Here is a 275882-nt window from a genome sequence, read left to right on the forward strand (position 1 = left end):
TTCTATCAATTAGTTTATCAGCAAGCACTACCGCATTCATATGATTACATTAACTGTATACTATCTTCACAAATACTACTAATAATATGTATACCCAAAGCAAATTCCTAATGAACTGACAAGAAACTGAAAAAGAATGGTACCAGACAATTATACATCATATACAAAAGCAAGTCGACTAGTACGAATTCACCTATAGTGGAATTCTTATCAGGGATAAATTAAAGCGATTTTCTTGGAACTGCTTTCAACGCAAGAGGCCTGCATGTTAAAATGACTGAATGATAGGCAAGTATATGGAACTTAAGCTAACTTTTTAACTGAAAGCGTCTGGTATTTAAATATGCAAGACCCGGGCCCGTCATTTAAGGAGTTCATAACCGGTTCCATAGATGCAAAACGTTGACCTTCATAATTTTTTCGGCGTAATGAATTGAAACTGAGCAGTCGAAGGGCGCATTCTGTCACACCTTTAGCGGACGCACATGAGTGACGCAACCGCATGCGTCACCGTCGCGGGCGAGCATAAAACTTCTGATCAAGCCGCGATCTTAGCCGCTGCGGAAACGGTGACAGTATCGGCGCCGTTTACGAACATGCGAACGGTAATTTGATTGCATGTACTTTAGTTTAGCCCCAATTTTTTTTTTTTTTTTGGTTCTGCTTCAGCTGATGCCCACGATGGAAGTTCAATGTTGGGCTACCCGCTACCGTAACCATAAACCGCCTTGAAACAGACGCTTCGATCAAATCAGCGTACTAATTGCGCATTCTCTCGCTTTGTGGTGACATATAGCCACATAAAGCGAAGCTAGCCACCATAGCGAGGCCAAGGGCTTGGGTCCGTTTTAGCGCGTTGAGCAGACGACCCGGAAGCGGGGGCGCGAAATCTCGGACATTTGTCTCGGAGCGTGGCCTGGCGTGGCGTTGCGATCGCTCGCGCGCGGTGGGTGCCGGTCGTGACGTAACCGCGCGCACGCGCAGTGCACGCCGCAGGTGACGTCACGACACTAGCCCTGGCAGGCAGGGGGACAAAGAAAGATGTCCGGTAAGAGAGACGCTTCGCTGGCGGGATCGGCGTGTCCATAACGGCCGATTCTCGTCTCACGGTGCCTTCGAATAGCGTTCTGCCTCGTTACCCGAGTGTTCCGCTGTCTCGCAGGTGTCATCGCCAAGTACCACTGCAACTACTGTCAGGAGGACATCACAGGAGTGCGCGTCAAATGTGCCGAGTGCCCAGACTTTGACCTTTGTTTACAGGTTGGTAGCGTTTACCTTGGTGCTTTCGGTCGGCTGGCGGGGTAATCGCGAAGCAGGCTCCGCGCTTTGCGACGCCCGCGACCGCGATTCGGCCCGCCGGACTCGGCATTTTTCTTTCGCGACGCGGGATCGGGAACACACGCGTTCCCTAGGCGGGCGGCAAAAAACAGCAACAAAAAGCGCATGGCTTCCGCGCCCGCTGGGATGCGAAACTTGGGCGAAGCGAAACGCCGCCGGCTGGATTCGCGCCCGCCGCGAGTTTGCCTGTATGTGCGGGCGAGCCGTCTGCTTCCGCGGTGCTTGCTTTTTTTTTTTTCTTTTTTTCTTCTAGTTTCTGGTGACTAGCGGCGGTGCAGCCGTTTGAAGCCGAGCGCGCTTGCCCTGTCTGTATTAACGAGGAGAGGGAAATATAAAGATAAGCGGCGGCGGTGGGCAGGCCGTCACAACCCGCTCTGCGTGATCCCCTGTCGCCCGCGCATCGGCCGTGTGTGCAGCTGCAGGACGCGTTCCCCCTCTTTTTTTCGCGTTTTCTTTTATTTGCTCCGATGCACCCTCGCTCTTCGGTTTCGGCCCGTGCAGCAGCAGCAGGCGCCGCTTTTGTGCGGGCGCCAGTTCTCTTACTTTTGAATTTAACCGTTCTTATACCGTTACGTTCTATCTTCCGAACTCTGCAGATGTTCGCGCGCGCCAGCCGCCGAGTTCGTTACCTGCTCGATTGGCGTGCGTGGATACAGTTCGATGCTTCGCTCTGAAAGAAACAAAAACTAGGATATATCCGCCTTCTGCTGAACGGATCTCTTCGATTGGAATTTAAATGACATGGAAAACTCGTTGCTGGTTTCGAAACGTGTACAAAACGTAAGAGCTTCCACTGGTATATGTTCTAGTGCGTCATTGTGAGTGCATGCCCCTGCTTTATCGATATTTGTGGTATTAATGTTACTCAGGCGCACCGGTTTTCCTCGAATATATACGAGAATTCCCTAGCCGGCTTCTCTGTGGCGATGCACTCTTTTTCACTCGAAATCCCGTCATTTTTGTGAGCCTGCACTGCCATAACACCGCAATAATCCAGGTGTCCGTCTCGAATGGCATGACCGCAGTGACTGGGACAAGGACGTGCTTATGTCTTGGCAGCTGCTGATGTGGTGGGCATTGTGAAATGTGATATTGCAAGTTGCCTTCTTCCATTGGAAGGTTAACGTCAAGGTCCTGGCACCGCCTTGCTTTGTTTGCTGTGCTTCTATAACAAAATCAACCAGTGGAGGCCCGTATTTGTGTGTTCTGGTGAATGCTGGCTGATTTTAACAGGAGGCCAGCATCATTGTTGGTAAAAGGTTCAACCCATTGCTTACAGTGACTAGCAAGTCATTCTAGCATCAACCATAGTGGGGCATCATCGGCCTCTTGTTGGAGCTTAGTTTGTAAAAAAACCACCATGGTTGCTTAGGGGCTATGGTGTTAGGCTGCTGAGCACGAGGCTGCGAGATTGAATCGCGGCCACGACAGCGACAATGGGGGACGAAATGCGAAAACACCCATGTACTTAGATTTAGGTGCACAATAAAGAACTTCAGGTAGTCCAAATTTCCGAAGTTCCCCACTGCAGTGTGCCTCATAATTAATCGGATTGTACTTTTGGCATGTAAAAACCCTGTAATTTATTTTGGAAATTGTGCAGAGCCCTAAAGTGCCAAGAGTTTTCTTTCCAGCCTGTGCCATTGTTAGGTGAGCTTGCTTGGCCTCTGCCTCGAAGAGCATACTTTTATCAGTGATGTTCAAAATACACCCGTCACAACCATCCCATGTATTTGTCTCGTGATACAGAGTAGCTTTAGGTTCAGGCAGTGTCAAGAGTTTATGGAATGCAGCTTCAGAGAAAAAGTATAGTATCAGACCGGTATTAGCTTCCAGCTGTTAGAACTGTTAAAACAGTATGTTGGTCGCATACACCTAGAGCATTTGAAATTCAGGCTGCATATTCGGGCTGTACAACATATTCTGCTTTATCTCAGGTCCCGTAAACCTTTGAACCTACCTGTAGAGCCCGTCATGGCTGTGTATGGAGTGCGGGAGCAGTGAACTTGGAGACCCCTTGGTGCTGTCTGTTGGAGAAAGCTGGAACAACACAGCTGCTTTTGAACATGTGCTGCCAGGGTGGACAGGGCTTCGCCACTTGCGGTCATAGCTGTGTCCCTTGTGCAGCTCTCCCTTTCTAATGATTCTGCCCAATGATATGATGCGCAGGTGTTCAGCTTTTTGTCGCTGAGCAGCTATGCTGTTGTGCCAAGAAATGCGCTGATAACAATTGTCTGGTGCTTATCCTGGCTCCCCCTGCCATCGGCCAGAATCATGCGAAAGCAGAGCTGCGCAAGGATGGTTATGACAGTGAGTGGCAAAGCCGTGCCCATATGGCGGCGCATGCTCAGAAGCAACAGCGTTATTCCGACTTCCTCTGGCAGGCGGCACTAAGGGTCTTTGAAGTCTGCTCCTTGTGTGCTGTAGACAGCCGTAGCAAGAATCGTACTTTCTCTTTGCAAATCAAGTGTGTGCAGGAGTGCCCATTGGGCAGTGCCAGGCCTTTCCGTAGCTCCTCGACCCCCCTTTGGCACCACCTCATGTTCACCTCATGCCATAGCTGCAAAACTGCCAAGTTTCTCGAACAGCCATTCTGAAATACTTGACTAACCATGAAGGAGGTGAACTTCTTGTATATACAGAAGACAAAGATAATGATGAATAGCCGGGCAAGGGAACAAGAGTTCAGGATCGCCATTCAGACTCTAGAGTCTGTGAAGGAGTAGGTTTACCTTGGTCAATTACTGACGGGGAACCCTGATAATGAGAAGGAAATTTACAGAAGAATAAAAATCGGTTGGAGCGGCATACGGCAGACACTGTCAGCTCTTGGCTGGAAGCTTGCCATTATTATTGAAAAGAAAGGTGTTCCATCAGTACATTTTACTGGGGCAGCAACTTGGAGACTGACAAAGAGGCTTGAGAACAAGTTAAGGGTAGCGCAAAGAGTCATGGAAGGAAGACTGTTAGGCATAACGTTAAGAGACAGAAAGAGAGCAGTTTGGATCAGATAGCAAATGGGGATAGCCAGTATTCTAATTGACATAAAGAGAAAAAAATGGAGCTGGTAGGTCATGCAATGCATTAGTTATATAACCGGTGGACCATTAGGGATAGAGAATGAGTGCCAAGAGAAAGGAAGCACAGTCGAAGACGGCAGAAGACTAAGCAGGGCAATAAAATTGGGAAATTTGTAGGCACTTTTTGGAATCAGTTGGCACAGGACAGGGGTAATTGGAGATTGCAGGGAGAGGCCTTCGTCTTGCAGTAGACATAAAGTAGACTGATGATGATGAAGGAAAGCAAAGCCTGGACTGATTATTCGATCACCGCAGTATGTGGCATTTTTCCAAATTGCCATCTCTAATGCCAAATGCTACGAGGCAAGCTATACCTAATGGCAACATAATAATTCAGCGAAAGCTCTGCTCACACTGCCATACTGCAGTGACCCACTGTGCCTCCATGCTGCAATACATAGTTCCCAGGAGTTGTTAACATTGAAAGAAGTTTGCCTCCTTGACAGCATGGAAATGAGCAAGCAAATTTGCTTTGTGCATCTATACAAATACAAATTCTGTCTGAGTAGGTCAGTGGTGTGTTGGCCATTGCATTCCTATGGTATCACTCAATATAGACCTTTGCACCGGAAGCCTCGAACCAGAGAGCGGGCAACGGATATGAGACCTCCGGTAGCAAGAGTAGCTAGCGTCTCATAGTTGCCATCTCTTGCTGGACTGTCACGCGCGCAGTTCCCGCATTCACTGCACGACGTTTTCGCGATTTTATGCTTATCCGCACAGGCTATGCGAATGTCCGGGCAGCACTGCGCTGTGTACGCTTGTTTGAACAACCAGAAGAAGTGCAATGCAGCAAGAAAAGTGCAGTGCAGGATGCACAGTGTTCTGCAAGAGGACTGCGGCTGCATCATGTTCCTGTTGTATCGGTTTCCTTGCAATGCGGTACTGAAGCATCGCTGGATTAGTGCTGTAAATCGTAAGGAATTCCTCCCTATACGGAGTCGTCGCGCATCTGCTCGATTCATTTTATCAACGGGAAGCGGACATCTGAGATTCCAGAGCCGATGCTTCAGCTCGGATACGTGAGGTAGGTAAGATGCGCTGTGTATGTCTCCATCGTCAGCCCCTAATGTTTAGATGAGCTATAAATATGCAAACATGAGCCAACAAGTTCAAGTTTTGGCCTTGTTGGCTCTTTTTTTTTTTTTTAAATCAACATAAAAGAAAGAGACGTGGTCACTTTGCAATGGTGACGGCTACTCCTTTTCTCACAGCAGAAACAACAATATAAAAAATAATGTAAAAAAGTGAAAAAAAAAGAATGTAAGAAAAATCACTTCATAGGGTGAGAAAGCCACAGCACAGTCCTATATGCCTATGAACATCAAAGTGTAAAAGTCAAATGCAAGTTGCACCACAATGAGTTCGTAAACAATCACAAACACACACACAAACGGCCATGATGTAGACTTCGATGAGCATATAAACAGATGAAGAATTACAGTGTTAAAATAATTCATGCACAACAACAAAAAATGTATAACACGTAATGTACAAGCACTAATAATTACAAATAATAGAAGAATGTTTTAGCGACATCGTGTGATTAGTCAATGCAATGCCTAGTATTTGTTGAGGATGCTGGTGCCTTCATAAAAATGTTCAACTGCGTTCAATGCTTTTTGCTGTGCTAATTTCGATGGCCATGGGCCCAGCAATTTTGCAAGTGAGAAAGGTCGGTGAGGATCGATGGAGTGTAGCTCTTGTTCTAGCTGCTGTCTTTGTATCTCGTATATGGGGCATTCGAGGAGAAGATGGCGAACATTCTCATTGTCGTGGCCACAGGAGCAAGCCGGGGAAAGGAGCCCGTTTGATGCGGTCGGCTCAAGGCAGCAAGCCGACAGTGGATGACTTCGACGCCATTCCGCAATCGCACGGACTGATTCGCAGCCACGGGCGCTCAAAACAGGAAAGCATTCGTCGTAATGCGTAAAGCGACACCTCTCAACACTGGTGATACTAGCACTAAAGGTCCAAAATGACGCTGAGGAGACTTAAGACATGGAGAATTATGGGTGAAAGCAGCTGCAGCGCTGAGCTGACGCTTCCCGGCGCCATCCGGCAGTCGCGTGCAGTTGCACGGCCGCTGCCAGCAAGAAAGTTTCCGTCTCGGCGCGTAGCCGATGCCTCTCGACACTGATGAGAATAGCACGAAAGTGGCAAGACGACTCTGTGAAGGCCGAAGATACGGAGATACGCAGATGTAGATAGCAACCAACGTTTTTAGATCTATTTGTTGATAGCAACAGCAGCGCTGAGCCGGCTGAGGCTGAGCAACGACAGTCCAGTATGGCATCGCCGCCAAGCAGCCGCTAGGCGGCGCCCGTAGTCCAAATATGGTGGCGCCCATGGAAGCCTCAGTGCAAAGGTCTATAGCACCCTCATTCAACAACCACGGGAGGGGGGAGGTGTTGCCCTCTTCCACTTCTTGATGCCCTTCCCTGCACTCCTTTGGATGTGCATGCAAGATTTGTCTTAGCATCTCCATTCCACATTGCCTCATGATGTCATGAGACCGGAGAGGGTGGGAATCAGTGGAGGGGGTGTGATGAAAGCAGGTTGCAATATGGCCAGTGTACTGAGGCTTCATACAGTACGCTCCAGAGGGCTCTTAATGGTTAAAAGTTAGTTCACCACAGTATGCATAATCCATGTATAACTTAGGACCACAAAACACTGCCTGTTAGAGTTTGTTTGCCCACCATAAGTGCATTGCGTGTGCAGAATACCATGTGACGGGAGAGCTGTACAGCAGCAACAGTGCTGATTGGACAAAGCGTCACGAAATGTCGCTACTAGCTTTGTTAATTGCGGTCTACAGTTCCAGTATTCTGTAAACGGTAGGAAGTTTACGGATAAGCTAAAGCTCTCCTATAGACTCAGTTTCCAACAGGCTTCGTGAAATATAATCTGTGGACGAACTACATAAATGGGGATGTGGAGGTGTCCGCAATGACCATATCAATCCCTGCTGCTTTCTCTAGGGCACTGATCTCACTTGTCTACATTTCCTTTCTTCTTTTTCTTTTTTTTCCTGTAACAGTGCTTTTCCTGCGGGGCAGAGATGGGGGCACACAAGAACAGGCATGGCTACCAGTTGATTGTGAGTCACTGCTGATTGAAAGTTTGTTACATTTCTGTTCTTTCTTTTTTGTACATATGCACACTTGTACCTGTGCATGGTGAATTATTTTGCCCATAAACAAAGCTTGTAATGTGGTATCCAGTTCTGAACAATGTGTGCACACTGTCTCAATAAATCTAATTGTCCAAGAGATCCTTGCAAGCTCTTCATTGGCATAGTGTGGTTATTCACTGATGACGTTACTAAGGTTGTAAAGCACGTAAATTTCTCATTCAGTTCAAGCCATTCAGTGCAACCTCGCATAATCAACAATGGCCACTGTCTTACGTTTTGACAAGAGGACTTGCTCCCTTGTCGGAATGTTGGCTCCAGCCTTAGTGACCTAGCACTTCTTTTTACTTTCCCTCTAAGTTCCTAAACAGCTAGTGTGCTCCTATGGTGAGCTTGCCTGCGTTTCCGAGTGGTTGGCCCATCTTGCACGAATGTGCGGCCTGCTGCTTTCTCTTTCTCATTGTGCCGAGTGCAGCTTCTTTAATTGGTATCACCACTGTTTCAGGACTGTGGCAACTTCCCCATCTTCCAAGCACCCTGCAACTGGAAGGCGAAGGAAGAGTTGGTGCTTCTTGAGGCGATCGAGCAGTACGGCTTCGGCAACTGGTGCGTCTGCCTTTCTTCGTTTCTTCTTTGCACCTAATTGTTGGGTCTTGTGGTCGTATTGATTGGCAACGTGAAGTCTCTGTCTGTCGGTGCTGCTCGGTGGGTGGTATCCAAATTAAAACAGGCACTGCATTGGCTGCTTGGCAATGTAAACCCATGGCGTGTGTGGGGTCTCACCCATGCTCTTTGGATAAAGGAACAACACAGTAGTGCAACACAGTCACAAGGGCATTTATTGCACCTTTCATACACTAATGCCTGCTAGCTGAATTGCTATCCACAGAACGTGCTGATGGGCGCGTGACAAATCGAGGAAGTCTGACTTGCCGCGACCAGATAGCAAGCAAATTGGTTCGCACCATGCTAGGCACCAATGCCTCCGATGTGTTGCTCCTAGGCTTTCCACGGGACGGTCCTGCGAAGCAGGTTGGCGAACGCGCAGAGCGTCTGCACCGTTCACCGACCCCATGCCAAAGGGAGATACTCCCTGTCGTGCCCTACTAACCCCACTGTTATCACCGTGAGGTGATCCTAACCCGCTCGGTGCACACAGCATCTGAGTTGACAGCGCCCACCGTTCCAGACGTTGTTGGAGCAACCAGTGCCAGGCCGCAATACTAAACAGCCCACAGTGGCACCCGCAGCCCGTGGCCACCTGGCTCCCAGAGCCGCAACTTCCAGAATCGGAGAGATAGAAGAAGCTATTTACATAAGAAACTCAGACCACCCACGTGGCTTCCGTGCTCGCTCACTTCGCGCTTGCTCGCTTCAGGCTTGCCAATGCTCTGCGGGCACTAAGCCTCTCTCCCAGGATGCAGACCATGTGGCTCTCGTATTGATGAATGTTTTTCTAAACACTTGTGAAAATGGTTAGCACGTTCAAAAGTTCAAACGCGCTACAGCAGCCGTCGCCTCGCTCAAGAAAGCACGCCGCTGACGCTAGCGAGCAAAATCCACCCCAGGCCTACGCTTCGGCTCAAACAAAGGTTGTCTGAAACCGAGCAAAACTGTCCAAACCATCGTCCGATTCCCCCGAGAGGTCCATGTTGGGCAGCCAGATGTGGGCTCACAACAAGACAGTAGTGCAGTCACAAGGGCATTTATTGCACCTTTCATGCACTAATGCCCGCTAGCTGAATTCCTATCCACAGTACATGCCCATGGGCACGTGACAAACTGCGCTCGCATAGCGAGTGAATGTGTTAATTTTCATGCCGGACACAAGTGCCTAGGTGTTTGCGCGTATGGTCACACAAGTGGTGGTGCATTCAAACAATCATGTTCGTCCATTCCTGTGCCCCGCTTCCAAGCCTCGTGAGACAATCTCGCACAGAGCCTGAGGATGCATGCGCGCAATGTCCGCACCGCTCACTCATCCAAAGCTGAAGAGCGAGAGAGCCCCCCTCCTTGTTGTTTCCCGCAGTTGGGTGGCATTAGCAGTGCAACACTTGCGTCATCTCCCTTAATGTGCTGCAACCGCATCGAGCGGCACCAGTGCTTAGCTATGGGAAGAAGCCGGATTACAGGAGACCCAAGAGCCATGCAGGGAAAAGAACATCAGGGGACGTGTGATAGTTGAGCATCCTCACACATGTAGGATGGAGAAGAAAAAGGAAGCAAATGGGGGGGGGGGGGGGGTAGGAGCAGTGTGAACCCATGTTTCTGGTAGTACTTGTTGGGAAGCCATGTGCAGACAGGTGAATTTACCAATCGCTTTTACAATTTCATACACAATTTAGTATACAATTTCAATACTAATAAGTGTCATTACCACTTTCTAAAGCAAAAATTTTGTTTAGGTTACATACTTTTAAAGTGGAACCCTGATTGTGCGACTTTGAGGGGACCACTCAGAAACACCGTACAGAAAAAATTTTTGTCGAATATAGGCCGTGATGCTCAGTCTTGCCCAGAAAAATGGGTACAGACCGCCGAATTATGCCTGCGGCACGAACCCGCACTGCTCCAAGGAAGGTAGATTAAATTATTAAAAAAAAAGCAAACCAAGCATTTAATTGTAGGTGTGAGCGAATGTGTATTCTCACCTTCAAGAAAAAAAAATTGGTGATCTTTTTCTGGACGTTTGCCTAGCTGCAATGTATCAGCTTCCTCTGGAGAGCTGCAACATGTGGCGGCAAGTCGCCGACATCGTCGTGTGCACAAACAAGCTGCCAAATGTTGCCGCCGCTGCGCAACACACACGCACAAGTCGGAAAGAACGGCCAATTCGGCGACAAGTTTTCTTGATTTGTCGTCTGAGGTGGTGGCAGCTTTCCTTGGGCAGCATTCTTGGAAGATTCCTTTCAGAGATATTTTCCCTTTTGCCAAATTTTGCATGACTCGGCGCCAAAAGTGTCCCCAACAAGTGTTTTTGGGGCTGTGCGAAGCTTGTTATCAGTGCTAAGAGCACCGTTGGTCACACACTTCTAGAGGTTCGCTATTGAGGCGAGCAGAGTCTCGTGAAAGCTAAACTTTCTCCATAAGAGATCGCACTAGTTCGCGCGCGTCACCTTGGAGCTTGTTTGAGATTGAGTACTACTCAAGAGGCCACACAACCATTTCATTTGGGGACGGAACCAGGCCACTACGAAGTCCACAGAGCCCTTCTGACCGACCTTGCATTTAAAGACCACCTTGTGCTGGTCCTGCCATGTGCGAATCGTTGACGTCGAGCCACCGAGCCACGGTGGAGTTTCCCTACATCTCAGCCATCAAAATTGCTAGTCTTTCGAAGCGGGCCTCATCTCGAATGTGCTAAGTTGGCAAAATGTCTCAAATAAGAGGAGTCAAAGCGCGAAAAACCGCAGGGAACTGCAGCACTGTAACCATAACTCAAGTGCTGTACAAAAAAAAAATTGTGTCGATTCCAAGCAAAACAGGTTTTGACTTCGGTCGACGGGTTTATGGATTAGATCGAGATGTAAAGGTACAGGTTGGCAGTGCAACACTAAAAACCATGAAATTTAGGATACAGTAAAAGCTCGTTAAGTCACAACTTGCTAATTAGAAATTTCGGATAATTTAATGTAGCTGCTGTGGTCTGTCCAGCAAGGTATTGAGAGCAATATGTAACACATCCTGCTAATTCACACTGAAATCCGCACCATCACCGATAATTCGAACTTCGCGCCATCGTGGACGGGGCGAGTGCTAGTGCGCGGAAGCACGTTCGCGACGCTGGTGTCGCCACGCTGGCCGCGTGGCTTTGTCTTTTCCATCTGCAGCCCTTTGTTTAGGCCTGACTGGAGAGACGCGCTTGTGCCTGGCCAGGCATGTCGAATGCCACTGTTGCAGGTCGCTTCTCTCCTGTGAGGTGCCGTACAAAGCTCAAGGGCAATAAAATTGTCGTCGTGCACCGTGTGCTGTATGTGCGAGCGAAAGCTTGCGAGAGTCAAGATTTTTAATACATTATACGGTATAATCAAGATCTTTAATGTGTTATTTCTTTGGGGTGTTGCCGGGACCAAACCAATTCTTTGTAAAATGCGGGTTGTCGCAAGATCGGGGGACGTATAATCGAGGTTCCACTGTATTTCTGGTCAACATACTTTCAGACTACTAGAAACGCCTTGGAAAGCACTATTATCACTGTATGAATAAAAATATTATGTTAAGTAGCAATTCAGCAATTCAGCTACTTGTTCGGTCAAGTACCAGCAAGCCTAAATGTCTATTTTTTCTTGTTTTAGTTCTGAAAGTGTATGAGGTGCTTACAGAACAAGATATCTTGAAAACGGTGATGTAAGCAAAGGTCTGTTTTTGTTATGCAATAGCATTAATTATCATCACTAGACGAACTTTGCCCTTGAAGTGGGCTTGCTACCCATGGCGGGAGCAGAGAACGAAAGGATTACGCGGAGTTTACCAGCATGCATCAGTCACTGTGGAAGTAATCAAGTTTGATTAAAATTACCGTATTTACTCGCATCTAGGCCGACCCCCTAAAGTCCGAAGCCAACAACAAAAAAAAATATTACCTTGAATGTAGGCCGAACAAAAAAATCGAGGACAGCATTCATAAAATGCAAACAGCATTTATTGAATCTGAACGTGCAGAGCTCGTTCAACGTTGTCATCGCTGCTACACTCGTCACTGTGTTCCTTGTCACTGTCACCTTCAAACAGTGCACTAGCTTCGGTACCGTCAAGCGCATTAGATATGCTGCACTTATTAAAGGCACGCACGATCAAAGTACTACCTGGGATGTCATCCCACGCTGCAGCTACCCAGCCCGCCAGCTGCGATAGCGATGCATGTTTGATGCAGCCCGTTGCCATTAGCATGTGGTCTTCGTCAGTAAACCAGTTCGTGTAATATTTCCACAGACGATCCTTGAAAGGTTTGTTGATGCAGGCATCAAGTGGCTGCAACTGGCCCGTCATGCCGCCCGGTATGACAGCGATGCCCGTGTTCGCTTGGGCGAGCGCAGCCTTCATGTTGTCGGTCAGTTGCCCAGGCTAAGTGTCAACGACAAGAAGCGAGTTCTTTGTCAAAATGGCTCCTGGATGCCGTCGCCACACAATCTTAACCCACTCTTCTACCATCGCACCCGTCATTCACCCATTCTTATTTGCCTGCACAATGACATTTCTTGGGAAAGTTTCTCGAGCAGGCTGTGTCTTCCTTTTAAATAATCATATAAGGAGGGAGTTTATGTCCATTAGCTGTGCAGCATAGCATCACAGTTGCACACTGCTTCTCATAGCTTGCAGAGCACACCTTCACCTCCTTGGCACCCTTTTCATTCACGGTGTATGCCACTGGCATATCAAAATACACAGCCGTCTGGTCGGCGTTGCCGCTTTGCCCAAGGTTGTAGTCTGCTGCTTCTCTCTTTCGCAGCACGTAGTGCTGAAAAGCTATCAGCTTTTCTTTGAAATCGCTTGGCAGCTTCTGGGTGATTGAAATGCGACGTCGGAGGCTGAAGCCAAAATGCTTCATGACTTTCTGAAACCAGCCCCGGCTGGCTTTGAAATCCTTTGGCGTTAGGCTTCGCTCCCTCGAAAGTTCCCTAGCTTTCGCTTGGAGCACTTTTGTTGTCACTGGAAGGCTGCTGCTCTCTGTGTCTGAACAAAGTTGGCCAAAACTGTCTCCACTTTGTGGTGACGGCCTTTCTTTGGTCCGCTTAATGCCATCCTCGTTGTGGCACACGCAAAATCTGCTGTCGCCCCCTCCAACGACGGATGTTTTTCTCGTCGACGCCAAAGTCCCGCCCGCCTTGAAGGTTCGACGATGCCTCTGTGGCTATCACAACTTTTCGCTTGAAAGCGGCACTGTGGTTGCATCTCCTATTTGGTGTCATCGCGTTAACACCACGCCGCACACCGATATGGCCGACACGACACAGGTCAAAATGGCGACCTCGCTTGTGTGCGGTTGGCTACTGGCAAGGCTAGTAGTGGCTGCGATACTGACATTTCTAGATGGCGCTAGCTATGCACCATACTTGGCAGTTTCAATGAAAAACTTCTGCATTTTTTAAAATCCTCGAATCTAAGCCGACCCTATAGTTCGGAATATGATTATTTGAAAAACACTCGGCCTAGATTCGAATAAATATCGTATCTTGCGAAGGTCAGCACTGCAGCACAAGATTACGTAACGGAGTGGGATGCGCTCGACGTACAAACATAGCATTACAACACAGGTGCAGTAGCTGAATGCCAAGTGCTGCAGTTTGTCAAAAAATAAAGGACCAACAAATCATTGTGATGAGAAACAAACGCCATACATGCACACGCGCACACTGATGACAGTAGATGATGTCAGGAGCAATCCGCACTAAGCGTGGTGACGAAGGCAATTTCACTTGATTTCGCAGAGAATAGGGACGTGGAACATTCCACATATACTGTTCTGCAAGGCTGCAGACTCTCATTAAAAAAGAAACTAGAGCAGAGCAGGTCAGCCGACAACCTCAAGTTGCGCATGCCGTGACTGTGGGGACCCCCATCTGGGTGTCACATGCGAGAGGGTACCACTCGGAGATCTTGGGGCGCTAATGCGCTCATCTGGGGAAAATGTTGCTCCGAAGTTTTTCTATTGCAGTTTGTTATATTTCGGTCCATTAAAAGTGCAATTTGTTACGGGAATAATATGGGCAGACCAAACCAAGAAGTACGGTCTGTGGTACAGTGAAACCTCGTTAAATCGTAGTTGGCCGGAGCTCGGAAAAAGTACGTGCTAAACGGTAGCATTGTTTAACTGAAATAGCATGAGATCGCCCATTTACCTGTCGAAAACGGAGCATGGAACTCTGAGAGAGGGCGATAAAGGGGATAAAAACATGCAATATTTATTCACTTCGCGCGACAAAAGTGTTATTTTCGTTTGATGCTGCACCGGCCTAGTACGACGACAGCGGCCTCAAACTTACTGAAGCTGCGTGCCAGCTTTTCAACCAGCCCCCTCTTCTCGGCAAACATTCGCATGGCAGATTCCTCGTTGGCGTTACGTATTCTTTTTGCATGCGCACAATAGTGCTGCAGGAGTCCCGGTGTGCCTTTTTCGTTGCCGGGTGCTGTTCACGTCGCGACGATTGCGTTCATGAGGCTGACATAATGCGCAGCTTCTGCCACTGTCGGGCCTGAATCGCCCGTGCTGTCGCTTTCCATGTCGTCCTCATCACTGTCGCTAGTCAAAACTTTGGCAACTACAGAGGCAACGATGACGAAAAGTCGAACCTCGTAGCCGACATCTCTTCACGGTTGCAGCAGCGCTGCCGAGCAACTTCTTCGCATTCCCAATGCCACACACTGTAGTCAACAGCAGATCCCTGTTGCGTGCCAGCGCCGACTTCTTCATGTCATGTTCAATAGCACGGAGAATGTCTAAGTTTTATTCTATGCTGAGTACCTGGCGTCTTTTTATCCGAGCTTCAGCATGACTCGAGTCCTCACTTGCACGACGCCACAATGCTCTCTGGCACGGCGGCGAAATGATGTTGATGTTGATACGGCTTCACGCGCAAACACACAGTGCGCTTGGAGACCGTACCGATATCTGAGACTTGTTGTTCTGCTGGGCCGCCCGATGGAGACGACGCACCACCGTGTTTGTGTGACGAAAAGTGAAAACAGTGCGTGTTAACCGACACGTACGCAATAAGCTGGTATGGTTTGTGTGGATACAAAACACATTATGTTCAATGGCCGCTGAGTTGGGGATTTGACTTTACTACTTTTAAAACTAAACTACTGTGTAAGCGGGTATGGTTTAACGAGGTTTTATTGTATCTGGAAGTGTGTTGTAATATTTCCAAAATGAAGCGCTTATGCTTTATATTGGCACAGAACATTATTACAGTGGTTCAATAAATTCTGCGATTGAAGCAGGAATTTGTGTAAGGCTACACGGAGCAATATTCTGCTGTAAACTTTCGACAGTGATATATTATGCCCCATGCTCTTGCACTTTCAAAACGTCATACATATTGCTGTTTTAAAAATGCTTGGCTCCCAGCCGCTGCGTTCGCTTTCTGATGAGAACAGAATGCAATAAAAAAAAAATGCTTGCGTGTCTCAGGTGGCAAAAATTAATTTGGGTGCCTAGACTACAATGTCTCGTAAGCCAACGTGCAGTTTCGGGATGTTAAGACTGGAATTCTTTTTTATTTGATGTGTGTGGCTTGACATAAATAGTTGCAATCTCGACGGAAGATTCCAGGTATTTTCATTTATTTCTTTGCAGGGAGGATGTCTCTCAGTGCCTGCCGGCTCGAAGCTGTGAAGGTATGACGAGCGCTCTCAAATTTCTTGCTGGTATTGATGGTCTTGAGGTCAATTACTATGCACAATGGACTCGTGCGCCCACTGACACATCTTGTCGGTGTTAACCCTTCCTCACATTCCGCAGAATCGTGGCAGCAAACCTCACTTGCTATGCATTGTCACTTCATTTCAGCAGGGAAAAAACAAGTCCAGAAGAGATATACCTGAGCCACAGGGACGTGTGAAATTAACACTAATTTTAATGCCTGAAGTTTCCTGATTAAATTTTCTCCAGAGCTGCTGCCCAAATTTCATGTCATTTGGCATGGCGATGATGATCATTTCTGAAACATCTCTAGTGCTAACTTAAAAAAGCACGCGCTTGCGGTTTGAGACTGTCTTGAACAATATTTTAGCTAGCGTGGTCAGCCCGAGCTTGTGGCTGTCTTTCACGGCCAATCATTATCGTAAAATCGAGAAGAAAAATTGCATTGGCTGCATTGAGGTTGACACTGTGCCGACGTGAAGATGTTTGCTGAGCACAGCTGTTAACACCAGTCGCGGTGGCCCAGTGGCTACGATGTTGTGCTGCCGCACTTGAGGGCACAGGTTTGATCCCGGCCACAGTGGCCACTTTTCAGTGCGGGCGAAATGCAAGAACTCTCGCGTACTTAGATCTCTGTGCACATTAAAGAACCCCAAGTGGTCGGAATTTTATCTGAATACTCCCACCACGGCATGGTGATAATCAGATGGTGATGGTGATAATCAGATGGTGATGGTGATAATCAGATAAATTGATGGTGATTATCAGATAAATTGATGGTGATAATCAGATGGTGGTAATCAAATCCTAGAATTTAATTTAGCAGTTAACAGCAGCACTTCTATGCCTCTGCTAGAGCATTGTGCTGCAGCAGCAGTACTGTTTTATGTATGCCGTATTACGCAGGCTATGCTGTCAAGATTATTCATTTTGTGGCAAATTGTGATAATTTGTGGCAAATGCAGCAAATAAATAAATAGCGAGGCAAATGCCATTAACTTCGCTCGGGTGGCACCCCATGAATGGAAATAACATTTAAGGCAATAACGCTTCAATGTCACTTTTTTGTGTATGTGTCCATGCTCATTGCCTGCCTCATGACCGATAGATGACCTTAAGTTGTAGTCGTGTGGGTCTGAAAGGTAATCTTTGAATGGTAGGATCATATTACAGTTACCTGTAATAGGTAACTGATGGGAGGATGCAGACCGGCAAATATTATTACTTAACACGAGCATCACATGGCAATTCTTGCATACCATTAGCTGCTGCTCAGTGACTGTGGCATTGCATGCTCTTAGTTCTCTTCGGTAATGGCAGCGCATAAAAAAACGAAAGACTGAGAGGAAAGGCGTTGTGAATCCAAGCACCAACTCTCAGCTCCAGGTTCAACTAGAAAGCCAAGAAAAACATCTATACCGACTAGCCCAACTTTCTGTACTTTTGATTGTGTGCTCCAACAATCAACATCGAACACATCGATTGAGTCCCCTTGCCTTCCCAGTGGTGCATTGAGTGAAGTGAAACTCAAATTGGCAGCAGAAAGAAGCAAGAGGGCGTCTCAAAATTTCACCTTGGTCATCTTCCCATCATGTGAAGCAGTGTAAGGATGGCCTACCTTGTCTTCATATATGTTCTTTTCTTTTCTCTCCAACAGAGGTACAAGAACACTACAACAGCCATTACATTGAGGGGAACATTGGGAGAGGTGAGTTTGTGCCTCTTATGGTGTCTGTATTGGTCACCAGATGTCTGTATTGTATTGTATGTATTGGTCACCAGATGTTAGTGCGACCCTGCTCATGTAGACAACATGCTGCGAACTCGGCGAGAAATGTGTGCTAGTGGAGTGATGGATGGTGTCCACCACTTTTTGTGACAGCTCCCTCACACAAAAAAAAGTAATCCCGAAAGCCACGCTTTTGCCTAGTTGGCTGTGGCAAGGCATGCCAATGGAGGGCTGGAGGACAACTCTGATAAGAAGGGTTGTGTTTGTAACTTGACAAACCCCCCCCTCTCTCTCTTTCGTCTCCCTTCCACCCCTCCGACACACAAGTTGACTGCACCAATGTCTTAGAGGTGGAAGTGAGATAGGAGAGAGGCGTGCGAGGCCGGTGATGCTCGGGGCAAGGTAAACAAGGTCGAATGCAAGGAAAATATTGAAATATATATCAAACTGATGTATTGGTGCTGTAATTCGGGTGAAAAAAAAATAAAAAAGAGGCCTTCACTTTCCTCTGTAGTAATCGAAGTATTGAATCGCCATGTAATTTTCAAAGGATGCTTCTACCAGCATAAACTAATAATTCTTTTGTTTTTTAGTGTCACTTTAACTACCAAGGGCTGAATTAGCAGGATTTTGCTGTACTTGTTTTGTTCTCAAGAGTTGGCATCTACATTGGTTGCTGTCACCTGCATTGCGCATTTTTCTTTCCCCTTTGCTTTTCCAGCGACATGGTCCACCGATGTGTCGACTCAAATCAAGGATCACACAGTGCCTGAAGGAGGTGGGTCGATTATGTGGGTTGTGCTCTTTTGGTGGCTCAGTTCATGGATTACATACAGACAAAAGCTGCGCTGTGTGAATGTTGAAACCGGGGCCACCTTGGCAACGCTTTCTGGAAACCCACAAGTTCTGCTCTGCTGTGATGTTACTGAAATGAGAGAATGTGATTGGCTAGCGCGTGTATAAACAAACTTGTGTTCCGAGTTGGACAGCGGGGCATTTGCCACTTGTTGCCCCACAGGGCCGCTGTCGCCAAGCCTGAGCAGTCCGGTGGCAACGGTGGACATCACATCCACCGAGCAGCAGGAGCTTGGCTACATGCCCTGTCGGGACGACTACGAGCGGGTGAGTGGGTTGGTGGCGATCTGTCAGTTATCAACCCGTCGGGTTTATGCCACTTGATGTTGACTTACTTTGCCTTGAACAGAAAATGATGCAGCACAAATAGGGGCCACGTGTCTACCCCATCATTCTCGACGCTCTCGTTTCCTCCAAGTTTTTCTTAATTTCACAAGCTCGGGCTTCTCCCCAACAAAGGGCTTGCCGTATTAAATTCGTTGTCCCCTACGGTTTGGCTGCTGTCTTCACCACATGACAGCTTTATTTCACAGGCATTTGTTGAGCTTGCAGGGCTCCCCTTTCGGCAGTGTGGGGCGAGAAAGCTTTCTTTCAGACAAAAGGCTGTCGGAAGAATGTCATGCTATCTTTTGTATTGGTGTGTTGTAGGCCATATCCTACCCAGTACATTTTCGTTGGTTACAAATTTTTTCACTATTTTCACTATGCGTTATAAGGTTGCAGCTTTTGCTATAGCAGAGCTTAAAAGGAAGTGTTGGTTATGTTGTACTCCCTTGTCCTTTCAGATCGCATGGGCATAAAATTTTAGGACTTCACACGAACACGGACTTGGAAACTTGACATTTAAATACAATCGGCTCTCGTTACAACGGACCCTAATGATGCCACAAAAGATGTCCGTTTTATCCGAAGTCCATAATATCCAAAACGCCTCACTTCCGAAACTTCGGTCGCGATGTGTAACAATGTTATCGCAAAGAGTGAGTGACGGACGTCCAAAGTCAAAATAAACAAACCAAAACAGTCGAATTTCACCTGAGAGGCGAAGCATCGATTGCAGTAGCAAATTGGTGGACAGCTATGTGAAGTAAGGATAGTAGTTTTATCGCCCGGATAAAGTTGTAAACATTCGCTTAGTAAATTAACAAGCACAGTGTCACGCCCGTACAGGTAAACGTGAGCACCTCGCACTCGATGAGCGCAGACACTCGCTGTCAAAGCGCTGATGTGAGCAAGCGCAGCAGCAGCAGGGGACGAAGTTAGCTTCGCGCGGCCTCTCGCTTCAATGCGAACTTAACCTCGAAAGCACAGCGCATACAAAGCTACCCTCTCTGGGTGCACTTTATTCATGTTGCAGATCGCTTTCAAGATAAAGCGCCCGTGCAAGCGCGCTGTAAGCAGCAGCCGACGGAGTAAAACCCCCTTCCCTTGCTTCGCCCCCCCCCCCCCCCTACCGTGCCTCGCGCACGAACGAAAACGGCCCGCTTCTGCCCCACCTTCCTCCATCGCACGCGCGATATTGAGCCGCAGTCGTTGGCTGATCCTCACAAGGCAGTTGTTAGCCCATGTCAACGCAGCAAAATTCCATTTTATATGCCCGATTTTGACAAAAAATGCCGCAAATTTCGCCCGCTGTAGCCGATAGTCCGTTGTAATGTGGTCCGTTAAAAGCGAACTTCGTTGCATTAATAAAATAGGCAGAGCATACTAAGGTTGAAATATGGTCCGTTATATCCAAAAGTCTGTTGTACGTGGGTCTCTTGTAACGAGCATAGACTGTACCGATTTCTAAAGATATTAAAGGTACACAGAAATGGATTATGCATTTGTTTTTAGCTAATCGGGAAACACTACTGTGACAAATACCAGCCTAACAACCAAACCTCACTGAAGGGTAATGCTAAAGCTTTAAGCGTAGAAAAAAAAAAGTGGTGTTTTTAAAGAGGTGCTGAAATGGGAAGTGTTTATCTCTGTACAGAAAAGGCAAGAGTGTTTTTACTTTTCTAAGCACAGGCACTTTTCTAAACACGATACAGGGGAAATTTTGTCAGTCACCTGGAGTTTGGCTGATGTTGGTAAAGGTGATAGGACAGGTTAGCTCCGGCACCATGGGCCGCGTTTCCGACCACTCTTTGATGAGGCCCTTGGCATTACATTTCCTAGACTGCTTGCTTCCTAGAGAAAAAAAGTACACTGACACGGCATTGCATTATTTGCACAAAGATCAAGTCATGTGGGTGGGAAACAAGAATGTGGTGCCCCGATTGTTGCATAGGCTTGTGCATGGTACAGTGTTTTTATGTGTTTTACTCCGGCATGGGATTTCGAGGAGTGAAGTGAGTGCCGCAACACATTCTCTCTCAATCAGAGGGTCTTCTGTGTTTGGTTACCACAAATTATAGCTACTTTAGTTCATTTTGTGCATTTGTGTTTGGAAGTGTCAATTTACAGTGGCTGCCAATGTGTGCAATGAAGCTCTTGTGTATGCAAAAAAGCCTGCCTTCATTACCTCTAAGCATATTTTTTTTTCCTAATAAGCTTTGCCTTTTGACAGATATTTTATGTATGATGCTGCTTGTTTTATGACTGGCAGAATTGTTTTGCATACATAATAAAATTGTCGTTTTTCTTGCGTTTCTCACTTTCCTTTCTTTTTTCTTCTGTACCTAAGGGCTCTGCAACACATTTCTGAATAAGAAGGGTACACTGCTGGGCAAGTTCTTAATGCATGTTACATGAGCGAGGGCCAGTGATGAAAGGCAATTGCAAAAATGCAACAACACGAGCACTTAGGAAGTGAAGGTTTGTAGAGAAACACGAGATAACTTTAGTTTGGTCAAAAAGGTCACCACTTTTGCAGCTTGATCTGTTCCCCATATGGTAAAGGAAGTAAAACCAAAATTACGACAGCCTACACTAACCAAAATTATCGGTTGCAAGACTGAAATACAGTCAAAGTTAGTTTACCCTAAACTTGTATTTTTATGACCGTGACATTTCATCTCGTGACGTACAACTGCAGTGCCCAATAGCAGCACAGCACGTCTTGACCAAATTCCACAGGCTTGTTTAGATTTTACGCAGTTATTTTTCTGATGGGTCAATTAGTTCGAGAGATGCCCGCCGTGGTGGCGTAGTAGCTATGGCATTGCACTTCTCAGCCTGAGGGTGCGGGATCAGAACTCTACTGTTGCGGTCACATTGTGATGGGGGCGAAATGCAAAAATGCCCATGTAATCCTTACATTAGGTGCACGGTTAAGAATGCCATGCAGTCAAAATTAACCTGAGGCTCCTCGCTACTGCGTGCCTCGTGATTGTATCTTGGTTTTGGCACGTAAAACCCCAGAATTTTATTAAATTTCTTAGTTCAGGAGATAGATGAAGCTGCCACTATGTTGTTTCTGGAGACAGTGGGGAAAAGGGTGCTCAGTGGAAAGCCAACATTATGGCATAGGTAGATGCTAGGACATGCAATAAATGCAGTACTGGAAGCAGTTTTCAAATGAAATTGTAGTGAGCCATTATCTAGATCAAGGTCCAATGTTTGTACCGTAGATACTAAGAAAAAGAAACAATGAAATTTTAGAAATTTATTGGCAGGAAATTAAATAAAACGTGCTCCCGGCATTACCTGATCTACAGATCAGGCTTTATGTTGAAAAATAGCTATGGCTGTAGCTGTTCTAAGCCATAAGGTATCACTCCCAGAAACCATTCAAGTAACAAAAAAAGAAATTTTAATGTTTCGAAACACAGGTTTCCCTATTTTCAGTAGACTGCGTTGAGCACACGTAATCTCCCATCAAAAGCGGCTATATTCTGATTGCCTTAGAAATATTTTCAAGCTATAATGACAGCTTGCAATGCCTTATTGCAGTATTTACTTCATTCTAAAGTGAATTTTTTTTTAGTTGGGTTGAAAATAGCCTATGTGGTGCAATCGGACACAAAGCCAAAACTGCCTTCACGGCCTTCGTATGCTTTATAACACAGATATACTGCTTTGGATGCATGAAAAATTGGCATGCCTTTGATTGGGAAGTGTGTTAGATCGGGTATGTACTTCCTCATGAATCAGCAGTGTGTTCTTGCGGGTTTTTTTTTTCGGCATCTTCTTTAATTCGATCAATTTGTTTGGTTTTGTCTGGGTCGAATTACTGAAAGTTGACTTTATTTGAAAACACATCACTTGGCAGCATTTGCATTAATGGCCAGTCACTTTCATAGCACGTGCAGTGAGCAAATTCACGGTAAACGGGTTATCTGCATAAACGCACGGTGAACTCGTGCTGATGTCTTGCTGCAGTTTGCACGCACAAGCAGCAGCAAGGCTGTACCACCGCTCACCTTTGTCTATTTTTACTTCACCATCGCATATCGTCTTGCACTTTGCCAATGCCAGCAAGGCACTTCTTTTTCTTGAAAGGAATGAGCAAGGGCAGCCATTGGTGATGGGAAATTGAAAACGAGGGGCTGCTTTTTCAAATTAGACCAAGGTGACCATGATAACACATGCACAACGGCATGTGTGCGTTGTGGAAAAAGTGCCGTTTGAGGATAAGTTCTGGCCCATATTTACCTCACAGGCATAGTATAAATTGATTTTTTTTTGCAAATATATTGGTACATGAGGTGAGAAACTTTACAGATTCGTGCAAAGAGATTTAGAGGTTTCAAAAATGTCAATTCTAAAAAGTTGATTGTTTAGCGATATCTAGCCTCCCAAGAATCGTGTTTCCCTTTAAAATGCCTGTGAAACATAAGGTCATGGATTTTTTTTTCTTCGCAGTATGTTTGTGTGTGATGACCCACTCACTGGTGTGTCACTTGTCATACTCATCTGGTGCACTGTGAGTCACTAGGAAGTTGTGCTAAAATGTTTCTCACTGTTCATTTCTAGCAGCTACATTACCTCTGCATATCAGAACAGCCCCTTAGAGGGGAACATCTGATGCAACTTACATCGCAGTAAACATGGTAATTAAAATGAGATCACTTCCCTCTTTTCGGTTTTATGCACTGCAGGAGTATGACAACGAGGCAGAGTCCCTGATCAGCCAGCTGTCGATGGGCGGCCCCGACGAGGACGAGTTGGAGGTGGCCCTGAAGCTGGCTCAGGTGGACATGTACTCGAGGCGGCTACGGGAACGACTGCGCCGCAAAGGGCTAGTGCGGGACTACCGCCTGCTTGAGCAATTTTGCCACACGGGCCGGCCGGCCTCCAAGGCAAGCCCGGTGTCCCGTGGGAAAAAGCCTGCCCGTGAGGCCGACAAGTGAGTGGGATGGGTTGTCATCAGCAGATAGCTTTCGCATGGTCCAAGTGCATTGGCTGCGTACCTGCCAACTCTTGATAATTTTCTGCGACGTTAACGAATTTGGACTGCCTTTACGACTTTACAAACAGTGCACAAGGTTTTACTAAAAACTAGTTGCAAAAGAGTTTCGTCCACTGTTCCTCTAACTTTTCGTTGGAAGTCTTCAGACGGTGAAAAGATGGAAGACGGGCAGTCGCAATGAGCACGTATGTGATGACAACTTCCTGAAGCAGGCAAAATCGGCAACACTGAAGTTGCAGGGGCAGTCACTGTGGTCCAAAAACAATGTGTTGCTTGTCAGTGTGTTTTCTGTGCCAAGCTTATTTCTGCTTGTGCATGGCATCTAAAGCTAAATATTTGTTATTCAAGGGCGTATGTATAGCTGAAAAGGTGTGCAATGCACGTAGACGTGGTATTAAGTTGAGCCCACCGCAAAATGCTATCTCGGTGCGAAATTTTGCAGTCGAGCGAGTCTTTGGTTTAGCTTGAGGAGTCGTGTAACTTGACAGTCCTAATTATGCAGCCCTCAGTATGTAGTGCACACTAAATTGAGCCGGGTAAGAGTCCACCTGGCCGATTTGGCCACTGCTGATTGGCTGGAGCTGTGTCAGCTAGAGGGAGACTGGCTAAGGTTGCCTACTTCCTCTTCGCTTGTACCCCAGTCCAGCCAAACGGCAGCAGCCAAAATGTACATGTATACTACATGTCCCACCCCCCACCCCTCCTTGATACTGTATTGTTGCTTCTTAGCCTCTTAGAGCCAGGGGACGTAGATGGGCGTCTGGCACTGTCACATAGCGCCTCTTGACCTCTGTTGTTGTTGTTTTCTTGTGCTGCTGTGCAGAGAGCTCCAGGAGAAGATGCGCATATTCTGCCAGTTCCAGTCAGCCGCAGAGCACGAGCAGCTCCTGGAGAACCTCGAGAGTGAGTTGGCCTTTGAGCTCATTGCTGGCTCTTGTTGCGCGGTGGAAGCCAATTATACGGAATTACACTAGAGTGAAAGGTGTCGTGCGTTGAACCATCAGGATTCCGGCAACTTTGCTAGTGTAAAGTCTACGGCCTAATCGAACATGGTATCGGATATGTTGAACTCTAGAGCGCGTGCAGTTGCCGCTCATCCTTGAATTTGTTTCTTCATGGTACTCGTGGCAGAGTCTGTGACTTGTTTATCCAGACAGGCATTTCTTTTTCTTTGCGTCAACAACTCACTTAGCATTCATGGTGCCCTTGTGCATGATTGATGCAATTCTTTCTGTCTGCAATAAAGCAAGCCATTTGTGTGGTAAGGGACTTGGTAAATGTTCAGTTTTATTCAGTAAGAAACCATAGGCAAAAACGCTTATTTAAATACAATGTATGTAAAGAAGATTTTTTAATATTTTGTTCTAAAATATTCTTAAATGATATTTAAGTGTGGGGCCAACTGTATTCTTTCCTTAAAGAGGGGGGTAGGGAGGATTGTGCAAGACTGTAGTAGAGAAGTCATACTAGCTCTGGACAGCAACAGTACTGCAACAGTAAATAGTATGGTGCTTTCTTTCAAAAGTTGCTGCACCACTTTTCTGATGCTTTTTCTTGTGCGTTTAATCCTTGTAAATAAGCTCGCAGTTCAAAAGTAGTTAGATTTATTATGCATGAGACAGAAGATATTAATACACTAAATGTAATAAACATTATAATGCATGCTGTGGTTTGTTAAAAGGGCACTGTCGCAAAATTTTAAACATAGAGTGTTTGTACAGTCAAATCTTCGTATGACGAAGTTGTCCTTGCAGTGGGAAACTTTGTTAAATCGCGAATTTTGCTCATTCGAGGTTTCAAAGTTTCAGCAGTAAAAGCACTCGGCATTCCTGCTGGGCAGTATCTTGTCAGCAAGCACTTATAATCAAATTTGCGAGAAGGACGGGACATAACAGCACGGTCATGAGCGCCAGCACGTGCGGTGCAGATCGTGTAGAGAGCAGTGCAACGACGTGTCTCACGATGTCCAAGATTTGTGTTCGTTGCGTCATGCAGCGCCATAAATCTAGGACACCGTGGCTGACCCGCTTAATACCCGCAGCCGGCACCCACAAGTTGCATGGCATGTGCACTTTGATGGCGTTTTTGCTGCTCCAACATTTCATTTGGAAGAATGCTTGAAATAACTTTTGCTTAGATGACATTTTTGTACTTTTCTTGCCAGATTTGCGAGCCATAGAGGCTCCAAGTATATGCTTGAAATGCCGAAAGCTTCATTAAATCGCAACCGTGTTACGAAATTACTTTGTTAAATCGTGAAAAGAAATGCACGGTTTTCAATGGAACTAAGGTCGGGAAATGAAAATTCGTTACATCACGAAGTTTGTTCAATCGAGGTTCGTTACATTAAGGTTTTACTGTATTTAAATTTTCTGCCAGAGTACTATCTCTGACATAGTATTAATGGCAAACATTGCCTCGAGCATATTTCAATATGATTTCAATGTTGGTAGGAGCATGCTGCTTCAAACTGCAGCACCTTCCATCGTCAATACGATGCATTCTGTTGCTTCTTGGGCTCACTGTGACATTTTGCGGCTCCGCAAGTATCATCCACATCACAGATTGCGATGCCCGGCATGGTGCATGGCGGGATAGACACTGCCTCCTCGCTGAACTGTCGGACTGCTTGCCTGCTTGTGTCGTACTCCTTGCTCTCTAGTGTGCGCCCGCAGTAATCTGAATGCACCGTCATGACGGGGCATCAGTGCCTTGATATACCACCTCCAGTGCATATATATTCAGATATACATGCACAAATGTTGGGTGCGCTGTGATGCCATCTATATCTTTGGCAATTAGCACATTAAAGCATTGCGCTTTGCGGCAGCAGACAGATTCGTGTGCCCATTGGATGGCAGTGGCACCTGCGGAAATCGGGGCATCGATGTTTTGCTGAACACACCTGCATGGGCTGCCTGTGCTTCTTTCTGTAGGGTAGGGGCACATATCAGCTGGCTTTACGTGCTTACCGTTTCAACGCTGGCCCAACATGGAAGTACGACCACGGAGTAATGTTGCAGATTTTTTCCATATTTCCATAAAGGCGTATTTACTCGAATCTGGGCCGACCTCGATTCTAAGCCAACCCCCGAGTGTCCAAAGCCAGAAGAAATAAAAGAAAATTTACCTCGAATGTAAGCCGAACAAAAAACTGAGGACAGCGTTCATAAAATGAAAGCAGTATTTATTTAATGTGAACATGCCGAGCTCACTCTACATAATGCCATTACGATAATGCCCCACCGCACGTCGACACTTGGCCACCATACTGATACGACACAGGTCGAAATGGTGACATCACTCGTGTACTTCGGTTGGCTACTGGCGCGAGTAGTAGTGGCTACAATACAGACTTTTCTAGATGACGCTAGCTATGCACCATATGTATCATTTTCATTTACCAACTGGCACGTATTTTAAAAATCCTTGATTCTAAGCCGACCCTAGAGTTTGGTATATGACTATTTGAAAATAAACTGTCGGCATAGATTCGAGTAAGTACGGTGTTTGCCATGAGTAGGAGAACCAAAGAGAAACAAAAATTACAACGCGAGTGGTACTAGCCACAAGGGTTTCTTTTAGGAATGTGCTGATATTCAAAACTTTCATATAGCAAATTAAATAGTGTCCTATTTGATTCAGTTTTCAAATTGAATAGTCAATATTCATAAATGCGAATATTCTTTGATACTTCTACAATATTTATGAACGTCAACTGCACCCAAATAAAAAAAAATTGGATTAAAGGTACAGTAAATTTTCGCCCCTATGGGCATTGTATAGACATTAAACATGAGAACTTGCAGAGTGGTGCAGGCAATGTCATTTAGGTAGCCATACTTTGGAGGCTGTATAGTGGTCATTCGCACTGTCTGAAGAGCTCTCTGCGTGCGAAGAAAGTACTTGTCTGCTCCTAATTGCTCCCTTTCTGCTTTTAATAAACAACGCTTCACAATCTAGTGCTATGTAGTGACAGAAACTTGCTAATTTTAAGGGTACTGGGGTGTGAATGTAGTCTTACATTAGTTAGGATAATGGCTGTTCATTATTTCAAAACTATTCAAAAAGTATTCGATATTCGATTCGATTGGCTTATGTGGCAGTGTTTGATTTCTATTTGGTTCGGTCTCAAAAATCATTATAACACGTCCCTAGTTTCCTTGCATGTGTAGTGTGTGAGAAAGAAAAGACAAGTCTTGAGGCTAATAAGACATTCCAGGTGAAACGTGTTTAATGGCTTACCATTGAGCATGGCCAAAGTGCACGTTTTTTATGTCCGCCTTCATCACTCCTTACAGCGCTGTCAGTTTCTGGCCCGCTCCTCTACAGGGGGTCAAACTAAAGTGGTTAACTACATCCACAATGGCTGCGATTTCGACTTGGGACAAAATTCAGCCTCTTTTGATGGTGAGGACGACTATGATGGTGACGGCATAGTGTAACATGTTCGTAACTATCCAACGAATTCGGCACCTGGCGATTCCACGGGGGCACTAGTCAACATCATTGGTTAGTGAGCACACGTGATCGCATGTCTGATCAGTCGCGAACACCGCAATGCGGTGCTGAGCCAGCTACTGTCTTTGGCAAGTGAAGCCCGATATTATTATTGTTTAGGATGATATTGATTATTCGTCATGTCTGAGTATCTAGTTTCATTTCGTAATTATTAGACACAGATCAACTTATAGAAGTGAGGGGGGAAAAAAATTTTGCCGTTCATGCTTTTTTGAGTGGGCTTGGCTGTGGTGCTTGTTTTGTACTGTGTTCTGGCTAGTCAGCAGAGTGCGCTGTTCACCGCATTTGTCGGGGTGGTGACTGGGCTTAGTTTGCTGAGCAGGCAATGCCAGGAGGAGAAGCCTCGCTCTCCGGCATGATGACCTAGCAAATGGTCCACGTATGGGCTCCTGTATGTAGGAGTACCTGTACTGGGGACCAGCCCAAACCTAACCTAACCTAGCCTAATACCCCTGTCAAGCGGGCAAGTTAAGTGCACTTACGGGGAGTGCACTTTGTGAGCGTGAGTGACACTTTAGGCTACACGGTGCTAAACGGGAAACCAGTGCACTTGCACTAAAAGAAATGTCGACAGACTAAAATAATGTTTTTTGAAGATGCAGAATAAAATCATAAAAAAAAACTTCTGAAAAGTAATTGCTTTAGTTGTATAGTAAATAAAAAACAATCTTAATCTATATTTACTCGACGAAAACAAAAATATTTTTATCATTAGAGTACTACAAGTGAAGGCCAACCAAGACGAATGCTTAGCCACTCCAGAACAAGATGGTGGCGGGCGATGAGGTGGCATGTGATCTCGCTAGAACAGAATATCAGCAAGTTCTGTTCCGATTATTTTGTTAAAAGCTGTTCAACAGCTAGAATGAACTTGTGTGTCCTTTGCGTTTAAAGAGGAAATGAACCGAGACTTCAGACGGGACGCAAGACAAAGAAGTCTGAAGTTGCGGTTCTTTTCCTCTTTAAACATGTCGGACCAACTGGCCCAAAGTTCCCCCCTCTTGATTCTGTGTCCTTTTTCTATGCATTACATTTCGTTTCGTTGAAACCACTGGCAGTGAGGCTATGCACTCGACCAGCAAAGTGCGTTCCGTGAGTGTGCTCCGCTTCCGACGTTTAGATTTGGGGAAGTGCACTTAAAACCGAGTGCACTCTCCGAAAGTGCTTTTGACAGGAGTATAATACCAGCGTGTTTGAAGAGAAAAGAAATTATGATGCCTGTGACCTGAAAGGTATAAGCAGAGGCGAAAATTACAGCCATATTTAAAGGAAAAAGAGGCAAAACTTGACGTGTTGTCAACCGCAGAACTCGGTTGCGAGCTCGATGCTCTTGCACAACACCACAGAACACAAATGGCAAATAGGCTATGATGAGGACTTATTACAAGGGCGGTGGTCTGGTCCACAGTATGAAGTCAGGGGCTTACTTTGTGGGCTGGTCCACAAAGTAGTCACTGTGTATGCTTACGGTGTCTGCCCGGTGATTTTAACATAGATCGGAGCCAGTGACCCCTGCCGCAGCGTCGTGTTGCCAGGCATCTTGGCCATGTTGTCGTCAGAGTATGGACAACTTTTGGTGTGTGCTGCCACTGCTCCTTTGCTTCTGCATCACACGTGGGGAAAGACGGTTGGCCTGACCCCGCCGGTGTTCCGTGAATTGCAATCAACTTCTTTCGAAAGTGGCGTCCTCTAAGTGACCCTTCTCACTGGTGTTTGGTGTCACTGTTCAGTCATTGAAGAAAAATGCTCGAGGCTATGCTCCCAAGTCACTCAAGTAGTCTTGTCAAGCATTGTTGGGTGGCTGCAAACACAAACTGTCCCACTGCTGTAGTTGCTGTAACAGCAGAGTCTGTTGCTGCTGGCCAGTGTTCATTGCCACCCATTGTTACTTGGGTCCACTCTCGTCAGTGTGCACTTGTGTGCTTTCGTTGGTATTATGATGCCTCATCGTGTGTTTGTTTGCACCGGTGCTGTTAAGTAAGCGAGGTTTCATTCGAGAATGCTTCCCGTTTGCATGGCTGTGTGATGTGTGTTTGACTGCACGCTTGAAGGGATAGGTTTTGAAAGCAAACCTTTGCCAATCATAGTCTTCCTACAGCCTGGGCAAGTGCAGTGTTGAGCAGCAGTCTTCCTACAGCCTGGGCAAGTGCAGTGTTGAGCAGCGGTGCGCTGCTTCAGCTCGTTACACGGCACACAATTCTTTTGGGCCTTAGCATTGCCTCTGGATGGCAGCTATATTGTGCTTGCAATGTCTGTTTCAGGGGAAAAAGAGCTCAAAGCCAGAATCAAGGAGCTGCTGAGGTATCGGCGGAATGGCATCACCAAGCTGGACGGTAAGCACTACACTGGGGGAGTGATATTTAAAGTGATATACAGTTAAACCTTCACATAATGAACTTCAATATAACAATATTCTCAATATAACCAAGTATTTAACTTTCCATAACCTCTTGTCCATAGAACACTGTGTAATTGGAACCTCAATATAACGAAGTGTGTACGCGATTTCGATTTAACGAAATTTAGCTTCTGCTACAAAGGAATGCCGAGACAATAAATGGAAACTTGCGCAGACGCAGATCGTCAAATGAATGAACTACAAGCGGCTGCTTGCAAATGCACCTCTCAAATCGCATGTAGCGCAACAAGAGCAACCACCGAAGTCGAAGCTGCACCATGTTCCATATAAAGTCCAGTTGCGACGAGATCCTATTGCGTCCCGCGTTGTTTGTGCTTTAGGTGGGAGTGAAAGTGTGCGAGGGTGAGAAATAAAGATGGTGGCTTCTAGAGTGATGGCCTTCCTGTGCAAGCAAAGGGAAAGAGGGGGGGGGTCGAGCGAGCAGAACAGCGGGGTGGGGCTTGTGAGTGGTGATGCTGGCTAACACTCCCGAGGTTAGTTCTAGTAGTAACACATAAATACCCAAGAAAGTGGATGGGGAAACGGCGCCGTGGTAGCTCAGTTGGTTAGAGCATTGCACCCGTAATGCGAAGACGTGGGATCATTCCCCAGCTGCGGCAAGTTGTTTCTTGATCCACTTTCATTGCCATTAATTTATCATTTCTTTAATTCAGTTAGTAAGTACAAGTAATTTCCCCTATGTTGTCCTTGGTGTCTTTGTTTGTTGGCTTCTCATGATATGATTAATGAAAATCGAGCCCCTCGGTTAACCCCCTTTCTTCTTGTTCATAATCAGATAGCGTTTTTGGCATGTGAAACCCCAGGATTTAATTTTTGCCATTATAAATTTTCATAGCTCTAAAGAAAACTTTCAAGTTTTCCCTCAAACGGGTCTGTCCACACGGGTCTGAAACGGGTCTGACAGACCCTCAAAAGGGTCTGTCAAGTTTCGGCTCTGTTTTGGAGGAGTGATCTATCGAAGTTGCACCCATTTGCGAGCAGTTTCTTCTACAAACACTTAGTTGCACTGGCTCTGTTGTCTGTGGTGATTTATGTCTGTGGGGGTTGCAGCTTGGAGGCAAGAACAAAGCTCCCTGACTTACGGCCTGTGCTCGTTTCTTTTCTTTTTCAGAATGCTCAGAATTCGACGTTGCGAGGCATCGCCGGGAAAAACGCAAGGAAGCGAAAAAGAAGTCTGTAAGTGTCACCTCTCATCCGTTGCTCGCAGATGGGCTGCATGTGGCAGAGCACTGGTGCCTCCGAACTGCAAATGGGAGTCGTTCACTGTGGGCTACAGTTTTCACTTGGAAGATCTCCCTAGGGCAGGCCAAAATTGAGCGTTTTCGTTGGGAGATGACTTTTCTAATATGCATTCACTGACCCCTAGCACTACCAAGACAGACCATGGGCGTCGCCACTTGGGTCAGGCATGTTCATGCCAAACGGTCAAGTTCAAGTTATCCAGTCAGAGTCGATTTCAGGATTGAAATGACGACAGTTTTGGCTTGTAGAAATGTGTGAGTGCTGACCAGAGTCCGTTGGTCGGGATCAAATTAACCACAAAATTGAATTAACCAGAATTGAATCAGTGAACGACAACGCAACATTGCGTAGTTTTGGTGGTACCTTTTGGTTTCTGTTGCCCTCGGTGTGAGAAGATCACCAGCTGCATCATTGCCTTGGCATGAGTTTGTTTCCTACACTTGCTGGGTTGCTTGACTTGCCTGTGCGTGTGCCGTGAAACTAGTCAAAGGAAGAGGGGCGCTCATGCCGAATCAGTTTGCTCTCAACGCAGGCACCCGCCAGCTCCGTTCACAAAAAGCCCATCTCAACGGCATCAAAAAAATACGAGTGAGTATTGTTCCCTCTTCACCCATGCTGCCCGTAGGGCATTGTCCGTAGTTCGTTTGGGCAATGCATGCTGCTTTCCACGGGCAGTGCCCACCACTGCCCGTCTGTTATCAGTTAAGCTATATTTATACATTTTGGCATTCGCTTGCGTCCCCTGTTGGTAAATCTTGGGACGAATAATGGCAAACACCATGCGTGTGATGTTAATCTCCTTCTCCCACGCACACCATTTGATCGCCGGGATGGTACTGCGGCATGGTGACAAATGACCTGCTTGCCCTTGTGAAACTTCCTGGTCACAGATCTCTTGTGGCAGGCCTGATCGTCGTTCAAATTGGGATTTCTGCCAGACTACGTTATGCCAAATTAGACTTCTGCCACCGTAGAACACAAGCCTGGGATCTAATGTTTCGGTTTTAGTCATGCTTTTAGTCAGCCTTAGTGGGAAAATGGTGGTCATAAAAAGTAGGCAAAAATGCAAACTAGAGAGAGAGAGAACTATATTGAAATAAAGACTGCTTGGTTACTGTGGGTGGAGCCCCTCTTCCAGGGCCCCTCAGGCTATTGGAACTCGGCGGGCCTGGTCGAGGGTCGCCAATTGGCTTCCCGAGTCCCATTCGGAGAGTCGCAAATGACAAACTGCACTTGTGGCAACAATGATCACGATGCAACTTGTGCAGATTGAGTGTGAAAAATTCATTAACCCATTGTTCACCATCCATACTAATTGGTATTGGCTCTCTAGGGCCTGTGGCGATACTGCAAATGTCTGCAGTAGATTATTTGGCAGCTGTTTAGTCCTTGGACATTGAGAAATGACCGATGACGGCAATTAAACCAACCTAGGCTTTGCGTAGGCTTCTTCTAATTTTTTTTTCCAGACAGAAAAGAAAGTCCGTTAAAAAATAATAATGCTGTGACAATGTGTCCACCAAGGATAGCAGCAGTCGTGCGAAGCCCGTAAATAAATTTGGAATGAGCCACTGCACTCTTTTTCTAACCGTCAGCTCATCTGCCACTCATCTTGAGTCCTTATCAAACAAGAAGCCCTGGTTCACACGTGTAAAATGCCCAAAGTACAAGATGACGTAGTTTATGTATTAGACCACTGATGAAGGAGGTGTGAGAATGTGTTGTCATGTGGTAATCGGTAGAATCTCGTTTATAAGTTTTTGGGAAGGACGTAACTAACCCGGAAAAACGTACAATCTGAAATGAATAGAAATTGATATGGCTGTAGTTGACGTCTACGTAATGCAAAGCATTACGCGAATCGTTGCAGCATGAGACGTGACCCGAGATGCCCGTTGTCGTTTTTCGCGGCTCCGGCAAGCGTACGTCTGCGCTCCTCAAATTTGTACTGGGTCGGCAGCTTCATTGGGCAGGGCATTTTGGCAGGGTGTCTCGACAGGGTTGCTCGACAAGGATTGTTGCGGCATGAGCCACGCTTCGAGCTGGTGGGCGACGCCACAATACAATGCCGCCAGAGCAAAACACGACGCTCGAGCGCTGCCTGTAGCAGGCAGGGACCAGTGGTGCGTTTGGGTTATCGCTTATTAAAAGCGTGCAGAACGTTTCCAATGACACTGCGCCACAGGCACCGTGAAACAAATAGGTGAACGTGCTCATCACAGTAGAGTTGCCGGAGATAGCTGGGAATGTGATGCACGTCGACCCGCAAGCAGGATTTGCTGGTACCGGAAGGGGAAACCGAGAGCGCGTGACGGTATTCACACGACACGGGCGGACGAGTACTGCGGGAAAGCTGCGGCGGCAGGTGCCTACTGCTCTCGATAGTGCCTGTGTTGTGCCTTTTCTTGTTCGCATACGACCTAGCGGCTTGAAAACGTATCATACGATAACAGTTTGGCAATGCACTATGTATTAACCGATAAAAAGGCGGCATTATTTTTAGTTTTTCTTTGTGTGTGTGTTCTCGATAGTGAACATTGGCGCTGGGAAGCCATACGAAAGGGATTGTATCGCCGAGGTTCTACTTCAGTTTAATTTTCGCGCACATTGCTGATAACGGCTTTAAAGTGCCGTTATCAGCAATTTCTCGACCTCCTCCACAACCTTTGCAACCTCATTGAATAAGTAAGTTAACAAATATCAGTTCATGAAACAACAGTTATTTGGGCACAAAGAGGGGGAAAAAATGTGCCAAGCATAAACAAAGCCCATGAACATACAGCGGGTGCCATCCGCATAAAGCACTCCATTAAGTTTATTTCTTGGTCACCTTTATTTGTCACAGTGAGTATCCAACTCCGCATTTTCTTAATCCTCAATCTGCCTGTACTATTTCACTCGCATTAAACTTTGCCCAGCTGCTCCAAAGCGCATATCGTCTGCTACAAAATTTGGCGGATGCTTAAGCTTCGCCTGTTAAAGTGGAACGCGATAGCATTCAAAGATCCCCGACAGCTTCTCATGCTTTCTGGCAATGAAAGCTGTGCGCGAAGGCCAGCGTTTTCACAGAAACGTGGCCTCTTCTGTAGGCCGATCCCAGAGATAGTGCATCCCAGAGATAGCGCCAAAATATTTACATCATTTTGAGGTTTCTGTTATTGTTTCGCACTTTTAATATTTCAGTCTGAGAAGATTTACCATAAAAGGCATGCGCTTTCAGTGTTTTGTTTCATGACATTTGTTTGTGGGCTATCATTCTCAAAATTCCGAGGAATAGCTTCGTCAAGAATGTAAGACAAGGTGTGAGCAAAGTTAGTGATAGAGCGGTGTGGCAACATAACCCGCATATACCGCACGTCACATAGCAAGGCTTGGCATATACATATACCTAAATATATACAGCAATTTTCACTCACAGGATGCGGGCGCTGGGGGCCAGCATCCTGTGGCCGCTTTCACCCCTTCCTGCACCCAAGAAATTGAGACCCAAGGGGGAAAAAAAAAGCTATGCATTTCTTCAGAATATTAAAGTATATCTGTGTTCGTGATGAAGTTCAACTTTAGTTTCACCTGTGCACTTAGTGGCGGTGGACTGCATGACTTTAGATTCTCATGTCTCCATGGAATGAGCTTGTGATGTGTGCAATAATAAGTGAGTAATGCCGAGGCACTTCTGGTGCCGACAACAATTCGTAGTAAACTGTGCTTGCTGCCATCGGCGGTTATCTCTCTTCCTCTTCGTCCTATAATGTTTTCAGCGCATGTTATGTGTGTTAGCGTAATGATGAAAAAACGCCCTTTGATGGCCGCATTGGCAGGTGCCGTGGCGACGTGCGCGTTACTCGTGTACATGCAGCAGATGTCATGCTTTAGCCTTCTTCAGTGGCAGTCTTGTCTTGGGCATAAGCCAATTTTCTTCTACTCCTCACCTCGCACTGATGGACTGTTTTCAATCCCCTCCGCAGAGAAAAAGGAGGCGTCGACACTATGCTAAGCGAACAAGGTATGTAGCCATTTTACTTTTCCCGCTTTTGGGCAGTTTGGCTGTGAAAGAAGGTGCGCTGGGGTGGGGCTATGCAACTGTCTCGGCCCTGCCTATGTAGCATACCATCAACCGTCGGGAGCGAGCGGGGCTCTTGTTTCCAGAACATGGCTGTCTCATAATGGGGGTCAGGCGGGGATTTCAGAAGCCTTGGAAGTTTGCGCTACAGTTGAACAGTTGGTCGAACCTTGTCACAACCAAGCTGCACCCAATATGAATAAACTTTCGTCATATCTGATATGGCTATAAGCATACATAACGTAGGAGCAAAAAAAAAATTACGTAAATTTGACATAAACTTCATGAGATCTAATAATTTGTTCTATCCGTGATTGTTGTACCAAGGTTCAACTCGGAGAACCATTGTTGTGAAATTTTTTTTTAATGGTGCAGATTGCTTGTCAAAATCTTGATGGCCTTCGTGCAGTGAGGGTGCAACTGTTCCTAAGCGCGTGATGCATGCAACCAATAATGGTTAGGGGTGTGCAAATAGTGATTTTTTAGTCCGAATCGAATACAAATCGAATAGTGCTAGAAGCAAATTGAAACGAATATCAAATATTTTTCCAGTAGTTTTCAAATGATGAATAGCTGTTATCACCACTGATATAGAATGTTCACATCCCAGTATTCTTAAGGTCAGCAAGTTTCTGTCATTACAGAGTACGTTATGAAGCATTGTTTATTAAAAGCGCAAATGGAGCATTAGAAGCAAACAAGTAGTTTCTTCGCATGCACAGGGCTCCTCGAAGAGCGCAAATGATCGCTGTGCAGCCAGTAAAAATATGGCTACGTAAGTGATGCAGCCTGCTCCACCATGCAAGTTGTTGTGTATTATGTTTTTACTATGACCACCGGGGGTTAACATTTGCCGTACTTTTGGTACAATTATTTTGCCACATATGACGTTTTGAATTATTGTAAAAGTCTTCGAAATATATTCGCATTTACGAATAGTGACTATTCGATTCGAAGACCGAATAGATTAGGACGCTGCTTGTTTCGTTATTCAAAAGTTTTGTCTATTCGCACACCCCTAATAATAATGATTGAAAGAAATTATGCTGCTTTGTGAAATGGTCCCTTTGCATCAACGTAGAGCATCCAGTCCATTCCATGGCAAGAATTTAATGTTGCCAGAGCACTCAGATCTGACTGCAGTTTGCGAAAAAAATAATGCACAATTGCAAGAGGATGCGAATGAAGCCAACATTAATTCTGCGAACTGTGGGGATACGCCCTCACCGAACATTCTGCACGAATAATAACAGTATGAGTTTTTGCTTCTTAGCACAGACTTCCAGAACTGATTGTTACGACATAGCGCATGAAAAGGATTTATTCGCGGGAGTCAGCCAGTGATCTTTCTTCCTTTGCAGAGGCGCCGTGACACGGTTCCCGCATTCAGTGAGCGCTTGCATGCCAACTGCATCGTGCGCAGTCGCGAAACATGACGTGACGCCAAAGGCGTCGAGTAGATGTCCTACTGCTGGGCATCTGCAAAAACCTGTTGAATGCAGTTATGGCATTCAACAGGTTTGATACAATGACCGTACGAACAGCTCTAGTGAACGATTCATTATGCTGTGGTAGTTGTCCTGACTGTATCGCAATACACAACCTGAGACGGTAGATGGGTTGGCGTTGTGTGAGTGCGTTGTCGTAGCATAAATTGGTCTCTGGGCTTGCGTTGTTGGGCTTGCGTTTGAGCTTTCTACAGAGTTCTTATTTTATTACAGACATGAGCCTGTGTTGTGTGTCCATGTTGTTCCTTGAACATTCAGAGAAAGTATTTCCAACATTAAATTGGCACCTCTGTGTCTCGCCTCGCTGCATTTTGAAGCTAGTAATAGGAACAAAATAACCTCACTTTATATTTGTGATAGTTCGCTATTGAAGACTCCTAGGCTCCCACTTGATATCTCTCAATTTTGTTTCATTCATCATACACACAAAGGGCACGGCTATGACAGGACCATTTTATTGTGGTTTAGGGGCATTTTTTGTCTAGGGGTAGTAAAATAAACTCGTGTAAAGGCCACACTTTTTTTTTCTCCCCAATTCTGACGAGCTGCTGCCCTTACGTGGGACTGAACCTTTCGGTCAAAATGGTGCCAGCGCAGCCTTGACTTGTGCACACCCCGGATCCCTGGATGTACCATTGCATCAGAGGTCAACGTGCAGCTCTCGCCACCTAGTAGTGGCATGTGGAAGTACGCAGCGTGCAAAAATTCGCCGATGCAAGCGCACGGCATCGGGGCACTAGATCAATTGCTTCGGTGTAGTAAATTTTTTCCCCCTAAATTTTCGGCTGCCAAGTTGTGGGATTCTCACACCCGTGCTTGGGACAAAGGAACGACAACACTTTAGTGCAAACAATCACAAGGGCATTTATTGCACCTTTCATAGATCAATGCCTGCTAGCCGAGTTGCTATGCCCAAAACATGCCAATGGGCACGCGACAAATCTAGGAAGTTCGACTCACCACGACAGTATAGTGAGCGAATATGTTCGCCCCATGCTGGATCCCAACGCCTGGTCGTTCGCGCATACTGTCACGCAAACGGTGGTGCGGTCGAACAAGGCCTCACGAGACGGTCTCTTATACGGGTCTATACTGTATGTGGCGGTGATTCAGATGTGAATAAGTGCCTTGTCAGCATGGATCTAAATACCTAGAATTGCAGTTTCCCTGTGATGCACAGTTTTACATAAACAGCCTAGGTAGGTTAGGTGCAGCTGCAGCTTGTTAAAAATGTCACCTTGGTAGAAGAAAGTCGCTTTAGAGGTGTAAGTGATATACCTTCTTCCACAAAACTGCTGTAAGTTGCTTGTTGTTCATGTTGCTAGTACTTGTCACTTTTCTAGGCAAATGGCATGTCTCACTAGGTATTGACGGTTCTGTACGACCTATGCAAGACATGGGAAGCAAAATTTAGCCCCTGTATACATTACAGTTTTTTTTGCTCGGCTCTGTTTTATCTGATTTTGGTAGCTGATTGCTGCACATCTTACTTCGTGAGCGAAAAGGATAAAATTGACGCAGAATGTATCTGTGATTGGGCGCATCATTGTAAAGTACGTACATGGTTGAAGCAGCACTGAATGGGTCTTCGACTGCAGAGCTTGAAACTGCTGCTTACAGAGGAGATGAGGGTGCTTCTATGCCAAGTTTATTTTGCCTTTGTGTTGTTACAGTAATGCATTCTATCTGAACTGGTTTACCTCTCTGTTTCCAATCATCTGATGGTACGCTTTCCCATTTCTTCTTGTTCCTTTCCCTCCCTCCCTGCTTCCTGTATGCTCTGGGCCACAAGGTGACACGAGGGAAGACTCCAAGGAGGCTACCGACATCACCAGCTTGCCCGGCTACGAGCTACTCTCCGACAAGGAGAGAAAGGTACGTCTCCCCCTCTAGTTTTTAAAACTGGTCACTTGCCAGAGTTGCCAGGATAAATTGGTAGTCCCATCGCTGCATGAACACACACTTGCCTACGACCTGATCGGTCCGTACAGAAACCATTGTCATGATGTCCCTACACATAGAAAAAAAAGTACAGTCAGCGCACCCACCAAATCCCCATCCATTGGCTACAGGCCGACCGTGCTCCGGTAGCCAAATGATCTCGGGGTTTCTTTGCAACATTCACTGTCTGGCACTTGCATTACTTCGTTGCCATTCTCATTGGCACAGGTGTTGAGGGTGGAGTTGGCGCCATTTGAAGCTGCTTGACAATTCTGAGCAACAAAAAACTCGTAATAGCAATCAAAAAAGGTAGTTCAGGATTGTGTCGCTAAGCCCTGGATGTGCATAATCATACTAATTTGCAGAACAAATTGCAAATGCAGCCTGTAAGGCTTAACTGCTTGGCTTGGCTTTTCCTGTGGTGTGCGCATGGTCATTGACTGTTGGATAGACTAAGCTACACTAGTTTGAAATTTTGAGGAGGTGTCAGGAAAATTTTGCTCTTTCTACCTGATTCGGTGGCTTTATTGGCATGCAGTGGTCTTGAAGTCTTGGAACATAAAGTCCCTGAATTATTAATTTAGCACGCAGTCATGCTGGCAAAGTTTGAATTCATCGAATAGTGCGCTGTCCCAAACTTCTGGTGACCTTGTGCATCGTCTATAGGGCCAGGGATGGTGCTGCGAAGTTGTCCGAATAACCTGACATATGCAAATTATTGGCTAGCCACTGTAACTGCTTCCTAACTGGTCACTGTCGCAACTAGCCATTTTTTTATTGGTCAGTGTCACAATTAGCTACCTCTCAAGCTTAGTTATTTTTCTTACCAGTCAATGTTGGAACTGTTAAACTCTTCAGCTATTTGTTGTTTCGACGCCTCATCGCTGCAACAAGTTCCTGTTGCAGACTTGTTCACCATATGCACTTCTCTCCCTCTCTCGCAGCTGTGCCAGTCCATTGGAATCAGCCCTGCGTGCTACATCACCTTTAAGACCGTAGTGCTGAAGGTCAGTCCTTGTTGCCATCGCAGAACGGGGGTGGTACCCGAGTGAATCTTTTTACAGTGCGTATGTGTGCACAGACTATTGTGCATGGCTTAAAGCAGCACGCCAATGTTTTCCCCTTGCTCTTGACAAATGCAAGAGCAGCCTGAATGGTCTAAGCGGGTGCTGTTAAGCTGGAGCACTTTAGTTGCCATCTCTACATTCGTGCTTGCACGATTATTTGTAATAATACATCTGATGTAAACTTTGCTGTTGTTATGCAGGAAGTGCTTTGACATTTCTTAGTCTACGCGATCAGAGATAGCACAGGTAACCTAAGTTGTTCGCTACTGCATGTCTAACATTTTTTTTTTTTCTGTATATCAGAAGGGTACGTGTATGCAGTTGTAGGAGCAGATTAATGTGCAGAGGCAGAAGTTCAGTGCAGTGTGCATGCTTGATCTGCTGTAGCTCTTCAGGTGTGTCCACACGAAACCTGGAGCAGAGCACTTGTTCCGCAGTACCTCCTTGAGTCTCCTGGATAGTACCAAGCATAAACATGCCTGGCTGGCAGTCACTGTATGATGCCTCTGTGTTCCCATGTGTCTGCAGGACCAAGCTCAGCGGCAGAAAGGCAGCACGGCGAAGTTCCGCTCCCCGGCGGGAATGGACAGGTCGCACTGTCGGCGGATCCTGAGCCACTTCGCCAACAGTGGTTGGATTTCCGCTACTTGATGCCGCCCCGCCCTAGTGACCAAGAGCGATCAGCAGCAGGCTGCCGCCCCCTCCGCAACCGTCGACCCTGCCAGCTTGCATCGGTAGCCACGGCACCAGTTGAGAGTGATCCGGCTGAAAGCTTCCTTTGACTTGCCCCGTGGAAAAGCGCGGCGCCTCCGCCGGCATAGAGAATCGTCTTTTTGTTTCTTGATGAAATGGCCAGTGCTGGATTCACTGGGCCAAAAGAAGCGATGTGCGGAGTACTGCGTTGCAAAAAAAGCAAGATTCGCCCGTCAGCGTGTGGCGGCGCAGGTTTGTGTCTGCGCCTGGTGATTGCTGTCCGGTGCGACCGCTGTCCAAGTGAACACGGTCTGCCCACGACGTGGAACGGTTGGTGCTCCTTTCGTGACTCCCGCGAAACGATGTGTGGCAAATGCGGCCGACTTTTTCCTCGTCTGTAAAGCGGCGTGAGAAGCGTTGGAAAAGGGTGATCCCTCCAGAAACTGAATTGGGCATGCGTAGCAGTAGCCAGCGTTACTCTTTGAAGAAGAGTTTGGGCACAGCGCAACTCTGCAAAGTCTGGAATCCCCGCGATTGCAAAAGATGAAGTCGTCGGCATGGTGGCAAGCACGATTGTAACTTCAACGTCCACACACAGAAAAGAACACACTCCATTCAGAGAAAGAGAGCCTCCGAAACACAAACTGGTGAAGAGTCAGCATCCTTTTTTTTTGTAAGAAACGTGCCAGGAACTGTGATCCCCGTGGTGCTCTTGTTTTTCTTTTGTGTGTGTTTTCATGTGCATTTTTTTGGGGGGGGGGGGGACAGCAAGGTTTGAAGTCTGCGAGAGTGTGCGGTCTGCTTACGAAGGATGTTTTTTTTAACTGTGGTAAGCGAGTTTTCTTGTGAGAAGAAATGAGTTCCTTTGTCAGTGGAATGCAAGATCTGTACGACTCGAGCGCAAACGTGCTGTTATCATTGCTTTCGGAAAAAAGTTATCGATTAGGTGAAAATGTGAGTGTTTGCAGTCTTGTTGCTGCACAAAATTCAGCCTACTGTTATAAACATAACATCTGTTCCATTGTCGTGGGACCAATAGCACATAAACACTGGACACCACAATGAGAGGCCAAGTGTGCCTTCTCTTCTTTTTATCTCTCTCTCTCTCTCTGTCTTTAAGCCTCCATTTCTCCTAAATTACAATTTGAATTTAGCGCACGCTTCCTCTCTGGGTTTTTTGTTTTCTTCACACTTCTAGTCTCTTTCGCTCTAGCATTGCTGTGAGGTGTTCTAAGGTTAATTGCGTTAGTTAACCTGGACGGTGAATAAATTTGTTTTCCACTGCCCAGTTCAGAGAAGTTGTTCATTTGGCACGGGCCATTGCAGATCGTCTGGCTCTGCGGTGGACCATCTCTGATTCCATTGTTAGCGCACAGATTTGGCTAGAAGTCCTGCAGCTCGTTGCGTTCTCCCGACTGTGCGTGAAGACTTTCACCGAAGTTTAGTGCGGAGCAGTACGTTTGTCTTTGGCATATACCTGTTTGCAAGATCCTGGTGTGGTCCAAATGTTTCCTCTAGGGTTCAGGTAGCTCCTTCAAAAGTACCTGTAGCATTGGCTGTTGCAGCAACCCACAATAGGGTGAAAATCTTACTGTGCATGAAAGGAGCTGAAAAAGGGGTTCAGCGTGATTTAAGACACAGCGCTTATCCCCGCATATTAAATGCCATGGTTTGACTTCAGAAGTAATCGATAGCCAAGCTATTGTTTATTGGCTACATGGTTTCAAAGAAAAAAAAATTTTTGGAAGGTGAGGTCTTCTTTTCAGTAACTGCTCTTGTGAATCCAGGAAGCATTTTGTGCTTAAAGGCCCACTGTAACCAACTTTCACTTTGGCTAAATTGGTAATAAATGAGTATTTACTACTTGTACCTATCTTGGCAAAGCTGCAAGGCTGGTAATTGTTTAATTTGCTTATTAGGAGCATTTTATTAGTGCTCAAGCAGACGTGTGGACCTGGACGTTTGCAACTAAGACGCAAGTCTCGGTACATTGCCTTGGAGATCTTTCACTGCTCCGTGGGCTTCCACGGGTGGTGTCTAGTCTCTGAGGTGACGCTGAGTAGTCGTATAATCAGTCGTATGCCACTTTTGGTGAGCCGTAATAGCGGCACTTGCTCTCAGTTTTGGTATCAAAATGCCTATTTATGCAAGCATTTCATGGTGCATCTGTTCGAATCAGGTGTAAAGTCTTGCACGTGGGCTGTTATGTATCTATACTACAGTGCTGCCAACTCTAGGGAAGTTTCTGTAGGTGTAGGGAGTTTCAGAATTCTTTAGGGAAATGGGGAATGGCCCGAATATAGGGAAATTTCACACTGAGGCATTAAAACAGTGGAATGGCTGATGTGATGGCATGTTTTGATTTTAGTCATTGCAAATTGCCTTTGCGTTAGCTTGCGAAGTATTTTTCATTGTACTGCAGGGAAGTGAACGCATCTTGTCAAGTAAATGACAGGGTGAGGATGCCCTGGCCTCTTAAACGAAGTACTGGTACTGCGAGTTTCACGTTTGTACCTCTAGCTGTGCTGCCGATGTCTGTGCACTTTGAATTAAATATTTACCTGTAACTGGTGAAATGAACATGTGCTGCAACACCAAACAAAGCAGCATGGCAAACCCGGGCTAAGTGGACACGCGTACCTAGTGCCAAGCATGACAAGGCAGTCACAGTGCTAAACCGCTTACTATGTCCGCGGACACTAAAATTTACTGGGAGCCGGTCATAGGCAGGGCAATTTTAGTCACAGTAGTCATGTGCTTGGGTGAGCTTTGCTTTGGAAAAAGGAAACAATTGGCTGTCTGCCTGCATGCTTCACTGCAAGTGAGCAGCGGAGTGAGTAAGCGTGTAAGTTTGGCGGTGCTACATCGGTGCCCGGTATGCGGAAAAGCAAATCACACCTTTCACATTGGCTTCATGAAGGGGCCCACATTTTTGACAATATTGCATTCTGTTAGGGAGTTCCGGCACCCAACTTACCATTCAAGTAAATTTCCATGTAATCTTGGAACTTTGTCAAGACTTATTTTGAATGTAGTATAACCTATAACCAGAGTACAAAAGCATAAAGTCTTATTCTGTGAATATAGCTGAAACTGAAGGCATTGTTGTTAGCATAAAAACTTTCACTGCGACGTCATTTCAGACATCTGAATACTTCAAAATTTAGTTCTGAACACGCTTTAGACTATAAATATTACTGCTGGAGTCATATTGATAAATTGATCAACCGCATTTTACAAAACCTAGAGAAATTTTTCATTCAAGGGTGAAACCGGCTTCGGAAGTTTGCAGCATTGCTACACTATCGAATCTAGACAAGTCCAAAAATTTTGTTGGGGTAGGCCTTTAAGAATGCTTGCCTGAGTTCCTGCTTATGGGGCTAGTCTTGTGTACGGCATCCACTGCTCTACAGAGGCTCAGCTCAACCTCTACCATTCCATAAAAGTTTGTTACATGCCCGTGGAGCACATATCTTGCATCCAACTCAACTTCCTTTGTATGTGTGTGGGGTTCCTGCCAGGATTGCAGCTGTGAAAGGAGTACGAGTCAGGTGTGTTCTTTTACTGTAGTGTGGAAGCAGAGGTCGCTTTTTTGAAGCGAAAGCGCAAAGTTGTACATAGTTGCACTTGTAAATTTGCTAATTGAAAAAAAAAAAAGTCTCGCATTGCTCATGTACATATACTCATAGATCATCATATAGGCAATTTTTTCCCCCCCTACATTTCAGGTAACTGATCTGAAAAGAATGATATTTTCCGACATTGTTGCATATAATAGAGGGTTTTAGTATCTTGTTTACTCCCCTGAGCAAAAGTGTATGGACTGCCGACTACGAAAGTAACTTGTAATGGACAACTGCAGTCCGTACTTGACACCGCAACCTTTCTAGTGCACTCGTCAATATCAGTTTGTGTGCCTGAATTACGAATAAATTCAGCTTTTCTTTTTTCCCCTTTGGTGCAAGCAGGGGGAGAGGTCCATATACTTTTGCTTTTGGGCGTATGTATTACTATTTCAGGGGATACTGGAGATATAGACAAGAACAGAAGCGCTGTTGACAATTTGTTGTAACACTGTGTTCAACCGATGCAGAAATATTATTGTAACAAGTGTTCGACATCGCTGATGAGGTAAAAGTTGTGGTGACGTTCTATTTATCAACTTACATGTGACCCTGTGCTTTTTTTTTTCCTCTTTCTCTCATTTTATTTCAGCACAAAGCGTATCTAACGTGTTCTAGTTGGGTGAGCACAGTGTCATAAGAGAGCAACACTAGGGCCGTTCCTCTGGCCTATGTCTCCAGTATCCTGTGAACAGTAACCATATTATCCTGGCCTACAGTTTGCTTTTGTTAGCCCATGTTGCAGATTTCAGTTCGGGATTTTAATGCTCGACTTCCTAGTGCTGACATTTTTTTCCCTTTTTGCTCTGGCGAGAATTACTGGGCACAATTTTTCGTAATTTGTTTGGCCTCGAAAAGTGAAGCTCTCACTGCAGCCATACCATTTAGTATTATTGGGCGAGTTGAACACGACGTACATGTTTATTTTTAAAATCTTTCTTGCAGTAAAAGTCTCAGCGCTGGCAATTTAAATTGGTGTTTTTCACTTATCATTGTTTACCGTTGTGTAACAATCCCTGTTTGCATTTATCCCGAGGCGTGTAAATTCTGTGACATTGCACGGAACACTAAGGTGAAAGATATTTTTATAGTGTTTAGACTGAGGTGGGGGACGGGGGGGTAGAGGGGGGTGGGGTGTAGTCCCGCATTTCATTGCGACTTAACAAATGTGTCGGCCTGTGGCAACTCAAGCACGGCACAAATGAGCTGGCCCGTTTCTTATGGCTGTGGAAAGTTGCTTTGGCGTGTGCGGACTTGGATGTGCGTAACTGTTTTTGCTCACAGGGGAAATGTGCAAACGAAACGTCATGTGTCATTTTGTGTATCTTCACCATTTCATTGTCACCTTGTATATTTCTGGCCACACCAAGTGGACGCACTTATCCTGTTTCTTCTATGTCAAATTCACGAGAATGCAATTTGTTAAGAAACTCCGCTTCTTGAGCAATATTTTGCGAATGCACGCCATGTTACTTGCTGCCCGAATCGCTGAAGTGATCTTGGTGGTAATCGGCAGGTGTCGCTACAGGGTTTCAAGGATCACTGCTGTGTTGAATGCATCCAGTAAATTAGTAGATTTTAGAGGACCGAATTACAGCTCACACCTGAAAGTGCTTTTTTCTTGCCTTTGTGGGATAGTCGTTTGAACCATCAAAGTGCCAGTTGCACTGAAAGTTGCCTTGTCAAGATTCCGAAAATAAAATCTGTGGCCCTTGCATGAGTCTATATGGTAACCTTAGCTGGAATGGCAATGCATTTCGTAGCACACTTAAGCCTGTATTTCTCAAAACCGGTGCACAAAGTTTGTAGCAGCAAAAGATAATGCTTTAATTAAAGTATGAGTTAACTTGGATTCTGCAATTACCGCATGCCCCCTAAATTAGATTAGAATTTCCTTAACTAATTTATTAAAATCAAACCATGGTGATTGCCTTTGCAAGGCTGAACAAAATGTTGTTGGGGGGAATAAGGCATTTCATTTCGACTCATCGCAGTCCAGACTAGTATTTTAGAGTAACGGGGAGGGGAAATGCAAGAGGGGCCTAGAACCCAAGCTTGTGGCTCATGCCGCAGGCATCTAGTAATGGAGGCATTGTCTCGGGTATGGGCAAACGTTGACCCGCTGGCAAGCATTGTGTCGTTGCTGTCTGCCTGTGCACTGGGGTGAGGCCAGCATGGGTGGAAAGTGCAGCCCTTCACAACAGGGACGCCACCCGAAGACTGGTGTATACTTTTCGCAAGGCGCACTTGTACTCTTCCCTGTAGTGTATGTGGTTGTCAGCAGATGGCACCAGCAGCCATGTGTTTGCATGTTGCCACGAAAATATCTGAGCTCTGCACCTTGGCACAGGCAACAAGGCAAAATAAGTAGGAGCCTGGGAAACCTGCTGTGGGGTTTGCTAAACTTAGCCATCTTCGGGCTGTAATGTGGCTGAGCTTAGTGGAGAGGATGCAACGGCTACGGTGGCATGCATTGCAGACGTGGCGACACCTGCCGGTTGTGCACCTTGCACTTCATGAGCTTGTAAAGAGTATTTTGTTCCTTTAGTACACCCCGAGTATCATGTAAGGAGAAGTATAATATATGCTATTTGCAATAACCCTAGTTTCAGGTGATGTTTCATGGTGACAGAGTATTTTTTAGAAAATTGTGTTTTGTGAGCAGCCGTTCTTTAGGATTAATTCTTGATTCCAGGTTGCGCAGTGAAGTGCTGCATTGCACATGGTGAAGGGTGTAGCTGCTTTTTGTGCATAGACCGCTGGCTAGTTTGAACTAAAATTTCGCCTGGAGGTGACGTTTGGTGGCAATTTTAAGCAGTCGAACTTTATGATGGCACTACTTCAGCTTGCTCAGAATATGTCGTGGTACTAGTATGTGGTCCGCAGGCCAGTAATGGCCACAATACCACATGGTTCTGTTCATTTGTGCCACCATGTTGGGTGAACATGCTTTCTCATGGTACAACGCGAGATGCCAGAATAGGAGTGTTCTAACACAACGTACATGTGCCAATGTCAATGCTGGGAGACGTACAAAAGAAGAGCAGGACTGGTCGAAACATGTGACGCTTTTTCTCTGCCACAATGTGCTTGAAACCATAGGTTGTGAGAATAAGCGTGCACTTACTCACACTTGCCAACGTTTACGCAGGCTATGTACTGACCCACACGCGGCGCTCACTCGCATTCCTACTCGTGCCCACTCGTACCTACAAACACTAACTTGCGTTCATAGTCACTTCCATTCACACTTACCTGCACCCACCTAAGCTCATACCCACAGCCATTCACCAGCACTCGCTTGCATACAAGCATCTACTCACACTGACCGGCAGCCTCTCACCTTCATAACACACATTCTTACGCTTGCTAAAGCTCTATTTCGTGCCTGTGAAATGAGTGCAGATCAAATGCTTGTCACTATGCTCGTGAGCAAGTATGCTTGAAACTACTTGTGTAAAAAAAGTGCCAAAATTGAAGGTAGTCACTGGCAGCAAGTTTATACCAGCTGTCAAGTAGAATTCAGTCACTCATTGCAATAAGAGTTCTGTGTGATCTGGTTGAACTTGGCGTCACCAGATGTCCCCACTAGCGCTGCTCTTGTTGTGTACGTCCATGCAAATATGCCTACGCATTGCTATAAAACTATTATTGCAAAGGTGCACTTATGTTGCGCACACCTTGGGCTGTGTGAATTTTGAACTCGTTGGGTCAATCAAGAACTCGTTCTGCCTGGATGATGTGATCTCTCTTGCTGAATTTGGAAGTGATGCAACATGTCCCCAATAAATAAATAAAAGGCTGTTGCCTTTTGTACATGTAGACATTAACATCGAACAAACTAAATGGTGTGCCATTTGGTCTTGGAAATCTGAAGTACCAGTCGCTGTTGCAGTGTTTTATGGCAAATGCTCGGTCTGTCTAACAGCATGTGATGCTGCGAGTGCTCCTTGTATTAATGAGTTGTATGTTTGATTATGCCTTAAGTTAAGGAAACATTGCTTTAAACCAGCCACAGGATTCCACATCTATGTGAAATTGCCAGACAGAATAGCCAGTGGTTTAGGTGTGGAGATGCATTTATACCCACTTGCTATATACGTGAAATTGAATACTTGCTGTGTAGATGAAAGCTCAATGGGACATTTATGATGTAATAAAGAATGTTCTTTGATTTGCAACTTTTGTCTTTCTTGACTTTCTTTGGCATATTAATAATGCCTGCCTTCTTGAATGATTGTGTCAGGCTACTTAATATGGTTGGACTGAAGAAAGGAAGACGAAAACTACACTGGGTATTGCACCAGTGCAGTGAGGTTTTCTTCCTTTTCGCAGTTCTTGCATTATTAGTCATATAGTCGGTCAGATACAGAGTGTAAAAACTGCCAAGTGTCCAACACACTACCATGTGGTATGCGAGTGAGCACAACACAACCACACACCCCCATTTTCTAACCAACCGCGGAGCAGTGGCTCGATCAATCGGCTCAAGCCCTCGGGAATACACTGGCCGCGCAGGACCGCGACATCCTGGGCTGACGAAGCCACCCAGCTGGGGATGGCCTCGCCCGTTTCTGCGGCGAACGTCGGCGGTGTTAACCGAGCCAACGAGCAGAGCGGGGGTTGAAATACGCGAGAAGGAAAGCGGAGGAGGGTGTGGCGAAAGCGTGAGAAGCGTAGTGCGGCGACGATGGTTACGAGATGGCGCCAGAGTAGCGGGCGTCGTATTGTAGGTCTGTCGTCTGCGGTTGTAGGCGGCTGCTGCGATTCGCGCCCCGCGTCGCCCACGTGGTTGGTTGGTTCTTTATTCTATGCGCTGGCTGTCGCGATCTCCAGATTAGCCGGTATCGGACACTTTTCTCCGTTTGCAACGCACCGCACGAGACAGCTAGTCCGCGCCAGCCAATATATCGCGAAATGAGGATAAGCTTTCGTACAGCTGCGCTCAGATTTCGCATTAGGGATTATCGTAATCGTCTGTGAATATTTCAATAAAGTTTATTCCCCCTCCACCTTTGGCAACAGCTGACAATGCCAAGAGTGGGTGAGGTGGAAGTGGTAAGATGGCAGAAGTGGCAATGCTCAAGGTCGTAACGGGGACGTCTCGAAACAGCGTGAGGCGAAAGGAAGAAAAATAGACTCAACGCAGACAAGCAAATGCAGTTGCTAATCAGTTGATAGTCTGCGCTGTGTTTGTATTTTCTTTCCAGGTTTGACGTGCCTCACATGGGAAGCACTGGACATGAGAGAGAATTACGGATTGTAAGGTGCGCCACGACAAGGCAAAGCACCAAAATACGACGATTTCGCCCAAGCCCCAGACTACTGCCACGACGGGCTGTCGAGGGTGGACGTTCCTGTCTGTTTATGAACGCACGAATGGTTTTTCAGTGCATGGGCTCTAGCTACGACCGGAAACTCTTTGACTACGACTACGTGCTGTCGCAATTACTTGACGTTGGGGTCACACAGGTAATTAATGTAAACGTGTAATTTCGTAGTCCACGAGAAAGTCATGCATTCGACAGCAGGATGGCGGCGCTTGTGGACCGAAACGCGAATCGAACTACAAAGTCCACGCTGCGATATTGTTCAATCCAATTATTTTAATTTAGTGAAAATTTCGAAAAGTGTGAGCGCAACGAACGCTTTAATGAGTTTTTTTTTTTTTGCAGAAAGAGAATGTGAGCTGATAGTCTGATAGCGAGAAAGAATAAATACTCAACCAATCCACGACAATCCATGCCAATCCGCGCTGATCGTCGTTTGTGTAGTTTCTGATGGTTTCTGTCATGTTTCTGTCATATGGATTTCTGTGGTCCATGGTCTGGATAGTCGTGTGGTAATGTCACGTGCTGTTCTGTGACGGCACTCCTTGCTTCAGCATCGTAGCGTTTCATGACAGCGCTGTCTCAGGGTCGACGTTTTTTAGGGGGGCGTTCCCAGTGTAACTGTCCGTCGTCATTGGACTGGTTTGACGTGGTGTAAACAAGTCACTCTTCTTTGTAGTCACGCGTTGTCGCCGTGAGAGTCACTGCAGACAGCCCCCAACGCAATGGAGCAGGGTACGGCGGCGATAACCTGCAGCATCAGGGGTTGCCCCAACGAATTCGGACTGAGCGACCCGTCGCATATGCTGTACGTTTGCACTGCGGACGACATCCAGTGCAAGGAATGGCTCGCCGTGATACCCAAAGTATCACTTAGACACGTGTACGATAAATTGTGCGTGTGTTCGCTGCACTTCGACGATGGAGTGAACGTCAGCGGCGATGCCATGCCGACCATCTTTCCGCCAGTACCCAGTCTGAGTGCGAGTACGAGCGAGCCGCAACAACAGGGCGAGACGCAGGGCAGGGAACACGCTATGGCTGGTCCGGCGACAACGATCAAACAGGAACTAGTTGACGTAAGTCCGCGTACCGTGCGTACCGAGAACGCGCGCCGTTCGTGAAGCAACACAGTTGTGCGCGCTGATCGAATCAAATGAAGGCTTTTCTTTTGCGCCCGTTCGGTTATAGAGGCAGACTTCTCAGATGTGTGCAAATCTGAGTAACTCGTGCATTAAAGGCATCGAAGCTGTGTGGTTCTCACACCCTTCGTAAGCCGTAGGGGACCGGCCTGCCACTGCCCGAGAGCTCCCGAAGGCTTCACAGATGCACCGCCGTCCGGTGCAATTCCTTCACCATACTATAGTGAACTCACTGTAGGCGTAACGATGCCATGCCGGCTGTACCGATGCCGGCTCCGCGTTCTTGCAGACGCCCGTGCCATGCATCTTGTGACACTCGGTATCGAATGTAAGCCGTCGAACATCCAGCAGCGCAGTCTGAGCAGAAGCCCCGAAGCGGCTGTATCGGGTCGTATGACCAACGTAGTGACAAACCTTGTTTCAACGTGCGACCGAGGCGTTGGTGAGAATGCGCAGCTGGCGTCGGTAGAAGTGGCGTATATGCGTCGGATATAGCAGAGAGTTCGGATATAGTGAATTAGGGCATCGGCAGACTGGACCCTTTGAACTTGTGAAAAATAAGAGAATTCCCTTATACAGTTTCCTTCACTGCGTTTGACATACGGGTGTGAAAGATTTGCATACATTTGCGAAGGCTTTTTAAAGCTAAAGCATTTTTTTTGCCTACCTCCATGGGGTTTGTCGCGACTCAGGAAGTGTCTCATTGAGGAAAGTGGGCCGATTCGTGAGAAAACCGGACTGATCCCGAAGAAGGTGTATATTAATAAAAACTAATAACAGGGAAGTGAGACATCCACCCAATCGTAGCAATTGCTTCAAAGGAAACCCACACAGGTTCCTCGAAAGAAAAGCTTCGTAGTTAAAGAAAAATTTGTCCTAGTCCGGGACTCGAACCCAAGACCACCACCTTTGCGGGGCAGCCGCTCTACCATCTGAGCTAACCAGGCGGCTAGCACCTTGCGGGTTTCCGCAGAACTATTACGTCGGTAAAAACTAAGTGGATCACGGAGACTATGACCTCAAACAAGAGAGATTGGAGCTTGCACTGATCTGTCCTGTTTGCAACTATGTAATCAAAAATAGTGAATTGGTGGTCATATCCTGACACCATGTGTATGACGTGTCCTCGCAAGGGTTTTCACTAATGTGGTTTGTAATGCGGGCTGGATCCAACGTTACTAGACTAGGTTGGGCTGAACCTGGAGCAGTGCAACCAAAACCATTTATTTATTTATTGTACCCTCAAGGCATACAAGCATTATCGAGGGGAGGGGGCGGTCGTTCAACATAAATGCAGTCATTTGCACATACGCAATTGAAAATTTCAAAAATGGGAACCAGTGTAATTTCTAATAACAACGGGAATTCAACCACTCATGCAAGGCTTGTACAATAATTACGGTAAGAAAATACTATTGCAGCCCATTAAGACACTAAAAGATGAAGTTTCCTACTGACATAGAGAACGTTTACAGAAAAAAATGATGAAATGGGTTAAATTTCACTGGCAAGAGTTTCACGAAAATGGTCACAGTTGGAAACGCTAACTAATGAGGCGGAAAGATGGTTCCAGTCAAGGCTGGTTTTGGGCAGGAAAGAGTGCGAATATGTTAGTGTTTTGGTGAGGGAGATGTACTTTGGTGGTGGTGATCAAGTCGAGATGAAACAAAATTAGGCGGTTTAATCAGTCGGGTCCTAAGAACATGGTCGTGATGATAGATCTTATGAAACAAGACGAGATAGTTTCCGTCTATTTGCAAGCGGGGGCAGATTAAGGATCGATCTCATGTTAGTTACGCTGGGAGTTCGGTGGTAGTTACTTAGGATAAAGCGGGCTTAACGATTCTGCATTGCCTCTATGTTATTCGTGGGCTGATCCTCATAATGCCATCTAATTTCAGCTGCTCAGGTGTAGCATGGAATCATAGTTCGATGAAAACTGGTCTGGTTAGAGATGGTCATGGCACAGCTAGTCGACCTAACTTTTTTGCCTCTTTCTCCTTGCTCAATAGCTGAAGACATTGGAAAAGCAGTGAAAATTTTCAACTGAAGGCCAAAAAGTGGCCAACTGAACTTCCCGAGGTTTTAAGAAAAGTCGGTAGGGCTAGCTAATGTACATTTCCTACACCCAACAGGGATCACCTACAAAACTTGAAACACCTATAATTATTTTTCTGGTGACATTTCATTTTTCTGCATCAATAAGTGTTCTGGTCTCATAAACCAACAAGTGATACACTGTATATTAGGAAATGTATAACTTGTCCCAAGATATCTTGTGAAAAAATCATGTGATCACGATTACAGTGAGTTGCGTTTATTCTTCAGTCAAATAATGTCTACTTTATGGCTGTTGCGCTGCGTGATATATTAGTTTTATGAAAAGCTAAAGTGGGGTGGCTGTTCACGTGGAATATTTGCAGGACACTGCATGAAACATTTCTGCCTGAAAATTAAATGCACTCATTCAATTGTGGTTTGCGTGACTATACCAGTTTGTTCAGGCATCTGCCAATCTATTAGTCATTTTCAATGCTTGAACTGTTCTGTTATCTTTTGTAGTTTAGCATCTCTGCGTGTACCTGAGTTGTGTAACCAAAACGTGTTGCACAGCTGTTGTTTCTTATATTATCACTAGTCTGCCTCAGCTGTTTGGAGGGCATTCATCTTTTTCCTCTTTGCATTGTTGCTCACTTCAAAATTTGCCTTTATTCGTATTGGCTGTTTTTTTATATTGTGAAGGACTTTTTATGATTTAATTCATCAGCGAGTATGTTTAAAAATTTTGCTGTTATCTTAGAAATCAAGTAAATCGCACACACACATACAAAAAATTGATGCCCTTGTACACCGCAACACTACTGGGCGCACAGCCCAGTAGTGGTTGTGCTGTGGTGCAGTAGAAAATTTTTGTTCGAATTCTTTGTTTCATAGTTGAATTGTACAGTAGCCTGGCGACACTGAGTGGTGTCAAAATGAATTGGCAGCCCTGGAAGAATCTCCCTCGGGCGATCTTACAACTGACTTTGAAGGCCATGCTTTCGTGTATTGCAAAAACTGAATGCGATTGCAGGAGCTGGAAAGACCTTATGGCCACCGTGCATAGTTTGTTTTTCCTTGTGCTTCTCGGCTGTTTGCTACTGCTTTTTATAATGCGAGGGATGGAATTGTGGGAACAATTCAATGGCGGTGCCCTTGCAGCGCTGCTAAGTGCAGCAAAGAAACACCAGATGTGGTCTCGAACAGTTAAAATGCAGACAATATAGTAGTAGACTTTCGTGTCCTGACATCTCACAGTCCATGTCAAAATGGCATTCGGTGTTATTGGGAAGGGTTTAGAGGCTATAATTTCAAACTGAAACTTCTTATTCAAATGTTTGCTGAGAGCCCAGCTCCTTTTGTACGTGTGTGTGCGTGTGTGTGACCATATAGGGTTTCCTACTCTCCGTCACAGTGACGAACTGAGAATAGTCGGATGACCATATCATGGGCCCCTTTAATTGATACAAGGGAGAAAATGGGGCTTATGCAATTAATTTCACAACATTGCGAACTTAAAAGAGTGAAAAAATATTCTAGGCTTACACTTTTTGTATGCCTTATTCAAGCAACAGTGTAATTTGAAATTAATTGTTTCTTATTTACCACTTAAGGTTCTTTCTTAGTTCACGGAAATAAAATGGAAGCCGTCATTAAATTCGACCTTTGCATGACACGATTCTTTAAAAATGACACTGGAGGACAATGAAAGAAGCAGCTTGGACATCACTGTACATTGCTTTATTTTCTGCTCAGAGCAAAATAATCCAACATGTTGTTGCATAAAGCAGATAGCCAATGACGGGAGATAATTCAGCTAAAGTTTAACCAAAAGAATGGCCTTTTTAAATTTCTCTGTGAAAACTCACATTTTTATGTTGTGCAACTTTTTATATCGTGCACCCAAAATTCAAAGCAGCAGTACAAAAGACAAGACAGAATGCTACCATACTGCATGTTCACTTGGTGGCAAAGTATGCATACAAAAATCCCAAAAGGGACTCTTTGCAAGCCACATTACAAAATTGTTAGAGAAGCCCCATCATACAGCTTCCTGTTCAAAAGCCAAGTTTGGTATTCTTTGTTTGGGTTGTTGGTTTGTGAATTAAATTAGATGTAATTTTTTTGTTTACATTGTTGTTTTAGTAAGGTATACAAGCTATGAAAGCAATAAACATTTAGTAAAATTTTTTACTCTCAAAGTAAGAATGTAAACAGCAATAATACCGTTTTCAAAGTGAGTTGGATGGACTCGGCATGTGCACTCAGTTTTTATTCTATTATATAGACGGCTGCAGTGCCAACAATTGGAATCCGGGGCTATCTTGCCCCCCCCCCCCCCCCTCCTCTTTTTTTTAACTACATAGATGTCGGCACTTTTTTAGTGCCTTGAAGGCTGTATTAATTCAGTCTTCATGTTCTACAAAACAGATGGCTGTCATTTTGTCATTGCTGGAGGGGTGCTTTTATTGCGGTCTTTGTTTTCTGCTGTATAGATGGCAGCAATTGGTCAGCGCTCAAAGACTGCATTTTTGGAATAGTGAGCATTTTGGCAGATTTGGAAAGATGGTGTCTGTCAATGACAATTTGCACGCGAGTCATGCATGTAAAAGAAAACAGCTTCTTAACTCTGACAGTGAAAGTGATGCACTAGAGTTTTGTTCTTCAAGCGAAGAGGATGATTACAATAGTCTTCTCATCACTTCTACTGAAAGTGATGATTCAGAAAGCGAAGACAACATTGAATTGGCCCGACAGTGGTGCAGCGTGGATACCGACAGCCGTCCTCTGTATCCGCCCCGCTTTCTATTGTGCAAGAACAGACAAAAAGCTTTCTTCTGTAAAGGAGATGGCTTCTTCGTAGAATCGCTGATATTGAAACAGGGCAAAATAACGCATTTTTCATTGTTTCTAAGTGTACTGTTTGTGGCAATGACAAGTACATATGTATTGCATAGTAAAGTGACTGAATGACATTTTCACGCTTGAAATGAAGCAGATTACTTGAAAAAATATTTTAGAAGGGTTTTTGAGGGAGTGAAGTTTTAAATAGGCCATATAATAAAGCAAAATAAGGCGACTTTTGGTCAGAATAAATAAAACTCTTACGGGGTGAACGCTGTACACTCGGTATACTTCCAGCTCACCAGTGTGCTTTATCAGCTTGACACAGCATTCTCGACGGGAAAGTAGCAAGCGGAAAGTTTTCAGGAAAAGCAAAGGCAACCAAAAGAGATGTCTATAATTGTTTGGGGGCAAGATACACTCCAAGTGGTCTTAACTTTATCTAGAGTGTAGCAGTTACCGCAACAAAGTTGAAAAATGCACATGTTCAATGCAAGGCAGGTGCTCCTGAAACGAGCAGCTGTACATGTAAATTTCGATTAGACATTTGCACCCCTGCTTTCCTGCTGTACTAGGCAACCCTCAAGGGAATGCCAAAAACAATTCCATCGTGGATTCTACCAGTGAATTATTAGGGACGTTAGTGGGTAGGTTGCATCCCTTCAACCCTGCTCCTATCCTAAGATCTTTCTCTTGATTTCCATGTCTCTTAATTTTCGGTGCTAATTAAACCGGTTTGCATGGGGCAATGGCAGCTACTGGATATCTATGTATTCTGCAAGATGTTACCAGATGGGTCAATTTGTCTATGTAAGAAGCACAGTTGTGTGGGCAATGATATCATGGCGACAAGGTGATGGCGCGATAGTGTTGACAAAGGTATGATGGTGTCGAAGGTGGCTCAAAGACGGCAGCAGCAAGACTATGGCGTGGCAGTAGCCAATTAAGAAATCGGTGCACAGGGAATTGAGGTCAGTCTGGCAGCTACTCATGAAGTGCTCTGTTATGGAGAAAAAAAAATACTTCATCAGTGCTTCACTGTCCACGATAGTGAGCGGGGGGCATTGTCTGTCTGGAATGATCCGAACTGGGCTGATCTCGAAGGCAGCGCACAATCGGACCTGTTGACAGGTACATATATACATAGTACCTGCAAATTACAAGGTGGCTACCTTGAGGCAAGGAATGCTTCATATTAAAAAGTCTGTTTCTTCATGCAAGCTGCATTTATATGAATGCGACAGTAGCATGTTGCATTCTTTAGTGCATCAGGGTAATTGCTATGCAACAGCAATTATGCATGGCTCATCTGCCCTGGTCCAAAGCATGCCGGAACCTGTTTCTGGCGATTTGCATTCTGCCACCGAGTGGAGGAGAGCAATGGTGGCAGCAGTCCTTCTTCCTTAATATGACGCACCAGCATTTACGTGCACCGCGCGAGACGACCTAGCTTGTCTCAAACTGATTGCTCCCATTGCATCAATGTGATTCGCTGTCCTTGCACATTACTACCATTTACATGAACGTGATGCGCGAGAAATGCTGCACGATGCGCCACTTGCTGCACTCGCATAAACACCGCTCCAGTTACCCGTCAGCCTGCTTCAGTGTTGCAGCTGTCTTGCAACTGGCCTGACCTCTTGAGCCCTTGTGGCTTTAGCCATGTTCCCCCATACAGTTTGTGTAAATTGTCTTATATAGGTACCGCAAGAACACGTGTAGTGAAGTTTGTCTTGCAAATAGTCTATTGAGGGCCTCCTCCTTCCTTTCTTTTTCCAGTTTGAGGATGGTGCACTGCGAGCCCCGACGAACTTCTCGGGGAAGAAGCACGCCCAGACTGCAGCGTTTGATGCTGTGATTGCGGAGGTAGTCGGTATCCGGAAGGCCATGGAGCGGATGGCAGACGCACAGGAGCTTATTGCATCATTGGTTGCAACACACTGCGGATTGACGTAGTGTTTTTTTTTTGTGTGTTTGGCTTTGTTTCTTCACCAAGTGGTAAGTGATCGGAGCTTTGGCATTTATGTCCATTATGTAGATTTCTTTATTCCATGCTTTTTATTCTCTGTAAATTTTATTTCATTTTCATTGTTGTGTGTGTGTTCCTCTGCTTGCCATGTGTATTCCTTTCAAGTTTTGAATTGTTCTCTTTTCTGTTGTTCTTTACACCAGTGATATTGTGCTCCATACTTATCATGTATCATCATATTTGTGGTTATTTAGTTGGCATATGTGCCTCTATGTTTATATGCATATACCTCACATGATTACATTTTCAAAAGGCCTGTGGCAGTACAGCTGGTGAGTTTTAGGCATCTTGAATATTTGATGCACTTATAGAATGAGTGTATTCAATGAAACATTTTGTCAGTGAAGATTAAGCACGCTTAAATTTTCATGCATGAAGTTGTTTTAAGCCGGGAAGTTCTTTACCCTAGCAGTACAGAAAGCTGGGCTTACAGACTTTTTTCATAATTGTGAACATTACGTTTCATGCTAGGCCACGCTAATGGCGCATAGTCATTTTTTGGGAAGAGCGCATACGGGCAGTTTGTTTGTCCTTATGACATGGAAAATGTAGATGCCTGGTCTCGTGATGAAACCACACATGAGGTACAAGCCCCAGCATGTGCAACTAACACTTCTTTATTTAAACTGTAGCTGGTGTTGCAATTACTAGATAGGCAAATGTGTATTGCAGAGAAGTGCATCTGCCAATTAGGAAAAGGGTCCGCATTAGGTAAACGTGGGTCACAATGGCCCCACACAGGGCAATGCCGGCACATTAATTGGCTAACATTGACCCTAACTTTCCACTACTTGGGTATATGAATCACGAACATTGAATTTGTCATGTTGCATTCTGTCAATCCATTGCCATTGTGCTTGCAGGAATTTTCTCCCTTGTTGCTGCAAAAATGATTCAAATGGTTCCTTGTAGGTTGTGAGTTTCACATATGTCATAATGCTATTTGTGATATTACTCGAGAGCTACTGTTTCCTTAGGCAGGCATGAAATCCATTGCACAGACTTTTTCAAGTGTCATCTGGTCTGGCGCCATTGTTTATGTTAAAGATGCTGGCGCTCAAAAATTTTCTGCCTGTCTTAGACACAGTTGGAGCCATAAATCTTGTCATTTGTTTAACACACTTTCTATAAAGTTCAATAAACCAAACACCCTTTTATGAAAGCCTTTATGGCAGCTTATAAAATGTTCACTGTTTTCATAATACAGCACATACAGGTGGTATACTTTATTATATATATATATATATATATATATATATATATATATATATGAGATGCCAGTTACAGAAGGCTGCTTTCACCATTAAGGTTACATCTAAAGGCATGCATATATACACAGAAGCTGTAATGTTCCCAGCCTCACCAGCACCCATAAATTTTGGAGATAGAATATTAGCACATTTACAAAGCATACCCTTTATGTAGTAGTAAGCCAGTTGCTCATTACATTATACACATTGCACATCGCAAAAGACATCATACATTACGCAAGCCTCATTTAGTTTCTTAATCAGTCATATTATTGAAGAATACAATCTTCAGCTGTGAAACCTTACAATTTTCAGAATTTCTTCTTGCTCAAAATAACAAAGAAATGAAACGAGCTGCAAACACTGCCAGATCATTTGTATACATCCCTCAATCTCTTCTGTGTGACTGCGAGTGAGAGGACCTTGAGAATGCACGAGGTGCCCACCTTCTGCAGAAGAAAACCATGTAAGAAGCAGCTGTTTTCATCATGTTTACAGCCCCCAATAAGCTAAATAAAGTGTGCAAGGATGTATTATTGCATCCAGTATAAGCTCTTAACGTTCAGTATGAGGTTGGAGTGCTTTCCATGCAGAGCTCATCTCGCCTGCATGATACAAACTCGAGCAAAAAGTAGCGGGTGTATCGTTGTTCCATCAATGCACATCAACTGCTTTTTTGGTGTGGTGTACCTGCATTGGCTTGCAGGCACACCGCACCTAAAAGCCCTGCGAAATACACTGGCGTGTGAACGATCAGCAGTACGTCGTTGCGAAGCATGCTGTGCTAAGCAATAGCAGGCTAGTGTGTCATGGTTTCGCGAGATTGCCACTCCGCATCTAGAGAAAGCAATGACACGAAGCATAGGGACTGATGTGCATTGGTGGAGTGGCAAAACCCTCTCCACTGTTTCCTCATACGTGTTGCACATCAGCGCTACCACATTGACCTAAAGGACACTCCAGCCCTGTCCTGCAAGTTTCAACTTGTACCGAATGGTGATAGTACATATAAGGGTAAGCAGAGAAGTTGGAAGAGTGCACCAAGAAGCAAGCTAGCAGGTTCGTACGTTGCTGAAAATAGTCTTGTGCAACGTTTGGCACACACAAACAGATGCATTGAATCCAGTTAACATTAACATGTTAACTCAATGGAGGCATCAACCTCGAGTCACCTGGTAAACTGCTACTAAGACCTTTCTCCATCTGCTGCTACTACATGCAAACAAATCAAGAGCAAAGGGCACACAGTATTCGTGATGTGTACCTTGGTCACAAAGAAAGACGAGGTGTGTTGGCATGCCACTGATCAGCCTGTACGAGAAGAAACTGTTGTACCTGTTTGCAACGACATGCTGAGCCAGGAACTGTACTAATGTGTCCATGGTTCTGTGCACAAAAAATACCTTAAATGTCCCTTTTTTTTTTTTGCATATTAACCTTCTGAGTGCCAAGTGCTCTTCCGAAATGCAACAAATTTGTCTTATGTAACCCATTAGCAAATATTAAGTTTAAATGTGACTTATTGGTGGTATCAGTATTTGACATGTATATGTCTTTTATATTAAGGTCTATTCTCTATATTCAAAATTTTCACATTTCAATATTAATGTATTTTTATTACATTTTAAAATCTGAACATGAAATTGTGACTTAAGATAAAATATCACTAAGATAATTGATGCTCCTCTGGCAACATGGCCTCTTTGTCGCAGTTATTGTTCCCTGAAGGCACTTAGTTATCAACATTGAAGGCCTCTGTATCAGAGTTCATATGAAGTTCATGAATTAGCATCTTTCAAAAGATTGCACTGGTCGGCCACGTTGGAAAACAAGAGAGGCAAGTTACATCGACAGTCGACAAGCTTTGTTGTTTCATATGCCATACAAAAAAATCTATCGTAAAACTTTTGTTTAATGACCTCTGAGCAGATGGTGCTACCATACCAGTATGTGGATTTTTCATTGTCACAAATGATCTTTGGTTTGACCGGGAGTGTGCAGTGGCTGCCAGATGTTTATAAATCAGGCATGTCACTTAAAAGGTTAACAATATTTTAATTTGTATTCATAAAGTGATTCTAACACAGCTTTTAACTTTAAAATTACCAAACTACATTGTAAGTAAGCTCACTTTAAACCATCCCATCTGCTTTGCCCTAGGCGAATGTTATTGGCTGTTAGTGAAAGATGCTTCCACTGCAAACATCTTAATTGGTTTGTAATAATGCAGGGAAAGCTTCTGCGAGTCTGTTTCACGTGCTGTTCTTTGCTAAAATTGCAAGTGCTGAAGCATGCAGTATGGTCGCCAGTTGTCTTGGCAACAATTTTTACTCTGAGGACATTGGTGCATTGAAGCATTGACATCTTTCTTTTCTGTTGCTGAATTTAGATTGTCCATGTCTTTTTTATCACTTTGTTTGGCCAAAATAAACATTTACGTGCAAGCACATGATGGCTTAGTTTTCTTCACTGCTTTATTAGCAATGTAAAGCATTCTAAGGCCACATACATAGCTGCCAATGGTTTCTTGATGAAAGGAGAAATATGCTGCATCATTGCAAATTGTAGCTTGCTTGTGCTGCATACAAACTGTGCAAAAGTCAGAGGGCACATGACACATTTTACAAGCATTTCGAGCTGTTTAAGGGCATTCTTGTTTCCGTTTGATTGATGAAATAAACATGTAGTGTGATGCTTTTGCTCGAATGTGATGGAGGAATCGTAAGGCGTCAGTACAAACGCCACTTACAGTGGGATTGCGGGCGTTGCATGCATTGCCTTTCTTGTGCGAGATTCCAAGCACAGGAGAGAACTGAAGGCACCTTTTGTGTGTCATGCCAAGTAGTACAACTGGACATTCAACTCTGCCGTGACGCATATGCTTCAACTAAAGTTGTTAGACAAAAAGACAAGCTTTGATAGAATGCAGCATTGGAAATGCAATGATGAGTGTGCCGACTCCAGGGATCTGCGTATCAGTGTAGTACATCTGTGCATATTGAGGGTGGGAAAAGGCTACTCTTGAAAAAATATTCATCTCCACTGCACAATGCACACATCTTACCTTAGATACTAAAGCCCACACTTTTGATTGTGGCATTGATGATCTAGTACCTTATCCAGCTCCTATACCGAGCCTTCCATGCAGCATTTCCTCTGGGCACTTGAATTGTGATGAACGGTCATCAACCAGCGTACTGTATAGACTCGTGTAAGGGCCTCACCCACATATGGGCAGCACCCCCAACTTGGCACTCCAAAATTTGGAAAAAAAGAAATTTCCAACAAAGAAGCAATTGTGTTCGGTGCCCCAATGCCATGCGCGCGCATTGACAAATTTTCGGATGCTGCGCACTTCCGCGTGCTGTTGCTAGATGGTGAGAGCTGCGCATTGACCTCTGATGTAATAGGGCTTCCAGGGATCCGGGGTGTGCACAAGGAAGACTGTGCTGGCACCATTTTGACCAACAGGTTCAGTCCCATGTAAGGGTCGTACCTCCTCAAAATTGTGAGAAAAAAGTGCGGCTAGCCAGCCACCACCAACAACGACCGCACTTGACGTCACTCTACTAACCCGTTAAAACTAACCTGCCGAGGATGACGAGGCCACTTTTGGCAAACATTGGCCAGCCTTCCCGAGGCACCTTGTCCCTGTTTATAAACTTTATACCACAAAATATTATTAGGCATCCAAAATGCATTGTAGTGCATTCTCACTTGTCCTCCTATCCCCGGAATTAGATTGAGTGCCCCTATACCAAGAAGGACGCCATTACTTTCAATTCTTTTTAAAATGTGACTCGTACTTCTCGCGATTCTAAAAAGTCCTTGGCATCCAAAAGTGGTTTCGTTGCATTTCGCATTGTAATCGCAAATCGAGACGCAAGTAAACATAGGTCCCCGGCTTATAACGTTTGGGACAGAAACCACCAATGGAAGATGGACAAAAGAATGAACCGTGAGAAGAATAGTTACAAAAAATTTAGCCCCAGAAGACAATGTATTGCCAGTCAACTGCGGGCAGTGCAGAACATGAAGCAGCGTTTGCAGGAAGAGGCCAACTTCTAAGCATGCATTTTGCAAAAGCATGTTTTGCGATTCTTGGTAGCCAATTGTGGATTGAAGGTAGACTTAGTGTTGCTCCATTTTGGAAATTAAGCATTTGTCAGCCCTTTTCTTGAAAGTGACATTTGTTTCGTGCATACTTGGTGACCTACCTTGACTTGATTTACAGTCTCCAGTCTGAAAACAAGACCCCTGCGAAAAAGAAAGTAGAAGCAACACAGAATTAGAAGCAAGGTTGCCAAGAACATAACATCTTTGCAAGGAGTCGCGTAGTCACATCACATGACTATGGCATCTGTCATTATTGTTTTGGGACATTAATCAACAAATCAATTGGTAGATATGGTCAGTTGACTCAGCTGGGCTTTGTAAGTTGGCGTAAATCATGAGTGCTGCCGTTGACATGGCTTAGTGAGCTCATCAGCAGCAAATAAGAATGTGAGAATTTATTTTGACATGATTGTTGTAATAAGCAATAAGCCACAACGATTGTAGCGTGGTTGCATTATTACGCACATTGCACTTTTTGAGCTGAAGAGCATTTATTTGAGATCCAGGCAGAGGAAATTTTCTTGCTCTTGCCAAAAACACTGATTAGTTGTGTAGTGTCAAGGAATCTGGCAATGGCTGTCGAGATTCCTGTACAATCTTAAATCTAAAAGGTGGAAGGGGCTTCATATAGTGGTAAAAAAATATTTACAGTTGTTAGCTTATGTTATTGTTAGTGGTACGGGCTGGAGCACCTTTCTTTTGTATTCTTCTTTTAGCTCCTAAATAATTTGTTAGCTGATGTATACTAAGTGGAAATTTCTGTAAACATTTCCAGACTATTTGCTGCCCCACTAAAAAACTTGTGGGCTTTCTTACGATAAAGTAACAGACCCGAACCGCCAGTAAAATAAAATAAAAATACAAAAAGAAACGCCCAGTTTATGGTGTTAAGATCTAAATGCATCTATCTTGACTTATAAAGATTGTCTTGCATCTTATGGAAGATTCTAAAATGTTTTATGTTGGGGAAACTCAACCTTATAATTTTTCCCCATGAATAGATGCAGTTGTGCATTGGCTCTTGAATTCATGCTGCCATATTTTTTGCATATTTATTGCACTCATCATTTACATTCTATAATTTGTTGCACCATCCTCCTACTGTACATTTCACCCTATTTCGGTTTACATACCCTTCTATTGACACTGAGGTTTTTCTATTGCAACTACATTAATATACACACTCGGTATAGCATTCTTGTTTCGTAATAATGCCTTACATGTATGGTTCAGACACAGAATTTCTACTGACACAGAGGTTTTCTCTTGTAACTATTATGATACTTAAACTTGTATTGATATTGGTATTTATCTTGAAGTATTTATGAGGATGACATTCAAACTTGCAATGTGTCTGAGCAACTGTTGTTTTCAAAACTGTGGTTTTTTTATTATTTTTATTGCTTCTGGTCAAGCAAAACCAAGTAACATATTTGTAGTAATTTATCAATTTTTGCTGTGTCATTTGAAGCTCCTGCTACTGTACTTGACCTTTCTGTTATAATGCCTCAAGGAATTGATGGTATACATAAATGAAATTAACGTTTTACAATAACATACTCAAGCAAACAAAAAGGTCATCACCAAGAGAAAAAAAGTAAGAAATTAATGTGAATACACACATTTTTCATGATAACTGTTCACCAACTAGCTCTCACGTGTATCCAACTTAAAGCTTAAAGGCCTTTTGCGCACTAAAAAAATATTAGGCAATCTCAGTGTGCATGGTCTGTACATTATCGAATTGAGCTCAATGTACATAGCGTTTCCACACACTAGGAAATAGCATCAGACATGGCAGAAATGGTGGCTGCTGCTTGAACAAAGTAGTTTGATGGCTGTGCTCTCGCTATGGTTTCTCCAAGTAACTAATGATTAAGATTTTGCATTCTTTCAACTCGCCTGAATTGCGTGTTATAAACATCTTGCTTCTCCAATTTCTGAGATTGTTCAGTGACTGCGAGGCCGCCATTTTGCAGCGGCGCCTTTTCCCAATGCTGCCTTTAAGTGCTTTTTTCATTCTTGGGGGTTCAAGCAATGCTCCACCTCAGGTGGAGCGTCTAGAACGGCCACTCATGAATGCAAAAAAGCACCGAAAGGTATTAGCATCAAAAAAGGCATTGCTGCGAAATCTTGGCCAGGATATCTGTAGTCCTGATGAGATGCATCGGCATAGAAATAAGTTGGGGCTAATGGTATTGTCTTGTCTCGGGACAGGTTTGACAACAGGCACCAGATGATGCAATTCCTGCTTATGCTTGTATTTTCATTCCCATACATTACACTAACAGTCTCGCTGTGTTTCATAACATTGGACTTTTCTCTCTAGAAATCACGCACACTGTAATGTTATGGAAAGTGCTTGTGTTTAACGTATGTGTAGTTCCGTGCACTATTTGAAAACTAACGCAGCTCTCTTACCTGAGGAGTTGCAGTGAGATCACTACACCAGGCGAGGGTGAATTATGGCAACACTGCACCTCGTTGCTGCACCTGCATTCCCTCAATGCATATCGAAAGCATCACACGAGATCATAAGACAGCTTTCACTTTTGACTCTGTGGGGCTCCACCATTGCCTGCGTCTCACACATGAACGGTGTCGCATCCCAAGTGTCACTGTAACACTGTCGACTGTTGATGCAGTTATGTGACTGTATTGTCACTATGAGTTCTTGCTTTATTTAACAGTGCTTCTCTCCATTTCAGGGCTTAGTTGCAAGCTGCATAGCATGGAACCAGCGACACATCTAGAAGCATTGTACAAAAAAGAAATATCTGCTGTTTTGCCTCCTATGCATTTTCTTCTGCCATTCTAGCTCTGTTATTACAGAATTACTTCTTGCCAAGCTAGCTGGTGCATATGAGAAAGCATGTGCAACCAAGGGAAGTTAGTTCAAGTAGAGAGACTTTGTGCATCCTAACTTCTTGAATGGTCTTTGTTTGTTTGTGACAGTTTTCTTGCTGCAGCTATGTCACATTTTATTGCAGAGAACTTAGAACTGTGAAAGCAGTCCATGTTTTTTTGGAAGCCTTCTGATGCTTTAATGGCTGGCCCTATCAAAATGGCAAAGGTGGCAGGTCAATCTCTATTCCAGGTGATAGTGTGACCTGTGTGTTATTGCTGTGATGACCATTTACTGGCATTATTGATGCTTAGCTCTGTATCATCAATGGCAGTTGTAGGTAATGGCTGCTGTTATTTGACGTACCTGTTGTCAATAAGAACTGTTTCTAGTTGAAACAGTCATGCCAACAAAAGCTTGTAGCACCACTTGCATGAAGATGTAGAGTGGTCGCCAGATCTAGGACCTCAGCAATGCTGAAATGTTGGTCAGTTGGTCACTATGCTACACCTACACTGATACTGAATAATTGTTGGCATGTCCCAACATTACTTCAGTGGCATCGTAGGCTTTGCAGAGGGTTCAGCTGAGTGCTAAACCCGTAGGTGGGGCTACAAACTGAAGGTGCAATAACTTTAATGCTGACAAAAAAAAATCTATTTGCATTGTATTATGCAGTCTTCAAGTTAGTGTGCATACAAATTCGCTTCATTACAACATTTTACTATGAAGTGTTACCCCATGCCATTTTGAACAGCTTTCTGTACAAATCAAAGCATGCATTTCTGTGTTCAAAGGATAAAAGCATGCTTATCACTGTCACTTCACTTAATTTTTTTCCATTGGTAATCTTGGAAAACATTTTGGACCAGGGTATATTTCTCAAGGAGTGTTTCACAATGCTAATTTCATAATGTATTGGCTGGCTTTAGCAGCTTGAATATGCGGGTCTTGTTTTGTGTGTGCAGCAAGCCGCATTTCTTGGTGTACTGAATCATTTGGTGCATTTACATTTGTGCACTTTGTTTGCGCCGTGAACTTGTGTGTTTTGTTCTCTTGATTTGTCTGTATTTACTGTAACACCTAGCTGACTTTTTTAGATGAATAATGTTGCATAGTGTGTTGTGGCACTTGCATAGGTTCACCGTTTAAAAATGGTGCTGTTGTTGCATATAGCAGCGAGCATCACTTAACTTGTATGACCTAGAAACTGTGTTAAGTTGGAACAGCTGGCTACGTTTCAACACTGTTCGAACAGCTCTGTAGACAGGACTGAGTGAGTGAATGACACAGGTGTTCAACTGTCAGCTGGTGTTTATTCAGAGAAAGATGTGTAGGTTCATGTGGGAAGCTGGTGGCACAATAACACAATCAGGTTTAGGAGGCTCAACAGCAACTGTAATTGAACAGTACACTTGTATTGAGGGGAAGTGCACATCAAGCCACTTGGGGAAATTATCGAGGCAGCAGAGGTAGCATTGTTGGGCAACTTGTGTTGTGTGAATGTAGCATCAGTGCACCTTACAGGCAAAGCTGATGTTTCTTTCCTGTTCCAGAGGGGACATAGGTGATGTTACATTTCACCTCCACATTGTTGTGCTTATTTTGTTTCGTTTGGTTACTGTCACTTACCTCGACACGGTGGAGGGTCGCAGGTGGTGCTATCATTGAAAGTGTATGTGTTTTTCTATGTAAACATTTTTGTTTTTCTCGTAAAGGGTGGCTGACAAGCACATGTTTGTGAATAATATATATATATGTGTGGGGGGGGGGGGGGGGTTCTGTCATTTCAGCACTGTTTATATGATTTAGTGTTTGCTCTTGATGTGCACTTTTCTTGCCACTGCAGGAATGGTGCTTAGTGCTAACAGCCCTGGCATGCCTTTGCATTCAGCAGCCGATGACGACAGGGCGGAAACTGAGGCATCGTCAACTGACATGGGCAGGCTCTTCAAGTCCCGGTGGATACCGCGTCCCTGCCCGATATTCAGGAAGCAGAGGATGGTGAAGCTGTTCTCCTGCCACCTGTGCTCCTTCTCCACGATATACGCCTACAAGCTGAAGAACCACATCGGAGCTCACAGCGGAGAGCGACCGTTGTGTCACGTGTGCCTGCTTTCGTTTTCAGACATGTACGGCCTGAGACGGCACAGCTTGACGCACACGGGAGAAAAGAAGTACAAGTGCAACCTGTGTTCCTACGCGTCGGTCACAGCCCCTCTCTTGGAGCGCCACTTGCGAACCCACACGGGCGAGAGAAATTTTCCGTGCAGCCAGTGCCCCTATGTATGTGCGAGGCAAGATACCCTGAAGAGGCACATAGACAGGGTGCACATTCGTGGAATCAAAACCGAGAGTGAGCTTATGTAATTTGTGGGATCAGCAAAGCTACAAAGCTTAAGAGCAGGTTGGTTTGGCGCTGCTGTTAGAAAGTGGCAACCTTTCACTCGACCAATGCCATATTGCTGCCATGTTAGGTCGAAGAAGTGTTTCCAGTCGTATGGCTGAAAATGAGGGAAAAAAAATGCTGGCAAGTTTAGATGTTGCAGTGATATAGTACTGGGCCTCTTGCAACTATGATTTCTTTTAGTCATTGCGCTCCCCTGCTCTTGTTTCCATAGCTGTGGGACATAGCAAAGGGTGACTCTTTGATCTGTAGAGCCACACAAAAAATGTTTCAGAAGCTCCTTGCTTATGTCCAGTGGTAACACAACTTTCCTGGCAGATTTCTTTTTAAGAACAATGAAACCCTTATTGCCAGAACATTTCACTTTGCAAGATTACCACTAATAGGGATATGTGAATAAAACATGTAATGATGTAGTAATTGCACAGCATAAATAATTACATACCGCATCTATATAGCAGTTGGACTGCATAAATAAAACATGTACGATTGCCAAAAGCTCACACTATTCGTTGGTCTAAACAGAATTTGTAGACTGCCACATATTCAGGAAGTTTGTTCTAATCTGATATTGTCATGGGAACAAAGTAATGTGAAATGTATTTATTATCCTAAAGGTTGGCTGCAAAAAATGAATATATTTGTGTTGCTTGCATGTTGAACATGTTGAACCACAAGAAAGTTTGAATGCTGCATTATGGCTAAAGAGAAAGCTCGAATGCCACATTATTGCTTATAAAATGCCATCTTAAGAACTTTAGTCTAAGCATTCTTGTAGTGCATCAGATTACTTCATTGAAAAGTTGAGAGGATAAAGGGCAAGTAAGTGCATTTTTTGTAGCAATGAATATGTTAAAAAGTTTCATCATTCTCTGAAGAAAAGAAAGACTGATTGCCAATATTTATGGCATATTGTGGAACCCTTGAGTGCATTTTTAGAGTGCACGGAATTGCTGGTGTCGCAACAGTGCTTTCAGGGGAGCCCCTCTTTGTACAAGAGGAAGCCCCTTTAATGAGTCGTGACATCCTAGTCTGCTTGTGCTACTACGATTACTGAACATTTATTGAAGTCAGATAAAGGGACGCTGTTTGTGTTCATGCAATTACTGTTTTATGATGTACCATATTTATTCGAATATAGGTGACCTTTCTTTTAGAAAATGTTACCCATAATGAGCTATCATGATCATAATGAGCTATTCATGACCAAAGAATCTGGACTCACATTTGTGAACAAAGTTAGCAAAAGTACTGATCTAATGCAGTTACTCCGTCGTGCCTGCCAGTCTGGAGATTATCCGGACTGGCTTTAAGAAATGCTGCATATCCAATGCGCTAAACGGCCGACGTCTTTTGGGGTGCTGAGGACGCCTGCGAATTATCCAATGAGGATGACTTCTCGTGCAATTCCAATGAGGACGCAGCTTGTGGCATTGACTAGCGACATTTTGTAGCCGAGCTTATAGCAAATAAGTGTTTGTCATGTTCAAACTAGTATTTCTTGAAATATAAGGGATGACCTATATTCAAATTAAAATTGTTTTTCTTTTTCTCCTATATTCGTGTTCGACATGGTTTCGAGTAGATAAAATGGTTTGAAAAATCACAAATTACATACGTGCATTGAAGGTGGATGTAAGCAAATGAGCATACAAAGAGGACTTGCCTGTGCTGATGTCACCATGGGCGCCACCCACTGTGCCACTGTCATTCGTACTCAGGGCCGCAGTAGTGGAATAAAGTGCGTGAAGGCCTGTGGTTGTTCATTAAGTTGTGATCACAATGTCGGAGAAATTGGGATCTGGCTGAAACTAGGGGCGAGAAATGCTCCTCATGGGCTAGGTTGTTTTTACATGATGTACAAGTATAGTCGTTGCAGAGCAAGGCATGTCCAGGCCACATTTTCAGTATTGGAAGAAGATGGTACTGCAATTTTTGCTTTAATTTGTTGTGCTTGTAGACAGTAATATTCGAGAAAATGCCAGTTTGACCTTTTGTGTACACTGAGATTTCTTTAGTATGATGTAAGTGCTTGCTGCAAAGGAAGCAAATGTGTCTCATTCCAGGATTCAGTTTGAAGGAAGTTCAAAAGTAAGAACGCATTAAGCAGGGGAAAACGTCGATGCATCTGCATCCTTGTCTTTCCTTGCTTTGCGTTTTTTTTTGCCTTTCTCAAAATGAATTCTAACTTGTCCATTTGCAGTTTTCATTCCAAGTTTTATCTATGTCTTCATGAAGCATTTTGTTGTCTGACCACTGGGTAGTTCACATTGGTGCTTTCCTAGTAAAATATCACATCGCACTCTTTGACTATACATTTTGTGGGGAAATTAGCCAGTGAAATTCCACATCACTTGTTAGCATTGCTAGGCAAACGATTTTTGTCTCTGCCCCTGTAGCATTTTCTTGATATTGAATTTACTTTTGTTATGAGTGGTTTGATAGTTTCTGCCTGTGAAATGGTACTTTGCATGCTCCAAGAACCCGAGGTGGCCACGATTGGTTCATAACCCCCCTTTTCCCTTATGGTGTATTGTAACCAACTCTGCAGCTTCAGGAGTGTTTAACACCACAGTTTGCTTTCACCTGTTTTCACATCATCAGTGCACTCATGCTGAGCTGTGTGAATACATATTTGCATTTCTCAAAGGTTCTGCATGCCTTCAGAGCATTTGAGCTCTAGTGTGCTGGAGCACACTGTTCGGTCTGTTTTTGATCCTTTATTTTCTGTTTTGCCTACTGTTGTGCCACTTTTCAGTTTACTTGCATGTTGTGTTCAAATTATAGGTATGTCTCCTTTACTTTTTTATTGTTAAATGCCAAAGAAATGTTGCAGCTCCAACTGAAAAATAAAGGCATTAGAATGTTGTCAACACCTTGACTAAATCTGTTCTAAATTTCTCGTGATCACCTTATCTCCGTAACAAGCCTGCAAATTTCACCACTTGTCCAATTGCATTATGTGACGCTACTGGCGTGCCGACTTATTAATTCCTGATGAATGTGAGAATCAGCCAGCTATGTCCTGATAGCACAGACTGTGTGTACCATAAGAACGTTCATATAAAAGGAGCGGTGAAAATTCACCATTGCGATCAGATCAGGGAGTATGGTATATGGCTGCCAATCGAATGTCATGCCTTGAGAGTGATGTGATATAGTAAATCTGTGGATTGATTCCAAAGTGAGCATGTCCACATGGCAACTTTGGTTTCTCAATGAAAACTGTATCACTTTAAAATAGAGAAAACACTAAAATATAGTTAAACATCGATATAACAAACACAGATATAATGAAGTAAGTGCAAAATATGGTTAATCACGTGTTGTTTCAATAGTGCTATGCTATTACGAAATCGAAAATATGAGATACGACACAGCAGCAGTTATAGGAGAGCAAATGTTTGCACGTGCCTTAAGATATATATTCTGGTAACAAAAATGTAAAATACAGGTGCTGACTGCTTTTTCAGATGCCTTGTTTTTCGCACTTCTACGATTCCTGTGTGGCATCGCCATGTGTGCCCCAAGCGGCAATGTACAGGGTCCTGAATATTTGTCTGCTTATGTTCAAAAAAAGATTTTGCACTCAATGCTGCACTGTTCTTGCTCAAATTTTGCGGAACGATTGCATTTTGTTGTCTGTTTAGTATAACACTTGGCACGATTGGTCGCCTGTTTTTAAGACAAAAATGAGAAGCTGTTTTCGCCTATTGGAAAAATGGCGTCTGAAAAGCCGGCGCTGGCACAGACTTGTGTCGCCGCCTGCCGGCAGCAGCAGGAAGGAGCTGCTTCACAGACGAAACGGCATCTGGAAATCATACGAAACGGCATCTGGAAATCGGCCGCTTACGCGACAGCAACTCTTTCCTGCTGCTGCCAGCAGGCGTGGGCCGATCCCGAATATACTGCAATACCGGGCCGACCCGCGGCGGAGTTGCAGTTCGCCATTAGGGGTCCCACATACACATTCACGGAGTGGAAGGGCACTGAGTTTTCGAACTGTTTCTCAAAATTAAGCCGTTATTTGCCGGTTTATTCGATTGAAGTAAAACAAATAGAGGCTTTCAGCTGTTTTTACCATACGAAAATGCATGGGCCAATATTTATTCCGCTTAGGGTGCTGCACGTTCGAGTCTTCGGCATTTTACAGGTGCTTGTTGCTTGGCGAACAGCGCTTATGACCGATCTGTTTGGGGAAACTGGCGCAGCTGCTGGGCCAACTTTTAGGGAGAAATACACCTTTTAGACCGTATGGCCGCAGCAGGCAAGCGTCCGAAGTCTCACTCGTTATAGTATACTGTGGGGACACAGCGAAAATGTCATCATTCACCGGAGGAGGTGAATGATGACATTTTCGCTGTGTCCCCACAGTATACTATAACGAGTGAGACTTCGGACGCTTGCCTGTTGCGGCCATACGGTCTAAAAGGTGTATTTCTCCCTAAAAGTTGGCCCAGCAGCTGCGCCAGTTTCCCCAAACAGATCGGTCATAAGCGCTGTTCGCCAAGCAACAGTCCAACAACGTGGGAGCGGCCCGCGTCAACGTATGGTTGACCTTCAGGACCCAATAAAGTTCTCCATACCATATACCGGAGGAGGTCAAAAACCAAGCGAAGGCTTGTGGTGTCCTTTTTATGAGGTGGCTGTACGAGGAGGTATTTTATCGGCTGACGAAGTGAATGATTAGTTCTCAGCTTGTATAATTAAACCGCGGAGGTTCGAGAAGTCGCATGTATTTTCCTCTCGAAGGCAGCGCAAGCTACGCTCTTGTAGTGCCTCGAGTATACTTTGGGCATTGCAAGTGGCGCTGTAAAGAACTGCTTAATGCTTTTTATTCAGAGGCGTTGGCGAAATCCATCCATTCACTACACTGTGTACGTCGTCCTAACGCCATAAACGGCAGTCGATGGCTTCCGTTGCGGCAGCTAGTGGTGCGCCATATTGTCGATAAAGATTGCTGCAGCTAAGTCACTGTGAAACACTCCATCGCTAGTAATAGTTTCGCTCTCGATTTTAACCACGAAGTTTTTTTTTCTTTCAGGTGATTGCTCTTATGGTACGTTTGCGAAGCATGCACTATACGTGATGCGCAGTTGTTAACAGACGTGCAATATTTTTTCTGGGTGCCTGCTTCGGAGAACGGTGAAAGTAGTATCAAACTTTTTCATACAATATGCGCATCTATACGTCTTCCTTTTACGCATTATTACAGTGCCCACATGTGATTAGAGCAACTTGCCAGAGCAATTAAGCACTTTGATGAAAGCTTTGCAAGCAGTATCCTTCTTATATCATACCAAGATTGCTGTTCCGTGGGAAATATGCAATGTCTGCCGTAACTGTGTATTAATGGATTTCACGACATTCTATTCAAGCAAAATTTATGGACAGACACGGCGCACCTTTGCATTGCAAAAGCTATAGACGCCTTCAATAGTAGATAGCTTGCGATATCTAAGCTGAAAAAAAGGAGGACCCTCGTTCCCCAAATTGAATCCGTATTTCGCGTGCACATACTTTCTCTCATTTCTGCCATCATTGTTTATCTAATTATTCTCTGATGGATTTGCTATAATTGTTTATTTTATTATTTGTCTAATTATTTCTCTTTAGCCTACTTCAAGACATCCCAATTACGTACATTGTTAAATGACTATTTTATTTGACATCTCATTCACTAGGATTCGCTGCTGCATGTTGTTGCGTCTCCTTCATACTCTGCTTCATCTTCCGACTCGCACACCTCCACCTGCTCTTACCCTTCTTCCGATGAGGATTCTTCTCCGTCTGTCAACACCTTTCCTTGTGTGATCACGAGAAGGACCCGCTCCGTCTGTACTACTTCACAGCGATGAAGCATCGACTGCTCTTTCCAAGTGCCGATGCAGAACTGATTACGTGCCTCTCCGAGCGCCGAGTTATGTCGGCCGCTGAAGCCATCCGATGCGCGCCGCGGCACCTGTGAGAGTTAATTCGCACCGCGCCAGTTGTGCCGATGACATCATCCGCAGCACCGCTCGCCTCTTTTTATCTAGGTCATTCCTCTTCCACATTCATTCCACATTATAGGCCTTCGAGCCATCCCTCAATAAGTACATCTTGTCATCATCATCTAGGTCATCCATCATCCGCTGTTACAGCGGCGCCGCTGACCTCATTCTTGGCGCTGTGCCAACTTTTATCGTCGAGCTTCATACACCCGCATCGCGAATTTAAACTGCAGTTTAGGCGTGGCAGCAGCAAGCAGCCGAAACATGCTTCAGGAAGCACGGCTGGCGCAGCATACACGAAGCGAACGAGCGTGCTCGGGCAGCCGAGCGAGCGGCGTCCTGGCCGTGACGTCACTCGCGAGAGGGCGGCACTCCAACTTCTCGCCGCTTCTCGCCGCTGAGAGACATATTGAGGGATTGAGGCAAAGCCGCCGCATGACACACTTTTGGGATATTGAGTTCGCTTATGCTAAGCAGGGCTAGCGCGAGGCAATGGTGTCTGGAAGGCGGCTTCAGCGGTGCCCTCAACAAGCGATATATTAGTCGCAGCTAGAGTAGGTAAAATAACGGTACGGGCGGAACTAGCGCCAATAGAGTCGAAAATTAATTGCGTTGCACCGTAGACAGTACAATCTCCAGGATCGGCCCACCTTGTCAAAAGGGGGTCAACCACGTCGACGCTAAAGAAGACAAGGTTGACTCAATTGCGCATGAAAGATACGCGTAAATGAGCGAGAGCCTTTGTGATGCACTGCGACTGCATCCCCCAACCGTCACCCAGCGCCCACCGGTGGCGCGAAAAGCGCCGGCCGCCATGCGAAGCACTGTACCTGGTGGTTCAAATAATGCGACGACTCATTCTTGAATCTATCTCGCTACGCTTTCTTTCGTGTTCATTACAATTCCCTCATTCATCATCATCAGCCTATTTAAGTTCGGTGCAGGACCTCCAATCACCCCTGTCCTGCACCAACCGATTCCAACTTGCGCATGTAAATTTCCTAATTTCATCACCCCACCTGGTTTTCTGCCATCCTCGACTGCGCTTCGATCCCTTCCCTTGGCACCCATTCAGAGTCACAGAATTCAACACACTTCTCTCTCCCACTTACCCCCTCGCCCTTCCCGCGCGTTTTTCTTATGTTGAACAGTTACGCCGTTTCATTTGTTCCCCTGCCCCTGCATGATTCTTGCGTGAAATTATGGCGACATTCTTGGACCTAAGTTTTGAGGTCCTGTTTGTCCCGCGGCTAGAGTGTGTGTGTTTCCCTTCCAAATAGAAATGTGGGATGATGAGTGGTTTATGGTGCCCGCAGAGCACTCTTGCAGGTGTCTGCAATTGCGGCCACTAATTGTGAATGAAAAACTGACGCACTGTTCATTAAGGCAAGCAAGATTTATTGCTTCATCGGAACAAACGAAAGAAAAGTATTTTCCGTCTGGTACAGCAGTGTTTAACGTCTTCTATACAGTCGGTGCAAGGACTGACGGAGCAGTTGCTGGAGCTCGAGCATAAGCTGTTGGAGGTACTCGAGCATCATCTGCAACGGAACGCGCACAAAAAGCAGTGGTATAGTTATTTACAGCCTATACTGGCAGCGAAGACAAGCGGATGACGATGACAACGACGTCGATAATAATGATGATAATAACATTTACGGGTGTGCAAATACTCGAATATCACCGCAACGAACAGATTAGTGAAAGTTGGACTAATTCTATTCGCCAGTCGAATGTCTACACTATTCAATTTCTCGACCATTCGATATATTCTCCGTATAGAGATCCGCTGCAGTGACACATATCGCGTGCGCCTCGGAGCCGCTCGTGCGATCGACCTCGATCGTTTTTCAGCGGGGAAGGAGCACCGGGCGCAAAGCGTACGGGCCGCCCCGGCTGACGCGGTAGCGGACTTCAGTCCACGCTGCCATTACGCCTAACATGGCGCCACTTCGTCGGGCGTCGGCTGCTAAAGTTGCGGTTTGGTGCCGGTTTGGCGCCGGTTTGGCGCTTCTACTTGCCGTATCTTGAAAGCGATCTGCAGACGGCCTTTGTGCGTGCTGTGTTCTCGCTGCTCAGTTTGCGTTGAAGCGATGCACAGCACGAAGGTCACTTAGTTCGCTGCTGGTGCTGCGCTTGCTCACGCCAGCGTTTTGACAGCGAGTGTACGCGGTCATCGAGTGTGATGCGTTCGTGTTTGCCTGTGCGCGCTGACGCTATGCTTGCTAATTCTGTTAGTAAGCGAATGTTTCCGACTTTAGACGGCCGATAAAACTATGCTTACTTCGTGTAGCTGTCTACTAAATTGCTATCGCAATCGATGCTTCGCCTTTCGGGAGGAAGTGTTACATTTTTTTACACTATTATAACGATTATATGTCTTCACTTGACCAATTGTGCATTTATTTTGCAGATAAATCGTATCAACTGAGCCGAAGCATAGTCCCAACCGTATTTTTAAAATTTTGCCACAGCAAACTTTTTTCCTCTTTTTTGTTACGACCTTGACATGGCGACGGTGACGTCACCAATTCTCTCTCTTTTTTAAATGCTACCAACCATCTACTAGTACGCTATTATCACATATACCGATCAGCTGTTCTATCAAACATCGTTCCAGCGCACAAATGAACAAGGACGAGAAGAGAAAGACAACACCAACGTCAACTCGGTCAACACGGCGTTCGTGTTGTCTTTCTCTTCCCGTCCTTGTTCATTTGTGCGCTGGAACGATGTTTCATAATGCTAATCACAACCAACTAGCCCAGCTGTCCATACTTAGCTGTTCTATCACTGTTTACACTCCGCAATCCCAAAGCGGGCTTCTTTGCACGCACACCAGTAATGCAAAAACGTAAGCTTTCAAAGGGAGCACGGCGAGAACGGTTATCCTTACTTCGTAGAGCTGTCCACCAATTTGATGTCGCAATCAATGTGTTTCGCCTTTCGGCGAAAACTGCGACTTTCTTTTTCTCATTTTCCATTCCTTCCTTATTGACTCTAAAGCAGACAATCATCAACATTTACACTATTTTAATGATGATAAGTGTCTTCGACAATTATGCATTTATCTTGCATATAAATGTTGCCACACTTTTCGCGTTACGGACAACTTTTGCTGGGGTACTAGCCGAAGAATGCCAGCGCATTGATTATAATACGCGCCTAGGAACAATGTCGAGGGTCTTTCAAGAAACACACACACCAGACACACTCAGTGCTTTGGGAAATTCTTAAATGCAAGATGTGCTTCGTATGCACAGTAATGGATATATTTCAAAAACAGTGCTATATTCTTAAAATTTCTGCTAACCACGCGACTTCTCCATTACTCGGCTTAAATTTGACGATGGTAAACTGTTCCGCCGAAGTTATGAGAAAGATCAGATATATATATATATATATATATATATATATATATATATATATATAGAGGGAGAAAAAGAGCAATCTCACTCTTATATTTTCCAGCTCTTCCGCAATTTCATCGGAAACCGCCCTCCCTGTGGGCGCCTGGCTGCTCCTGAAAATACAAACGACAAAATTCTGCAGCCATGTCTATATGAAAACTGTCCACGCAAGTCACAGAGGTCAGAGAATAGGGAACGTCAGTTCACGAAGACGTGTGTGGCAACGATGCCGTTGCCTTCTGCACAGAAGATAGGATGCTGTAAGTTTGTTGAAATAGGGAAGGCTCACTGTCCCGTTTTAGGGAATCGCGTTTGCGGGAAAGGGAATAAACGGTGCCGCGGTCATGGGGCTAGAGTCCTGCGATCAAGCTCTCTCTCCCTGGTGAACTCCAGGTGGGAGTCGAGCACGGTCCGTCAATTGTGAGTAGCCAATCGGATTGAGCTGTGGCGCTCGTTGATCGTGGCTGCATCAACGCGCTTGGCTCACGCACCGCTGCGCGCGCTGGACATTCCCGGATGTGGTGTCGGGCCGCTAGGGGACATGGTGTTTGACAGTCGGGACATTCTTTGACTCATTCTGTATAGGTTTTGCAAAATAAACGGAACTCACTGAGTTTCGTTTTTTTTTTTTGCTTAGGAATCACTCGCACTCAGACTAACCAAAATTCTACTCAGCCGGACTCACTCGGACCCAGATTCACAGAAATTCTAATCAGCCGCACTCACTGTCCGTCTGAGTGAGTCGACTCATCATTGAGTTCGTCGACCTACATGATTCTCGGACGGTCACTTTCGGAGACTTCACTTTCAGTGCACGCTGATTGGTTACTTGAGCAGAACCTCTCGAATCATACAACGCACCGTGCACTAGTTAGTATACGTCACGTGATAGGGACGGTATCACCGAAAGTGATCGTCCGAGAATGCGTCCCTTGACTCGTCTTCGGTACGCTGAAAGACCCAAGCTCAGTTCAGCTACTGCCACGACGTACTATTGTACACCTAAAACGCTGGCCAGGTGTCTATACAATGTGTGGCTGTAAAAAAAAAAAAAATCAGGCCGGCACCATTGAGGTGCTAACATAGCTAAGAAATAGCCGGGCCTCCCGTTGGCGGGCTTCCACCACGTTCATTTGTTGTCGACGATGTTCGCTTTCTTCGCCAAATGCAACAAAATTTTGGACCGCGTATAAAAACCATAGCTTAATATAGTGACGACCCATAAAATGAGCCTTTGTACAAAATTTGGTGTTTGAGCTTCGAGAGAGAGAGCGTCACGAAACACTCGCAAAAAATAGCCTTTTTTGATAAAGCATAGAGAGAGAGAGACAAAGAGAGAAGTTCGCCATTACGGTTTGCCGGAAGTGACACATGACCTGGAGCGCGCAACTACTCGATATGACCTCCGAGAATACACTTGTGCTTGCTGTTGATAGCGCTTCAAATTGCACAATCTGGACTTCGCTGCTATCTGTCGGTCAAAGTGGTGACGGACAAAGCCCGTCTGCACAAAACCACGAATAAAACGATGTGCGACAACATCCGCCTGGTCGATCCTCCTCTCCCTATTAAAAGCGTGCCACCCACTAAAAAAAAGTAACTTTCTACGCCCGTGTTCACAGCAGATGAACACTACTGCTAACCAACCAGCGGACGTCGCCAGCGGACGAGTAAAACGTTATTATTATTAAGAAACTGACCAATGCTGCGCTTCTTCATTTTTCGGACCGACTTCATCCACTTATTGGGCAGGCAGTAGTGCGGACAAGCCCCAAAAGTGCAGCGCGAACATGCGCCGGGCGAGGCGGCATAACGTAGTCTTGGAAAGTTTCAAGCACGATTCAGCGTCTGAATCGCACAGCCTTCAGCCTGGGTGTTCGTTCTCTATATGCTAAGGTAGGCAAGTCCTTAACCAATCATTCGGCGCACATAAAGAAAAAAAAAAACTACGTGGATAAAACAATCGAGGCTACGCAAAGTTCCGGCGTTCGTACGCATTTCCAAGTATCGAATTTGCTTTTAGTTAACGATCGAAGTTGCTTACAAACACACGTGATACCCAGGACTCGCGGACACGTGTACTGCATGAATAAACCACACCCACAATATCCGTGATATTCCCGCATTTCAAGCACTTATCGAAAACTCTCGACCATCGTAAATTGGCAGACGTACGCCGCAGCAGACGGCACAATTAGGTGTGCGACCTAAAACTCTACAACAGACGGCGTCTGGATACAAATGGTCTGTCATTGCGGCACTGTTACTTCTCCGTGCGAGCGTTGATGTTAACGGAAAATGCGCGATACATTTTCGAAACGTCCATAACACGTTCTCAACGCACATTGTAGCTAGCCGTGATTTCAACCAGCTGCTTGCTGGTTGGTGACGGAGCGTGTGCCTTGAGTGAGTGAAATGAGAGTCCACTAGAATGGCCATATTGCTTTATCGAAACATATACTCTTTCGTTGCTTTCGGCGCTGCGAAATTCACTTACAACTTAGTACTTCACTTAGAAAGAAGAATGCTTACCATTCCGCCATGGTGCTAAAGCGCCGAGAGACGTGCTTCTCACCACCCAATTACACTCAATCCCAACCGGCCTCTGATTCGACAACCTTTGGAACACAACATGGGTCGTGGCGCCTCTAGCGGCGTCGCTGCGCAGTAGACGTGGCGGTACATTGCCTCCGAGGTCCGCGCGCGCCGCTCGACTTCGAAGGCCATGCAAGCATGAACTGCGTGAAAAATGGTGGTTAGAGTGTACTCGGTGGTACTTCTCGGAAAACTCAGAGACCCGTTGGACTACGGTGAGACAGGAATTACTTTGCTCTAGGCTACGTTGGATTGTGATCTGTAAATATGCGCATTTCTTGTTAACTGCTCGTTCTTCAACCGCAGTACAGTTGTTTTGCAACGCAGAGTGATCGCACAGTCCTGCGTTTGCTAAGACGATTTTGTCGTGCAGTTAAGGACCTTGCGCATAAGCATAGGTATAGCGGCATGGACGAATTTTGGCACGTAGGGCCTAAGGACAAACCGAAGGCTCTAGTAAACAATGAAGTGTTTTTTTTTTTTTCGATTAGTCGATGCGGAATAGTGGGCCGCGTAGCGAAAGAAAGAAGGGTGAGAGAAAAGAAAAATGATGGCTATATCAGCTGCTTTAGAGAGTGCCAGTGGTGCCAGTTCAATTTTATGCGCAATGTGTTATACCCATAGAGCGTAGGTTAGGGCGTGTTGGTATTCCATAACTGAGGTCCTTTAGCGCACGAGAAGGGACGAAAGACAGTGGCAAGACGCGGACACAGCACTACACCTATAGAGCTTTTCGTCCTGTCTTATGGTTGAAGGTTAGAAACCGGGGAAACTATGACAGGAAGAGAGAAAGAAAAAAGAAAAGGAAAAAGGAACGTGCACTCAGTTAATGCATTTATTGCTGCTTCTCCTGTTGCGTTACCTCTTATACGTGTCGGCGAAATTAAAGTAACCTGCTTTCAAAGGCTTCATCTGATTACAGGAGAAGGGAGGAAGGGGGGGGGATGGGGGTCTAAGCACAAAAACACGGGGTCATTTATAATAAATTTAATAATAATAATTCTGATTCTCATCCGTAGCCGTGCTTCACAAGGGTTCGTAACAGATAAAGAAGTACTGCCTCTGCGATGGAGCGAGGAAGAAACGGAAGAGGAAACGCCCTATGTAGTTGTGCGCACGCTCTGAGCGATAATCGCTGATCACTGAGGACAGTCGATTTCGGAAGTTGTAACAACGGCGGCAACAGGCGCCAGAGAGGGCCAAGAAAGGAGACAGGGACGATAATTTTCCTCGCCCCTTGTGCTCTGTGGCGCCATTTGCTGCTACAATGAAACAACTAGCCCAACAACAATTGTAACAATTGTCTTGCCTTGTGAGAGTGCGACGCATGAGGTTATTGACCAATAATTGTACGCCTAGGCTCAAGAGTCCAGGTGGTTTAACAGAAGCTACATTTTCATGTACCCGATGTTTGGCCAAGTCGGCTGCCGAAAGCCACTCGTCGGATTCACACATTAAATGCTGTGCTCAGGTCGGACCCAGGCAGCGTCGAGGCGATTTAGGTCAAACCGCTTGCAAGTGGTGGATTAACTCACGCACCCTACACGGAGATATGCTTGCGAACGAGGTAGAGTCGGCATTGGACCAGCTCGACTTCTGATTCGACCAGCTCGGGTTGAGTACATACACGATGCTCTAGCTGGAAGAATGTCGCACTCGATGCCATAACGAGCACAAAAACACAACACGCGTTCAACTGTCTCTTCACCGGTTCACGAGCCACACATCTGTGCCTAAGCCATTCTAAGGATGATGGAGTGTAAGCTTCCGTAAAAGTCATTTCTAGCAAGATGCGGCACTGTGAAGACTCATTGCTGCGAGAAAGTTGCGATGGTATTGACATCTTCACCGAAAGGTGGATTCTGTGGGACTTGGGCTATTCCAGAAAGCTTCCTGCAAACAAATGAAGACTCCTAGCAGCGTCAATTTTTGGCAAAGGTGTCCTAAATCTCCGGGTTCCTTTGTGGGCTTACCGGAAGGCATCACCACCAAGGGTGCTACCGACAATGCCACAGTGCGCCTTGTCCTGTGGTTATCCCTCTTCGTTTTCCGTCTTTCGAGCTCTAAAACAACAGCCAAGATTCAAGTAATCTAGCTAGCCCCGTTGACCATTCTGGTACACAGTGAATCTGCAGTCATGAGAATATGACGCAATGTACATTACAGAAGTCATAGTTGCCTTAAGCTCCGTTTTTATACGAAGCTCCTTGTGTATAAGGGGCTTCTTAATCGGAGGTGCAGGAAGGGCTTGAGCACCATCCCCCTCCCCGCCTTCATCATCCGTTATTCTTCAGCAGGGCAAACCAAACATCCACGCCAACTGCGGGATCGTCCAGGGGTTTCAAAAGTGAGAGTGGGCAGGGCTTCCGTGCTCCAGGTCCTCGGAAACAGGGGTGACGGGGGAGTGGGGGGCCTTCAGCCCGGCCTTCGAGCCTCCGCAAATGTTTTGAGCTCTCCCATTTCAAGAACGCTTCCGAAGCATTCTGCCTTTTGTCTTTCCTTGTAAAACTAAGCGCAAGACAACTATGAACGTGCACGGCCTTGCATCGCACAGGAGCTTGACCAAAAAAGTGACAGACGGCTTGACTGCGCCAACCACAAAATATCGTGCGAAAGCATGTTATTTTTCTCTGCGATGCTGGTAAGCAACATCCGCACCTAGTCGGGCTTGTCGCGAAAATCCATGGGTGTGACCGAAATATGGTACCAAAAATGGCCGACGGCGCAAAGAGTAAAAACAAGTAAAAAATTCACAAATGATTACAATACTCACGGATGCGAAATTTGAGCGCAGCTGTATATGTGTTTTTATTTTACGATATATTGGCTGGTGCGGACTATCTGTCTCGTGCGGCGCATTGCAAATGGAGCGAAGTGGGGTGCGACTGCCTCGCTAACCGGTAGATCGCGAGAGGTAGCACGGGGGTGCCGCGTGGGCTCAATTCATAGCAGTCGCCGCAGACAGACCTCAGCTCATGCAGCGCTTTGTTTCCAATTATGGTATCGGTGAACGCGCTCGCCGCATGCCATCGGTGAACAGACGATGGCGCGCTTCTCTGGCGCCATCTCGTAGTGGTCGTCACCGCAGAGCTCGTCTTGCACTACACTACACTTTCCTTCTCACGCTTTCGCCATACCCTCCTCCTCCGCTTTCCGCCTCGTGGTTCCGCTGCGCGTTCATTCTCCGATTTCCTCCTCGCACACTCTTCGATATATCTTCGCTCTTTCATCTCTCCGCTGAGCGGAATTGAGCGTTGCTCGGAGTTGATGTGGGCGGTTGGCAAGTGCTCATGTTCGTGCATATCAACTTCCGAGATGAGTTTGGATTCATATTGCGCATGACTAAATAATAATAATAGGAATGCAGGCGTAAGCGCTGCGGCAATCGCGTTACGGTGGCGTGCATTCGTTCAGAGGCACATCGCACGGTGACCGGTTTCGTCAGCGTAGCCGCACGAAAGCCCGCCATCAGATTTCGACAAGCTGCATTTGAACGTCGCGCCAGGGTCGTTGCTGGCGTCGGTGTCCTGCCCGGGAAGCGTCCAGTCGCACGAAACGAAAATTATCACACCGACTGACAAATGCACGAAACCATTTCAGCTGGCTTCATGCAGCGCCTCTCTACGTCCCGCGGCGCGGAGCCCCGACGCCGTTCAGTTTGTTTCTCGTGGAGCCCGCTAAAGTCGCGCCACAGCGCAGTGCGAAACGGCGGATTCAGCAAACAACTTCTCAGCTGCGGCATGGGTGGAGGCAAGCTGTGTTGTTCGGTAGCACAGGAAAAAATTCGGGACAACCCGTCTCATGATGACTGTCAACGGTAATGCGCTTAGCATTGAAGCCATAGAGCGACACGACGTGTCGCCACCGTCGAAATGAGGTATGCGTGAGGCGTGTACTGCAGCGGGACTCCTCCTCCCTCGGGCTTCCTTACGAACACTCTGTGACACCTAGCGGCGCCGCCGCGAAGCATGCGCGTGGCCTCCGAAATGCGCGGCGCGCCGTTGCATGCGCCGAGGAATGCATCGTGCGGCAGCCGGGTGAGACTGCAAGACGTATCCACTTGAAAAGAATTGTTTGGATGACACCATCTACGAGATACGCGCTGTCCAACTTGCCGTAACGATGCACTGTCGTCCCACTTCCACTCTGAACAAGGTGTCGTTTTATGCATTAAATGAAGCACAAAAGCAACTGGTGCGTCGATGCATTTCTCCGCAGAGTTCGGGAATTATCTCGATACTGGTGTCGTCCTGAGAATTCGTTCCAAGTGAATCCGCCTTGCGAACTTCCCGGCTAGAATTTGTAAATTGCAATATGTGTCGTAAGGTAAATAGGTAAAAACTGAATTAGTGAATATTTGTCAGTCTATCTTGCATTTCAAATTTTTGTGCTAGTAAATTGGATTGGAGAAACTTTAATAAAAGTCCTGCAGGACTCACGTCAGCGCGCAGTGCGCGTCTCCCACGCAGGCACCGACAGGGAGTACCTGGCGGCCGCTGCGCGAGCCTGCTGGATGGCCCACTGCTGGTCTTGTAGGAGCGGGCCTCGTATGGCCTTCTCCCACTTGTCGGAGGTAGAATCGGGCGGAGCGTTTCTGCACTCCCAGAGCACGCGTGCGAGTGTCGCCATGACCCCGCACGAGGGGCACGCATCGTCGGGGTAAATGTCCGGGTAGATGATGTCTAAGGTGGCGAGGTTTGAGAGAGAGAAAGAGAGAGAGATAGATAGATAGAAAGATAGATAGAGAGGGCTCTTTATTAGAAAAACAGAATTTTGCCGGCGCATATTTAACCGCTGGCATGCTACTCTGTATAGGGATGGGGAATGGGATTAAAAGATTCGAGAAAAGAGTGGGAGAAAAAGAGGATAAAAGTAAATATGAAATTTACATACGTCGCCGGCGCGTATATAACCGCTGCAACAAGGCGCTAACGCTACGCTTGTTGCAGACACAGGTGTGGATAAGTGTTTGTCTGCAACAAGCGCAGCGTTAGCTCCTGCGGCCTGTTCAGTATAGGGTGCGGGGGCGGGAAGAGACGTCGTACCAAGTAAAAGTGCTTCTTGATTTCATTATGCGCTACTGGGGCGTCCCTGTTCGCCTCCAACTCATCGAGACGCAGTTGCCCGGGGATGGCGGTGCGGTCGGTAAGCGCGCGCGCAGCGTCGTGGTCTGTCTCGTTGAGGTTGGGCGGGGCGCCCGGGATTCGACCCAGGTGGGCGGGAAACCAGAAGACGGTGTGGTGTTTGAGGGTGCTCGGATCAGCGCCGCGGAGGACGCGCAACGCCTGATCGGAGACGACTCCTCTCTCGAACGCTTTGATGGCCGGTCTCGAGTCGCTGAATATTGTCGTTCGCTTATCGTCGAGCATTGCCAGGGCTATGGCTACTTGCTCCGCCACCTCGGGGTCACGTGTGCGTACCGTGGCGGCGTTTAAAGTCCGTTGCGAGGACGAGACCACTACCGCGGCGAAGGCTCGGTTGCATCGGTAGGCAGCGGCATCCACGAAAGCGACGTCGTCCGCTTTCTTGTTTATGCGCTTGAGGAATGCGGTGGCCCGGGCTATATAGGCGCCTGCCTCGATTGCATTCCGGATGCACGTTTCGCGGAATGGGTGCGATCGTGATCAGGTGGCGGAGCTCGCGGGGAACCGGCGTAAACTCCGGTGGATCCTGGGTGTTCGGTGGGAAGTAGCCGAGCTCGCGCAAGATGTGACGGCCGGTCTTGGTCATCGTCAGTCGTATCATCTGCGCTCTCTCCTGAGCCTCAGCGATCTCGTCGAGCGTATTGTGCACTCCAAGCTCGAGGAGTCGATACGTCGGCGTGGTGATCGGGAGCCCAAGAGCCCGCTTCACTACCTTTCGGATGAGTGTATTGAGCTTGTCACGCTCCGACTGTTTCCACTTGTGCATTGCTGCGACGTATGTAAAGTGACATAGGACGAACGCGTGTACGAGACGCAACAGATTGTCTTCTTTGAGGCCGTGGTGATGGTTGGCCACTCTGCGTATGAGTCGTATTGCGTTGTCCTTCTTTGTCGTCAGCTAGTGGACCGTTTGGATGTTTGATCCGCCCGCCTCGATAATCATTCCCAGTACTCGGATGGAGTCGACCCTGCGTATAGGGCGACCGTCTCGGGTGCGGACGGATGTTGCGCTCGGTCGGTGGTTTCCATCCCTTAGGCCTTTTGCCTTGTCGTTTTGGGCAGTGCAACAACAGCTCCGATTTGGCCGAGGAGCACTTGAGGCCCGTGTGGTCGAGGTAGGACTCGGCGGTTTCGACTGCCTCCTGCAGAGCGGATTCGATAAAGATGTCTGATCCCGCGGATCACGAGATGGTGATGTCGTCCGCGTATACCGTATGGTTGAGGCCTTGTATCTTCGAGAGGCGTTCGGAGAGCCTGATCATCACCAGGTTGAACAGCATCGGCGAGAGGACGGAGCCCTGGGGGTTGCCACGCTGTCCGAGCTCGACTTCTTTCAACGGGAGGTCTCCGGCACGGAGCACGGCCTTGCGACGGGTTAGGAAGGAGCGGACGAACTCATAGAACCGGCGCCCGAGCCCTAGGTCCGCGATCGCCTTAAGTAATGCCGAGTGCTCGATGTTGTCGAACGCCTTCTCCAGGTCGAGGCCGAGTATGGCGCGGGTGCCCAAAGTGGCCCCGGCGTCTATGATCTGGTGTTTCAGGAGAAGCATCGTATCCTGCGTCGAGAGCCCGGGTCGGAAGCCGATCATGTGCTGTGTGAAACAGTCCTCGTCTTCGAGATAGCGGCGGACTCTGTTGAGTACGACATGCTCGGCCACTTTACCCACGCACGACGTGAGCGAGATGGGGCGAAGGTTATCGACGCCAGGTGCCTTGCCTGGTTTCGGAATGAGGATCGTCTGGGCGACTTTCCAGGCGTCAGGTAGCCCGCCCCGCCCCCACACGTCATTGATGGCGCCCGTGAGGTACACGACCGAGGGGTCGTCTAAATTTTGCAGGAGCTTGTTGCTTATGCTATCAGGGCCCGCGGCGGAACGGCCGTTTAGTTCGTGGAGAGCCCGGCGTACCTCTTCGACCGAAAATTCGGCGTCGAGGAGGGTGTTGTCGGTACCTGTGTAATCGGGATGTAGGGTTGGCGGGCCTGTGGGTATCGGTAGGTACTTATGCACAAGGGACTTGACGACGTCATCCGGTGAAGCAGTGCCTTTGGCCTGGTGAAGGACTTTGGTAAGCGAGTGGCGCTGGTTCGTGTGGGTGTTGGTGTCGTCGAGCAGGTGTTTGAGGAGGTTTCACGTCTTCCCGTTGCGGACCTGCCCGTCAACCGAGTTACACACCTTGTCCCATTGCTGTTTGGATAGGGTGCTGCAGTGTTCCATTATGGTGTTGTTCAGTTCTGCAATGCGTTTGCGGAGCCTGCGGTTGAGACGCTGGCTCTTCCATCGTGTCAGTAGAGACTGTTTGGCCTCGAGCAAGTGGGCGAGGCGGCTGTCCATCTTCTCGGGTGGCATATCCGTGCTGAATGTTTTCGTGGCCTTACCGACGTCGGCCTTGAGCTGAGCCGTCCACGTCTCGAGGTTCGGGGCAGTGTCGGGAGGGAGTAGTGAGGCGCGAGTCTTGCGAAAGAGGTCCCAGTCGACCCACGTGTACGATTTGGGCTTCCTGACGACGCTGTATAAGTGCACGGCGAGTATGAGATGGTCGCTGCCAAGATCCTCCGCAAGATTGGACCAGTGGGCATCGGCTGTGTTCTTCACGAAACAGAGATCCGGGGTGGTGTCTCGGTGCGTGGACGTGCCGATGAGGGTAGGGAACGTCTTGTCTGTGCTTGTAAAGTTCCACCTCTTCCAGTAGACCAGCTCATGGATTGAAATTATGGTATCTGCCACAAGCAATCTTTAAAAAAATTTGAATGTGTTCGAAGAAACACCCGGTATATATATATATATATATATATATATATATATATATATATATATATACATAAGTTCAGCAATTGACGAATAGAACTTGAGTGAGTGAGTGAATAAACTTTTATTTGGTCCAGCAAAACGCGATAAAACGCGCACCCGGCTAATCCCACGACGGGACTATCTAGTCCACGACAGATCTACGACAGACACGACAGATCTAGTCTGCCGGCCCGATCGCGGACGCGCTGGACGGCCAGGATTTGGTCCTCAAAGACGGGACTTCGCAGGAGCGCGTCCCACTCTTCCTTGGTGAACTTCGGGTTCAGCGACCCGCACACTCCCAGAGCATATGAGGCAAAGTAGCAACCTCACCACAGGCCACGCAAGAACAATTCGGATAAATCTCGGGATATGTGCTATTAAAGGACGCCGGATTTGGGTAGGAGTTCGTTTGCAGGAGTCTGAGTGTGACCGCCTGCGGCCTGCTTAGCTTGGAGTGAGGCGGTGGGAAAACCCTTCCCTCTAAGTAAAAGAATAGTGATTTCGTTGTGCGTGATTTCATTGTTCGTTGTTCCCGTCTCTATGTCCGGGAAGAGAGTCGCCCGATCCCAGGGCAGCGCGGTCGGTAAAGCCACGCGCAGCCTCGTGGGCAGACTCGTTGAAGTTCAGAGGAAACCCCCCCCCCCCCCCCCTCCCCAATCGCCCCGACGTGTGCAGGGAACCAAAGGATCGAGTGTATGGAGGGGTTGCTGTGTTTGGCGCCTTTCAGGATTTGAACTACCTGCCGTGCTACCCGGCCTTTCTGAAATGCCCTGACGGCGGCTTTAGAATCGTTATACACCCTGTCTCTCCGACCGTCTTGCATGGCGAGTGCAATGGCCACTTGCTCAGCCACCTCTGGGTTCGTCGTCCGGATGGAAGCACAGTTGCCCGGTCTTGATAAAGAAAAAAGCCTTTTCTTGGCCGCTCCTGGAACATGCGGCAGCCCAATTTGAAACGCTGCTTTCTGCACCTACGGGTAGGCGGAGACACAAGTTTACGGTTGTGCCGTCGCGGCAGCAGCTCGCATCCCAATGAGCGAAGGCGAATTTGCACTTTTTCTTAAAAACTAGGCTATTACCTATGGCAAGCGTTACACTGAACGACGTAGACTCCAAAACACGATCCTTCTTCAAAATTTCAGCAAGGCCATTGACGCGGTAAACGCAAAAATATTTTTTTCTATCGCCTTAAGCGAAATATGCAGGGCCCTGCACATTATCAAAAGGGACAACGGCCATGCAGAATAAGAACCTGACGATGCCTGAAAGTGCACATGCCTAATGCAAGTGCGGGGCTCGACGACTACAACGCGATATGGATGATGGTGATGATGATCAGGATGTTTTATTGAATAGAGCATTGCTTGCAAGTAATAAAGGCTTAACGTCCATAAGGGGGCGCCATGCTGCACTGTCAGAAACTCAAACTTCAGGCTTGTGTCCGCAGTAGGTTAAACTTCTTGACATTACGCGCTGGAGGCAGACCAAACATTAAAGACCTGCTTTGGAAATATCCCGCCACTCAAGATGCTAGTGATAGATTTCCCGGAGCATGTGATTCCACTAGCTACGAGGAGTAGATCTGGCCCCACTCAACCTCCCTCTGGAAACGCAGAAACGTGGTCCGATATCATCATCATCATCATATTTTACAATATATACAAAATTCTGGAGACTGCCCTGTCAAGAAGGCTCTGCAAAACCGCTTGAGGCAAAGGTCCCACATGGCAGGTGACAAACGCAGCAATACACACAAGCCTGGGGCCTGACCGCCTAAGCAGGCCCCAGGCGGTCACACTAAGACTTCTGCATACGAACTCCTACCCAAACCCGGCGTCCCTTAATAGCATATATCCCGATATTTATCCGAATTGTTCTTGCGTGGCCTGTGTTGCTACGTTGCCTCACATGCTCTGGGAGTGCGGGTCGCTGGGCCCGAAGTTCACCAAGGAAGAGTGAGACGCGCTCCTGAGAAGTCCTGTCTTTGAGGACCAAATCCTGGCCGTCCAGCGCGCCCGCGATCGGGCCGGCAGGCTAGATCTGTCAGTCCCGTCGTGGGATTAGCCGGGTGCGCGTTTTATCGGGCTTTGCTGGACCAAGTAAATGTTTACTCACTCACTCACTCACTCACTCACTCACTCACTCACTCACTCACTCACTCACTCACTCACTCACTCACTCACTCACTCACTCACTCACTCACTCACTCACTCACTCACTCACTCACTCACTCACTCACTCACTCACTCACTCACTCACTCACTCACTCACACAAGCTAGCATAAAAGCTAGCCCCCGCAGAAGTACATTACAAACACACACACGGTAATTAACCATGGAGACCGGCCCCCATGAACTCTCCTGACTGGACCTGAGTAGCTTTAGGGCGCCCATAGCTCAGCAATCCCGCTCAACACCTCCCTGTCCAGGCGACAGGGCCATTTTCCCACACAATATTTATATTTGGTTTTGGTCGCACTAGATTATGTGCAAGTAATTGCAGCAACTTTAGCAGTGGCCGAATAAAACATGATGATTAAACCATTAATGTGGTGAACAGACAAGAACGGCCAGAGTGACGCAGATGAGCATACAGGCTGCGAGGAACACCTGTCATCGCCGAACGACAAAAACAACAGTGCATACAAGTGTGTTCGCGGTAAGCGCTGCTTCTTGCTGTCGCGTCGAATGTTGTTTCTGGCCACAGTAACAACAAGCCAATGAATCTTGTAGCAAAGGGCACAAAACACATTAGCTGAGCCGTTTCTAAAGCATATTTGGTGATGGCATGCGTGTATGGACAAATCAAGCAGTGAGATCACTGACAGAGTGCATCCACAATGGCGTCTTCCAGATGACGCCGTTAATAGCAGAAATGTGTTGTTTTCAACCAATGCCGCTAAGCTCCGATGTTTCGCTTTTCACAAACGGGAAAATTGCTTTCTCGCATCCACGTTATCGGCATTCATGCAAATCTCAGGTCGAGCTACGGCGGAGAAAACTACACAAGTGCGAATGTTGTTACCGAATTCCGTGGTTGAAGTGCAGATTTCTGGAAGCTCACTTATTGTAGAAACTGGATTTTTGTTACGCCATTACCAGTCAACAGCATTGTACGCAGCGAAGAACGAAATAGATGGGGGAGTAAACATGAAAGTAGTGTTCCAATGGATTCAGTCCAGTTCTCTGCGCTCCACACATTCTCTCCAAGAACTCCAAGGATTCTCTGATTTTCAGCGCATCTATGCACACAGCGCAACTCCAAGCCATCATAGAAAGCTAAACACACAGAGGAGGAAACCATGATGGTAATCTTAAATTGTGAAAAAAGTTTCACTCAAACACACCAAACTAGATGATTTTCACCCGCAGAAGAGAGCCACTGGTAATGTTCGACACTGTGGCAATTCATCGCCTTACGTCAAGAAAAGAAATCGCACTTCTTATCGGGGTTCATTTTAGATCCCGCGGGACAGTGAAAAGCTTTTGCAAACGGTCTGGAATTTCTTGCCACCTTGTTACAGTCGAAATTTTGGGCGCTCTCCTTACCGGTGATCTCGCACGAAATGTAGCATAGCGTCATGAAGAACGCCTTGTCTTCCGAGAGGTCAACGCGCAGTCCCAGGGGCTCGCTACCGTCTCGGACGTGGGACTGCTTCATGGCGGTGTAGGCAATGTCAACAGCAGGCACTTCGGGGAAGAGGCTGTGCTCTATATCGCCGTCCATGCATCGCTCCCTGTCGTAATATTCGAAAAGGCTCGCATTGGACAGGATGCCGCCGACCTCAGTTCCGTTGGGCGTCCACCTGACGCCTTCTCTGTCGAAGGCACGAACCAAGTGAGTCGCCATGAGGAACAGCAGACCGCCGTACAGCATAGCCTTTGCTCCGTTCGAATAGTATAGGGGTGGCGCGATGGCGGCAGTTGCTATTTCCACGGTGTTCGAAACGTAATCGTAGACAACGTAGCCAGGCAGACTGTTCCAAGGCAGCCTTATCACTTCCTCGTATCCACCATTCGTGAGTATTGCGGTCGAAGCCATTCTCGTGGCCACCCATAGATACGCGAAACTCGTAGTGTTCACGGGGAACCCACGGTACAGCTTTCCCAACAGTTCAGCGTTCACAAGAGCGTCGGGCGGCCACAGTGACTTCTTCGCAGCTAATATCTTCTCGGTCAATCGCGCCTTACTCTCATCGTCAATCCAGTCTGAAGCGCTGACCCTTCCCGCGGCCGCCGAAACTACGTCGTCAAAACCGTCGTTGACGATCTTGACGTCCCGCGCCGTGAACCGATAGACAAAGTCGAGCGCAACGACAAGCACCTTGAACGTGTCTTCCACGTGGTGGCCGCAGAACACGGGCAAATACACCGCGGCCTTGTGCTTGCTGCCATAGTGGTCAACAAGCATGTCGTAATCTGCCACGGGAGCGTAGTACTGCACGAAAAGCCACGTCAGGTGCATGTTAAGCTGCGCTTCGTCGTACTTCTCGAGAAATCCGCTTACTGCCAGCAGAAGGCGGTCGTCGCTGACGACGATTTCGTCTTCGAAGCTGAGCTGCCGTTTCAGAGGGATGGATTTCTGGAAGCTTCGAAGCCATTCAAAAGCCGAGGCTTTGGGAACGTGGGTCGACACTTCGCCGAAGGAGAACACCTTCGGCTTTGGCGACGCGGAATTGACCAATGAGTTCAACGTTCCGAGTATGTGCTCCTCCATTTCACGGACCTCTTCTACGGCAGTCAGGTTCATGGCGGGTCTCGTACTGTTGTCTGGATACATGTGGAAGAGAAAGCGTTCCCAATACGTGGTGTAGACCCGACTAGCGACCCAGTGGTGGCGAAGCCATATGGGAGCCATATTGCTCGGCCGGATCTGGATGCGCCGCCTTGGTTCCGCGCTTGGAGAAGTATGATCCGGCACATCCAGCACACTCACTGTCATCCAAAACGGGGCATGCCACAAATAGGCAAGCTTGATGACAAATTGGAGCGGTGGTTGAAATGATCGTGGCGGTTCGGGCCAATTCATTCCTTGGCCCCTGAGAAAGTCCAGGAAACGTGGCGAATCGGGCGCGTCGGACGGGTACTTGTCCCGGCACCAGCTGTACATGGCGAGCGCCTTTCTCCCGATGGGGAGCTTGAGCGAGCCACCGCTTAGCACGTCCCTGAGTTGCTGGTACCAGGAGAGCCGCAGTCCGTCCATGACCGTTTTGAAGTTGTCACTGCGATCGGAGGTGGAAGCCACCGCCGAGCAGACGTACGCTTGAAAGTCCTCGCACGGGTCCAGCGTCAAGTCGAGCTCCTTGGTGAGCAGCTCGGCGTGCCGGCGGCAGTCCTCGGTGCTGCACTGCAACGATCGGCCCTCAGCGTGCCGATGCGAGCTCGAAAGGAAGATGACGAGGAAGCCGAGGAGAACGGGGACTCCGCAGCTGGCCAACACGATTACGCAGCGGTGGTTGTGCGCAGCGGTAGGCTCCGGCGGTGTCGACGTGGGCAGTGACGTCACGCCTCCCTTGGGCTGGAACGAAGGCAACATCATTTTTTTTTTGAGAAGTTAGTCCGGTTAGGTCGGACACTCGCTTTTATATTTGATAAATGTTTTAGCTGGTTTTGTAGACAAAAGGCGACAACGTCACTGTGGTAAGGGTTTCTGGATGCTGATATCCTTAGCAGATCGCTCGATGACACTATAGTAGCTGTTGCCCAAATGCTCGCAGCTCTTACTTTTTAGCGGTTCTGTCTGCTCGTCACCATGCTATCACTAACTGCTACCCACATTGTCAGTTCAAGCAGTGCACGAAGTCATTCCTATCCAGAGACTGGCGCCTGATAAGACACTCGAAACCGCGAGCTAACTCACTGCAAGTAAGTTTAAGGAGTCTGACTGATCGATGGATTGTCAAATAAGTTATTCCCTATTGTGGGAATATGGTGGCGTTGCTACGATACGTGTATCTCGGCGATGCATGAAAGAGCTTCATCACTATATTTTACAACTGTACTGAAATAATAAACAGCCACGTCTTCAACTTTAAAGGACCGTTTGCTAAAGACCTTGCCTATTCACGAACGTATGAACAGCAGGAATCTCAACCATTGTCTGTACAGCTTAAACAAATTTTTATATTTTAAGCCAGCAGATAAGTGCTGACCCTTTAGAGCTATCTAATTACTTATGGCTGGTATCATGTTGCAGATATTGACGAAAACACATATTTTCGTTTCATCTCTTTAACTGCAACTTCAAAATTATCTCGCTTACAAAAGTTGTGCTCTCGATGAGAATGACCCTTTCGACATGTTGAACGACTACATCACCACTAAATCATCACAAAAGATTCACCTTCTGTATTCTTTCTTTAGTTTTCTTTCTGTGTAGTCGAATTTAATTCTGGTGATAAGAGTATCTAAAAAATCACACATTCAAAAAGTGACTTCAGACAAATAATGTTTGTGCTTCTCTTTGTACAAGCCAAACGCACCTGTGCAGAAAGAAGTCGCACTTTCACCCGAAAGGCGAAGCATCGATTGCGATGGCAATTTAGTAAACTGCTATACGAAGTAAATATAGTAGTTTTGTCAGCTGTATAAAATCGTAAACATTCGCTTACTAACTAAATTAACAGGCATGGCGTCACGCGCGCACAGGCAAACAAATACGTCTCCCTCCATGAGCGCACACACTCGCTGTCGAAACGCTGGCACGAGGAAGAGCGGCAGCAGCAGCGAGCGAATGGACCTTCGTGCTGCCTCTGGCTTCAGCGCAAACCGAGCTGCACCCGCCGTGGCTGCTCAGTGGCTATGGCGTTGGGCAGCTGAGCACGAGGTCGTGGGATCGAATCGCGGCCACGGCGGCCGCATTTCGATGGGGGCGAAATTCGACAACACTCGTGTACTTAGATTTAGGTGCACTTTAAAGAACCCCAGGTGGTCGAAATTTCCGGAGTTCCCCACTACGGCGTGCCCATAATCATAAAGTGGTTTTGGCACGTAAAGCCCCGTAATTTAATCTTTGTTTAACCGAGCGGCGAGAACACAGCGAACACGAAGCTATCTGCCCTCGGCGCACCTAATCTCTGCACTCATCGCAGATCGTTTTGAATATAACGCCCTCACAGTCGAGTGCCTGGCTCGGTACTCGTTGAAAAATTGCCGGTTTTGGGAGTGGTGGCGACATGCTCTATTGATATACTGCACAACTAATGGTGCTTGGCATAAATGGCTTTCCCAGCAACGCCAGTAACTTGCCTCCGCTAGATTTCTAAACACAGCAGCTTGATTGGTATGTTGCTTTAGTACCATGCTTCGTTGTTGCGCGCGATTGAGTCGTACGAAAGCACTCCCAGAAGTACCGTTATCACCAGCCTATTTTTATGACCCCTGCAAGACGAAGGCCTCTCCCAGCGATCTCCGATTTCCCATGTCTTGCACTAGCTGATACCATTTGTGCCTGCAAGTTTACTAATTTCATCATCCTACCTAATTTTCTGCCATCCTCGACTGCTCGTCCCTTCCCTTGGCGCCCATTCTGCAACTCTAATGGTCCACTGGTCATCTGCCCTATGCATTACATGACCTGCCTAGCCCCATTTTTTTTCCGTGTTAATGTCAGTTTGAATATTGGCTATCGCTATTTCCTCCCTGATCCCCACCGCTCTCTTCCTCTCTCTTAACATCACGCCTAATATTTTTCAGAAGTATACGTACACACGGAAATTTATTTATGCGTTAATTATCATTCGTAGAACACTTCACGCACTTTTGGGGGACTATCTATCTATCTATCTATCTATCTATCTATCTATCTATCTATCTATCTATCTATCTATCTATCTATCTATCTATCTATCTATCTATCTATCTATCTATCTATCTATCTATCTATCTATCTATCTATCTATCTATCTATCTATCTATCTATCTATCTATCTATCTATCTATCTATCTATCTATCTATCTATCTATCTATCTATCTATCTATCTATCTATCTATCTATCTATCTATCTATCTATCTATCTATCTATCTATCTATCCATCTATCTATCTATCTATCTATCTCATAGAGTTTCTCACTATAACACCTAGAGGGAAATCTGGCGCCACCGTCTATGGGAGTTTCTTAAGGGGGCACCGTGCCGTCATGGGAATGACGGTATATGTGTCTGCGAGGCTCGTGTTGGCTGGTGTTGTAAGAGGTTTCGTCTGAAACGTGGATATGGCTACGCAAATAACGCGTTCTCAAAGTAAAATCTTCATAAAATGTTTGAATGAATGTTTGATGTTTTGTGGCGCAAGGGCCAAGTATGGCCAAAGAGCGCCATGTCCGTGTTAAATGGGCTTGCAGTGAAATCATGAGTTCGATGAAGTTGGTGTGACGTGGCTGTAGAGGGGCCTTAAAAGCGGTCGCGCTAAAGTGCGCAAAATCTGTATAATAAGATTATGGCGATGACTTATGACGTGTACTATGAACATTAAGATGCATTTAAATAGAATGATACGATGCGTAAAAATATCTAAGGTTATAAGATATGCTCGAGCACTACTGCCTCCTTAGAGCCCTTGAAAAAACAAGGGCCTGGAGGCATGTGCTAGGCAAAACTGTTATCGCAGCGGCATCCTCTGGAGCGAGGATGCTCTACGAATTTCTTGGGCATATAACGTGTAGTACGACATCATTTAAGAAGCTCAGGACTGTCTTGGTGTCAAAAAGCGGTTCCTTACCAAGAAACATAACCGGGTGTAGAGGGATGTGATGTTTGTAAGCAAGCGGAAAATGTTTCTTTCTCTCCGTTTCGGCTTCCTGACACTCCAGGAGCACGTGGAGGACAGTAAGCATCTCACCGCATCTACCACAGATTGGAGGTTCACTTCCAGTAAGCAGATAATTATGGGTGCCAAATGTGTGTCCTATTCTGAGGCGACAGAATAGGACATCTGTTCGCCGAGATTTTGTTGGGGAGGGCCAAAAACCTAACTGCGGCTTTATAACGTGCAGTTTATTATTTATCTCTGTGTCCCACATGCGTTCCCAGTGGTTTCGCAGTTTCTTTCGTATGTAAGGTTTCAGATCTGTGAGAGGCACCAAATCAGTATTATTAACAGCAGGGAGTGCAATTGACGTAGCCATCTGGTCTGCCAAGACGTTACCTTCGATTCCCCTGTGGCCGGGTACCCAGCATATGATGATTTGCTGGTTAGTTAGATAAGCTTTGCACATGTCGGAATAGACCTCAGTAAGTACAGGATTTTTATGTTTGTAGGGTGACATTAAGGCCTTCACCACACTTAGGGAGTCTGTATATATAACGGCTTTTTGGAGTTTTGCTTTCTTTATATGCTTTACAGCCGACCATATAGCGTAGGCCTCTGCCGTAATGATACTTGTTTCTGGATGTAGTACATCGCATTCCGAAAAAGAAGGACCGACGGCTGCATAGGATACTCCGGCATGTGACTTGGAAGCGTCTGTATAGAACTCTGTGCACGAGTGTTTGTACTGAAGTTCTAGGAAATGCATTCGAATTTCTACATCTGGAGCATGCTTTGAAACTTTTAGAAAGGATACGTCACATTCTGTGACCTGCCAGTCCCAAGGAGGTAATAGCTTGGTTGGGCGCATTAGGCGGTGCTCCAGGAGTGGGACATGCATTTCATCGCTAAGCTCCTTCACATGCAGCGAGAAAGGCTGTCTTATAGACAGACGGTTGCGGAAAAGTGTAGCATACGTCATATCGGTAATGGTATTAAGACATGGGTGTTCAGGAATGGAATGCACTTTAAGGAAATAAGTAAAGCTGACGTATGATCTCTGTAAGTGGAGCGGCCACTCATTCGATTCGGCATATAGGCTTTCGATCGGGCTTGTTCTGAAAGCACCAGTGGCTAGGCGGATACCTAGATGATGGACAGGATCCAGCATCCTTAGCGCGCTCGGGGCGGCAGAGTTATACACCACGGCCCCATAATCCAATCGTGACCGTATTAGGCTCTTGTAGAGATTCATTAGACACTTTCTGTCACTACCCCACGCAGTCTTGGATAGAAGTTTTATTATGTTCATTGTTTTTAGACATTTTTCTTTAAGATATTTGATGTGTGGAATGAAAGTGAGTCTATCGTCAAGTATAATACCTAGGAATTTGTGCTCTTTGTTGATAGGAATTTGTTGTCCACACAGTTCTAAGCAAGGATCCGGGACCAGACCTCTCTTTCGTTTAAAAAGTACACAAGAACTTTTGTGAGGATTGATTTTAAATCCGTTTTTCTCTGCCCATTTTGATACTTTGTTTAAACCATGCTGTACCTGTCTCTCGCACACTGCGAGGTTACAGGATTTAAAAGCTATTTGAATGTCGTCCACATAGATAGAGTAAAAAATTGCCGGAGGTAATGAAGCACGGAGCGTGTTCATCTTCACTATAAAGAGCGTGCAGCTAAGGACGCCTTCCTGGGGTACACCAGTTTCTTGTGTAAAAGGACGTGACAGTACATTGCCGACTTTTACACGGAATGTGCGATTGGACAAATAGCTTTCTATGAGGTTGAGCATATTACCATGAATGCCCATTTCTGACAGGTCTCTTAAGATTCCGTATCGCCACGTTGTGTCGTATGCCTTCTCCATATCGAGGAATATGGATAGGAAAAACTGTTTGTGTACAAATGCGTCACGGATGTTTGCTTCAATACGTACAAGGTGATCAGTTGTGGAGCGCCCTTCCCTGAAGCCACACTGATAAGGATCAAGTATTTTGTTCTGTTCAAGGAAATGGATGAGGCGCCGATTTATCATTTTTTCAAATACCTTACACATGCAACTTGTGAGAGCTATCGGGCGGTAGCTTGCCACTGAGGAAGGATCTTTGCCTTGTTTTAAAACAGGGACCACAATGGCTTCTTTCCATGCAGTCGGAAGGTACCCTGCGTCCCAGATAGTGTTGAAAAGTGTAAGTAGTGTAACTTGCGTGTCATTGTGTAAGTTTTTCAGCATTTCATACATGATTCTGTCAGATCCCGGTGCAGAGCTCTTGCATGCGCTCAAGGCAGCTCTGAACTCTGCAATACTAAAAGGACGGTTGTATGGTTGATTTTGACATTTTCTGTTGAAAGGCTTACGTTCTTCTATTTGTTTGTATTTGAGGAAGGATTGTGAATAATTTGATGAACTTGACACGTTCTCAAAATACTCCCCAAGTGAGTCTGCCTGGTCTTGTAGTGTATCGCCCTGTGTGTTTACCAGGGGGAGTGAATGTGTTTGCCGCCCTCTAATCCTATTAACTCTGTTCCAGGCTTTGGCCTCATCCCTAAACGAGTTAATACTCGATAAAAACTTGTGCCAGCTTTCTCTTCTGGCCTGTCGGCGGGTTCGCCTGCCTTGGGACTTTATTTTTTTAAAGTTTATAAGATTCTCTGCAGTGGGAGAAGCGCGTAGCAACGCCCACACCTTGTTCTGATTCTTACGGGCGATCCTACATTCGCTGTTCCACCACGGTACACGTCGTTTGCATGCCAGACCACTCACTTCGGATATGCATTTTGATGCGGCATCTATTATGAATGATGTAAGATACTCTACAGCAGCATCAATTTCTAGAGAAGACATGTCGGCCCATGAGATGCTAGTGAGAGTTCGAAATTTCTCCCAGTCGGCTGTGTCTATCTTCCACCTAGGAGCTTGCGGAGGATATTCGTTTTCTTTAGATGTTCTTATCAGTATGGGAAAGTGGTCGCTCCCGTAAGGATTCTTCGTAACTTCACATTCAAGTTCGAGCAGTATAGACGGGGAAACTATACTAAGATCTATTGAAGAAAATGTTCTTTTTGCTAGAGAGTAATATGTGGGTTCCTTTTTATTCAGGAAGCACGCACCGGAAGAAAAGAGGAACTGTTCAACAAGACGACCTCGCGCGTCTGTACGAGAGTCGCCCCACAGGGAGCTGTGCGCATTGAAATCGCCAAGAACAACATAAGGTTCTGGCAATTCGTCTATAAATGACTGAAATTCATGCTTGTTTAATTTGAAGTGTGGGGGTACATAAAGCGAGCAAATGGTGACGAGTTTATTTAAAAGAACAGCTCGAACCGCCACTGCTTCAAGGGGCGTTCGTAGCTGTAAACGTTGACAGGCTACGCTTTTTTGAATTATAATTGCAACACCGCCAGATGATGCGACAGCATCATCGCGATCTTTCCGAAAAGTAACATATTGTCGAAGAAAGTTTGTGTATTTTGATTTTAAGTGTGTTTCCTGTAAACACAGCACTTTTGGATTGTGTGTATGGATGAGTTCTTGCACATCATCAAGATTCCTAAGAAGACCTCTGACATTCCATAGAATGATTTGTGTATCCATATTTAAAGAAATATAGGTGCTGTGTTTACGGAAACGGAAGGGATGCCTTACATTACAGAGCCCTTTCGAGGCCCTGTAATAGGTGTTTTGTTCTTTTTGAAGCGTTCGAGCGAGTCTCGACGCTCCTTAGGCGTTTGGTGCGCCTTGGGGACAGGTGTAGTGTCCATTGCCTCCTGTGAGACGCCGGACAAGCGCTCTTGCGAGCGAGAGGTTTTCAGAGGGAGTCCCGCCTTGGAGGGCAAGACCCCTGCGCCCACCAGCCCGGAGGTCGATGGGGCTCCCTGAGGGATTTGGCTGCGCTGGCCGTTGCCAGCGCTGGAGGGGGCCTCGGAGGTTGGGGCAGCCTCGGCTGCGCCCACCTTCGGGGTCGATGGCTCCGTCTGCTCGGTTGGCGGAGCAGCGCTAGCTGCAACCACCGTGGGGGCAGATGGCGTGACTGCCGACTCACTGACTGTGGGTCGGACAGCCGCCGGAGGCCGTTGTGACGCTGCCCCCTGACGCGCCACATCGGCAAAGGTTTTCCTGGGCAGGTACGATACCCGCCTACGTGCCTCCTTGAAACTTATATTTTCCTTTACTTTTATTGTTACAATTTCCTTTTCTTTTTTCCACGATGGGCACGACCGCGAGTACGCGGCGTGCCCCCCATCACAGTTTACACAGTGGAGAGTGTTCGCACAAGCTTCAGTGGCGTGTTCAAGGGCACTGCATTTGGCGCATGTTTGGCGGCCTCGGCAGCTCTGCTAGCTGTGGCCAAAACGCTGGCATTTGAAGCATCTTAGGGGATTTGGCACATATGGTCTGACACGGAGCTTTATGTACCCGGCCTCTACAGACTCGGGCAGAATACTTGAACCGAATGTGAGTATCAGGTGCTTTGTTTGAATTTCTTTTCCATCCCTTCTTATCTTAATTCTTCTCACATTGACAACATTCTGATCACTGAAGCCCTCCAGGAGCTCAGCTTCTGTCAGCTGGAGCAAATCGTCATCCGAGACAACGCCGCGGGTGGTGTTGAGAGTGCGGTGTGTAGTCACTGTTAATGGAACATCTCCAAATGATACTAGACTGGGCAACTTATCGTACTGTTTCTGATCATGGAGCTCTAACAGGAGATCACCACTTGCCAGCCTTGATACCTTGTAGCCTGGACCAAGGACATCAGTTAAGGACTTGGAAACTAGAAAAGGGGAAATGTTTCGTACTTGTTTATCGGATTTTTCTGAGTGGATCACATGGTATCGTGGGAAGTTTGGTCTTTGTCGTCCAAGGAACTGGAAAACTTCATCGGTGCGCCCTCTTTTGTGAGGGCGATCAGGAAGCGGAGGGAAGGAGCTAGCCATAAAGGAAGTGAATTTTCGGCAACAACGCCAGCCACCCACCATGGAGCCCTACAAGGGGACGTTACAGGGACTGTAAAAACAGGTCCTGCAAACGCCAGCTTTACGTTATCGCTATAACCAAATATGAGATAACCTAGGTTGGTTATTCACACAAGGTTAACCCTTGCTGCCTGGAAAAATTGGAAGTAAGCGGAAGCTAGGAGAAGACAGGAAAGATGAAAAGTAAGAGAAAGACGAAGATTAGAGGAAGAGAGCGACAGGAAAAGGCAACTACCGATTTCCCCCGGGTGGGTCAGTCCGGGGGTGCCGTCTACGTGAAGCCGAGGCCGAAGGGGTGTGTTGCCGCCGCCGAGGGGCCGTAAAGGTCCAAACACCCGGCATTGGCTCAACCCCCAGGATCTCCTTTTCCCCGGACACGGCTAAGCCGCGCACGGCTACACGCGGGAGGGTCCAACCCTCGTGTGCTCGGGTACGTGGTGTCGCAACGCACCAAACGCCTGCTTGCGCAGACGCCCCTGCGGGGTTCATAAAATGTTTCCATTCACGCATATTACATCTTTACTCATCCACAATGCATGACCAAGCGAAGAAAAGCAAGAACAGACGACCAACTGTTTCAAAACGAGCGCGAACCTTGTCGTCTGTCCTCCAACTTTAGCAGCCCGCTGATACTTTTTACGTAACATATAATCGTACACGCTATAACAAGTTCTCATAGTTAAACAAAACATGTTTTCGCTTAATAATAAAGCTAAAACAGCTTTTCACATGCTGTTCTAGAAGAATATGAATCATTGTGACAGACGGAACGGTACTTACCAAGCGCGTCTTCAAGGTGTCCTGTCTCTACGAGAACGATGCCAATCCGAATCCACAATATACCGGCATTCCCATGCATACCACAGCGCAGCAGCGCCAGATTTCCCTCTAGGTAATGTAGTGAGAAACTCTATGATTGATCTATCTATCTATCTATCTATCTATCTATCTATCTATCTATCTATCTATCTATCTATCTATCTATCTATCTATCTATCTATCTATCTATCTATCTATCTATCTATCTATCTATCTATATCTATCTATCTATCTATCTATCTATCTATCTATCTATCTATATCTATCTATCTATCTATCTATCTATCTATCTATATCTATCTATCTATCTATATCTATCTATATCTATCTATCTATCTATCTATCTATCTATCTATCTATCTATCTATCTATCTATCTATCTATCTATCTATCTATCTATCTATCTATCTATCTATCTATGTTTGTATCTAACCATGTTCCTGTCTACTTGGGTGGTCACTGGGTAGGTAGTCCGTAGTCGAATGCTTAGCGCATCGGGCTGCTGTGCGCAGGTAACAGGGTTCGAAACCAACAATCGGACCAGTTTGGGTCTCTGAGCACGTGCCAATGCGAACATATACGTGCCGCTCTTCAACAAACTTCGTTCATGCCGACATGGGTCACTGTAGATGCGGGACTTCGGGGCACCACTGTTCGAGGAAATTACTCGAAGCCGACTTGGGAGCACTGGGTGCGTGCAAGCAGGTGCGCACGCCGCTCTTCAATTTAGAACCGAGGTTAAACAGCGCGAAAAAGACGGGGACACAAGGAAACAAATACCACAGACCTATAGACGTAAGACAAAGATCTGACTAACGCTCTTCAATGGGCGTATTTGGCGGCAACTTGGGTAGCTAGGTGCGTGCCACTCTACAATGACGAAAGAGATCCCTTAAATTTATCCGATGCCGATCGGAATCGAGCCTACGTCACGAGTGCCCCTCAAGGAGAGCAACCCGAGACATCAGCAGCTGGGGCCACCAGAGCACTTGGAACGTGCAGCTTTTCAATGAACGCCTTTCACGCCAACGCTTTATCGAGCTGCGCCACGACTGCGCTGGGTACGTGGCGCTCTTCAATGAACCTTTCGCAAACTTGGCTCACTTATGTACGTAGCAGAACTGATTGTTGGGCGAGTCGGTACGAATTCATAGTGAAGTATTTTGCGCGCCCCATCGACAAGGACAAAGTGAAGGGGGACACACGAGCGCTTGTCCTTGTCGATTGTGCTCGCAAAATATTTCACTATGAGCACTTATGCCACTGAGTGTGCGGAAAGCGAGGAAACAATTCTCAGCGTTCGTTCACAGGCACCGGCGCACCGCGCTTGTCAGAGTCTCGAGCGGAATGCAATGGCGAACCATATTTTTAATGCACTGTCAATAAACGTGGCAAGCTTATATACCTGATTTCATGGTGCACGGGTGCTGCACACTGCACTCATTGAATATCAAGACGTGAAGTCGCGCAATAATAGGGCAGTTGACCTCGGCGTGCGGTCATTCATGAGGCATTCGTTGCTGTTTATCTCGTCATAAAATAAATTCGAATCGCTCGCTATTTGTCGCCTGCACGCACTGCGACGAATGTAAAAAACAAAATGCGACGCCACTTACGAAGGAACACAGCACCACATCGAACGCGCAGTCAATCACGCTACAGTGCCGTTAACAAACCGGTAATGGGAAGCGATTCTCTGCAGTGTGACGTGAGCTGGAGTCACGTTGGGAAAGCAGGGAGACCAGCTTACCGAGGGCATATACGTTCCGTGGTTGTTGCTTCGCGACGAGTACTACTGAAGAGAATTGACTAAAACAAATCGCGTACGCAAACGTCTGCGGCTATTCTAACTACGAGTGTACACATTCCACAGAAACGCGTCCTGCTTGTCTCTCCCTTTTTCTTTGAAAGGCAACGCCTTGCTTGGGGAGTTACCTTCACTTTCCCGAGTCAAGTTTGTTTCTAGACATTTTCGAAGGCCAGGCGAGTTTTCAAGATGCTGTTAACGATGAAATGATGATGACATATGAGGTTTTCTGGCGCAAGGGCCAATGATATATATATATATATATATATATATATATATATATATATATATATATATATATATATATATATATATATATATATATATATATATATATATATCATTGGCCCTTGCGCCAGAAAACGTCATCTGTCAACGTCATTTCATCGTTAAAGGGACACTAAAGGCAAATACTCAGTCAATTAAGCTAAAGGGATGGATTAGTGCTAGAGAATCTCTAAGGCGCCAATATTATAGCGAGCAGAGACTTAATAATCGAGACCTCGAGGTAAATGCAGGACATGATCTGAGACTCCCCCTGGACATTCAAGCACTTGCCCGATGACGACAGCACTCGTCAGTTAAATTCTGTCACTAATACTCAACTACTCGTTGCAAAAAAAAACATCATCGTATTGTATGACAAGATGAAATAAAATGCTACTTGTCCAGTTCCATTTCATGTTCAGAAAAAAGAACTAATTGAAATTACCGTTAACAACTACGTGGGCGGTCGAAAGGTTTCGTTTTCACTCGACTCTGCGCCGCCCAGGCTTTCGCGTTTCAGTACTTTCCTGATCGCGTAGTGTTGCGCTGGTTTTGCTGGCTAGCGAAACCTCGCACAAACTCCAAGTAGCAGAGTACTAAACTTCCATGTCATGTCGCAAGATGACCGAACGGTCTACGCCACTTGACCAAAAAGCAGCTGCAGTGGCGAATCCACCGCTCTGTCTTGGCTCGGTGCCGCCGTCTGTCGCGCGCCGTTTTACTCCCCGACGGCAGCAAAGGGCGGTGATGGGGTATGCAACGTCACCACGTTGACAAAATAAAAAATGACAAAATATTAGTCAGTCATTCACAGTCAGTCGCAGAGGAATGTCCACTGCCACAAGCGTTAACAGCATCCTTGAAAATCGCCTGCGATATATAGCGCATATATGACTATTGATCTGGGATTACTCGAAGAGTAATATTACTTAAAATGGAAATCGAAATGCGTAATTGAGTTTTTATCAAAACGTCACTCTCTACTTGTAACTAATTACTTCAGCGCACGCATGCAATACGTGTATTGAGGCCAGCGATTTCTACGGACACATCCAAATGAAACCAGTTTTGTAAATAGCACCCGTTTTGAGGTAGGCGCAGAGAAAACGTAGATGCAAATGCGCTGGTGTTCCACTTGCCTTTTTTAACAAGGCGCCTTTTTATGCACCGAAGCTCAAAACTAATTGGAACACCAATGCAAATTTCGTCGCAAGCTTTGGGAAGGCACATCTCAAAACTGGTTTCATCCAAAGAATTCATTCCGAGTGGGTCTGACTTTCGAAGTCACCAGCTTCAATACTTAAAATGCAATATTGTGGTATAAAGTTTGTAAACAGGGATAAGGTGCCTCAGAAAGGTGGCCAACGTTTCGATAGGAGGACCTATCTTCGTCAAAGGCGGCCTCATCCTCCTCGGCATGTTAGTTTTAAAGGGTTAGTGCAGTGACGTCACGTGCGGGTGTTGGTTATAAAGGGAGAGACTTCAGAGGTAATGAGTCGCCTGACATCTGTGAGCTTCGTTCCCAAGACGAGGGGACAAGAGCGGGAGAGTGGGAAGGCGGGGAGAAAAGAAAAAAAAAAACGGGTGACACCAAGACGAAAAAAAAAATAAAGAAAGAAGGGGACATGAGAGAGCGTTGGGGAAGCGAGAGGTTAGGGAGCATTCAGGGGTGTCGTTGGCGGCATGTTTTTGTGGCATTAGAAGAGCCGGTCAGGTGGTCAGTGCGCGAGTAACACAACAGACCCCCCCCCCCCCTCCTCCTGAAAAAAAAAAAAGAACACGAGTTGAAAGAGTGACCTGAGTAGCATAGCAGCCATACGTCGAGTAATCTTGAAGTAGTTAAGATGGCGACAAGGAGTCTGCGGTGCAATTTACGGGGTGACTGAAAGGCAGCGGCATGGTCTTTCAAGGGGCATTAGCCCCAGTCGCTCAACGTAGGTGTCGTTACGGCGGCATCCAGAAATGGTGGTACCCTGGGTTGAGGCGCCGAAAAAGGCACATTGACGTATAGGACTGCGGAATGTGTTGGAGAGGGTGTTTGAAAAAATGCATACGAACGAATTATGGGGTTTTACGTGCCAAAACTACTTTCTGATTATGAGGCACGCCGTAGTGGTGAACTCCGGAAATTTCGACCACCTGGGGTTCTTTAACGTGCACCTAAATCTAAGTACACGGGTGTTTTCGCATTTCACCCCCATCGAAATGCGGCCGCCGTGGCCGGGATTCGATCCCGCGTCCTCGTGCTCAGCAGCCAAACACCATAGCCACTGAGAATATATATATATATAGAGAGAGAGAGAAAGAAAGGGGGGAACCGAAACCGGAATAACAAATAGGAGGGTGACGTGCACAGAAGCGGGCGGGGACAAGTGTACATTGGAAAAGGGGGGTCGCACAGTTCATATAAACGTAAGAACCTGAAAGAGTATATTAAATTGTATAGCAGACAAGAAAAAATTTTCGAAATGGAAGAGTAGGTAAGGTTAAGAATTAAGGTTAGCTGGTGGCATAATGTGTTTTGTTTCTTGGTTGATAATATGAGAATTTCAGATTTAAATTACCGCTTTAAAGATTCTAAGTTGCCACGTGCCGAGTCAATTCCCGTCGGGTGTAGGCAATTAAACTTATGTATTAGGTACGATTCCGTATATTTCCTCTCGCGAGGGGAACGGAAATTTGCTTGTAGTATATAGAGCGTTGCTTTGTCAAATATATGACCATGTTCATTAAAGTGGCTGGCTACTGCTTTAGGTAAATTGTGTTTTGTGTCCGCGCGGTGACCGTTGAGTCTTGTATGAATTTGTTGTCCAGTCTCACTTATGCATTGTTTGCTACAAGCAGCGCATTCTAGACAGTAGACTACGTTGTTGGATGTGCAGGTGAAAGCCGAAGTTACATTGTGTGCGTAATTTGACGCTGTACTTTTTACTGTAGTAGTAGATTGAATATGTTTGCATGTAGAGCCCCTGGGGTGGCCACAGGAACTGGTTCCCAACTTCCTCTTTGTCTTTAGTTTGACGTGCACAAGAACATGTTTAAAATTAGTGTTGCGTCTGTAGGCTACTCTGGGCGGGTCGGGAAGAATCTTCCGGTTGCTGGTGAGAATTGGGTAGTATTTACTGAGGATGTTATTCACGTTTGGGAGTACGTTGAGAATTTAGTAGTAAGAAGAGGCGTTGTTGCTCTTGCGATTCTCGTGTGGGGCTTGAGGACCTCGGCTCGATCAAGTTTGGTTGCAGCGGTGTAGGCTATTTGAAGGACACTGCTTGGGTGGGTCCTGTCTGATACGGTTTCTTTAAGGTGATCGAGTCTATGTAGTCTTGGTTTTCAACGCAAATGTGACGTAACGCGGGACGCGCCGGCATGTATCCGAAGTTTCTGGAAAGTTATCGATGCTTCTATCCGCTGTCTGTTGTCGCCGAACCTTGTGTTATCTGATTTCATCGCGTGACGCGAAAGTTGTAGAACTTTGTGGAAGGCACGCAGGTCCCAACGATTAGTCTGGAACATTCGACGACTGCTGTATAAAAGCCGACGCGCTTGACCCGCTGATCAGATTTTCGACGATCGCCGACCGTGTTCGCCGCTATCGTTGTGCTATAAGTGTAGGCTGTTTTTGTGGGCGCAGGTTCGCCGGTTCGCCCAATAAATGTTCGTTTTGTCTTTCACAGTATTGCTACTGTGTTCTTCAACGTCACCACCACGTGACATTATTATAGTTTCTTATGTCAGTTGTCTTACGCTTGTTGATTAATTTAGAAAGTTCTGCCAGTTCTATTCCAGCTGTAGGGTTAGAGGCTTTCATACATTGGCGTTTCTTGATCAGATCTTTCGTCTCCTGCGATAGCTTACTGGTATCCTGTCTAACGGAGTTACCACCGACTTCTATTGCGCACTCCTTAATGACGCCCATGAGATTGTCGTTCATTGCTTCAACACTAAGGTTCTTCCTGAGTTAAAGCCGAATACCTGTTCTGTAGCTTGATCCGGAATTCCTCTAGTTTCCCTCTTACCGCTAACTCAGTGATTGGCTTCTTATGTACCAGTTTCTTCCGTTCCCTCCTCAAGTCTATGCTAATTCGAGTTCTTACCATCCTATGGTCACTGCAGCGCACCTTGCCGAGCACGTCCACATCTTGTATGATGCCAGGGTTAGCGCAGAGTATGAAGTCTATTTCATTTCTAGTCTCGCCGTTTGGGCTCCTCCACGTCTACTTTCGCTATCCCGCTTGGGGAAGAAGGTATTCATTATCCGCATATTATTCTGTTCTGCAAACTCTACTAATAACTCTCCCCTGCTGTTTCTAGAGCCTATGGCATATTCACCCACTGACTTGTCTCCAGCCTGCTTCTTGCCTACCTTGGCATTGAAGTCGCCCATTGGTGTTAGGCTGCTGAGCACGAGGTCGCGGGATCGAATCCCGGCCACGGCGGCCGCATTTCGATGGGGGCGAAATGCGAAAAGACCCGTGTACTTAGATTTAGGTGTACGTTAAAGAACCGCAGGTGGTCGAAATTTCCGGAGCCCTCCACTACGGCGTGCCTCATAATCAGAAAGTGGTTTTGGCACGTAAAAACCCATAATTTTTTTAAGTCGCCCATCAGTATAGTGTATTTTGTTTTGACTTTACACATTGCCGATTCCACGTCTTCATAGAAGCTTTCGACTTCCTGGTCATCATGACTGGATGTAGGCGCGTAGCCCTGTACGATCTTCAATTTGTACCTCTTATTAAGTTTCGCAACAAGACCTGCCACCCTCTCGTTAATGCTATAGAATTCCTGTACGTTACCAGCTATATCCTTATTAATCAGGAATCCGACTCCTAGTTCTCGTCTCTTCGCTAAGCCCCGGTAGCACAGGACGTGCCCGCTTTTTAGCACTGTATATGCTTCCTTTGTCCTCCTAATCTCAGTGAGGCCTATTATATCCCATTTACTACCCTCTAATTCCCCCAATAACACTGATAGACTCGCCTCACTAGATAATGTTCTGACGTTAAACGTTGCCAGGTTCAGATTCCAATGGCCGTTACAGTTAACCGTTGCTAAAAGTTATGTCGGCATCCGCTGCGCAGTAGGCAGCCAGCAACACGAAAAACTGTCGAGCCCTAGAGGCTCGACAGTTCCGTAGAGTTAAGTGTCGAAAATTCTGGAACACCGGCGTTGAATAGCTTGACGAAAAAAAAAATTGCGCTTAGGAAATTGTATCCTTTCGAACTAAATAATGTTAAGTTCTCATGCATGAATTCGGAAATGTGGCCTAATTTTCAAACGCGTGCTGTAGGCGCCCACCATTCAGTTTGTGATGTTCCGAATGACAAAAACGAATATCACTTAACAGTTACTAAAGTTATGTCGGCATCCGCTGCGCAGTAGGCAGCCAGCAACACGACATATATCGTATAACTGACGGGCTTTATTCGTGGCTTGTCACAGAATTCGAGCCAAGTGCATTCCTTAATTCTGCTAAAATGTACATGTTGCATGCTGATGGTTTATTGTGAAACGTCGTAAGCGAAGTTCAAGCGCGTGCATTGTTTACATTAATGACTCCTCGCGCAAGCCCAGAATGCGTCTAGCATTGGCTCAAGTGCGTTCGGTGCTCTCGATAAAGGTACATTTACTACTGTAAAGAACCATTATACATATTGTTGCTTATGAACGCGAAGCTGTATATGGCTAGCCGATTCGTCCGTCTGTCTGTCGGTCGCCTGAACGCCGAAAACTCGTTCAGCGCAACCCCATGCGCATGCGCGAGAAAAGAAAAGAGGCGCGTTATCAGCCAGCACCACCTGTTCACTCCGATGCATGACGTTATGCTTCGTCGCCCGAAATTTCCATTTACAAGGCTGGTGTGATCAAAGCGTTGACGTCAAAATCGCTGTTGCCTACTGGGGAGCATTCCCATTAGATTAAAGAAATTGTGGTGTTTTACGTGCCAAAACCACTTTCTGATTATGAGGCACGCCGTAGTGAGGGACTCCGGAAATTTCGACCACCTGAGGTTCTTTCACATGCACCTAAATATAGGTACACGGGTGCTTTCGCCCCCATCGAAATCTGGCCGCCGTGGTCTGGATTCGATCCCGCAACCTCGTGCTCAGCAGCCCAACACTATAGCCACCAAGCAACCACGGCGGGTTCCCATTAGATTCTATGGCAGTCGGGTCATGTAACAGGACGTCGTGGATCGGAGCGAAAAGGCGTGCTGGTGAAGGTGACGTTGGATTAGCTGTGCCAGTAGTGACGTCGTTGCTCTCCGTCGCAGCAGAGCGCGCGCACAGCAGTTTCTTTCCGACGCCGAGTAGGCCACGCGTCATGCGTATTCTTTAGGAGCAGGCAGCTTTCGATCAGCAACGCCGCGAACAAAACCAGGAACGAGCTCGTCTACGGCGTGCTGATGCTGCAGCCCGGACACAAGAACAGGATCGTGCAGCCGAGCGCAAGCAGCAACTGCATACCGGGGATCCAGCAGCCTACCAAGCCGTCGTTTAATGAACCATCGGGATTAATTAACCCAGTAATAAACACCGGGGCCGCACGTTTCAGCTTCGCTGGTTAATCATCTGTAGGGAGTGCTTGGGTGGGGATTTTCTTATGTTTAAGATTTTTAAAGCTTTCTTTGGGAGCTGCGCATGTGAAAGGAACGCATTAGTTGTCTGCGCTGCCCAAGTTTTCCGCATACCGTACTCCGCCGCGCCATGGATGGCCGAAGCGGTGCTAGAGTGACTAGCCACCCTAGCCGCGCGGCCATGGAGAGCAAGCCGCTTTACGATGGCCATTTTTTAGGGCACTTCCACTAGTTTATATCAGGGTTTATTTTTGAAATATTCGTCAGCACGACCTATCGCAAGTTTACCATAGTCCTATCAGTGTCATTATGAGAATTATTCCACAATAACGCTTCAAACGACTGAAAGAACAAGCGCGCGCATTTATTAGGCTCCGCGGCGCCCAGCGGCGGCTGGACCGAAAAGAGTGCCGTGCGCAACGAGCCGGCCCGTGGGAGAGTGAAATCCGAGGAGCATTGAGGAGAAAGGAGCGCGCGAGGAGGAGGGTGTCGATGCTTTCCAGAATAGAGGGGGTTTATTTCCACGACGCGTACAGCGCCTCCACGGTGCCGGTGGTCGAAGCAGCCGTGATGGCGACGCCCACTTCCGTCAGCACCGGTGACGGTGTCGCGATACTCGGCGACAAATTCTGATAACAAATAGAATAACGTGACGTCAGAAGTGCGCTTCCTAATGGTGAAAAGCGACTTTTGAGTCGCAACCGGTCGGATGCACGCTCGTATCGCCCCCGAGATGTCGTTATTTCTGCCCGGAATTTTCCGGTGAGTGTACGCCCTGGAAATGGAAGGGACACCACCACCGTGGTCTTCGTCGCCGACGAACAGCAATTTTGGCGCTTCTGCTTGCCAAGCAGGCACGGAAAGTTGTAGTTACAGCCCGTATACGCCCACTGCTGACGCCTGCCTGGCGGACTAGGAATCTGCTCCAGGAATGGCCCCCGCTGATACCAGCTTGACAAAAAGTAATCACAAGAAATTCCGGCGATACCCGTCTCCAACCCCTTCTGCCTCCTCAACGCTGAAAGCATGGCTGGGAAAAACTTCTTTGAGGTAGGACCAAATACCACTAATTCATCTATAGCTGCTAAAGGTCTGAAAGCAGGGTTAAAGGGACACTAAAGTGAAAAATTATTTCTTCTGCACCAGTAACTTACCGTTCTACAACAACGAAAACACCACTTTTACAACGATAAGACGTTTGGTTAGCCAGCAACAGTGCAAGAACGAAATACGGGTGGCGACGCCTACTTGAGTTCCCGCACATGGGAGCTGTGACGTCTTGGATATTGATGGCATCTTCTAGGTCCTACTAATTATATATAGCGGTATAGATTGACTACATTGTGTTCTAAAGAAACCAAATATTAAACATGGCAAGTTTCTAGAACCTTTATTCAGCCAACGCGGCCCAAATGCGAAAACATACTTTGGAATCTCTGGCGTCACGCTGACGTACCGGCGCTGGGGTTTCGGCGCGAAATTCAAATACTGATACTTGGACCTTCACTTTCCCATCTAATTATCAAACTATATTTTTAAATGACTGCCTGCAGGGTTCTCAAACAATGCTCCATTAGTCAAAACTGATTTTTTTTTGCTTTAGTGTCCCTTTAAGTGCATCCAGGATAGTTAAGACTAACGCTCTACAGCCCGGCAAGAAACTGCACGACCACGACCAGGCAGCCTGTAGTACATGCCGCTGCAATAATGATAGCAATCGTCGCGGCGCACTCACCTCTAACTAACGCAGTGGTGGCTGGCATACTGTTCACCAAACAATAATCGGACATCTGAAGCCATAGCATATAAATATACTGCGTTATTCAAGTTGGCGTCGCCTGGACAAGTGAGTGCAATTTATGCGCCTCTTTTGCATGCTTCAATAGCCCGTGAACTCCCCAAAATTCATTTTCATACTGGGTTTAAAGTACGCGTCCACTGGCACGCAGCAATCAGTTGTCTATCGACGTGTCACATCCACACGCCGAGACCATTTAGTTGCAGTGAAAACTGTACACGTTTGTGACAATAAAATACCAATTCAAGCTTACGAGGCTATTCATCACGTTGAGATCAATGGCGTGATTTATCGCGCCAGTGGACTCACCAGTGAAGTCCTCATGGCTAACCGCACTTGTTACTCGTGCAAGATAGCGCTCGGTCTATGGACACCAAAGGCGCACTTCTTATTACATTCGAGGGCTCTAAATTGCCACGCCAAATTTATCTTTACAGTGCAGTCTTACCAGTGAAATCTTATCAACTGAAGTCGGCAATCGGTGAACTGTGCCATAAACTCAGCAAAGAGTCATGCCCAGCTACACTTCAGCAACGGTGCGACACCTGCGGCCATCTTTCGCATGGGGAATGAGATAACTGCCCAGAAAAGGCAAATTCTCTTCGCCGCAGCTGCGGGGACAAGCGTCTAGCGACAGACACAAAGTGCCCTGTTCTGCGGAAGGCCACTATAGGCAACTCGAATGCTACGCGCCGACGCATTCTAGCCGCATCCACCAACAAGAGGAACGAGAACTGCATGAATTTAATCAGACTGAAGCGCAAGTTAGACGCGAAAAGGCGATTTGTCGTCCTGTTTCGAAATGCTCTCACGGTCGACGCCGTCGACGAGTCTCGGAGACATGGGGGTTAAATCTAAAAGCAGTGCCCCCGATGCACGTACAATACACGAAGCACCGGGAGGCAGTGGTGAGTGTAGCACCTCCGGTGTGTGAACACAGGCATTGCCAACTAACCAACAATCCGTGCGACCGAAATAGGCACTTGTGCACCCAATATATGCCGACGTCCTTCGCGCCGCGCTACAGCACGTGGGCAGATATCTACAGCAAGAGCAGATATCTCGAGCACCGCGCCCCTCGACGAGGATCAGCCGAAGCAAATTGTCGAACAGGTCACGGCTTAGGTTGTCAAGCGCATACTCCCTCTTCTCAGGATGCAAATTCCTCTCGTTAGGTAAGAGTCTAAGCGAGTCTCTGCACTATCTTCATACCCATCACTGGAAACCATGATGGCGATTCCATGCGACGTTTCCTTCGCCAGATTCCCCGATTTGGTTTCTTCCGCGAAGCTGCCGGGGAATCTGGCTCAAGGGCGCGGAGCTCATCAGGGGGCTATCAGTGACGCCAACGCTACCTCTAGCCATTTTGCTAAGGGAAAATGGCACACACATATCAGCTTTGAATAAAGGGAAAATGAGACATCCACCCGTTTTGTAGCAATTGCTACAAAGGAAACCCATACGGGTTCCTCGAAAGAAAAGCCTCATAGTTGAAGAAAAATTCGTCCTGGTCCGCGACTCGAACCCGGGACCACCGCCTTTCCGGGGCAGCCGCTCTACCATCTGAGATAACCAGGCGGCTAGCAGATGGTAGGGCGAAGTCGAATTTGTCGACAACACGAAGCAAAGGCAAGAGTTTGACGTAGTAGTTCTGCGGAAACCCGCAAGGTGGAGAGAAGCATATCACATATCAGCTTTCATCGGCTACAGGGCCTAATGTACCCCCTTCCGTAGAACACAGGCGCCGCGGACAATGATCTCAACCTGCACCTCTATAATGGCGAAGGGTCAAGCATGCGTCCTGGTTTCTTCACGAGTTCCTCACGCTGAGCTCGACACGTAGGCGTGGTGCTCGCAGACACGATAGGTGCCAGGGGTACGTCTTTATATTTAGATACAAATGTACAAGCTCTGGCTTTTTTTCTGTTTACACGATGACTGTCGGCATTACCAAATATATGTGCATATGTCATGAGTTGAACTCTTCAGAATTATTTACCCCCAAGATGGTGTAATTGTACGCGGGGACTTCAACGCGACGCACACGCGTTGGGATTATGACACAACGGATGCACGCGGTCAGCACTTACAGCAACCGATAAGAAGAGCTACTCTTTCTCCCCAATGCCTCAACCTTACCAGCTCGTTTTGGTCAACATAGAGGCCAACAAGACACTTCCACAGACCTAACTCTTTTGGGCCATCTCAAAGAAATAACTTGGACTCGTGCGAAGGATCTGTTTGCGTACAGTGATCATTATCTATTAGTGTTGTCTTGGGCCTCTTCAGGGCGTAAACCACGACAACTACAGGGACGCTATCGAAACGAGGAGCATGTCAGATGGGACAAGTACCGCAAGACGCTTAGCGAGTGCGGCTTTCCCAGAGAAATGGACGAGCTCTTCACCCAGATTCATGCTGCCAAGCAGAATGCCACGACCGAGCTTTCTGTAAAGTTTGATGCTCCCAAACCGGACTCTCACTTACTGACGTCGTGGAATCACAAGTTCCGGTCGTGCAGCTAGTCGTAAGTGCATTCTTACTCGCATAACCAAAGAGTTGGAGCAGTATACTGCCCTTCTTGCTGTTCGTGACTGGCAACTCGTCTGCGACACAAGTCGTATGTTTAAGGCATGGCATATCTTCAGAGCCATGCTGGGACGCAAACGTCCGAATCCACCAGCACTTAGTATGGTACTGAATTTGAAAGTTTCCCCAGATGAGTTGGCGTTAAAAGCGGGAGAATTTTTTCCCCAGCCCACGGGAGCATCGGCACTACCCGTATAGCCACCACTCGGTGTTTGCTAGTACAATGTTCCTTTCACTATAGACGAGAAGCATCCCTGCATGATTATAACCACCGCAGCGCTCCTGGCCCGGATGGGTTACGCTACTCAACGCTTTGCATTTTACCACAGACGCATACATTTGCGCTTCTGAAAGAAATTAACAGGTACTGGGAAATGGGTCATCTACCCGCTACATGGAAGGAGTTCATGGTGATTCCTATAACAAAGCCAGGTGAACCCAGTCTGAAACTGCGAGATTTAACGCTGATATCTCTAACGTCGAACATCTGTAAGGTAATGGGGCGAATGGCTTTGCGAAGGCTGGAATGGTACTTGGAGAAGCATAACGTCCTCTTACACTCGATTACAATTCTGTCGAGGCCTCTGTGCCCAGGAGATCCTTAGAGAAGAGTACATGCCGATGTTCTGGCAGAGCCCAGTCGGGTGCAGCTTCGAGTTATAGTAGGAGTAGACATGAAAAAATTTCGATTCTCTTCCACATGCCACTATACTTGAACATTTCTTGCTGAACGCACCTTTTGAGCTTTGCTCGGAGATACGAGACGGCAACGTAACGTGACAGGCGTCCCTCAAGGTGCCATTATTTCACCGGCCATATTCAGTGTCGCTTTCAGTTCTCCCAAAACTATTGCAATCAATAACAGGACTATGACATGCTATATACGCGGATTACATTTCACTCTGGACCAACACTGGGTCCCCTAGGGAGCAAGAGACCGCGCATGCAGGCAGGTCTTGATGTGACCCGCGATTATATCCGCGCATGATGTATGCAAACTTATCCAGAAAAAAAAAACAGGGTACTTCAAAGTCAATAAAGATCACACGCAAAAGGTCGAGCCAGAGCGCAACGTGTTCTCTCTTCGCTTGGGTAATTCGACCATTTCCCGCAAGGAGACAGTACGCGTTATCGGCATGCAAATAGACCAGGACGGGGGAGCCAAAACATGTCTTCGCAGCATATCCCGCAGCTGCCACCATGGTATTACACCTCATGCGGCGCGTTCCTGGACGCGTAAGGGGATCAAGGAGGCGGGCCTCCGTCAGATTGCTTTGGATCTGGTGCTATTAAAAATCATGTACGCTTTTCCGTATGGGCACACCACCCGTGCGCAAACGCTCTAGCTCAAACGAAGTAATCGCAAAACAATGCAGTTGATCACTGGGCTACCCCAATATACGCCCATCGCCGACTTACATGCATGTATAATCGGGTCAATGCCTTGCGGGATTTGGCGGAGCAGCAATTGCAAGCCCAGTGTGTCCGTCTCTCCACGACGACGGCTGGTCGCCAAATCCTACGGACATTGGGCCACTCCACTCCCATCTCCTGCTCCGCCGTGGGAACTGATTGGTTACGCTTATGGGATGCCTTTGCCAAAGAACACTTGCGCAGCCAATGCACCACGACGTAAATCAGCTGTAAAGCGCCATATGTGACGCTGTCCAGCGCACTTGCTTGTGACGGGGTCGTAAAGCTTTGCGCTGACGCTGCCAATTATGAACACGGTGCAGCTGTAGCTTGCCATGACGTTGAGTCGACTGCCACCACTGCCGCACACGTGTCTACCGATAATACAGTCACGAACTTGGAACTTTTGGCAATAATAGCTTGGCGTTTCTCGTATGGAAGAAAGGCAAGATTCAGCTCATTGTACGTACCACGTTTAAGCGGATTCGCTAACAGCTTACAGCGCCTGCCGCGCCGGTGAGGCTGAGTATGCCATACTAGAACCTATCTAAGCAACCTATCCGAGCTATAGTAGTATGAATATGATTAAAAGAATACGACAATTAACAAATTAAAAATACAGTCGTATACAAAACTAATAAAAAATGTTACAGTAGAACAGCTACAAAAACAGGATATGTAACTACTGCATTACGTATACACGTGACACGAACAACCCACAAGCGTAATAATTGGAGTGGTTGGTTGTTAAAGGAGAGCGTATACAGAACATAGCCAAAATCATGGTCAAAGTACAATGGAAAAGTATAAAGTACAGTAAACCGAAGTTACATACAATTAAACATATAAAAAACTGGTTAATTAAAGAGACTGTGAGAACAACCCTAGAACAATATATATATATATATATATATATATATATATATATATATATATATCCACACTACATATCCAGATCGCCTCGAACACGTCTCGCCGATTAAATAACCACTTTAGTTTTGCGCGCATGTACGGTAAGACACATGCTTTTAACTTTTCCGCGCTTCCTACGGCCATTCGCTTGTGGAACAATCTGCCTGATCACATTGCTTCCGAGTCAGATCAAAAAAAATTTCGTCATCTCCTACACGAGCATTTTTCATAATAGCACTTACAAATCCCTTTATCTTGTTTCTTACCCTTGGCAATGTGCTTCGAACTTCTTGCGATTTTTTTTTACTGATGCATTGCTATCTCGCTCCTATGAATTGCTATTTTATGCTGCGCCACGTGTTCACTTGTATGCCCTGTATATATTATAGCTTTTTTGCGTGTTTCCCTAAATATCCCTTCAACAATTGTACTCCCTGATATGTTCATTTTTCGTGTATTTTACTTTATAGTATTAGTACCTTACGTTGAGTTTTACTCGTGTTATTTACTTAAGTGTACCTTTGTGGTCTTTCATTACTTCAGTTGTTCCTTTTACATGTTTTTGGTAGTAATGAGCCCTGCATTGAGGCGTATCGTTTGTATCGTTTGTACTTTAGGAGGCTGTTTACTCTTTCTTCTCCCCCTTGATTTTGTACCCCCCTTACACAATGCCCCTATAGGGCCTGTAAGGTATTTTAAATAAATAAATAAATAAATAAATAAATAAATATAGAAGTCTAAATTCCTGCAACTTTAAAAGCGCCAATTGGCCCCAAGGCTCACAAACCTCCTGCGCTATTTTATAACCTTCGCAGAAGACGTACCTCTTCCTGACCCCTTTTAACGTCACGTCCCCTCCCGCCTGCGGGGTTTCGGTTGCTGCTCTCTCCCTCCCCCATTACCCCCTGTGCTGCACGGTTGGAGTGCCCTCTCCGGAGCGAGATAGTTACTGCGGTGCCCTTTATCCAATATTTTAACCCCCCCCCCCCCCCCCCCTTCCGTTGAGCTTCTCGTCCCTGCGCCGTACACTGCCTTCTTACCGCGGTGGTGGTGCCGGATGAAGTCGACGTCGCCGCCACAGGCACTTGTCCTCTATGACCCGGATGTCCGCCGCTGCCACCGCCGGGCGACGTCCGTTCTCCGAGAGTGGCACTTCCCGAAGACGTCGCCGGCTGCCCTGTGATGGCATTCTCCGCCAACGAGTGCGTGCGGACGACGGGCGACTGCACTCCCAAGACGGGGCTGACCAGGCCACTCTGGGACGCGGGGCTCGGCTGGGACGAGCCAGCCGTCGTAGCCGCGACGGTCACTGGCAACGTGGCCGGAGCGTCACTCGTCGTCTTCATCGGGCGTTGGTGGCGGCGACGTCGCTCGCTCTTCTTGCTCATTTCGTTCGACATCGCGGTATCTGGGAGAGATGCAACACCGCATTCGTCATACCGCAGGAGAAACGCACTTTGGAAAGACTTCTCTCTTACAGGAACATTGCCGCGGTCCAACAGCCTTTGTGAACATAGTGAAGACACCCACGTGATCATTTGGTACAGCTAAAGAAGTAAAAAAAAAAATTGGCGGGCACTTAAGCTTCGCCTTTAAGAGTGGAACGCGATTGATATATCAACGATCCCTGGCTGCTTGTCACGCTTCCCGGCAAACGCAGCTTTCTTGCGCATGCGCGGATGCGAGCGCGCTGGAGGTGTCGCAAGGAACAGACCGGGCCGCGCCGCTCGGTAAAGGGGTTTGTGTTTGAGTTTCCGAGTAACAGAATTGTGTTTTGCGTTATATTCAAATTGAACTCCGATGCTCATGTCTGTATGTTGTGCTTAGGTTGCACCTTACGATTTTTCTGACGTATTTTACTTTGAGGAATTCAGTTAGTTCAGTAACGGCTCAGCGCCACGCGGAGGGCCTGCGTGGTTGTGGTTCGGAATGATTTTTCACGAAGTGACATCCGACGCCGACATCAGATATTTTGCGTCACGGGGCCCTTAACGCCATCGCATTAAAACTGGCCTCTCTCACTCGGTGCCCAGAGTTGCGACGAAAATTCAACTCTGGCCGTTCTTTTACGGCGTCAACCGTTCGTGTTCTTCGGCGCTCCTGAATGGCACCTACCGCCTTGGGCTAGAAAACAAGTTTCTGCTTTCCTCTAGATAAGTTTGAGTTTCTTTGCAGTTAATTACGCACATGTAGATACAAACGCCTCGTCAAAAAACAAACAAAAAACAAAGAAACAAACGTAGCTGAGGGTGCCTTATAGACGTGGGCTACTTTGTGTATGCTAGACTTTCGTTCACTAAAAGGTGGTTATTATACAGGGCGATGTCGGTTATCACCTTTTCTTTTGCAAACCACTAGAAGCTATGTCTGACTTGCACTGTCCACGTATTGCCAGGCGGGTTGGTTTTAGAATACACCCAAGTTCTGGGCGACTTCGGCGAGGACAAAACGCACTTCAAGGTTAATACGAAACAAGTTATTCGCGCGTTCGAATGTAAAAAGAAAAATGCTCTGCGTGTGCACGCACAAGCTTCTTTCGTGTCTTCCATAAAATGTGTTCTTTTAGGTGTCTATACCGGCAACGCAATAGTGGCGTGAGAGCACCAGCTCCACCTACAGCCCGAGCTGCTGGCCCATCGACCACAATACCGAGCATGCCTCCTGCGTCGCAACAATCACACCATTCTCACGTGAGTGTGACCACGTCAAGTGCGGCTGAAATGTTGTAACCGTTGTCGCCAGCCAGACCTGCGCGTGCAGCAGCGAAGCATAGATGACTGCGGGACTGTAGTCACCCCGAAGCGCGAGTGGCCACTTCCCGCACGCAACGGGGCGAATCGGGTCATCTTTCTAATACCCACTTAATTGTTCGACAGTGGTCCAATAAGAAAGGGTGGGAATATGAGTAGGCGCAACTCTGCGTTTCGACAGTGAAAAAGAACGAGTAAATTCTGGGGTTTCGCTCGTGAAAACCGCGTTATGGTTATGATGCATTCCGCATAGTGGGGGACTCCGGATTAAGTTTGACCAATGGTTCTTTAACGGGCACCTAAGTACACGAACGCTCTTGATTTTCGCCCCCGTATGCGTATGACCGCAGCGGCAGTAAGGAACCAGTGACCAAGTTCAGCAGCGCAACACTAGAATGTTTTAGTTTGGCGTTTTTACGTTCCGCTCAGCAGCTAAGCGGAGCGGAAGCGCGAATGCGCATGCGCCCTCCGCTTAGCCGCAAGCGGGCTAGCGGAGCGACAAACACGGTCCGCTTACAAGCTGCCTGAGCGAAGCGGGCTGCGCAGCACGTTGGCTAGCGTTGGCGTTAGAAAGGATTGGATTGGCCTCAGAAAGCAAGCTCGCTGGCTATCGCGTGGCGTTCCCCAGGAAGGCGCTTTATTTTCCACTGGATAAAATGAACCGGTAACGCATTACAAGCGCACGTCTAGATGCTTCATGGACAAATAAGTTATATATACATATACGATCTACTTTAGAAAAGTGATCAATGCAAACTGATTGAACCGGCAGAGGTTCTGACTTTTTCTGGAGAAACCGCATAGCCCTCCACACTTTCCACATCGGGCTTTGCCGTGCTCCTGGTCGCTAGTCCTCACCTTCGGACGGCTCAGCGCGATACGACAGTGTGCATGGACAACTGAGCTACAGATTGCCTGGATGGTACTTTAGGCTGTTTTTTTTTTGGAGCGTAAAGTCTGTTCCCTTTAGGGAGAGATTCGGAGCTCGAAACGAAGTACGTGTTTCCACTTCGGAGAGGTATATTCCAAGGTGGGCGTTCACCCGACAGGAACTGCAGCTGATACATTCCGCCGACGAGCACGGTGTGTGTGCCTCGTAGCCACGGGACCACGCCGCCGCCGATGACCTGCTACAATGGGGGCGATTCGTTGCAGCCGAGTCTAGCGAGTGATTCAGCTCTTTGTTCCGTCGTGCAAATCCAGCTCTATTTGCACTACTCACGCGGACCTGATTCCGGTGACCGCTATTTGCAACTTCCCGCGTGTCTCGTTCAAATAGTTGGCGTTGGGAAAATAATGCGGCAATGCGGATCGGCAACGCTACCCGAGCCACGCCGATGCGAAATCGCCGGGAAGTAGCAGCTTTCCATTTATTAGCGCTTGCATGTATTCAAATGCACTGCTGCTCACTATCGTAGCGTTTTCATGCTGCCCGACTTGAGTTAGGCGAAGGGGACACCTGCGCGAACACCGCAGCCGTCTCGCTCAGGGATCTCCGAGATCGCGCCTTCCAACCTCTGAGGCCACGCTCGAAGGAGAAGCGTCAACTCTGTCCCGTGCCGGCAGGGAAGCACGTAGCACCCGGAATTAACCCAAGTCGTCTGCCTCGCAAGCAGCGACAAAGAACAGTGCCGCTTGGGCTCGTCTATCGGATGAGAACTGTCGTACTCGGCATAACGTCGCTGCTGGCTCGGATTCAACCTACGTGAGTACGTAAGCACGTAGGGCTGCCGTAGACAAGTTTAGTGAGGAAGTCACACGGCCGTACAACTTCGTCTTTAGAAACTTGTCTACAGCAACCCAACGCGCTTACGTACTCTCATTAGGTTGAGTCCAGGCCAGCAGCGATGTTATTTTGAGCGCGACGGTTTCCATCAGATCAACGAGGTCACGTAGCATTGCTCTTGAAAAGTGTTTGAAATGGGGACGCGACCTCGGAATGGCGCGTGCAAATGGCGACCCTGCCGGCACGGAACACAGTTGAAGCGCCTCCCTTGGGTGCACCGCTCTGTGCCAGCACGGTGTGAAGGACGCTGCGCACAATTACAACGCTGTATTTCAAAGGCAACATGCAGCAGTTAGCCCTGCAAAAGATGCATCAGGCGGCCATACCTCTTGATCCTGCTGATTACGGAGTGTGCAGAACCGACAGCCGACTGGAACGAGATTCGTGCTTCTTCTACGTCAGTGCCGCGCGCTTGCTCGGGTTACTGCTGCTGCTCTTGATGATGATGGTGATGATGACCCAGGCTTTGGGGCACACCGACTAAGGGGGGTAAAATCACGAGTTAGGCATGAGGTGTGTGCTGCAGCGCGAATCCTCTTACGCGCTTTTCTAGCAATACTCGGCACCATCTAGCACCAGAACACTCGCACCACACGCTGCGCCATCTAGTGGCACTGCCGATATGTCGCACCGCCGTCGTACACTTGACACGCGTGGCCGTAAGACAATCACATCAGTAGCGACAAAAGATACTATTCAGATACTTGGTTTCAAGTCAATGGCAAGGGCAGCTATAGAGGAATTAGTATTTTTTGTTGCTACTGTTGTAGCGGTTTCGTCAGCAAACATTGTCCCTATTGTCTCTGTGCCTAGGAACATACAGCATATTTGACCCGTCTATGAGATAAATAGTGTATAATAGTGAATACAGCTCAATAACAATTGGATTTGTGTTTTTGTTGAGACATAAAGCGTTTGCAACACTCAACGAGTCTGTGAATATTATTACCTTTTCTAGTTTCGATGTATTGATGTGTTTCACCGCAGATAATACTGCATGGGCTTCTGCATTGAAGATACTTGTTTGGGCGGGCAGTAGGTCAGATCCTACTGTGTATGGAGCTTGATACATGCTAAGTGTTCGCCTAGGGTTTCAGCCTGGTCCTCCAAGGTACTAAGGGCGCGGGTAGACTTGCGGCCCTTTTAGCCTTCTGAGAACATTCCAAACTAAAACCTCTCCCAGCTTGCTCTCTTAATTACATGGACACTCCACGTGCATTTCTACCATTTTTTTCTTCAAGGAAGGTGTATGGATTTTCTCTCCCCCCTATTTAAGCAGCCCACTTTTTCTTTCACGACTACCTTTGCCTTGAAAAGTTCTGAATTGTTAATTTAGTATACAGAGTGTTCCTCGTAACTTGAGCCAAACTAAAAATATGCAAATGCCATGTAGCTGGACGAAACCAAACTAATGTTTTTTTGCTGTCGCTTGGTGATACTGAGATTTTTTTTAAAAATTCTCTCTAACTGCATTATTCATCTTCTCAAATTAGATGAAAAGTGCCAATGACAACATTGTAGAAAATGGAAAAACAATTTTATGTAGCACGTATTGAGCAACAGGAAGCTGTATCGGGAATTTTTCAAGTATGAAAGAAGCCTGCGAATACACGCAAAGTGCTTTGAGCAGCCAGTCGTGTGGCAATTTTGCGTGTATTAGCGGGCTTGTTTCACTCTCGGCAAAACACTTTTATGTAGCATGTATTGAGCAACAGAAAGCTGTATCGGGAGTTTCTCATGTTGCTCTCTGGAAAGTTAATGAAGACTAGGTAGGTAATTCGGGTTTAATGGCGCAAAAGCAACTAAGGCCATGCTGCGCCAGCCACAAGATATTAAGAATTCAAATGTTAAAGCAGTGGAAGGTGCGTTATATTAGAGTCTGTGTAAAAAACCGGTTTCTTCGAGAAAGCTGAACAAGTCAGCGAAAGGCACTAGCGGTTCATCTCCGAGTATTGAGGCGGGGTGTAAAGGTATGTGTAAGTTATAAAGGTTCTGTAAAAGCTTTTGCCTCTGTGTTTCAATATTTGGACATGTCATAATAATGTGCATTACGGTGAGCGGTTCATGGCACTTCTCGCAAGTTGGCGGGTTTTCGTTTTGGAGTAGAAAATTGTGTGTCAGGTGTGTATGCCCGATTCGGAGTCTACATAGGATCACCTCATAGAAGCGTTGCTGGTGACAGCACGATTTCCATTCTCTAAGCACGGGTTTTATTGTGTGTAACTTGTTATTTGTACAAGAGTCCCATTCTAGTTGCCATTTTAATGTCAGGGCCTTATGAATAGCTCGGATACTGTCTTTGTATGGTAGTGTTGTTTGCGTTATACCTTTGTGTGCTGCCATGAACGCGCATCTATCTGCAGCTTTATTCCCTGGTATCCCGACATGGCTTGGGACCCAGCAGAATCGTATGGTTCTTCCGTATTCGTTATAAGCCAACATGTTTAGGATGTCACCAAGTAGGGGTTCGGACGCGGAGTTAAGGTTTAGAGCTCTGAGTGCGCTTAACGAATCGGTATATATGATAGTATTCGTCTTCTTGTCACTGGTAATTTTCTTAACTGCCGTCCATATTGCGAAAACTTGGGCAGTAAACACTGAAGAAAAACTATTTATCCGAATGCTATTTTGCCAACTTTTCGCAATTATTCCGACACCTACGTATTCTTGTGTTTTGGAGCCGTCGGTGTAAAATTCCGTGTAATGTTTATATTTGTCTTGTATAGCTCGAAACTCTTGTATTATGTGTTCTTGTGGAATGTCTTTTTTCTTTAGATGTGTTAGTGTCCAGTCACATAGCTGTGAAAAGTTGTACCATGGTGGCAATATTGGTGGCCTTTCAGCAACCTGCAGGGCCTCGTGAGGAACATCATAAGCCTGACAGTATTCTTCGTATCGTAGGATTAGTGGCCGAATCATGTTCGGTTTGCTTGTGTAGTGTATCCTTGATTTGCACTGTGTAACGATGTTGTAGCATATATGTTGTGGTGATGATCGAACTCGTAGTACATAGGAAAGTGTAAGCAGTGCTCTGCGTTGCTGTAAGGACGGCTCATTGCAGTCAACATATAAACTTTGGACAGGCGATGTTCTGTAGGCACCGCTTGCCAGTCGTAGGCCGAGATTATGAACTGGATCGAGTCGCTTGATGTATGACTGCCTAGCTGCACCATAAACTACACTACCGTAGTCGAGGATGCTACGTACGAGGGAACGGTATATACGTAGTAGACAAGTTCGGTCAGATCCCCAGTGCTTGTGTGATAGCACCTTGAGGACATTTAATGCTTTATTTGCTTTAATTTTAGTTGTGTTAATGTGGGCCAGGAAGTTCAGCTTTTTGTCAAACGTTACGCCTAAAAATTTGTAGTCTTCTTTGACCGGCAAGGTTGTACCATGCAATGTGAGAACTGGATTGACGTGTAACCCTCGTTTCTGGGAGAAGAGAACTGTAACAGTTTTGTCTGCTGAAAACCGGAATCCATTTTTATCAGCCCATTGTGTAAGGTTATTTATGGTTATTTGTAGTTGTCTTTCGCAAGTGGGTAGATTTGAGGCGCAGCAAGCCAGTTGCAAATCGTCGACATATATTGAGTGCATCAGAGAGGATGGTATGATCTTATTAACAGAGTTCATTTTGATTATGAAGAGTGTCGTGCTCAGAATACAACCCTGTGGAACCCCATTTTCCTGTGTAAATGTGCGTGAAAGTGTTGTGCCGAGACGCACCTGAAATGTTCTATTTGCCATAAAATCAGATAGACAGTTTAGCATTCTGCCACGGACTCCCAAGTCAGCCAGGTCTCTTAAAATTCCATACCTCCACGTGGTATCATACGCTTTCTCTAGATCGAAAAATACTGTGAGACAGTGTTGTTTGTGTAGAAACGCGTTAGGTATTTCATGTTCTAGTCGTACGAGGTGGTCAGTTGTCGAGCAGCCCTTTTTGTATCCGCACTGGTGCACGTCTATTAAGTTCCTTGATTCAAGGATGAATGTGAGCCTTATGTTGATGATACTTTCGTAGGATTTGGCTAGACAGCTTGTTAGGGCAATGGGCCTGTAGCTACTTGGGGACGTTGCGGGTTTACCTGATTTCAAAAAAGGCACTATTACTGCATTTTTCCAGTCTGTAGGCATTACTCCAGATTCCCAGATCTTGTTGAAAAACTTAAGAAGTGTTTCTGCTGATGCTTGAGATAGGTGTGCCAACATTGTATAGTGGACACGGTCAAGACCTGTTGCTGTTTTTTTACCGGTCGAGAGAACCCTGTTCAGTTCTTGCATTGTGAGGACGTTATTATAAGGTTCCTTTGAAGCCCCGGTGGTGGGCAGTCTCTGTTTCTCCGCCGATTCTTTATGTTTTAAGAATGAATTTGAATAGTGTGCTGAGCTGGAAATGTTGTAAAAGTGTTCACCTAATAAGTTGGCCTGGTCCTGTAGTGTTGTTTGTGTGCCTGGACATGTAAGTAGTGGTATAGTGTGTGATGAGTACTCTCCTCTAAATTTCCTCACCTGGTCCCACATTCGTTTTGATGTGACGGTACTATTGATTGAACCTATGTATTTTCGCCATGATAATTTCTCCGCATTTCTTCGAATAAAACGTGCTTTCGCTTTGGCCTGTTTGAAATATAAAAGGTTGCTATAAGTGGGGTACCTACGTAGGATTCCCCAGGCCTTATTTTGCTTCTTTCTGGCTTCGGTACACTCGTTAGTCCACCAGGGATTTAGCCTTTTGTGTACAATACCGGATGACTGCGGTATTGCTTTTTCTGCTGCAGAGATTATGACCTGAGTGATTTTTTTGTTAAGTTCGTCAATGTTTTGTTCTTCTGAAAAGACAACTTCCAGTTTCGCGTTTTCCATAAAAGACGGCCAGTCAGCGAGCTGTAATTTCCACTGGCGTGGCCTAGTGACTAAGGTTGGAGGTGATGATAAATATTTGATGATTGCGGGCAAGTGATCACTGCCATAAGACTTGTCGAGGGTTTCCCATTTAAGATCATTAAAAAGAGATGGTGTGCAAAAAGCTAAATCTAAACAACTAAAAGTGCGGGAAGTTGGTGAAAAGTATGTCGGTGCACCTGAATTTAAAAGGCAGATATCATTGGATAGAATAAAACCCTCAACCATTTGCCCTCTTTGGTCAGTTTTGATACTGCCCCAAAGAGTACCGTGAGCATTAAAATCCCCCACTAAAACAAATGGCTCCGGTAATTGACCTGTTATATGTTCTAAATGTTTAGTGGTAAAATGGGTGTGGGGTGGGATATACAGCGAGCAAATGGTGATGGTTTTGTGAGTTATAACAGTGACAGCAACGGCTTCTATGTGACTGGTAATCGGAACTTCTCTAACTGCAATACCGCCCTGCACAATAATGGCTACACCACCCGAAAGCCGGTTCATCTGAGTACGGTCGCGCCGTACAACAGTGAAACCTTTTAAAATATGTTTGTGTTTTTCACCTAGGTTTGTTTCCTGTAAGCATAAGGCCACAGGAGAGAAGTTAAATAACAGGTCTTTAATGTCACCTAAGTTATGTAAAAGACCTATACAGTTCCAGTGAATAATAAAAGCCATTATGGAATTGAAGGATAAAAATCGCGTTAACAGTTCAATAGGAGATAGGAAACATGTTAGGTGACGTAGGTCTCAAGAAGTGTGATACAAAGGAGCGATAACCTTCAGGTTATCGCCTTCTTATTTTGCGTGGTTATTGGGATCTTGTCCCTCTTACCGCGCTCAAGAGAGCGCTTGTCGTTCGGTGTCAATGACACCGGTGTTCTTGTGTCGATCTCCATCGCTCTTTCTGAAGCGCTGGAAGACCGAGAGTTGGGCGCCGAGACACGTGCCTCGGGCCTTGGGGTTCGCTTTATCTTAGGGCCCTGCGGGACTGGTGTTTGCAGGGCCTTGGAAGAGGATGGAGCAGCGTCGGCTGCTTCCATCACGGGGGCGGGAGGAGTCACTGCAGCACCACTGCGCGTGGGCGCGGAGGACTCCGGAGGCCTCTGTGACGCTGCCCCCGACTGCGTCACATCGGCGTAACTTCTTCGCGGAAGGTATGATAGCCGCTTTCTTGCTTCAAAGAACGAAATTTTTTCTTTTACAGTTAGAGCAATGACTTCTTTTTCTTTTTTCCAGCAAGGGCAGGACCGTGAATAAGCTGGGTGATCTCCCTTGCAGTTAACACAATGTGGGGAAGAGGTGCAATTCTCAGATTGGTGTTCGTTGGAGCTGCATTTAGCGCAAGTTGTTTGTCCTCGGCATGCATGTGAAGCATGTCCAAACCTTTGGCACTTAAAACATCGTCTAGGGTTCGGGATATATGCTCTGACATTGACTTTAACATAACCTGCATCGAGTGAAGTAGGCATTTCGCTTGTTCCAAAGGTGAGTATAACATGTTTGGTGGGGATTTCTTGGTTGTTTCTGCGGATTACTATTCTTTGTACTTTTGTCACATTTTGTTCTTGGAAACCCTCAAGGAGTTCCTCATCGCTCAATCCAATAAAGTCTTCTTCAGAAATCACTCCCCGGCTTGTGTTCAGTGTTCTATGTGGTGAAATCGTCACTGTGGCGTCGCCAATACTGGTAAGGTCAGTGAGCTTCTCTGCTTGGTCTTTATCATTCAGTTCTAGGAGGAGGTCCCCGCTAGACATTTTGGAGGCTCTGTACGTCGGTCAGATTTTTTCTTTGAGGCATTTGGCTACAAGGAATGGTGAGAGTTTTCTTACTGGCATGTTGCTTTCGCTGTGTACTACATAGAACTTGGGGAAGGATGGAGCGTTGCTCCGAAAGGAGAAATGGAATGGTACTTCGGTGCGGCATCTTTTCAGACGCCGATCATAGACGACAGAGGTTTGTGCTGCCATAGAAAATAAGTATGTTCGGCAACAGCGCCGACCGCCCACCACGGAGCCCAACGAGGGGACGCGGCAGATCTTGTGTACAAGCCTGCACGACGCCAGCCGTACGCCGTCGCTATAACCCAATATGGTGTACCCAAGGTAGGATAGCCACACAAGGTTAACCCTTGCCGCCGTGGAGAAAGGAAGTAAATGGAAGAAAGAAGACAGGAAAGGTCAAAAAGTGAGAGATAAAGACGAAGATTTGAGGTGAGAGAGACAGGAAAGGGCGACTGCCGATTTCCCCCGGGTGGGTCAGTCCGGGGGTGCCGTCTACGTGAAGCAGAGGCCAAAGAGGTGTGTTGCCTTCGCCGGGGGGCCTTAAAGGTCCGAACACCCGGCATCGGCTCAACCCCCAGGATCCCCCTTTCCCCGGACACGGCTAAGCCGCGCACGGCTACACGCGGGAGGGTCCAACCCTCCTGTGCTCGGGTACGTGGTGTCGCAACACACCAAACGCCTGCTTGCGCAGACGCCCCTGCGGGGGTTAATGAAGACTAATTCTGTGTTTAAGCAGAATGTAAAAATAATCTGAGCAGCTCCTAGCGATGTCAAGCAACATTACCTTGGTTCGTTCCGCATATTTTCAAAGTTTGGCTGAAGTTATGTGAAACACCTCAAAAATAATTGTACATGCATAAATCTTCAGGCAATGATGCTCGCCATGGTGATGAAGACGAGCATGCAGCTGCATCGCCTCGACTGGAGCTGCCTGCACCGCCCTGTAAGCTTTTTATAAGATAACTATGCAATGTGCTTCATTGAACAACCATGGTCTTTTTATTAGGGTTCTTAAAACCAATGCACTCATCATTAGGGTCTAACATACGTGCGATGACCAGCCAATGAATTCTCCGACAAAGTTGAATTTTAGGATCTGAATAACAAAAAAATTTCGTCCCATGGAAATGTATGGGCTTCAGCCACAACCTTTGGTTGGGATCTAATACACTGGAGTTGACTTAATGGATGTCTGCTGTAGTAGCACCTTCATTTTTGCCTGTGGCTGCAAAGCTTGTGCATATTGGTCTGCACAGCAACCCAGTGACAAGTCGGCCTTTGTTTTGGCTTACCTGAGCGACAAATATAAAAGCAGATGACACTGAAACTCTCTTGCTATTTTAATGCTCTAAAGCAGCACTGAACCACCTGTTGATCTTACCAAGCAAACATTCTGCATGTAGCAGATGGAGCTAACATGCAGTCCGTACCGTCAACTTTCCAGAAGGCTTCTGCTCTCCATTTTTTTTAAGCGGTGGCCAGCTTCCAGTTGACATTATATGGTACCAGCCCATAGAGAATGGTCATTGGGAAATTTTTTTTTATGAATTACTTGTGTTCACACCCTGCCAGATTCATTACAGATTATTAGGAAGTCAAAACCGACAATTGCTAATGTATGTATTGCTAATGTATCGCCACTCTTTTATCACTCGAATGTTTTGTCTGAGGCCCATCCATAAGTTTGCTTTGGAAAAGTAAAGGTGAGGTGTGATAGACCTGTTAATGTTACTGGCACTGCCCCTGCTGGAAAGAACCATTCAATTGAGGAGTAATAAGGAACGTATATATCATGCTCCCAATTCCTTTGCTTATGCGAGGCCTTTTTTTTAAAAAAATTGAGTTGTATTCCTTGAAAGATGCTGCACTCATCGGCAGAATATGTTTCTCAGATCTCGAAAAATGTTCTCCAGGGCCCCTTTAAATGTAGCTATCAAACGGGCTATGTGCTTACAAATGCCTAGAGCTCTTCCAGGAAGGCAACCTCTAAATGTTCGCAAGAAGTTTAGAGATTTTAAGAAGTTTCTACAATCTATAAAATGGCCCATTGTATGCTAAGCCCTCATTCTTTGTCACAGGCAAATTTGAAAAGTGATTTTAATAGTGAATTTAAAAACAGCGTCCCCAAAAACAAACTTCTTTGTATGCCTTTTCGGCTTTATTGTACATTGTGCTGATGATGGCCTACCTTGAGTCCCGTTTTTGTAACTCCACCAGATCGGAACTCGGATCGGATACGAAACTCGGAAGTTATCAAGCAACTTTATTTTGATATCGCACCATATTGTGTGCAATGCTATTTCAAGAGCAGTTGGCGTTCTCAATGTTCCATTTCGTAGAAAATTTGAACACATCAAATCAAGAACTTCACGAAAGCACTACCGCGTATGCCCTCTTTCCTATGTGTGCAGGCGTTTCCTGTCTGCACTCGGTCACTGCGATGCTTAGGCAAGACAAGGATGGAAATAGCACTTCTATTAGTATATTTCAAGCTGGTTACAATGATTACTACACTAGGGATGCAAGGGCTGCTATGCTATGCACACATTATGCAAGAACTAAGCAGAATGTCTGTAATTGTACAATATTTAGGCAATATAGAAATGAAGGAAACATGTGCCCACAAGGTTTCTTGCTACGAATCATGGGCTGGAGTCTTCTTGTTTATATAATGGTCTATAAAGAATAGCAGTTTGTTGCTCTGTTATTCTGGCACTAATTATGGATTGTTGCTCCTCAGCCCTAGCTGCACCAGCTAATGAGAGCATCACAGGCGCATCCCTGGAGCCAGTTGAAAACGGAGGCCCTGAGGAGATGATGCGTGAGTCTCCTTACATCTTTACATAGCCTATATATGTTGATTAATTTCGAGGTTACTGTTATCCGACAATTCATTCTCCGCACCTAAAGGTATGACACAAATGTTGTTGTTAAAACATTTATTAAAATAACCATAAAAAGTATCCGCCCCCAGGAAGTGGATCCATCAGGGGAAGGGGAGGGGCGAAGGAGGGGTCAATTCAGATATTATTGACCAAATGCTATCTGTATCTTTCTGCAACAGAAAGCTTTAGGCTTCGAAATCGCGATGTTATTACAAATGTATCTCCGGCATCATATTTCAAGAAGAGCACAATGTGTTCAATGGCTATCTTAAATAAGTGCCATAGGTATGGTGCAAAGTTTCCACAGGCAGATGTTTTCCAATCCTTAGATGCTTAAGCAAAAATGATGACGTATGTTTTGTGGGGTTTCCGGTTCTCGCGGGGGTTGTGTAAAGCCGTTGCGTTGTGTTGCCGGGGGCTCCGTGTCCCTCTCCTCCTTGTCTGGACGGGGTGGCAGCGGGTCATAAAACACTGTCACTCTGCTGTCATCTCGCCCACGGGAACGTCAACAGGCTTTCCCCATTGGCCGACATTTTGGCGGGATTCGGGCCCTGCTTGCGTGCACTCCGGGTAAGCGCGCGCAAGACGGGACCCGAGGAGAGACCACATCGGGGCGTCGGAAGGTGCGTACGTGTTCCTCTCTGCCGGCGGCGGCCCCCTTTGTCCGCCGCCGGCCGATGGTTACTTCGGCTCGTCGGGGTCCCGGCCTCGGCGGGCGCACGGGCACTCTTCCGTCGTCTCGATGTCCTGAGGCAGCGTCTGCCGATCGTGCCCCCGTCTGTTCGTCTGTCGTTTCTCTCTATTTCCCTTTTCTCTGCTGTGGGGCGCACGATGGCAGGCGCTGACCGAAGGATAGGCAAATTCTTACTGCTCGGGTTCTTTGTTCTTTGTTCCTCGTTTCTCTGTTCTCTCTTTGTCGCGGTGCGCCATTAGCGGCCACCGGCGACCATTCGGCCATGTTTTGTGTAATTAGATTCATATTCGGACGTGACGTTAAAACGCGTGTTTGTATTGACTCCCAGCTCAATAAATGTTCTTTGTTTCTTCTCGAGAGATTTGCCTAGGGTCTCCCTTGCTGCGCGCGCGGTCTCGCCTTCCCCTAAGCTGTGGGGCCGGCGGGGCGCATACGCGCGCAGCTGCGCGTCGGCACACGGAGCGGACCGGAGCAGGCGCGGACGCGCGGTGCCCTGCACGCATGGCGGCTCGGAGTGCTCGAACCCGCGGTGGTCGTCCGGCGCGCGCGGAATCGGAGCGTGCGCGCCGTGAGCGTCGCGGGTGAAGACCACAGTTTTAAAGAAATAATTTCGCTAACCTTCAAAGTACTCCCCATTAGACACAATAGCTTGGTTCCACCTCTCTTCCTATTGCTGAAAGCCCTCTTGGAAGTCCTTCAGTTAAGCCCTCCAGCAGCAATGTCCTTTCCTTTTGAATTGTAGTCCCATCCCCGAAACCCCTGAGGACCAGTTTGCATACGGGAACAGAAAGTTGCATGGTGCTACATGTAGCTAGCAGGGAGAGTTTTCTCGCAGTTTGTACACTAGGCAACAGACACAACCACATGCAAATGTAGTTCACTTGCTATATGCATGGCAGGATTGGATTGCACATTCACTCTTGCGCCTAGTCTGACCATGCTACGTGGTGTGGACTTGCTGTCCTGCAGTGATAGTACACACATCCAAACTGTGCATTTCAAAGCTTTCGCAAAAGTTCATTACGAAGCGATATCTGTCAAGGTGTCTAGCCAGGACTGGCTGGAAGCAATGTTAGCCCAGCCTAGGTTTGCAGTGGTGTGCGTCCACTGTAGATGCTAACTGCCATTCCATGCGAAGTGTGGCCTGTGTATGCTTGGTTCGAGGCTGTGTTCGAATTATGTGTGGTTCGGGGCTAATTCAGTGTTCAAAACTGATCGAAATTAGCTAGGCCCTACTGCTACAACACTGATAAGCACTGTGGCCAAAATTTCATTTCTATGCGTGTGGGTGCGGCTGAGTGTCAGCAGACGATAGTTGGCTTCTCCTGGTAGCGCAGATTTTCACTTATTCAAGCCTGTTTAGTAAACTGTGTCTATGAATATACCCAGTAACAGCCAGGAAGAAGTGCACAATTTTTTTAATTGGTGTTGGCTATGGGCCAATGGCAGCGCCGTCTGGGAATGTGCACACTGACGTCAAGGAGCAGTTGCCAGCAGCCCCAAGAGGTTGAGGAGAAGGCCTCTGTTGAAAAGAAGGTTTGAGAAAAAGATGACTCCACACTCCACTTCTGAGCTGCACGTGCTGCACACAAGTGCAAAATTTGGTTGAGCTACAGTAGCGTGTGCTATCTGCAGAAGGCGTTTTTCACTAAGCCTGTGGTGTGGTTAAAGAAAATCTGCATTTTGAATTTTTATAAAATACGATTACTTCTAGAAGAAGCCCAAGTATTGTCTAGCCACACTGCTTATTGGTATTGTATCCGTCAGGTCACGCTAATTTCGATTCATTTCAAGAACATTTGACTAGCCTTGAACCACAAGAGACTTAAGGTGAGACCACATGTTCACTTGCTAGCTCACTCTCACTCCTGGCTGCTCCTGTATAGATGAATTGATAGACTTATTATTAAACTGTAGACAGTGCCTCTAAATGCAGCATTTGGATGTGGCTACTATACCCGCAGGACAAGTTGGTGCAATTAAAAGCCGATCCAGACCACTTAGCACCGCCAGAATTGAGCATAAGCACGCACTCCAGCCCTGTCGTGCTCCAGAGCAAAAGCAATACAGTAGCATGTAGCTGTATCTGCTATGCAACATTGATATCGCAGTCGCTGCGATAAGCCTGCTCGCTGAGCTCATTGTGGCTCGCTGAGGTGCTCTGAGTGATTTCCGGGCAATGTCTTTACAATCGCTAGTAACCACAGCAGGGTGTGGCATTTCCTGAGGCACCCGACGTTTCTGTGCAGCTGCGAGTAAGAGGAGCAAGAGAAAATCTCGGGGCTTTTGCTCTTTGAATGTGACTTTGCTTAGGCTCTACAGAGAAGTTTCTATGCTCGCCTTGTATGCATTTGTCCCTAGGTGTGCCGGCATTGTACAGTAGGGTTGAGTTTAAGCTCCGACGCTGGCTGTCATTATTGTAAAGCAGGTATGCAGTATGAACGGACGCCCTATTTGGTGATCGCTGTGTCTAAAGGTGCATCAGACTTTTCTCGCGCATGCAGCTTTGGTGCCGAGTCAGTCATGCTGGATTATACCTTTTTGGCGCCTTGCAGTGCTCTATACTAAAAAACAAACCACTGATTTTTCTTGGGGAGCAGTAGGGGCTGTAGTAGAGGCTAGGCATGCTCTCCTCGAGCACTATCTTTGCTCTTGCAGGCTTTTCATATGCTGCTCTTCGTGACATTTCAGCAGCATTTTTGACTGATCCTCTTTGAGTGAAATAAGCACACGGCACCTTAGCAACTGTGGATGGACGCTATTGCCTGAAACACCACAGGCGACGCTTTGATGTCAGGCCGTGAGGATTAGGCACTGTGCCTTCTAGATTTTCATTATATGCGGCCCGGCCTCAACTACATGGTCCCTACTTCTCCCCTGGGAAAATCAGTGATGTTATATTGAAGGCTGGCGCGAGGAAGATATCATCCAGCGCAATTGACTCAGCATGAGCACTGCAAGCACAAGAGAGTTTGTCCGGCACAGCGCTCTTCAAATTGGGCATCGGTACCCACTGCGTCACCTGTTTCACCGCGCCAGCGTCCGGGCGTAAACTTGACCCCACTCGACAATGCAGGCACGTCCAGGGACAGATGCATACAACACAAGCAAAGAAACTTCTCCATAGTGCCTAGGCAGTGAGATATTCAAGGCGCAAATGCCCGCACATTTCACAAATGTCTTTCGCCTCCGAAAGTGTAACGCACCCCTGTACTTACTAACAACTGTAAGTTTGCCTCCGGGCAACATGGCTCCAGGCACATAGCATGCCTGCCCGAACGCAAATATCCTGCTGGAACAGGTCGTCTGCTGCCGAAGTTGCATATCTTTTAGGTATGCCACGATCATGGCCGGAACTCTTTATGAGTGAACATAAATACAATGTTTCGTTCACTTGTCAGAAATTGTACCATTGCCATAATAAGTGAAAAAAATGTGGCTTGTTGCTTTGTGTGTGAAAGCTGCATGTAGCTATCTGGTAGAATAGGAGAGCAAAGGTATGCAACACTGCACTCCAGCATAAGTTTAGGAACAGCCTCAGAGTTTTGGTGCATTGTTGGTGCCAAAATGGGAAGTAGTGGCATCTTCGTGAGCACACAAATTCAAATTTAGACAGCCCACCACGGTGACATTTACTAGGTGAAGGGTTGTAGGTATGCCCCGCTCTGCCGTAGCTTTTGCAGTGCTCAGGCATTTCGTTTCGTATGACTTGCATAGAACTGGAAAACCCCACTGTGGGCAAGAGCAAGACACCGGCACTTGGGGTTGGCTGCCATCCCATGTTTATGGTGCTTTTATCATGCCTCGTTAGATGCTAGAAGTAAGGAACTTGCGAGTGATCAAGGCTGAACATTTTGAACGTAACTTTTTGTATTTATGGTGCAATAAAGCTACCTAAAGAGTTTTGGAAGTGTTATAGTAAAAAGTGGCACATGTGATGCTGTTCTGCAACCTGAAAAGGCTTTGGCTTGGCCTTGAAAGTCTTTGAATACCCGTGAACTTTTGTCGCTGAGACCTGTACGAATCCTGGTACTTTTACATTTACCAGCGTGCTCTGGAACAACCAACCAAATGTGCCACAAGTGCATTCCTTCTGCTATGAAATAAATCTTCTTGTCTTTCAGCGGTGATGCTGCGGGTGCAGCTAGAGGTGAGGCAGCAAAACAAAGAGCTGCATCATGAGCTGCAGCAGTTGAGGCACGAGGTACGGGTCATGTCTGACAGGCTACATGAAATTGAGTCTCTAGACAGGACCCGTACCACGCCTCAACCTGCCCAGTGTACGGTGCCTGCCAGTCTACCTCGGCTGCCTGCCAACAGCTTGGAGGAGCTAGAGACAGCAGTGGCAGCGGTAGGCGACGAGGCTGTGGCTGCCACCTTGGTGTGTACTGCCCATTTATTTTTAATTATAAGGCTATGTAATGTGTAGATGTTCTGTGCTGTTTCATGAACCATGCTGTGGGTTCTATGTTAACTACCTATTAAGCGTCGCACACACTGAAGATTTTATAGGAAAAAAAATTTTCTTCCCTGCTGTATAGTTTCTAATGGCATATCTGGACTGCGCCTACATTCTTTAGCATGCATATAAATGTAAGTGTACACTAGTATAGCAGCGTGCCAGTGGCTGCCAGGATCAAATGTGTGAGCTTAAGCTCGGCAACGTCATAGCCACTAAGCTACCTTAGTGGCTTGCTCTCTCTGTAGAGATACATTTGACTCAAAAGGGTCCACAACGTTGTTCTAAATATTTTTTCACCTTGGTTGCCATCTGTTGTTTTTCACCATGCTTCTTCCTGATCATGTTAGACCTGCAATAAATGTAACGTTGCCCAAAATAATGTTGTTGAAGGGGTTAGATGTTCTAGCTTCTGTGTAGAAGCCGAAACGTCTAATCCTTTCGACAAGCAAGTCAAAGCAAGTGTCAAACCTTCCATTGTCGTAAGTGGCTACCTTCTGTGCCATGATGTGATGGGGGAGAAAGCTGAGCCAAACCTGGCTGTAGAACATCTATTGGAATAAATTATTTAGCGCGCTCTGGGGTTTGCCAGTATTAATTCTGGGGTTTTAGAGTCCCGCACCTTTATTTAAAGGGATAGACAACTGCTCAGAACATGAATTGAGAAAACCCCACTTATGAAAACTGGGTAAAACGAGCCATCTTTTTCTCATTAAACATGTATTTATATTCTTCATCCTTCACAAAAAGTCGTGGAAAATGACCTTTGACTCCCCATGCGGCAAGAGCATATTTACAACAGCCCTGGAAAACTCGGTCGTGTTAGTATTGATTTATGATAAATGAGGAACAGCGTACTGAAAACGGAACATGAAATGAAACGTAGACACACCACAACTTCACTTTCAACTGGAATATTTATTGAATGAATGAGTTAATATACACTTGAACTGCATATGCACCTGCAAGGCACTGAACAATTCATGACATGCATTTGTGGTTAGATTAGGTGACACTAAACAATAATGAATTAACAAAAACCCACTTTGCTGCTTGGCTATCAACAATTTGCGGGGTCTAGAGCGGAAATTGCTTTTTGTTGGAGTGCTGTTGAAGGCTGGCTAATGCATGCTGGTCCTGCTTTCTGTATTCTATAAGCCTCACAAATTTCACATGTCAATTGGTCTGGGTGGCGAAAAAGAATCTAGGTTGTGGTGAATTCTGCAGTGCATTGCCAAGTGCGAGGAGCAGACAGTGCCTTTCAGTCCATTTTGGTACTCCCTCACGTGCACGTTTACACACTGCACTAATTGTCCCACGTACACTTGGCCACACCTGAGGCGGATGCTGTACATGATTGCAATGGTACAAGGCATAAACATATCAGTTCGCCTAACAGGGCAGACATCTTTTGCATTTGCACCTATTTCCACCTGTTTTCATACCGCTGCGCAGACACTACCCACTTATTTTTTTGCTAAAACAGACCACATCTAGGCCATGCAAAGATCCCCCCTTTTTCAACCTTTGCAAAGCTGGTGGAAGTGTGGCATAATGGCTACCTTCTTCCTTTTCCTTTGGTGAAAAGAAAAAAAAGTTTCTTTTTAGACCAAGCAAATCGTTGATAACAGAGCAGCACACTGGTTTTGATTTTTGTTTATTCATTATTGTTTGGTATCACGTAAGCTAACCACGAATGCACGTTACGAATTGTTCACTGCCTTGCAGGCACATGTCCAATTCAAGTGTGCATTAACCTATTTGTTCAATTAATTTTGCAGTTGAATGCCAGAGTTTGTGATGTGTTTGTCTCACCTTCGTTTTCAGTGCGCTGTTCCTTATTTACCATGAATCGGAGGACTATCGCGTGACTTTCCATTAGTGTACATGGTTCATGATATGTTTATTAGTACTGAAGTGCAGTCCAGTTTTTCTGTTATTTCTTTCATTTAGAATGTGCAGACAAGCCTTTGTTAGTCGTGAGTATAAAAGTGGCGCTGCCTTTATTTTCGATGACTTACCGTATTTACTCGCATAATGATCGCACATCTGAATTTTGTCGTCAAAATTAGATTGTTTTTCTTTCCCGTGTAATGATTGCACCCCGAACTTGTCGCAGCGATATGTTGTGTGCCAAGTCAAGCTAATGATGATCGTGCTTACCATCTGTCGAATGCTGTCAAATGCTATGCAAACGACTCTTGAAGACATACCAAGCGGTCTGCATGCACCAAACATTCTTAAGCAGATGCCCCATTTCATTCCTTTCATCACTTTCCGCACTTCCATGAAAAAGAAAAGCTACAACCAAACTTGCCTTGGCGTTATTATTTGTAGGCTTCATTATGGTTTTGACCAACAACAGAAAAGGCTCCTTTCGATTCTTCTCGTCTACACTCGTGAGCAGGAAACCGCAACTAGCCTCGAGTGGCTACTATAGTGGCCATATTACATAACATATTAACGGCCGTAACATATAATATTCACATATTGTTAGAAGTTTACCCTATTCACACGCTGACGCTTGTAACATAGCTAAGATATTCGCCTATGCTTAACGGAAACATGCCGTATTAGGATAGTAGTGAAGACTAATGCAGAAGTTTCTGCAGCACGCCCGCCATGTGTTTCTATATCACTGACAGCTACGCGCACCCATCTCTGTTTCTGTTCCCTCAAAGTGAACACAGCTATGTTATTGTCACAAAGTTGCAGATATTAACGATGTTATTCATTACTGATAGAGAAGAAACTGTTTCAGTGCGCCTAGTATACTCGCAAGAAGAACAAGAATCTCATTCGGTGCGTTCGGCTTGCTCCGCTGGCCGCCATATTTGTTTTGGTGTCTCACACTGTTTCAGCGGCAGCCGCCTGCTTGTTGACCTGTTGTCATCCCGCAGCAAACGCGGGATGAAAAGAACATTATTTTTGCGAGAAATTTAACCCACGTAGTGATCGCACCCCTCAATTTGCTACAATTTTTTTGACAGGAAAGTGCAGTCATTATGCGAGTAAATGCGGTAGTTGGCTTGGCAAGTCTATCAACAAAATAACGACAACGGGGGCCAGACAGCCATGATGCAGGTGTAAGGTCTGGCAACGCTAACTTACTGTACCAGCTTTTTATTTTCCAAAGTGGTTGACAAAGTCAAAATGTAGATAGTTGATCACAGTTGCGCTCACTCTTCTGAAAGTAGAATGATGGGCTGCTTTCATAATTTGCAAAGTGGGCTATCTACATTGCACCGACACAACACAACACCGACACTTCTCGGTGTTGTGTTGCTAGAGGAGGGACTCTTCTTTTTTAGAGGCTGCTCAAATAGCAATATACTTTACAAAATATCCACACGCTTTTTACAAAACATCCACAGTAAGATTGCTGAGAGTGAGCGTTTCATTACAGTTTAAAGAAATTAAGTCCCTAAATATATATTGTTAGTCCATTTAACAAAATATGAAAATCTGGAAATATCATGTCGGTATGTCAGTAGCTGTTTTGTGCCACAAATGTGTGTGTATTTGTCTTTCCTGCACACTGTCATATTGCATCTCCTAAATATGCACTGCAAATTTGCATGTGAATAGAATTGGTGCGCTTACAGTAATTTTAATGATGGTGAAAGCTTGGCAAGTGTGATGACCCTAATATGGGGCAAACGTTCGTGTACTCAATGGTTCGGTTGGTTCTCTTAGGCGGAGCCTTCGAGAACCCAATTGAGGACAAAGCCGTTGGTTTGAACACACACACAAAGACTTTTAATCAAACTAAAAAGAGGCATAAAGTAAATAGAAGGAAATTGAAAGCATGCCTAAAATAAACACTCAAATAGACATAATCGCAGAAAGAAACACACATGGGGCTTGCATGCGGTTAACGAGTACGCAAGTCCGGGCTTGCCACGAGGGCAGGGACGCGTAACAGTCTCGACGCGGCGACAAGCTGGCGAAAGGAGTGGCGCCGGTCTCACCATAGGTGCGGCGTAAGCTGACCGACCGGGCGACCGGAGCGCGCCAGCTCTGGCTATGCGAGGTAAAGCGGGCGGCTTGGTGGCAGGAGTAGACGGCGGCAGTGTTCTGGCCGGGCAGCTGGGTGTAGAGCTCTGGCCCGTAGCCCGACGGCTCTTGCCCTGCCCACGGGCACAGAAGATCGAACGCCGGCCTCGGGCAGCAGGCGGCACGACAGAAGGGGGTGACGTTCTGGCCGGGCAGCTGGCTTAGAACTCGGGCCCGAAGCCCGACTGTTCTCGTCCTGCCCACTGGCGCAGAAGCTCACCGGCCTTGAGCAGCTGGCGGCCCGCTCAGGTAGACGGACGACGCACAGGAACAGGTTGGCAGGAGGCCCCGGTCGGGTGAAGTCCTGGTGGGCTCGGGTCGGGAACCCGACGGCCCGTCTTGAACGCCCGCTCCGGTGGTTGACCTCCTCCTGCCGTCGCTTCCTGGGACTCTCCTGGCGTCTCCCCGGCGTGTCCTCTCGTTCTGCCAGCGCACCACGCTTTTTCTTCTGGTCTGGCCGATTTGGCATTCTCGGATTGGCTGCCTGACCCCCCGTGGTCTTTTCTAATTGGTTGCTTTTCTTCTTTTTGTTGTTTTTCATGCGCCGCGCGTTCTCGTGCCGGACGCTCTTCGGCGTCGTTTTCCTTCTTCCACCTCGGCGCGCGTGCACTCAGTGTCGTCTGCTCCTGGCCGTCCCGATCACCGCACCATGTCGCGCACCACACATCACACAAGCCCCCTTTTTTAACAAGTTTTTCTGAAGAAAAACCGCCGCTCAGTGCGCGACATAGTTCACAACACTACAGTCATGATCTGTCCACGAGATTGCGCTGTATGGTTCCAACGCACAGTTCACTGAGCATGCAGATGAAACCGTTAAAGGAAAACACTAATTCAAAGAAAGCACACCAAGTAAAAAAAAACAAAGAAACTAGCATCAAAGACTAACAGCATGGCATTGCGATGACATAACCTTGCTATGGTAACAATAACACCTAGAGGCGTAGGGTTGTAGTTCCCCCTTTATTCTACCGATGTAGTGCGCCCTGCGAAGTTCCGCACGTTGACTTTCTTGAAGGTCATCGCCAAGTTTAATTGCTTCTGTACCCGGGCCCTCATTTGTTGTCAAGGCAGGTATAGGGGTGTCTGTCTCCTCCTCCCTCCTCCACCACGATGAATGATGCTGACTGTGGGGAACTTTCCGGTTCACGCTCTTCATAGCGTTTCAGCATGTTAATATGGAACAGTTTCGTAGTATGTCCCAAATCCAACCAGTAATCAAAGTCTCTTTTCTTTCCTGTGGCCAAGGAAAGTCCCTTCCAGTGCATCAACAGTTTGTTTGCCGTCGCTGGAAGCAGGATAAGGGCACGGTCACCAACTTTCAGCTGGCGTATCTTGCTTCCCCGGTCGTAGTAATTTTTCTGGGTCGTTTTAGATCGCGACAAGTTCTCTTGTGCCAACCGTAGCGTCTTTTCCAGACGATCTCGGAGACCCAAGACATACCCGTATGTGGTCTTGCTTTCTTCGCATAGGTGTTCTCCTGTCCATAGTTCCTTAAGTAGACTGAGTGGGCCTCGGACGTGTTGACCGTAGATCAACTCGAAAGGAGAAAACCCCATGCTGGCTTGAGGCACTTCACGATACGCAAACAAGAGGGGTGCTAGTAATCGGTCCCATGACTTTGGTTCTTCTTGGCACATCTTGCGTAGCACTTGTTTCAACGTGCCATTAAATCGCTCCACCAGACCATTACACATGGGATGGTACGGCGTCGAGCTTAGATGTTTGATAGCCAGCAAGTCATTTATCTCTCTCATTAGGTCCGACCTGAAACAGGAAGCCTGATCGCACAGTATCTCACGTGGAAATCCAATGCGAGAAAACATTTCTATCAGTCCTTAGGCTACCGTAGCCGAATCGATCGACGGCAAAGCTATCGCATCTGGATATCGTGTAGCGAAATCCACCAGGGTCAGTATGTATCTGTTGCCCTTATTTGATGTAGGCTTTAAGGGTCCACTTATGTCCACCGCCACTCTTTCAAATGGAGTGTCTATTAAAGGCATGCGACCAAGAGGTGCCTTGCCCACCTTGCTCTTAGGATACGTTCGCTGGCAAGTGTCACAGGAGCGTACGTATCTTCTCACTGCTTCTGGGACTCCTGGCCAGTAGAAGGATTCTAGAACACGATCGATCGTTCTCTTGATTCCTTGGTGTCCTGCCATCAGGCTTTCGTGCGCCAAAGTGAGCACTTGGCCACGCAATTTTTGGGGTACTACCACTTGTTCGGTCGTTTTGCCCGAAGGTAGCCGGCAATGACGATACAGCACTCCCTTTACTACTTCGAATGAGTAGGATGTCAATATTTTGCCTTGGAACACTTGACCCACTTTGTTCCTGCAAGACTCTAAGGTCTTATCTTCGTTCTGGACCGTGGTAAGATGCTTCCTGGTTACTTTCAAGGCGCTGATATTGATCGTGGATGTTTTCGGCTGTTGGTCTCGGCTCTTGATGCCGACCAGCCAAGCATCCGGGGAATGGTCTCCTCCCTTGGTTCTTTTCCCACTTGCTATACCATCTTCGATGGGCTTCTTCAGTCTTTCTGTCCAGGTTTTATCTGGATCATGAGGTTCTCGTGAGCCTGGTACATTTCCGATAATATCATATAAAGGAGCTGTCATACACTTGACAATCGACGTACCAGAAAAATAAGGTGAATGAATTTCAACCTTAGCCTCGGGAACTTCAATGGTGCTGCCATCCGCCAGGACAAGCTTAGCGGTGGTACCTGTCAGAGCCTTGTCTGGTACGAGGGAACGACGCACGACCAGCGTATTGCTTTCCGTATCTCGCAAGACTGACGCGGTCTGTCCGAAGATGACGCCCTTTAGCACTGGAATCCTGCGTGCTAAAGCCTTTGTGTGGGTCTTCACCGTGCTAGTTATGTCCCGTTCGGCGACTACTGCGTTTGACTCTTCCAGGCGCTCCTCTGGCGACAACAGGCAAGACGTCCTTGGTGGATCGTTTTTCTTGGTGCAGGCTTTGACATCATGCCCGGGCTTACGGCAATATCTGCAGTACGGTTGCCTCGGCCTGGATCGGCAGTCCGACGCCCCATGACCCAGTTTTCCACATACGAAACATCGCATTGGAACTTTCTCGGATGAGCTTCCAGTTTTCTCTGTATGGTTAATGCCTTCCGATTTCTGCCGGAACACTAACAAATTGGGCTGTCTCTGAGCCTCTAAGAAATTATCTGCAGCTTCGGCCATGTCATCTAGCTGGCGGTAGCTGTTCTCGCGCAGGAAGAGTCCTAACCGATGATGACAGTTGTTCAGAAACTGTTCCGTCACCACCAGGTTGCGAAGTGCCAAATACTCCTTTTCGGTTTTGGACATTTCCACCCACCGACCGAAGAAACTCAGTAGCCTAGTCGCGTACTGCTTTCCAGTTTCGCCATCTTGGGGTTTGCTCTGTCGGAACTTCTCCCGGTAGTCTTCCGCCGTAAACCGAAAACGCTGGAGCAACGCCAACTTGGCTTCATCGTAGTCGAGGGAGTCTTCCGGAGACAGACGTCCAAAGACTTTCAGAGCTTCTCCGCTCAAGCATAAACTTAGAGCCGTGGCCCATTTGTCTCTAGGCCATTCTTGTCCGGTGGCGACGCTTTCGAACCTTTTTAAATAGGCATCCAAGTCCTCCCGGCTTTCGTTGAATCCCGGCATTAAACTGTGAGGATTCACGCTGAATGGGGCACTCCCTCCTGGCCCTCGGTCAGCTGTCCTTGCAGCATCCGTTGCCGCCATTTGGAGGCGCAACTGAAGCGTTCGCTCCTCCAATTCTAGCTGCCGTTGGCTCGTCTCGCCACGATTGCCCTCAGCTTCCCGCGACTTTAAGTCGTAACTGTAAATTTTTCTCCTCTAATACAATCTCCTGCTTTTTAGCCTCGCTCTCCGCTGCCCGCTCTTCTCGCGCACGCGCTTCCTGTTCGTTCAACCATGCCCTCAACTTCGCACGCTCTACGCCCATGCGTTCGGCTAGGGCTAACAGATCTCGTGTGCTAGCAGTCATAGTTCCTAGCCTTTAAAAAAAATCTAAACGAACGGCTTTGTCCTGTCGCGGACGCCAATTTGTGATGACCTTTATATGGGATAAAGGTTCGTGCACTCAAAAGGTTATGAAGGTTCTCTGAGGCGGAGCCTCCGAGAACCCAATTGAGGACAAAGCCGTTGGTTTGAACCCACACACAAACATTTAATGAAACAAAAAAAAGCTTAGAATAAGTAGAAGAAAACAGAAAAACATAAAAGAAACACTCAAATAGACATAATCGCAGAAAGAAACACACATGGGGCTTGCATGCGGTTAACGAGTACGCAAGTCCGGGCTTGCCACGAGGGCAGGGACGCGTAACAGTCTCGACGCGGCGACAGGCTAGCGAAAGAAGTGGCGCCGGTCTCACCATAGGTCGCGGTGCAAGCTGACCGACCGGGCGAGCGGCATGAGCGCGCCAGCTCTGGCTAGGCGAGGTAAAGCGGGCGGCTTGGTGGCAGGAGTAGACGGCGGCGCCGTTCTGGCCGGGCAGCTGGGTGTAGAGCTCGGGCCCGTAGCCCGACTGCTTTTGCCCTGCCCACGGGCACAGAAGCTCGAACGCCGGCCTCGGGCAGCAGGCGGCACGACAGACGGGGGTGGCGTTCTGGCCGGGCAGCTGGCTTAGAACTCGGGCCCGAAGACCGACTGTTCTCGTCCTTCCCACTGGCGCAGAAGCTCACCGGCCTTGAGCAGCTGGCGGCCCGCTCAGGTAGACGGGCGACGCACAGGAACAGGTTGGCAGGAGGCCCCGGTCGGGTGAATTCCTGGTGGGCTCGGGTCGGGAACCCGACGGCCCGTCTTCAATGCCCGCTCCGGTGGTTGACCTCCTCCTGCCGTCGCTTTCTGGGACTCTCCTGGCGTCTCGCCGGCGTGTCCTCTCGTTCTGCCAGCGCACCACGCTTTTTCTTCTGGTCTGGCCGATTTGGCATTCTCGGATTGGCTGCCTGACGCCCCGTGGTCTTTTCTAATTGGTTGCTTTTCTTCTTTTTGTTCTTTTTCATGCGCCGCGCGTTATCGTGACGGACGCTCTTCGGCGTCGTTGTTTTCCTTCTTCCACCTCGGCGCGCGTGCACTCAGTGTCGTCTGCTCCTGGCCGTCCCGATCACCGCACCATGTCGCGCACCACACATCGCAGCAAGGTAGTTACTATGAAACGTGGTTACAGTACTAAGGATGATCAAACGCAAACATGAAATGTACTGAACAGACAGATCTGATACACTTCGTGTTTGTCTTCCAGTAACACAGGTGTTGTGGAGAACATTTACAATTAAAGAGCACTGCCTCACAACCCTCTTGTAGCAAAAATGTCTTGCTTTGCACTCGGCTAAAAATTATATTTAGCAGTATTGGGCTTTTTTCAACATGAAGACACTGCCGCATAAGTGCTAATTTTCACATTTCTGAAATTTTTTTTCCCAGCGCAAGCACTTCCTATAGATAGGAGGGAAGTCTCTGCATGAGGTGGCATCGAATGTCATGGAGGCTGTAATGGCACATCCGGTGGAAGTGCTTTACAGTCTTCATGGCAGAAAAGGCAAACGAGCCTTCATTAATTTGAAGCTTTGCCGCGTAGTCACAGGTAAGGTTTCGTTGGCCATCTTCTTGCATTGTTGAAGTCTTGTGTATACAGCCGAACTTTCCTATGAATGACTTGCATAGCAAAAGATTATATCCTGGCCAAAATCCTATGTTTCATATTATTGTGAACATCTACAGTGAACGAATTTAGGCGTCCCTGACAGCTGGTTTTATTATTTACTATAAAATCCACATAGCGCACCCACCATGGCCATCGAAGATGTAACCAAGATGTGCTCTGATGCTAGTGCCAATGGCAGCGTAGGTGAATTGCTTGACAAGCATGCCGATGGATTGCTAAACTAGTACGCTCTGTTGTAATGCATCAGCGGGCGAGACGGTTGATGAATATGTCTCGGATGGTAAAAACATGGTGTAATGATCACTGATGGCATCAATGCTATGTTAGGGTGGAAAAACAGGAATGCCAACGAAGGCAACAGGGATGAATATCCTGTAAATGGATAAAGAATTTTAACGGCGAGGAAGGTGCTAGCAGCATTTGATGGTCTGCAGCTTTACTTTTCATAGCTCCTGTATTTTGCCGCAGAACATGCTGTGAACCTCGATTCAATAAGGTTCGCTGCAGTTGCTCATTCTCTCACATGAAGTGTGCGCTAAAGACTTAACTTATCACTAAGTCTCTTGAGTTCATAATGAAGGTTTTCATTTGTTAATACGTCTGCCCTGCTCTATTCTGGGTGATCTTTATGGTGCATGATATTTGCAATGAAGTTACTTAGGATGAAGGATTTTGAACGTCTCAAGCACAGTGTATGTTGTATGTACTATTTGTGGTCTTTATGTTTGTGTGCAGATGTTGTCTGTGAGAAGGGCCACGTCGACGTGGTGGAGGCCCAGAGCTTCTTAAAGAAGTGGTTGCCGGGGTCTGTTGACAGGGGTGGCGGCAGGAAGAGGCGTTTCGCCGAAACGTTCGCAGCAGAGGAGCCCAATGATTCCTGCCCTCGGGACAGGAATCATTGCTTAACCACTGCTGCCCTCCCCTACCCCACCCTTGCCTTCAGAGCCCTGGCCCGTTCACCGACCCCAGCTGTCCAGCTGCCTCCCCTGCAGACGTGCAGTTCTGCACAAAGCCTGCAGCCATCTAATTTATAAATAAATAAGTTATTTTCATTTACGATTTGCTTGCATCTGCAGGACTTCCTTCCTGCACTTATTTCCATCACGTTTTAGCTAATAGTATAGGCAGTAAGCCCGCACACAAGCAACAAAATGGCTGAGCATCGGCTATGCTGGAAAAACATTGGGTACAAAATGGCTGAGCACTGGCTATGCTGGAAAAACATTGCATACAAAATGGCTGAGCATCGGCTATGCTGGAAAAACATTGGATATAAAATGGCTGAGCACCGGCTATGCTGGAAAAACATTGGGTACAAAATGGCTGAGAACTGGCTATGCTGGAAAAACATTGGGTACAAAATGGCTGAGCACTGGCTATGCTTGAAAAACATTCGGTACAAAATGACTGAGCACTGGCTATGCTGGAAAAACATTGGATACAAAGTGCCTTGCACTGGCTATGCTAGAAAAACATTGGATACAAAGTGGCTGGGCACTGGCTCTATGCTGGAAATACATCGGATACTACAATGGCAAAATGCAGGGCCAATGTTGGCTTGAACATTGGCTTGACCTTGGATTGCGTTGCACTTTGCCAAAATGCCAAGATTGGGCCAACATTGGCACCAATTTTTGCCAGCATTGAGCCATGCTTGGTCCAATGCTGGTGTGCTGCCTGGGTAATATTTGCACGAATATAGCGCGAGTTCTTTCCCCGAAATTTCGAGCCTTTGAACGCGCCTCGCATTATATTCGGGTTCGTGACATGAACATAAAGTGTGCTATTTTTCTTTTACTTTATCTAACGCTGACATTTCACCGTGCGCAAGAGCGCGCAAGCTGGGAGTTCTCACTGTTCATTTCGCGCCGCGTTTATCCTCCCGGTTTAAAACGCCCTTAGTGCCGCATCATTATGGTTACGGCGTATTAATCGAAACCTTGTGCAAGACGATCGGCGGTGATGTGCAGACGGGCCAAGCGAGCGGCCTTCGAAGTAGCCCGGAGAATCGTCGCACAGTACCTTCGCCGTATTCGATTCTATTACGGGTATTTCTGATGTGCTGTCTGCCGAATAACTTTGGTCGCATGGGGGGCAGAAACCGTCATCGCCGACGGTGACAAAGAAGTCAGCAGTAACAACGAGTAATTGTGCAGGCACTCGTCCTTTCACGGCATTTTGCGACGGCAGTAACGAGGAATAAATTGCGCCTTGCGAGCACCCGCTTTTATACGTCGTTTCCTGTTTCCTTGCGGCATCACTTCGTGTATTATATCATATATATATATAGTTTTTTTGGTGAGACCGAAAGTCCCATCTCACGTTATATTAGTGGTCGCGTCATTTTGTGCACATATGCTAAGTGTTTAATTGGTTTCTTAGTGACGTGCCACAAGGGACCATGCACACTGTCCAACAGCTTCTGAGCCAATTCGTATATTTAAGAAGCTGTGTTGATGCAGCTTTGTCTTGCATAGGCCGCCAAGTTTAATGTCTTGTCATCGGTCACAAGAAAAGCGAGCATAATAAAGTAACGTGGGGCGAAAGGTCTTCACGAGTAGTTCAAGCAGCAATTGAACCACACTTTGAAATTGAGCCTTCAGACCATGCGTTCACACGCGTCAGTGCATTCCGACAGGCTGCGCAGTGCTTTGAAGAACTGAGGGGCGGCAATTTTTTGTTGTTGTTGCTTTTTCGTAACAAATGTTGACCGACGAATATATATAATGACGGAATATATACCAGCTATACAAAAGCGATGACGGCGGTTCATCACACGGGGAAATACAGCAACCATCACATACAGACGTTAGTGACAGTTCATCTGGCAGTTAGAACCATCCTTAAGTCGGAAGCTGATCTGTGTTTTATTCTGGACTAATCAAACCAGTAATTAGAGTGAATAATGAAATCAGAATCAAATTTATTTTCGCCATATATGCGGGTGCGCATGCAACGACCACTAGTATGAGAGCAAGAGTACGTGGAGACCAGTGTGCAAGTCGCAAGAAGACATATCGCGTGAGTATCACATTTGCTTTACCAAAAAGCACAAGATTTCAATACTTAAAAAACGGATATCTTTGCAACACTATTGTATCGTTCATTATTGTGTTCTTCTTTTGTAGTTAAACTATAGAGAAAATAACTATTTAACGGGGAAGAATATTTAATGAAGTGGATATTGCATTAGACAGTTCTCGTAATAGTCATCTGAACTGCGGAAAGAGTCAAGCAAAATTGTTCGCGAACGACGTGTTAATTGTACACGGCCCTGTCGCAGCACAGCAAAAATCGTCAAACGATCTAAGCACAGGCGACTCGTGGACTGTACAGTTCTAGGAAACATTTCTGTAAGATGTTTTCACTGGGGAGGGTGAAAGAAGCGATTATACGAAGCCGAATTGTGAAGAGATGTCAAAATCTGCAATTTTTGTAGCTATGTCGATTCGTCTAAGAATTGTTAAGGTTGTATGCCAATCAATGTAAATAATAAAATGGAGCATTTCTGCTGTCGACGTGGATTTGATTGGGAAAAACTAGAGTTAGATCAAATTCTTCCAATTTTGCTCAATGAACTAATGAAATTCAACAATCAAGCAGTTAAGAATTAATAAATTCATGGTATATCATGAGTGTCTTTTCAAGCGCCGTCTCCTGTGAAGCATATCTACCATTTTTGTGCAAAGCTCCCTGGAAAGCGTATTCACTGTGTATGCATGCACGCACATATCGAACTTCGTGCACATATAGCCGTGATACTTTGAGGATAAATATTTATTAAAATTCAAATTTTGTTTGTGCAACTATGTGTTGTATTCATTAATCGCTCTGCCTGGATGTGTTTTTTTTTTCAGTGATATTCTGAGCCAAGTCAGTGAATCTATCCTTCCTGTCCTAATGTTTCCTTGGGTGGCTCTAAAGCGTATCTTAGAGGAATATTTAGCTTCAGTTTCCCGCATGGAACAGATGGTGAGTGACATGCTGCGCTTTCTTTTGCAGAAACTATGTATTCATGTTTAATTTTTGGTTGATTTTCATTTTGTCATTCATACAATACCGCAGCCATATGCCGTTCTGTCATAGAACGTTGTTTCTAGATATATCTGTTTTATGTGCTTAAAACATTTAAAACGAGAGCGATCATATTTCTTATCCTGACCATTATTTTTTACAGACACGATAACCACGTATTTGGATGTGCTGGTTCGTGCAGGTGAACTTTTTTTCCAGATACGGAGGAACGGACACCGGTCATGCGTGCGCACTCTTCTGCAGGGCATGCTTACAAATGAAGCTGCACTGCAGTTCAGCTGGAAAGGGTCGCAGGGGAGGAAGCACGCCTTCGTGAAGCTGACGGCCATCACGAATCTCATTCTAAGTAAGAAATATGGCATAACAATCAGCTTTCTTGTGCACGTTGCGAACATCGGTACCAACTGCATGCTTCGTTTTTTTTCTTCATTCAAACAAGCTGCTGCTTATTGCATCTTGCTGCGTCCAGTATTAGCACTTTCTTTAATAAAATAATGCCGTAATAAGTGAGTTCTACTTGCGGCGTCCATATTTTGTCACTGCTTTTGAGGAGTTTGTTTTGCTTCACCATATAATATATGCTGTATATGCTGTTTCTGCTTTAACCCATGTATGCTAACTGTTTTCCGCAAAACATAGACCTATCATCGTTGCCATCATGCCAGCGAGTGTATGTATCATGCCATAAACTTCCCCTCTTGCCTCTCCATACATTTACCTATTCACCTCCTTGTGCCACTTGGCGCTCCGGCGCGTTCTTTGTCTCAGCGTTTCAACTTGGCTGTTTCATGCAGTGCTCACGGGAAGCAACAAAACCGATCGTGGTGTAAATAGCCGCGGTACCTATAGACACAGTAGCCACTGTGTATGCGTGTTTTGTTATGGTTCCGTGTTGAGTTCCATATAAATTACCAACTATCCGGTACTTACACGATTTGTGTCGTCCAGCCACTCTTCCTGACAGCTTCGATCCTGACTTGCATGTCCCTAATATTGCTTTGTTATCGTTTCTTTAATGTTTCGTGAATATCTGGCTTATGATCTTTTTGATTGTTTCACTTACTTCTTCAAATGGAATGCGACTAACCAACTGAACTATAAAGCGGGGGCAGCTTTGTTATGTGTCGCTTTATTGCAGCATCTGTGAGGAGCACCTTCCCAGGCGCTTCACTGGCATCAGTGGCTGGAGTCACGAAACGCTGGTTAGTCGGAGCAGCTGACAGGGATGGAGGCCGGAACGAGAGAAGGCGCCGTGACCCCGTTCCAAGCCCACCATGAACTCGCGTTTGAAACTTTTGTGAACTTGTGGGTGTATATCTCCATGACAAATACAAGAAATAAAGACCTGGATAAGAATCTTTTGCCTGGCATTTATGTGGCATTAAAAGTACAAAAAAGCGTTCGCTTTCGTGTGGTACTTCTATGCCGACCACCACAGAAGCATGATGCATGATGGCCATGCTGTTGTAAATGCATGATGCAAATGCTACGATTATTCGGAGTGTCAAAAGCAACGTCGGCTTTCAGCACCGGGCCGATGTAATGCCGACCATTATTGTCGTCAGGGCCGTGGCTTGCCCGCGTGTGGCATGCGCTCGGCTGCGTTGGCCAAATGGCCTTACGGCTGGCCGACTGACTACGTACCGAAAACCTTGGTAGGCCCTCGTATGAGACGCCGACGGCCAAGTCGGCCACAGTGGTCGGGCCTACATCGATTGCCGACGATCGGCTGACGTTAGGCCTATGCCAATCCCCAAAGCTGGGCCGCCCTTGGTTGTCGAAGTCGGGCCAACCGTCTTGCAGTCGGCAGGAGACGTCGGGCAGACTTTTTGCCGCGGACTTTTTGTTGCTTGGGTATGGCAAAGATTTAAGCACAATTCAAAAAGACAGCGCCGTGACAGAGACACAGGACAGCGCTAACTTTCAACTGACCTTTATTGAAACACAGAGGCAGATATATAGCGAAGCAGGTATGGAAAGATACAAAAGATACAAATCTTTCATATTTCATAGTTTTGGTCAAGACCTAAAATCACATTGGCTTCCATAATTTAAGGTCTCAACCGGTTGCGATTCTTACAGACAACAGTACATGCGTCAAACGAAGTCTTGGATCCACAGCTTGTACAGTTAATCACCAGCCAACCATCACGAGTATTTCTCACCCGATTTGTATACTCACGAACGCGATCGTTAAGGCAGCGATCTATATCCATCTGATCTATATACAGCTTACGATATGAAAGCGAAACCTTGTAAACCGCGTTGTAGATACAACTGGCAAACTCCACTCTGTGTTTTTAATTACACCTATTCATACAATCAACACCGTATCGTAAACGACACAAATTACTTTGTTTGCGTGGAGCAAAGAAGTTAGCTTTGGAATGGTTACCTAGCTTTCTGAAATTATGGAAGAAATTGTGAAGGTGAGGAATCACTGCTACATCGGCTCGTGTGTTCACAGCCCTAGGGCACCTCGGAAACCAGTTTGGTATCCTCGGAATCATTACCATTTTAAGTGCACATGCTTTGACATTCTCATCTAATTGGTGATTGTTTTTTCATGTTTTAAGCATTCTCAACTGCATAATTTTTGCAGCTGGGAACGGTTTCAATATGTGGTTCCCAGAAAAGTACAACTCTTCTCTGCATGCAGTGATGGACTTCATTGCCTGCGTCATGTATGCCTGCGTCATTGCATGCGTTAGATAGCGCAGGTACAAGGAAAAAAATACCAAGCCATGGGTATACTACCAGTGAAAGAACTATTTAATTATGTAGTTTTGAAGAATCACTACTTCAGCAAAGAATTCAGGGTTGCCGTAAAAAAGAACGTGACATTGCGACAAACTGAGAGGTACGTGAAACCACGTGCCTACACTCACTATGGAAAAAGAACCCGGAACTACTATGTCCCTGTAGTATTTAATCAATTGAGTGACGAATTATGTGCAATAAACCCGTACAATATAAATACCCCTCGCCGAGCGGGCAAAGCAGGCGGAAAACGAGGCGGGCAGCCCGATCGCTCTCGGACCGATTTTGTCCGCCCCGCCGGAGCTTCCCGGTTTCCCGCAGCCAACCAGGGTTCGAGGAGACAAGCCGACTGAAAAATGGCATCCACCGAGACAGCTGGATTTTGCGCTGCACTTCTTCTGATCGACACAATCAAATGTTGCTCCATGCTATATGACAAGAGACACGACGTATACAAGGACACTGAATACAAGAATCAAAGCACTGGCATGACCCATTCTCTCTCGTTCTTGCAAGGCGGGGCGAACCCACCAGCGGCGTTGGCGGGCTGTCTTCCTTCGAGCTTTCTGCTGCTCGTCTGCCGCCCGCGTCACGCGCCCGACGCGCCTCACGTGACCACGGCGAAGCAACGTTACTTCCGGAAAGATTCTTCGTGCGGCGTGCAGGATAGCTCGGGCATGCTGCGTGCGTTGTGATCGGAGTTCCGCGCGGGTATTGGTATTTTATGGTGGCAGCTACTGAAGTCTTCAGCCGTAATCACTGCATTAATGAAATGTTCATCGCCGAAGTTCGGGACCTGACACAGCGTCCAGCACACGTAGACCATATAGCGCGCGAGTGATGCTATGCAGACGCTGCTGCATGTTTCACGGAATTCACAATATTCGGTATTAAGTCGCAGTTGAGCTGACTGAACCACTAGGAGTCCTGCAATATCTTTTTTAAATATAAAAAACAAATTTTAAGTTAAACCTTATTGTGTTTTATTGCCATCTATAGCAAACTGCTTAATGTGACCGTTAAGCGAAGGCTGGGCTGCCTTCAACACAGGAACCTAGCAACACTGTGCCACCGCGACTAAATGCACGCCGGCGCGCGGCAAGTCGTGCATCGTTTGGGTGCGCGCCCTCTTCCTCCGTCGGGCACGACGTGACGTCGAGTGAGCGCGGCGCGTGCGGACGCGTTCCAACGCGTACGTCTGGTTGGGGCTTACGTGTCTCGCTAGAGTGCTTCCCAAATTTCCGTCAGAGGCCGAGGCTCCGGTGTGGTTTGAGTCGGTTGAGAATGCCCTGGAGGCGTATGAAGTGCCGAGGGGGTTTTGGGGACGGATTGTTTTCCCGCTGGTGGCGGAAAAGGTTCCGTTTTTGTTCACAAGACTTAGTCGACGGAACACAAGGAGTATCCGAAAATCAAGGAAGCAGTACTTGACGAGCTCAAACTTTCTGCAGGGGAATACTTTAAAAGGTTCTTGGGGTCAGGAAAGCGTATGAATGAAGGAAGGAGAACTTATGCTACTCGCCTTCAAGGATACCTGCACTTTTACCTTGTATCGAGAGGCGTGTCAACGTATGAGGAGCTGGTTAAACTGTTGGTTGCAGACCAACTGAAGAAAAACCTGTCAGATGACGCGCTCCGGTACGTCACGCTGCAGGTAGGCAAAATGTGGCCAAAAGTACCAGACCGAGCCGCGCTACTGCGGACATTCGAGGAGGCGCAAGGCAAAAACAGCGCAGGGAAGCCGCTGAAACAAAAGTCGTCACAGTCGCGAGGCCCGAGTGTTAAGCCAGGCGTACAGCAAAGTAGTCGCGACGGTGGGGAAGGTCGAGTCGCGGAGACAAAACCCAAGTTTAGAGGGTGCTTCTCATGCGGCTCTAGTGGGCATATGAAGTGGAAATGCCTCCTGGGCCCGGGGCAGCAAACATCGGACGTTCCGGGTGCTGAGAGCGACAGCTTGTCGGCGCACGTTTCAATAGGAGAGCCAGTAGCTGCGCACAGCGACCTCATTCCCGTGTTCCTCGACTGTAGGGATAGACATATTGATGCATTTCTGGGCGCGCAGATTACGGTGTTGCACGAGAGCACCGTACCACCAGAGATCGTGAGACCGCACGGAGCAATCAACCTAAAGCCATGGAGCGGAAAACCGGCGTTCAGACGGCGAAAAACGCCCGGCGTCGAACGCTGGTTCCTCGGCGTCCAAAATTTGACTCCCGCCGGCTATCCGATCCGGTCGGAAAAACCGACGCCCGGAGATCGACGCCGGCGGAAGTGGCGGAGTGCCTTTCGTGCTCATCAGGCGTCGCGACGATCGATCTCCCACCGACTTCCGGCAGCCGCGAACATTTTGTTTTTGTTTTTTCTTTTTAGCTGGTGTCTCCGTGGGAGCGTCCGTCGCGCGGCCGCACTGGAGCGACAGAATGTGGGCGTTTGGGCTTGTTTGGCCGCGCACTTTTGGTCTCTCTGCGCGTGAAAAGGACACCATCGATCGTTACAGCCGATTAGTGAATGTTTGAGAGCATTAAGTGAAGAGTACAAATTTGTGTATACGTATTCTTAGTCTACAAACTTAAGTGACGTGCTCACGAAACAGATAATTATATATGCGGTTCAGTTTTCTTACCAACGCTTTTAAAAATTGCAATTACCGTGAAATATCCTACTTAAAACCTTTATTCTGCGTAAGTGTTAATTATTACTCGAAATGCAGGAAAATAAGTGACAGCAAAGGTAAATTTTGCCCATATTTACAACGTCAAATTGCAGTAAACCCAGCGGACTCCAATAAGTACATCATGGAAGTCTAAAAAAAATTGGTGCCTGATGTCCTCAATGGCATTTCCTCGTTTTAAGAAGTTAACTTTCGTCGGGGGTGATGGGGTATTAAACTCTTGGAATTTACTGATGACGCCAGCGTCACCATAACCGTCGCGTGGGTGCTATGAGCTAGCATTGGCTAATCTGAACTAATATTTCGTCTTTTCGCAACTCTTGGTGTTGCTTGATCACACAGGTTGCGCTCTTTTCTTTTCCAAGTAACAGGCTTCTATTCACGCTCTGGAACATCGGAGAAGATTGTGAATGGCACCGCATCGTTTTCCAGCTGAGGCACATCGCGTGGCATTTCGACTGGCTATAACACGCTTCGAAGTGTCGCTCGCATATTACAGTGACATCATCCAAATATTTGTAACCACCTTTGATGTTTCGGCCCCGTTGCTGCAGTATCTCATTTTTAGCGCTGCGAAAAAGACTATGTCGTTGTGCAAAATTCGTACTCAGGCACCACTCGCTCCTGTCGCTGCCCGCACACTGAAAATATCTTGCGCTGATCGTGTCTGAGAAGACAGAGCGCTTAACGCGTACGGGGACGCACAGAAACAACCCACTATTATTAATACAATCGCTGCCAAGAGTTATTTCCAAAAAAATGGTCGGTAACAAGAACGAGAAAAGAAATTAAATGTACGAAAGCAAAGAAAAAGAAAAATGCGTACACTAAATAAAGTAACTTTTATGAATTGCTGACTTCCGCGTCGCAGCTTGCACCTGCTGTTGTCGGCGTACGTATAGAAAAAGCGACACTTGCAAAGATACGAAGGGACACCTGAAGCTGCTACGCTAACAGCCTAATGAAATCCAGAAGGGTACACGGCAAGCTGTATGCCCCGAGGTGAGCGGCAGACGAAACTAATGAGACACATATGGTGACGCACGGCACCGGGGAGCGCACATGTGAATATGCCGAAGGATTCTGCTTCCACGTGAAATGCCGAAAGGCGTTGGAATAGTTTACAGAGAAAGCGGGTGTTCCAGACAACTACATGACACTGCCAAGCGTTGATACGAAGAGAAAGCGCCCGCTCGGTATATGGTTGTCGCGAATTGCAAGAGGCCCGCGGAGGCTGCACAATATCCAAGTGCTCTAGGAACAGCACTGTAACCATGGCAATGTCATGGAAAGCAGCGAGACTAGAATACAATGATAAGCTTATTTCAGCAAATACGTGGCACAATTTGGCATTGTGGTCGCCAGGACTACAAGGACCAGCGAAATAAAGCTGCGGCGAGGGCAGAGATCATCGCCGATATCGGAACCGATCCAGAAGGTGAGTTCACAATGTTGGTACTGATGAAAACAAATTTATATCCGGAAGTGATCACCCGATGATACCACCGCTTGTGCTTTCTGTACACGACCGCGTTGATTTATATGTATTCCTCGCGCCAGCTTATTGTCGTTCTAATTGTAGGATAGTTATATAATCTTTGCGCCCTTGATGCCCCATCAAACTCATTCCTTCTGCTTTCCTGTTGTTTTATTTCTTTTTCATTTCCACTTTATCCCAGTATATAATTTTCAAAACCAGTGCGCGATCTATGTCTGCGTGCACACACGGAATGTTTTGGGTGACAGGCCGTGTTTGAGTGCAGCAGCTTCAGGCGCTGTTTACACCGCGCGTGTTTAGATTAGTAACTATGATAATTCTTTTTACCAAGCTATTTTAGGATCACGCTCGGCTGCGACGCGCAAACAGGTGAGCGATGCGCTTCTATGGATGAAAGTTTAGCTTTAATCAGAGTGGGAAATATTCATTCGGCAAGATGTTGTTTTGCTGTTGACTTGTGATGAGTTATAAATACGCTTAATATTAACGCGTCCCTGCATCCAGGTTCAAATGTGCAAGCAAGGTGGAAGAGCCTCAGGGACACATTCAGAAAAAAAAATACCGCGTTTGGAAGGATGGTGCACCCAGTGGCTCGGGAGCGAGCGAGTCAAAGCATGCACGCCGGCCGTACTTCCACCAGCTAATGTTCATGGAGGAAAAGATGGATATTGGCAGGTGTGTCCATTTATTTTTCGGGTGGTATGTCTTATTTAGATACAAATGCTGATGAGGCACCCGATATTATTTCATAATATTTGCGATGTTGACGTATTTCGTTGCTGGCTATTGAACATTTGATTGTCAAATGATAGACAGCATTGTTGACCAAGAAATGAAATCAGGCAAGTTGGTCTGTCAGAAACGGAAACTGAGTTAAGCTTAAGGGGACAAGGTTGATTGAGAATGGCCACACACGACGATGTGTGTTTTTATGTCCGTATACTCGTTCTTTTTGCACTACTCAGTTTCCCAACTCTGCAAAACATTGTCTCTTGGCTATTTGTATATTGAAAATTGGTTGAGTTAATGTTGGTTCATGTTTGGAAGAACTAGAAAAGGTGGGTCATGAAGTAGCAAAAAAATGTTTGTCATGCTGCCGTAAAAATGTTGGCCTGATAGAGCGATGTGTGAATGTGCGCTTTAAGCACATGAAAATGCAGTAAAAATAATTCAAAGTTGCACTTAGTTCTCCATTGCCGAGAATGGGGATGTGTTCCTTTTTTTTATAATACTGTTGTATTGTGCAGGTATCTCGATCAAAACACGAAGGAAATGTTTGAGGCACATCATATATCGAGTAATAAGCAGATTCCTGTCTAAGCCAGGCAAGGATCGCGCTGTCAAAGAGATAAATTTAGCTTCTATGTGTATGATAGCCTTGAAGCTGCCATGATGTGTTCGTTTTTGTTTGTGCAATGCTGTTTATGTTTATATTTTTGTACACTTCTATTTATTGCTCTAAGGACCACGTCCAACATGTGGGAGCCACTTGAAGACACGGCAGAAAGTTTGCTGCTGGGAATGTACAGCGAAGAAGGTAAAAAAAGAAAACCTTCGTATCAGAATCTTGCAATAATGATCTCTTATACAGCACTGGCATATTACTGCTATGAGTATGACATTTTTAATGTATAGTACTGCCTGTCACTCTACCCGGAATGGAAAAGCGAATAGTTGGTTACAGCTAGCTTTCGTGACTTCTGCCTCTTCAAACAGAGCATAATCCCACAGAAAGAAACAAAATGACACTTAAAAAATGTTGCTCGCAAAGGCACTTTATGTACCACTGCCGCATTGCTGAGATCGCTGGCAGCTATACCTTTCGAACGTTTCGTTTGGTCATTCATTGTGCTGTGTGCAAAATAAATGTAGAATTGTAATGGTCATTTCTCTGATCTATGACTATAATATGATCAGCTAAATTGAAAAGCTCGCGCTTTGCTTGCATAAATATCAAGTATTTTTATACAATCTTCCTTGGTCAGAAGTGACTTTGAAGTTATTGGAAAATTCTGCTTAGAAATGTTGCATTGTAGCACAATTAATGCAATCTAATTTGTCTGCTGTCCGACAATTTCTTAGGCTTGGAAGTGCCAGAAGCAGAGCTTTCGGGGGTACTGCCTCATGGTGTACCAGCTAGCTGCCAACAAATTAGCCGTCAAGAAACAAGCAATGCTGAGCCTAGAACCCCCCACGCATCAAGCTACGAAAGCTGCCCTGAACCAACACTTCAGTACGGTGTTCCTACACTGAAGAGGAAGAGCACCACGAAAGGCAGGAATCATGGGGAGCTTGAAATAGGGAAACTAAATCAGCTGATAAATGATGACAGAGATGAGGCTTCTTTGTATGGACAAATCTTAGCCCACAAACTGCGTCTGTGTCCGAAGACATAAAAAAAAAAACAATGGAGTTTGAGCTACTAGAATTTATGAAGAAGTACACATTCGATGAAATTTAATAAATATACAACTAATTGTCCCGCAAAAAATATAACGCATTTATGGAAACTACTAGGGACCAGTTTACGGTCTACACACGTCACTACGATTTTTGAATAGCAGGAGTGTTCTGCGATTGGGCTGGTTGGGGCATGTCGAAGGTGATCGAGCAACGCAAAGACGCAACGGTAGGGAAGATGCTGTGTCTGTCATCTCCCCTATATCCAATCATTCGCGTTGTTTGCTCCCTTTCAACTACTTTCATATATAGCATGTTACAAGCGCAGTTTATTATTTGAAACTACTTACTGCAACATATACGTAGCAACACATTCTGATTGCACGATAACCGCAATTCTTTTCTTATTACGAGACACAAAAAAAGCCACAGACACTGCAAACAAGGAATAATTATGACAAGCACACAGTCAGATAGGAAATAACAGTCCAAATATACTAGAACGTTATCTCAATTTAATGCGATTCAGAATGCGTCCAAGAAATACTCGAAGAATTCATTTCTAACAGTGTTTAAGAGACGGATGGTGGAAAGGGATGAGGAAGGCTTTTTCTCTTTTTTGCTTTCTTCCCCTTTTTCAAAGATGACAGGCATTCGGGAATGGCTATGGTTTTATATCTGCTTATGTATATCTACTTTCTGTCTTTAGTTCCTTTGTTTTTCTTAAAATAGAGTTATTAGTGTTTGGATCATGTTTTGTGTACGATGCCCATATGCACATATGCATGCAGTAAATGAAAAAGTTACTTGAGTGTATGCTCGTAAGTCACTTGTGAAAGCTCTATTTCGTTACGTAGATACTTTTTCTTACAAATTTTTTGACTGCGCAGTTGTTTAAACTATTATTATGGGAAATTTTTTGTGTAAGATGTGTAAGGTATCTTGCAGTATGCAACGTTTTCTTTGTTTAGCTGTCAACATGGTGTTTATAATCAAGGGATGTATATCTATATTGTACGGGTACCGGAGCCTCTGTCAGGCTTTGCGTACCTTTAGCTCCTGCACCTTTCTTTAACTGTACTCAAGTAAAAATAAAGATTCAATTCACAACGTCACCACAGGAGTCTGCTACGCATTTTGTGGTGTATGAAGTTTGGTGTGCGCACACTGCCATGAAACTGCACCTTCTTTCATAACATATGCCGCGAAAATGTTTGGTGTATCAGCAGCACTTTTGGTGTACTTTCTTGATAGTGTGGCTTTCAAGTCAATCAGGTCACTTGACAGGGTCTCATTCATCCACTGGCCAGGGTTGCCGTAGTTGTCCTCGCAGTCTGCATAGCCCGGTGGCGTGTATGTCAAAGAGCCCGCGTCGCCAACTCGGGGCATCGTAACCTGTCGCACGTGCTGTCTGGAAACGTGGGAAAGGGTGTGTCGTTGGGGGCTCTTTGGCCCGGAAGCGCGGACGCAGGCACCCTGCCTGGGACGGACCACGGGCAAAGCGTCATTAGGGCCTCAGTCGGCATGCCTGGGGGGCAAAGGGGCAACTTCAAAGCCAGAGGGATCGGTGACCCGATGCGCGGTCTCTTGAAAGACAGGCTGGCACGGGAGACACAATCCATCTCTGCACTTAGTTTTATGGGCCCGCCGGACGGCACGGTGAGTCGGTGGGTGCGCTTCGGCAGGGATGCCCTTTGCGGCACGCAGTGCGCGATGGTTTTAATTAAGGTGCGCGGACGGGGCGACGCAGATGTTCGTTCCCCGTAAGTGTTTTTCAACATGTCGGGAGACTTCCCAATGCATGTCGCAGAGCAGGATGGTTGGGATGGTGTTTGCTTATTTGTTTGTTTATTACTTTTGACGAAAGACGTTTGTCAAGGTAATGGTTTCGCTGATGCCAGCGTAGCGAAAATACCAGAACAGCTAGTCCTAGCGACTCATTCTGAAAGAAAATAATCTTTCTCAGTATCTGTGTGGTTTGTGCTATCAATGTTTTGCTGGACACCAGTTTCGTTTCCCGTCGTTCGGATACACAAACAGGGCGAGCTCACCTCCGTATCCAGTTTCCGAAGAGAGATAAATAAAAGCTTGCTGCCTGAAGTTCCACTGCGTTTGTCATACGTGCCATTTTTTAGATACGGATAGACGTTCATTACTAATGGGCATGTTCTATTTGCTTCTGCCTTGCCCTGCGCAACCGATCTTGTGGTCATCATGGCGTCTGCACTCGGAGCGTCCCTGTGGAACATCTGCATGGGTACATTGATCAGCTGATGGAGTGGGAATCGCACACAGCTTGCGATACGGTTTACAAGTTGCGTTGTACCGCCCTTCAGCATTTTTCCTTTTGAAACACGTGCGTGAAGCTCACTTACTCTCTCTCTCTCATATATATATATAGTCAAATCACAAGCCAACAAACAATGACACAAAAGACAACATAGGAAATTTTGCTTACTAATAAAACTAAAGAAATGATAAATTAAAGGACATGACAGTGGATGAAAAAACAACTTGCCGCAGGTGGGGAACGATCCCAAGTCTTCGCCTTACGCGTGCGATCCTCTAACGAATTTAGCTACCGCGGCGAGCTTTTCCATTCACCTTCTTGGGTATTTATGTTTTGGCGCTAACGCTGGGAGTGTATGTGTATATATATATACATATATCATATATACATACATATGTATACATACATATACATACACACATATACATACATACATATGTATACATACATATACATACATACATATACATACATACATATACATACATACATATACATACATATGTATGTATGTATACATACATACATATATATCTATATATATATATAGATATATATATACAGTCATATCATAAGAAGCCAACAAACATTGACCACAAGGACAACATAGGGGAAATTACTTGTGCTTAATAAATGAAATAAAGGGACGATAAATTAACGGAAATTAAAGTGGATGAAAAAAGAAATCGCCGCAGGTGGGTAACGAACCCACAACTTTCGCATTTCGCGTGCGATGCTCTACCAATAGAGGATTCCCACCTGCGGCAAGTTGTTTTTTCATCTACTTTTTTTCCGTTAATTTATTGTTCCTTTCTTTCATTTATTAAGCACAAGTAATTTCCCCTATGTTGTCCTTGGTGTCAATGTTTGTTGGCTTCTTATGATATGACTAATAATAATCGGGCCCCTCGGTTAACCCCGTTCCTTGTCGTTGACATTATGTGCGTGTGTGTATATATATATATATATATATATATATATATATATATATATATATATATATATATATATATATATATATAATCTTGCTCTCAGATGCGCTATTATAAGCTCTCCCATATCCTCTCTACTCCTACCGCATAATCGGCTTCCCACCCTTAACTCCCACACACTTTTTTCCACTTTGACTCTCCTAATGCTGGCGCATTAAAAGGGGAGAGCCCTTCTCAGATTATAGTTCAAACATATATATTTTTTTAGAATCGCTCCATTTTCTCTTGGGGCACAGCAACGTCAAAAACAGCTTCGAATGGCTGCCAGTAAAGACGCCCCCGGTGCTCGTAATGTGACCAGAGATGGCACACAAGCACGTGCATTGAGAAGGAACGCAGACTCATGCCTAGTAGTGGAGATTTTTTGGCTAGATGGTTCTTTGCATGCATTGAAGTCATAGCGCTGGATTGACACAGACAAGGCGACAGGTCGTGCCCTATCAAGTGAATTTCATTCCAGAAAAGCATGATACTTATACCGGCTCAAACGAGTGGAAATCATCGCACGTGCAACCCAATTTCTTCCAGATAGGCCGTTTCCTTTCTTCTCTGAGAAATGCACGGAGTGCTGACGCAGTGTGCACCTTCGTTTGGAATCAACCTTGCTTCTACAGTCTTCCTCGTATATTTATCTATATTTCTAAACACGACTACGCAATCCTAAAACAGTGGTTTACTCCCGCTATCATCACAATGCACGGAGACATTCCATCTCCATAACAGTTCAATTTTTGCTTAGTATCGCTGTCAGGTAGCCTTTGTTGATAGCTTAGGTAGCTGTCTTGATAATCTGGTTATTACACATGAGCTACCTAACAGTACCGTTATTTAGTTTTTAGATATAAAACTAAATTTGACCGCCACTCATTGCTGTTGGGAATATCACCCCCATAGGAAAACAACGATGCTGCTCGCGCATGCCTCGTCACATTCAAAGTTGGTGAAGCGAGCAATCGCAAACCTATGTCTTGTGATGCGCCCCCCTTCAAATCATGCCCCCACCGGATGCTGGGAGTTTTTTTAGACAAAAAGAGCGGCTACTGGAAGCAGGCTAATCACAAAACTTTCCCAGCTTTCACAGAGTTAAAAAGGTGTCCCCAAAAAGCCCCCATGTTGCTCGAGCCTTGACGTCCGCACTCGGGTAGGACCGAAGCCCTTCCTTGGTTGGATTCAATGCCCTTATGCGAGACGTCAGCTAGCTAATGCTTAAAAGACGCCTCGTGTGGTTGGATGCAATGTTGTGTGCTGGGGTAAAAAGCACAAGTTCGTCTTGTAGACATGCCATGGACGGTCATAAATCTCCCACGCGGAAAAACCTTGAGTGCAGCTGCAGTACGCAGTGTTCAAGCTCCGGCTTCCGAGGCATTTGCGGTCTAGAGATGCCATCAGGGTTTCAGACGGTTTAGCAATAAATTGTGCGGGCCTGGCGTGTTTTGCTGAGGCCGTCACTGACTACGTAGAAATGAGATGGGAACGGAGTTTTAGGAAAGAAGGAAAATAGTTTTGTTTTCCAATATGTTCACATTTAGGAATAAGCTCATCCTTTTAGGTTGTGGCTTAACAAACTTTTGACTCTCAGTGGCAACTTATTCTGTAGGACGGGCCAACGGCCCTACCGCCCTTTTTCTTTGTCTATGAGGGCTATAATGATAGGGACGGCATGCTGTCCCTCAGGCTTGGCTGAAATCACAATTGCTGATAGATCAGTGAGGCTCCGTGCCGTGTACGTTAGAACGAGTTTGGATTCTAACAGTCATTGACACAGTAGAAGAGTGAGGCTTTGTTTCTCAATTGTTCAGGTTGTAATACATTTTTGTCTGCTGTATATATACAAAAGATTGCCTATAAATGTTTCTTGTACAGCTGATCTTCACCGCTTCCTGTCTGCATTCGATTAATAACTGCCGATCATTGTCCGAGAAACTTAACGCTCCAACGGAGAAGAGAGGACAAGAGAACGAGAGAAATTTTACTGGTGCAGCACGACAGGATCGGCAAACCCTGCAACGAGCAGGCGTCCATTGAGCCAAGTGCAAGGCATCGGAGTGCCACCAGCCAATTCCGCAAGTGTTAAAGTTCATTTGGACGAGGACGTCAGGCGGCGCCCCTAGCAGCAACGGGTGAACGGGATTCCTTGAGTTTTATCTAAGTTGGCATGGTTGTTATTCAGTTAGGTTAATGGTGTTCACGCGCAGAACTGCAAACGCGATGGAGGCTAACGTAAACATTGATATTGCATCTGAATAAACGGAGCGTCAGAGACGGCGGTAACTGCAACCCTCCGGAGAGACCGAGTATGAGACGTCAGATACTCTTATTGCTAGTGAGACGCAAGCAGCTTCAGAGGTTCCGAGCATGCCAGATCTAGAGGCCATGGCGGTGAGACGCCTGGATCTGGGGTTGGAAATGGTGCTCTTCCACCGATCGTAAAATACCACTAAAATAAAGGGTTTTACCTTTTTTGTTGACGGAGGGCGCTTTTGTGTTACTCGCGCACTGACCGCCTGACCGGCTCTTCTAATGCCACAAAAACATGCCGCCAACGACACCTCTGAATTCTCCCTAACCTCTCGCTTACCCAACGCCCTCATCTGCCCCCCTTACTTTTTCTTTTCCCCCCCTTTTTTCCCTCTGGTGTACCCCCCCGTTCTTTCTCTCCCCTTTTCTTTCTTTTCTCCCCACCTTCCCACTCTCGTCCCCTCGTCTTGGGAACGACGCTCACAGACGTCAGGCGACAGCGCTCATTACCTCTGAAGTATCTCCCTTTACAACCAACCGCTACCGACAAAAACTGCACGTGACGTCACTGCACTAATCCTTTAAAACTAACATGCCGAGGCCGCCTTTGATGAGGATAGGTCCTCCTATCGAAACGTTCGCCAGCCTTTCTGAGGCAGCTTATCCCTGTTTACAAACTTTATACCACAGTGTGCTATTCCATCTGTCAGTCCCTTTCTTGATGCTGAAATAATGGTCCCTTTTGAACCCCCGTCAACGAGGTGTGCGTATGATCTTACTCTGCTTTTTTTCGTTTTCCTTTCCTTCATAGCAATTTATAATATATTTTGTTGTGTTAAAAAGCCTACTCAGCTCTCTTTGATTCAGGATGATAAATCTGTCCGCTGTGTAAGTGCTATTGAGGATTTTTTGTGGGTAACTTCCATACAATGATCATGAGTTCTCCGCCACCGAAGCGGTACAGACGGTACCTAGATCCTGATCGATCGCGCTATGTTCCCCGACAGACACTTCACAATCAACGCGTGAGGCAGGGCGATGCGACGCACCCTGACGGCGTCAGCGAAAGCTCGTCGGCCAGCGACGAACGCCGGCCGGACTCGCCAACCTTCTCGGATCAATTTCCGGTCGCTGATGTCCACGAATTGGACGAATAATGTCTTGATTGCGAAAAAGCTGACGACATCCCACAAGAACGCGTCGACTTACGAACAGGAGATGCTGTTTGCCAAGGAGAGGCTGGAAATGAGTGAATATCTAGAATGCGGCGTCAGCGACCAAGAACAGACTGACGATTTCGAGCATCAACGAGCTGACAACGGCCGTGATGGGCAAACTGAGGGCCCCGAAGAACAAGCTGATGACCACGACGAAGAGGAAGGTGACGACTGCGAATTTAGCGGTGACTTTCCCGAAGAACAAGCTGATGACCGCGACGAAGAACAGGAAGCTGACGACTGCGAATTCAGTGGCAACTTCCCCAATGATAGCGACGACTCGATGACCGATGACGCAGATGACAATGACGTCAGGCAGTTCTTCAAGATGTGTGAGAAGGAAACCTTGCCTAATCAGACCATTAATAAAGCGCTAGAGATGTTGCTTATTATGGCCTGTTTTATATGCAGGACTGACATGGTCACAAGTGCATGGACTACTGAAGCTTGTTAATACCCTATTGGGACCGAAGTGGCGCCTGAAATAAGTACCTGTTCAGGAAAATGTGGGAAAACAAAATGAAGTCACTTGGTGTGCACTTCTTTTGTCAACGTTGTTATGGTTACCTTGGATCCTAAAGTCTCAAGGACAGATCAAGGAATTTCACTTGTAGCCAGTGTAGAGTGACGGAAACTGTAAGCTGGCTGTTCTTGAAAGGCAGCTTCTTTCTGGTCTTTTGCTTGAAGAAACAACTGCTCAGTGTGCTCTCGCAAGCCTCAATGGAACTGTTTGAACGATTAAAATCAGCAGCATCCACAGTATATGGGATGTACTCTGATATCACTGACGGGGGGGGGGGCTGTACCGCAGCATCAGGGAACCTGTGAATGCAGAGTGGTGTGACATCCCCGTCATTATCAGCACTGACGGATCACCAATGTTAAAGTCCAGCAAATACAGTGCGTGGCCCATTGAAATTTTGATTGATGAACTGCCATTTGACATTCGCTTCTGCAACATTGTTGTTGGAGCACTGTGGTTTGCGAAGAGCCACCCTCCAGCGCACCTATTCACGCGGACTTTTGTAATGGTGTTCAACAACCTGAACACGATTTCTTGGCAACGTGGTGGAGAAAAAATTACTTCAAAAGTCTTCGTGACATGCTGCTGCATGGACTCTCCAGCAAAAGCTTCATTATTAAATATGAAGCAGTTCAACGGCTTTTATGGCTGCTCATGGTACTTGGAAAAAGAAACTGCTGTGGAACGTAAGCTAAATGTTTGTCTTGTGATATGAGTACTCAGACGTTGCAGTTGTGTCCCTGGCCATAAGTTTTGCTACTGTTACAGTTTATTCACAAAGCCTCCGTAAAGGATGTTGACAAACGGCAGGGGGGGCTGAGAAGTAATTTCGCGCCAGAATTGTGGAAGATCACCGTTTTCGGGCTTCTCCGAGAGCAAAACCAGCTAAGCGCTTGGATTGTGAGTCAGGAGGTGCTCTTTGGCGGCAAAGAGCCCGCGTCGCCAACTCGGGGCATCGTAACCTGTCGCACGTGCTGTCTGGAAACGTGGGAAAGGGTGTGTGACTTTGGGGGCTCTTTGACCCGGAAGCGCGGACGGAGGCACCTTGCCTGGGACGGACCACGGGCAAAACGTCATTAGCGCGTCAATGGGCATGCCTGGGGGACAAAGGGGCAACTTCAATGCCAGAGGGATCGGTGCCCCGATGCGCGGTCTCTTGAAAGACAGGCTGGCACGGGAGACACAATCCATCTCTGCACTCACCGTTTTATGGGCCCGCCGGAGGAGACGAACCACGCACAAGACGGCATGGTGAATTGGTGGGTGCGTTTCAGCAGGGGTGCCCTCTGCGGCACGCAGTGCGCGATGGCTTTAATTATGGTGCGAGGACGGGGCGACGCAGATGTTCGTTCCCCGTAAGTGTTCTTCAACATGTCGGGAGACTTTCCCATACATGTCGCAGAGCAGGATGCTTGGGACGGTATTTGTTTATTTGTTGCTTGGCGGTTCCTTTCTCTCCCTCTATCTCTCTGAATGTTCTGAGAAACGCAGGGAAAGGGTGAAAGAAAGAGTTACCAGTGAGTGACAGCCCAGTTGACTAAATCAGGTCACTGGGGTGTCGCGATTTGCCGTGAAAGGATTCGGGAGGAGCAAGTGAAGGGTTGAAACCTGGCTCCCGACCTCTCACGGCGGTTCCGGGCGCAGGAAAGGTGCTCTGCACACTCTGCCGAGTTAAGGCGCCGGTCCCAGTCTAACCGACGGGTCTTAACGTACGAAAGGTGTTATGCACTATTGGCTATGTCGAGTGGATACGTCAGACTAACTGTAAATAGCTGTCGATGTAAATATTGTGTACATAAAGTCTTTTCTCTAAGTGCAAACGTCTATGGCGTCCCATCTGTGATGGATGAGAACTGAAGACGATGGCAGCTGAAGGGAAGTTTCTCTACCGCGTAAGCTTGTTACACCAGCTTGGAGCGTTCTGTGCTACGAGTATATGAAGCTAGAAAACTTAGTAAAATATTAACGAGTTACTGCATTCAAGCATCACATTCGAATGGAAGCAATGAGTCCCGCATTATTTATCTACATTACCTCACTTTTCTAAAAGTAATTATCTTCATCCCCTAATAAGACCACTTTATGCCCTGACACATAACGAATAATAATAATAAAGAGACACCTTGCTAGCAGATTACGACGCACTCCAGCATCCCGTAGACCGCAGACAAACCTGTCGCGCAGCATTCTCTCTAGCGCCTGGCCGAAATTGCACCTATTAGCCATTTTCCGTAGCTCGACAATGAAGTCGCTTATCGACGCGTCAGCCTGCTGATTCCTTGTGAAAAACTGACAAGACTCCGCTATCTCTTTGCCTTTCGCTGCAACGTACCCGGCCAGCTTTTGAACTGCTCCTTCGTACGTCAGATTCTGAATCTTGCCAGGCGCACAACGGCCTGCCAGGAGACCTACCGTCTTGGTACTAAGGGCGGCAACAAGTAAGGCCCGACGCTTCTTCAGATCGACTATATCGTGGGCTTCGAAAAAAGCTCCTAATCGCACCTGATATGCGTCCCACTTGTCGTCCCTTTCGTCAAAAATAGGCGGCCCGGCTTGCGTCGCCATGCTTTACCCTGGCCGTGGGAGTTAATCCTTGTCGCCACTGAAGTAATGGACGCAGGAACAAGAATGAACGTACGTTTATTGAGTTAGTCGTTTAAGTACTCTGGCGTGACGTCATGTCACTCAGGCATTGACGCATGCTCGCGGCATGCGTGAATTGCTGACATCACATCAACTCAAATGGGGAGAAACTTGCGCTGCTGATGTCAAGGCGGCCATTTCGCTACAAGGCCGCGGACGGCGCATTTTTATGGAGGCGATATGGAAAACAATCTGTCTTCTGGGATTTTGGAACCTCAGACTGCTCTGCAAAAGAACTACACGCAATCACACGCAATGACCACCCATTACTTTTGACGAAAGACACGTTTGTCAAGGCAATGGTTTCGTTGATGCCAGCGTAGCGAAAATACCAGAACAGCTAGTCGTAGCGACTCATTCTGAAAGAAAATAATATTTCTTAATATATATGTGGTTTGTACTACCCATCTTTTGCTGGACACCAGTTTCGTTTCCCGTCGTTTGGATACACAAACAGGGCGAGCTCACCTGCATATCCAGTTTCCGAAGAGACATAAAGAAAAACTTGCTGCCTGAAAATCCACTGCGTTTTTCATACGTGTCATTTTTTAGACACGGAGAAACGTTCATTTCTAATGGGCATGTTCTATTTGTTTCTGCCTTGCCCTGCGCAACCGATCATGTGGTCATCATGTGGTCTGCACTCGGAACGTCCCGGTGGAACATCTGCATGGGTACACTGATCTGCTGATGGAGTGGGAATCGCACACAGCTTGCGATACGTTTCGAGGCTGCGTTGAACCACCCTTCAGCATTTTTGCTTTTGAAACGCGTGCGTTAAGCTCACTCTCTCTGTGTCTCTCATACATATAGTCAAATCATAAGAAGCGAACGAACAATTACAAAAAGGTCAACATAGGAAATTGTGCTTACTAATTAAAAAGAGAAATGATAAATAAATGGAATGGACAGTGGTTGAAAGAACAACTTGCCGCCGGTAGGAAACGATCCCAAGTCTTCGCCTTACGCGTACCATCCTCTAACCAATTGAGCTACCGCGGCGCCCTTTTCCATCCACTTTCTTGTGTATTTATGTTTTACTACTGGAACTAACCCTGAAAGTGTATGCATATATATATATATATATATATATATATATATATATATATATATATATATATATATATATATATATATATATATATATATATGCCCAGAGATGCGCTATTATAAGCTCTCCCATGTCCTCTCTACTCCTACCGCATAATCGGCTTCCCACACTTAACGCACACACACTTTTTTCCACTTTGACTCTCCAAATGCTGGCGCATTAAAAGGGGAGAGCCCTTGTCAGATTCTAGTTCAAACACACTAATTTTTTAAAAATCGCTGCATTTTCCCTTCGGCCACAGCAACGTCAGAAACAGCTTCGAATGGCTGCCAGTAAAGATGTCCCCAGTGCTCGTAATGTGAACAGAGATGGCACACAAGCCCGTGCATTGAGAAGGAACGCAGACTCATGCCTAGTAGTGGAGATTGTTGGGCTAGCTGATTCTTTGCATGAACTGAAGTAATAGCGCTAGATTGACACGGAGAAGGCGACAGGTCGTGCCCTATCAAGTGAATTTCATTCCAGAAAAGCATGATACTTATACCGGCTCAAACGAGTGGAAATCATCGAACGTGCAACCCAATATATTCCAGATAGGCCGTTTCCTTTCTTCTCTGAGAAATCCACGGAGTGCTGACGCAGTTCGCACCTTCGTTTGCGATCAATCTTGCTTCTACAGTCTTCCTCGTATCTTTATTTATATTTCTAAACACGACTACGCAGTCCTAAAACGGTGGTTTACACCCGCGATCATCACAATGCACGGAGACATTCCATCTCCATAACAGTTCAATTTTTGCTTAGTATCGCTGTCAGGTAGCCTTTGTTGATAGCTTAGGTAGCTGTCTTGATAATCTGGTTATTACACATGAGCTACCTAACAATAACGTTATTTAGTTTTTAGATATAAAACTAAATTCGACCGCCAATCATTGCTGTTGGGAATATCATCCCCATAGGAAAACAAAGATGCTGCTCGCGCATGCCTCGTCACATTCAAAGCTGGTGAAGCGAGCAATCGCAAACCTATGTCTTGTGATGCGCCCCCCTTCAAATTATGCCCCCACCGGTTGCCTGGGAGTTTATCGAGACAGAAAGAGCGGCTACTGGAAGCAGGCTAATCACAACAATTTCCCTGCATTGACAGAGTTAAAAAGGTGTCCCCAAAAAGCCCCCATGTCGCTCGGGCCTTGACGTCCGCACTCGGGTAGGACCGAAGCCCTTCCTTGGTTGGATTCAATGCCCTTATGCGAGACGTCAGGGAGCTAATGCTTAAAGGACGCCTCGTTTGGTTGGATACAATGTTGTGTGCTGGGGTAAAAGCACAAGTTCGTCTTGTAGACATGCCATGGACGGTCATAAATATCCCACGCGTAAAAAACCTTGAGTGCAGCTGCAGTACGCGGTGTTGAAGCTCCGGCTTCCGGGGCATTTGCGGTCTAGAGATGCCATCAGGGTTTCAGACGGTTTAGCAATAAATTGTGCGGGCCTGGCGTGTTTTGCTGAGGCCGTCACTGACTACGTAGAAATGAGATGGGAACGGAGTTTTAGGAAAGAAGGAAAATAGTTTTGTTTTCCAATATGTTCACTTTCAGGAATAAGCTCATCCTTTTAGGTTGTGGCTTAACAAACTTTTGACTCTCATTGGCAACTTAATCTGTAGGACGGGCCAACGGCCCTACCGCCCTTTTTATTTGTCTATTAGCGCGATAATGATCGGGACGACATGCTGTCCCTCAGCTTCCCACTCTCGTCCTCTCGTTTTGGGAACGACGCTCACAAACGTCAGGCGACAGCGCTCATTACCTCTGCAGTATCTCCCCTTACAACCAACCGCTACCGACAAAAACTGCACGTGACGTCACTGCACTAATCCTTTAAAACTAACATGCCGAGGCCGCCTTTGATGAGGATAGGTCCTCCTATCGAAACGTTCGCCAGCCTTTCTGAGGCAGCTTATCCCTGTTTACAAACTTTATACCACAGTGGGCTATTCCACCTGTCAGTCCCTTTCTTGATGCTGAAATAATGGTCCCTTTTGAACCCCCGTCAACGAGGTGTTTGTATGACCTTACTGTGCTTTTTTTCGCTTTCCTTTCCTTGATAGCAATTTATAATATATTTTGTTGTGTTAAAAAGCCTACTCAGCTCTCTTTGATTCAGGATGATAAATCTGTCCGCTGTGTAAGTGCTATTGAGGATTGTTTGTGGGTAACTTTTACACAATTAACATGAGTTCTCCGCGGCCGAAGCGGTACAGACGGTACCTAGAGCTTGAGCGATCGCGCTATGTTCCCCGTCAGACACTTCACAATCAACGCGTGAGGCAGGGCGATGCGGCGCACCCTGACGGCGTCAGCGAAAGCTCGTCGGCCAGCGACGAACGCCGGCCGGACTCGCCAACCTTCTTCGGATCAATTTCCGGCCGCTGATGTCTACCAATTGGACGAAGAATTTCTTGATTGCGAAAAAGCTGACGACATCCCACAAGAACGTGTCGACTTACGAACAGGAGATGCTGTTTGCGGACAGGCTGGAAATGAGTGAATATCTAGAATGCGGCGTCAGCGACCAAGAACAGACTGACGATTTCGAGGATCAACGAGCTGACAACGGCGGCGATGGACAAACTGAGGGCCCCGAAGAACAAGCTGATGACCACGACGAAGAGGAAGGCGACGACTGGGAATTTAGCGGTGACTTTCCCGAAGAACAAGCTGATGCCCGCGACGAAGAACAGGAAGCTGACGACTGCGAATTCAGTGGCAACTTCCCCAATGATAGCGACGACTCGATGACCGATGACGCAGATGACAATGACGTCAGGCAGTTCTTCAAGATGTGTGAGAAGGAAACCTTGCCTAATCAGACCATTAAGAAAGCCCTAGAGATGTTGCTTATTATGGCCTGTTTTATATGCAGGACTGACATGGTCACAAGTGCATGGACTACTGAAGCTTGTTAATACCCTATTGGGACCGAAGTGGCGCCTGAAATAAGTACCTGTTCAGGAAAATGTGGGAAAACAAAATGAAGTCACTTGGTGTGCACTTCTTTTCTCAACGTTGTTATGGTTACCTTGGATCCTAAAGTCTCAAGGACAGATCAAGGAATTTCACTTGTAGCCAGTGTAGAGTGACGGAAACTGTAAGCTGGCTGTTCTTGAAAGGCAGCTTCTTTTTGGTCTTTTGCTTGAAGAAACAACTGCTCAGTGTGCTCTCGCAAGCCTCAATGGAACTGTTTGAACGATTAAAATCAGCAGCATCCACAGTATATGGGATGTACTCTGATATCACTGACGGGGGGGGGGGGGAGGGCAGTACCGCAGCATCAGGGAACGTGTGAATGCAGAGTGGTGTGACATCACCGTCATTATCAGCACTGACGGATCACCAATGTTAAAGTCCAGCAAATACAGTGCATGGCCCATTGAAATTTTGATTGATGAACTGCCATTTGACATTCGCTTCTGCAACATTGTTGTTGGAGAATTGTGGTTTGCGAAGAGCCACCCTCCAGCGCACCTGTTCACGCGGACTTTTGTAATGGTGTTCAACAACCTGAACACGATTTCTTGGCAACGTGGTGGAGAAAAAATTGCTTCAAAAATCTTCGTGACATGCTGCTGCGTGGACTCTCCAGCAAAAGCTTCATTATTAAATATGAAGCAGTTCAACGGCTTTTATGGCTGCTCATGGTACTTGGAAAAAGAAACTGCTGTGGAACGTAAGCTAAATGTTTGTCTTGTGATATGAGTACTCAGACGTTGCAGTTGTGTCCCTGCCCATAAGTTTTGCTACTGTTACAGTTTATTCACAAAGCCTCCGTAAAGGACGTTGACAAACGGCAGGGGGGGCTGAGAAGTAATTTCGCGCTAGAATTGTGGAAGATCACCGTTTTCGGGCTTCTCCGAGAGCAAAACCAGCTAAGCGCTTAGATTGTGAGTCCGGAGATGCTCTTTGGCGGCAAAGAGCCCGCGTCGCCAACTCGGGGCATCGTAACCTGTCGCACGTGCTGCCTGGAAACGTGGGAAAGGGTGTGACTTTGGGGGCTCTTTGACCCGGAGGCGCGGACGGAGGCGCCCTGCCTGGGACGACCACGGGTAAAGCGTCATTAGGGAGTCAATGGGCATGCCTGGGGGACAAAGGGGCAACTTCAATGCCAGAGGGATCGGTACCCCGATGCGCGGTCTCTTGAAAGACAGGCTGGCACGGGAGACACAATCCATCTCTGCACTTACCGTTTTATGGGCCCGCCGGAGGAGACGAACCACGCACAAGACGGCATGGTGAATTGGTGGGTGCGTTTCAGCAGGGGTGCCCTCTGCGGCACGCAGTGCGGGATGGCTTTAATTATGGTGCGAGGACGGGGCGACGGAGATGTTCGTTGCCCGTAAGTGTTCTTCAAGATGTCCGGAGACTTTCCCATACATGTCGCAGAGCAGGATGCTTGGGACGGTATTTGTCTATTTGTTGCTTGGCGGTTCCTTTCTCTCCCTCTATCTCTCTGAATGTTCTGAGAAACGCAGGGAAAGGGTGAAAGAAAGAGTTACCAGTGAGTGACAGCCCAGTTGACTAAATCAGGTCACTGGGGTGTCGCGATTTGCCGTGAAAGGATTCGGGAGGAGCAACTGAAGGGTTGAAACCTGGCTCCCCACCTCTCACGGCGGTTCCGGGCGCAGGAAAGGTGCTCTGCACTCTCTGCCGAGTTAAGGCGCCGGTCCCAGTCTAACCGACGGGTCTTGACGTACGAAAGGTGTTATGCACTATCGGCTATGTCGAGTGGATACGTCAGACTAACTGTATGTAGCTGTCGATGTAAATATTGTGTACGTAAAGTCTTTTCTCTAAGTGCAAACGTCTATGGCGTCCCATCTGTGATCGATGAGAACTGAAGACGATGGCAGCTGAAGGGAAGTTTCTCTACCGCGTAAGCCTGTTACGCCAGCTTGGAGCGCTCTGTGCTACGAGTATAGGAAGCTAGAAAATTTAGTAAAATATTAACGAGTTACTGCATTCAAGCATCACAATCGAATGGAAGCAATGAGTACCGCATTATTTATCTACTGTACCTCACTTTTTTAAAAGTAATTATCTTCATCCCCTAATAAGACCACTTTATGCCCTGACACCATAACGAATAATAATAATAAAGAGACACCTTGCTAGCAGATTACGACGCACTCCAGCATCCCGTAGACCGCAGACAAGCCTGTCGCGCAGCATTCTCTCTAGCGCCTAGACGAAATTGCACCTATTAGCCATTTTCCGTAGCTCCACAATGAAGTCGCTTATCGACGCGTCAGCCTGCTGCTTCCTTGTGAAAAACTGACAAGACTCCGCTGTCTCTTTGCCTTTCGCTGCAAAGTACCCGGCCAGTTTTTGAACTGCTCCTTCGTACGTCAGATTCTGAATTTTGCCAGGCGCACAACGGCCTGCCAGGAGATCTACCGTCTTCGTACTAAGGCCGGCAACAAGTAAGGCCCGACGCTTCTTCAGATCGACGATATCGTGGGCTTCGAAAAAAGCTCCTAATCGCACCAGATATGCGTCCCACTTGTCGTCCCCTTCGTCAAAAATAGGCGGCCCGGCTTGCGTCGCCATGCTTTACCCTGGCCGTGGGGGTTAATCCTCGTCGCCACTGAAGTAATGGACGCAGGAACAAGAATGAACGTACGTTTATTGAGTTAGTCGTTTAAGTACTCTGGCGTGACGTCATGTCACTCAGGCATTGACGCATGCGCTCGCGGCGTGCGTGAATTGCTGACATCACATCAACTCAAATGGAGAGAAACTTGCGCTGCTGATGTCAAGGCGGCCATTTCGCTACAAGGCCGCGGACGGCGCATTTTTATGCAGGCGATATGGAAAACAATCTGTTTTCTGGGATTTTGGAACCTCAGACTGCTCTGCAAAAGAACTACACGCAATCACACGCAATGACCGCCCATTACTTTTGACGAAAGACGTTTGTCAAGGCAATGGTTTCGTTGATGCCAGCGTAGCGAAAATACCAGAACAGCTAGTCGTAGCGACTCATTCTGAAAGAAAATAATATTTCTTAATATCTATGTGGTTTGTACTACCATCTTTTGCTGGACACCATGCAGTTTCGTTTTTTAGACACAGAGAAACGTTCATTTCTAATGGGCATGTTCTATTTCTTTCTGCCTTGCCCTGCGCAACCGATCATGTGGTCATCATGTGGAACATCTGCATGTGTACACTGATCTGCTGATGGAGTGGGAATCGCACACAGCCTGCGATACGTTTCGAGGTTGCGTTGAACCACCCTTCAGCATTTTTGCTTTTGAAACGCGTGCGTTAAGCTCACTCTCTCTCTGTCTCTCATACATATAGTCAAATCATAAGAAGCCAACGAACAATGACAAAAAGGTCAGCATAGGAAATTGTGCTTACTAACTAAAAAAAGAAATGATAAATAAATGGAATGGGCAGTGGTTGAAAGAACAACTTGCCGCCGGTAGGAAACGATCCCAAGTCTTCGCCTTACGCGTACCATCCTCTAACCAATTGAGCTACCGCGGCGCCCTTTTCCATCCACTTTCTTGTGTATTTATGTTTTACTACTGGAACTAACCCTGGGAGTGTATATATATATATGCGCCCAGAGGTGCGCTATTATAAGCTCTCTCATATCCTCTCTACTCCTACCGCATAATCGGCTTCCCATCCTTAACTCCCACACACTTTTTTCCACTTTGACTCTCCTAATGCTGGCGCATTAAAAGGGGAGAGCCCTTCTCAGATTATAGTTCAAACATATATATATATATATTTTAGGATCCCTCCATTTTCTCTTGGGGCATAGCAACGTCCGAAACAGCTTCGAATGGTTGCCAGTAAAGACGCCCCCGGTGCTCGTAATGTGACCAGAGATGGCACACAAGCACGTGCATTGAGAAGGAACGCAGACTCATGCCTAGTAGTGGAGATTGTTGGGCTAGCTGGTTCTTTGCATGAATTGAAGTCATAGCGCTGGATTGACTCAGACAAGGCGACAGGTCGTGCCCTATCAAGTGAATTTCATTCCAGAAAAGCATGATACTTATACCGGCTCAAACGAGTGGAAATCATCGCACGTGCAACCCAATATATTCCAGATAGGCCGCTTCCTTACTTCTCTGAGAAATTGACGGAGTGCTGTCGCAGTTTGCACCTTCTTTTGCAATCAACCTTGCTTCTAGTCTCCCTCGTATTTTTATCTGTATTTCTAAACATAACTACGCAATCCTTAAACAGTGCTTTACACCCGCAATCATCACAATGCACGGAGACGTTCCATCTCGATAACAGTTCAATTTTCGCTTGGTATCGCTGTTAGGTAGACTTTGTTGATAGCTTAGGTAGCTGTCTCGACAATCAGGTTATTACACACGAGCTACCTAACAATAATGCTATTTAGTTTTTAGATATAAAATTAAATTTGACCGCCAATCGTTGCTGTTGGAAATATCACCCCCATAGGAAAACAAAGATGCTGCTCGCGCATGCCTCGTCACATTCGAAGTTGGTGAAGCGAGCAATCGCAAACCTATGTTTTGTGATGCGCCCCCCTTCAAATCATGCCCCCACCGGATGCCTGGGAGTTTTTTTAGGCAAAAAGAGCGGCTACTGGAAGCAGGCTAACTACAAAACTTTCCCAGATTTCACAGAGTTAAAAAGGTGTCCCCAAAAAGCCCCCATGTCGCTCGGGCCTTGACGTCCGCACTCGGGTAGGACCGAAGCCCTTCCTTGGTTGGATTCAATGCCCTTATGCGAGACGTCAGGTAGCTAATGCTTAAAGGACGCCTCGTCTGGTTGGATACAATGTTGTGTGCTGGGGTAAAAGCAAATGGGGAAAGATATATAGTTACAGTTAGGTATCGACACTGCACATAACTCGAGAGAGAACCAAACGAAAAATAAGGAAATAAAATTGAGACAATAGTTGGAAGAAGTTAGCAAACTAATCTAGAGAATCTGCTCAACACGATAATGCTGCCGAGTAAGGTTCGGACAGATAGCCACCCGGTGTCCTTCTTAGACAACACTAGACATTCGCCAGCTGTCAACGTTTCTCTGCAGAGCATAGGTCTTTCTCCAAAGGTCATCCCATAGATTCCTACCGTCTTTCCGGGAGAAAGTTATTTTAGCGATGCATACTTCCTTCTTTTGGCGGCACACATGCGAAGCCGTATGCCCTCGTTGACTGCAAAATCCACAATCGTCACTTGGTCGCCATTTTCGACCACAAGATCTGGTTTCATGCGGACATTATCTTTTGTTCAGAGAAGTATTTCCGTTAGGTCTGTAGCTTGAGGTTGTCGCTCTTTTATCATGCGAACCGCATTTTTGGTGATGAAATTGTGGCGCTCTACTCTTGGAAGATGGACACTGGGACATTCCTGTAGAATACGAAGTGCTGTCTCAGGTCCTTGGTTACAGCGGCGACATAATCGCGTACCCGGGTCGGTGGCGTGTCTGTTTGATAAGGTTCGCGTTGGATATAGGCTCGTGCGCAAACGCACAGCTTTAATTTTGTCTCCATCCTTCAACTGTTTGGAGCCGTACGCCAAAGAAGAGCTTGCAGTTAACTGTGGCTTATGGGCAAACAAGTCCTACTTAGCGTATCTAGCTGTTTTCTGTTTCCAGCATGATACGGAGCCTTTCTTCAGGGCGGATTTCACTTGGGAGGCATCAGTTATGCCAGTCGAAGTTTGAGATAGCTGCGATGCGATCCCAGCATGTTCCCGAAATTTTCTTAAATGATCCGTCAACGAATTCATCGCCAGGCGAACGAGTCCACTAAGTGCTTTGTAGTGACTAACCAAAACAACTCTTTGTAGTTGTCTGAGGGTCCGGCCGGCCGACCGCGTTCGCCCGCGCTTGTACTGGCGACAGAAGCGGCGTCTTATAATTTCCCAAACTGTTCGAGGACGCTTCTCGACTCTTTTGTGCACTTTCTCTTTTTAGAAACCGGTAGTTCTTCCTTCTGGTTCGTCTAAAGCCGAACGGATGTCTCTGTAGTTTTCTATGCATCTTTACTTTTCTTTGGGTTATAATTCTTTAGGCAGGCAGCTGTCATCAGGTTCACACTCGGCGAAGACCGCCCACGATTGTCTGTGAGGATTTCAATCTGTGCGGCCTGATTGGCTCTGGTCGACGAGGAGTTGGGATTGGTGTTCTGTTTGCTATCTGACGGCGTGTTGTGACGGGGTGTTGTGACGTGACCAAAATTTCGACCGGTGCCCCAAATACGTGGCAGCAGTGGGCTGCGCTGCTGAAATTTTGCTTCAGTAGCGGCCACGCAGCAGAAATAGCGCACCTGCGATTGGAAAACCGAGTGCAGCTGCCGTCTGAGAGCCCGGAGCAGTATCACTACGATGTGCTGCAACTTTGTGCCTGAGTAGACCCAGCCACGAAGGAGGAGGAGCGGTTGAGTCATCTTTTGCGCGGACTTCGGGCCGATACGATGGAGATGATGCTCCTCGCTAACCCTTCAACCTGTGCAGAATTTCTGCAATCTCTCCAGGGTAGAAACCACGCTGCATGGATGGCCCTTGCCCATTTGACGCTTTCGAAGCGCTACCCTCCTCCCACCGGCCCGCAGCCATGGTCAGCGACCATTCCCGGGGAACCAAACGGCCCAGCCACCATCGCCGCCGTAGCACAGCACTTTGGTGAGCTTCCCCATTCGCGAGCACCAACACTCTGTGTCGACGTGCTTGGCGTACACGCACAAATACCGGCAAGGCGCTTCCACGGGCAACATGGAAAATGAAGGCCATCGCTCTGTCTATTGGCTCAGTTGCTGACCGACTGAAAGCTGCAGAGGCAGAGGTGTGCCGGCCACCTACACCACGGCCTATTAGGACGTCTCGCGGTGACGATGGGTGCCCCCGGTGCTACTATTGCCATCGCCTCGGCCAAATCGCGCACAATGCCAGATGCAGTACGAAGACCAACAGCGGCAGCAATGGTACGAGGAGAGTCGTAACGGGGAGCGGCACTTTGACTCGGGAAACGGGAACGGCCGGGCATAGGAGGTCAGCCTGGGGCCGCTCAGTCTGCACACACTCAGAAAACCAACTAATCTATGTGCCTGTCAGGGCGAATGGAACAAGCGGCAGACTAATTGTAGACACAGGCTCGTCTGTAAATGTTGTTTCCTTAGATCTCGAGCTCAACATCGCTTCAGTTCAATAATTGAGAGGGAATGAAATTTTAGTGAGAGGAATCGGAGGAAATGTCCTCTCGCCCGAGGGGAAGCGGAAATAATACAATTCGGTGCCGCACAAATCGCTGAGAAATTTCTAATTGAAAGGACTGCCCTTACGAGCTGCTCGGTGGCCTCCCATTTTTCCGAGCAGCTCGGTTACTCGCAGATTTTTCTGCGGAGAAACTGCGAGTTGGAAAGGAAGTGTTTGATCTTGAAGTCAAGTCGAAGAGTGCCACACACGGTGGCGTTCCAGCGCGGTGCGAATAGCAGATCCGCCTAGAGCCGCGCACCGAGACGGTTGTGCCTGTACAAATTTCTATAGATGGGCGTTCACATTGTCGAGCCAAACGAGACTTTGAGAAACGGGTTGCGAGTTGCACGAACTCCGCATTGTCCATGTGGCCAATCCTACTACGTCGCCAGTGACTCTGCATTGCGGCACAAAGCTTGGTTGGGCTACGTCCATTTATGACGCGCAGCTGGGCGTCACCTCGCCGCACTGCACAGCCGGTAGCAGCGACTTCGAAGTTGACACTGGCGCCCATTTGCACCCTTCGGAAAGAGATGAGCTGCTACCACTTGTCAATAAGTTCCGCCATTTGTTTACCGGAAAACACAACCCAATTCAAAGAATTGACGTCACGGAGCATGCCATAGATACAGGTGATTCGGCTCCAATTCATCAACATCCGTACCGACATTCCGCCTTCGAAAGGGAAGTGATTAGCGAGCAGGTTGATGAGATGCTTCGTGGCGGAGCGATCAGAGAGTCGAACAGCCTTTGGTCTTCCCCCTTGGTTCTAGTAAAGAAGCCGTATGGCGGGCTGGCGCTTCTGGATCGATTTGAGAAGAATCAATGCCGTCACGAAAACAGACGTGCACCCTTTGCCGAGAATCGACGATATTTTTTATGTGCTGCAGTGATCCCGCTACTTCACGACATTGGACATGACATCAGGCTACTGGCACATTAGAATCAGAGAGGAGGATAAGCCTAAAACAGCATTTTCATGCGGGCGAGGACTATGAATTCAATGTCGTCCCTTTCGGGCTGTGTAATGCTCCGGCTACGTTTTAGAGGATGATAAACAAAGTGCTAAGTGGTTTTCTCTGGAAGGTCTACTTGGTGTACCTTGACGGCACAGTTATTTTCTCAAAGACGATGGCAGCCCACCTGGACGACCTCGAGAAAGTACTTGTTGCCCTAGAAGAAGCTAATTTCAGGCTAAAACTTGAGAAGTGTACTTTTGCCCGCGAGGAAATTAGGTACCTGGGACACACGATCACTGGTGGCGCTATACCCCCTTATCCACAAAAAAATAGCTGCCATCAAAAAATTTCTGACACCAAAAAGAAAAAAGCAGGTAGAGAGCTTCCTCGGCTTCTGTAACTATTATCGGCGCTTCAATAAGGACTTTGCGCGGATTTTCCGGACATTAACAATGTTAACTAAGAAAACTGAAGCTTTTGAATGGAATATGGCATGTGAGGAGGCTATCCAAACGCTCAAAGACAAATTAGCCGCGGCGCCGGTGCTTCGCCAGTTCGAACCGGGCAAAGCAATTGAAATTCACACCGATGCCTGCGATTACGGAATCGGCGCTGTGCTCGTTGAGAAGTAGGGCTCCCAGGACCGCGTCGTTGCGTACGCCAGTCGCCACCTCAACAAAGCTAAAAGCAACTACAGCACGACAGAGAAGGAGTGTCTCGCCGTCGTTTATGCCTGCAGACTGTTTCGCCCTTACAGCTTCGGGTGCCACTTCACCGTAGTGACCGACCAGGCTTTTTTAGCTTGGCTGATGAGTCAAAAATCCAAATGGACGGCTCATAAGATGGTCGTTACTCCTGCAGGAGTATGACATGGGAATGAGGCACCGTCCAGGTTTGAAGAACGGGAACACGGACATGCTTCCCCGACTGCCCCATGATCCTTTGCCGACTAGTGAATTAAATGCACTACCGCTACTCGCGCTGTATTATGTGGACGTCGGTGAAAAGCAGAAGGGTGATACTTGGATTAGGCATATAATACAGCACTTGGAGAATCCTGATACGCCCGCCGCGAGATCGATGGAAAGAAACGCGCGTTGTTTCCGGCTCATCGATGGAGTGCTGTACCGAAAAACCAAGGGCTTCGACGGAGACAGCTCTGCGCTTGTTCTCCCGAAAAGCTTGAGGACTGAGGTTTTAAAGCATTGCCATGATGACATTACAGCAGGTCACCTCGGAGTTCGCGAACTTGGGAGAAGGTGTGGAGCCGTTAATTCTGGCCGAAAATGTTTTCGCCGGTAACAAAATATGTAGCGACGTGCCCAGACCGCCAGACGAGAAAAGCAGCACCCTGCAAACCCAAGGGTTTGCTATAACCTATACCTCTTGTGGGGCGGCCATTTGAGCAAGCGGCATGAACTTTCTGGGACCATTTGTGAAGAGCAAACGCGGCAATCGCTATGTAATTGTGATGACGGACTACCCCACAAAGTGGGTAAAAGCGGTCGCCTGCCCCGCTGCAACGGCCACTGAGGCAGCCCAAGCTTTTGTGGAGCAAGTGGTTCTGCGACACGGAGCACCAGCGAAGATAATCACTGACCGGGACAATCATCTTGTTAACAATTTGATTGAGGAAATATTCCAAGTAATGGGGAGTAACCACATCACAACTACCGCCTACCATCCAGAGACAAATGGCCTTTGCGTGCGATTCAACCGTACGCTTCCAGACATGCTCAGCATGTATGTTTCGGCAAACCACCAGGATTGGGGCGAATTCTTCCCTTAAGTTGTTTTAGGTTACAACTCTTCACAACGGGAGACAACCGGCTTCACTCCGGTTTTCTTGTTGCACGGCCGCGTGCCGACTTTGCCCATTGAAGCGAGCCTCAACCTTCAACGTGGAGACGACGGTGTCATCGACGCATGTGCAGTGGCGCGCAGGCTTCGCAATGCCCGAGAGTTCGTAGCCAAGCGCGAGAGGGGCCAACAAGCAAACAACAAAAAAAGCCTACGACGCTCGACGGCGGGGTGCAGTGTTTCGCCCGGGGCTATTCGTCTACGTGTGGATGCCCTCGCGAGCAAAGGGCAAAACAACAAAGCTCCTCCACCGCTACCGTGGACCGTTTCGCCTCCTACGGCAAGTAGCGGAGAACAACTCGTGAAGTCGTGAACCGCGCCGCCAACAAAAGGGACATTGTATAGATAGCGCTGTTAAAGCTGTGTCGCCCACGTACATGTCTCGCCGACGACGCGGACGACGAGAGTGATGGTGAGTGCGAGTGTTCTGCACGCTATGACGCCACAGTGCCGCAGGGTGGCGCAGCAGTTCCGCTCGCCAGTGACCACGGAAGGAAACGTTCAACTAGCGACACTGAGGTGTACTTTGATCCGCGTGCCCTTTATAGGGAACTGTCGTCCAACACCGAACCGAAAGAACTCTGGACTGGTGACAGTGACACCGAGATTACACCACAAGTGATGTTGACTGAGTGAACTCCAGACTAGTTAAAACTGTATGTGGCATTGTTCGTTCCTTCAGACAGATGTGTGCCCCGCAATGCTAGTTAGTGACATATTTTTGCCGCGTATTGTTGCTTTGTGTCCAGTTCTACTTCTGAGCATATGCAGTTCAGTCTTGGTATAGGTGCTAGTAAGGTTTTCACATGTGCGAAATATTCTTTGTAGATTTATTCGCCTTTTCTGCACGTTATAATGATGTTACATTTTCTTATAACTGTGCGAGAGTGCTATGGTGTTTCGAGAGTGCATTATAGACTTCTCTAGATTTTTTTATTCTGAATGTGTGCGCGCTTATGATTTTATAGCTTCCTGCTTATTAAGAGTTGGGATATTCTTATTTTGAAGAGATGAGGTGTCGCGTAGCTCTCTTTACGTTTTTTCGTCGCCGGTGCAGTGTAGCAGTGTTCTTTTCTTTCTTATCGCTTTTCTCTCAAAATGTCTTTTCGCTCACGAGTGGGGAGGCCAACTGGGGGAATTTCACACGCGGCACCACCCGCTCCGCCTGAGGGTCCGGCCGGCCGACCGCGTTGTCGCCTGCCTTTGTGCTGGCGACAGAAGCGGCGTCTTCTAATTTCCCAAACGGTTCGAGGATGCTTCTCGACTCTTTTGTGCGCTTTCTCTTTCTAGACGCCGATAGTTCTTCCCTCTAGTTCGTCTAAAGCCCAACTGACGTCTGTATAGTTTTCTGTGTATCTACTTTTCTTTGGGTTATATTTCTTTAGGCAGGCGGCTGTCATCAAGTTCAAACTCGGCGAAGACCACCCACGATTGGCATTGAGGATTTGAATCTGTGCGGCCTGATTGGCTCCGGTCAACGAGGAGTTGGGATTGGTGTTCTGTTTGCTCTCTGGCGGGGTGTTGTGACGTTTCCCGAGGGTCCCATGGGAGTTCGCGCATGAGACACGAAGGGACGAGGTCTCAGCGAGTGCTGCTGAGATGTCGCTGTTATGAATTGTACAAGTGCCTAACCCCCTAATGCAGAGATCTAACTTGGATCGGGCTTGGACTTGACTTGACGAAGTCGGCCCGAAGCAAGAGGCGGACTTCAAGACGCCCAAGTCGGCTTTCGCGTTTCATAGACGCTCAAGCTGACTCGCTTCGTCAAGTCCGTGCGTCAATGCAAAAGTAGGTTGCTCGTCTGTGTCCGAGGTTACCAATAAATTTATTAGCGTAAGGCACGTTGTACAGCAAAAAAGTATGTATCTTTCCAAATTTCCACCAGGGCATAAGTGCTGAAGTATAGTTTGCGTAAACTTATTCCATCAGGCTACGTCCGCCGCTGCGATGGGCAGTGTTGCTTGCGGAAAGCGCGCGTTCCTGGCGGGTTTAGTAGGTCTTCAAGTTTCGGTGTTTTGGCGCGCTTTTTGAGCTGCAGGTTTCACCATTTTTTCAAGTCGCCGCTACACTTTTAGGTGACAGTGTATTTGAGTGCAAATCAATTTTATCGTCACATTTATTTTGGTTTTAGCTTATCTTTAACTCAGAGGTCTTGTTGCGTGTTTGTATAACTGGCCGTAGAGAAGCGAACGAAATGGTTGGTTCGTATGGTGGTCTTTGAACGGCTTTTGTTATCGATTGCCGCAAGGCGTTCATGCGCCGTCTGGGCCGGCAACCGGATACAAGAGGCCGAGACGAGGCATACGGTCGGTTTCTGAGGGAGCTCGAGCGTCCCTTTTCGCCTATAGGTGTTCCAGGAGGAAGGCGACGGCCCTTGTTTTGCTCGGGCTACGTGACCCTTTCAAGAAAAGACCAACCTATTCGAACGCACTAGGCTGGAGTCACAAACAAGAAAAAAACTGCAACATGTGCCGCGAACGAAGAGTACCGAGCGCCGTAGAGTCCCCTGCCCGGACCCATATGCATGGGTGACAACACCCGATAAAAAACAAAATAAATAAATAAAATGACGTGCAAACGATTTGTCTACTTCGCATGGAGGGTTTGTCGAGAATGAGAGGGACAGTGTGGCACAGTCGTAGACATCGCAAATTGACAGTGCGTTTCGTCCGCTAGGAAAGTGTCGTCTGTTAGGAAAACAAGTTGTGGGGCTTGCGGGACGGCCGCGCGCCTCATTTGGTACGAAATTGCTGTTCTGTCAACAGGCTTTGACGCTGAAATGTGTCACTCAGGTACGCTGTCCTCCCAAGAGAATGCGCCGCAACGCAAGACGGCACCCCGTTTTACAGAAGACGAAAAGAGCCAGCTGACGACACTCGTGAACGACTACAAGCATATTGTGGAATGCAAGAAAACTGATGTCGCGTCGTTGACCAAGAAGAATCAGACATGGAAAGAAATATCAAAACATTATAATGCCAACCACGGGATTACGCGGCGCGATCACCTGCAACTGAAAAAATGCTGGACCAACCTGAAGCAAAAGCGGAAAGAGGAAGCTGTGAAAGAGAAGGGAAAGCGGCACAAAACTGGTAAGCGCACATGTTGTGCATGACTGACTTATTTGGGCTACTTTTTATTATGTTCATGCGCATGTTTGGCATTCGGTGGATGAGTGCGTGACAGTTCGGCATGCTGAGCGTAAATGTGGTCGTGAGCGCTAATAACTGGTGGTGGCATGTGTAACCATTGGAGATGAGAAAATACGCTCGCAATCAATCTTTCCGTGACTGCGGGAAGCGCACCAGCATCGGGCGCGGGTGCTTCACGATGAGCAGGGTCACCTTTCCAACTGCGTGGCACACTGTCGACTGAGGAATGCGGACCGGACCTCCGGTGACTGTTTGAAACGTGCCAGCGCCGTAAAACATCACAGCCATCAGCAACTGCAGCATGGGAGGCACACAGGCGATCCTCTGTTGTCCCCGCTTACCCGGATAGGCAACGTAGCGAGAAGTCGCACGGCCTTCTCCGTGAATCTGTAGCGACCGAGGAATTGTTCGTCGTCGTACAGCTCCATCGGATTCCCTCGGTCACGTAGGGTGGGTCGCGGAATTTTCGGCAAGGGCTGCGCCTCTGAAAATGCCGTATCCATGGCGTGGCAAGCAAACTCGAAATCAGCTAACCTCCGCGCGACCTCCGTTCGGGACGCTGCCATGTTGGAATAACACACGAAGTCAGTTTCAAGCTAGCCCGGGAGCAGACTTGAAACTTGAGCGCACTTCGACGCAGCCAAGTCGTTCGCAAGTCGTCGTCAAGCTCGAGCACGATTTAAGACACGCGGCGAGGCTGTCTTGAGACTGCCAGAACTCAAGTTCCGAGCCAAATTAGATCTCTGCATTCTAGGGTAAGATACAGCGGCCTCTGGCTATTGTAGTATAGCTGAGCACATTGTGAGCCCAGTATACTTTTTAAGAAGGACGTGTAAGGCCGCATTGATTGTTTTGTGTACTTAAGTGTCGCGAGTCGCTCACGTGCTTTGTGTATAGAGCGGGGGTCCACTTCCGCCCACGTCCGCGGGGCAACTGTTTATGTTTTACGAGGGGTCAAAAGGACCGCATGATGTCGGGTGACGAGTCACGGCATGCGTCAGGGGGTGCGAGCTGCGGATTCGGGGAAGGCGGTATTGTGCGCGCCGTGTCGGCATTCCGCCGACGGCCATATAGGTCCACACAGGCCAACCTTGAATGGGACTGTTGTACGCGGTGTTGTGGCGCCGGCTCCCGAGTACCTGGCTGATTGGAGACGCCGCCGAGGTTAAGAAGGGCCTAGCAACATTGACCACGTGCTGCATGTACGGAGTGGGGGTCTATTCTTCTACGCGTAATCGTCGGCCTTTGTTGCTGGGTGCGGAGAAAAGCCCGCGTAGTGTCAAATGATCAGATGACAGCTCACAGTGTGCGCTTAGAAATGCAGTGTGCATGTGAGGAGCACATTCGGACGGCGTCGTCTTGTAAACACGCATTCGGAGAACTTCGTCTTGTAGGCAATAAGTTCGGATGCCATGGACGCTCATCAATCTCCCACGTGAACAAACCTTGAGTGCAGCTGCGGTAGGCGGCGTTGAAGCCCCGGCTTCCGAGACATTTGCGGTCTAGAGATGCGATCAGGGTTTGAGACGGCCTGGCAATAAATTATGCGTGCCTGAAGTGTTTTGCTGAGGCCGTCACTGACTACGTAGAATTGAGATGGGAACGGGATTTTCGGGATGAAGGAAAACAGTTTTGTTTTCCAATATGCATAATTTTAAGAGTAAGCACAGCCCTTTGGTTTGGGGCTCAACAAACTTTTGACTCTCATTGACAACTTAATCTGTGGGTCGGGCCAACGACCCTGCTGCCCTTTTTCTTTGTCTAATTGGGCTATAATAATCGAGACGACATGCTGTGCCTCAGAATTGGCTGAAATCAGAATCTCTGATAGATCAGTGAGGCTCCGTATTGCGTACGTTAAAGCAAGTCTGGGCTCTAACAGTCATTGAGACAGTCAAAGAGTGAGACTTTGTTTCTCGATTGTTCAAGTTTGTAATGCATTTGTTTTAACTGCGTGCATATAGAGAAAGTTTAACTATAAACATTTCTTGTAAATCTGATCTCCGTTGCTTCCTGTCTGCTCTCGATCAACAATTGCCGATCATCGTCCGTGAAACTTCACGTTCCAACGGAGAAGGGAGGACAAGATAACGAACGAAACTTTACAGAATGGACGGTGCTTTTTCGTTAACTTTCGGATTAGTGCTTGTAGCAACAGTACATTAGATGACGCGGATTTGTCATCCTGAAATCCAGCCTGAAATTTGTGAAACTGGTTTTCCTATGTTAAACGTGATTATGACCATTTTGGAATAGATACGGTAGAGGACTGGAGAGACTGTAATGAGTCTAAAATCTCCGAGACCAACGGGTTTTGCACATTTAGGTATGAAGACAGTGTAGGACAACTTCACTGCAATAGCAACGGAACCGAAGGAATACCACTTGTTAAATAGGTGAAGTAATACAGCCGAGGGAATTTTCTTCAAATCAGCTATCTTAATACCACCTCGTCCTGGAGCGGATTTGTTAGGGAAGGATTTCAAGGCTCGATTAAGCTCCTCTGCCACAAATACTCTCCGAAACCTCTGTCCTTGCCTGAAAATGGAGACCCTCCCCTACAGTAGTGGATCCACGTACTTTTAGAAGGGGCGGATAATGCGCTGAAAAAGACTAGCTGCACCGGGCGGTAAGCGCGAGCGCAGCCATGAAAGGAGAAAGAAGGTGGTTGCACCGTACATGCATCGGATAACACATGGTTTGAAGAAGGCGGTCCGAAACGTGGAAGTTGACGTCGTATTTTGAGTTCCACAAAAGCTATCAAGCATATGCAAGGCCACCGATCCGTTGACAAAGAGGCGCCGAGGCTGCGCGAAGAACCATCGGCCGCCGTTTGTGCACTGCGCGCAAGGCGTCGTATATCGCTTCCCTTTCTCCTGTGGCAAAGAGTACATAGGACAGACAGGCAGATGCCTCAATGACAGGCTAAGGGAACACAAGCAAAAACTGAACTGTTATCGAGATGGACATGTCTCCGTGCATTGTGATGATTGCGGGTGTAAACAACTGTTTAAGAATTGTGTAGCCCTGTTTATAAATACAGAGAAAGCTACGAGGGAGATTGTAGAAGCGAGCTTAATTGTAAGAGAAGGTGCAAACTGTGTCAGCGCTACGTCGATTTCACTGAGCGGAAAGGAAATGGCCTATCTGGAAAATGTTGGGTTGCGCGTGCGATAATTTCCACTCGTTTCAGCGAGCCGGCATGATTGCCATGCTTTTCTGAAATAAAATTCAGTTGATAGTTAGCGAATCCTGTTGGCTTTCTTGTCCGTGTCAACCCAGGGTTATGACTTCAATTGATGCGTAGTGACCCTGGCCCTTCCCACTCAATCTGCTTCACCGCACAACCACAGCTACGTTGCGGCGAAGCTGACGTAAACAATCCGGTGATTATGTAACGCGTATTGTGGCTTTACCTAACGCGCATTTGAGGCACGTTTCTCTATCTGGAGCGAACCAATCGAGTTAGGCCACACTGCCAAACTAAAAGGGGTCTTGGCTTAAATGTGAGTTCGGCTAGTTGCTTCCAGCATAATGTTAATTAATGGCGGTTTTTTTTTCTTTGTAGTAGGGTTGGGGGAGTTTTTTCGGAAGTTAGTCGGCAAGGCAGTAGACATGCCAATGTCGCAGACGTCGCTACAACCGCACTTGTCCTGAGCAGCATGCACTTGATGCAGGAAATTAGGGAGGCGCGCAGCTCTTTTGCAGGGTAGCCAATTTACGCAGATGTCACAAGTATCCACTGTCATATTCTACGTCACACGACAATGATGGACCTAAGGTCAACATACTGAACAGCTCAAGACCACGAAATATATATAAGGGAGGGGGGAGGGGAGGCAAAATCACTGCGACTTGCACGTGAAAGGCCCACTTTCTTATTTGCGGAAATTGAGAAGCATGCTAGACATGTAGCTAATTGAAAGCAGCAAAAAAAAAAAAAAAAAAAAGGGGGGGGCACTGAAATAAGAGCCGCAAGTTCCGTGACACTTTTTACAATATGCCCGTCCCATTACCTTTCCCCGCTATCGTTCAGCATGTCGATAATCCTGCTCGCCAGGCTGACCATTGCAAAGCTAGAAATCTGACGTCGGTTGCAGTGACGGGGGGTGCAAGTAGTAATAAGTGAATAAATAAAGCAATTCCCTTATATCAATAGTTCGCGTTCTTAACGTCCCGCGTTGGCAGAGCTTCTCTCTAATCTGGCAGGACAGAATCGGGAGAGTGATTTGCGTTGCTCTGAATACCCCACCACTGCAGCATTTTGTAAAGCAACCGCGAAACACCACAACGCATCCATTAGTTCGATGTGAATGTCCCGAAGAAATTACTTTCCCAAAATGCCTAGGTTTTGCTAGTTCTCAATTCTTGCACGAATCGACCTGAATAATAATGACACAATCGAAGGTTTCAGCTCTGCAAACATCTCTCCTGCCCATGAGCTGCATCATCTACCGAACACCCTGTTTAATCAGTCGTGCGAGTGCTTTAAAGTTTAAATGAAGGCGTGCTTTTTGTTTTAAACACCAACTTCATGGACATACGGCGTGAAACATTGTTCAAACATTTGCTAAAACTAGGGAAACGCAAAAAAAAAAGGAGACGTAGTCGCTCACCTTACGGGTGTGTCAGAGCGCGGCGAGACGGTGCTTCACGTGGCGTGGTCTCTCCTTTGGAAACGGGCGAGTCGGGCGCACAACCGAATGAGTCCGCTCGTCACCAGAACTGCACAGTCAGAAACGAGCAGGGAAAATCGCAAACAGCTTGCCCCTCCCTGTCACACTTGTCTCGACCAGACAGAAACGTGGCGGTCTGGGTGACGTTGGCCTCCCTCTCCAGCGTGCACCCCCTCGTTCCTCCGCCGACGCCAGCGCTCGTCTTTCCCCTAGCGGACTAATGCGAACTCGGACGGGCATTATCTCCGAGACATTGCGCCGCGCGCTATCCTTCCCCGGCCCTCCCACCGGTCCCACTTGAACGACGCTCTTCCCGGAAAGGGGTCAGGAGGGTCTTTGGTCCTCGAACCATGGCGCCACCTCTACGTGCTTGTGCAAATACCACAGATGCGGCGGTGGTGTGAGCAGAGCGGCCTGCGAGGATATCCTCGTGAGCAACAAGAAAAGGAAAGAAAAACAAGCAGCGCCTTAGTTTTTTTTCTACTTTCATTTAAAGGCGAAGTCCTTGATCACGGTACGAGCACCGCAGTGGCGCGCTACTCAAACGCACAGGCATACTAGGCAGAATAGCCCTTTCAGTCACGAATTACGTTCGGCTGTGGACAAATCTGTGAAACGCATAGTTTTATGCCAAGGTACTGGAGACTACATCGAAAGCAAGTCAAGGTGGGATGAGACTGACTTTGTCCATCTTGTAAGGGACCCATCATTAAGGGAAACTAAATATTTCTTTATTGTAGAGCAAGTCATGCTACGTTTTTTTATTGAAAAATATTGGATCATCCGCTCGAATTACACGCGGAGAATAATTGTTGGGCGCAAGCCTCACAAGAGCAAAAAAAAATCTCACACTTGCTACAGAAATGCCTCACTTCAAACGTCCCGTCAAAGACGGTAGTGCCTTCATCAAAGCGGTCGTCTGAAGCGGTAAGTTTCACTCAGACGTGAAATGGGTGTACCTTAAGAAAGCAGAATGATCAATTTACTCGAAGCTTGATGATCGTCGTTGTTTCTCTCGCAACCATTGTGCGGTAATGGCAAAGATAAGTCACACCCGCAAACGTGGTACGCCGTGACTGAGGGGCACCAGAACATCCTTACAAAAAAGGTTTCCCTCCCTCCTGACAGCGAGCGCGAGGAAACGCTTGGCCCAGTTTCCCGAAACTCGGTCTCACCTTGTGCGCGCCGTCAATGTGCGACACGCACAACACCATCGCTGGCGCTCGTCGTCACGCAAGTGTTGTCAGAGGTTGCGTAGCAGGACAGGGTGCCGCTACTTGTTTCGAGCAGCAGTTCGTCTGCTCACGCCACCCTATAGTACAACACCACGCTACAGTACACTTTAAGAATCATCCCCTGGCACAACGCTGAACCTATCACTGTTGCTGTTGACGGCTTGCCATTCGTGCAATACTGCCGGTGTTCTTTTTTTTAAATATAATTTATCCGATAAATATTGTCCAACGACTCGATTCGAACAGAGGACCGCTGGCACGGAAGCCCGACATTTCACCGCGAGCGCTTCTCCCCCCCCCCCCCCCCCCCCCCCCCCCTCCGCCAACTGCGTCCCGTCTCGTGGTCAGATCACCCCCGGATATTATTTTAAATTGACACGCCATCACACGTCAGAGCTCGGGACAATCCCGAATACAGTGCGGGATAAAAATGAGTGCCGATCACTCCCCCCAGATGGGGAAGTAATAAATAAACAAATTTACGAGTCCGACGCTTTTATACTGCCCTCACGCGAGCGGTGATGCGATAGCATGCGGTGCACAGTGACATTGCGCCTGTATATCGCTCCAAACTTGCTCAGAAAGAGTGTCTCTAATATACAGTTATTCAAACAAGGGACAGGAGTGCAGGGGGATATGAAATATTTAAGGGATAAAAAGTCGTCAAGCAAGGAATGTAGCTCCAGCCTGACGATATAGTCCTCGTTCGACGACTTCTTCGTGATCCATAGTTTGGCATTCAAACACAGCGAATGAAGGTAGCTAAGAAGTCCATCAACTGCAGGCGTCAAAGCGAGCGTACGGTTCGTTGCGTGATTACGCACAACGATTAAATACGGTTAATGACGAACAAAAGAGCTGACGGTGACGGGTGCACATCCCAGTAACACGTACACCACGCCTTCTTTTTTCCCTCCCCCAATCTGTTGAAGCGAGGTAAGGCCCCGCTACGACTTGTGATTCAAGACAGACGGCACGTAGGGTGGTGGGGGTAAGCGCGATGGCCCTCCTTTAAAAAATACGATAAACTGCATTCAAGCATCCGTCGTGTCGCCGGGTGTTCACGCGCAGACGACAAAAGCTTGCGGGTCACGGGATTTCCGAAAGCATTAAATTGTAGCAGTATTGAGTAATACTGTGCACGACAATGCTGTTAGCATATTCCAGTCGAGGCAACAAATGCAAATACCAGGCTGCGCCGTGAGGCTGCGGATATATTCGGCTCTTTCTCGGATCTCGTGCCCCGCAATATTTTGTCGCAAGGTGTACTACGTTACACTCGACCGGCGCCAAAGCATTAAATTGTAGCAGTATTGAGTACTACTGTACACGACATAATCCTAATCCATAAGAAAAGGGACGCCAAAGACTTGAAAAATTATAGACCGATCAGCTTACTGTCCGTTGCCTACAAAGTATTTACTAAGGTAATCGTAAATAGAATCAGGAACACCTTAGACTTCTGTCAACCAAAGGACCAGGCAGGATTCCGTAAAGGCTACTCAACAATAGACCATATTCACACTATCAATCAAGTGATAGAGAAATGTGCAGAATATAACCAACCCTTATATATAGCTTTCATTGATTACGAGAAAGCGTTTGATTCAGTCGAAACCTCAGCAGTCATGGAGGCATTACGGAATCAGGGTGTAGATGAGCCATATGTAAAGATACTGGAAGATATCTATAGCGGCTCCACAGCCACCGTAGTCCTCCACAAAGAAAGCAACAAAATCCCTATAAAGAAAGGCGTCAGACAGGGAGATACGATATCTCCAATGCTATTCACAGCATGTTTACAGGAGGTATTCAGAGGCCTGGAGTGGGAAGAATTGGGGATAAAAGTTGATGGAGAATACCTTAGCAACTTGCGATTCGCTGATGATATTGCCTTGCTTAGTAACTCAGGAGACCAATTGCAATGCATGCTCACTGACCTGGAGAGGCAAAGCAGAAGGGTGGGTCTGAAAATTAATCTGCAGAAAACTAAAGTAATGTTTAACAGGCTCGGAAGAGAACAGCAGTTTACGATAGGTAGCGAAGCACTGGAAGGGGTAAGGGAATATATCTACTTAGGGCAGGTAGTGACCACGGATCCGGATCATGAGACTGAAATAACCAGAAGAATAAGAATGGGCTGGGGTGTGTTTGGCAGGCATTCTCAAATCATGAACAGCAGGTTGCCACTATCCCTCAAAAGGAAAGTGTATAACAGTTGTGTGTTACCAGTACTCACATATGGGGCAGAAACCTGGAGGCTTACGAAAAGGGTTCTGCTGAAATTGAGGACGACGCAACGAGCTATGGAAAGAAGAATGATGGGTGTGACGTTAAGGGATAAGAAAAGAGCAGATTGGGTGAGACAACAAACGCGGGTAAACGACATCTTAGTTGAAATCAAGAAAAAGAAATGGGCATGGGCCGGACATGTAATGAGGAGGGAAGATAACCGATGGTCACTAAGGGTTACGGACTGGATTCCAAGGGAAGGGATGCGTAGCAGGGGGCGGCAGAAAGTTAGGTGGGCGGATGACATTAAGACGTTTGCAGGGACAACATGGCCACAATTAGTACATGACCGGGGTAGTTGGAGAAGTATGGGAGAGGCCTTTGCCCTGCAGTGGGCGTAACTAGGCTGCTGCTGCTGCTGCTGCTGATGATGATGATGTACACGACAATGCTGTTAGCATATTCCAGTCGAGGCCAGAAATGCAAATACCAGGCTGCGCCGTGAGGCTGCGGATATATTCGGCCTTTTCTCGGATCTCGTGCCCCGCAATATTTTGTCGCAGGGTGTACGTTACACTCGACCGGCGCCGACAACTTCACTCAGATGGCAGGTTGCAAGAACGGTTACAGCCTATCCCCGAAAATGCCGGCGTCATTTTACTTCGTAGCCCACAAAAATGCACTGTAGACAATGATCGCGCAAAGCGTCGCCAAACTGACTACGCGACGGATAGGCCAGCAATTGCTTTCTAACGGCGCTACACCACAATGCTTGCGACTACACAGAAAAAAAAAAACAGAAAGTAACTTACCTTGTAAGAAATGTCTGCAGCACACTCGAGAGTTTGCGGATGGTGGCCACGGTGAACCGCCGAGAATGCCGCGGCTCATTGCCTGAATTCGTTTGGCTGCATGCAAGCCGGCAGCAGGAAATCTAAACAGAGTGACAGCTCCGTCTTTGCTCCTGACATTCGCGCAGCCTATGGCACCACACCGAGTTAGCATTGCCTGCGATTTGCTGCTTCCGTTTCGCAAAAAAACACGAAAAAAAAAACTGGCAAGAACAAGCTCCTGCGCTCTTGCTGCGGGAAGAGTGCGACCACGCGACCCCCAAAAGAAATGGCGTCGTATGCCATCCCATGATGCACGGCGCGGCAACACGCCGCGCATGCGCAGTAGCTGCACCCTACAAGGTCCAAAGGGATCTCGCCGAGAAACAGGAAACGGCGCGTATGCCCGCAGTGCGCTTTGTTCATCGATTACATGCGCATTGCAGTTGTAGGTAACGGTGAAGCGACGAGTGCATGCACAATTAACTTGTTGCCGTTGCTGACGTCTTTGTCACAGTCGGCGACAACGGTGTCGACCTCCGTGCCACCAGGGTTTTGGGCAGGCAGCACTTCAGAAGCGTCCGCGCTACAATCGAATAGGGCAAAGACGTTCTCGATTTTGTGTTGAAACACCGCCCCGTTCGCGGCAGCCATCACAGTGTGGGGCCGTTTGGTTATTGTTACTGCAGTTTGAAGAGCCCGAACAAAGAAAGAAAGAAACAAACAACCCGTTACATTCGCGTAACGAACCCAAATATAGAAGGTGTGCCAAGTATCATAGGCCAAGTTTTAAAAATATGTAAATGCAACGTACCTGGACAGAACCAAGGTAACGTTATTTGCTGTCGCTTGGAGATACTGGTATTATTTATTGCATTGAGCATAATTACACAAGTTATCTTAATTAATCAACTTCTCAAAGGTTATAATTAGATGAAAGGTGTCACTGAGAAAATTCTAAAGCAACATGAAAAACTCCCGATACAGCTTTCTGTTGTTCAATGCGTGTTACAGAAAAGTTTTCGGAGCATAAAAGAAGCCCGCAAACGCACGCGAAATTGCCGCGGTAGTGGCCACTCGAGACAATAACAGCACTAACTTCCAACGTTTGGTTTATTTTTTCGAAGCCGTACATTATATATATGTATAGAAAACAGATGACGCAGCACAGGCACGCCCATTTGTACTAGTTTTGTATTTTAAAAGAATACAGCAAAGATGCATGTATTTAGCGAGTTCAGATAAAATGAAGGCAGTGATATAGTGGCTGCAATGATTAAGATTAAGATTAAGTCTGTCCTGCGATCCCCGCCAAACCACTCTTCCCGTCTTGTTTAGAAAATCAGATGCCTTTTTTGAGACTTCCATTGAAGACGCACCAACACACGTGTCCCCCAAACCATAGCGATCTTCACCGCTTCAATTATTTCACGAGTTGCTTGCGCCGGACTTCTTATCACGCTGCACTGAGTGAATATAACGGATTGCATTCACAGTTCCTGCAGTGAAAGGCCAGATGGCCCGTGTGTCCAGTTTGCCCGAGATTTGCGCGCTCACCTATAGCCTATCATGTGCGCAACGTTCCCTCTGGCCAGTGTATTTTTTGCCCCAGCACAACGGCAAGTCGTACACAACGGTACTCTCACATTTAACACGTCTTTGTCGGTGCTTTTTCTGGCAACTGGGCCTCTTGAAGCCGCATTAAGTGGCCTTGCACAGACTAGGAAGCTTGTATGACGCTGAAAAGATGAGTCTTGCATTTGAGTTATTTCCGATACTCTTCAGCCGGTGTGAGACATACTGTACGTACGGCATTACTACGCATTTCTGCTTCACTCGGTCCGTTTGCGGCGTGGCATATTGTGCGTCCTTCCGGGCGCATTTGACGGTATTAAGCAAGCCTTCGGCCACTGCTGTGACAACATGCTGTGGAAATCTGGCTTTTTTTATTTTCTGGTGACCTGCTTGTGCCAAGAAACTGCTGCAACACTTGTGAAAACATGAACGGCGAAGCGCATTCATTAAGGCTAATGTGCGATGCCTCTTTTTACCAACTTTGAGTGGTCGAACGAAAAGGGATGCAGTGGCTTGTTGGGAGTTGGTTCATACAGCCAGCGCACATGGCCTTCCTCGAAAAACATTCTTATCTCAAAGAATCTCAAAGCCTTGTCGTTTGGCAGTTCATGTGTGACTGAGCGGTTGTAAGCACTTGGTGAAAGTATCTGTAGCACGTGCGAAGTATCATGGCGGAGCCTGGCTGAAGTTGAAGAAACACTAGGTAGCCATCAAAGTGCCTAAATACATTCTCCGCATTTGTATTTTGTATCCCAGCTTTTAGTTGCCTGTTTACACGAGCAAGATAAAGATCGCTTAAGATTGGCGCGATGCAGGAGCCAATGCAGATTCCTTGCTCTTGCAGAAAAGAATTTACATGCCACTTGGAAAATGCGGCACACGGATAAAAAGAGAGCAGTTTAAGAAATCATTGTACAGATATGCAAACGGAATTCACACATGCAGTTTATCGTAAGCATCAACAGCCTGTTGAACGCATGTTAATAACTATTGTTGCAGCAGGGAATAATACAGATCCTTAATCTATAGAGAAATCGCTAAATGCGGCCTGCATGCATCTTCAAGTAGCTTATCACTTCTTCCGAATTCTTGGTAAAAAAAAAATTCACCGACAATCACGATACTCCCTAATGCGAGATTTGAGCGCCGCTCTATACGTGTTTTCATTTCGCGATATATTGGCTGGCGCGGACATTTGGTTTCGTGCGGCGCGTTGCAAACCGAGCGAAGTGTGGCCCGTCTGCCTCGCTAATCGGGAGATCGAGAGAGGCAGTGCGTGGGTGACGCGTCCGTGCCATTCAAAGCAGCCGCCGCAGACAGACCTCCACTCATGCAGCGCATTGTTTCCATAGAGACGACGCGTGCTACTTGGTGCCATGTCGTAGCCATCGTCACCGCACAGCTCGTCTCGCGCGGCACTACGCTTTTCTTCTCACGCTTTCGTTACACCAACGACGAGAGCGACCCTTCGTCGCGAGGAAGTCGTGCCACCAGTGTCAGCGGCTGCAGCAATCAAGGCAGCGTCACATCGAGCCTAGCTTGTTGCCGCTCGCCATCACCCCTTGTAGGAGGAGCGATCTCCGTCACGCACGCTGGTAACGCGGACTGACCTCAGCAGCTGACGCCGGGGACAAGCGTAGCCCTCCCCAACTCACGGCACCCTTCTTAATGTTAAGTTGCATTTTCCACGTGCTGCACCAATCAGTTATTTTATTTAGGTCAGTTTGCAGAGCTGTTACATCACAGTCATTGGAAATCTTGCGGTATAGCACACAATCGAGTGCAAATAAACATATATTTGATGAAATATTAGTAGGTAAGTCATTAATGTATATAAGAAAAAAAAGTGGGCCCAGCACTGCAGATCCTTGAGGGACGCCTGAGCCGACAGGGGATAAAGAGGAATTAGATTCGTTAGCAGAAACAAACTAAACGCGCTATGTAAGAAAGCTACATATCCAATTAAGTAGTGTAGGGTCCATGTTTAAAATGCTTAGTTTGTGTAAGAGCAGAGCATGACGCACCTTGTCAAATGCCTTAGCGAAATCCAAAAATATGCAGTCCGTCGTGAAACCTGCGTCAAGTTTAGAGTGTAAATCGTTTGTAAATGTTAGACGCTGTGTTTCGCAAGAGAAGTTTTTCTAAACCCGTGCTGGTGAGGAGTAAACAAATTATTGTCGTCAAGGAAGTTAATAAGATGCGTGTAAATTACATGTTCCATAATTTTACAGGGCACTGAGGTAAGAGAAATTGGTCTATAATTAAAAGGATTGTGAGTGTCACCTGATTTGTGTATGGGAATGATTTTTCCTGTTTTCCAATCTAGCGGAAGCATGCCAGAGTTATATGATTGCGAGAATAGATACTGCAATATGATAGATGAATATTCAACTGTGCTAATTAAGAATTTGGTGGTGACTTCATGGACACCACAGGAAGAACTAATTTTCAAATTTTCGATTATTTTTTAAATTCCTGTTGCATCAAATATAATAGAGTCCATAGGAGGAAAGTTACAGCCCTGTAGGACGGGACGTTCATTGTTAGGTGCGGGAGACGAAAATGATTGCACAAACGCGCTGTTCAAGACGTCTGCGCAAAGACAGCCGGAAACCTGACTACCAGACTGTGTTAATGCAATCTTATTTTCACGTTTGCATTTTACTACGCTCCAAAAGCGCTTTGGATTGGTTTTTAGTAGTAATGGCAGTGTTTTGCTAAAAAATGTGTGCTTAAAATTTTTAGCAGTAATTGAGTAGTTAGAGGCAGCGTTTTTATATGCAAGCCAATGTGCACGTTTTTTGGTCCGTTTAGCGTTGCGAAAAAGGCGTCTCTTCCTATTTGAGAGCGTAATATGGAACCTGTTATACCAGGGGGTTTGATTATGAGAATAAACGCGCTGGAGTGGAACATGCTGACAGATTAATTCTAAAATTTTATTCTTGAACATACACCAATTTCTTTCAACTGATCGTTCAAAAAACTGCGGTAAGAAGTCGTCATGAAATGAACATAGGCTTGAGTTTATGGCAGAAAAATTGGCTCTTTTGAAGTTTCTGATTGTCTTTAGTTGTCTGCATTGATACTGCTGGGGGAATGTAAGCGTGAAGTGCAAAATGTCGTGATCACTGAGACCAGGTAAGTGAGTTATCAATGAGACGTTGTCAGGTGAAGATGTGAGCACCAGATCAAGTAGTGAGGTTAAGTGCCGAGTTATTCGCGTTGGTGACATGACCATTTGTGAGAAACCGAAGTCAGAACAAAGTGTAATGAACTCATTACATTCAGTAGATGAGGGGTCAGAAAACGGACTGATGTGGGACCATACGATGTTTGGAAAATTAAAGTCGCCCATTAGATGTATTGGCACTCCAGGATAGCGTATTGTTATCTGGTTCAAGTTGTCGTACAGGTCATTGCAAAAAGACGAAGGACTTGAGGGTGATCGGTAACAAGCTCCTATTACTAGTTTTTAAAATTTTATTGTAAGGCAGGACGAGATGATTTCTAAATCTGAAACAACCGGCACACAAAAGCCCTCAAATCGGTCCCTGATTTCAAGAAGTACACCACCGCCTACTTTCCCGGTGCGATCGCTCCGAAAAACAGCGTATTTATTTCTGCAAAAAAAAAACAACTAAGAGTTGGCCACCCTAGATGACAGCCAGGTTTCAGTTAATGCAATAACGTCAGCGTCACAGTCATCAATAATGGCACACAGCTCGTCCCTCTTAGGCAGAAGACTACGCATATTCGAGAAACGCACTGAGCAAGAACGCAGCTGAGAACCGCCTCCCCATTCGTTCCCCTATATTTCTTTCAATGGTTATTCGCGTCCAGAGCGAAGAGTACGAGGGCTGCGGTCGTTCAGTGTGCTATCGAAAGCTTCTATTTCAGTTACAGTATTATGAGCTTCATTGTAAACATACGTTTTTCCACCGATAATCAATTTATTGTAATGCAACTTGAATGACTGTATTGTGTCTTTTCCAAATTCGATCAACTTTTTGCGGCAGTGTCTTGTTGCGGGCCAGTAATCTTCGCTAACGGATATTTTTTTTTCATCCTGTAGAACTTGCCGCTTGGAAAGGACTAAGTCCTTACTTTTGTATGTCTCAAATTTTACGATTAGTGGCCGCGCTTTCCCTGTGGTTGTTTGATTGTTCGCGGTTGCGCCGTTCTCTTCTCGGTTGTCTAACTACAAACGGAATTTGGAACCTTTGCTTGCAGGTTCTGTCAGCCGTGGGATGAGGGCCTCCGCGGAGGGTGCACTTCGGTGTACATTCGTGCTTATCGTACTGGTTGCTCGCACCACAGCCGCGGCAGATTGCATTTTCAGGGGCTGGGCAAACGTCAGCTCTGTGGCCAAGCTTTCCACATGCATCGCAAACGTCGGTTTGTATGTGATAGAGAGAGTATCTGACCGAATTGGGACCGCATTTTACGTAGTCCGGGACCTTGAGTCCATCAAACAGGCTGACTACCGTGCTTGTGTTCTTGATTCATCTCACCTCGAGGGCGCTTGGATTCTTGGGTTGAATGATGAGGCGTTTGAGCTCCTCTCGATCGATAGTGGGATCAATGTCACGAATAACTCCTTTGCACGAGTTTTCGGGGGCTGCAATATATGCACTAACTTCGTAGCTTGCTTGTCCAATATGTATAGCTTTCACATCGGCGTAGGCCATGGCGTTGCTCTTTGATGGTGGGCTTGCCACCAACATGTTTTGCACCATGTTCGGACATATGATATCCTCCGCCGTATCCGCCTCCGTAAGACTAGCAGCGGTAGTGAGGGCTTGGGCAACTCTGAAGTGGCCCATCTTCTTGATGTCCAGTCCCCCACGGGGACGGATTATGATTCGAATATGCTCTTTCGGTAGTCGAGGCAATCTCGAAGCAGTGGTTAGCCGCGTCTTGACACTCGCCGGAGCCTGGCTTTTATTCCCGCCACGTCGCGTGTCGGTGAGTCGGCCGCCCTGCCCGAGCGGGTCCTGGATGATGGGTTTTCGCTTGTGCAATGCCGTGGTCCACCCAGCGCTTTCACTGGCTTCGTCGGGAGAGATATCCTCACCCTCAACGGTGATTTGCATAGCCGTAGACATCGTGGCTTGAGCGTGCGGAACCGTGTTGAGCTCGTCCGCCGAGCCTCTTCCGGGCAGAGGTCGCACAGAAAAGTCCTCGAAAGATTGGGAAAATGTCCACCCACCATTGAAAACTTGGTATCGGCGGAATCCTTGCAACTTTAGCCGTCGATAGGTGCCGGCATCCTCAAAATTGAAGCAAGTTCTCGACCATAATTATGTAGAGAAGCAGGAGAAGCAGATATTGACGCACACTCTCGTTTCTTCTTCTTCCACCGAAATACCGATAGAATTTCCGAAATTTGTTCAATGTTAGTGCCCCAATATGTTATTAGCAAATCGATAGAATTCCAACAACACTTCTTTTTGTAAGGATTTGCCAAGCCTGCTAGCTCGTTGATTGCGCTCCGTAACGTTCTCATGGCCTCCGCAATCGGGTTTGATCTCAGAGGCCATGGTCATCAGTTTTCTCGTTACAACAATTTGTGCGAGGCGGCCCTTGTGCGCCTAAGAGCCAAAGTGCTCGGCATGCAGTTCTCCTGGTTGCAACACCTCGCCCGTGGCAGTGCCATACTTAATATGGTTGTGAATAGTAATGCCGTAGCTTCTTTTTCCATACCTCTCACTATCGCGCTAAAGTAAATCGCATATCACATTTCTGAACAATCCTATATCACAGCGGCACTCTTTTTCGCTTTCGTCACATTCTGTCTGCGAAGTAGGCGAATTTGTCGTGTCGAGGCGATGTCATTGATGCCGCTCAACAAGCTTTCCCTGGCGGGTTGCACGGGCTGCCACAGTCATTTCAGTGAAGCTGAAAAGCCTGCAGACTTTTCGAGCTGGTTTACTTTCTACGGAGTAAATCGTATTGATAAATGATCCATCTGCACGCTTATGCTAGCGTCTTAAATCGTTTTTTTTTGTTCAGTAAGAATGAAAATACAAATTTCGTGCTCATTGAGTGGCCTCCGCAGACGCATTCTTCATTTCTGTTGCGTGAAAATAGGTGTGGTAGCAATCCGTGAAGCTTTTCTCATTCTGTCTGCGAAATATTTTCCAGCTGCTAAAACGCTTCAAGGGTCTGAAATGGTTGGACAACTTTTTAAAGTGTGCAGGGTAACGTTAAAATGAAGCGTCTGTTAATATCGGAGCTGCGGGCGATTACAAATTACCCTCCACCCTGCCAACGCATTTCCTCCTCAATCGGTTTGCCGACAGATCGGTGCTGAGCTGCGCCTTCACTGGCTCTGCGTCCTGATGTGACACTGTCTTGTCTACTTCAGATTGTCTTAGAGCCAGAAAGCGAGAAAGACCGATTTACGCTCCAGCCACCCAGCCCCGGAAGCCGCGCCGCACGCGTCCGGTCATGCGAAAAAATTGCACATGTCGAACACTTGTGCACGAATTTCGGTTTACACTGTCTACTGTTAACTCTGCGTACACAGTGCAAACCGAAATTTGTGCACAAGTGTGCGACATGTGCAGTTTTTCGGGGCCGGGCGGCTCGGGCTTAAATCGGCCTCAAGCTTCTCCGCTAGCCGCCTGGTCGTCGATATTTAGCCAGAGCTATCCAAGCAGCGTGCGTTGCGAGCGCTCTGTCGCCGCTCCCAATTGCTTCACGGGCTCGAAATGGTGACAGTAATTTTCCGGCGTGAGCGATGGCGACGGACGCATAAGTCCTGGTGCCGATTGGCTACCGGCAGCCCGATGAGATACAGACACTCTGCGGGCCCGTTGCGTCACAGAGGGACACGATGTCGCAACTTGACATATCGCCAATCGCTATATTTGCTGCCCACAACGGAGCAAGGGCGTTCAACATTCCTCAGGGAACCTCGAGACCAAAACTAACCACGTAGCTCGCATGATCACGGTACACGTTGTAGCACAAGCAGACGACACTTATTGTGCGCAGAAGTGCTTGAATGTAGCGCTAACACTACCTGCTAGTGCTAGTAGTAGTGATCTTATTTTATTCACTGCTTCTTTATGTATATCGCAAAAAAAGAGAGAGACAAGCTTATAGCTTGCTGCAGCCGTTGTCAAGAACTCTTTGCTTCGCAAACATGTCAGGTGCTGTAACAGCGATCAGCTGTGCAATGACAATCATTGGTAGAACATTTTTCTGAGTTTAAAAATCAGCCTTTGTCTCAAAGGGTTCTATTAGAACCTTGGTCGTGCCCTGGTCGTCAGACTTGAGTTGTAAAGGCTCTCATGAAATTCTTCCACTAGAGTGGTCTGAATTTGCGACTTTGAAGAGTCTTCGCTGATCAAGTTGATTCCCCACCATCTTCATCCTCATCAAAACCTCTATTTTAAAAGCGTAACCATTCCTACGCTTACCCAACGAGAAATGTGTCCGTCCGTCACTTAAGACGAATGCAATGGCTCATTTTCTTTTGCTTTTTCACGTTTTCTTTCTCCGGCATTTTTTCTTCCTTTCCCAAACTTCTCTTACGCTCATATTTTCCACTAGCATTGTATAACATGCTGTGCTTATTTTTGTTTAGTTTACTTTTCATTATTTTAGCACCATTCTGTTATATTTTATTTCAGTTTTACAATTTGTCGCTAATACTCTATAACGCTGCATGTGTCATTCTGTTCTTTTCTTTGTTTATATGTTGTCACCCACTCCCCTCTGCAATGCCTCGGGGATTGAGGATATCGAAAATAAATAAATAAATAAATAAGTAAATAAATACCCCCGTAAAAAAGCAAAACAATGCCATTGCTCACACCCACGGAAGGCTCAGCAAAGCGTTCAGCAACGTGAAACGAACAGTGCATACATTCATTGAAATCACTCATAGAACAGACAGAACAGCATGCGTTTCGATACAGAACAAGCTGACAAGAAGCATCCGAACCATCAATAAAGCACTGCATATCCCCCTGAGAAATTGTGCTGGTGGTTTTGCAACAGTTTCGCTTGACATCCAGGTTGATAAGGACCAATAAAAATTCATAAGGGCCGGATCATGTTCGATAAGGGTGGTAACGACCGATGAGGATTGATAACGGTTTATGCTGGTCAAATCAAGTCTCATAACATTGATACTGAAAGCGGGCTGTGTGGAGATGAGCAAGTGGCACAAAGCTTACGCATATTGAGACAACCCCCACAGAAGTTACTGCGTGAATTCTTTTCTCCTATTTCCCTATCCCAACGTTGCGTAGCAAGCCAGAACTTTGATTCACATCGACCTCTCAGCTTTTCTATGGTAATATATGTTTCTCTCCTCCTTGCTTTGCATGTGGCAGCGCATAGCAGTGGTAGGCTACAGCATAACACGGGGGAAAGCAGCAGCTATGCCTTCGAGTGAGCAGTTTGTTGATCGTGCCCTAGAAAAGATGGCGGATGGGGGTTTGCTGCAAGTAGATAGATGGCGCTCGGTACTTTGAACGGTTAGTTTCCGAAGGGGAGCACATATATGACTTCTATGATTATCTCCTATAGTCAAAGTCTTCAGTCAGCCAGCTAGGAGTTTCGTTGGAGCTACAAATTTATGTTTTTTCAGATTTCTTGCTTGCTTAATTTGTAAACCTCAAACTTGTTTCTTGCATAAATAATGTCCGAATTTACCCTTGCGATTTCACACTTTTGACGACTCCACGTTGTGGACTTGTACTTAGTTTTTGGTATCGAGTCAATCCTCAAAACAAAATTTTGTTCGCGCTCCTCCATATTCGTAAGACGCCCAACCCATACGTCACCCTGCAATGCCTTGGTTCGTAGTTTCCCAAATTTACATATACTATGCAAAATGTTCCCAAGTCAATACAGGGACACATGCCCGTGGTGTGGTGCAATACCCACACTTTATCACATCACATGGGACTGCAATACGAATAAGGAATTCCGCAAAATAGAAAATCCGAGTGCGGAGCAGTCGGAGAGCGTGTTCTCCAGCGGCGACCCTAGCCTCCAACGGAAGCTGGTGGATCATGCCCGACGAGCAGCCACGCTCAGTGGTGCCCTGGAATAGGGGCGCCAACCATGCAGGCCGGAGGTCTTCATCAACCAATAGAAGATCGACATCCGGCCCGGCCGCTGAATTACTCTTTCTAGAGTAATAAAGTTTACTTCCTTCCTTCCTTTGCCGTGGGCTGCCAAAGCCAATGCGCTCGCAGGCCTTTGGTGAAATTTGACACCCAGCAAGATATCCAAATTTAAGCACAGAATGACATTTACTGCAGCGCCGAAGTGCCTTTGTTTTATTATAGCCACGTTCGACCACAGCTTGCCGTGGGTGGGCCAGTAACCCCCTCCGTCCACTGCGTGCGCTGCTTCCCAATAGCGCCATGGCGAATTCCGTCCTATCACGCACATTCTTAAGTACTTGTAGACCGAAACCAGATCAATATGCAAAAAGAGAACAGTTGCATGCACCGCTGTCTCGCCAAACAATATGCAAACAATTTCAGTCACTTGCGCAATGACCTCATCATTTGAAGAACAAACAATCGAAACGCTAAACACACAAGGGCGAAGAAAGGGTCGGGGACTACTAGCACGGTAAACTGGGAACAATAGATTTCACTTCAGATAGACAAAAATAAAACAGTACGTAAACTACTCTGTACAAATTATGCACCGATCCATGTCACATGTCTTCTAAGCATCTAGCGACTTCTTTCAGATGAAATTGCAGCGAGCCGACCATAATGGGTAACAATGGCACATAATGCATCAACTTCTGCCTAAAAGCTGGTGTGCGGGGAACATGAGTATTGGGGTAAATCGAGCGGCGGTGAAACTGCGAGATATGCACCATGCTTCACAAGACGCAAGAACTATATTCACTGCTATATCTGTCCCTTTCAACACTGCCAAAGGAAAATGTCAAAATGTTGTTATATAGGCAGACGTGATAATTTCAGGTTACGTTATAGGGTGGCGAACGACACACTGACGCTCAAGCCGTTCGGCAAAGTCTCTGCGGATGCAGGGCTGATTTCTAAAAGTTCAGATCTGGCTCGTGCTACTGTGCCATAGCAATGTACATATACAACGCACTACAAGGCAACATTCTTGTTGAACAAACATTAAAAGAATCACCCATACTAGAGCTTATCGAATCATCTGCGCGCCACGTTGCTTTTACAATTGCATCACTGGATTTCTCCATGTTTGTGACACAAGCGTGTGTTGGAACTAAGACGGAAAGCTCGAAGTATTAAAAGACAGTTGCAGAAAGCTAACAACAATGCTAACTAAAGCTTCACACAATACTATCCGCAATGTAATTTTCGTACCCAAAATATGTAGCCACGCGTATAGTCTGTGCTCGTTTACGTCAAGAAGAATTTGCATTTCTTTTCGGCATTCATCTTGGATCCTACAGGGCATTGAAAAGCTTCAGCGAAAGCGATGGAATTCCTCGCTACTTTGTTACAGTCGAAATCACCGGAGTGCTGGCGACCAGAGATGTCGCATGAAATATAACACAACGTCATGAAGAAAACCTTGTCTTCCGAGAGGTCATCGCGCAGCGCCAGGGGTTCGCTGCCATCTCGAACGTGCGATTGCTTCATGGCTGCGTAGGCGATCGCAGCAGCCGGCACTTCGGGGAAGAGGCTGCGCTCTACGGCGCCGCCCAGGCATCGCTCCCTGTCGCCGTATTCGAACAGCGTCGCATTGGACAGGATGCTGTGGACTTCGGTTCCGTTTGACGTCCACCTCAGGCCTTCGCTGTCGAATGCATGAGCCAAGTTAGTCGCCACGAGGAACAGGAGACCACCGTACAACATAGACTTCGCACCGTTCGGATAATACAGCGGTGCGGCGATGGTGGCAGTCGCAAGCTCTACAACGTTCGAGACGTAATCGTAGCAAGCGTAGCCAGGAAGGCTATTCCAAGGCAGCCTCATCGTCTCCATGTATGCGCCAGTCATGTTAGCCTGGCTCGCAGCCACCCTCGTGCCCATCCACAGGGCCGCGAAACTTCTAGTATCTTCTGGGAACTTGCCGTACAGCTTCTCCAGCAAGTCGGCGTTCACGATAGCCTCGGGTGGCCACAATGACTTCTTCACAGCGAAGATCTTCTCGTTTAATCGCGCCTTGCTCTCATCGTCCATCCAGTCCGAAGCGTTGACCCTTTCGACGGCCGCCGAAACCACGTTGTCGAAGCCTTCGTTGACGGTCTTGATGTCCCTCGCCGTGAACCCGAACACGAAGTCGAGCGCTGCAACAAGAACCTTGAAAGATGCCTCTAGCTGGTGGCCGCAGTACACGGGCAAATGCGACGCGGCTTTATCCTGGCTCCCGTAGTAATCGATGAGCATGGGGTAACCGGCCACAGCAGAGTAGTACTGCACGAGTAGCCACGTCAGGTGCATGTTCAGCTGCGCCACGTCGTACTTGTTGAGCAGCTCGCTGACTCTCGGGAGGAGGCGGACATCGCTGACGGCGATTTCGTCGTCGAAGGTGAGCTGTCGTCTCAGAGGGATGGATTCCTGGAAGCTTCGAAGCCATTCAAGAGCCGAGGCGTTGGGAACGTGAGCCGGAATGTTGTCGAATGAGAACACCGCCTGCCGTGGCATTACGGCATCGCCCAACGACTTAAAGGTTTCGAGTATGTACTTCTCCATGTTGCGAACCTCGTAAACAGCTGCTTTGTTCATGGCGGGTCTCGTTGTCTCGTCCGGATACATGTGAACGAGAAACTGCTTCCAGTACGTAGTGTACACGGATTCAACGATCACATGGTGGTGGAGCAGCGTGGGAACGAGTGCGCTCGGGCGGATCTGGACCCGCAGCCTTGCAGTCGACAAAGAATGGTCCGGTATCTCAAACACTCTCACCGACACCCAAAACGGGGAATGCCACAAATAGGCGAGCTTGATTACGAATTCGAGCGGCGGTTCGAATTCGCGTGGTGGTTCGGGCCAATTCATTCCCAAGTCCCTAAGAAATGTGAGAAAACGCGGCAGATCGGGCTTGTCGGACGGGTACTGGTCCAGGCACATCTCGTACATGGTGAGCGCTTTCTTCCCGACGGGAAGCTTGCGCGAACCGCCGTGAAGGACGCCGCGAAGTCTTTGGAACCAGGAGAGCCGGAGTCCGTCAAACACCGTCTTGAAGAAGTCGCTTCGGTCGGAGGAGGAGGTCACCGCCGAGCAAACGAACGCTTGAAAATCCTCGCAGGGATCGAGCGTCCAGTCGAGATGCTCAGTGAGCAGCTTGGCGTGCGCGCGGCAGTCTTCCGTGTTGCAGAGCTGCGCGCGGACATCCGTGCGTCGGTGCGAGCTGGCAAGCAAGATTGCGAAGCTGAAGAGGGCGACAACTCCTAAGGTGACCAAGACGAGTGCCCAACGATAGGACTTTGCAGCACCAGGCTCCGACGCTGACGGCAACTCGGTTCTTGGCTGCAACGAACATGGAACGGTGTCCGCTGTTGGTAGCGAAGCAGCGTTTGGGCATGGGCTAGTTGGTATTCCATTGCAAACTTGACTACGGCGCGTAGAGCGCGTATATGGAAGTAAGCGCATGTCGTCGTCGTTCTATCGGTTCTTTTGTCTATGTGCACGCCGTATAGTCAAGTTTGCAAAGAAATTGGCAGCGAAGGCTGTTTGCCCTGAATTGTCTAACACCCGCTTTTTCATTATTTCTGAGCGCATATTTTGTTAAAAGGTTGACGGGGATAACGGCACGGCTGGATGCTTCTAAGCATCACGTGACGCTGGTATTCTTAGATAACTTTACTAGACTTCGGTAACATATTCCAGAAATTTTGGCGCTCTTGACTTTTTTTCTTCCACTTATAAAAGCGCTGGCCTTTTCTTCCCTCTCTGTGCTCGTCGTCTTTTCGTTTAGCTGATTTTCCTCACCAGTATTACACCTCGTCCTGCTAGTTACCCTGGCTTCTCCAGCTGCCCTTTTCAATTACGAAAAGTCCGCACTCAGTCAAAATGGCCCGTTCGTTATTTTGAACCGATGAACCGCTACTCATCACGCTTGATATTTTTAATTCAGTTTTCCTTGCCTGTGGGTGAGTTCGGGACCGGCGCTACGTTCGTCTCGCAATAGATAGTCCTAGGTTGCCCGTAACGTATACCGCCGTACGGATTAACAGGAATCTGCCCCCGAAGACAATAGCAACGCTGGTATCGACATCTCGTGATGGTTTGTCCGATCACTGCGCCTTTGATGCGTTTGTGTGTTGCAACACTGTTGTCGTCAAATAAAAAAAGGTAGGTGACCCTATATCTGACTTCGGTGTCTCTTAGTGGCGGTCATCCCTCGGCGTTGGCATTCTTTAGTTCATCATTGGGCAGCTGCTGTCCACTAATTAGCGGGTAAATATCATGGCACCTTGTGTGTCACTTCATTAGTGGTGTCACATATACTTCCACTTTCTGCTTTCGGGTTTCCAGGAATTTCGCCAAAGTCTGCTCGCATGGCGGGTCTCTCAAGTGTACGATTCTGAGCTTCGGTGTGCGGTAATCAACGATTTCTCACTCTAATTATTCCAGACACTTCAGTAATTCAACTTTAAACTTAAGCTCGGATATCTTATAACGAAACCCATTAAGTTTGTACTTTATTACTTGTATTTTTTCTGACTTAATCTGACTTTTGTCCTCGGTCATCTCAGTGATTTCTAATTAACTCTAGTTATTCCAGACACTCCAGTAACTCAACTTGTAAATTAGCTTACGCTCTGATATCATATCTATAATGAAATTCATGAATTTTGTACTGTAATATTCTTTTTCTATTTTTTTCCTGATTTATTTTGAATTTCCCCTCCGGTCGTCTGAGGAAGTGAACCGGAAGTGCAGCGCAAGAAACAAGAGTGTCACTTGATGCTCGTGCCACGTTAAAAAAAGGAACTGAATTTCAACGGCCGCGTCGCTACTGGCAATCTATGCAGCTAAAGAATGCGTCAGGTCACGGTAATGGTTGCAATGTGTTCTCCGTGTCCTCTCTGGTTAAAGCCTTCGCAACGTATCGATTGGCTGCTCGTGCAGACGTCTCCGGCAATCAGCGTTAGCGCACATCCGGTGACGTGGCAGTTGAGCTTGAGCAGATATTTAAAATGCTTCGCTCTCGACTGAGTGCCGGGTTTACCGGTGACGTTTGCGTTTAACTGGCAGCCTCGGTGGCTCCACCACCTGGCTCAGTGTTTACCCGGAGAGCACACAGAACCGCCTGCGTTTGCCGGAATACCGGACAAGCTAAATCTCTATGATACCTTTACGAACCCGCTAAAACTCTCGAATGACAACAAGCCACGAAGTTTTCCTCCAAACAGCTATTTTTGCGGAAAGAGCCAGTGCATGATTCTCTTCTAACGAGCGAAAAAGACACAGTTGGAGAAAAATTAAGCAGGTGCACTCACGTTGTTCGCCGGTTTAGTGAACGGAAAGCCGGTCCGTGCAGGCCTCAAGTTGGGGGGAGACGCGGGAAGCTGGACCTTCCCCTCGACCTTGCTGGCGCTGACGGGGAACTGCGCACCGCAGAACATTGCCGGTTGTTCACAGTGCCGACATGATCTGCTGACAGGGCAACGCGTAGGGGGCGTAAAATGTTCTCCTTGTTAAACTAGTGGGTTGATTAATCTACATTCTAGCACCACAGCTGTTGGATTGGTAGCAGTGCGCTGTAGCCATTCAAACGTTCGGCATGCGCTCCAATATTTTAATAAGATTTTCATACATATTTATTGGAAATCATACCGAGTTTGTATGGAATCCATGTAGATATTGCACAAATTACTTCTTAAAGAACGTATGAAATATTTGGAGCGGCATATGGAGCGTTTCCGTAAAATAATTGGTTGTCTATTAATAAATAAATTGCGCAGTCTGCTGTCACTTCAACGGCAGTCAGAAATGGGGGGGGGGAGTAAAAGGGCAAGGTGAGATGATAGAGCAAAGAAGCGAATCATTCACAACAGGGAATCACATACACAAGAGGGCAAAACAAATTTAGGTGCACGTTAAAGAACCCCAGGTGGTCAAAATTTCCGGAGTCCTCCACTACGGCGTGCCTCATAATCAGAAAGTGGTTTTGGCACGTAAAACCCCAAATATTATTATTATTATTACAACAGGGCAAGTACTTAAGAGTTATCCACAGTTCGCACGTGAGGTTACTCCAGAGATTTTGTCAGGCGGCCTTGCACACCGGCACTGTCAGGTCACGTAGAGCAGCCGGGCGGCGAAGCCCGACTACTCGACAAATGGGTTTTCCTTTGTATACCTGCTTTGTTCGACGTGCCTTTTTCATTACGAATATTTTATGTGCCTATTTCATTCAGAAATTTCACACAGGTAAACCTAGTCTGTGGCGATGCCTAGCACAAAATTTGAAAACTTCCCCATAGGGAAAGACGATGGAGTCGTCTGTTGTCCGAAGCACCAAGGGGTCCCCGCACGGCGCTTCGCCCACTTATAGAACATACAGCGCCAGTGTTACTTTCTACAGCGTCACCAGTCAAGAGCTCTATGCGAACGTGACTGATACGAGTCGGTGGTATTGTCTTCGCCAGAGTGAAAAGCTTTACGGCACACACCGCTCGTATGGCGGGCACGACAAAGCTGCAGAGGTTAATTCTAACTCCAGTGATGCCTCAAAGAAAGCACGTCCTCCTCGCCGCCTGCAAAATAATTCGGCTCGAACATCGACACAGTACGCTAGAGATCGGGTGACAAAAGAAATTGTCGAAGGATGAAACCCACCTCAAGAAACAAGTCATTTTAGGTCGTTGTTACGTCTCAGCACAACCAAGGATGTTTATTGAACGTCTGCCACGTGCCACACCACCGCACCTCCTAACCAGACGTCAGCGCGGCGTGGACAGCGACTAAAAGCGCTCACCCTCCCATTACTTGGAGACTGGAGAAAAGGATGAAAGGGGGGGGGGGGGGAGAACCACGACAACGAATGTATAGGCGCAGGTAATTAGACGAGCCGAATCACCACTTATCCCTCGGCACTTATCCAGCCGTCGGGAGAGCGTGTAAACCGGCAGTTGCAGGGTTCCACGAAAAGACCTCAGCCCGCGCTTCACCTTGCAGACTGAACGAAAGACGGGGTGGGCAACGACGAGCGAACTAGGTGTCACCGGATGATTTCTTTCTTCCAGAAATTCCAAACAAGTTTCTTCGAGGCGGAGTTACTGCGGCTTATGGATAGCATGGACGTGGTATCGCAACGGAGTCGACGATGGTGATCTGCTGCTAGACAGTCTTCAGATTCCCTAGTCGACTCGCCTAGGGAAGACGACGGGAAAAAAAGAGAGACTTTTCGAGAGCGACAGAGGGTCCTGATGTGAACTGACACGTTAACTTGCTCCTGCATGGAGTTTGCTTCCGCACTGGTGCTGTGTAACTAAGCTAAATGAACCCTTTTTTCTTCGTTTTATACAACTTGACGTCGTAATCGATGGGCTTGGTGGTTTCCATGCCCTGAACGCCACCCTAACCGCAACATCGTCTTAACTAGTCAACTAACAGAGATTCTCGGGCAGCAGATAATGAAAAGGGCTTTCTAGGTCATTCACCTTATTGCAGTGCCATCTGCTTTCGTGGGCATGGAAGTGAATATTCTGATACCAGTCCAGAGTGGTCTACAGTGCGGAGAAAGCTATTATTGCATTAATAGGTAGATTTCTTCCAGGCAAATATTCTGGTACGGACATTTCAAAATATCGCCTTTATTTCCTAATAAAGGCCCTGAAGATCAACGTTGCCAATTATTGCCTGAAATGACATAATATAACCAAAGAGTGCGCAAAACGTGTTACAATCTGCCTAATAATTTGATGTCTTCGTTGAACATCCGTCAAAATATCAACTATGCACTAAACGCGTCATTCTACCGCTAAACAAGCTAGAAACCCAGTAGATCAGTTTAATACATAATTCACTTGTAACCTTCTCCAGGTTCCTTGACTGTTCAAAAAATATTATTGCTTTCAAATATATTCGTAGACACTGGGACGCGTACATTTAGCCTTGCTATTCTTTGACATTCCAAAATTTCATTATTTTGACATCAGGCTTGTATATTTAGAAAGGGAAGAGCGACAAATATTCCTATGACAGTTCTAGCTGCCTGACATGCTACTTGAAATGATATCACGGATTAAAGCCAATACTAGGACATACACAGACTGTAAGATGTCTCTCGCGTCGATGGTAAGCTTCACCTTCCTGGTTCGCCCTGTTCAGGCACCACATTTGCTGCCATGATTTGTATGAAATCTCTCAAAAAATTAAAGTTATCAAATCGTTGCAATGATAGTTTTCAAAAGTTGGGGGGGGGGCATTATCATCGTGACTTATGTAAGCAGCTAAGCCTCCACCCCCCCTGTCTGCAGTACGTCGCACGTAGATTAGACCTCACTTATAAACTCTGCATTCCCCTCTGCATGAAAAATACATTTTTTTGTTTCTTCCCGACCACGCGCATCCAACGAGTGCAATAACCTCTTCACATCAATAAAACCTATCTTAGACCAGAAAACAGCGTAATAGCCAAAGTAATGTTATATATAACGAGCAAATAATAAGGGCATTACATTTTATCTTGTCTCTGCCGACTAATAGGTACTAAATAATAAATATCTTAAGCATTTTGCTCTGGTACCTAATGTTGTGTAAAATCGAAATAACAACACTTTTCATGCGTTCTGTGGTGGTGTAATTTCCTTCGGTAATGCCATTTGGCCTTTAGGGTACTCTGAAATCAAAACACGGAATGTTGCTCAACCTGTTGTTGCAAGGAACCGCCGACTCCCGCTACAGGCTTTTGCAGCCGGATCGTTCTGCCCGTACTTCCTCCTTTCGGCACCGTCTGCCCCGTGGTTCCTTTGCTCGGATCCAGCTGATCTGTGCGGCCAGTGGACGCGTCAGTCGGGAGAGTGCGTCCTGTGCCTCCGTCCCGCTCCTTGGCCGAAGCCGACTCGGCAAGGCCGGCGGCTTCGATCGACGGGGCGGTGGCGGCGACGACGGAAGGCAGCAGTGCCACGCCGCTCGACGGGGACTTCGAAATGGGCTCCACGTCCGCAGTTGACTCGGCAAGGCCGGCGGCTTCGATCGACGGGGCGGTGGCGGCGACGACGGAAGGCAGCAGTGCCACGCCGCTCGACGGGGACTTCGAAATGGGCTCCACGTCCGCAGTCGACTCGGCAAGGCCGGCGGCTTCGATCGACGGGGCGGTGGCGGCGACGACGGAAGGCAGCAGTGCCACGCCGCTCGACGGGGACTTCGAAATGGGCTCCACATCCGCAGTTCCTCCTTCCCGCTCGGTGGAGCGTCCTCCGCTGCCATCCTGTTTCGGCGGTGTCGCCTGCGAACGGGCCGTCGTCGACAGTTTTCGCAAGGCGAACACTGGCAGCGGGCGAGAAGCAAGAACTCAGTCACCGGGTGACATCGCGCGGGCCTGTAGGGCAGAAGGTTTATACGCGAGTGGCCTACACGAACTACTTTACGTTAGAAATTCTGTGGGCAGAATTTAGCCAATGTGCTCTGTGTGTAACGTTATTCGCGACTTATGTGACGGCGGACTGTCGCTAAGTGTCAGATACGCACTCTCTCAAGGCCACGTTACACATGCTGCACGGTTCAAACTTGAAGCTGTGGAACATGCCCGACCAACGGGGGAACGATGACTTGCACGTTGCGAGCTACGGGAGCACCGCTGTTATACTTTATTGTGTATGTATCTCTGAGTGAATGTACTAGCTGTTTGTGTCTTTATATTTATTTAGTTATTTATTGTCGTTGCTCTCAAAGCCCACAGGGCTTTGCAGATAGCAGTGGCATGACTCGACGTGGTTGTGGCACGCAATAGCGGCGATGCAGGGAGGGAGATGGTTCCATTCTCTACTGGTGCGCGGTATGGAGGAGTTGAGGTAACCTCTCGAGCGACAAATCGGCACTCCAACGTTGGACCGATGGTAAGCACATGGCGAAGTATACAAGAAGGACGAAGTAGAAGTTGCTCCTAAAGATCAGGATTAGCGCAACAAAATGTTTTAGAAAAAAAAGTCGAGACGAGACAGGCGATCGAGTTCACGTAAATTAAGGGTTGATTTCAATGGAGGAGACATTGGCATGTCGAGAATAATTGGACAAAATGAAACCAGCCGCCGCGGTTCTTAACGCACTCAAGAATGCTCGCGAGGGAAGCATACCAAGGGTCCCATATCGAACGTGTGCATTCGAGCCTATAGGTGTTATGAGTGCTTTGTATGAGGATAACTTTACCGGGACATTTGCAGATGAGAGACTGCATCAAAAGGTCCCAGAGCATGCGATTAGCGTTTGTTAGATGCGAATTCTACGTGTATATTTCGTGAAAGGATGCCTGTTATGTGAACACCAAGGTATTGATATGAAGTGACGCTTATCAGCGACGTAGTATTTGGGGTGCATACTGCTGGGTTAGGATCATTTGAATGACGCGAGTTACGTATGCACTTTCACTTAGTTACGTTGAGCTTCAGTAGCCAATGGGAGCACTTAGAGGAAGTGTTATACAGATCTTTTTTGAAGCATTGCATTTTCAGAATAGTTAGTGACAGTTCGATGAACTACACGGTCATCTGCCAACAGTTTGATGGCAGATTGAATTTTAGTGGGGAGGTCGTTAACATAGATAAGAAACAACAGTGGCCCGTTGGTGGTACATCGCAGGCAACAGGGGTGAGTATGGAGCCGCAGCCATTGGCAAACACATATTGTGAACGATCGAAAGGAAACATTTAATCCAGTTGATGTTGGGATCGACGTTAAACTTGCTTAGTTTGCAGAAAAGTTATTCATGCGAGACAGGATCAAAAGGCCTAGCAATATCTTGGACAATGCCGTCTATCGTGAGGCCAGAATCAAGGGCCCGAAACAAATTATTAGTAAAGGACAAGAGTTGTATTTTGCAAGAAAAAATTTTTCTAAAATCTTGCTGACAGGAGGTGAAAAAGTTAATCAGATTTAGCAAATTGGAGCAAATTTGAGTATATTATATGTTCCATTGGTTTAGATGGGACGGTAGTTTGCAAATATCGGACGATAGAAGGTGACTGTCGACTACTTGATTTATGGACGGGAACCAGCTTCCCTATACCTTCAGATGCCATGGTATGCTACAGGACTGCAAGGACTGTCAGAAAGAATTCAACGCCGGATAAGATCAGTCACATAGAGAGCAACCCACCTTTTAAAATCCGCTTTATTAACCTCTCTAAGACGAAAATATGGAGGGTTGGTCAGCTGACAGTCTTGTTACCATGAAGAACGCAACCGTTCATCGTAAATTTCCCTGTCATCGAATTGGCATAATGCATAGTGCAGTACCTATTAAGGACTTCATACTTGGCCAGAAAGCAGCTAATCAAGAAGCGCCCAAAGTGTTTCATATGGCCGTCGAGCTTCAGAGGCAAGCCACGCAGTTTGACGCAAATACTACAAACCTTGCAGGCCTCCTCCGCTGTTTCCTTTCCTAAGATAGGGCGCATTCTTACCGGTGTCGTGGCATCGGAGAGGGGCGACGTTGGGACCGCAGGTACGGCACCTTCTCGAAACGTGTTTCCGACGCTGCCTCTGCTTTGCGATCCCGGCTGAAGCGAAGTAGGACTACCGGTGGGGGACGGTTGAACTGTGGTGATTTTTCCCTGTGACGTGGGCTGCTCCGAGGCGGGGGCGGCAGGCGGCAGCCGGGATGGCCGGGAGACGGGGGTTTCCATTCCACTAGCGGACATCTCACTGACATCGGAGGTGACGATAGTGGACATCGCGGCGACCGACGGCGTCCTGGCCCTGCTGTCCGCCTTCTTCTTGTGCCTGCGACGGCGATGTCCCGTGTCTTTCTTGCCGCCTTCCTTCGACATGGCGGCCTGGGAAATTTGCAGTGCAATTTTCGATATCTCGGGAGGTGTGCACCCTCTTGCCGATCTTTAAAAAAAACATTTTGCCACCACACGAGCTTTGCAAAAGTAAATGCACACGTTACGTTCAGTATAAGGCAAAAAAAAAAGAGAAGAAACAAAGAACTGACCCATTTCCAGTCTCGCGCTGCAATAGATGCTGTAAATCTAGACTCGGGCCGCAGTTTGTGTTATGCAATGAATTTTACGGCTTCAGCGAATTCCGCAAAGCTCCCTGCGGCGTTGCTGTACCAACTGAGCGGCGCCTCTGAGCAGGAAAGGGATTGTGTCCCCTGTCTCCAAGACTAAGCTGAAATGGATGCGCTTTTAATGCGATGGCGTTATGCGGGGGCCGAGACTTCTTGCACTTTGGAGATCCCGCGTTCCCGTAAAAAAAAAAAAAAAAACAGCATTGGCCATTTCCGGAAAAAGTGCAGTCTAGCACCACGGCTAGATGTCACGGAGGAATAATGCGAAAATTGGCAATTGGCGCATGCATCAGAAATTTCAAAGAGCGACATTTTGGCATCGCAGAAGCATGTAAATGTGATCGGGGCCTAATAGGTTAAGCAATTGGGCTGCCGTGCTGGACGACGGGTGTTCGATCACACCACCGGTCAAGCATTACTAAGGCCTTATAGATGAACTTAACCCACTGCGGAGGTATGTAACACAAGACTCCAGCTGCGTTGAGCTGCTACGGGAGCTTCACAGTGTGCACGACGCCGAAGTTATACAAGATAAAGAACCGTCACTTTATGTTTATGTCTACTACTGCTCGTGTGCGTAACAGGCAAGCTTGCATGCTGTTATTCAGCAATATCACTTTGTAAGCACGCTATCGCATACTTACAGAGAGTAAGTGGGGCTCATATATAGCACTGCTGCTTTTTAAATGCGAAGCATTTCTTTGCATAGTAAAAGCCCATATGAAACGCGAGGCCCCTCGAGGTCGCAGAGCTCGTTGGATGGATGGATGTTATGAGAGTCCGCTTTAGAACGGGGCGGTGGGCTGCACCACCAAGCTCTTGCTTTTATACTGCCTAATGTCCTTCCTACATCAAAAAAGAAAGAAAGGAAAAGCGCATGATGAATTACCATAACGAAATTTTCTGGCCCCCTATTGTGAAATTTGTTTTTGTACGTCTCCGTTTTTTTTGTTGTTTCCCTATTTTTCTTCCACCAATCTTCCAATCGTCGCTCTCTAATCTCTATTGTGGACATGTTTACTTTCCCTCTGCTCTCACTGAATCCAAGGGCTTCACGGAGGCCAGTGGTTTGTAAATCGAGCGCTGGGCAGATATCTTCACATTCCAATAAAATATGCTCCATCGTCTCCCCAGCTTTACCACATCAAGCACATGCTTCTTCCTTCGTTTATCTCGCTTTATAGGTGCGTGTTCTAAGGCATCCTGATCTCCCTTCGGAAAGTTATGAACTTTCCTTTGAGTTATCACGAATTATTTCTTTCCTGATTTTGTTTTTTCGGCTTAAATAGCTACTCATGGCAGGTTTCTTTTCCATTGCCGCCACCCCTGACATTATTTAAGCCTCTGGCTTTCCGCTTGACGTTCGTTGTTGCTGTCTTGCCCACCCCACAGGGCGCACACTTGCTGGTAATCTTCCTAGTTCTTTCCCTCCACTGGGAATCAATGTTTTTCCTTTACAAATACCTCAGCACTCTCCCATCCAATTTACTATCTTCCATATTTCTCAGTCGTTCTTCATAATCAATTTTACTGTGAGTTACCCCAACTTGAAAACTTGTCAAGCCCATATCACCCTGCACAGCTTCATTTGTAGTTTTCCTTTGAGCGCCCAATGCGAGGCGTCCGACCGACCTTTGTTTGCCATCGAGTCCTGATTGTAAACCGGATTTCAAGCAAACAAGATCATTTCCAAAAGTAAGTCCTGGAACCATCATACCTTTCCACATACTCCGAAGCACCTCGTACGTACGTGTTGTATCCCCATAGCGATCTGTGCTTCATCATGGATGCATTTCTGTTCCCCGTTACTGTTATTGCTTTTTCCTATGTTTCCATATATCTATTGCCTTCGTTCATTCATATACCAAAGTATTTACATTCTTTTGCCCGAGGTATTTCCTGGCCCTGTATTGCCACCGTCTGTTGACTGTTTTCATTGAGTCCCATACACCTGATTTTCTAACACTAAATTTAAAACCTAAATTGTTGCCTTCCTGTGCACAGATATAAGCCATAAGTTGCAAATCACTTTGCTTGTTAGTTGGCTACACAATGTCGTCCGCATAAAATAAACCTGGAAGTTACTGCTCTGCAACTGTACCCGCTTGTTTGTATGAGAGATTAAAGACGATATTACTTCCTTCTAGCGCTCTCTCCATCCTCACCATGTACGTCATACAAAGCAGTAGGGATAAAGCGCACCAGTGCCTTAGTCGCTTGTTGATATCAACTTTCTCCTCGCTCCTCATTCCCTCCCATTCAACGCAAACGTTATTTTCTAGATAAATCTCTCTCCACACCTGTAGATAATCGTCGCTTAAGCCTTCACGTTCCAGAATATCCGAGAAAATGTTGCGGTATACGTTGTCCTACGGTCATGTAATATCTAAAAAGGCCACATATAACGGTCTGCTTTCTACTCTCGATATTTCAATACACTGAGTAAGAACAAGTAAGTTATCATCCAAACGTCTACCTATTCTAAAGCCACTCCGAAGTTCTCCCAAAATGCCATTATTGTCTGCCCAAATTTTAAGCTTTAATTTGATTGCCTGGATTGCTAGCCTGTATATTACCGATGTAACGGTCAACGTTCTATACGAGTGAATTCTTTCTCCCCCTTTCCTTGATAAATTAAATTCATTCTACTTTGTCGCCAACTGCCTGGTATTCGTCTATCTTTTAAAGTTTGTTCCACTGCTTTCACCAGAGCTTTCTTACTTTTTGGTCCTAGTTCATTAATGAGCCTAACAGGAACCTCGCCTATCCCTGTAGGTGTACGCTTGGGAATTTTCTCTTAAGCTTTCTTCCAGTTGAAACTTGTCAGCATCAGCTCCTTTTCCATCTGGTTCTCTTTCATGCTCCTTTTTTCTTCAGATGCAACCTCGTCATTGCCTTGGAAGGATTCGGCTGTTATGTTTCGGATGTAATTTGATGCCGCTTCCCCTTCCAGTTTCTTTCCATCGTCGTCTAGGATATGTTGCTGTATTGTTGTTGACTTCCTGTCTAATAATTTTATGTGGTTGGAAAATATTCTAGGTGCAGCCTTCTTTTTCTCGCGTATTTCTGACAAGCAACGTTCACTTTCACCTTGTATCTTTGCTTGCACCAGTATTTAAACCATACATTCTTTTTCTACCGGTATATTTCCCATTTACTAGCTATTTCATCCAGCGGCAACTGCGCTCTTTTTGCCTGCGTGTGCTCTCGGGATGCTTTCTGTCATTCGGCGATCACTCCTCGTATCTCTCTGTTCCATTAGTTTTTCAATTTCTTTTTTCCTTTCCAACGAACTTGTTTCTCTTTGCGTATGTCTGCCGTTATTACATTATTACACTTAGAATTAAGCTCACTATATTCCCACTCTTGGCCATTTGCCAACTTCTTCTTCGACTCTTGCGTCTATATTTGTTATTTTTTCAGCCTCCAAATTTGAAATGGCCATTTTGCACTGCTTGCTGTCTTTCCCATCTACATATCCCATTTTCAAAATGATGTGCGTATGGTCCCTCCCTATGCTGCTATACCCTTCCTCGTCAAAGACCATTTCTCTCAACTTATCATGAATTTCTTGTGTCATCAGACAGTAATCAGTGGTCGATTACCGGTTTCCCACTTCCCACGTGATCTGCCCTTAACACTTAGGCCCTGTATTCACGATAACTAGGTTATGTTGCTCACAAGGATGTAGCATTGACTCCCAGTTGTCGTTATAGGCATCTAGATTCTGTATGTGGGCATTCATGTCACCTAATAGGATAATTTCAGCATACTTCCCGAAACCCTTAATATCAGCACTTATACAATCCACTAACCCTTTATTCTTCTCTGTCCTATTATTTCCGGTCCGCAAATAAGTTATCCCCGCCAAGTTGTTTTTCTCACTCATTGTACCTTCCTTCCTTCTGCCGCTCTTCCATGTTGATGTAGCCAATTGCACGCCGACCTCCCTTTCTTGTTTTCCTCCTTTTTCTGTTATCGATGGCGATGCTATTCTGAGGTTTCCGCAGGGGATCTTCTTCCTTACTACTTTTATACCACCTATCCTGCGGTGCCCCCAGCGAGAGAGGCGGTAGCTACGAACACAGACGGAGCCGGTTTCAGGCGCCATGGAGACGTCTGTCTCTTCTGTCATCTTATCACAGACGAAGGCCGGTGACATTCTGTACTGAGGCTTGCGATGCACTCTAGAATGCTATCACTACGTAACGACGGATAAGATCAGCCACGTAGAGCGCAACCTACTTTTTCGAATCCGCTTTCTTACACCTCTCCAAGACAGAATCACGGTGGGTTGGTCAGCTCACCCTCTTGATACTATGAAGAACACAACCGCGCATCGTAAATTTCACTGTCAGCGAATTTGTATAATACATTGCGGGATACCTGATAAGGACTTCATACTTGGCCAGGAAGCAGGTAATCGAGAGCTGCCAAAAGTGTTTCCTATGGCCGTCGAGCTTCAGAAACAAGACACGCAGTTTGACGCAAACTCGACAAACCTTGCAGGATTTCTGCGCTTTTTGCTTTCCTAAGATAGGGCGCCTTCTTACCGCTGTCGTGGCATCGGAGACGGCCGACGCTGGCCCTGCATCCACGGCACCCTCCCGAAACGTGCGTCCGACGCTGCCGCTGCTTTGCGACCCCGGCGGAAGCGAAGTAGAACTACCGGTAGGAGATAGTTGAACGGTGGTGATTTTTCCCTGTGATGCGGGCTGCTCCGCGGCGGGGGCGGCAGGCGGCTGTCGCGATGGCCGGGAGACGGCTGTTTCCACCCCACTAGCGGACATCTCGCTCACATCGGAGGTGCGAATCCTGGAACTCGCGGCGACAGACGGCGTCCTGGCCTTGCTGTCCGCCGTCTTCTTGTGCCGACGACGGCGAGGTCCCGTGTCTTTCTTACCCACTTCCTTCGACATCGCGGCCTGGGAAGTTTGCAGTACCATTTTGGATGTCGCAGGCAGTCTGAAAGATCTTGTCGATCGTCTAGAAAAAAGTTTCGCCACCACACGAGCTTTGCAAAGGTAAATTCCCACGTGGCGTTTAGTAAAATGCAAAAAAAAAAAAAACCCTAACCCATCCTCAGTGTCGCGAGGCAAGATATGCAGTAAACCTAGAGCCCAGCCGTTCTTTCTTTTAGACAGTAACATTCAGGCTTCAGCCAATTCCGCGAAGCTCCCTGCGTCGTTCTTCTCCCAACTGAGCGGCACCCATGAGCAGGAAAAGAATTCTGTCCTCTCTCTCCAAGACTAAGCTGAAACGGACGCGTTTTTTATAGCGATAGCATTGTAGGGGGGCCGGGACTTGATGCATGTCGGAGATCTCGCCTTACGCGTGACAAAAAAAAAAAGTATGGGCCGTTTCCGAAAAAAAGTGCAGTCTAACGCCACGGATAGATGTCACGGGGGAAGAATGCGTAAAATTTGATATTGGCGCATGCACCAGACGTTTCAAAGAGCGATTTTTTAGCATCGCAGAAGCATGTAACTGTGATCGGGGCCTAATAGGTAAAGCATTGGGCTGCCATGCTGGACGAGAGGTGTACGATCACACCGCCCGCCACGCATGACTGAGGGCTTATGTATGGACTTAACCCACTGCGGAGGTATGCAACACAAGTCTCTAGTTCAGCTGATGCGAGCGCTTCGCAGTGCGCACGACATCCTAAGTTATACCAGGTACAGAACCGTTACTTTGTGTTCACTTCTGCGAGTTGCTCGTGTGCGTAAATGGTGACCTTGCATACCGTTATTAAACAAGTTCTCATTCTAAGCATGCTATCGCATACTTACGGAGAGCCAGTGGTGCTAATGTATAGCATTGTTGCTTCTTAAATGCGAAGCATTTCTTTACGCAATAAGAGCCAAGATGAAACGTGAGGCCACTCAAGGTCGCAGAGGTGGATGAATGGATGGATGTTATGAACGTGCTCTTTGGAACGGGGCGATGGGGGCGCCACCAAGCTGTTGCAATTATGCTGCGTAATGTTCTACCTAGGTTAAAAAGAAAAATAGAAAAAACTCTAGATAAACCTTTATAATCAAATTTTCCGACCCCATATTGCGAATTTTTTTTTGTACGACTCCGTTTTTTGTCGTTTCCCTATTTCCACCAATCTTTCAATTGCCTCTTACTAATCTCTATTGCGGACATGTTTACTTTCCCCCTGCGCTTGCGGAATCCAAGGGCTTCAAGCAGTCCTTTGGTGCCTAAATTGACCGCTGGGCAGATATCTTCACACTCCAATAAAACATACTCCATTGTTTCCCCAGCTTTAACGCAGCAAGTACGTGCTTCTTCGTTTTTATATCTCGCTTCATAGGTGCGTGTTTCAGTTTTCAGTTTCAGTTTGTTTATTCAGACATACATTGCCTGGGTTGAAAGGGCTAAAGGCAGATGAACTCTGTCTGACTAAGGTCCCTCCACTCATACATTTGCTCAGAAGCAGTGAGAATAAAAAAAAAGACAAACAATGGCTTTGTACATTAAAGCAACACAAAATTATCATGAACAGAAGTGACATCGCGATTAGGCCTCTTAAACTGAGTAACAGAATCACACAATAATGCAAACAGCAATAATCCATAAGAAAGACAAACGCGTACATAAATGGCAACATATTAAAGATTACAAACTTTGTGCAAGCGTTATACAAAATGTAACAACCATTCCTAGCAATGTATAACTGTTACAAAACGCAGCAGTGTACAGAGGTTATAGAACAATAAAAAAGTTTCTTTTTTACTCGAGAATTTATTTAGGGTACAGTACCAGATAGTAACTACACTGTAACATTTTGCTTTAAACTGTGGATAGAAGTACATTTCTCAACAAGTTCGTGGATATAAGTATTGTTGCGGAGAAGGTTAGGTATAAAGTAGAGCAATGCTTGATTACCGTAAATGGTTCTGAATAACGGTATTCTAAATCGCTCGTGTCGGAGATCATAGGGAACATTAGTAGGGTAGCACTGAGCCATATAACTACTGAATTCATTTCCAATTTCCTTGCGAATACACAAGGTGAGCTTCAGGTTATAAAGTTGGTTAACAGTAAGCAATTTAAGCTGTTGAAAATGGCGAAGTGTATTCAGTTGGTTCCAGATTTTCTATGCAGCGAACAGCTCTCTTTTGTAAAATTTTTAACCTTTCAAGGTTCGTTCCTGAAGTCGTACCCCAGATTAAGAGACAGTAATGGAGAGGAGAATGGGGGGGTGGATGAACTAGCGAATAATATAACTGGAGCTTTAGCCAGTTTGGTAGCAGAGACCTAAGTTTATATAAAAGAGAAATTGATCTAGACATACTGGCTTTGGCATTACTTTGTTGATTTGCGGTGTCCAACACAGGTATTCATGAAAAAGTACACCTAAGAAGTTAAACAACGGGACACGCTCGATGTCATTATTTTTAAATCGAACAGAAATGGTGTAATCTTCGGGCTTATTTCTGCCTTTGAATAAAATATTGTTACGGTGAAGGGAAGGAAGAAGTTGATTTAGACTAGAGGAAGACGAAGTCTGGTAGTTGCCTCAACGCCATATACACCAGTTGCAAATATACTATATTTTACACTCGTGGGCATGCCTTCTTCCTGCAACAATATATTTAGTTTTACTAACGTTTAATTCTAGCTGGTTACACTCAAGCCAGTATAAAAGCGAGATCAACCACTCGTTCGCCGCGATTTCTAAATCTCTTAAACGGCTGCCAGAGAAAAACAAGCTGGTATTATCCGCATACAAAACAATAGAGAAAGTTTGTGGTAGCGGCAAGATATCATTTATGTAGATAATAAAAAGTAGTGGACCGAGTATAGAACCTTGCGGTGCGCCGAATTTCAAAGGCTCTAGCTGAGATTTATACCCGTGAAGAAACGTATACTGCAGCCTGTCTGTTAAATAACTGCGTAATAATTGTAGAGCTAACCCTTGAATTGCCGTAATGTGGTAATTTTTCAAACAGTATATCATGCTTAACCGAGTCAAATGCTTTTCGGAAGTCTAAAAAATCGCTAGGGTGAACACTTTGCTATTAATATTCTTAGCTAATTTTTCTTTGATACTAAGCTGTTTCTGTAGATTTTGTTTAGCGAAAGCCGAATTCTTCATTGATAAGCAATTCATGTTCACCAAGAAACTTTGTTAGTCTTGTTTTTATTATGTGCCCTAAAACCTTTGAGAATAAGGGTAACACCGAAATCGGTCGATAATTGTTAAGATTATTGAAAGGACCACCTTTGTGCAAGACGGCAACCCTAGCTATTTTCATATTAACTGGAAAAATGTCTGTTGATAATGCTCTGTTGTAAATGTGTTGCAAAGGTGCTGATAAAAGGTTAGCAACGAAAATAATTGGAGTAGCTTTAATGTCATCATTACCGGCAGCAGTAGCTTTATTTAGCTTCTTTAGAAAAGAGTTTATCTCTAATTCACTGCAGGGAGACATAAATATAGAATTCGTAATGCAAGACAATATGTATTTCTGTGCATCTAGCTGAGTTCTGGAAGATGAATATGCGCCTGAAGATAAAAAGTGTGAATTGAATTTATCCGACAAGGTCTCTTTACTGTATTCGACACCATCAGTAATTAGTGTACCAGGGATGCTGTTCTGTTGTTGACCAATAAGCAATCGTAATGGGTTCCAAATTTTTTTAGGGTCATGAGAAACAGCAATAAACCTATTCTTGTAATATGCACACCGAGCTTTCTTGAGATCAGAGTTTAACGTGTTTCGTATTTTCTTATATTCGATTAGAAGAGAGATATCTTTTAGATTAATAAACTGACGGTACATGATATCACGGGCTTTTATTCTCTGAAATAACTCTTTGGTTACCCATGGTTCTCTACATTTTCATGTGCTTTTTCTGCATAACGCAAAGGAAAAGCTTCTTCATAGCAACCTCTAACTTTTTGTAGAAAGATGTCGTATGAAATGCTTGCGTTTTCTTCCACATAAACATTCGACCAGTCGACACACTCGATGATCGAGTGAAAAGCAGAGAGAATCATTTGATTAAAACTACGACAAGGTACTGGGGGAATGCAAGCGGGATGTATTTTGTTTTAGAGCGCAGCTCTTTGGCGTCCGTTCCTGGGTTTCGCGTCGTCGTCGGCGTTGTCGTCGGCGTCGGCCTCGTAACCAGCTCCGCCCCCCTTTCATCCCCCCAGCGCTAGCAGCGACCGACTGATACCGCTGGATGCCGCTGACGCCGCTAGAGAGTCAAGATAACGTGACTGCATAGAACACCGTCGCCGCCATGCAGAAAGAGGAGGAAAGGGTCGCTGCTATCTCTTCCCTCCTCCCTTTATCGTGTTGTCCGCTTGCTGCGCGCGCTTCTGCCCCCATCGTTTGCCGCTGGGTGTACACGCCGCCCCCCTCCGCTTCCGCTTACTGCTGGTTGCTCTCGACGGCGGCGATGAGCCTCCGCTTCGGCGGTGCGAACTGCAGGGTCTTCTCGGCGGCGGCGATGAGATTCTGCTTCAGCCTCGCTTACTGCTGGTTGCTCTCGACGGCGGCGATGAGCCTCCGCTTCGGCGGCGCGAACGGCAGGGTCTTCTCGGCGGCGGCGCTTAGCCTCTGCTTCCCCCACGGCTGTGACAACCTCGCGAGCCACTTGTATAGATCTCGTCTTTGAGAATCAAGCATTGGTGTACCAAGTCGAACATATATCAGTCTATTTCTCCGACCACAAAGCTTCCTTCATGACTGTCAAGAACTGTTAGTGGAGTCTTTGTTAAAGGAATACGTGTGAAAAATAAAAAAAAATTCTGTGATAGCGCATACATGTGTTGCTCGATTTCTTTGCCTCAATCTATCCAAAAGGTGAAACAGCTTATTTGCTGCGCTCAAATTTCGCATTAGGAAGTAACGTAATCGTCGGTAATTTTTTTTTGGAACAGGAAACATACAGAATACAGGTAAGTGATCACTCAGATCGGCTGAAAAAAATGCCAGGTATGACATCACTTTCATCATGACTAATTACACACAGATCAATCAGAGTTTCACTTAATCTTGTTATTCTTGTCGGCGAGCGTATAACATTTGTAAAAGAGAATGAATCAATTATGTCTAATAATTGTCTAGACTGTGAAGTGCCTGTTAGTAAGTCAATGCTAAAATCGTCCACCAGGACAATAGGAAGCATTGCAGAGGACACATAGTCAAAAACAGACGTAATATATTCAAAGAATGCTTTAGCTTCACCAGAAGGCGGGCGATAAATTGAAGCAATGACTGTTCCAGCATTCTTAACAACGATTGATTCATCATGCGCGGTAATACCAGAAAACTGCGACATCATATGCAATGTCATCTTTAATATACAGTGAAGTTCCTCCAACTCTACGACCTGATCTATGAACACCCTCAGACCTATAGCTGGAAAAGTGTACAACATCTTGAACATTCTGAAACCAAGTCCTAAGACATCCTGATCTCGCTTCGAAAACAATGAGGTTTCCTTTGAGTTATCTTAAATTGTTTGTTTCCTGATTTCGCTTTTTCCTCTTAAGTCGTTACTCATGGCAGGTTTCTTTCCCCTTGCCGCCACCCCTGAGATTATTTAAGCCTCTGGCTTTCCGTTTGACGTTCTTTGTTGTTGTCTTGCCCACCCCAAAGGGCGCACACTTGCTGGTAAGCTTCCTAGTTCCTTCGCTCCACTGTGAATAACGGGTTTTCTTGTACAAATACCTCAACACTCTCCCAGCCAATTTACTTTCTTCCATATTTCTCAGTCGTTCTTCATAATCAATTTTACTGTGAGTTGCCCTCACTTCAAAACTTGTCAAGCCCCTATCACCCTGCACAGCTTCATTTGTAGTTTTCCTTTGAGCGCCCAATGCGAGGCGTCCCAGCGACCTTTGGTTGCCATCGAGTCCTGATTGTAAACCTGATTTCAAGCAAACAAGATCATTCCAAAAGTAAGTCCTGGAACCATTACACCTTTCCACATACCCCGAAGCACCTCGTATGTGTTGTATCCCCATAGCAATCTGTGCTTCATTGTGGATGCATTTCTCTTCCCCTTCACTGTTATGGCTTTTTCCCATGTTTCCATATATCTATTGCCTTCGTTTATTCATATACCAAAGTATTTACATTCTTTTACCCGAAATATTTCCTGGCCCTGTATTGCCACCGTCTGTTCACTGTTTTCATTGAATCCCATACACCTGATTTTCTAACACTAAATTTCAAAGCTAAATTGTTGCCATCCTGTCCACAGATATAAGCCATACGTTGCAAATCACTTTGCTTGTTAGCTAGCAACACAATGTGGTCCGCATAAAATAAACCTGGAAGCTACTGCTCTACAACTGTACCCGCCTGTTTGTATGAGAGATTGAAGACGATATTACTTCCTTCTAGCGCCTCTCCATCCTCACCATGTACATCATAAACAGCAGTGGGGATAAAGGGCACGCCTGCCTCAGTCGCTTTTTGATATCAACTTTTTCACCGCTCTTCATCCTTTCCCATTCAGCGCAAACGGTATTTTCCAGGTAAATCTCACTCAAAAGCTGTTGACAGCCGTCGCCTAAGACTTCCCCTTCCAAAATATCCGACAAAATGATGCGGTATAGGTTTTCATACGCTCCTGTAATGTCTAAAAAGGCCACATATAAAGGTCTGCTTTCTACTCTTGGTATTTCAATACACTGAGTAAGAACAAGTAATCATCAACAGGCCTACCTACATAAAGCCATTCCGAATTTATCCCAAAATGCCATTATACCTTGCCCACGCGTGCAGCTTTAATTTTTTTGCCTGCATTACTAACATCTGTATTACAGATGTAATGGTCAACGGTCTATACGAGTGAATTCTATCTTTGTGCCCGTTACCTTTATAAATTAAATTTATTCTAATTTGTCGCCAACTCTCTCGTATTCGCTTTTTCCACTGCTTTCACCATATCTTCCCTACTCTTTGTGCTAGTTCATTAATCCGCCTAACAGGAACCTCGTCTAGCCCTGTGGCTGTACGCTTAGCAATTCTCTTCGGTTTTCTTTCAGTTGAAATTTGTCAGCTCAAGCTCCTTTTCCATCTGGTTTTCTTTCATGCTCTTTTTTCTTGTAATTTCTTTCCACCTTCGTCTAGGATATGTTGTTGCGTAGCTGTTGACACCCTGTCTAATAATGTTATTTGGTTCCAAAATATTCTAGGTGCAGCCTTCTGTTTCCTCACATATTTATGACAACCGCCGTTCACTTTCACCTTGTATCTTTGCTTGCAGCAGTATTTAAACCATACATTTTTTTCTCACGGTATATTTCCCATTTACTGGCTATTTCATCCTGCGACAAATGTGCTTTTTTTTGCCTGCCTGTGCTCTCGGGATGCTTTCTCTCGTTCGGCGATCGCTTTTCACATCTTCATGTTCCACAAGCTTTTCGGTTTCTTTTTTCCTTTCCAATGAACTTGTTGTTTCACTTTGCGTATTTGTGTGGTTATTACTCTGAGAAGCTCACTATATTCCTATTCCTTACTTGGCCATTTGCCAAGTTCTTCCTCGACTCTTGTGACTCTATTTGTTATTTTTCCAGCGTCCAAATTTCTACTGGCCATTTTATCTCATTGCTCGCTTTCCCATCTACATATCCGATTTTCAAAATGATGCGATTATGGTCACTCCCTATGCTGCTATACCCTTCCTCGTCAATGAGCATTTCTCTCAACTTATCATGAATTCCTTCTGTCATCAGGCAGTAATCAATGGTCGATTGCCAGTTTCCCACTTCCCACGTCATCTGCCCTTAACACTTAGGCCCTGTATTCACGATTACTAGGTTATGTTGCTCACAACGATCCAGCACTGACTTTCCGTTGTCGGTAGAGCCATCTAGTTCCTGTATGTGGGCATTCATGTCACCTATAGGATAATTTCGGCATCATTCCCGAAGCGCTTAAGTACTTATGCATCCCACTCACTCTCGATTCTTCTCTGTGCAATTATTCCCGCTGCGCAAATACGTTATGCCCAGCCAAGTTGTTTTTTTCACTCATTGTACCTTCCTTCCTTCTGCCGCTCTTCATGTTGATGTAGCCAATTGCATGGCGAGCTCCCTTTCTTGTTTTCCTCCTGTTTCAGTTATTGATGGCGATGCTATTCTGAGGTTCCCGTAGGGGATCTTCTTCCTTACTACTTCTATACCACCTATCCTGCGGCGCCCCCAGTGAGAGAGGCGGTAACTAAGAACACAGACGGAGCCGGTTTTAGGCGCCATGGAGACATCTGTCTATTCTTTCACCTTATCACAGACGAAGGTGACATTCTGTACTGAGGCTTGCGATGCACTGTAGAATGCTATCACTACGCAACGACGGATAAGATCAGCCACGTAGAGCGCAACCTATTTTTTCGAGTCCGCTTTACTACACCTCTCCAAGACAGAATCACGGAGGGTTGGTCAGCTCACCTCCTTGTTACTATGAAGAACGCAACCGCTCATCGTAAATTTCACTGTCAGAGAATTTGTAAAATACATAGGGGGGCACCTGATAAGGACTTCATACTTGGCCCGAAGGCCGCTACTCAAGAGGCGCCAAAAGTGTTTCACATGGCTGTCGAGCTTCAAAGGAAAGCCACGCAGTTTAACGCAAAGTCGAGAAACCTGGCAGGCCTCCTCCACGGTTTCTTTTTCTAAGATAGGCGGCCCTCTTACCGTTGTCGCCGCATCGGGGACGGCCGACGCTGGTACCGCAGGCACGGCCCCTTCCTGAAGCGTGTGCCCGACGCTGCCGCTGCTTTGCGACCCCGGCTGAACCGAAGTAGAACTACCGGTAGGGGATAGTTGAACCGTGGTGATTTTTCCCTGTGATGCGGGCTGCTCGGCGGCGGGGGCGGCAGGCGGCAGCCGGGAGGCGGCTGTTTCCACGCCACTCGCGGACATCTCGCTCACATCGGAGGCGGCAATTCTGGACATCGTGGCGACCGACGGCGTCTTGGCCCTGCTGCCCTCCGTCTTCTTATGCCGACGACGGCGAGGTCCCGTGTCTTTCTTACCCACTTCCTTCGACATCGCAACCTGGGAAGTTTGCAGTACCATTTTGGATGTCGCAGGAAGTCTGCAAGCTCTTGTCGATCGTCTACAAAAAAGTTTCGCCACCACACGAACTTTCCAAAGGTAAATCCACACGTGACGTTCAGTATAACGCAAAAACATACACTAACCCATTGTAAGTGTCACGGGGCAAGAGATGCCGTGAAACCTAGACTCAGGCGTCAGCCCATTGCGCGAAGCTCCCAGCGGCACTGCTGTACCAACTGAGCGGCGCCTCTGAGCAGGAAAATGATTCTGTCATCTCTCTCCAAGACTAAGCTGAAATGGATGCGCTTTTTACAGCAATATCATCATAGGGGGACCGGGACTTCTTGCACTTTGAAGATCTTGCGTTCCCGTGACAAAAGAAGTATAGGCTGTTTCCGAAGGAAGTGCAGTCTAACACCACGGCTAGATGTCACGGGGGACGAATGCGAAAATTCGGCAATCTGCGCACGCGCCAGACGTTTCAAAGAACGACTTTTTGTCATTGGAGAAGCATATAAATGGGATCGGGGCCAATTAGGTAAAGCATTGGGCTGCCGTGCTGGACGACAGCTAGTGTTCGATCACACCACCGGTCACGTATTACTAAGGCCTTAAAGATGGACTTACCCTACTGCGGAGGTATGTAACAGATGACTCCACATGTCTTGAGCTGATGCGAGCGCTTCGCGGTGTGCACGACAGCCTAAGTTATACGAGGTACTGAACCGTCACTTTGTGTTCACGTCTCGGACTGCTCGTGTGCTTAACAGGCGACCTTGCCCACTGTTATCCAAGAATCTCGCATTGTAAGTACTCTATCGCATACTTATATAGAGTCAGTGGTGCTAATGTATAGCACTGGTGCTTTCTCAATGCGAAGCACTTCTTAGCATAGTACGAGCCAAGATGAAACGCGAGGCCACTCAAGGTCGCAGAGCTTGTTGCCGATGCGCACGCCCTCACGCGTCCAACTCGCTCGCCGCTACGGCTGCGCGCGCCACAAATAGAGGTAGCAGCTCGGTGTCGCTGGGTGTCGCTGTGTTGCGCGTAGGCCTCTACTTGAAAGTGCGTATGCTTCGGCATCTTGATTGAACACGGTAATTTGTTTAGCGCACAAATGAGGACACGATACCGAAAGGAACGACGCGGACACAGCGGTCCTGTGTGCTTTTGGTGCGCTAAAAAATAACTATGCCTCTACTTGAAGACAAAACGATGGGCTTTTAAAAGTGTGAGACGGAAAGGGAGCGCAAGAGTGCAAAAGCTCTGCAGAAGCGAATAAGTTTCGGCAGGCAACGCGAGCAAAGGAGAGACGCGATGCGCGATGGATGAACGGATAAGGATGAACCCTTTAAACCTGCCCGGGGCACACGCCACCCAGCCTTGACTGGCGATATGTTATGTATTAGTGGAAGGTGAAATTTGACTCTTGTTTTGATTTTAGCCACCTGTTAGACAACCTCCGTTTGGTTATTCTACTTTGCCTACACTGTTTCCAAACCCCAATGCTTTGAAAAATCAGCCCCGTTGCTTGCAACTGCAGGGCGAACCCGTTTACAGGAAAGTGTCAGTTGTTCAGCAGCTTCCCCCTCCTTTCCACACGCACTGCGGAGAGGAGGAGAGGAGCGCGGACAAAAAAGACGTGGACGAACGGGCGCCGAAGAGCCAGCGGCGAGGATTGGGGGACCGGCACTTGCGGAGCGCAGTCGAGTAACTTCACTTGGGTCAAGTCGAGTTAAGTGAGGCGTGTAGCGTCGGCGATCGCGTCTGGTTCCAATCGGACGTCCATCATGGTGTCGCGGGCCGCACATGGGGCGATCCTCGAGTGAGCGTTTCCCCTGGAGGACGCGAGTCCGTTTGAGTGTTGCGCCACGCGCATGGGTTGTGTTAATTAACAGGGGTACGGTCGTGTGTCTCTATTTATGGCCAAGCTCAGCGCTCGACCGCTGCACCGCCATGCGCCGCCCGCGCGAACCACGTTTCAAGGTACCTTTTCACCGAAGCGTCACGGCACACTGGTTGTGCCGTGGCACCGTCCCTGGCTGTGCCTGGGCACGCAGTCTGCTCGGCCTAGCCCGCATTCGCAGGGTTTAGGGGTTGTAGTTGAGTTTTAATTTTAAATGCGTTAGCATTTGTATGCTTACCACACGCGGAAAACCGCTTTCGAGATAGCACCCGCAGCAGCGGGCGAATTTGCCTTTGCGCTTCATCGAAGGGGCGAGAACAGAGCGCGCGAAGGTATGAGCAGTCGGCACTGTTTGCGGGCACCGCAGATCGCTTTCAAGGAGCGGCCCGCGCGGCGGTGCAGCACGAAGCCGCCGCCTCAGTAAGTTCATGGTTCATAATGATTCGACGCGGATGGATAGGGCACTAAAGAACGATAACGGCTTATAATGATCGGAACGTCATCAGCGCACCTGGCGACTCCACCTGCAGTACTTTGCCTGCGTCATCAATGCTACTTGCGCCGCCGTCGGCACCAGTTCGTGCCACCACTGCGCTATCGTTAGTGCTGGCCTAATCAAGTTGCATAACGTTGGTAATGCCACCGGGATGCGTGGAGATGAGAAAGTGGCACAATGCTTACGCATACTTAGTCTAACTCCCAGAGGAGTTTCTGCGTGATCTTTTTTTTTCTGTTCCTGGACGTCGCGCTATAGTTTGTTTAATGTATGCGTCATCTGTGGCACCTGTCCCTTGCTATTGTTTAGGCTGGAAGAGAGACAGTGATGTAAAGAAGGAAAGGACGCTTGATTGCAGCGATGATATCGCTCCTGGTGCGAGAAACCCCCCATGCCCCACGATTATCCCAGCTTTTGTAGATCGAAGCGCCTCGCACACCACGGCCAACTTCCTATCACATCCCTTTATACCTTCATCTCCCTAGTCCCACCAAGTACCTAGAAGGATCTAAGGCGCTCGCCGTGGCTCTTCAGGGTAAGAAAAATACCTAGAAACGTGGTACACGGGAGCGGCGCATGGCGGCGCAGTGGTCGAGCACTGGGCTTGGGCGTAAATTAAACACGCGGCACGGTCCCGTGCCTCTCTGGAAGTAAGCGATTTTTGTACCTCGAGAAGCCCTCGTACCCTCCGCCCCTCAACGAAATCACCTAGCGCCTGGTGTCGCACCGGATCCCATTTGTGCGAGGGAAATGTCTCGTGTATGGCGGCCGGTGGGGAATCGTTGGCTAAATCGGCACGTTCCGGTCGACGTGGATGAGTTGGTGCGCTCGCGGCCCCGCAACGTGGCACCACCACCTCTGGTGCCAACAACAGTAGCAGCAATGGTAGCAGGTGAAGAAGAAGGCGGAAGATAGTGAAGGTCACCCGGGCCTCAGCGGCAGGGCCGCATAAATGCGAAAACCCTATAACAAAGTTGCTCCAAGCCTCTACAAGTTGCACCGTTTACTTTCGAAAGCGTTTCGCACTGATTTGAATAATTATGGAGGATGCTTTCTGCAGTAGCTTCACAGGTTGTGATAATTGCGCTGAGTGGTCAAGGTGCATAGAATGCGGATATGATACTTCGGCGGGCCAGGCCCAAACGCTCGCTCTGCTGCGTGGCTCACCCTCCAACGCGTAGCCGGAAATCTTCCCAGACGGTTTCGCGAGGCGCGAGGAGGTTTGCAGACTTACCGTTTGCGGAGCACGTGGTTACCGGAGAGATTACGTGAGCGGTTGGGTTGGTGGCTCCACCTGGTAGCGCAGAGTAGAACCAAACAAAACAAAAACCCTCTCATTGCAGTTACCAAACATATTTCACTTAATGAGCGACGTTGGGGTCGTTAAAGTTGAATGCCTTTTAGGCCGGAAACAGCGAGGCATGACAAAAAGTGGCCGAAAATAGACAACAAATTTTTGTTAAACATTTCCCTTGAGTATGGACAACTTCTAGCCACCATACGTTGAGGCGATACAGCGCGTGTGTTGCCGACTCTTCGTCAGTCTTCGCCTTGTCGCATTGTTTCTCGCTTGGAAAGTATTCTGTGTCGCCGTTGACGTAAATTTTCGGCAGTGGCGTAATCGTAAACACGTTGACTTTTTAGTTTCTTTCTCAAGAAGACTCACCTAACACAACAACGTGTTTAGGGCACTGAGATTATACGAAATGCCAATATAATGTCGTTGACAGTAACAGTGCCAGTGCACCTGTCCAGTAACACGGTAGGCCAGAAATGGTAAATAGTTTGTAGACATTACGCGGAAGCTTGTCCGTCCGAGCAGCAAGAAATAAATGGTAAAATCATACGTCGGTTAATACCATCTCATAAAGTATCAGCAATGCTTTGGCGTTAGTATTGAGACCAGTTTTTTGTCTTGGCGCTGGTAGGCCTATACTGCACTGGGCCAGGGAAATGTTACAAATTCCGCTTAGCAGATGGCACTACGGCATAAACGTTGGTAATGTGTGGACAGTGCGGAACGCTTCAAAAGCCCGATTCTTTTACTGCATTATTAATTGAATACATTGCCTCAGCAAAGTACGCGATGACGGTGCGCTAATGATTTGTTCTCTCGATGTGCCTACCACGGTTCCGCGGAGTGGAGGCAAATGCCCCGAAAGAAGCATATCACGTATCACGGTAACATATCACTTATGACACAAAGCGCAGCGCAGAAGTGGCGTGAGCACGCGGGTGAATGCCGTAACCGTCTCTCTTAAGGCATGGCCTCCACGATTGCTTTTAGAAAGCTCCTACGAGAGTTATGGGAACTGGACGTCTGTTGATGGTCGTCGTAACCGTTTCTTACGCGGAATTTCCTCCGAAAAGGTGCCGTTCAATCTCGGAGGCTATGTCCATTGCAGCCACCGTACCGAATAATCACGGAGGCCGTGTACATTGCGGTGACTTAAAATCTTAAACTGTTCCATGCCGGTAAAGCGGCCGTTAGCAACTGCAGGCCATTTTCGCAAGCAATGGCCAACGTTGCTTAACGTCAGGGATCTCGCGAGAACTGTGGTGCTGAGCGTAACATCGCTAACGGTTCGGGTTCAAACGCATTCGGTACCCTCGTAGATGTTAATGAGGGAGTTAAACGGTACGGTCCCAGAATCATGGCACGCGACCACACCGAGGAGCTATAGAACCCGTAACAATTAGCACTGCGAAAGGAACATCAAGCGTACCTCTTGTAATGCTGCCGATTCCCAGGCGTGCAGAGCGTAGCTGACAGGAACGAGACTCGGACTTCTTCTACGCCCGTGGCGCGTGCTTTCGCGGGCTGCTGCTGGAACTGGTGCCGATGTTGATGCTTTGTCCCTTGAATAAACAAATTTGCATGCTTGACATACCCAAAATGGCGAAAAAAAGGAAGTCCAGGAAAAAAAAGCCACTTCACAAAAAATAATAATGGTGCTGCCCCGCAGGGGCGTGTGCGTAAGCGGGCGTTTGGTGTGTCGCGACACCACGTACCCGAGCACACGAGGGTTGGACCCTACCGCGTGTAGCCGTGCGCGGCGTAGCCGTGTCCGGGGAAAAGGGGATCCTGGGGGTTGAGCCAATGCCGGGTGTTTGGACCTTTACGGCCCCTCGGCGGCGGCAACACACTCATTTGGCCTCTGCTTCACGTGGACGGCACCTCCGGCCTGACCCGACCGGGGGAAATCGGCAGTCGCCTCTTCCTGTCTCTCTCTCATTAAGTCTTCGTCTTTATCTCTCACTTTTTCATCTTTACTGTCTTCTTTTCTCTTCCATTTCCTTCTTCTTGGCGGCAAGTGTTAACCTTGTGTGGCTATCCAACCTTGGGTACACCATATTTGGTTATAGTGTCGGCGTACGACTGGCGTCGTGCAGGCTTGTACACAAGCTCTGCCGCGTTCCCTCGTTGGGCTCCGTGGTGGGCGGTCGGCGCTGTTGCCGAACACACACACTTTCCTATGGCAGCTCAAATCTCTGTTGTCCATGATCGGCGTCTGAAAAGATGCCGCACCGAAGTACCATTACAATTCTCCTTTCGTAGCAAAGCTCCACCTTTGCCCAAATACTATGTAGTCCACAGTGAAAGCAACACGCCTGTTAGAAAGCTCTCTCCATTCCTGGTAGCCAAATGCCTGAAAGATAAAATCGGATGGACATACAAAGCCTCCAAAATGTCTAGCGGGGACCTCCTCCTAGAACTGAATAATAAAGATCAAGCAGATGAGCTGTCTGAACTTACCAGTATTGGCGAGGCGACAGTGAGTGTTTCAACCCACAGAACACTTAATACAAGCAGGGGAGTAATATCTGAAGAAGACTTTATTGGTTTAAGCGACGAGGAACTGCTGGAAGGTTTCCAGGAACAAAATGTCACCAAAGTACAAAGAATAGTAATCCCCAGAAACGATCAAGAAATCCCCACCAAACATGCTATATTCACCTTGGGAACAAGCGTATAATGCCTACCTCTCTCGATGCCGGTTATGTCAAAGTCAATATGAGACCACATATCCCAAACCCCAGACGATGTTTCAAATGCCAAAGGTTCGGAGATGCTTCACATGCATGCCGAGGACAAAACTGCAAAGCAGACCATCCAGCCTACTCGCGGTCGGGCCCATGCTGGAAAAAGGAAAAGGAGATCATTGCACTAACTGTAAAAGAAAAAAAAATTCGTTCTTTGAAGCCAGAAAGCGGCTATCGTATCTTCCGCGAAGAAGTTATGCAGATGTGACGCAGGCGGGGGCAGCGTCACAGAGGCCTCCGGAGTCCTCCGAGCCCACGCGCAGTGGTGCCGCAGTGACTCCTCCCGCCCCTGTGGTGGAAGCAGCCGACGCTGCTCCATCCTCTTCCAAGGCCCTGCAAACACCAGTCCCGCAGGGCCCTAAGATCAAGCGAACTCCAAGGCCCGAGACACGTGTCTCGGCGCCAAACTCTCGGTCCTCCAGCGCCTCAGAGAGAGCGATGGAGGACGACACAAAAACCCCGGTGTCCTCGACACCGAAGGACAAGCGCTCTCTCGAGCGCGGTAAGAGGGACAAAATCCCAATAACAACTCAAAATAAGCAGGCGATAACCTAAAGTTGTCGCTCTGTTGTATCTGCCTTCTTCAGATCCATGTCACCTAACATCTTTCTTATCTCCCATTCACTCGTTAATATCATTTTTTACCTTTCAATTTTATAATGGCTTTTATGATCCATTGGAAATGTAGAGGTCTCTTACATAACTTAGGTGACATAAAAGACCTGTTAATAAACTTCTCTCCTGTGGCCCTGTGCTTACAGGAAACCAACCTAGAAGAAAAACACAAAACCATATTAAAAGGTTTCACTGTTGTACGGCGCGACCGTACTCAGGCGAACCGGCTGTCAGGTGGTGTAGCCATTGTTCTTCCAGTTGGTATAGCAGCCAGAGAAGTTCCCATTAACACTCACATAGAAATCGTTGCTGTCACCGTTTTAGCTCACAAAACCATCACCATTTGTTCAGTATACATTCCGCCGCATTCACAATTTACCGTAAGAAACCTAGAGTTAATTTTAAACCAGCTACCTGAACCATTTTCATTAGGCGGTGATTTTAATTCACATAACACGTTATGGGGTAGTAAAACTACTGACAACAGGGGTCAAACGCTTGAAGATTTTATACTAACAAATGACATATGCCTTTTAAACACCGGTGCGGCAACTTACTACTTCCCAAGCACAGGAGCTATGAGTTGCTTAGATCTGGCACTGTGCTCTCCATCTCTTTTTTGCGATTTTCAGTGGAATGTTATTGAGAACCCTTGTGGTAGTGACCATATGCCTGCTATCATTAAAAGAACATCTCCTTTTCTTACCATCCCATGGAGGCCACCCCGTTGGAAACTCCATCTAGCAGACTGGCCTCTCTTTACTGAAAAGGCCACTCTGGATAACATACCAGATCAGCAAACCGTAGATGAAATGAATGATAAGATCACCGCCTGTAAACTTGCTGCAGCAGCAGAAACAATCCCGCAATCGTCTGGCTTCCTAAGAAAAAACCTAAAACCCTGGTGGACGAAAGAATGTACGCAAACAAAAAAACTACAAAACAAAGCGTGGGGTATCTTTCGGCGATACACCCCCCCCCCCCCACACAAGATAATCTGCTCTCTTTCAAAAAAGCAAAAGCGAAAGCCAGGTACACACGCAGACAAGCCGAAAGACAGTCATGGAAAAATTATGTCTCGTCTATAAATTGCTCAATAACAACCAAACGAATGTGGGATCAGCTTCGCAAGTTTAGAGGCGATTACGCTTCTTACACTATCCCCATACTGTCACCTCCAGGCACACAAACAAATATAGAAGAACAAGCAGACATATTAGGGCAACATTTCCATGATATATCAAGCTCGAAAAACTACTCTGCAGCATTTCTGAAACATAAGCAATTGGCAGGAAAACTAAAGCTTCCGACCACAGGATGTTCTGAAAGACTGTATAATGGCGCTTTAACACTTCCAGAAATCAACAGGGTACTTACTAGTGGCAAAAAAACATCACCTGGTCCGGACAGGGTACACTACTCAATGCTAGCTCACCTATCCCCTAAAGCAGTTGAGACCTTGCTTCATTTCTTCAACATAATCTGGGAAACGGGAAAAATGCCCAAAGAGTGGAAGAAAGCTATCACATTCCCGTTCTTGAAAGCTGAAAAACCTCCCACAGCAGCAACCAGTTATAGACCCATAACACTCACAAGTTGTCTTGCAAAGTCCTATGAAGCCATTATCAACATAAGATTGGCATGCGTCCTTGAAACAGAGAACATGCTAGATAACCATCAGTGTGGATACAAGAAAGGTTGCTCCACAACAGATCACCTAGTCCGGCTAGAAGACGAGATACGTGCGGCCTTTCTACGCAAGCAATATTGTCTCACAGTTTTCCTTGATCTTGAAAAGGCGTACGACACAACATGGAGGTTTGGTATCTTAAGGGACTTAGCAGATTTAGGAATCCGAGGTAGAATGCTGAAATGTCTAGCCGATTTCATGTCGGACCGGACATTCCAGGTGCGTTTAGGAACGGCGCTGTCACGTGTATTCATTCAGGAAAATGGTGTGCCACAAGGATACGTACTAAGCACAACACTCTTTATAGTAAAAATGAACTCTGTTAACAAAGTCATTCCCCCCTCTGTTATGCACTCCATATACGTCGATGATCTGCAAATAGCGTGCCGCGCCTCAAACTTACAAACATGTGAAAGGCAGCTCCAGGTAACAATTAGTAAGCTAACCGAGTGGGCTGAGCAAAATGGCTTCCGCTTCTCTTCTCAAAAAAAAAAAAAACGTTACAGTGCTATTCTCGCAAAAACGAGGATTGTACTTAGACCCGGTTCTAAAATTGAATGATGTCGCGCTGCCGGTAAAACAAGTATATTAATTCTTGGGTTTAATCTTTGACAAAAAACTAAACTTCCTAGCTCACATTAAAACTCTAAACATTAAGGCAAATAAAGCATTAATTGTCCTGAAAGTTTTATCTCACAAGCACTGGGGTTCCAACCGAACCTGTCTTTTACGTATTTACCGGTCTCTTGTGCGTAGCCTCCGTGTTTTACGGCTCAGCCAGGCAATCCTACATCCAACTACTTGATCCTGTACATAATCTTGGATTGCGACTGGCAAGTGGTGCCTACAGAACGTCACCCATTCAAAGTTTATATGTTGAGTGTAATGAACTCTCATTACAGCAGCGCAGAGCATTACTAACATTCTCTTACCTACTCAGAATTCAGTCATCACCGCAACACATATGCTACAACATCCTCACACAGTGCAACTCACGCTTACACTACACAAATAAACCGAACATGATTAGGCCACTTGTCCTGCAGTATGAGCAATACTGTCGGGATTATGACATCCCCCACGAAGGTCTCCAGGTTGCCAAGAAACCACAACGGTTGACCCCATGGTACAATTTCACACAGTTGTGCGACTGGACATTAACACATTTAAAGAAAAGAAACACTCCACACGAACACATCATACAAGAATTCCGTGCTCTTCAGGACAAGCATCAAAATCACATGGAATTCTACACGGATGGCTCCAAAACAAAAGAACACGTGAGTGTAGGGGCCGTAACAGAAAACTGCGAAATAAGTATCCGTCTACCAATACATGCTTCTGTTTTCACTGCTGAAGTTTATGCTGTATGAGTTGTAGTTAAAAAGATTATCCCGGGCAAGCACAAAAACACAGTCATATACACTGATTCCTTAAGTACACTGAAGGCTCTAAATCTGAAATCTGAGTGTGAGCCCCTGTTAGGGGACATACTAAACATGGTCGCGCTTAACGAACATGGGAGATCAATCCGCTTCTGCTGGGTACCAAGTCATGTTGGGATACCGGGTAACGAAGCCGCCGATAGATGTGCATTGATGGCAGCATTCAAAGAAATAATAAACACAACACTTCCATATAACGATAGTATCCATGCCATTAGGAAGGCCTTAACGTCAAAGTGGCAACACGAATGGGACCATCGTAGAGAAGACAAACTATATCTCACTAAACCCGCACTTGGTGAGTGGAAGTCGTGCAAGCATCAGGACCGCTTCTTTGAAGTAGTTCTATGCCGACTACGCATTGGGCACACACACCTCACACACAATTATTTACTCACGAAAGAAGATGTGCCAAAATGTGAAAAATGCCAAGAACCACTAACAGTCATGCATATACTACTCACATGCACACACATTGAAGTACAAAGACGAAACTTTTTGCACAACCTATATCAAATGCACATGCCTTTACATCCTGCTTTAACTTTAGGAGATGATTCGATAATCCCATTACCTGACCTGCGTAAATTCCTAGACGACACTGGCTTTTTAAACAAAATATAGATTAACACGGCCTTTCTCCTCTTAGATAGTATTATAAAACACCTCGTGTTTGGCGCAGCATAGCCTTAGCCGCTTTTGCGCCCCTAAATCACATTTAACTAACTAACTATCCTCATTGCATGCCCTGCCCATGCCAATTTCTTTTTTTTTATTTCAAATAAGATGTCATTACCTCGCGTTTGTTGCCTCACCCAATCTGCTCTCGTCTTATCCCTTAACGTTACACTCACCATTCTTCTCTCCGTAGCTCGTTGCGTCGTCCTCAATCTAAGTAGAACCCTTTTCGCAAGCCTCCAGGTTTCTGCCCCGTAGGTGAGTACTGGTAAGATACAGCTATTATACACTTTTCTCTTGAGGCATAATGGCAACCTGCTGTTCATGATCTGAAAATGCCTGCCAAACGCACCCAAGTCCATTCTTATCCTTCTGATTATTTCCGTCTCATGATCCGGATCCGTCGTCACTACCTGCCCTAAGTAGATGTATTCCCTTACCACTTCCAGTGCCTCGCTACCTATCGCAAACTGCTGTTCTCTTCCGAGATTGTTAAACATTACTTTAGTTTTCTGCGAATTAATTTTTAGACCCACCCTTCTGCTTTGCCTGTCCAGGTCAGTGAGCATGCATTGCAATTCGTCCCCTGAGTTACTAAGCAAGGCAGGAAGCAAGGAATATATATAACGCTGGTTCAAATTTTACTGGCACCGGATTTGTTTTTAATTATTTTTTTGTCATTGAAGAGCGGCACACGCCCAGTAGTAGTACGTTACCTAGGGGCCGCAGTTGGCATGAAAGAGCTGCATTGAACAGCGGTGCACACGCAATGGCTCATACCCAGTGACATAATTTGGCACGAGCGAGACAAAGAGGTTCATTGAAGAGGTAGTCAAACCCGGTGAAAGTAGTTGATCGACGGTTCGTTTTGAACTCTCTTCCCTCGGACCACCCAGTGAACCATGTTGGCGGAAGAACTGTTCTATGGAAAGGCAGATACGTCCGTGACAGGCGCGTAAGGTTCCCAAAGAATGCTAATCACAATAAAACGCTTCCAGAGCTTCAAGAATTGCGATGTGTCATTTATTGCGCATCCTACGGCTTCATTTGCCGAATTGCTTCAACATACGAGGTATCTCAGCAAAAGCAGAAGCCAAGACTTTGTATTCGATCCATCTCCGTTGCTCGACGGCTGTTAATGATCCGTGTCGGCGCGCTACATTGATCATTCGTCTGTCGTATGTTTGAAGGCATTGACATCGCCGCTTGTAAGCAGCTAGTCGCGTGGTACTTTTTTCAAATCTTGTGCGTTTTCCTTTGCTGGCAAGAAGTATAAAATTGCAGCAGCTATCGTCGCGGAATAAAATTTTTTGTACGTTTCTCTCAGCTATACCATCAAAAGCACACTATTACACTCTGTAGCAACTTAGAAATATCTTGGTATACCTACCACTAGTAATCTCTCGCGGAGTTTGTCTCCAAGGCTGACCGCATGCTCGGTTTCATACGTCGCAATTTTTCTAGTGCGACTGTTCACGCTAAGTCACAACATTATATATATATATATAGAGAGAGAAAAAACATTTATTCGGACCATCGAGGTGGTTGCTCTTGAGGTCTAGTGGGTGGCGTCCTCATTCCAGGACTCCACTGGCCATGGCTGCTCGACGTACTTGCTGGACGAGAGCTTCTTGTCCCGCCAGGGTATCGCCGGCCAGCTGTACCTCCCACCGCTCAAATGACGTGCTAGGAGTCTTTAAGTGTTGAGGTTTGCCTTCGCACCCCCACGAGATGTGAAAGAGTGTAGGGCGTGTGTCGCCGCACCAGGGCAGATGCCGCGATATGTATGTGGGAACATTTTACTGTATCTGTGTAGGTTTGGAAATGTGTTGGTCTGTATAAGTCGGAGAGCTACGGCATCTTCAGTGCTGTGCTTTTTGTGAGGCGGAGGATAAATCCTGTGGTTGAGTCGCTGGATCTCGAGTCGGTCGCAGTAATTGGATGGCAGGGGCATGAAGGTAAAGGGTGGGGATTGATGAGACGATTGGTCTTGCCCCGCTCGGTTGATTAGCGCTCGAGCTAGGGCGTTCGCCCTTTCGTTCCCCTACAGACCCGCGTGACCCGTCGTCCACGTGATTTGATGGTATTCTTGCAGCCTCGGGCCTAGAATCTGAGCCGCCAGCAGCGGTGTTCGTCCGTTCGTAAAGTTACGGCAGGCCTGTTGCGAGTCGGTAACGACATGGACTTCACTGCCTACCCTGTCTTCTTGCTTTATTACCAGCGCCGCGGCTATGGTCTCAGCCGCAGCTGGGGTCTCTGCCCTTACGGAGGCCGCGAGGGTCAAGGAGTTGTCTCTCCCGTTCACGGCGGCTACCGCGAAGAGGCCCCCTACAGGGTACGCCGCCACGTCCACGTACGTTACGTACGGGTCACCCTTGAATTGTCGGCGCTGTCTGTCGACGCGAGCCTTGCGTCGTCCTTCATGGAGTTCATGACTCATGTGCTTCGGTATCGGGTTCGCCTTGATCTTGCCTCTGACCTCTGGCGGGAGTGATCGTTGCCCATCGAGGGCACGGAGCTCCGTTGCCGTTCCGGTCCTGTGGAGGATGGCTCTGCCCGCCGCCGTGTTCCGTAGTCTGGCCTTTTGCGAAGCCATAACCGCGTCCGACAGCTCAGCGAAGGTGTTGTGGATCCCGAGGGCCGCTAACTTCTCGTTTGAGGTGGTGACAGGGAGACCCAGGGCCGTTTTGTACGCGCCTCTGATGATGGCATCGACTTGTTCTTGGTCGCGTTTGTTTAGCGAGTGATAGTGATACGGCATGCTATACGTTATTCTGCTGATCACCAGAGCCTGGACGAGGCGAATCGTGTCCTCTTCTCGCATGCCCTTGCGGCTTCTTGTAATTCGTTTTATAATCCGCGAGATCTGGTTGGTGGCAGACCTTAGGGTTTGGATGGTGTGGGAGGCTTTCAGGTTGCTCTGGATCCAAAAACCCAGAATCCTAGTCTTATTGCCTTCCGTTATCTTCTGGCCCTCAAGATAGAGGTCGACAGGGCCGGGGGACTTGCAGATTCCTCCTCCGTGCAACCGGATCACTTCGGACTTTTCGGGCGCACAACGCATCCCGCTCGCTGCCGCAAATCTCTCCACGGCCGTCGCGGCCTCTTGAAGGGTCACCTCTTTTCGCGCTAGGGAGCCCTTGGTGGCCCAGAGCGTGATGTGGTCTGCGTACAGGGCGTAACCTAGGTCGGGGATCTTCCGCAGCTCTTTGGTCAGCGCTAGCATCGCGACATTGAATAGAATCGGGGAGATTATCGCCCGTTGCAGTGTTCCTTTGTTCGGCACGTCGATCGTATTCGATCGAGTCTTGCCTATTCCGATGGTTGCCGTCCGGCCCGTCAGGAACGATTTAACGTAATTAAAGATGCGCTCCCCACAGCTGATGTCGTTCAGTCCGTTGAGAATGGCCTCGTGGGAGATGTTATCGAAGGCCCCTTTTAGGTTCGAGTGCGAGCAGGAGGTGTTCTCCTTCCTTCGGGATGCCCTTGAGAACTTCTTCCCTTAGGATTAGGAACGCATCTTGAGCAGAAAGTCCCGGCCTGAAGCCAAGCATGGTGTGCGGGAAGAGGTCACCGTCCTCTATGTAATGTTGGAGGCGGGTTTCGATGACCCTCTCGTACAGCTTGCCGAGGCACGAAGTCAGCGAGATGGGACGCAGGGCGTCGATCGCGGGCTTCTTGCCCGGTTTGGGAATGGTCACGATTTCCGCGTGTTTCCACTCGTTCGGTACGTGGCCCTTGCTCCAGAGTTCCCCGTTTAGGTATTCGGTCAAATCCTGGATGTGCATCGGGCTCAGGTTTCTAATCATGGCATTGGTGATTTTGTCAACTCCGGGAGCAGTGTTGCGCTGTGAGGCTCGTGCTGCGGCATACACCTCTTCCTCCGTGATGGGAGCGTCTAGTTCTGGTCTTGCTTCTCCTTCATATTTTAGGAGGCAGGGTTGTATGGGGTCGCTACCCAGGTATCTGGTTTTAAGGGTGTCAATCAGATCCTGGTCGTTTCCGGGGAACTTGTGGGCGATTTCTAGAAGCGTCTGACTGGTTGTCGATTTCGCCTTGTCGGGCTCGATCAGGCAACGTAGGATGGCCCACGTCTGCGCCGTACTCAGGGTACCCTTGAGCGAGGTGCAAAACTGTACCCAATTTTGCTGCGTCAACTCGTTTGCGTAATTTCTGGCTTCGTCTGTTATTTTCTCGATACGTAGACGTAGTTTCCGGTTTAACCGCTGTCGCTTCCACCGTTTGAGGAGGCCCTTACGGGCTTCCCACAGGTGTAAGAGCCGGCGGTCGACTACGGGCGTCTCGACAGTGCGCTGGATGGTTTTAGTGGTTTGAATGTGGGCGTCCCGGAGGTGCTGCATCCATTCCGCTATGTCCGTTATACCATTTTCGGGCGGGGGGTACTGCCTGAATGCCTCCCAGTCCGTAAGCCTAATTTCGCCAATTGTTCTCTTGAGTTTTGGCGTGGATACCGAGATGCTGAGGATATAGTGATCGCTGCCCAATGTTTCGTCCAGGTGTGCCCATGAGTATTCCCTTACGTTTTTGACAAATGACAGGTCCGGAAACCTGTCTCGACTTACACTGTTGCCTACTCGGGTTGGTACGTACTCATTGGTACGTCCCAAGCACGAATATGTCTGCTCGCCCCGCAGGGGCGCCTGCGTCAGCAGGCGTTTGGTGTGTTACGACACCACGTACCCGAGCACACGAGGGTTGGACCCTCCCGTGTGTAGCCGTGCGCGGCTTAGCCGTGTCTGGTGAAAAGGGGATCCTGGGGGTTGAGCCGATGCTGTGTGTTTGGACCTTTAAGGCCCCCCGGCGGAGGCAACACACCTCTTCGGCCTCGACTTCACATAGACGGCACCTCCAGACTGACCCACCTGGAGGACATCGGCAGTCGCCTTTTCCAGTCTCTCTCTCCCTGCAACCTTCGTCTTTCCCTTACTTTTCACCTTTACTGTCTCCTTCTCTCTTCTATTTACTTCCTTCTTCTTGGCGGCAAGGGTTAACCCTGTGTGGTTATCCAACCTTGGGTACACCATATTTGGTTATAGTGGCGGCGTACGACTGGCGTCGTGCAGACTTGCATGCAAGCTCTGCCGCGTCCCCTCGTTGGGCTCGTGGTGTCGGGTTGTCGGCGCTGTTGCCGAATGTACACATATTTTCATGGAAACTTCTTTCCCCTCCCTTGTTGATCGCCCTCAGAAACGAGGGCGCACCGAAGATGTCTTCAAGTTTTTTGGACACCAAATCCAAAATTTCCCGCGCTTCCACGTTATACACTCTGAAAAGCCAAACAAAGCAGTTCGAACCATTTCACCATTCCTTGTCTCAAAGTCCTTGACTGATGTTTTTGGTCCAGGTTACAAGGTGTCGAGAATGGCAAGCGGTGACCTGCTCTTGGAGCTCCGCGATCTGAAACAATATGAGAATCTACAGAAACTAGTGTCATTTGGCGAGACCCACATAACAGTAACGCCGCACCGTACAATGAACACCTCCCGTGGTGTTGTGTCGGATGATGATCTGCTTGACCTGACTGAGGCGGAACTCCTCGATGGCTTCAGTGAGCAAAATGTGATCAATGTCAAAAGAATTAAGATAAGGAGGGATGGCAAAGAGATCCAGACGAAGCACCTAATAATTACCTTTGGCTCAAGTGTCTTGCCCGAGTCAATCGAGGCCGGGTACATCAAGCTCCGTGTCAGGCCGTACGTGCCCAATCCTCTCCGATGTTTCAAATGCCAGCGCTTCGGCCACAGTTCGCAGAGCTGCCGAGGCCGCCATACATGTGCCAAATGCAGTGCCCACGAACACACATCTGAAGCTTGTGAGAATGCTCTCCACTGTGTAAACTGTGATGGGGAGCACGCCGCGTGCTCGCGGTCGTGCCGATCCTGGAAAAAAGAAAAGGAAATTGTAACAGTTAAAGTAAAGGAAAATTTAAGTTTCAAGGAGGTACGCAGGCGGGTACCGTACCTGCCCAAGAAAACTTTTGCCGATGTGGCACGTCAGGGGGCAGCGTCACAACAGCCTCCGGCGGCTGTCCGACCCACAATCAGTGAGTCGGCAGCTACGCCATCTGCCCCCGCGGCGGTCGCAGCTAGAGCTGCTCCGCCAACCCAGCGGATGGGGCCATCGACCCCGAAGGTGGGCGCAGCCGAGGCTGCTCCAACCTCCCCGGCCCCTTCCAGCGCTGGCAGCAGCCGGCGCAGCCAAATCCCGCAGGGTGCCCCATCGACCTCCGGGCTGGTGGGCGCAGGGGTCTTGCCCTCCAAGGCAGGACTCCTTGTAACTTCTCGCTCGCAAGAGCACGTGTCCGGCGCCTCACAAGAGGCAATGGGCACTACACCTGTCCTCAAGGCGCACCAAACGCCTAAGGAGCGGCGAGGCTCCCTCGAACGCTCCAGAAATGGCAGAACAGCCGTTAGAGGGCCTCGAAAGAGCCTTGTAACCTAAGGCATCACTTCCGTTTCCGTAAACACAGCACAAGTTTTCTTTAAATATGGATACACAAATCATTCAATGGAATGTCAGAGGTCTTCTTAGTAATCTTGATGATGTGCAAGAACTCATCCATAAACACAATCCAAAAGTGCTGTGTTTACAGGAAACACACTTAAAATCAATATACACAAGCTTTCTTCGACAGTATGTTACCTTTCGCAAAGATCGCGATGATGCTGTCGGATCATCGGGCGGTGTTGCAATTGTAATACAAAAAGCATAGCGTGTCAACGTTTACAGCTACGAACGGCCCTTGAGGCAGTGCCGGTTCGAGTTGTACTGCTAAACAAACTTATCACTATTTGCTCGCTTTATATATCCCCCCATTATAAGCTAATCAAGCATGAATTTCAGTCCTTTATATATGAATTGCCAGAACCCTATGTTGTTCTTGGCGATTTCAATGCACATAACTACCTGTGGGGCGACCCTCGTATAGATGCGCGAGGACGTCTTGTTGAACAGTTCCTTTTTTCTTCTGGTGCTTGTCTTCTGAATAAGAAGGAACCCACATATTATTCTTTTGCAAACAGAACATTCTCTTCAATTGACCTCAGCATAGTTTCGCCTTCTATACTGCCTGAACTTGAATGGGAAGTTAACAGCAACCCTTACGGGAGCGACCACTTCCCAATACTACTAAGAACATCAAAAGAAAACGAATACCTACCACAGGCTCCTAGGTGGAAGGTTTATACAGCCAACTGGGAGAAATTTCGAAATCTCACTAGTATCTCATGGGATGAAATGTCTTCTTTAGGAATTGATGCTGCTGTGCAGTATTTTACAGCCTACATTATAGATGCCGCATCTAAATGCATATCTGAAGTAATTGGCTTGGCATGCAGACGATGTGTCCCGTGGTGGAACGACGAATGTAGGATCGCTCGTAAGGAACAGAGCAAAGCCTGGGGGTTGCTACGCGCTTCTTCCACTGCAGAAAATCTTATCAACTTTAAGAAAGTAAAGTCCGAAGGCATGCGAACCCGCCGTCAGGCCAGAAGAGAAAGCTGGCAAAAGTTTTTATCGGGCATCAACTCGTACACAGATGAGGCCAAAGTCTGGAACAGGGTTATTAGGATAAGAGGGCGACAAGCACCATTCACTCCCTTTGGTAAACACACAAGGCGATACGCTGCAAGATCAGGCAGACTTACTTGGGGAGCACTTTGAGAGCGTGTCGAGCTCAACCCATTACTCTCAGTCCTTCCTCAAATATAAACAAACAGAAGAATGCAAGCCACTAATTAGAAAATCCAGACAGAATGAACCCTATAACCAGCCTTTCAGTATTGCCGAGTTGAGAGCTGCCATGAACACATGCAAAAGCACTGCACCGGGACCTGACAGAGTCATGTATGACATGATCAGACACTTACATACTGACACACAAGTTACACTACTTACACTTTTCAATACTCTGTGGGCTGCGGGATACATCCCATCTACATGGAAACAGGCGATTGTGGTTCCTGTCCTGAAGCAGGGAAAAGACCCCTCCTTGGCGGCAAGTTACCGTCCGATAGCTCTAACAAATTGTCTGTGTAAGCTTTTTGAAAAAATGATAAATCGCCGACTTATACATTTCCTTGAGATCAACAATATGCTCGATCCTTATCAGTGTGGCTTTCGAGAAGGGCGGTCGACTACCGATCATCTTGTTCGCATCGAAGGAAATATCCGTATTGCATTTATACATAAACAGTTTTTCCTATCGATATTCCTCTATATGAAGAAGGCATATGACACGGCATGGCGTTACGGGATCTTGCGACACCTGTCGGAAATTGGCATCCGTGGAAATATGCTGAACACAATTGAAAGCTATTTGTCAAATCGTACCTTCCGAGTAAAAGTCGGTAACGCACTGTCACGTCATTTTACGCAGGAAACTGAAGTGCCCCAGGGAGGCGTGCTCAGCTGCACTCTCTTTATCGTCAAGATGAACACACTACGTGCTTCACTGCCACCGGCCATTTTTTATTCCGTATACGTACACGATATACAAATAGGCTTCAAATCCTGCAAGCTCACAGTATGTGAGAGACAGGTACAGCAGGGCTTGAAAAAGGTTTCCAAGTGGGCAGACGAAAACGGATTCAAAATCAACCCCCACAAAAGCTCTTGTGTTCTTTTTACAAGAAAGAGAGGCCTTGTTCCGGATCCTTGTGTTCAACTGTGTGGACATCAAATACCTATCAACAAAGAACACAAATTTTTAGGTATTTTTCTAGACTCCAAGCTTACTTTTATACAGCACATTAAATATCTTAAACAAAAATGTCTAAGGACAATGAACTTACTTAAAATTCTATCCCATTCAATATGGGCTAGCGACAAGAAGTGTCTGATGAATATTTATAAGAGCCTAATTCGATCACGATTGGACTATGGTGCCGCAGTGTATAACTCTGCCCCTCCGAGCGCACTAAAGATCCTAGATCCTGTCCACCATCTAGGTACCCGCTTAGCCATTGGCGCTTTCAGGACAAGCCCGATTGAAAGCTTATACGCGGAATCAAATGAATGGTCCCTCCATCTACACAGATCTAACATCAGCCTTACATATTTCCTAAATATACACTCCAATCATCAACATCCATGTTTTAACACTGTTAACGATATGACCTGCACTACACTTTTCCACAATCGCCCCTCTGTAAGAAAGCCTTTCTCGCTTCGAATGAGGGAGCTCATTGATGAAATGCGTGTCCCACTCCTCGAGCTTCGCGCAATGCATAGAACCAAGTTGTTACCGCCTTGGGAGTGGCAGTTCATAGAATGTGACATATCCTTTATAGAAGTAACAAAACACGCACCAGAGATCGAAATACGAACTCATTTCCTAGAACTCCAGCACAAGCACTCCTGCGCAGAGTTCTACACAGACGCTTCGAAGTCTAATGCCGGGGTGTCGTATGCTGCCGTCGGCCCATCCTTCTCAGAATCCGATGTACTACATCCAGAAACAAGTATATTTACGGCCGAGGCCTACGCATTACTGTCTGCTGTGAAGCATATAAGAAAATCAAAACTCCAAAAGTCAGCGATATATACAGACTCCCTAAGTGTCGTGAAGGCCCTGATGTCAATCTATACACACAAAAATCCAGTACGTAATGAACTATATTCCGTCTTGTGTATAGCGTACAGATCTAACTAGCGTATCATTATATGCTGGGTGCCTGGTCATCGGAGCATCGAGGGTAACGTTCTGGCGGACGAGATGGCCACGTCAATCGCATCGCAAGCTGTTGACCCTACCGCTGCGGTGCCTGTCACAGATCTGAGGCCTTTCTTGCGAAGGAGATTGCGAGACCACTGGCAACGCATGTGGGACGCGGAAACGTATAATAAGCTCCACCTAATAAAATCACAGTTAGGATTCTGGCCCTCTACTACAAAATTGCGCCGAACAGATGTCCTATTCTGTCGTCTCAGAATAGGACACACGTTTGCCACCCATAATTTTCTACTCCCCGGAAGTGAGCCTCCAACCTGTGGTAGATGCGGGGAGAGGCTGACCGTGCTCCACGTCCTCCTGGAGTGTCGGGAAGCCGAATCTGAGAGAATGAGACATTTTTCCTTAGCACACAGACAACACATTCCTCTTCATCCAGTAATGTTCCTCGGCCCAGAACCGCTTTTTAATACAGACACAGTCCTAGGTTTCCTGAGAGATGTGGACTTACATGTTATGAGCCCCACGCATTCGTAGCGCTTCCTCTCTTTAGAGGATGCCGCTGGGATAGCTGCACTGTATAGCACATGCCTCCAGACCCTTGTGTTTCATGGGCTCTAAGGAGGCAGTAGTGCTCTAGCACTTCTTATAATCTGATATATTTGACCTATCGTATCATTCTTTTTAAATGCATATAAATGTTCATAGTACAAGTCATATGTCAATGCCGTAATTTTATTATACAGATTTTACGCACTTTAGAGCGGGTATTTTAAGGCCCCTTTACAGCCACGTCACACCAACTTCATAGTAATCATAACTACACTGCAAACTGATTACCACAGACATGGCGCTCTTTGGCCATACCTGGCCCTTGCGCCATAAAACCCCATACATCATCAGCAATGTTTACCGGGAAACGTTCGCGGCGAACGCTGTGCACGAAGGCGGGCTTTCTGGTAGACGCGGATTCTTGCACGGACCGCGATGCAGCGGAGGCGAGCGCCATCTGGAAGTAATCCAAGGGAGCGGACGCGCCGTTCCGTGGAGTGTGGAAATATTTCCGCGCCAGTGTACGCAAATGGCGGACGCTGTCTCCGGTCTATGCATTGTAGAAACGCTGGAAAAGAGGTTTGTTTGAGTTTTCGCATAATAGAATTATGCTTTGTCGTATATTCAAATTACAGTCCGAGAGCTATCATGTATATAAGTTGTTTGTGTGTGTCCTAGTTTACAATTTGTCCACGTATTTCAGCTTGAGAAATTCAGTTAGTTTAGTCAATTCCTTGTGTCACATGGAAGGCTTGGGTTTGTGTGATTCGAAAATCTTTTAGCTGAAACATCCGACGCCGGGCGTGGGACGCCAACGCCAGGATGTCGCGCATTATTTGACGCTACCGCGTTAAAAAGTGTAGGACTTCCTCCGCACCAGGCACTTCGGTAGCGCGTCGGGAACATGGCGCGCTATCTTTTTAGGGAGGTAAGCCCCAGATTGAATTCTTCTGCAATCGGTAGCTTCCTCTCCTGTTAAGTGTTTATAGGAAGGGGCGTGTAATTCTCGGGTAAAATGCTGATGGGCTGTTTGGAGAACTGTGACTTTCTCTTTCCTTGTTTTTCTTCCATATTGACCTGATCCTTATGGCATCTCCGGCTAGCCGTTTCGGAGCGTCCTAGACCACTCTCGCAAGCAGCGTTGTCTTCAGTTGGTTGAAGGACGGTGCGCGCCCTGCGTTGGCCTGGTTCATTTATTGCGATATCAATTATATGGACACTCCAGACGCATTTCTGCCGCCGGCACCGCCTACAGGTTGCTATAAAGTCCCAGGGCAATAAAACCGTCGCCGCGTGTGGTACGCTGTATGTTCGATCGAAAGCTCGTGAGGGTGAGTCGGCAAACGCGGTTCGATCTCGCGTGCGCGAGCAAGGAGCACGGCCCGGATGCACGCCCTCTCCTGTCGCGTGCGAGGCCGGGGTGGTCAGGCGAGGGAGGAGGGGCGTTCTTCTCCGGCGGTTGCTGGGGTTCCTCGATGTCCTCCATGGCCGGGGAGACGGAGCGTCACTCCTGTCCGAGCATACGTGCCTTCGCATCGCTCCACAAGAAAGACCCAAATGCCACCTTATTAGACAAGGTCCAGTCATCAGACATGGCCCGTCTTGTCTAGAACATCATCCGAACATTCGGGCCAACTTTTCTTGTGATCGCACCAACGTACTGTGAGTTTCTGTGCTTTTTTCACGGACCTGGCAGGGCGCGCAGCTAGCTCTAACGGCTGGGAGAGTAGGCCTCCCGTCAAGTACGCCAAAGGCCCGCAATCCTGCTGCAGCAATAGCCCCGAAATTTGTCACCGACGCTGACGGATGGACCACCCGAGTATCAAAACACTGCAGCACTCATTTTGCGTCCACCAACTGGCCTTTTCCTCAGTGGAGCCTACGAACGCTTCACGACGCGCTAAGCGTCTCAGCGGCCCTGACTGCTGCAGAGGGTCGCGTCGCTACAGCAGACATCAAAAAATAAAATAACTTGGCTCTAATAACCAGTGATGACCCCTCGGCGACAGAAAAGCGCCAGCGCTCTAACGAAACCACTCTTAATCGCAAAACTTACGCTGTCCACATCTATATCGCTTCGCCCCACAACTCGTGTAGAGGTGGGATTCACAACGTGGAAGTGAACACCCCAAACGAAGAATTGATGCGTGAGTTCCGAGCCCCAAATTATGAAATTATTGCGGCTAGTGTGATGGGTAAAACAGCCGCTGCCATCATAACTTTCAAGGGCTCGCATGTATCTCGCCAGGTCATCTTCGGCGGAAGTGTATACCGCTGCGTCCCTCACCGACCCAAGGTGCAATTTTGCTCAACATGCTTTGCTATAGGACACAGGTCAGTCGTTTGTCACGACAATTGAAAACAAAGGTGGAGAATGTGGAAAGTCTGTCGGAGATCCTGTACAGGATCATGACTGCAAACCAGGCTGCCCTAATTGTGGCAAGAACCACAGGGCCGATGACCCAACTTGTGAAGTGCGATGAGCCGCTGATAAAGCGGTCAGAGAGTCGGCCTACCTGAAGCGTTTGAAACAACGAAATTACGACAAACAAATGAAAACAGTCATCATAGCAAGCCGAAGCCCAAGCCCAAAACGCAACTCCGACAATACATCGAGAGACAGAAATAGCTCCAGAAGCCGTCAACAGTCCAGAGGCCGCCGCTGCTCTCGAGGCAGGAGCCGATCCAGGGGCCGCAGCCATTCCAGGGGCCGGAACCACTTCGGGGGCCAAAGCCAGTCCGGCAGCAGCGGCCAGTCCAGGAGCGGCGGCCAGTCCCGGCAGTGCAACCGGCCCGGAGGTGGCAGCTAGTCTCCGGATCACAACCATTCCCGAGGCCAGCAAGAAGAGCAACCCGCAAACCAGCGAAACGTGAGTCAGTCACGCGGCACCTCCCCTCCCCGCCCCCCGTGACCTATGCAACTAAAGTTCAAACATGAGCTCAAAAAGTAGCCAAGGGTTATAAGAACGCTCTACTCAAACTGGCAGACCTAATCAAATATCAGCACTATCGTCACAGTCACTAGAGCCTACCGAAGACATGGACATGCAAGCAGTCACACGCACCTGAAGGCACAACATGAGGGGATAAAATGCAACCCTTAGTACAAGAAGTAGAACTAGCGTCATTGCAACCGGCAATCAGAAAGGCAAGATAATACACCACAGCCCTACAACACCTTGAAGCAGATTTTCAGCAACTAAGGGACGAAATGAAAGAAGTGCAAACCAGTCTAGGGGCCAAGATAGCTCAACAGGTTGCTGTTCATGTTGAGGAAGCGCTAAAACACACTCAACAAATAATGATCCAAATGTGCTCCCTATTCAACGAGCTACTCAGCAACCAGGCAGAGGCGATGGCTCTACACAAGTGCAGGCTGCGATGGCCGCCATACCGTGCCAGGAAGAGTGCGATTGACCCGAAGCACGTCGATCTGCCAGCTCAACGCGACCCACTCCTTGCCCTACAGCGGGCGCTCCGCAGAATCATCAGTAGAACAATGGTGACTAATCTGGTGGTGTGGCAATGGAACTGTAGTAGGATTGCTTGAAAACGGGGCATTCTCACGCAGCACATTGCCGCTCAAGATCGTCGACCCGACATTCTCCTACTCCAGGAAAGTAGCCAAACACCTCATCTTGCAGGCTATACGGCGTATAGCCATAATTCGACACTGGCCATTCTTATTCGTAATGATATAGCGGCAAATGTTATCTACAGCACGGAGCAGAGCCTCACTGTACGCGTCTTTTCAACTAAAATTGTCAAGAGCAAGGCACAGCCCTACTTATTCATTACGAATGCTTATAGCCCGCCAAAACAGAAAGTAGACTTATTCAAGGAGGTTGCGAATCTGCGGCCAACGAAGTATTCTGATTATCTAATAGCAGGCGACTTCAACGCGCCACGCACTTTATGGGGATACACAAAAAACTCCTCCAAAGAATCCGCCCAACTATATCATATGCAACAGGCCCAGCTAACTCTCCTTAACGAGACCGACTACCCGACGCGGCACGGAAACTCCGTAGAAAGGGATACCACGGCCGATCTCGCCTTCATTAAAGGACGACTGTCAGCGCAATGGGTTAACACGCACGATACTTTAACGAGTGACCACGCTGTCGTACAGATATTTCTGCAAATCAAAGGATTCCCAAAGTGCCAACGCAACCATCGCCTCACGGATTGGAATGAGTTCCGCAAGACACATGTAGGAGTCTTCCAAAACATGCATCTTAAAGACTGGGTAGAGATGGTCAGGCAACGAATCCTGTCACACACGAAGGAAATAACAGAGAAGTGGGAGCAACCAAGCACGGACAAGCATCTTCTTCATCTCTGGGAGGCACGACATGCCCTCATTAAGAGATGAAAAACAAATAAGCTCAATCGAAAACTACGCTCACGCATCAACACGCTCAACGAGCAGACCGTCCACTACACTGAAAATCTCACTCGTGAGAAATGGTACGATACGTGCAACGAGCGTACAACAACAAACGTGCCATAAGCTGCGAAAGCTGCTCGAAACATTTGAGCCGACGACCTATTCAACGAGCTTATAACAACGCACATTGCGGATCCAGCACAACCACAGTTTGCCGACTACAAAAGCGCAGAGCCAGAAAATGAGGGTCTCACCAGTCCAAACACATTAATGGAACTACAGCGTGCCTTAGCAGAAGCAAAGCCGAATAAAGCGCCAGGACCAGACCAAATTACGACAACACAGCTCCGCAACCTTACAGAAGCCGATCATGCATTCTTACTTCAGCAAATTAACAATGTGTGGGACACGGGCAGCTTGCAAGAAGAGTGGAAGATAGCCAGCGTCATTTTCATTCCGAAGCCTGGCAAGCCCGAAGCCATAGCGAATCTGCGTCCAATATCGTTAACATCATGCGTGGTTAAGCTAATGGAGCGCATCGTGCTTAACAGACTTCTTAGTCATCTTGAGCAATCCCAGCACCTACCGCATAATTTGATTGGATACAGATATCACTTAACTACTCAAGACGTTCTGCTGCAGCTACACGAAGAAATCACAAAGGAAACAAGCAGCGCTCAACTTAAAGCTATTCTTGCCATAGACCTCAAGAAAGCTTTTGACTATGTTGACCACGATGCTGTGCTGCAAGAGCTCGAAGCTACTGCCTGCGGAACCAAGCTTTATATCTATATTAGGGGCTTTTTACGGAGTCGCACATACACGCTACGAGTAGGCGACATCACCTCACAACAATATCCCCATCCGCAGAAAGGTATCCGCAGGGTTCCGTGATCTCACCCACACTCTTTAATATTGTCATGTGCGTAGTTCATAGAGCGCTACGAGACATACCCGACATTAAATATGGGATCTACGCAGATGATATCACCATCTGGATCAAGACGGGTTCGCCAGGGCATAGCCAAGAAACTATCCAACAGGCTATGAACCGGGTGCATGAGGCTGCTCTAACAATTGGCCTTAGATGTGCGCCGGAAGAATCTGAGTTGCTACTGGTCCATCACAAAATATGGAGACCGCCCACCATACAAATTGTAAATGAAGGCGTGCCGATTTCCCAACCAAAATGTATTAAGATCCTCGGTCTCCATATCCAAAAAGATGGAGGTCCCACTGCGACGGTGCAGCACCTGCTCAGGCAAGGAGAACAGGTGCTGTACATGATGCGTAGGGTCTCCAACCGAGCAAACGGAGTAAAAGAGGCGGATATGCTTCAACTAAGAAGCGCAATAATTATGTCGCGCCTGCGCTATCACCTGCCCTATACCAATCTCTGTCAGCAAGATATCAATCGCCTTGATGCGCTCATCCGGAAGGGGACAAAGGTGGCAATAGGCATCCCGTTTATTGCTAGCACTAAGCTCCTCCTTGACATCGGTTGCCATAACACGGTGGCGGAACTAGTCAGTGAACTGCGTTTGCAGCGCACGTGTCAAGGCACGCACATCCTCCATAGCATCGGTCATCATCCAGAAGCTGCGTCCCTTGTGAACACGCGCCCACTACCCCCGAAACAACGCGAACTACTAACCATAGCTTCCCTGCAACGCCACACGAATCCAGAACGAGGCAAGGAGAGGCGACGCCAGCGAGTTACCAATTTCAAGAAGTACACGGCAAGACACCCTGACGGCATATACTTCTACGCTGACGCTAGCGTTGGTGCACGGGGCTCCGCTATTGCAGTCGTGAATAACGACCTCGAAACTGTGCATACGGAGGTACTCCCAGAGACAGATCCGACCTTAGCGGAACTGACCGCCAATCGCGATCAAACACATGCCCCCTAGTAACTCAGCATACCCAAGAATCATATTTACAGACTCCATGGCGGCTTGCAGAAAATTGTTGCACAACGATCTCCCGGCCCACATTTCGACATTTGTTCAGGAGCCCCTTCAGGGTCCTTTGGAAACCATCTGTATACCTGGTCATGACAAACTGCCGGGAAATGAAAGAGCTAATCAGGTCGCCTGCGAAACTTTGAACCAGGCACCCTGCATTCCGCGACAAGCCCAGACGAAAAGGTGGGCTCCCCTGCTTCTGCGGCCATAACAAGAGGCAAAGCGCAAGTTCCTCAAGCTCAGCAGTATGCTCACCCGTGAACAGGGTGTACTGATTCGCCAGGCCCAGACTGAAACACTCCCTACACCAGCGCGAATGCACCTCTTCCGCGGCCTCTTACCTGAAGATCCCCCTCCCTGCCGATACTGTGCCGAACACCCGAACACATCCCATATCCTCTTGTCCTGTGGACCACCCCCACCTCCCCTACCTGCCCCTACAAATCTTTGCCTTAAACCCCATGCAAGGTGGCTGACAGAAGCAGCCAGCGCCGACGACCAACGGTACCTTGCGGCAAATGTAAGTGCTGCATTGAAAAATGCCGCAAGCGAGGCTCTGGACTGATCGCATCTCCACCGCACCACCTTACATGAAAATAACGTTTTTTTTTTCTCTCTCTCTCCATGGCCGGCACTCCGTGCAGAGTAGATACAACCGTGGCGTCTACTACGGGGTTGGCCACGCGGCCGTAGTTGACGCCTTTGGCGGATGCCGTAGGGACGCGTTCCCAGCCCTCGTATGTCTTGAAAGCGACCCAAAGTTGACAACCGCGCGGGCCTCATCTTCAAAGCGATCTGCGATGTTTGCAGAGTGCCCGTTATGCCAGTAGTTCCGTATGCGATGCGCTTTCCATGTTCCGTTCGCGTTGAAGGGAGAAATGCATAAAGGTTAATTCGCTTGGTGCTGCCGCGATTCCTCATTCCACAATTTTGACGAGTTCCCGCGCTTCTCCAGTGAGGTGTGTTCGTGTTTATCTGTGCGCGCGTAACACCATGCTGGTTAATTTAGTTAAAACACGTTGGCTGGCTAGTTGGTTTGAATCCCTGATAGAATGCGTAAGCGCGACTGAACAAGGACGTAGAAAGAAGCAGACACACGAAGACAGCGCTGTCTCTGTGTGTCTGTTTCTTCGTACTTCCTCGTTCGATCATGGTTACATATTCTATCAATGTCAATTGAGTTAGTAAGCGAATGTTTACAAGTTTATACGGCCACTAAAACTACCATTCTTACTTCATACAGTTATCCACTAATTTGCTATGGCAATCGGTGCTTCGCCCTTCGAACGAAACTGCGAATTTTTATATCGCACTCCTACATCTTTGAGCGCGCTTAGGCGCTCCAAGCCCTGTTGTCGTAAAGTCCTTTACGTTGTCGGAGCAGTCGTCGAGATTGAGAGCGTATCCAGCATAGGTCACTGCATGCTGGCGTCTCGACGAATGCTCGCCCCACCGCCCCCGCAGGTTTCCCCAGCAGCGCTGGAAGCTTTGGAAAGGCGAAACAGCCGACGTTGGCAGTGGCCTAGTGGTTTCGCATCTGTCCTTTCCTCCTCCGAGAGCGAGTCAAACGTTCGGCTTGCGCGCTTGTCCTGTACCTCTGAGTTTGGTGAACGCCGGATCTGCTCGACTCTGCTTCGGGAGACGGAGGCGGTCAGTTAAAGACACCGTTAGTGTGATCGCCCTCTTCAGAGGGCAGCGTCTTCATTATAACTGCATTATACACATCATCAACGTCATCGTCATAATGAAAAGATACCATTATCAACAAAATCAAAGTAATGGAAGAAGAAGAGAGAAGAAGAACAAGAAGCGCTCACGCAAACGCCAACTTTCTATGCTCCCCAACTTCAACCGGCACTTTCATTTTCTCGTCGTGCCGTAGACGCCTGCCGCCACAGGTGCAACTCCCACCGGAATCGCTGTCATTGCGTGAGAGCTGCCTGACATTTTTCACAGCATCATCAGGAGCTTGCCGGCACCATGGAACCCGAGGTGCAGGCACGTGTCGGTCTTCCGGTGGTGCTGGTCAACCGCGACGGCGTGTACGTGATCATCGCCGTGCTGGGCGTCTCCCTCCTGGGATGCGCCTGCGTTCTCACCTACTCGCTCGGCAACTACGGCAAGCTGAAGAAGTACGCCGAGGAAGCGCGTGACTACATCTCGCACCGCTACACCAAGGCGGCTGTCGAAGAGCACAGCGGTGGCAAGCAGACGACTGCGGCCGACACCACCGGGCCGAGCGACGACCGCTCGTGCGCCGTCGATGTTCCGATGTCGAATGCTTCGGCGAATGGGTCGAGGGTAGACGCCGGACCGCCGCACGGAACAGGACGAAATAACAGCGAATACACCTCCGTGGTGCGGAACGTCAATGACGCGTTGGTTATTTCAGCCAAGCAGGAGTCCGGTGCGGCCGCGGCTGACCTGCAACACTGGAACGCTTCGACTGCGGGCTGTGACAGCTGCGACGCCAGCCTGGAGTAGTCTCAACCACGCGCTACTGTACTACCGCCGTCGTGGCTACCAACGTCAGCTGGAACGACACGCGTCACTACATCACAGATGGGGATTGAAGATCGGCTTTTATTTCTCGCTCCCGAACTTGACTCGCCTACATAAGGTTCTCCACTGCAGTGACACTGAACTTTGCAGATAAACGAACAAGTGTAGGAGAACCACTTCGCTATAGTGGGACGTCTGGCCAGCAGAGCAGAACTTTTCTCGAGTTCTAATGATTTCTCATATGTCAGAATCGCGTCACCATATTGTGTCGGATTTCACTAACGTATCTGTGTGCTTTCAGTGAGCTGTTGCTTGACGTGTGTTTGCTTTGATGAGCAGGTCAATAAAACTATTGCAATGGTGTTTCTGTCGCCGCTTTCTGCAGTGCTTCCGCATTGCATCGCTTTCTTAGGCAGTCTCTGCCCTCCCCCCTCCCCAGGCAAAGGTCACAGATCACCTACTTCTGAAGTTCAATAATCTTGCTCGATCATGCAAGATAATAGGCGAGGCACGTATGGTCATGCGAGATTATTGAAAATGTACTTTATTATTCGGGTTTTCAAGTAGAGGTCATGCAGAAATATTGAGTAAAGTATTGTATTATATCAAGACAAGCATAGGCTTCAAGTCAACATGAATTTCTGAATACGGGGGTAACATCCATATTCAGAAATGCAATTTACCTTGAAGCTCATGCTTGGCTTGATATAAATGACGCCTGGTGCAAACGCGCCAAAAAGCTCATTGCGTTTCTTTTACTGCGTTAACGACAGGCGTCGTTTAAATCAAGTCAAGCATGTGCTTCGATTTAATATGCATTTCTGAATACGGGGATAAGTGTCGAAAATGCGCCGAAGTAGCCGAACTGCCAAAGCAGCAACGCAACGACGCGAGACGGCGCATTACCATGTGTGCAGCAGGCTTTCGCCTTCATGTGTTACAGGAGTTAACATGGTGCCAATCTTTTTCTCTTAATTTCAACTAGAATATCGGCTACGCCCGTTTGCTCTCTGATGCATACCGCTCTCTTCCTGTCTGTTAACGCTACACCTAACATTTTTCGTTCCGCCGCTGTTTGCACTGTCCTTAAGTTGTTCTGGAGTTTTTTTCTTAACCTCAAAGTTTCTGCCCCATATGTTAGCACTGGTATAATGCAATTATTGTACGCTTTCCTTTTTAACGATTAACGACAGCGGTGAGCTACGAGTCAGGATTTGGTTACGCCTGCCGTATGGACTCAAGCCAATTTTTATTCTTCAGTAAATTTCGTTCTCGTGATCAGGGTCTCCTGAGAGTAATTGACCTATGAATAAACCTCCAGTGTTTGCACAGACTCTACAGGCTGACTGGCGATCATGAATTGTTCCGCTGCCAGGCTACTGAGCACGCCTTTGTCTTGTGTGTTAATCTTCTACCCTAGTCTTACAATTACCGGGTAAGGTCCTTAATCTTTTGTTACAATTCAACCTCAGTGCTGCTGAACAGGACAATGGCATCTGTAAAACGAAGCTTGTTGAGATATTCGCCATTGATCCTCACTCTTAAACCTTCCCCGTCTAATAGCTTGAATACTTCTTTTAAGTGTGCCCTGAATAGCATCGGACAGGTTGTGTCTCGTTGCCTGCTCCCTTCTTTGATATGCAATTTTCTACAATTTATGTGGAGAAGCCAGGCTTCCATGGAATCGTCCTACAAATATTCGCGTATGCCTCCTGTATTGTCCGCATGCGAAACAAAGAAACGAACCATCCCCATCATCTAGTCAATCAAAGGAAGGAAAGAAGACAAGGAAAAATGAGGTGAGCTCGAGCAGGTAGGTGCCGTATGGTAAGGCCAACAGTAAAGCGAAAAAAGTAATTTATATCCACTATTATCTAAACTAAAGGTACTACATGACCAATAAGATAAATGAAGCAAGCATTTAATATTATGTTATTATTGCTAACCATCGCCAATCACGCTTCGTGGGCACGTGCCATAATTTGAAGGTCACAACAACAACAGCAACAACACGGTGCCATTGTATACGGCTCCGGAACCAGCACAGTTTGAGATTCCATGACTCCAACCAAAACTGGAGTTCTGGGTCAGGTCGGAGATCATTGCCCCAGCCAGTTCCAGGCACAACAAACCACTGGAATTGTTCTCGTTGCTTCACAACTTCCCGACGTTTTCCAGCATAGCCAATCCTTCTGCTGAAAACGTGATAAGTAAAGGCAGACAACCAATGGAAAAGAACGCTTACGAATGAAAAGCTTTGTGCATTCGGCCTCAGCAATCCTATTTTCCTCACTAATGGTATGTGGTACAGTCCTCATTATGGCTTCCTTTTGCGCTTACGGGGCCAACGGATTAGTCCGTCTGTGCCACTTATGACTTTCTAATAATAAATAAAGTTTGGTGCGTTTACTGGGCTTATACCTGCTCCCTGAACTGCAATGGCATTCCGAGCACGTCACCGAGGGTGGTTGAGATCGAGATACGTCGTTTTCGGCCTCAAGTGATTGGTGCTCCGCGACAAGCACGTATGTCCGCCGCTCCTTGAGCAGAGAGAGTGAAAGAGAATCAACTTTGTTCAAAACAGCACATGCAATTGAGTCGAGCATGGGTAGCGCCTTCGCTATGCCGTGTTTGGTGCAGCAATTCTAGGAATCCGCCGGCTTTAGCTGTCTTTGTTGATCGGTTGACCATCGAGTCGGGACTGGACAGTGGTGCCTCCCGTTGCGATGGGGTGGAATCTGCTTTGAGTGCCAGCTCTCGTGGCACCCATACCCTGTGATAGAGCGTTTACACTTTCACCGCAGTGTGGGTGAATACATTGCTGGGAATAGAACGAGGTGCAGACTCGAGTGAGGATATTTATTTGTGGTTCCCGCCATGCGGCGGCTCTCCCTGGCGTGAGGGCGCTGTGCCGCAGTTGTAGTGCTTTTTTGTAGCAGCAGCTTTGGTGTTGCGGTATGTGTGGATCAGTTTTACGGTACCGTCTCGGTGTGGAGTTTCTACTCGCGTATCACTCTCGGCTTCCGGTGTGCGTGTGCTCGGGCGCACTATTCTTGTCATGCCATCACATCCAGAGTTGTACATTTCTAAGAAGGCTATTCTGCAAGTGTCGTTCGCTTCGCGGGATCGTCTTCCGTAGCCTCTTGCGCAGGGCCGCAGATGCCTCAATCCGCTCGCGATCTGGATGTCTCGCAAAGGAGGGGCATGTTTGGGTAAGACATGCATCAGACGAGCGGGAATGCATTAGCTCCTCGCGACTGCATGGACAGCCACATCTTCATTGAAACGTCCAGCAGGTTACGTTGCTAGAGGGGCCGTCTCTACTTCGATTTATTTTTGTCGCACGTTGTTGAGAGATCGCCTATTTTCAATTTCTTTTTCTTTCAATTAGACAGCAATCAACCCTGTATTCTGTAATTTTGTTGTAAATATTTATATTTCTATGTAGCCTTTATTTTCGCTGTGCGTGCTATCTCCGTCGTTGGTAAGTGCTTTGTATTAGGAAACCCATGTCGGCATCAAGGATTTGGGCAGGAAGGAGAAGTAGAAGAAGAGGAACGGGAAGGAGCTCGCTCAGACGTCAAAGTTCGAGGCTCCGTGACTGCGCCCGACGACTCTAGTTGCGGGTTGTGGCGGAGACGACTGCGCCCCCCCCACCTCATCCTCAGGCGCAACGAACCGCCGGGAGCGTCGTCATTGCGCCACAGGTGCCCGGCCTTTATACAGCATCATCAGGAGCTTTTCGGCACCACGGAACGAGAGATGCAGGCACGGGCGAATATTCCTGGGTTGCTGGTCAACCGCGAAGGCCTGTACGTGATCATCGCCCGGCTGGGCGTCTCCATACTGGGATGCGCTTGCGTCCTGGCCTACTCGCTCGGCAACTACGGCAAGCTGAAGAAGAACGCCGAGCAAGTGCGCAGCTACATCGCGCACCGCGGGACCAAGGCGACTGCGGGCAAGAGCGGCGGTGGCAAGCAGACGGCTGCCGCTGGCGACGCCGGGCCGAGCGACGCCCACACGGTCAACGCGAAGACTCCGGTGCCGGTGGCGTCGGCGATTGGGTCGAGGGTTGGTGCAGCACCTTCGCTTGAAGAGGGACGTAACACCGGCGCATTCGCTTCTGCGGTCACGCGGAGTGTCGGTGACACGTTCGTCGCTGCTGCCAAGCAGGTGGAGTCCGGCTTGGAAGCACCACAGACGCCACAACTTCGCCACAACTTCGCCCTTGACGCCACAACTTCGGGCGGTGGGAGCGGCGCCAACGACGGCTCATCTACTACCATTGAAGGCAACCATGCAGGAGAGTGCCTCCACCGTGGCCACCGACGTCACCTGGAACAGCACGGGTATAGCTGCTCAACAGGGGCTGATTGAAGGTCATGCTATCTGTTAAGGGTGGTACAATATTTGGAATGATTTTGTAAATAAAGGAAGATCCACAGCGCAAGGACCACTGCTTTAGGGACTGGGAGCTTTTCTGGAGCTTTCACCAGTCCTTGTGTCGTCATCGCGCTGCACCTGTAGATTCTCGTGGTCCTTCGCGGCGCTGTTGGCTGAATGCATGTGTTCATTTTGGCGCACGCTAATGAGGACGAAAGTCCGGCACAGTCATTTTATCTTGTCTCTTCCTACATTGACTCTGCGACTAATGAATTTAATCTCAAATATGTATATCGATATTGGAGCCTAGCTATTCCTGCAGACTGATAGCCAAACTCCGTGACAGTGATACAGAGCAAGTGTCGATTGCCGATCTTTTATTTTTCTGTGAGGCCTCCGTGTACACTGTTGCGCGGGTAGGAAAATCTTCTAGATGCTCCTTTAAGAGTCATACTATATCATTTGACATGTCGAATTATTTAGCGGAAGAAAATATCAAATTTACAAGTATTGCAAGATTGAATAGAACCGAAAGCTTATATTGACCGTTGGTTAACATTTAATTTTGCTAAAATACTCTGCGTAAACACAACCTGAGGAAACTTCAATCAAGAACACACATAATCGAGAAATAGTGTCGGGTGTGATATAGCTAGTCCATAGGACATGTTTATACGCGCTAACAAAGGTTTTGAGTGTTAGCTGTTGAAATAATAACGCTCAATCTTGCATGCTTGTTTCAAGGTGAAGAGAAGAATTGGCAATATACTTAGGGGCCCGAAGAGACTGACGTAGCGCCCATATTTCCAACAGAAATAGAGGTTGTAACTTGCAAATTTTTAAAGCCAAAGATCAACACACAACCATATTCAGTAACGGGTTTTACATAAGCGCGATAAATGTAGAGTGCGTGTCCCGTACTCTACAACACGCATTCGAAATTCCTCTTGCACGCCGCCATCATATTGAATATTTGTCGTATTCGTCATTATTTCGTCATCGTGCCGTCGTATATTCACTGTTCTTCATTGTTATTCGTTCATTATTCACACCACGTAGACAGAGACTAGCTTTACATGGATATGCAGCGCAATCTAGTAACTTATTTGCAGCCCCTAATAAAATTATACATAGCCATTGAGCCCCAGCGGCGTATAAGGAGAAGAAACACACTGTACTTTTGTGAGGCTGGGCGTTGTGCCTGCTGGGGGTCCTCAGTTTAAGGCCTCACTGGATTCAGAGTCTGCTCAACCAAATGAGCCAAAGTACACGTGACCAACGTGCACAATGGCGGTTGTCAGCCACGCAGCAGGTTGTGCTAATTACCTGCACCTTGAACTCAGAAGAACGCAAGGAGTGTTCATCATACAGGCAGATGCAAGCAAATCGGTGGGAGCAAGGCAAGGAATGCTTCCCGATAAAATTCAGACTGAACACTCGCTGTGGTAATTTTATATCGTTGCGTTCGCCATACGGAAGTACGGGGAAAAATGAGCAGAAAAAGATATAATAAAGCTGTTAGTTATCAAATGTTTCAATTGAATAATACTTTGTTCCCAATTAAGAAAAGCTGATTAGCTGCTTTGCGCATGCAGGCATTATTATTTGAAATAATATTTTGGCGAGCATATTATTTATTAAAAGGTCAACATAAAATGGCTTTTTTCTTTAGATCAATCTTCCGGAGAGGCTAAGTAAACGAAGCTTTGGGTTGCGATAGAATACTCTAGCTGTGGCACACAATATGCATGTGCGTCTCATCATTGAAGGATGCGCGTTGTTTTGTGGCAGCCGAGATGATAAAATTAATCCTCTGCAACCTTTAGAAAGGGGAAAGGGGACAAATAAAGCAATGAGACATTAGAGCAAGCTTCGTCGACGCCGCGGAGTACAGCGATGGGAAGACCTTTGCCATCTTTGTAATCGAATCCAGCGGCAAGATTTCCAACAGCGCATCCATTCGCACTTCAGACCCCGGAGTCGCTGAGCAAGCCACCATCGCCCTCGCGCTGCTAGACGGTCGTGTGTCCGAGATATATAGCGACTCCAAAACAGCAGTTAGGGCTTTTTAGAAGGGTTGCGTCACCAAGCAAGCTGCTCGTATTCTTAGCAGCTCGAGTCCATATGCTCTCACGCATCATTAAATCCACTAGTTTCCCGCTCACGTAGGCTCGGTCGAAGGTGCTCCCGCGAACCTCGATGAATCTGCTCACGAGGATGCGCGTGACCTCACCGACCGCGCTTCCTCTGCAAGAAGCACCGACTGCCCTCCTCCCTACGGCCACAGGGACGCTCCCGCTACTCACAACGAGATTATTAAATTCTTCGACATGTCTAGAAGCGTCTTTCCACCCCCTCACCCCAAGCTGAATAGGGCGCAAGCCGTTTCGCTTAGAATTCTGCAGACCAGCACGTATCCGTGTCTGTCCATTCTCCATGAGGCTTACCCCCAGGTGTATCGCGACGACGTCTGCCCGTCCTGCGGGCAGGCCTCCACTCTAGGGCACATGGTCTTGGAGTGCGGGTCGACACCGGCACTGAGGAAGGAAGTAAAACAATCTCCTCAGGCGGAGTAACGCCTTCGCACTATGCCACTTCACGTACACAATTTCTGTGCACATAGCTCCCAAGGCTTTCTTTTACTTCTGCCAGCGTTACTTGTGGGATGCCAAATTCCTTTACACTATTCCCTCTTCCACTATCGTCGTGGGCGCCACTGGTACTGTATAAATATCTATAGAACTCCTCAGTCACTTGAAGTAGCCTATCCATATTAGTAATGATATTGCCGGCTTTGTCTCTCAAGGCATACATCTGATTCTTGCCTATTCCTAGTTTCTTCTTCACTGCTTTTAGGCGTCCTCCGTTCCTGAGAGCATGCTCAATTCTATCCATATTATACTTCTTTATGTCAGCTATCTTACGCTTGTTGATTACCTTGGAAAATTCTGTCAGTTCTATTCTAGCTGTAGGGTTAGAGGCTTGCATACATTGGCGTTTCTTAATCAGATCTTTCGTTTCCTGCAATAGCTTACCTGTATCCTGTCTTACGAAGGTACCACCGACTTCTATTGCACACTCCTTAATGATGCCGATAAGATGATTGTTCATTGCTTCAACACTAAGGTCCTCTTCCTGAGTTAAAGCCGAATACTTGTTCTGTAGCTTGATCCGGAATTCCTGTTTTCCCTCTCACCGATAACCCATTGATCGGCTCCTTATGTACCAGTTTCTTCCGTTCCCCCCTCAATTTTAGGCTAATTCGAGATCTTACCATCCTATGTCACTGCAGCGCACTTTGCCGAGCACGTCCGCATCCTGTATGATGCCAGGGTTAGCGCAGGGTATGAAGTCTATTTTATTTCTAGTATCGCCATTCCGGCTCCTCCACGTCCACTTTCGGTTATCCCGGTAGCGGAAGAAGGTATTCATTATCCGCAAACCATTCCGTTACGCAAACTCTACTAATCACTCTTCCCTGCTATTCCTAGAGCCTATGCCACATTCCTCCACTGACTTGTCTCCAGCCTGCTTCTTGCCTACCCTGGCATTGAAGTTGCCCATCAGTATATTGTATATTGTTTTGAATTTATCCCTCGCCGATTCCACGTCTTCATAGAAGCTTTCGACTTGGTGGTCATCATGACTGGATGTAGGCGCGTAGACCTGTACGACATTCAATTCGTACCTCTTAAGTTACACAACAAGGGCTGGCACCCTCTCGTTAATGCTATAGAGTTCCTGTATGTTACCAGCTATATCCTTATTAGCCAGGAATTTGACTCCTAGTTCTCGTCTCTACGCTAAGCCCCGGTAGCACAGGAAGTGCCCGCTTTTTAGCTCTGTATATGCTTCTTTTGTCCTTCTAAGCACACAACGCCCTGTTATATACTATTTAATGCTCGATAATTCCTCCAGTATCACTGCTAGACTTGCCTCACTAGATAACGTTCTAGCGTAAAACGTTCCCACTTTCATATTCCAATAGTAACCTGTCCGGATCCAAAGATTCTTAGCACGCTCTGCTGCTTCACAGGTCTGACCGCCGCCGTGGTCAGTTGCTTCGCAGATGCTGGGGTCTGAGGGCCGGGGTTCGATTGTTGCATTCATATAGGAGGTTCTCGCCAAGTTCTGCACCAGGGTGGCCAATCCTACTATGGTGAGGGAGTGCGTTATCGGGTTCTGGTCACCGGGGTCAGGCCGCACTCCAGGCCTGTTTAATTTAAATGAGCAGCTACTAGTTTGTCTTGCTCACCCGAAAACAAGCAATAGAATAGCCACTGATGCTTCGCCATTTGAAGAGTAAGGTGGGATAGGTATCTTCTCCCCTTTTCTTTCTTCGTGTATTGCTGTTCGCATTCTGGATTACACGCCTATGTTTGGAGCAGAAGTGCTGTCTGTTGTTTTAGCACTACGCAGACCTTTAGTTAGTATTTGTGCATTCCAAAAGTTTCCCCAACGGCTTAAACCAGTGAATACACAAATTCAACCCGGTTTGGGTGATGCACATTAGAAGGACTTAATGGTTGCACCCATCAAGCCAAGAATCATAGTCCGGTGGCCTCGTGGGATAAGTGCCAAAGAAGGAATCGGCCGCTGTTCTAGATATATACTCTCTTTATGTTCTTCGCTTCACAAAGGCCGCACATTCAAATCTGTGCGTTCCAATGTTTTTTAACCCTTACAAACTTACGAAAAAAGTACTATCCGCACCAGGCCACAGCGCTTTATATTTCAATGAAATGGCCGATATCTCAGCCAGAACATCTCTAAGTGTATCTGGAATCCCTATTCCACCCGATACTGCTTAGGTTACTGCATCGATATGCAAAAAATTGCACTTAGGAAATTATTTAAACCAATTATCACTGGAAACATCTCCAGACTTTCAAGATCTATGGTTAAGCTAGAAAAAGAGAGTCGTGTCCCTTTCTGCAGCTGGAAGTTTCATACACCAGGTTAAGCTTTCGCATACCACAATTGGATTCTTACTTACGTAGAACAGGTCTGTTGACACCCCCTCTATGTCATTCTTGCAATAAAATTGAATCGACATACCACTTATTTTTATTCCGCCGGCGATATTCAAATCAGAGAAAGAGGTTACTCAAAGAACCACTTTGCAAGATTAGATTATGATTAAGTATGCTCGTAATACTATCATTTAGGACCTCGACACTATAGGCTATCATATCGTCTGTTGCGATGTGCTTGCTTTCTTTAAGCGAAGCAAAACAACTATCATACAGTTTTATGTACCTTTACTCTTCTTAGTTAAAGGTTCCCTGAAACCGTTCGGACAAATTTTGTAGACGCGTAGGGTACAGCTCAAGTTAATCATTCACACCAGAGTTTGTGTGAAACGTCTCATATTAAGAGAACTAAGGACGATTAAAAGTTACCCTCTGTACGATGTGGGGTGCTCACAGACGCTAGCCGCATCTACCCCAGTGACTCGGAGGCGAGTAGAACGAACGAATGCCACATATTCGACAACTACACATATAGAAAACATGGCGCGTGGCGCCCTCTACATATCTCCCCCGAAGTATGCACACAAGAAACACCAAACACTTCACAAGTCTTCTCGGAGTCTTGACTAGACACCCAAATCTGATGACTCTCACTTCACAATCATTCGAGACTTGTGGCGTTGCTGTTGCCGTGGCGTCTGTTGCCGTGGTCTACTCTTCGTGCTCCTCACGGTTTTCACTCCTAGCTGGCTCGTTGGGCTGGCTCATCGTTGTGTCTGAATAGGGCACTAGATGTATTACGCACAAGCACCACGTTGGATGTTTCCACGACGTACGAGCGGGTTTTGGAGGCTGGGCTGAGAACACACGCTGTAACCTTGATTTCTCGAACCCACACCGTATGTCCCGGCTGCAGCGAAAGAAGGACGGTCGTGGCATGACGGCGATCGAAGTCTTTTTTTCTGCCGCCTGCTCACCTCTTCGTCTCGTGGGGTGTATTCTGTGTAAGTGGTGCAGATTGGGTATGCATTCGTCTGAATACGACGCCAGTCCCTCTCCTGTTGGTTCTTTAAATCGGATGTAGGATGTCCAAAACGTCTCCGCTCCTGCCTTTGCTGTTGGAGGATGTCACGAGAATTCGGTGGAAGGTCGTCGCTAGGCCATGCCGTTGCTCGGACGTTTAATCCTCGAGCAATACGGTCTGCCCTCGCGTTTCCTGCCAGTCGCTCGTGTGCCGGACCCCATACGATAGTGTGGTGCCCCTCTAGTTGAGTGCCTAGCATATTGATTATTGATTTGGGTGCCGTTCCATGTAGAAACAGGCGGCAAGCCGTTTGTGAGTCGGATAATATGACAGCCGAATTGGTTTGGCAGTCGGCGTCCTGAATGACCAAGGCGATGGCTGCAGCCTCCGCCACGCATGCCGAGGTGGTTTTGAAGGATGCTATTGTTATGTTGTTGTTGAATGTAGAGACTACGGTGAATGTGTCTGAGCTGGCTCGACTGGCATCCGTATAATACACCCCCGGTCCCATGCCAAAACGTTTGTGAAGAGTCTTTACCCTTGGTCTGCGTCATCCGGGATGGTACTTGGGGTGCATGTTTTGGGGAATTGGGGCCACCGTAATGTGCGATCGAACGTTGCGGTCTATCAGTGCCGTTTCCTCTCCGCAATACTGGGGAAAGGGGAAAGCCTAACCTCAGGGGAAAGCCTAGCCTCGCCAATACTTCCCTGCCCTGAGTTGAAGAACAAAGTCATTCGTTCTGAGCATATAACGTCGCGACTGCGTACTCGTTAAAAGTATTGTGCAGGCCCAGTCCCTCGAATCTCTCTGTGCTAGCGCTTTCGGGAAGACCAAGGGCGGCTTTGAAGGCAGTTAAAAAAATTAAATTATGGCGCTTTACGTGCCAAAACCACTTTCTGATTATGAGGCACGCTGTAGTGGAGGACTCTGGAAATTTCGACCACCTGGGGTTCTTTAACGGGCACCTAAATCTAAGTACACAGGTGTTTTCGCATTTCGCCCCCATAGAAATGCGGCCGCCGTGGCCGGGATTCTATCCCGCGACCTCGTGCTCAGCAGCCTAGTTTAGGAAGTTTAGCAACCTAGTTTAGGAATGAGAATAATTTTTGCTTCCTTCCAATCTTTTGGAAGGACGCAGTGCTCTGTCCAGACCGTGTCGTTAAAGAATTTGGTCAAGCTCTTTAGCGTGTCGTCACTTAGATTGCGAATCATTGTGCTCGTGGCCTGATCTACCCCTGACGTCGTGTTATTCCTGAAGGAGTGTGCCGCTGCATAAACCTCTTCAAAGGTTATGGGGGCGTCCAGTTCCGGTTGGTCCTGACCTTCGTATTGCCCGGTCGGAACAGTTCCTACGTATATCTGTTTAATTTTGTCTATCATGTCAGCTTCCCGACCTTCAAACTCGTTTTCAAGCAGCTTGAGTGTGCGATTCGCTGCTGTTTTTGTTC

General features: G+C 47.1%; 3 protein-coding genes and 1 non-coding gene across 8 annotated transcripts; 3 read left to right on the plus strand and 1 right to left on the minus strand.

Annotated features, from left to right (window-relative positions):
* Window positions 1-961: 961 nt before the first annotated feature.
* LOC142587693 (transcriptional adapter 2-beta-like) lies at window positions 962-41962 on the plus strand. 4 transcript variants are annotated; one of them, XM_075698871.1, is made up of 17 exons: window positions 962-1048; window positions 1163-1260; window positions 7462-7521; window positions 8060-8160; window positions 15851-15891; window positions 17574-17624; window positions 18367-18423; window positions 18664-18767; window positions 23528-23775; window positions 24662-24741; window positions 30621-30692; window positions 31890-31954; window positions 32553-32608; window positions 35986-36023; window positions 39381-39463; window positions 40474-40536; window positions 41125-41962. In XM_075698871.1, the coding sequence occupies exons 1-17, from the start codon at window positions 1042-1044 to the stop codon at window positions 41245-41247; spliced, it is 1347 nt and encodes a 448-aa protein (XP_075554986.1). In that variant the 5' UTR covers window positions 962-1041; the 3' UTR covers window positions 41248-41962. The 4 variants fall into 4 exon arrangements, 3 of the variants coding, with proteins under 3 accessions (XP_075554986.1, XP_075554987.1, XP_075554988.1); XR_012829609.1 differs by lacking the exon at window positions 41125-41962 and having other exon boundaries at window positions 32537-32608; window positions 40474-40525; XM_075698872.1 differs by lacking the exon at window positions 7462-7521.
* Window positions 31305-31377, plus strand: TRNAT-CGU (transfer RNA threonine (anticodon CGU)). The gene has a single exon. It is a non-coding gene; the product is annotated as a tRNA-Thr (tRNA).
* A 15894-nt stretch (window positions 41963-57856) lies between the features above and the next one.
* Window positions 57857-69572, plus strand: LOC142587694 (uncharacterized). The gene is made up of 2 exons (XM_075698875.1): window positions 57857-58266; window positions 68358-69572. Exon 2 carries the CDS (start codon window positions 68360-68362, stop codon window positions 68876-68878), a length of 519 nt encoding a protein of 172 aa, XP_075554990.1. The 5' UTR covers window positions 57857-58266; window positions 68358-68359; the 3' UTR covers window positions 68879-69572.
* Window positions 69573-76289: 6717 nt separating this feature from the next.
* On the minus strand, window positions 76290-123710 carry LOC142586983 (uncharacterized). Of its 2 annotated transcripts, XM_075697852.1 has the most exons (4): window positions 123628-123710; window positions 119806-120173; window positions 78365-78431; window positions 76290-76449 (listed from the first exon to the last, which is right to left on the minus strand). In XM_075697852.1, exons 2-4 carry the CDS (start codon window positions 119952-119954, stop codon window positions 76363-76365), a joined length of 303 nt encoding a protein of 100 aa, XP_075553967.1. In that variant the 5' UTR covers window positions 119955-120173; window positions 123628-123710; the 3' UTR covers window positions 76290-76362. The 2 variants fall into 2 exon arrangements, with proteins under 2 accessions (XP_075553967.1, XP_075553968.1); XM_075697853.1 differs by lacking the exons at window positions 119806-120173; window positions 123628-123710 and adding an exon at window positions 80851-80972.
* Window positions 123711-275882: the final 152172 nt, after the last annotated feature.

The sequence above is a fragment of the Dermacentor variabilis genome, chromosome 7 (genome assembly GCF_050947875.1).
Source record: "Dermacentor variabilis isolate Ectoservices chromosome 7, ASM5094787v1, whole genome shotgun sequence".
NCBI classification, from domain to species: Eukaryota; Metazoa; Arthropoda; class Arachnida; order Ixodida; family Ixodidae; genus Dermacentor; species Dermacentor variabilis.

Coding starts and splice junctions, on each gene's coding strand:
- LOC142587693 (XM_075698871.1), top strand. Junction 24,742..30,620: donor GCTCCTGGAGAACCTCGAGA/GTGAGTTGGCCT, acceptor TGTCTGTTTCAG/GGGAAAAAGAGCTCAAAGCC. Junction 39,464..40,473: donor TCTCCGACAAGGAGAGAAAG/GTACGTCTCCCC, acceptor CCTCTCTCGCAG/CTGTGCCAGTCCATTGGAAT.
- LOC142587694 (XM_075698875.1), top strand. CDS start 68,360: ATGGTGCTTAGTGCTAACAGCCCTGGCATGCCTTTGCATTCAGCAGCC.
- LOC142586983 (XM_075697852.1), bottom strand. CDS start 119,954: ATGCCATCACAGGGCAGCCGGCGACGTCTTCGGGAAGTGCCACTCTCG. Junction 78,432..119,805: donor CATCCGGCACCACCACCGCG/GTAAGAAGGCAG, acceptor TTGTATTTTCAG/GAGCAGCCAGGCGCCCACAG. Junction 76,450..78,364: donor AAGAGCTGGAAAATATAAGA/GTGAGATTGCTC, acceptor GTTCCGTTGCAG/ATGATGCTCGAGTACCTCCA.